This window comes from Sceloporus occidentalis, unplaced genomic scaffold (genome assembly GCF_023333645.1).
Source record: "Sceloporus occidentalis isolate IW3139 unplaced genomic scaffold, rSceOcc1.0.p SCAF_10, whole genome shotgun sequence".
In the NCBI taxonomy this organism is placed as follows: Eukaryota; Metazoa; Chordata; class Lepidosauria; order Squamata; family Phrynosomatidae; genus Sceloporus; species Sceloporus occidentalis.
The window spans coordinates 9902098-10159355 of NW_028316990.1; the positions used below are offsets into that span (position 1 = coordinate 9902098).

General features: G+C 47.2%; 14 protein-coding genes and 1 long non-coding RNA gene across 31 annotated transcripts; 8 read left to right on the forward strand and 7 right to left on the reverse strand.

Annotated features, from left to right (window-relative positions):
* The first annotated feature begins 3090 nt into the window (after positions 1-3090).
* On the forward strand, positions 3091-35485 carry LOC149305849 (transport and Golgi organization protein 6 homolog). 2 transcript variants are annotated; one of them, XM_089539871.1, is made up of 18 exons: positions 3091-3303; positions 5194-5840; positions 7855-7971; positions 8342-8492; positions 8612-8748; positions 9073-9235; positions 9316-9398; positions 11441-11553; positions 12044-12220; positions 13775-13904; positions 15146-15340; positions 17357-17491; positions 18362-18868; positions 19496-19553; positions 23402-23554; positions 29393-29544; positions 30512-30625; positions 33856-35485. In XM_089539871.1, the coding sequence occupies exons 1-18, from the start codon at positions 3219-3221 to the stop codon at positions 34030-34032; spliced, it is 3294 nt and encodes a 1097-aa protein (XP_089395997.1). In that variant the 5' UTR covers positions 3091-3218; the 3' UTR covers positions 34033-35485. The 2 variants fall into 2 exon arrangements, with proteins under 2 accessions (XP_089395997.1, XP_089395998.1); XM_089539872.1 differs by lacking the exon at positions 3091-3303 and adding an exon at positions 3984-4296.
* Positions 35486-35561: 76 nt separating this feature from the next.
* On the forward strand, positions 35562-66063 carry LOC149305850 (hyaluronan synthase 3). Of its 5 annotated transcripts, none has more exons than XM_089539874.1 (19): positions 35562-36053; positions 38305-38364; positions 42547-43176; positions 44536-44637; positions 55616-55807; positions 56718-56802; positions 56985-57074; positions 57810-58021; positions 58832-59003; positions 59326-59417; positions 59889-59985; positions 60176-60240; positions 60667-60789; positions 61548-61707; positions 62204-62310; positions 62991-63086; positions 63772-63957; positions 64143-64253; positions 65544-66063. In XM_089539874.1, exons 3-19 carry the CDS (start codon positions 42547-42549, stop codon positions 65658-65660), a joined length of 2637 nt encoding a protein of 878 aa, XP_089396000.1. In that variant the 5' UTR covers positions 35562-36053; positions 38305-38364; the 3' UTR covers positions 65661-66063. The 5 variants fall into 5 exon arrangements, with proteins under 5 accessions (XP_089396000.1, XP_089395999.1, XP_089396004.1 ...); XM_089539873.1 differs by having other exon boundaries at positions 35588-36053; positions 60667-60861; XM_089539875.1 differs by lacking the exons at positions 35562-36053; positions 38305-38364; positions 42547-43176; positions 44536-44637 and adding an exon at positions 54887-55059 and having other exon boundaries at positions 60667-60861.
* On the forward strand, positions 45342-46916 carry LOC149305851 (protein DBF4 homolog A-like). The gene is given in 3 exon segments (XM_089540776.1): positions 45342-45434; positions 45617-45725; positions 45728-46916. Coding segments are annotated over 3 exon segments (996 nt in total). The 3' UTR covers positions 46522-46916.
* On the reverse strand, positions 52894-54792 carry LOC149305852 (chromosome transmission fidelity protein 8 homolog). Its single transcript, XM_089539879.1, has 3 exons — positions 54710-54792; positions 54502-54616; positions 52894-53902 (listed from the first exon to the last, which is right to left on the reverse strand). The coding sequence occupies exons 1-3, from the start codon at positions 54736-54738 to the stop codon at positions 53705-53707; spliced, it is 342 nt and encodes a 113-aa protein (XP_089396005.1). The 5' UTR covers positions 54739-54792; the 3' UTR covers positions 52894-53704.
* Positions 66064-69398: 3335 nt separating the features above from the next.
* LOC149305853 (beta-2-syntrophin-like) lies at positions 69399-98586 on the forward strand. Its single transcript, XM_089476946.1, has 7 exons — positions 69399-69984; positions 80602-80812; positions 85207-85417; positions 88013-88155; positions 90657-90853; positions 93132-93316; positions 94736-98586. The coding sequence occupies exons 1-7, from the start codon at positions 69429-69431 to the stop codon at positions 94826-94828; spliced, it is 1596 nt and encodes a 531-aa protein (XP_089333072.1). The 5' UTR covers positions 69399-69428; the 3' UTR covers positions 94829-98586.
* Positions 98587-101283: 2697 nt separating this feature from the next.
* On the forward strand, positions 101284-113253 carry LOC149305854 (vacuolar protein sorting-associated protein 4A). Its single transcript, XM_089540849.1, has 11 exons — positions 101284-101574; positions 103773-103884; positions 104052-104199; positions 105139-105200; positions 105344-105463; positions 105560-105716; positions 105980-106128; positions 106342-106423; positions 106855-107074; positions 112428-112568; positions 112826-113253. The coding sequence occupies exons 1-11, from the start codon at positions 101554-101556 to the stop codon at positions 112925-112927; spliced, it is 1314 nt and encodes a 437-aa protein (XP_089396975.1). The 5' UTR covers positions 101284-101553; the 3' UTR covers positions 112928-113253.
* Positions 113254-114258: 1005 nt separating this feature from the next.
* LOC149305855 (peptide deformylase, mitochondrial-like) lies at positions 114259-118926 on the reverse strand. Of its 4 annotated transcripts, none has more exons than XM_089540850.1 (3): positions 118079-118926; positions 115681-116251; positions 114259-115303 (listed from the first exon to the last, which is right to left on the reverse strand). In XM_089540850.1, exons 1-3 carry the CDS (start codon positions 118199-118201, stop codon positions 115146-115148), a joined length of 852 nt encoding a protein of 283 aa, XP_089396976.1. In that variant the 5' UTR covers positions 118202-118926; the 3' UTR covers positions 114259-115145. The 4 variants fall into 4 exon arrangements, with proteins under 4 accessions (XP_089396976.1, XP_089396977.1, XP_089396978.1 ...); XM_089540851.1 differs by having other exon boundaries at positions 117577-118926; XM_089540852.1 differs by having other exon boundaries at positions 117412-118926.
* A 101-nt stretch (positions 118927-119027) lies between these two features.
* LOC149305856 (conserved oligomeric Golgi complex subunit 8-like) lies at positions 119028-124840 on the reverse strand. Its single transcript, XM_089540848.1, has 5 exons — positions 124381-124840; positions 123521-123728; positions 121293-122120; positions 119956-120124; positions 119028-119526 (listed from the first exon to the last, which is right to left on the reverse strand). Exons 1-5 carry the CDS (start codon positions 124722-124724, stop codon positions 119273-119275), a joined length of 1803 nt encoding a protein of 600 aa, XP_089396974.1. The 5' UTR covers positions 124725-124840; the 3' UTR covers positions 119028-119272.
* Positions 124841-124928: 88 nt separating this feature from the next.
* LOC149305857 (60S ribosome subunit biogenesis protein NIP7 homolog) lies at positions 124929-128272 on the forward strand. The gene is made up of 5 exons (XM_089540856.1): positions 124929-125042; positions 125803-125889; positions 126968-127106; positions 127637-127777; positions 127881-128272. The coding sequence occupies exons 1-5, from the start codon at positions 124987-124989 to the stop codon at positions 127998-128000; spliced, it is 543 nt and encodes a 180-aa protein (XP_089396982.1). The 5' UTR covers positions 124929-124986; the 3' UTR covers positions 128001-128272.
* On the reverse strand, positions 128261-134447 carry LOC149305858 (transmembrane emp24 domain-containing protein 6-like). Its single transcript, XM_089540854.1, has 4 exons — positions 132338-134447; positions 130436-130562; positions 129677-129828; positions 128261-129169 (listed from the first exon to the last, which is right to left on the reverse strand). The coding sequence occupies exons 1-4, from the start codon at positions 132641-132643 to the stop codon at positions 128936-128938; spliced, it is 819 nt and encodes a 272-aa protein (XP_089396980.1). The 5' UTR covers positions 132644-134447; the 3' UTR covers positions 128261-128935.
* A 64-nt stretch (positions 134448-134511) lies between these two features.
* On the reverse strand, positions 134512-146016 carry LOC149305859 (telomeric repeat-binding factor 2-like). Its single transcript, XM_089540847.1, has 10 exons — positions 145797-146016; positions 145216-145299; positions 141876-142006; positions 141428-141514; positions 140924-141070; positions 140240-140613; positions 138958-139392; positions 137688-137770; positions 136516-136568; positions 134512-135291 (listed from the first exon to the last, which is right to left on the reverse strand). Exons 1-10 carry the CDS (start codon positions 145987-145989, stop codon positions 135133-135135), a joined length of 1746 nt encoding a protein of 581 aa, XP_089396973.1. The 5' UTR covers positions 145990-146016; the 3' UTR covers positions 134512-135132.
* Positions 146017-157469: 11453 nt separating this feature from the next.
* LOC149305860 (cytochrome b5 type B-like) lies at positions 157470-174715 on the forward strand. Its single transcript, XM_089540857.1, has 5 exons — positions 157470-157675; positions 162720-162848; positions 163307-163333; positions 172440-172471; positions 174095-174715. Exons 1-5 carry the CDS (start codon positions 157526-157528, stop codon positions 174183-174185), a joined length of 429 nt encoding a protein of 142 aa, XP_089396983.1. The 5' UTR covers positions 157470-157525; the 3' UTR covers positions 174186-174715.
* Positions 174716-175953: 1238 nt separating this feature from the next.
* On the reverse strand, positions 175954-191921 carry LOC149305861 (uncharacterized). 3 transcript variants are annotated; one of them, XR_016271706.1, is made up of 4 exons: positions 191796-191921; positions 190292-190586; positions 187530-187628; positions 175954-176035 (listed from the first exon to the last, which is right to left on the reverse strand). It is a non-coding gene; the product is annotated as an uncharacterized LOC149305861 (long non-coding RNA). The 3 variants fall into 3 exon arrangements; XR_016271708.1 differs by lacking the exon at positions 175954-176035 and adding an exon at positions 181596-181610; XR_016271707.1 differs by lacking the exon at positions 175954-176035 and adding an exon at positions 184487-184797.
* NFAT5 (nuclear factor of activated T cells 5) lies at positions 177376-239402 on the forward strand. Of its 4 annotated transcripts, none has more exons than XM_089476782.1 (14): positions 177376-177554; positions 207303-207428; positions 217043-217604; positions 221039-221231; positions 222446-222636; positions 224940-225112; positions 226601-226735; positions 226917-226969; positions 228089-228221; positions 228900-228977; positions 231614-231642; positions 231891-234405; positions 235234-235474; positions 238630-239402. In XM_089476782.1, exons 1-13 carry the CDS (start codon positions 177479-177481, stop codon positions 235464-235466), a joined length of 4497 nt encoding a protein of 1498 aa, XP_089332908.1. In that variant the 5' UTR covers positions 177376-177478; the 3' UTR covers positions 235467-235474; positions 238630-239402. The 4 variants fall into 4 exon arrangements, with proteins under 4 accessions (XP_089332908.1, XP_089332906.1, XP_089332907.1 ...); XM_089476780.1 differs by having other exon boundaries at positions 177377-177554; positions 231614-231759; XM_089476781.1 differs by lacking the exon at positions 177376-177554 and adding an exon at positions 192148-192409 and having other exon boundaries at positions 231614-231759.
* A 6432-nt stretch (positions 239403-245834) lies between these two features.
* On the reverse strand, positions 245835-256251 carry NQO1 (NAD(P)H quinone dehydrogenase 1). 4 transcript variants are annotated; one of them, XM_089477094.1, is made up of 6 exons: positions 256201-256251; positions 252355-252522; positions 252137-252267; positions 250940-251053; positions 249826-249927; positions 245835-246530 (listed from the first exon to the last, which is right to left on the reverse strand). In XM_089477094.1, exons 1-6 carry the CDS (start codon positions 256235-256237, stop codon positions 246225-246227), a joined length of 858 nt encoding a protein of 285 aa, XP_089333220.1. In that variant the 5' UTR covers positions 256238-256251; the 3' UTR covers positions 245835-246224. The 4 variants fall into 4 exon arrangements, with proteins under 4 accessions (XP_089333220.1, XP_089333223.1, XP_089333222.1 ...); XM_089477097.1 differs by lacking the exon at positions 256201-256251 and adding an exon at positions 255108-255347 and having other exon boundaries at positions 252355-252519; XM_089477096.1 differs by lacking the exon at positions 256201-256251 and adding an exon at positions 255108-255347.
* Positions 256252-257258: the final 1007 nt, after the last annotated feature.

A 257258-nucleotide genomic window follows, 5' to 3' on the forward strand; every position in this document is an offset into this window, starting at 1 on the left:
TGTGTGTGTGTGTATAGAATCAGAATCATAGAGTTGGAAGAGACCACTAGGGCCATCCAGTCCACCCCCTGCCATGCAGGAACTCTCTGTCAAAGCATAGTAAGTGATGGCCATCCAGCTTCTGTTGTGTGTGTGTCTGTATATATATGTATGTGTGTATATATGTATGTTAAATTATATATATGTATATATAACCATGTGTGTAATATTATGTATCTGTGTGTGTGTGTGTATACATACACACACAAACATCTTCGTCTTCTTCTTCTTGGCTTTACTTCGCGAACGAAGATTCACGTTGGATGTGTCCTTGGAGCCTGTGCAATGAATTTTTCTGGTGGAGGCATTGTGCACAGAACTGGCCTCACCCTTTAAACCAGAGGTTCATCTGCTAAGGCCTTGACAAGCATGGACGGTGGCAGCAAGGTCCTCGGGTTGTAGGTTTGGTTAGAGTTTCCTTCTCTTAGATGGTTGACCTTACAGGGTTAGACGAGCACCATCTGCCCGGGTTTGGGATTAGTTTTCCTTCTCCTAGGATGGTTGCCATAAGGCTAGAGAGCCCATCCTTCCCTTTGGCGCTCTTGGTCAGACCTTTCGGTTGTGACCTGTCTGGCATGGGAGGCCCCATAGGTGGCTATTATACCACCGCCAGCATAGCTCACAACAACATTAGGGTGCGCAAGCCTCTCCCCCACACAGTCAGAGCACAGCTGGAGGGGAACAGGAGGCCGGAAGATGACAGTTAAGGAGGGAGGAGCCTCTTCGTTCAGGCTAGCCCTGGTGGAGCTGTAATTATACACACACATGTATGTAAAATTACATATGTATATATGTGTGTGTATAATTATATATATGTATTTATAACTTTGTATATATATATGTGTATGAAATTATATGTATAATGTGTGTAATACTACATGTGTGTATATGTATATATATATATATATATATATACGGTTGGAATGGCTCTCCTTTGAGGCTGAGAGTGTGAGTTGAGTGTGTATATAATTATATATAACTGTGTATATATAATTATATATGTCTGTGTGTGTGCTTTTGTCGTGTGCCTTCATACATAATATTACACACATAGTTATGTATGTGTGTGTGTGTGTGTGTATATATATATATATATATATATGCGCATGCCATTAAATACGATGCAATAGTAAAACGGTGCCCCTTCTATCAAGGTTTGATTTTTGGGATGTATAGTTCAGAATGAGAACTGTGTTGTTGTCGTGTGACATTATCTGGTGGAGAGCTTCAGTTTCAGTTCTGATGGCGCGTGGTGGGAAAGGGGCCTGATGCGCAAAGCCCATTCCTGGGCACCAAAGCTCAGGCTGCTGGGAGTTGCAGTGCACCAGGGCCCTCCTGTGGGGCCTCTTTGCCCTTGCCGGCCCTTCATATGCTCAGGCCCAAGCCCCAAGGGCTGAAAGGTATCTCCCAGAAAGGGGCCCAAGGGGGCCCAGCTGGCACTGCAGAGGAGCCCCTGGCAAGGGATGGGCAGCTGGGCTGGAGCTGTTGGGCTCAACTCCAAAGGGACTTTGTAAAGCACCACAAGTCCATGCATGGGGCTCCCATCATGTGCCAAGGAGGGCTCTCAATGGGGGCTCAGGGGTCTCCAGAGAGGGCAGGAAGATGGCGCCTCTGGGCCCCAAGGTCGGTTTTGTTGTGCGCAATAGGTCCAAAAGTCGTGTCCAGAGAAGCCCAGGCTCCCTCCAGGCTCAACGGGGCGGTGTTTGCCTCCCTTCCTTTGGCTGCCATGGCTGCCTTCTCCATGGCTTGCCATGCGCTTGGCCCAAGGAAGACCCCTCAAGTGGCTGAGCCTTGGGTCAGTGGGCCTCCGCTTCACCTGCGGCCAGGAGCCCTTGAAGGTGGCCAACGCCAGCAGCAGCAGCAGCAGCAGCAGCAGCAACGCTCCCTCTCCGCCGCCAGGGGGCGCCCCAGGACAGGCAATGATGATAATAACGTCAATGGGTTGAGCTTCAAGGGGCCGAAGGGCGCCGCTTGAGCCACAGGAGGGCGCCAGAGAGAGAGAGAGAGAGAGAGAGGCGGACATGAGATCGCAAATGCGGCGGAAAGTGCATCATTTCACCCGAGAGCAGTCTTTCTTTCGTTCTTGAAGGTGCAACGCTCCCTCTCCGCCGCCAGAGGGCGCCCCAGGACAACAGGGAATGATGATGATGATGATGATGATGATGATGATGATGATGATGATGGGGTTTGCCCCGCCAAAGCACTTTCCTCAAGGGGCCGAAGGGCGCCTTTTGAGCCAAAAGGAGAGAACCAACCCGGTGTAAGGAGCGATATAGATCAAACTCTGCTCTTTAAGGGATTTTGGACTCCAGCTCCTAGAATCCCAGGCTACTGGCCAACATGGCTGAGGCTTCTGGGAGCTGAAGTCCAAAATCTCTTAAAGGGCACCGTTTGGCAGCCATTGCTCTGGAGGGATGGATCGATCCCTGCCTCCCCTCCTGAAAGGCCCATCCGTTGTGCAGCAAAACCTATTAAAATACAAATAACTTTATACCTCAAAAGGTTTGGAATGGAATTCCCATGACCCTCCTCTGGGCGGCGGCGGAATGATGGGAATTGTAGTCCTGGAGCGCCCTCTAGCGGCGGCAGAAGCAAGGGCGAGCGGTTCTCCCTCCGAGTGCGAGGGTCTCTCTCGGGCGCCCTCCTGTGGCCGCTGCTGCGCTTGCGCAAGAGGAGCAGAATGTTGCGATGATGATGATGATGATGATGATGATGATTATATAGCTGTACAATGTATTCAGTTTCCTATGATTTAAATGTCAAGCTCATTCTAGCCAGAACATACGTTTCTGATTATTTTTATTTGAAAGTGTAGAAATATATAAATTTAGAAAATAAAACGGCTCTCTTTGGGAAATAATACCGTTTTAATTTTGCCTATTTTGTTTTACTTTTGTTTTGGCTGTTAAGTCTCCAGGCTGAAGCCTCAGTGAAGGCAGAACTGAGCTCGGAGGGAAGAAGTCAGAAACAGCCCATGTCTTTTGCAGCAAGGCTAAACTAGTGGGAGATTGCCAACTCCAGGACACTTGACCTTCCCATAATGGCGCCCAACATAACAGAGCCCTCTAGCGGCCGCACTCATTGCGCATGCTCCGCCCTGCCCAATATGGCGGAACGCTGCGTCTGTGACGCTTCCAAGATGGCGACGACGGCGCTTTTATGACGGCGACCTTCCCAAGATGGCGGCCTCGATGGCCAAGAGTGAGGCGACGCTGAGGAGGGCGGTTGAAGGCTTGGAGCTCCTGCTGGGGAGAAGCGCGGCCGGTGAGAGGGAAAAGGCCGCTCCGGGGGCTGGGCGAGGGCGAGGGCGCCTGGTTTTGTGCGTGTTGGGTCGCCTTCCTGCTTGTTTATGTTATATTCCGCAGCTTCGGCAGTTACGTTTTTGTATCACGTCTCCCAGAATCCCCCACTCCCTTTTCGACTCCCAGAATCCCCCATTCCTTTCCTGACTGCCAGAATTCCCCACTACCTTCACGACTCCCAGAATCCCCCATTCCTTTCCTGACTGCCAGAATTCCCCACTACCTTCACGACTCCCAGAATCCCCCACTCCTTTCCTGACTGCCAGAATTCCCCACTACCTTCACGACTCCCAGAATCCCCCACTCCTTTCCTGACTGCCAGAATTCCCCACTACCTTCACGACTCCCAGAATCCCCCACTCCTTTCCTGACTGCCAGAATTCCCCACTACCTTCACGACTCCCAGAATCCCCCACTCCTTTCCTGACTGCCAGAATTCCCCACTACCTTCACGACTCCCAGAATCCCCCATTCCTAATCCTAACACTACTCCCAGAACCCCCCACTCATTTTGTGACTTTTAGAATCCCATACTCCCTTTATGACTCCCAGAATCCCTCACTCCTAACACTACTCCCAGAATCCCCCACTGCCTTCATGACTCCCAGAATCCCCCACTCCATTTGCAGAATGCCCCACTTCTTTCATGGTTCCCAGAATTGAAAAAATTGATTTGAAAAGACCAAAAAAGAAAGGGTACCATAAATAAGGTCTATCTATGTTTGTTTAAAAGGGTAAGAAACAATGCATATAACAAAAGTATACAAATCCAATATATATCAAAGGATACAAAACAAACCATGATGATGATGGCAAGCACAATAACAAATAGCAAAGAACGCAAACTCTGTTGAAGCCAGTGCCAGCCTTCAGGGGTTTATACTATTCCAGCCAACTGCAGGGCAGCTAACAACAACAAAAGGTGTGTAAAGAAAGATGGATGCAACAATCCCAGGTATGAGAAATAACACCATCGCCCTCATTGTTATTATCCCCTAAATGTACAAAGGCAATATAATGTTGCTACCTGGGTTATAAAATGCAATCTGTTCATATGGAAACAAATATGGGAATTGTTTTCCTAAGTAGCCTTTGTTGTTTGAGGGCTGTTTCCTCTGCATCCAAAACAAAAGCCAAGGGTCAACAAAAGGCAGAGACTACGCAACAAATACAATGGTTTATGCAGAATTTCTTTATTTATCATAGTTCTAAGAAGACACAGAACACACACACAAAATACAGAAAGGAAGTGTATAAGGTAAAGAAGATGCAAATGTAAAACACTAATATTTTCACAATGGAAACTGCTTTGTGTTAAACTGTAAATAAAATATTTTTTTAAAAATTACATATCCCATGAGGCTTCATCCTCCCCCAAACATCGATGTTCATTTTTTAATGATTTTTCATTATTTACAAACTTGACCGATGAATCCATACATATCTTTGTACAAATTTACAATATAAAATATAAAAACACCCAGAAAGGGGGGGAACGCATCTCGAATTCTATTATTTGTCATATCAATCGTCATAATCCATACTTCTCTCAGTCAACTGACTGTAAATACGCTTTGTTTCATTTTAGTATTCCATATAGTCTTGTGATTCCCTATAACCATTTAATCAATATTCTCAGTGTTATATAATCAGTAGATGCCTATTACTGCTTTAACACTAATATTTTCTGCTTGCTTTCTATTTTGTACATTACTAGTCTGACTTTTTATTGGACATTCCTGCTCCTTTTCTATGTTGCCGTCTTTTCTTACTGCAGCTTGTTACTGAAACATCTATGTTCATTTATATTCTCTTTCCCTTTCTCTCTCTCTTTTTTCTTTCTTGGGATAAGGTCAAGGCGATGTCCAGGAAACAAAACCAGCGTCTCTGCTGGAATCCTTACGCTCCAGCGTGGACCATTTGGAGGCAAAGTTGGCCCAGGACCCCCAATGGGGAGAGCTGCAGAGGCTGAGGACGCAGACCTCCCATCAGGCGCCATGGCTGCCTTCCTGCTCCGAAGTCACTTGGAGTTTCACTCGCCACGTCTTGCTCTTGCTTCTGTGCCTCAAGAGGTGCATGGTTCTCTTGGCAGCTGCGTACAACCCACCTCCGTCCAACTCCAAGGCCCCCGAGGCCGCACCGCCTCTGAGCCCAGACACCCTCAGCATCGCTCAGGAGAAAACTGTGCAGGCGGCCTTGCAGTGTGTTGTCACCTTCGGCCTTTGCCCCTACCTCTTGCCAGGCGTTGGGCTTCCCCTCAGACACCGGACGGAGTTCAGTGCCCTGGTTGAAGAGGCTGTCTCACCCGGCTGCCTCCCCAGCGCCATGGGCAAGCTCTATGCCACCTGCACTGGCCTGGTGGAGGTGGCTCAGCACCCTTCACTGGGCAGCCTTGTCCTCACGCGGCACCTTGGGGATCTCCTGGCGGGGTTGTGTCAGCTCGGATTCTGCCCGGCACGGAGGAAGGGGGAAGAAGCCAAGCCAGACAGGGAACTGGTGGTGAGTTCTCATCCAGGGTCCACATAAATGAGAGCCAGCGTGGTGTAATGGTCTGAGCATTGCACTATGACTCTGGAGCGAGCTATCCACTGAATAAGTGTTTTCAGAGAGAGAGAGCTGTTTTTATTTATGATTAAAGAGGACCTATGGAAGGAGAGTGAGGGATTCTAGCAGCACACTTAAAGCGAACTGATATATTTTAGCATGAGATTTTTATCCACTGTTTCAGCTTTACAGATGGAAAACAATTGAGGTTTATGGCCATATTTGCTTCTGTCTCCTATCTCACTGTGGAACTCTGCTTAAATACTTGCATTTTTAATATTGTACCCCATTAGTATGTCTGAAGAAGTGAGGAAAGGTGGACTATAAAATCAGTCCATCAGTATTACATTCACGCAAAACTAAATGAGATAATCCTGGGAGAGGCAGGATGTAAATAAAATGTATTACTATTGTTAGTAGTAATGTGAATAGCTTCCCAATGTCTCCAGGGATGCTTATGCTAAGAGACCACTTTATGTCGAACCAAGACCCTTTGGAAACCTTGGACAAAATAGTCCAAGAAATCCGGCCTTTTTTGGTAAGTGCTAATCCCACATGCTCTACCAACAAGTATAACCATGATTGGTTTGACAGCCAATGTGCCTTTCAGAAGCGCATCTTTGCAAGATCTATAAAGAAGCTAAGAGAGGAAAATTCCTCAGAGAATTATATGTGTTATCTTCATCATCGAAGGGAGTATAAAAACTTACTTAGGGCAAAAAAATTAGAATCCACGGGACAGTCTTGGTTGGACTTAGGCCAGGCCCCTGTGGAGACGAACTCCCCTGGATTTTGGTCCCTAGTGAATAAAGGCACTAGAAATCCTCAAGGGATTACCACTAATCAGATCACCTCCTCAATGGCAAGATCATTTTTCTGGCCTCTTTTCCCATCCTTGCCATGATATAACACAGAGTCCCTCTACCAGGTTGGAGACATCTCTATTTTCCTGCTGTCCCGCTTGGGTTCCAGTAACCATCGATGAAGTTAATTCTTTGATTAAATCTCTGCCTAATAATAAAGCACCAGGAGAAGACATGCTTCCTGGTGAATTATTCAGATCAAATCTAGACTGCTGGGCTCCACCTCTTGCTTCATTCTTTACTTATATAAATCAGTATGAGAAAATTCCTCAGAGGTGGGCTGTGAGTATTGTAATTCCTATCCATAAAAAGGGTTCTATGGCCGATCCTAAAAACTTTAGACCTATCAGTCTATTGAATATCATCTCTAAACTCTATGCAAGATACTTGTTAGGTAAACTAGAGGTCTGGGCTATGGAAAATGACATTTTTGCAGAAGAACAAGCCAGGTTTAGGAAGGGTAAATCTACATTAGACCGTTGTTTTGTTTTACACCGTGTGATTCAAAAATACTCCCAAAAAGATAGAAAAGAACTTTTCTCTGCTTTTGTTGATTTTACTTCTGCTTTTGACCTAGTGGACCGAGATCGACTCTGGTCAAAGTTAGTGGTGGCAAACACTGATAGAAAACTGCTTCTTCTAATTCAAATTTTACATCTTAATACTACCATCAGGGTTTGGCTTGGGACAAATAGGGTTCTATCCCATAGCATCCCCACAGATAGAGGTGTATGCCAAAGTTGTCTTCTGGCACCTTTTTAATTTAATTTTTATATTAATGGTGTCATCCAGGCCTTAAAAGGATCAAAAATTTTCCCAGCTCCTATTCAGGATGTTAAACTTTCAGAGCTGTTATATGCCAATGATATTGTTCTGATCTCGGTCACCTTAATCGGAATGTGCAGACTCTTAAAGAATCTAAGCGAATACTGTACAAAGGAAATGTTAATAGTTAATTACGCTAACACCAAAGTTGTGGGGTTTTAATGTGTAATGCTTCATTCCAAATCCAAAACATTTTAGGAGGCGCAAGCAAGTTGCTGTCTGCTCAGCAGAGAGAGCTGCAACCTTATAATGTCCAATTCCTTTTTAACTGAATTTTTTAGGGCCTGACTGAAGAAGAACGAAACAGCTGTAGGGAAGCCCTCCGGGGGCTTCTGGACAGAGTCTACCAGCCGCTGGTAGTCCGAGAGCTGCTGATTCTTCAAGGCGGATCCAGACAGGTATGACAGATAGTCTGTGTATTGTGAGGAATTGAGGTTCATCATATTTTTGGCTGAGGCTCAAGCTTCCCATGGAAATTTCTTCTGTTGCATTGTTAAAGCAACCTATGAGAGAAGGTGGGGTGAAAGGGATGGAATTTGGAACACAGGGTCATGGGACTTAGAATAACTGAAGTGACATGAAGTCTTGGGAATGTTAACTTTTTTAGACTACAGCTCCCAGAATCCCCCAACCAGCTCAAGGCCAGTTGCCTTGCTTGCAGAAAGGCCACCTTGGTTCATCTCAAAGTCTCAAAGAAGAGGTTGTGGCCTCCAGCTGTGCCTTGGTGGTGAGCTTCATCCATAGCGCCATCTTTTCTCCTTCCTCCAGGGCTCCCATTCTCGTGAGCATGACAGGGAGTGTCCCCTGGCTCCTGCCCCAGCCTGGCTTCGCCGTCTCAGCGGGCAGCTTCTCTCTGAAAGGCTGCTGAGACCTGGAGGAGTTCAAGCTGTGGTCCGTGGCATCTTGGAAGGCGCTGGAGGTGAGTGAGATGCAGACTAAAGTAGGGCCCTTTGCAATCATACTGAAGCACCTTCTTATTCAGTGTCCCATTTGGGCTGGCATGCTAAAGTTTAACATGGAGTGTCTCCTCTTTTCAAGCTGGGGCCATGGGTGGCAGCAATGCTGAAGCAGCAGCAGCAGACTGGCGGAAGTGTGACGCAGTGGCAAAGATCCTCTCCTCCTGTCCTCAGCAGTCTCTATCCCTGGAGGATTATTGCCAACAGGTTTGCCCCCAGGTATGCCCTTTGCTTTTTTTGGCATTAGATGGTAATGCTTGGTTCCTAAGCAGAGGTGCGGGTGGAAGATTTGCGGGTGTTCTAATTTTATGTGGAAACTTCCACATATCACATGCACGCACACACACACAGAGTGACATATATTCATAATTGCCTGGGACATTGGTACTGTAGTCTGTTCTTTAGTGAAATGGAAAGTTCAGCCAGTTATAATGAATCAGACCTATATAAATCAAATAAGTGAAAGCGGTAACTGCCACCACCAGTGTCAATGTAGCCCTAGATGGCAGAAGGAGGAACATGTGTGCCCCATTTCTCTTCCAGATTCTGCAGCTGTTCTTCATTCAAGATAAGCTGACAGCACGCCAGTTCCAGCGCGTGGCCACCATGGCTGTCCTCACCATGACCAGGGAACACTCACGGCATGCGGAGAAGCATCTGCTGCGTCCCTTGCTGGAGCCTCTCCTGCGCTGCTTGGATGTGGAAGGTAATGGCGCCTTCAGAAGGAGACACATCCCTGGTTGTGATTGCTGAGTTACGACCATCCCTTTCTCTTGTTTTGTTCAGAAATTCCACTGGAAGACCTGTCGGCAGGGACAGTATTGGTGAAGGAAGAGGAGCTCAGCTCATGCGTGGAAAATGTATTTAAGGTACAGCATCTAACCGCCATGTAGTGTGGTACTGCATCTAATGTCCATGCAGTATTAATAACAATAGCAATAGCACGTACATATCTATTCTGCTTATCAGTGAATTCAGTACTCTCTAAGCAGTTTATAATCTGTAAGCTAATTGCCCCCAACAAGCTGAGTACTCATTTTGCTGGCCTATGAAAGGATGGAAGGCTAAGGCAACACTGGAGCCCTGGGATCAAACTCACAACTTTGTGGCTGCAGTACTGGCATTTAACCGCTGCGCCACCAGGGCTCCTTGGTGAATGCATTGGTGAGAATGACTCTCGGAGTGACTGGCCCCAGAATATCTCTTTTGCTGAGGCAAAGCTGAAAGGGTAGAACTGGGGGCACAGGTGACAGCAGACCCTTTGGTCGGTAGCAGAAATGCCTCCATGACCCTGCTCTCCTACTGCAGAGGTGGACTAGCTGCTGGTTATCTTCCTCAGAAGTCAAAACATCCCTCAATGTTCTTGGCATATCCCTTTTAGCTGGATGAGGCTTCTGCTAAAAGTAATTATAGCTGATAATCCAAGTGGATTGCCTCTCACAGCATTGACGGTCAGGGTGTCTGTCCATGGAATGTAGGTAGATGTTTGCATCAAGGGGGCTGGGGGACTTTCTGCTTCAGATCTAGTGAAGGAAGACACTGCAGCCAATGACTTTGGAAATGTCCAGCATCGGATGGGTTTGATGTGGTGGTGTTGGTCTTGGGGGAAAAGCCAACATTAGATCCATGTATGTGGAGAAGCCTTTGTCCAGACTGCTCTGGTTGTGACTTGTTGGCCACTGTTGTCTTGGCATGAATCATAGAATCGTAGAGTTGGAAGAGACCACAAGGGCCATCCAGTCCAACCCCATGCCATGCAGGAAATCTCAATCAAAGCATCCCTGACAGATGGCCATCCAGCCTCTGCTTAAAGACTTCCAAGGAAGGAGATTCCACTACAATCTCCGAGAAAGGAGTGTGTTCCACTATCGAACAGCCCTTACTGTCAGGAAGTTCCTCCTAATGTTGAGGTGGAATCTCTTTTCCTGCAGCTTGCAACCATTGCTCCAGGTCCTGTTCTCTGGAGCAAGAGAAAACAATGACTTCCCTTCTTTACTGGCTGACTATGGACTCAGTCGTATACAGGCTGGCTTTTCAAATGCAGATCTCTCATTTCCACCCCACATTTTATCTTGTGTGGGCATTACAGGAAGGCATTGATTTTGTAGCCGGTGAAAGTTCTTCTATGATGTTTCTGTATCACAGTATCCCTGTGTGTACTCAGCATTGCCCTTCACGCTGTGTTCCACTGGGAGTAATTCCCCATCTCATACAGCATAGTGAGCCTTGTGCTTTGGTAGCATCACCCATTAAACGGTCATCATCCATTTTTTCAAAATCACTGCCAAGAAATACAATTACCAAGCCTCAATTGAGAAGCTGCAATTGCTGTGTGGGCCAGCCAAGAGAGGGTAGGGATTGGATTGAGTGGTTTGCTAAGCAAGCAGAAAGAGCTGAAATGAAGTGTGGCTGTCCTGCCTTGTAGCATTGCACACCCTCCGAACTTGACGTGGGAAATAGGGAGCTACATTCAGAGGAAGGAAACTGGAGCCCAGGTTGCCTTGTTGCTATCTGATGGGGCCAAGGAGAGAGTGTCTTTCATTGGTATTGTCTACCACATTCAGCCACATTCCTGTAATGTTTTAGCTGTTTTGTTTTAACATATGTCATAAGCAGCTTTGGGTCCTTTATTGAGGAAAGGGTGGAATATAGATCAAATAAATAAATAACAGATAGAAATAAGTGCATTTAAAAATTATTATTCAGGAAGGCCCAGTCCTTTTCTGTGTCTCTATGACAGAGTTTGGGATATTTGCTTTTTTGGCACTACAGCTCCCAGAATCCTCCACCCAGTACAGTCAGTTGCAGTCGAAAAGGGGTAACCTTTGCCCCTTGGTGGTAACCCACAATCCAGGTTTCTTTCTTCCTCCCTTCCTCCATGCATGGACCTGTGTTTCCTCTCTCATTGCAGGTGTGTGTGGTTGGCAATGAGCCCTCAGCCGTGCTGCTGAGCTCCCTGCAGGGAGTCCTGGGAGTCATCTTCTCCATTTGGTGTTTTACAAAGCAGAATGTGTCCTTCTTACGGTAAGAAGTATGGTCCAAAGAAGCCCACAGGGTAACCTTGAACTACAGTAATCACTCTTATAGCCTGACCAACCTTTGTAGGTTTTTGTTAGGATAAAAGCTGTGAAAACGGCATGTATGCTCCCTTCAACTCATAGGAGGGAAGCAAATTCTAAAGGTCACTAATTTTTAAAAATGCAGCTAGTGATAATTATTGGACTAAACTATCTTTCAGGTTCTTTTCACCGCTGGTGTGAGTGGAGGAAGCTTCTGTAATCTATATCCATGATAGCATGTCTGTGGCCATCTATAATTGTTATTAATAATATTGTTGATTTACTTACGCTCCACCTTTGTCCCAAAAGTGGGATACAAGGCACCCTACAAGACCTAAAACAAATGTAGGCAATTTCTCTTGAGCCCGTTCTCATTCCAACTGGTGTGTTCCTCTCCTCCACTGGACTACCTGAAGGAGCTCTCCATACTCATAGCAGGGCCTCTTCCCTTGCAGCACCCCATGCCAAGAGATCCTGCTGTGGTTCTTGGAGAAAAGCAAGAGGCAGACAGTGCTCTCCATTCTAGAAGGATTCGCGGGGATGGGAGAAGCTGTTCATTTGCCCTCTGTACTCTGCCAGTTCCAAGTAGCCAGTGAAGGTGGTGTCATGGTCACAGTCAGAGAGACTCTCAGGTGAGAAACAGCCTTCAGCTTCCCAGCAAAATAGCTTGCCTTGAGGAGAGACCACTCCCTCTGCCTCAGCTGTAAGTAGCCAACTTCTCTGCCCAAGGTCTAATCAGAAGGGAGACACTGAATATTCAGAAATCACTGAGGCCCACCTGTACATGATTTATTTCACTCTGCTGGTTTTGAAACCTCCAGCTTATTGCCTATTCCTCTCTTGCTTCTTAGACCCAGTGGTTTAAAACAAAAAAAGTCTTTGCATTTCTGGCACTCCCACAGGTTAGCATCACTTTTGTGGGTCACAGCAGAATGAGTGTCCAGCTTCTCTTGACACTACAGAGTCTACATTTGGGCCTATGCTACACACACTACATTTGATCTTTACCAAAAAGCCAAGAAGCGAGTCTATCTGCTTGCCTGTCTTATTTGTACATGCCCTTGTTTGGTGGATGCAGAAATGGTTGCCCATGAGTGGGGTGACTGCCAGCTCTTTGGGGGAAAAGGAAGATGCTTTTGAGTCTTCTTCCATCAAAGCAGTTGCTCTCCCCTCCCACAGGCAACGAACAATGTTTCAGTGAATGGGAGCTGGTGTCATCTATTGTGAAATGTTGAATCTGTGTGTGAACTCCCAAACTCTGGGAAGTGATGGGATGGAAGGAAATAGGGCCATCAAGATGGAGTGATAAGAGCCAAGTGCTTTTGTAGGCTTCCTGGTGGTTCTTTGCCTTTCTAAGCTCTCTCAGCCAAAGGCTCAGGTAACTGAAACCAGAAACCACAATACTGTCAGCCGCACGGAAGGCAAGGTGAGCCAGAGGCTTTTGGCTCCAGGAAGTCAGCCAACAAAGAGAAGAGAAGGCTCAGGTTCCCAGACCAGGAACCCTGGCACTGTAGTCTGAATGCCATGCATGGCAAACACTCCCATCATTTTCTTGGTGCTGCTGGAATTCTAATTATCAGCTGCAAGGATTCAGGGAAGCTCAGTTTCCAGTGCTCCAGATCTTGCTAGGTAGCTGTGACCCCCATTGCCTTAGTCTGGCCTTAAGAAAGGGTGTGATAGCCTTAGGGTCACCATAAGTTGGAAATGACTTGAAGGCACACAACAACAACGAGGGATCAGCTGTCACACATTCCCTGAGCCCTGCTGTATTGAATCAGGGAGATGAGGTGTTCCATCCATTGTGTTTGGGAGAATTAAAATGGAAGCCTGGCAACTCCACATCTTGCACTGTTAGATTGGTCTACACATGTCTGCATAGGACTGCCTGTTTTGTTAACTGGGAATTGATGGGAGGATGCAGCCATTTCTGCATTGTTTAATGGGTTGCTTGATTTTCCCTTCCTCCTCCTTCCCTCGCCACTCAGACATCGGCCTATTTTTTAATAGCATCAGGAGCTACTTACTCTTGCTGTGTCAAAAGGTCACCTTTCTCTGAAGGAACTTGGTCCACCTGTTCACTTGGGGAAAGATGGAGGACAGACATTAGGGACTTCACAGATATAGCTAGTCCATGCCAGGAGAGGCACTGTTTCATTCTGTTAACCGTTTGCCCTCCTGTTTGGCAGCCATGATGAAGACGAGGCACTCTACCAGAAGGTCTCCTCAGAGCAATGGCAGCTGGAGCAGCTGGTGGACTTGCTATCTCACTTGCAGAGCAGTGGCCTAGCTGGGGACTTCTTCCTCCGGTGCTTAAAGGTAGGCTGTCTTTTGAAAAGGGCCAGGTGTTAGGAAGTGAGGTTGAAGCACTATCATTCAAAGGATAGGTGTCCTTAGACTGGAAATTTCTGCTGAGAAGAATGCAAGAGTGCCCTCAGGCCAAAACCCTCATGCCACTCGAAGGGTGCAGCATTTTCCCAGTCCTCAGATGGAAGCAGTATTTTACCAGGGGAAGGAGGAACCTGTGAAGATTTGGAGATTCTGCCATCCTTTCTTTTTTAAGGGTGCTTTTAGGCTTAGAGGCTCTGCTTTCTAAAAAAAAACCCAAGCTCCAGCAGAGCAGCTGAGGTGACGCAGGGTTAAGCCCTGTCCTCCTGAGGCTGTTGTGTCAACAGCAGGATGTTTGAAGTGTAATGGTGGGTTTTACAGCTGCAAGTAATCCATCCATCGCCAGAGGAAAGGGGCTTTCCTGTTCTCATGTTTGTTTGTGTGTCTGTCTGTATGTTTCCACCCAGTCTGATTTTCCCCCAGATTCTATCTGCATGTTCTCAACGTCTATTGTTTAACTGCACTTACACTGTGATTTATAGGATGCCGTATCCTGAAGGTGTGGGGCTGTTTTGTTTTTTAAAAAACAGAAATCAGAAAATTAACATAATTTTCCTTGAGCGTCTGCTAGTAAAATCCAGTTCAGAGTCTTGAATTCTTCTCCAAGCCTTAAGTGCCAGAATTCCCAGCAGTTTTCCTTCCCCTGCTAGTGCTCTTCCCCAGTTCTGCCTCCACTCCTTTCTGCTGAGATGTGCCTGAGACCGAGCCAAACAAGGGACCCTCTGGCCTTGAAGATGTTATTGAACTCCATCCTCCCATCATTCTCTTCCATTGGTTAGGCCGGCTGGGACTGATGGGATTCAGAGTCCAACAACTGGAAGGTTGTGGGCCCCCAGGCCTGGTCTATGGGATGGAGCAGAGGCTTTGGACATTGTGGTGCCTTCTTCTGCAGATGGAGGGACCCCCCCCCCCAGCTAATCCAGTGGTCCCCCAGTGCTGCTCCTTTGACCTTCTCCTTCCTTTAAAGTGTGGGATGTGAATTACTGTTCCTGGAAGCCTCCAAGCTGTGGCTCATCCTTTAAATACATCACTCCTCCTGTCGCATTTAATATTTTAAAATACTGTTAAAATCAGAAGCAGATTTGCAGCCACTTAGGGTTCCCCCCCCCCCCCACATTTGGCATTTTTTGGTGGTCTCTTTCTTCCTCTTTCCTTTCCTCTGCCTGTGACAGGAGCTGACCCATGTGGCTGGGCAAGAGGCTTCTGAAATTACGTCTGTCTCCGCCGGCTCCCACCAGAGCCCCCTGGACCTAGAGCAGTGCTGTGGTCCCCGCCTCAAGCAGCAGGAGAGGCAGCTGCGAGTGCTGCAGTTGGTGGCCATGTTGTGTGAGAGCATCTCGGACACACTATTCACGGACACTGCACAGGTGAGTCAAGACAAGAAGGGCTCTGCCCCAGGCTGGGCTGGTTGCTCTTCCAGTTTTAAGAATCATAGAATCATAGAGTTGGAAGAGACCACAAGGGCCATCCAGTCCAACCCCCTGCCATGCAGGAAATCCAAATCAAAGCATCCCTGACAGATGGCCATCCAGCCTTTGTTTAAAGACCTCCAAGGAGAGAGATTCCACTACACTCCGAGTAAAGAGTTTGTTCCACTGTCGAACAGCCCTTACTCTCAGGAAGTTCTTCCTAATGTTCAGGTGGGATCTCTTTTCCTGCAGCTTGCATCCATTGCTCCGGGTCTATGGTTATCTTGGCAACTTTGTCTTCCTTTGAGGCTGAGAGTGTGTGACTTGCCCAGGGTTATTTAGTGGGTTTCTATGGCCATAACCATAACCAAGATATCTTAGTGGCTCCACAGTCTCACAATGATCTTTGGAACAATCTTCTGTCATAGACTTAATGGTTATAGAGAGTTTTAGGCAACTACTATAGTTACGTTGTAAAATGTTCCTTCCATGTCCTGTTGTTTGAAAGTTTGGTCAGTATCACCTTTAAGTGATATATTTTCCTATAATAAAAACCATTAAAAGAAAAATTACTCCCTGGGTGGCCACAATGGGAGCCTCCCCGTCCTTTCCTCCCCTGCCAATAAATGCTGTGCCAGTTTTGCTGAGTGGACACAGAGAAGCGGGTGAGAAGGCTGGAAGCTGGAGAGAGAGAGAGTAGTTGCCAGTTAGAGGGCCCCCCAAACCTGACAAGTGAGAGAGAGAGAGAGAGAATGAGAGAGAGAGAGAGAGAGACAGAGAAGAAAAGAAAAGAAAATAGAGGGGCGGGAGAGAGACTGTTTTGGTGCAAAGCTTTCTTCGGAGAGCAGCAAAGCACAAAAATATCTGATTGTCTCCTGCTGCAGAAGCAGACTTGCTGAGTGCACAAAACCCCTTAATCTCACCGACCAACCGAGGCCTCTTTGTCTCTGACTCAGATAATTAGGGAGCTCTCTGAAGGATGAAGCTTGTCAAGAAAAGTAATCATTGTCCAGGTTACAAACCTGAAGGGGGCTGTTTCTTTCCCCAGGGGGAGGCTCCTCGTGGATTTAGTTACTAAGTGCTCCCTGTCACCCCTTCACCACCCCGTGAAGGATCCCCTCAGATATACCCTGGTTTCACATCGACACCTCTAAGTTTGCAGTTTCATTGAAGCCCAGTTTAAATGGCTTCTTTCATGGGTTCTTTCAAGATCATGGGCCAAAAGACAAAGAGACAGGGGAAAGCCAGGTGAACACACAAGAGCCCTTCTAATCTGTTTCTTGCGGACCTGGAAAGAGTTACCATTTTGGACTGTAACAACCAGAATCCCGAGGCACCCAGCAAAACACTGTTGGGAACAAGAGATGAGTCTGGCTGGGCCCACTTTGGTGTGACCCAGCTGTCCTTAACTTACATCCTTTTGGACTGCACTTTTCTTGGTACTGGAATGGTCAGACACGTTTTGGGTAGGGAGGGAAGTTCTTTTGATGTAACTCAGACCCATTATCTGGCGTTCCAGGGTGTCGCTGCATGTGGTCCCTTTCCTCTATTTGCTGTGAATCATGGCCTGTTGCCCATTATCCTGGGATATTAAGCTCCCTACTCTAGCTAGGTCACCATAGCTGAACCCAGGGTTGGCATTGGATGAAGGAGGCTTGCCAGTCCTTGTCTGGAGCTGCTGACTTGCCCTCTGCTGGGTAGATTCAGTAATCTCTCAGCGAAGCCCAGTGACCCACAAGACAGTTCAGATTTGTCAGCCAAGGGCAGTGTGGCCTACAGCTGGAACAGTTTGGGTAGCAACCTCAGGAGAGCCATCCCCAATTTTGATTGTATGAGCAAGCCCCTGCTTATACTCTGTAGACGTGAGTTTGTTCGGATAAATGTACTATTTGCCTTCAAGAACTTGGCAGTCATTCAGTAGAATGACATGATACCTTTCTTTGTGTGTGTCTCTCTCTCTTTGTCCATCTGCAGGTTGTGGAATTTGTGGCAACCACTCTGCAACGGGCCTGTGCAAGTCTCGCCTGCAGCTCAGGGGGCACCGTTGAAGCTCAGACACTGAGCATGGCCATGGGACTGGTGGCTGCCATGCTGGGAGGGGCTGTGCAGGTGAACTGGGGTCGGAAACAGTGGGGCGCATGCCCTAGGGTTGCTTTGCTGCAGACTCCCTTCAAGTCACCTGTCAACTTATAATGATTCGCGTGAATTTCCTAGAGTTTTCTTAGAGGTGGTTTTGCCAATTCCTTCCTCTGAAATCTAACCTATAGCAACTGGTATTCGTTGGCAATCTCCCATCCAAGCCTGGATGACCCTGCTTAGCTTCCAAAAACAGATGGGTTGTGGTGCCTTTAGGATATCATTTTCCTTAAAATACGTATTCCCTCCAAATTTACAAATTTGTATAGAAAGATTTTATCAGAGCTTTGGACTGATGGTGCTGAAGATTTGATTTCAAGGGCTCTGAAGAAACACACTCCTTTCACTTGGCATCTGGCACTTAGCAGACAGGCACAGTAACAAGGCCAAATTAAAAATCTAGTTAAAAAGGATTGGTGAGGTGGCTGAGCATGCTTGGATGGGACAGGACCAGTGGATATACTGGACAGATGGATATAGAGTGTGTGTGTGCGTGTGCGTGCGCACATACACACACACAAACATACATACAGTCATCTCCAATCCATCCCATCCTAAGATGCACCCCAAAGGCCCCACATCTTTCCTCCCTGCCAAGCTGTTTAGGAAAAGCTCCAGCACACCTTTCCCATCTGCATTTGCACCTGTCACCTTGGGGCCTGATTTTTATCTCCTCCACTGGGATTCTTTTTTATTTCTCCCCTGTACACACCCATAACAGTAACCACACCAGAAGCTTCCTTCTGCCGGCACTAAATCCCTAAAGCCCAGGGGGAGATTCTCAGGAGAAGCCCCAGTTACCCTCTCGCTTTTGTGATGGTGCTTGTTGGTTGTTCTCCTCAGCTGAAATCATCAGACTTTGCTGTTCTGAAACGCCTGGTGCCCTTGCTGGAGGAGGTTTCCCGCATTCACCCAGAGCCTGTCATCCAGGAGTTGGCGGCTGACCTGCGCATGACTATCTGCACCCATGGTGCCTTCTCCACAGGGACCATCACTTCTGCTGCTCAGACCACTCTGGGCAAGACCTGTGCAGAAGCAGCAGCCAAGACAAAAGCTAACACAGCCAGGGACGCCTCAGAAAAGTCTGGAAGTGAAACCTCTGAGCCCAGGCTGCCACCAAAGACCACAGCTCTTGTCCCACTTTCCCCCACCCCAAAGAGACATCTGGCTGCAAAGTCTGTTCCTGAAACAATGGACTCTGGTCCTTCAGCCACCCAGGACTTGCGAGAGCTCCTCTTGTCAGCTTATGACCCTGACATCCCAGCCCAAGCAGCTGCTCTACGCAGCCTTTCCCGCTTGATAGAGCAGAGGGACCCAGAAGCCCTGAAGACTCAAGAGATGCTGCTGAAGGTAGGTGGTCCAGGGTCTTTCTTCCCTTCCACTGGGCTGGGCTGGCTTTCTGGAGCCACCCACAAGTCTTGGGTGAGGTTGGAGTTGGCAAGCCTCACCTTCACTGCTTCCTTCATTATCCTGACTGGTTGGCTTGGCCCCTTCAAGGTATTCCTGTGTGGAAGAACTACAGCCTGGGAAAATCCCTTTGCTTTTTGATTACAAGTCCCAGAATCCCACTTTCTGGGATTCAGGGAGTTGAGTTGTAGTCCCACAAACTAGCTCTTCCAAGTTCTGGCAAAGAACTTGCTTTGAAATCCTGGTTTAGTGGGAAATGTTTGCTGTTTTAGGTAAACTGGGCCTGGCAAATCCTGGCATTGCTAGCCCTGTGGAGCTCCTTGTCCATCTCACCCTTCCTAGGGGCTTAGGAGGATGAATGGAGCTGAAGTCAACAGAGATTAGCCTCTGTCTTTTTGCTTCCCAATGAAGTGTGAAAATAGATTAACCTTGGATACATTGAGTAGCTATGAAAAATGTGGAACATATTTAGCAATGTTGGGGAGGCACTGGGGCCAATGTGTGGGATCTCTGGGGGCAAATATCCCAGCTGACCAGAGGTGAGGTGTTTCTTGATCTTTTTGTTTCCAGGTTTTCATGGAAAACTTAGAACACGAAGACTCCTTTGTGTATCTTTCTGCAATCCAAGGTGAGCAGCTAAATTTATTTTTTGTCACTGAGAACAAATCAAACTCCTTCTCTTTGCAGGTGAACTGTAAATAAATTAAGGCAGCATTTAACCTGGTTGGGTCAGAGTAAAGGGTCCATCTAATCCTGGAGCAGCAAGAATCTAGCTGGCCTCAAGTCCGGCACTTTTGGTTTATGACAGATGATAGAGCACTGTGTTGCCAAGTCACACATGCACTCTCTCACTCTCTCATTTGCTTTCCTACCCACTGGCAGCTTCTCCATTAGGGAGGAACCACAGCTAATTCCTCAGACAAAGACATCTCTCATTGGCTTCCTTTGGAAGAGTGGCACGGGGATCAGGTGTAAGCCAAGCAGATCTCTCATTGGCTTCCTTTGGAAGAGTGGCACGGGGATCAGGTGTAAGCCAAGCAGATCACGCTGTGCAAATATTAAACTGGCAACAATGTTGGGCCGGAACTCTGGAAGGCCAGGGTTTGAATCCCCACTCAGGCTTAGCCTCAAAATGCCATGCCATTTCAGCCTACAAAGGTAAATGTATGCAAGAGCTGGTGTGATGTAGCAGCTGGAGTGCTGGACCAGGAGTTTATGTTGTCAGTAGAATTCAAAGTGGTCAAAAGTATGACCGTTAAGCCACCCATCCCCAACAATTACAGATAATGCCACTTATTTTGAAAGGTCCTCATCCCCCTGAGCAGTCATTTGTTAAGGGACTGCTACTTTTGAGATTCTCCCTCATCTGTAGGTCTCTGTTAATTCACCCCATTGGACAGGCCCACTGTAGTTTGGTATATATCAGTATACCAAGCTTTATAATGACAGGTCTTCAACCTCTCTATGTTGAGAACTAGGTTCATGTTAGCAACTGTCACAGTTGCTGGGAGGCAAGTCAAACTCTTGAATTTAAATTGGAGCCTGGAACCCCAGTTGTTGGATTCAGAGTTGTCTCTTGGGGTGTTTGCCCTTTTCAGGGAAGGACAGAGATTGAATCAGTGAAGAAGCAGACTCCTTCAGCAGAATGTTGCAGAGAAATGTGCTGAATCTCTACCAAGGCCAGGCTGCACACCAGGAAAGGGCTGTATTTTGCTGTCTGCTTCTTCAGCTCTGTGGTCGAGTTGGCATGAGCATGGAAGCATGGGTTTAGCTGTACGTCTGTGGGTGAGGGACACTTCCTCCAGGCTCTGTCTAGTGATGTGCCAAATGCTGCTCCTGGCACAGGGAGCAAGGTTGCAACAGTTTGGATGCAACAGGAGCACTGAGTCTGAAGCTGAGAGTGTTGTGTCATCTGGGAGGGATGTCAGTGCTATCTCAAAAAGGAGAAAGTGAAGGAAAGAACGTCCCATTTTCATCTCTTCCCTTTCCTCCAGATCTTCTCATTGCTGCCAATTCATCCTCTTCCCCCTCCAAGTTCCATAAGAGGAAACTTCAGCTGTTTCTGGCTAAGTGAGAGACCAGAATGAAGCTCAGAGCTTCAGGGTTGCTTCTGCAGCTGACTCAGTGCTTGTCATTGAGAGAGACACCCAGTGCCCTCCTGCCTCTCCCCATCGAAAATTCTCCCTGATCCTTGCAATTTCTTATTTCATCACTTTGTAAGCTGGAAATAAGTAACATTCAACCCTCTCCCCAGCTCAAAAAACCTCTGGCAGAATTGAAACATTGGCAGGTTTCAGCCATTTTGGGAGAAAGGTAGGATATAAGTGCAGTAAATAAATATAAATAATGTGGCCCATTCCAAGCAGTGTTGCTTTTTTGCAATTGTGCAGCTGTGATCCTATCTATAGTGATTTCATTCAGATGTTTCATCACGCCATTTGGGATTGCTCCTGGAGCACCTCCTGGCACTAGAACCACCATTATTTTCTTTCCTCAGAGGTGCTGAATCTCTCTCTATACCTCTCAATATTTCATCATTTTTCTTTCTCTTTGTCTTTGATTCTGCTGTTCTCCAGGATTGCCACATCTATAATCCTAGCTTTTTTATTCTTGGAATCTATGCAGAAGAAATACGATTTACCATCTGCAAAGAACTAGTGGGAATATAAGACTGAAAAAAGTGTTGGAAAGAGTAATATTAAAAAAATCCTATGGGGCTTTTTAGATTAAAATGACAAACAGAACATAATATGCTGGAGATATAACTTGGGTTAAGAAAAATAAAATGAGGCGAAGCATGGTCTTGGTAGTGGTGATTGGACTGGCCCAGGATCCAAAATGGCAAGATGCCTGTATGCCAGCCCTTTAGGTGTTGTTGGACTAGAGTTCCCAACAGCTATCTAGCCAGCAAACTCCATAGCAGGGGATACTGGGTTTTGTAGTGCAGTGACATTGGGGAGGGAGAGCACAAGTTTCCCACCTCTTGTTATTAGAGTTTGGGGATCAATCTAGCAAGGTAGCAGAGGTGCTTAGGGAGAGGAAGGCAGGGTTGCCCAAGGAACTCTCCATCAGCAGGTATATTAAGAGCTGCAAAACTGTGCCAAGATAGTTGAGGCCAGCAGCTGACATGTTGAAATGAACACACTAGTAATGCTTACTTTCCCAACAACTTGTTGCTTTTGACCACTGGAGCATCTCTTCTCCCCTTTCCCCCATCCACCCCCCTCCGATTTCTCTTTCTATGCCTGGAGGCAGCAAAACTGCCTTGGAGCTGCAGATCAAAAGAATTCTGCGAAGACAGGTGCATCCAGCCCTCGAGATCATAACCTGGGCCGTTGAATGAGACTCTTCCCAAGCGGAGCAGCCATTTAGCGGAGACTTTTGGACACGCTCTGGCAGGATCCGGGCTGTTCTGCAGCTTTGGGGTGGTGGAAGGGAGCTTTCTGGCTGAGCAGAGCCTAGTCTTCCCATTATCTGCGAACCACAAGAGCAGCTGAGCATAAGGCCGGAACCATTTAGACAGTAATTAGCCTGGGCTGTAAGTGATAGCCGTGGGGAAGGAAGGCTCTCTTGGTCAGGAGGAACAAGGCCTATGGGGCACAGGAAACTGTGATGTGAAGGAGGTGGAGTGGGGTCCTCCACTCTTAGATATCTTTAGGGGGCTGGGGTTTGGCTCAGTGGGATTTTTCTGGGAGATATGGAGTAAGGGGTGGGTGGCAAAAGAGAACCTGGGGTTCAGGAGGGACTCCCTGGCTTGTGTTTTAGCAACAGCCTTGGAGCACTGGAAGGCTCACAGACTCTGATCAAAGGAGCTCCAGAACTTTGCCAATGGTTGCTGCCCAAGAGAACCATTTGGGCTACCTTTAGGTATGAGGTCTATGTGACAGAAACAGTCAGAGATGCTCTCTACCCCCCTTGGTTTAGCCATGCAAACACTAAGCCCTCCAGCTTCCACAGGGCTCTCCTTTCTGCTTCAGGGACAATTCATTCCAACTTACTGGGCTTTCCCCCTTTTCTAGCTCCACTCTGACCATTCTGGTTGGGGAGACAGCTGTGTGAAGTTCATAAAGAGGTCATAAACAGGACAAGGACCTGTGTATTTCTGCATGGCAAAATGGAGTTGGACTGGGTGGCCCTTGTGGTCTCTTCCAGCTCTATGTGTCTTATCATTCTATGATTCTGCGTGTCCTAAAATGTCCCCTGAAAACCCAGTGCCTACCCTTCTTGGGAGACCCTACGCTGTCCTTCCTTGATCTCTTTGTGTACCTGGTGCCCTCTGGCTTCAAGTTTTTATGAATGAACTGTTGTTGCAGCCTTTCATCTTCAACTTTCCTTTCGGTCTTAGAAATGGGAAAGAGCTTGCAAGGCCCCCAGTTTCAGGCACTCCCATCAGCGGCTTGGGCATTTGTCTGAACCACAGCAGCCTGCCATAGACATTACTCACCACCTGGTGCTGCTTTTCCTCTTGACCTCCAGGTGTGGCCTTGCTGTCAGACGCATTCCCAGACCAAGTCCTACCCTGCCTGCTATCCCAGTATGGCAGCACACAGCCCGGCGCTGCAAAAGTGGCCACAGCAGAGACCAGGATGAAAGTGGGAGAGGCCCTGATGCGTGTCACACGAATGCTGGGTGAGTTTTCTCTTCCCTCTCAACAGTCTGCGCTAGAGCTGGTCTATCACTTGGTCATATTTCTTGTATATGTGCATGCTTAAATGTAGACGCTTTGTTAGCCCAATAGACACTTATTGGGGAAACACTGATGATCTTACTCTGAACCTCCAGTGTTCTTGAATGTCCAGGGAGCAGACTGAGTGGTGATATGATGGCCATATTTAAATATTTGAAGAGATGTCATGTAGATAGATAAACTTTATTAAGGTCAAAGACCAGAGAGATGTCATGTACAAGATGGAGTGAGCTTGTTTGCTGCTCATCTAGAGACTAGGAAATAAACTAGTGGATTCAAACTGAAAGAAAAATATTTCTACTTAAATATTAGAAAGAACATTAGGAAGGGTAAGAACTGTTAGACAATGTAATAGACCACCTCAGAGGGTTTTGGAGGTTTTTAAACAGAGACTGGGCATCTTTCAGAAGTGCTTTACTTGTGTCTTCCCTCATGGCAGAGGGTTCGACTAGGTGGCCCTTGGGGTCCCTTCCAACTCTGTGATTATAACTGGCTGCTTCAACCCCCGGCCCCATATATGCTGCCAATAGATCCTTGGTTTCCCAGTTTCTGCTGTCCCACAGATTTGTCACTCTGGGCCAGTGTGGGCAACCACTCCAGATGGGCAGAGCCAGAGCAGAAAAGGGCAACCCAAATGGTGACGGTACAAGAGCAACTCCCTTGTAAGGAAAGGTTAGAACATCTGGGGTTCTTGCGCTCAAGAGGAAAAGGTGAGTCAAGGGAAACATTACAGCAGAGTAGACGTTTTCTGCAAAGAAATTAGACAAGGAGATAATTGTTCTTCCTCTTTCATAATGCCTGAACGCAGTGACCTCCCATCCCCGGAGCTGAAAGGGTCACATTCTTTAAAGCTGGAAGCAGTGTAGAAATGGGCAATGCCAGTCATCCAGGGACTGGAGTAGCTTCCCCTGTGGAAAAATTACCAAACTCAGGACTTTTTTGCATAGGGAAAAAAACGAGAAAGGGGAAATGTGATAGAGGTGTATACAGTTCTATATTGTGTGTAGAAAATGAAAAGGGAGTATCTCATAATTTAAACATCCACTGAGGTCTTCTACTGAAGCAGTGTATCCTCTGGGTGAATTCAGAAACATCATGGTGTTAGCCTCCAAGACTAATATGCAAAGGGATCTTGTAGCACCTTTGAGACTGAGAGAAAGATGTTGTAGCATAAGCTTTCCTAGACATGGTTTGCTTCCTCAGATGCATGGCGTGAACAAATGCCCAGGAAGGACCTTTATAATCAGACTATATAAATAGCCATAGAAATGCAAAAATTGGGAATATGTTGATGTGGTGACAGGTTTTGCATTTCTATATATCTGTTCACACAGTCTGATTATAAAGGTCCTTCCTGGGCATCACTTCACTCCATGTAGACCAAATCTATGAAAACCTATGCTACCCCTTCTTTCTCACAGTTAGTCTCAAAGGTGTTACAAGGTCCCTTTGCATCTCTCTATATGGGCTGGTGTTGGTCATCTGGTTCCAGCCCTTGTGAGAACTGAAAGGCTGGACCCGAGATGCCTTCAGGGCTCTTCTTGTGTTCTTTGGAGGCCCCTGTCTCTCCTGCAGCAGTGTCTCCTTTGTTCCAAGCCCATTTTGCTCCAGCACCAAACTCTTGAAAGCGTGAGAAGCTGCCGTCTTGGACCCATCCCAGACATCAACCTCTCCTTAGGAAGCTCTGGAGTCAGATCCTCCGGCAGAAGAGCAGACCCAACCCTCGCAAAGGGCAATTAGGTGTGTTGCAGGAGTGAGAGGCAGGCGGAATGAGTCACCTCTTTCCCTTAGGCCTGGTGTTCTGTTTGAATCTTTCTGCATGGCATTTATGTGCTCTTTGCTTCGTTTCCCCGTAATTGGAAGTTCACAGGGATTTGCCCACTTGCTTCCTGGGTCTGTTCCCAGGCAGACTTAGCTGGCAAAGAACTGTTTCCAGGGGTATATATGACTCCAGGTTCTTGCAAAATAACCCCCGCCTCTCTCTCTCTCTTTTTCCTTCTTTTGCAAGGCATTATTATTATAAAATGTGGCTGCAGTGCCCGTTGCTTCCTTGCTTCTGTAAGACTAAAGCTTTGTGGCTTGTCTGGGCATGAGGAAGGCTGAACGTGCTAGCTTCTCATTTTCCTTTAACAGTAACAAAATCTGAAATCTTTAGGGAAGTTTCTTGTAAGTACAGTCTGGACTCTTCTGAGGGGATGGTGCTGAGTGCCAGGGTGCGGATTGGCATGGCAGCAGTGAGCCAAGCCTGGTAGTGCCACTGTGACCCCCTGTTATGCCTTTTATCCACAAACACATCTCTCATGGGAAATCCCAGAGGGCTAGCTGAGCCTTATGTAGCTTTGCCTGTGTGGAACCTAACTCCTTGTTAAATTGCCATCTGGTCCAGATGTTTCTCCATTTGTGCATCCCACCTGTTTGCTTGATGTAGAAGCTTCTGCTGCACAAGCAGCCCTTGTCTGATGCAGAAACAGACCTCCTTCCTTTTGTTTTGCTTCCAAGGAAATATAGGGACACTGGGAAGTGGCCCTTATACTGAGCCAAACCCTTGGGAACCTGTCAAGCCCAGTATTACCTGCTCTGACTGGTAGCAGAGTTTCCAGGGGGATTCTCTCCTAGCTCGCCCTAAAGGCAGGAATATGGGAACAGCTGCCCTTAGACAGTGTCAGATTCTTGGGAGTCCACCCAGCCCAGTAATGCCAACTCCGACTGACAGGTATGGCTTTCCAGGTTCTTTCAGGCAGGGTTCTTTTGCTAGCCTTACCTGGAGAGGGGTGGAGAGCTAAAGAACCCAAAGGCACCACAGATCCCGTCTGATCTTGAAATTTAAGCATGGTTAACCCTGGTTAATACTTGGATGGGAGACCACCAATGAACATAAGGTGCAGTAGGCTCTGTTTCAAAAGAAGGAACTGGTAAAACCACCTATGAGGATTCCTTGTCTAAGAAAACCCTATGAAATGAATGGGGTTGGCATGGGTCAGCAGGAGACTTGAAGGCATATACATACATGGCCTAAATTCTCTAAAAGCACCAGATCTCATCTGATCTTAGAAACTAAACTGGCTCAACTCTGGCTAGTACTTGGATGACAGACCCCAAGGTATACTAGATGCTGCAGCTGTATTTCAGGGGAAGGAAGTGGCAAAACCACCTCTGAGTATTCCTTGCCTAAGAAAACCCTATGAAATTCGTGGGGCTGTTATAAGGAAACATGACAACCTTCTTTCTTCCTGCGCTGGGCCTCTCCCAGCAGCCACAATCCGTGTGCTGCGGCTGACACAGCCCCTCCATGGCAGGCACTGACTAGCCAGTCTATTTATAGACAACATTAAACTAAACTGGCTGCCCAGTTTTCTTTGTAACAGTGCTGTTCAAGAGAGTATATATCCCACATTCTCTCAAACCATGGAGTTTCTTATCTAGTCTTTGGGACTTGCTTTGGAGATGGTGACTTCAGCAAGCACTTCTGGAAGTCTGCTTATCTCTGACAGAAAACCTCTTTCCAAAATACCACATCAACTTGCTACTTTATTTCCGCCTACCCGGTGGTTGGGAGTTCATGCTACCCCAAGTCTTCCTCAAGTATGGGGGAGCATCTGTGTCCTGCCCCCCCTCTACCATCCTGCCAGAGGAGGAGGTGGGTTGAAGCAGAGGAGCTTCATGGCAGGTCAAAAGCCAGAGTGTGGCACGTGCTCTGAGAGGGCCACTGCCAGGTGTCCTTCTTAATGGATTAAGGTGAGCACACACACCTGTCTCTTTCTTCACTTTTCTCTGTTCCCTCTCCCCAGTACACCTTTGGAAAGTCATTTTATTGGACTACAAGACCCACCTCAGAATACCCCTGTATGAAGATTATGACTTGCCTGAGGTCACTCCAAGGGTTTACATGGCCAAGCAGGGATTCAGACCCCTAGTCCAATACTCAGACCACTCCACCATTTTGGCTCTCTCTTTTAAAAGGCTTTTCATGGAAAGATTTGTTCAGAGGAGGTTTGCCTTTGCCTTATTCTGAGATGGCCAAGGTCATCCAGTAGGGTTCCCATGGCTGAGCAGGGATTCAAACCCTGGTCTCCAGAATTGTAGCCGAACACTCAAACCACTACATCATCCTAACTCACTTGTGGGGCAGGCGAGCACCTGTAGTAAATAAATGAAACATGAAGTAAACCTTCCTCTACCACTAGGCATCTGTTAGCATTTGGCAGTGATGTTGGCAAGGACTCTAGAGATCATCTGCCTGTGACACAGGACATGCCCACTGCAGGAGGAAGGAAGTAGTAGTAGTAGTAGTAGTAGGCGAACCCTACTACCCCACCTGGCTGCCTCAGTCAGGGTGGCCCACCGCAGGGAACAAGCATGGCAGAGGCCAAATGCACCCCAAGGCCTCCTGGTGGGGTGGCGGCTGGTTTGCAACAGTTCAGATTTGATTTCATGTCAGCCCTTGTCAAGAAGTTGCTTCCAGCCCCAGGCAGTGGAAAGCCAAAGACAAGTTGGGATACGTCTTCAACTGACTGGACTGGGAGGGTGAGGAGGAGGGAAACAGTGGGGCTTGATCCCCTCCTTTCCTCTGCAAACAGAAGCCCTTGCAGTGAAGTGGCTTCAGGGAGGAACCTCCTTTGCTAAGCACCTGATGCTCATGGCCAGAGCCAGGGAAATGAGGGAGCCCCTCTTCTGCCACTGACTAGCAGGTGACTCAGGATAGCACAGATCTGGAATGACAAGCAGAAAAGAGGAGAGATGAGAAGCTTTCCTAGGCACCAAGAGGGGCACAGCCAAGAGAACTAAACACATAAGAATCCCCAGAAGTAGAATCATAGAATCATAAAGTTGGAAGAGACCACAAGGGCCATCCAGTCCAACCCCCTGCCATGCAGGAAATCTCAATCAAAGCATCCCCGACAGATGGCCATCCAGCCAACCTTTGGCTGCAATGCTATGGAGAAGGGAGTTTCTTGTGCCAGCATGACTTAGAGCCTAGAAGCATTTCCTCCTCACTTTCAGAGTGAGGACCAATCCTGTCTTCATCTTAAGACTGAGACTGTAAGACAGGAAAGTTTCCCTGTTTATGTATTTATTTACCTTCTTGAATTTATACCCCACCTCTCTCTGGGGATGGGATCCCTGGGTCCTAGGCATGTGCCAGCATTTGCAGCTCCCAGACACCAGGCCAGGGAGAGTTGCATGCGAAAGCCCTTTTAGCGCTAGTGGACTGGAGAAGCCAGGTCAATTGCTTGCGTTTGTTGAAGCCCTGGGATCCTGAGCGGTCAATACCCACTGCCCACAAGGCAAGGTGATTCCAAGGTTATTGCTGCGGCCTCTGGCTGCCTGCTCAGTTTGGGGCATCTAAAACACCACAGCTGCCAATGCTCCTGTTGCCTGCGTACGTGACTCTGCCTCTAGCCATCCAGAGGCGGGAACGGCATTGTTCAATGGTTTCCGCTGCTGGGAGGGGAGCGAGGGAGAGATGAGAGGCGGCAGTGTGCCAAAAACGTGGGATCCCCTCTTTTTGACCTTGGCTCTCCTATCGGCTTCTTTTTACTGCAGTTCATTGGCGCAGACGCCCTTCCCAGGAGAGGACCAGCACCTCTGCCTCTTTTCCACCAGGCCCACGCCCCACCATAAACTCCTGTTTAACCAGGGGAACATATTCCTGTAATGTTTTGCACGTGTCCATCCGTCCCCTTGCAGATTTCTTCTCCCTTACACACAGCATGGCTCAACAAATAGCGAGCAGCTCTTTAATATTCCAGGACCATCTCCTTCTCCCTTCTTTGTTGCAGGGGACATGGTCTTCCCGCATCGAGATGGCCTGATCCACGCTTTTCTGCAAGGGGCAAGAGACCCTGACAGCAGCCTTCGAGCAAGCAGCCTGTCCAATCTGGGGGAGCTGTGCCAGATCCTTCGCTTTCAGCTGGGCTCTGTGGTCCATGAGGTATTGCTCCTGCTTGTGGGGAACAGACACCCCCTTCTCTTCCACACCCCTCTTCTCCCATTCATTTAAACTCCTGCTGAAGCCCTGCATGAGTGACACAGTTAGAAGCACAGTGCATACATGGGGCATGGGGCCCCTCAATGACTGGCAACTGAACAAGGGGCCAGTTTCCCCTCTGACAGCTTAAATCATAACTCTTCTTTGGGTCCCATGTTGGGAGAAAAACAGGCTGGAATATGCATGGAATAAATGCATGAATGAATGCCAGGAAACAGTTCCTCTGAGCCACAACCCCCCTCCTTCCCTTTTGCAGCAACAGCAGGAGCAAGAGGTGTGAATGCTGCCTCTCCTCCATCAGGATCTCTTCATCCAGGTCATGGTGCTGCTGTTCCCAAGCCCTCCTTTGGGCTCAAGCACCTGTCAGTCTCCAGCCCAGGGAGAGCCTGGGGTGGATTTTTCAAGGCACACATGTTTGTTTTATCAGTGTGTGAGTGTGAGGAGGATTCTCAGCTTCTGCAGCAGGAGGCTGGCTGCCAGCTGACTTAGCAAGCAATGCTGCAATGGGGCTGCAGAGGAGGAGTTGTGCATGCTTGGAGAGGAGGGAGAAATGCTGCCCTTGAGCTCCAAAAAGGGTCTGATGGAGGATCTCCGTAGGTTCCCCCTCCTCTTCTTACTGCCATCCCTGTTGCAATGTTTTGTTTTATAAGATGCATAAACTGTTTTGTAACTTGTGTTCTCAAACCAGTTTCCTTGCACCCACCAGTTGTCTCAGTTTTTGCAATGTGGCCCTCCAGGGTGTATGCTTGTGGTCATCTCAGTTGTTCAGCTTGGGGGTTTTAAAGCCTTCCAAGCCACCACTATCACCCTGACCATAAACCTAAATCTCGCCGCATGCCAGAGGACTAGGTATTCTGCTTACACTAATGGAGTCCTTACCTCTCCCTCACCCCTCTTCTCTATGGAATAGGTGACTTTATGTTTGGCAGCAGTTGTGAAGACTGACCGCGAGGCTGAGGTGCGGAGGGCAGCTGTCCACGTGGTGGTGCTTCTACTGCGCGGGCTCAGCGAGAGGGCCCTGGAGGTGAGGCGCTTCCCTTCTTGGTTCCAGGTGGTGCAGGACCACCTTCCTGGGGCTGAGGCTGGCCCTCTCCATGTAGAGCCAATGCCCTGTAATTCCACCTTTAACAGGTACTTTCTATGGGCAACAGAGGAGTCAGGGGGCAAATGCTCAGAGATCAGAAGCACTACCTTTTGGACTGGAGTTCCCACAGTCCCTCAAGCAAGGGATTCTGGGGTTTGTAATACCCCCCCCAAAAGGAATTCTCCTGAGCTCTGGAATGGGTGAAGGCACAAGGAAAATTAAGGAAGAGGCAGATTTCAGGCCTCCTTTTGTCTCAGGAGGAAAACTTATGGGGTTTCAGCTTCAGGTTGTCCTTTCTGACATGCATGTTTTGTTGGCATTGTAGAAGCTGGGAGTATTTTCTTGAGCAAGCAAGCAGTTCTTGCTCGTGATACAGCCAGGGATTGGTTAACACATGTGTGAGGATCTGTTCTAAAACAGAACAGTTGCCTTTTTGCCCTTGACTGAGTGCAAAAGAGAATCTGTTTTCTTTCCTCTTGCTGCTGCCACAGGCAGGAAGTACAAAATGGGGCCTTCGGTCACCTACTTGCTGTCCTCAGGTGAGCACCAAAGGGAGGCAAAGGGCACTGGAAGCAGCATGCAAGCTAAGAAGATGGGCTCCTGTGAGAATTTTGGTCTTGCTGCTCAGTGATCCTTACTGCTGCTCTTTCTTGTTTCCCATGAAATGCAGGGTGGAACAGACCTTTTCAGAGGCACTGTTAGAATCAGGGGGAAATCCATTTGCAGTCATTAAAAATGCGAAAAGCCTTACAATTGTGCAATTTGTGAGGTGGAATGGAAGGAGAAGGGACACTTACACTGACTACCAAAAGCTTTGGGAGAGGGGCACAATTATCTTCTAAAATAAATATAACCCCTCATACCTTGTTTTAGCAAAAAGGAAAACAAAAAAAATCCACTTCAAAATGAAACGAAGCAGGGCAGAGTGGCTCTGCTGACGGAGGGTCCAGGAAGTTGGGAGATGGCCTCCCAACACTCTGAAGCTGTCCACTTTAGGCTGTATAGAATGAAGCCTGCTGAGAGGTGAGGGTTACTACAGGCTCCCCACCTGAGTGCCTCTGGAGTGCTGCAAAAGCTAGAGTTGCCTTGACACTGGCGGTCAGCCACAGGCCAAGCACTCTCAGGCTGGCAGCCAAGGGAGATCTCTTGGCAGGAGGTCAAAGCGTCCCATACAAGGAGGAAAAGGAGCAAATATCAGGATGGAAGGACGCCTCCCAGAGCTCTTGTCACTGACAGGCTAGGAATACTGGAGGGTAGCATGGCTGTCTCCCAAACCCTTCCTCTTTGGGGTACCTGCTCTGGCAAGGCCTTCCTTGTGGGGAGGCATGCTACTTGGAGATGAGAGGAGAGAGTCTGAATCAGCTATCAATTTCATAGAGGGAGCCTTTCGGGAGTTATTATGTACAATTATTATCTTGCTATGTGTCATGGGATTTCAACATGACCAATTTAAAACAACATGAGCAATTTAAAGGAATCCCAGATGAAAACAATAAAATAGTTCAAACACAAGTAAAAAAGTATATTAAACAAGACCACAAGGTAAAAAAGCTTAAAAGGTTGCTAGAAGGAAAAGCCTTGTACAGGTATGTTTTAAAGTAAATTGGATCCCAAAAGCTTTAATATAAAGCCCATGTCTTTGCTGGCACCAGTTGGACTTCCAAGGGGAGGGCTTTCCACAGTCAGTGCAATGACCAAGAAGGCCCTCTTCTGTGTCTCCACTCTTCCTATAATTCCCACCATTGAGGCACTGAATAAAGAAATTCTGGGGGACGCAAACTGAGTCTGGGGCTTCTGTGGCCCAAGGGTGGCATTTTGCCCACCCCATCCTTAGTCTATGATTTGGGATCTGGGGTGGTATCTCCTGCCAGCGAGCCCTTCCTTTCCAAGCTGAACGTTTGCTCAGCTCAGGGGGCAATAGGGAGAGGAGCTCTCTTGCATGACCAGCTTGACACAGACCTGAATTTCCATCTTGCCACCAACACTCCCTCTGTTTCTGTGCCGCTCCTGCCCAGCCTCCTGGCTTTATGACCTTTTGCGTGAGAGCTGTAATCACTTTTTATGAGTTAGGTTTTCTCCGTCCTTTCCATTTCACTTTTCCTACACAGAATTTGCTGGCAAATCTCTGTTATCTTTATCTCAGGCTTTCAGCAAAGCCACCCTGTTTGGAGCCTTCTGTGATCAAGCTGTAAGGGTCACAGTGTTTTCTCCATCCCACACCTCTGACCAGGGTCCTTCCTCACTGCACAGTTAAAATGGAATCACTATAACAATAACATCCTATGGAACCCTGGAATTTGTAGTTGGGGTGGACATTGCAATTCTCGACCAGATAGCTTTAGTACCTCAACAAGTACAAATCCCAGGATTCCATAACATGCACCCATGGCAGTTAGAGTGGAACCTCAGTGCTATAATGATGTCTTGTTATGTCCTCCATAAAGGAGATATTGACTTGCTGAATTATCCACTTTCTGATAGGACAGGTGGTCAAAGTGCCACCCACAGGCCACTTGTGGGTCCCCAGGGCCATTTTGGTGCCTCCAAAGGTTCCAATAGTTGCCCCAAACAAAAATTTCCTGTAAGCCCTGCCTATAAAAAGCTCTCTTTTATCACCTTTTGTTGACCCTCATTTATGGCCAGAGGCAAAGAGAGAACCTTTGTTGCTTTGGAGGCTTCTTCTGACCCAGCAAGTGCAGTTTTCTTTTTTCCCTGGCACAGCGGGAGGCAGTGAATGTGGTCCATTCTTAATGAGAGGCTCTCTGGGTGGGATTACCTGGCTGCACAGGAGAGATTGGGGAAGATGGCCCTTTGATACCACACACACACACAAACACACACACAGAGTCAGCTACCCAAGTCCTGGGAGAAAAATGCAGTTAGAACAGTAAATAATATGGAGAGCTTTTTTAAAAAATCATATAACAAAGATTAATTTAAAACAGAGAAACTGCTGCTAACAACCTGGATAGAAGAGCTTGGAAAAGTTTCTCTTTTTGGATAACAGCACCCAGAATCCAACAAAGGAACTTTTCCAAGACCCAGTTTGCTCCGACAGAGCTGAAACAGAATTCCCAATGATGTCTGGGCATTCAGGATGTAGACGAGAGATTCCCAAATCCCCCCCCTACAGAGCCAGGCTCCTGACCCATCTCTCCTCCTCCCTCCAGGTTCTCCGGGAAGTTCTGCTGGATCTGTACCGCCTGCTGAAGTTTGTGGTGGGCTGCGAGGGGGATGAAGCCACTGTGCTCCATGCCCAGCTCGCCTTGGAAGAGCTGGATGGCATCATGAGGCGGTTCCTGTTCCCACCTCAGGCCCTGGAGAAGAAGATTGAGGTCCTTCCTTAGGATCCACAGCATGGTCTCAGAAATGAACCAGCGCTACTCAGGGAAGGGGGGGTGAGGCATGGGCAGAGACCTCCACAGCCTTAGAAGCCCACTCCAAACCCAGGGAGGGACTGGAGCAATTCTGGGCAAAAGGAGCCATCCTCAGTCCAGGACTTTGTCTGGGTGGACCATTTCCATTCGGTCCCTGCGGTTGCTTCTTCCTTGGCCAAATGGCCACATTGTGTTGGGCGTCGTAGAGGGGTCAGGGGAAGATGAGAGTTATCTTGGCAAAACTTCTGGGATCAGCCAGTGCAATAAATGGACATCCTGGAGGAAAGTACTCTTGCCTGGAAACTTGCATACCTGGCTTGTAAAAACCCAGACATGGTCTGGCAGAAAGAGAGTCAAGATCAGGTCAGAGCATTTAGAAATTGATGTATGTTCATGGCAACAGGGAATATGACATGAGAATCGTGGGAGTTCCTGGCTGAAAGCTCTGCTTAGCTGTAAACTCATCCAAGTGTACCCACAGGGGATGTTTGTTATTCACAGTAAACAAGAGCAAAGGGTGGTACAGTACCTTCCAGCCCCTTGTCAGTCATATTCCTTTCTGGTTTTTCCCCTCCTCTTGCTCACTCCAGAGGGCAAGTTTGTGTAGATTTGTCAATGCTTCCCCTGTGGGGCTTAGTGAGGTGAGGCCAACAAGTTTGTAAATGAGAAAAGCCCAGTGGGGACTAAGCATTCCTTGTTCATGAACTTTCCACCTCCCTCCATTCTCTGTGGTGGCAAGAAAGGGTGACCTCAAGGCCATGTCTCCACCACAGGCCAGATGCATAGATATGGCAGTTCTTGGCAAAGTCAAGTGACCATCAGAGTGACCCAGATGCAAACCATCCACTTATGCAGCTGTGGGCAATCTTGGTGCATCTAGAGGCTTCTACACACAACTGTCAAAAAGTGGTGGTGGTGGTGGGGGGGGAAATTCCCCTAAAATTGGCAGATCTTTCTGACAGTCAGAGCTGTTTGACAGCGTAATATGCTGTTGCCTTGGAGGGAGATGGATTTTGCATCTTTGGAGATTTTTACAAACAGGCTGGGTGACCATCTTATCAGAGGGAGGGCTTTTTATTGTGTGTTTCTATATGGCAGAAGCAGGTAGGACTGGGTCTCTTTTAGCCCTAGTATTCTATGGGGGGGGGGGGAACAGTTGTAGTAGAAGTCCAGTTCTGGGTTTTTAAAAAATGGATTCAGGGGAGCTGAAATCTAGCTAAAAGATCAATTATCTTCATGGAGAATCAGTTTGTTTATGTCTATCTTTTGCAAGAGAAAAGGTGACCCCATGGAGGGCCCCCAAAATAGACCCAGGGACCACATCTTGCCTGCCTCTGCGTTATTCTGTGTTTATCACTGTATTGTAAGCCGCCTCAATCCTGCAGGAGAGGTGGGGTAAAAATAAAATTTCTATTTTATTGTATTCTATTCCACTCAGAATGGAATGGGAAGAGGAGAGATGGAGCTGGGAGATAGAGAGTCCTTCCATTCTCCCACGACTTCTTCTCTTGACACCTGAAGGTGACACAGGGCTGTCGAGAGAGCTTTTCTCCCCATTCTTAGGGTCCAGTTCTGGCCTCTGGGACCCCTGGGGCTGCTTTGGAGTCCTGGCAACCCAGCAGTCTTTCCACCATACAGACAGTGTCTCAATTGCGCTACCCCAGTTGACAACACTTCAAGTGCACAATGTTTCCCCTAAATAATGAATGAAGGTCTCACAGTGCAGGGGTGCAGAAAGTGACTGCGGTCTGGCGTTGCTAGACGGAAAGGTTTCTTTTGCCTGCTTAGAACTGGGGAATGGGCAGAGGAAGAAACTGGACTCTTGCCATCATTTGGAGGAATGGGTTTCTTTTGCGTGTTTCGAAGCAGGGCCTGAGGAGGAGGAGGAGGAAGAAACTGGAATCTGGGAGTTTTGGTCTGGCTGGGTTTCCTCTGCTGTTTGGAGTCTTATCATCTGGAAAGGAGGGATTGTTTCCTCTGCCCCGGAAAAGGTACGCTGTGATGTTTTGTGCTTTTACCTCTTTAAAACTCTTGGTGGGCTGAGTAACATTGCTAACTTTGTGGCACCCTCAGCTCTGCCCTGTTGCATTCCTCTGGCCTCCAAATTATTCTTTATGGAATAACTCTTCACATTGCTGTCAGTCTCAATTTATCCTGTGAGTTCAGAAATACAACCCAACATAAAGCAAGAGCCACCTCTATTAAGAGTAATGGAGCTCTGTGCGAATTTCTTCCTCTGTCCTCCCTCTGTTTAAATTTTTAATGTCATCCAGGCACCAACCATCCCTCTCTCTCATGGCTCACATGGACGGACTTCGATTGCAACGAAATGCAATGCTTGACGTAGTGGAAGCTTTGCTGCAGGGCTCCCTGTTCTACCCAGGGTAACCACAGCCCTCCTTTTCCAGGACAAGTCCTACAATTCACCTTTTTGTTCAAGAGGAATAGTCAAAACATCCTCTACTTTGAGCATGACTGAGAAGCGTGAATTTACATTTATATGAATAGTTTTAGCTTTTATTTGGTCGTGTTCTCCCTTTTTCTTGGATGTCCTACATTTTGTGATGCCTTGTCCTCCTTTGTGGTTAAGACTTCACGTCACCCTGAGCAGATGTGGCTGTCCTGGATCTTGAGTTCAGGGCTCAGGACAAGCCAAAGGCTCTGTGGATAGTGAGTGACTGTATTTAATGCTGATGATGGCGATGATGATATTGATATCCCCCTTTTTCAGGGACTTGAGGTGATATGCTGAGTTTAAAAAGATACAACTAAAAAATTCACAGCATACAAAATTCTGTAAACATACATTTGGCGTTGGACTGTGACATAAGGCCTGGGTTCAAATTCCTGCTCAGCCCTGGGGACCCACTGGGTGGCCTTGGGCATGACTCTTAGCCTCAGAGAGAGGCAAGGGAGGCAAAGCCCCTCTGAACAAATCCTGGAGACAGGGCCAACCCCAGGGAAAGGGGAGCAACAGACCCCTCTGCAGAAATTGTGGGGGACTCTGGTGTTCCTCTTGCCCATGGAAAGTATGATTTGGGGGAACAGGTAGACCCTTACTGGGCATGGGGTGCCCCCTTCTCCCTCCAAACAAGCCAAGACCCCCCACCAGCCGGACCATCTGCTCGCCTCCTGCCTCCTTTTGTGCTGCTTGAAGGGTCCCCTTGTCCCCAGATGACCCCTCTGAAAGAAGACCCCAGCCTCAGGCAGGTGGTGGGTTGGGAGGCAGACAGGCGGGAGGGGGCTTCCAGAGACCCCCTTCCCTCCCAAACCCAGCCTCCCCTTGTCCCAGGGGAGTGTGCCCATTTGCCACCCGCTGCCAAGAGGACTGTCCCGTTGCTCTCTGGGGGTCCCTCCAACTGGACCTGGCAGCCCCCCAGAGAAAGACAAGAGGGAGAAGGTCTAGGACAGGGGTAGCAGGGTTGGAAATTTCGATATTTTGATAAATTGGTGCCAGGAATAGCAGTAGAGTCATGCATAGGCTGGAAAGGCTTTTCTTTCTTGTTTTTACCGGGGGGGGGGGGGTGTTTGGAAATCTAGATTTCCAGATCAATTTGGGCCAGGAATAGCAATACACTCCTGCATCGGTTGGAAGATTGATTGATTTTTTTTAAGTGGGTGTGTTTTCAGATAAATGAGTGCCAGGAATGGAGCAGAAACCGGTCATAGGATAGGAGGGCTTTCTTTTTTGAAAGAGAAAGAAAATGAGGCAGACCAGAAAACTCTCATTGTCCTTTTTGGGAGGTTTGCTGGTGCTGCTCCAGGGGGACTGCATTTGGAGGGCACCTTTGCAGAGCACAGCTACAGCCTAGCATCTTCTATTATTATTATTATTATTATTATTATTATTATTTTTCAGCCATCAGCTCATGTCTGCATTAGACATTTCTTCTGCAGTCCACAATCAGAACCAATTCTCTGCTGGATGACACTGAGCATTGCAGAAGTGCCACTAACTTGAAGCAGCTTGTCTTGTGCCCTTGCCTGGCTGCCTTGCTTTCTTTGCCTCTTCCCCTTCTCCTGCTCCTCCCTCCAGCCCAGGCTTTATTGAATGAAAAGTCTCTCTTTTTCCCCCTTCACCTCCAATGTCTCCTCTCTGCAAAGCAGGCGATGATGGTTCTTGCTCTGGGGGGCGGCGGTTGGGAACCTGGATCCCACCTTGGAGGGGCGCGGATGAGGCTGAGGATGGTGATGAATGATGGCTTTTTAAGTCCTCCCCCTTTTCTTGTTTCCTCCATCCAGCCCAAGAGAGGCTGAGCAGAAGGAAGCCGGTTCAAGCAGGAGCAGATTCCTCACCGAAAGGTAAGCCCTTACAAAGCCTGGTAGGTCTCACAATGGAGTGGCAGCAGTCAAGGGGGAAAGGGTCCTTGGAGGAGGACGAGGAGGAGGAGGAAGAGAAGAGGGAGGTCTGGGGTGTGCCATGGGGCTCTCCTTGCCAGCCTCAACCTCCTCCTGGCACTTGTGGCCAGCAGCCTGGCATCCCTCCTCTGCAGCTAGCTACTTTGGCACAGAGAAAGGAGACTTGACATCCCAACATTAGCTTTCCTTTCCCTTCCCTTTTTGGGGCATTGTCTCTCCTGGAGGCTCATGATGGGCTGGGGGTGTTGTCTTCCAGCTGTGGTGGGTCATAAAGGGACCCCCACTCCTCTAAACCCAGCCACTGGACTCCAAGAAGGTCTCCCTTCCTTGGACCTTTCAGACCAGGGGTTCTCAACCTGTGGATTGCAACCCCTTTTGGGTGTCAGTCACTTAAGATAATTGGAAAATACATATTTCCGATGGTCTTAAGAACTGAGACACCACAATTTTATGGTTGGGGGGGTCACCACAACGTGAACTGTATTAAAGGGTCGCAGCATTAGGAAGGTTGAGAACCACTGCTTCAGACCAAGAGGGTCTTCCTCCTTACCTTGGATAAGTGAGCACCAAGTTGGGCCTGGAGTCGTCCTCTAATTGGCCCCCGTTCTCTTCTGGGGGGATTATGGGGGGCACAGAGGGGCCAGGATTGAGCTGTTCCCCCCCCCCAAAAAAAATTCCCTAGGCATTGCCTCTTGCAGTCCTGAGCAAGCGGCAAGTGAAGTCATCTTGGACCTTCACATAAGGCAGCGTCCTTCATGGAAGAGACACTTGCCCTGGCCACCAACCATGCAGCTGTGTTTCCCCATAAGTGAGGAAATGGGAGGGGTCTGCACCCTGGAGACCCTCCCCATGGCACAGATACTACAAGAAGCAGGAGAGAACAAGGGCTGTTGCACATGCATGTGTCTTGCACTGTGGTGGTGGACCTGAGCATCTGCAAGGCTGGCTGAAGGTGCTTCAGGGGCCCCAAACAGAGTCCCCTTTGTGCACATGTATGGGCACTTCCAGAACAATGCTACCCATGATTCTCTTTTTACCCTTGTTAAAAATATTTGTTGGGGAATGGGTCTTTTATATACTATCGTTCTGCTGTAATTTGTATTGATGTTACGATGGCAATCTCCCGGGAAACCTCAGCATTCTTTCTGCTAAATTTAACTCCCTTCCTCCTCCTCCTCTTCCGCTGTCTCTTCGCATGCCTCCGAAGGCGTGAAATTGGCACGTGGGTTTGGAGGACATGACAGGCGAGTGAGGACACGATCCTGCGAGGGAAGTGGGCCTCAGCCCCAGGATTGTTATTATTATTACTCTTGGAGATGATGCCTGGACCCTGACTGCAAACCAAGGGGAGAGCTACTGCTTTTATTAAAATACTTCTATGTTAAATTGGGGGGTAGGGTGCCTTTTTTGTTGCAATGTGCCTTCAAGTTGACTCTGGTCCAAAAAACAGAGACTCGAACCCTGGTCTCCAGGGTCCAGTGCTCAAACCACTATACCATGCTGGGTCTCCATATACATACCCCATTCACTTCCATGCCAGCATTGTTTGATGTATTTATTTTTAACATTTGTAATATGATGTTTCAGCTGATTTATAGTTTGCATGATCCTAAGGCCCCTTGGGTCCTAAAGCAGGCGAAAGACAACGAGTACAAATCCAGCAAATATGTATCCCGTGGGCCCTTGGTATCTGCCGGGGTTTGGTTCCAGGCCCCCCGTGGTCAAGTCCCATTAAATACAATGGCACAGTAAAATGGTGTCTGTTATATCAAATGGAACATCAAGCTTTGTTATTTGGAATTTACATTTTTTCAAGCTGTGGATGCTTGAATCTGTGGGGAAAGTCTGTGGCTAGAAGGAGGGCCGACTGGAGTATCATATTCGTATCCTGCCCTCCTTCCGGAACAATCCGGGCGGCAGGACAATAATACACACATTATTCCCAAAGGCAAAGTGGTTTGAGTGTTGGGCTGTGGCTTTGGAGGCCAGGGTTCGAGTCTCTATGAAACTGCCTGGCTGGGTGAGTTTGGGCGAGTCACACTCTCTCAGCCTCAAGGGCAGGCGAAAAGGACAGAGCCTGCCAAGAAAACCCCAAGAGAGGTTGCCATAAGTTAGAAAGGACTTTAGTGGTGAAGGGGGGGGGGGATTTGAAAAGGGATGGAGGAAGACCCCAGGGGAGCCCAGGACTAGATGGGCCCCCTTTTCCCCAGCCCCCTGGGTCTCCTTTGGGGAGGCCCCCCAACTCCCTAGACCCTCCCCACCTTTGAACCTGTTGCATTGGAGGGGGCTTTGTTCACCTGCAGCCCCTCTTTCTCTCTGCAGCCTCTTTGCTCAGGTGGGGCCAGGTAGCTCCGCCCCTCCCAGGTAGCTCCTCCCTCTCTGCCTCCGGGGGGGGCTCCCATCCCTTTCCTCTCCGCCTTCAAAAACGCGGCGCGAGTCGGGCTTTGCAGGTTAAGAAGCACGGTGAGTGTCGGACTCCAGCCCGGAACGGACGCCCCGCTGCAGAGTTTGGGAAGGGGTCTCTTTTGAGATGGGGAGGGGTTTGATAGCTCCCTCCCTCCCTTTTAAAAGCGAGGGCTTTGGAACTCTGGCCTTGGCTCTGGACCAGAAACTCCAGGTGAATCAAGGAGTTCAGGGCATTGCAAGGCTGGGAAGAAAGGAACTTTTCTCTCCCGTTACTCCACTCTCCATGGCAGTCTTATTTGCTGGAGGTTTTGCAAGCCCTGCTCCTCTTCTTGGGGGATGGAGAGGCTTTTTTTTTTGGGGGGGGGGGTTCTTGAATGCTCATTGGGAGCACTCTGCACATGCCCCAGGGCTCCCTTGCCTAAACCTGGAAGCCTCATGCGTCCTGACCAGCAAGAGAAGGTGGACTGGGAGGGAGGTGTGGGAATGCTTTTTTCTCCATGGAAAGCGGTTTTTCCCCTTGGAAGGTCCTGGGCCAGGGCTGGGGGGCAACCCCCACCTCCCTCCTATGCCCCTGACCAGGTCCCAGGTTCAAGTCCTGCCTCCTCCAAGTGGGAAGAGCCTCTCCAGGGTTTGGAAAAGGCCCCTGCCTTCAGGGAAGAAAAGTGGGGGGAGGATTCTGTCCAGCTGAGGTCACTTTTGGAGATCTGGAAAAGTAACTTTTCCAGGCTGCTTTGCCCAAGGCCTTGCAAGTCTTCAGTGGAGGCAGGGCCCGGCTGGGAGGGTCCGGCTGGGAGGGTCCCCCCCCGCCCCCCCGAAAATAAGATTAAGGAAAAGGGCAGTCATCCCTGGATGCCTTTGGCAGGTTCAGCATGCTTTTGTTTCCTTAGGGTGCATCTGCAATGCAGGAATAGTGCAGTTCAATACCACTTTAGCTGCCATGTATCCATCCTACAGATTCCTGGAGTGTGTAGTTGTGTAAGGCACCAGCATCCTTTGGCAGAGAAGAAGGCAAACGACCCTGTGAAACTACAAATCCCATCGGATGGAGCCACCGCACTTAAAAGTGGTGTCAAATTGCACTCTTTCTCCAGTGTAGGTGCACCCTTTGGCAAGGCTTGACCTGACCTGGTTGCTTCCTTGTGCTTGTGAATATTGTATATTTTGAGTAAAAAGGTAGGTGGAAAAAGCTGGACCGTTCTGCCCATGCTTTCCACATTATTTCTACCCCGGGATGAAATTTTGGTTTAAAAGAAATAATGCTCAGCAATGTGGGGACTTGGTTAAATGCGGGGGGTTGGATCTGGGTGTTGACAATGCAAAATGGGGTATGTGTGCTGTGTGTCTTCAAGTCGTTTCTGACTTATGGCCGTGACCCCTAAGGCAGGGAGCCTATCCTGGGGTTTTCTTGGCAAGGGTTGTTCAGAGGAGGTTTGCCATTGCCTTCCCCTGAGGCTGAGAGAGTGTGACTTGCCTAAGGTCACTCACTGGGTTTCATGGCCATGTAGGGAATCCAATCCTGGTCTCCAGAGTCCTGGTTCAATGCTCAAGTAACTATGTCATTCAAAAAATAATGCCCTGCAAAATGGCGACTTTGCTAACTTGCCAGTGTTTGGTTCTCCATGTTGGCATTGCAAACTGGAATGGGAATGGGAAAGGGAGGGGGTCCATTTTTCTTTTTCTTCCTCACCCTCCTGACCTTCTTCTCCCTTTCGTCTGCAGATGCCAGTGAGCTTCTCGACAGCCCTGCGTGTTTTGGGGACCAGCCTCTTTGCGGCAGTGGTACTGGGGGGCATCTTGGCGGCCTACGTAACCGGCTACCAGTTCATCCACACCGAGAAGCACTACCTCTCCTTCGGCCTCTATGGGGCCATCCTGGGCCTCCACCTTTTCATCCAGAGCCTCTTTGCCTTCCTGGAGCACCGGCGCATGCGCCTGGAGAGGGGCCGGCCCTTAAAGCTCCCAGGGGCCCGCGTGGCCCTTTGCATTGCCGCTTACCAAGAGGACCCGGACTACCTGCGCAAATGCCTCCGTTCGGTCCAGCGCATCTCCTTCCCAGGCCTCCGGGTGGTGATGGTGGTGGACGGCAACAGCCAGGAGGACGCCTACATGCTGGACATTTTCAACGAGGTCCTGGGTTCCGATCGCCGCAGTGGCTGCTACGTCTGGGAGAGCAACTTCCATGCCCAGGGGGTCGGCGAAACGGAAAGCGGGCGCCGCAAAGCCATGCACCACATCCAGAGCCTGGTCCGCCACAACGCCTATTGCTGCATCATGCAGAAGTGGGGTGGGAAGCGGGAGGTCATGTACACGGCCTTCCGGGCCCTTGGAGACTCCGTCGACTACGTCCAGGTGGGACCCACTGCTGGGTTTGGGGAGATGGATGGACGGATAGAGTTCATTCTCCATTGGGCACCTTCAAGTCACGGCTAATTGATGGTGATCCTCAAAGTGATCTTACCTTAAGAGTTTTTCCAGATGGGCTTGGCCCTTGCCTTTGCCTTTCTTTGAAGCTGAGAACATTCAAGGGGTAGCTTTGTTGGCCATTTAGCAAATTCAAACAAAAATCCACCAAACAGTAATACCCTTATTGCCCATCACCAAAATGCACAATATACACATTGCAAGCTTTCAAAGCTTCGCTGGCTTCTTCATCAGGCAAGGTGTTACAAACCAAAGAGGAGAAAAAATGGTGTTGAAAATGTCAGTCAGAGGCCAGAGAGTGTGACTTGCCCAAGCTCACTCAATGGGTTTCCATGGAATTCAGACCCTAGACCCCCGGAGTCCTAAAACCACAACATCATGCCCACTCCTAAGATAGATTCATTCTTATGTGTCTTCAACTTGGCTCTGACTTGTGATCCTATTAGAATGTTTAGAATCATAAAATCCTAAGCGTTGGAACTAGGGTTCCTAAGATAGATAGATTTGTTGGTTTTGGGGGGGGGGACTTTTATAACCCTTCTCTGTTGCTATGCCTTACCTCACATGTAAAGCACCCCAATAATTGGCGCCAGAGAACAGAATGATGGCTTTGTGAAGCTGAAGGCTTTCATGGCCGGCATCCATAGTGTTTTGTGGGTTTTTGGGGCTATGTGGCCATGTGAGGATTGAGTGATGGATTGTCTCTCTGGGTCCAGATTGATCTCCCATTTGCAGCTGGGTTTCAAAAGGATGCAAGCTCTGCCCTCTGCTGGGATGCAACCAGAACTGCTATAGTTGAGCCTCCATCTCATCTGGATAACTATTTCCACCAGACTTTGGCTGTTTTATGGAAGAAATAATATCATAAATCCACCAAATAATGATAACTTTATTGGGACAACCAAAATGCACAATATATATGTTGCAAGGTTTTGAAGCTCCACTGTCTTCTTCATTAGGCAAAGGTGTTAAAAACCATACAGGAGAATAAAATTGAAGATGTTAGTGAACCTGGGAAAAACACATGAACCTGGAAAAAGCTCAGTGTTTGGAACACATTGCTATAAATAACCGTGGAAATATCATTATGATCCATCATTTTCATCAGTAAATGGTTTTCATTATGTAGCAGGTTTTTTTGTAATGATATCATTTTGCAATCATGTTGTCTTGAAGCATTTTGGTTTGGGTTTCTTTCTGATTGCTGCTGTTTTGTGTTTTTTGGATTGCTCCTCTGCTGTCCAGGCTCTGATGGGTCTCTCTCTGTTTTGTGTCATCTCCTGGCAGGTGTGTGACTCTGACACAGTTTTGGACCCTGCTTGCACGGTGGAGATGCTGCGGATCCTGGAGGAGGACCCCCGCGTCGGTGGAGTCGGCGGAGATGTTCAGGTGCGGGATTAGATGGTCCCTTGTGGTCCCCTGCAAGTCTAAGATTCTATGGCCTGTTACAGACTGCCAAAATAAAGCTGCTTCGGGTCTCTTTGGAGGTATGCTGTTTAAATGATGCATGGGTCCTAAGGGTCCGGAGGTCGCACCAAAGCCACACTCCATTCTTAAGCACTGGAGTGCAGCTTTTGGTGCAGCTTCCAGATTCTTAGGGTGCGTGCATCATTTAAACAGCATACCTCCAAAGAGATCTGAAGCAGCTTTATTTTGGCAGTCTGTAACAGGCCTATGATTCTCTGTGCTATAATAGTGTAGTGTGAAAGAGACCCTAACAAGCTTTATCTGGCATAAAAGCTTTCTTGAACTGTTGCCCACTTCATTAGAGGCAAAGAGTTGGCAGATATTTATATACTGGGGAAGGTGGGTATGTGAAGGTGGTGAGGAATGGAAATGCAATCGGTACCAGGAGTTGATGATTTTAACAGTTGTCCTTGCAGTCACTGGAAAGTGCCAAGGAGAGGCAGGAGAGATAAGCAGATCCACATATGTGTGCGTCTTTGTGGTGAAAAGGCCTTTGTCTGTTGCAAGAGAAGAAAGAGATTAATTTTCCTTCAGTTTCCCAGTTTCTAGCATCCCACTCACTTAAAACTTTGGCTGTTTAGGAATACACTTCCTGTATGCAAAGAAAAGTGGAATGGGGATGTGGGATGGCCCCCGGTGCAAGGGACACGGGCTCTGGGCTCCAGGCGCTGCCCCTTCAGGGGAGAGGACCACCGTGTCGTAACCATCTTCGCAGGGAAGTGGGCAGAGAAAATGTGACTTCCCAGGAAAAGGAAACCAAGTGGTTTGAAAAGCAGCAGCAAAGGACAGTTCCCCTGTGATATGCAAGGAAGAACAGAAAGAAATAGACCTCCCCTGAAAACTGTAAAGAAAGATTCCACGAAGTCAGATGAATTAAAATACAAACCACTTACTGGGAAAGTGTTCTAATGTCCTCTCTGAAAAAATAGCAAAAGGTCTTAAAGAATTGGGAGGGAGAGTTGAAGGATTTCTGAGTAAAGATATTAACTATCTGATTAAAAGGAAGCAAAATTTGCTCAGACTCTTGGACAAGTGTCTCCAGTCCCAAGCCCAGAATCTGTATACAATGGTGGAAACAGTTCACCTCATCCAAGCCGCAGAAGAGAGAGACATGACGGAAGTTCATATAAGACAGCAGATGCAGTGCGTATGAGTAGAGGAAAATCCTTAGTTGAAAAAGCAATCAAGGAACAGGAATTAATCCCTTCAGGTAGTATATTCTCTAATGCCTTGAGCTGGGGAGTGAAAATACTTCACATCGATGATATCAAGAATTACATTGATCAAAAGAAGAAAGATCTCTCTCTGATCAAGAAGTCAAGCGCAGAAATCAAAGATGTGGAAAAAGAGCCAAGCGATCAGAGAAGAAAAAGTCAATTGAAAAATCCCTTTCTCAAAGTAGAGGATAGAAGATGTCACTACAGACCATTTTACTTGCAACTGTCCAGCTTTCCTGTTGTCAACTATTCTAATCCAACACCTTGCAGTCCATTTGAAGTAGAAAGAAAGAATGCTAATGGCCAAAGGGAAATTCAGAATAAGCAATGAAACCAAGAACTTAAGGACAAGGAAAAGGGCCCTCTTGAAGTTCCCCCAAAGCATAAGAAGAGAAAAGGATATTGTGAATGCTGTCTTAAGAAGTATGATGATCTTCAAGCTCATGTTGAAAGTGAACAACATCAGACCTTTGCACAAAGTTCTCATTATCAGGTTGTGGATGATATCATTTCCAAAGTTCCTTGTGACTTTTTAGAATTAAGAGAGAATACACCACAAATTAAGAGGCGAAAATGTAGCATTGGATGATTTGGTCCTCTTATTGGAACAAAAACAGAAGAACTGAAAGAAAGGCTGAAGAGGCAAGATATGCCACAGAGGTGGTATTCTAGAAAAGGCATTACAGTGCAGACAATGAAAGAACGTTATCAGTGCATAGATGCCCATCCTCATTCGACACACAAAATTCTACCTCTGAACCTTCATGTTCTGTACATTCCTATCACACCATCTGTTCTTCAGAAGCATCAAGAAAAGTGAGTGGCAATACTGAAAGTGGCAAAATGTCAAAAGCCTGCAATTTAACAGAGAAAGCTCTATCAACAAACTTGGCACAACTACCTCCCCAGAAAGAAAGTAAAGTGTGTACGAAAAACTTGTCTGAAACATTATGAGCCTGCTTCAAGACAGAATTTACAAGAGTGTTCAACAAATTTAAACTTGCTGCATGCTCAAATCCACGGCTCCAAGTTAAATGATGCCAAAAGGAAAATTGAACAATGCAGCTCTTCTGCCAGCAAAATGTAAGTGGATGCTCATTCAGGAGCTGGCAAAGACGTTGCTTACCATGTTGCAAACATGGAGAGTAATTTTCCTAGAGAGCTTTCGGTCCTCCTAGAGACAGAAAAGCCACCACATTGTCCCCCTGCAAACAAAGAGTCCAGTGACTTGACAAACCTTAGTATACAAACTCCACCTTCAATAAAACTAAGCAGAAAAGTCATACATTCTGTAGGGAGGAATAAAAAAGGAATTTTGAGACAAAATATGGAGGGATGCTTACAGCCTCCTGATAAACCTCCTGTTCCAGAGAATATAAAAACTGTACACAGTTCATCAGCACATGCACTATTACAGTTATTTCAGACCAGTGATGCAAATTCTGAATTTGGGGGCTTTTCAAGTATACAGGAAAACAAAGATACAAGTTTAATGAAAGATACTTGGGAAGACCAGCATACAAATATTCTGTGGTCTTTGTTTTCTACTTCTGCCTCCTTATCACCATTTATTGGATTTTAATGCTGCTTTATTTAAAACGATGCGTTTTGAATAAACGTGCAAACTGGAAAGAAAAAAAAGTGGCATGCAAAGGGGGAATGCAAACATAGCAAACTGAAGGGTTCTCACTGTGAACAGTTTTTCAAATTTCATGCACTCTGAATTCAAAGATATAGCCGTGTTAGTCTGTAGAATCAGTATGTATAGAGATCTAGTAGCACCTTTGAGAGTAACTGAAAGAAAGAAGTTGGCAGCATGAGCTTTCGGAGACTTAAGACTGCTACCTTAAGTCCAAATGCATCTGCCAACTTCTTTCAGTTAGTCTCAAAGATGCTACAAGATCCCTTGCATACCGATTTTCCAGACTAACATGGCTATAGCTTTGAATTCTACCTGTCTTAATGCATTTGGTCATCTGAGCAAGTAGGCTTAAGTCTACAAAAACTCATGCTGCCAAATTCTTAAAGGTTCTAGATCTCTCTACGTGCACTCTGAAATGTTAGAAATTTGGGGAATGAAGGGAGATTTCATTGGTTGGGGCAGAACTGTTACTTGAGGGGGACAATGCCCTGGTTATATTCCCACCTCTTCCTATTTCATCCTAAGCCACAATGAGTTCCATTTGTGTTCAAAGGGAGTTAAATGAAGGAAATCAAAGAACAGTAGTTTAAGAGAGATATGTTATCCTTCCTTCCTGCCCCAGATCCTCAACAAGTACGACTCCTGGCTCTCCTTCCTAAGCAGCGTGCGCTACTGGATGGCCTTCAACGTGGAGCGGGCTTGCCAGTCCTACTTTGGCTGTGTGCAGTGCATTAGCGGACCCCTTGGCATGTACCGCAATGCCCTCCTGCAGCAGTTCCTGGAGGACTGGTATCACCAGACCTTCCTGGGCAGCAAATGCAGCTTTGGGGACGACCGGCACCTCACCAACCGGGTGCTGAGCCTGGGCTTCCGAACCAAGTACACGGCGCGCTCCAAGTGCCTGACGGAGACTCCCACCCGGTACCTGCGCTGGCTCAACCAGCAGACGCGATGGAGCAAGTCCTACTTCCGGGAGTGGCTCTACAACGCCCTGTGGTTCCACAAGCACCATCTTTGGATGACCTATGAGTCGGTGGTGACGGGCTTCTTCCCCTTCTTCCTCATCGCCACTGTCATCCAGCTCTTCTACCGCGGGCGCGTCTGGAACATTCTCCTATTCCTCCTGACGGTCCAGCTGGTGGGGGTCATAAAGGCCACCTACGCCTGCTTCCTCCGGGGCAACGCCGAGATGATCTTCATGTCCCTCTACTCCCTCCTCTACATGTCCAGCCTCCTGCCGGCCAAGATGTTCGCTATCGCCACCATCACCAAGTCCGGCTGGGGCACCTCCGGCCGCAAGACCGTGGTGGTCAACTTCATTGGCCTGGTGCCTGTCTCCCTCTGGGTGGGTGTGCTGGTAGGTGGCCTGGCCTACACGGCCTGCAACCAGGACCTCTTCACAGACACCGAGCAGGTCTTCCTCATCTCGGGCGCCATCTTGTACGCCTGCTACTGGGTCGCCCTCCTCACCCTCTACCTGGCCATTGTGGCCCGCCGGTGCAGCAAGCCGCAGGAACAATACAGTTTGGCTTTCGCAGAGGTGTAAGACAAGATGGAGCCATGGCAGGAGGGGAGGGAAGTGCAATAATTGTGAAGGACTGGCAGCCATTCCTTGTGGCCAAGGGAGGGCTGGGTCCACCCTGCTTGGGACAGGACTTTGTTTTGAAGATATCCAGCCCAAAAACGAAGCTGGGGAGCATGAAATACACACAGCTGGGGAAGGAAGCCGGAATTCCCACCTTGGAAGCTCCTAAAATGGATGCTGGTGCTCCTCTTGCAGAATGCCATGGATTCCCAGGGAAGTTTCCATTTCCATCAGATGTGAGTCTTCATTCTCCCCAGTTTTATGCAAAGGGCACTGCCTCCCACAGAAGGGCACTGGTGGGGCAGGCATGGAAAACCTTCCATGCAGCATGTTCAGGGTATAATCACAATCGAGGCTGGCATTGTGGGTGGGTGGTCAGGGTGAGGGTCCTTACCTGGAGCAATAACCCCCTTGAGGGGACCAACTGAAGAAGGGGACTCTGCTCGACTCAGGTGCCACTGTTAGTTTTGGTCTCTCCCTGGGGAGAGTTTTGAGGATCCCTAAGCTTTTGTTCTCTGTCTTTTGTAACCAGCAATTGGGGCCTGAGATGCCAGAAGGTCTTGTGAGGGGCTAATCTTGTGGTCCCCCAGCCCCCCACAGTCCTCCATCCCTGCCATATGGGCTGCCTTCAGCCCAAGGTGGGAATGCCATCCATTAGCAAGAGGGCACTGAGGCAGGTAGGCAGCCACTCTTGTTCTGCCCAAACAGAATACTTGAAAAGTTCCCCTGGTGCTCACAGCAGCGGCAGCAACATGCCAAGGTGAATGTGGTTAAACAAGCTGTATGCTCTGGAAAGTTAGTCTTTGGACTGCAGTGCCCAAAATCCCCCTATGCTAACTGGAGGTGGATTTAGGTGTTGCAATCCTTAAGAAACATCTCCAAGCTCACTCTGTAGATTTCTGAGGTGTGGACCATGTATCCCCATCTGCACATAGACTATTCTTGCAGTTTGTGTTTGTTGGAGGAGCAGGTCACCCCTTGAACCCACTTTTGGGGTGTTCAGGGGCCTCATTTCCAGACAGTCTATGGCTTGCACCATCAGGGAAGGCAAAGAGGGTGGTGGTGAGGTGGTCCAGAAAGTGTTCTGGCCCTTTCCCAAAGTCAGGCGAAGTTTAATACTGCAAGTAAGGTACCTCACTCGGTCTCTCTGCCGTCGGGGTCCGGTAACCCTTGGTGCTTCTTTTTGAGGCCTCTCTCTCTTTACACTGGTGCTAAACCAAGGCATTTCCAACTCAGAGAAAAGGGGAGAGAAACCAAAGCTATTGGTGCTGTTACCTGATCTAAAAGCCTCATCCTGGGCTCTGCTTGGCCTCTCGGAAGGCTATTTCTTCTGCCGAAAAGGCATGCCAGGGAAGCAGGGGTCAGTTGGCACCAAGCTCTGGTCCAAAGCAAACAGGCACCTTTTAGGGCAAAGCCACACTTTCGAGGTGGAAGAGCTCATCTGGCCTTGCCCAGGTGCTGCTGAGATGGCTAGGCAATGGGAAGAGGGGATTTGAGGTACCAAACCCACTGCCTGTCTCCTCTCCAAGACCTGAGAGTGCAATGGTACTATCTAACCCATTGGGGGAATAGCTCAGGACTCAGCGACTCCAATTGTGAACAAATCAGTCTTGAAAATGAGCTTCCACCCTTTCCTTTGGTTTTAACAAACACTGCTTTTTAGAAGAAAAAAATCCATGTTCCTACACAAAGCATACGTTTTGAGAATGTATGAGCAATATGTTTTTAAAGTGCTGTAAAAGAATGAGTCTCAGCAGTGTTTGGATGCAGCTTCTTCAGCAGCAGTTGGTTCTCTTGCTACCTCTCTCCTCTGGCCTCCTCCATTGCTTGGAGAAAAAGAGAATCCTAGATCATAACAGATATTAAGATACTCAGTTCTGAACAAGGCAAAGCGGAGGTGAGTCCATGCAAATTGTAATAGAATTTGGTTTGACTGTTAAATGTATGTCAGAGCAATTAATTTCCAAGTCCCTTCAGTAGTGTACAGAGTATTGCAATTTCATCCCCTGCATTCCAAGCAATCCAGGGATTTGTAGTTTAATGGGGGCATTTTTAAAAAATTTCTTCTGCAAATCCTGGGAGTCAACAGAATTCAACTGTGGCTGTTAGAGAGGTATCAAATTGCTATGATATGGAAGGGATCCAAATCATCTGATGCTCCAGATATGGGTTTTCAAGTCCTGAATTGTGTTACTTGGACTCCATGCCTAGGTCACTGGAAGTGGTGAAATCCTATCCCCCTTCTCCTTGGTAGACACCAAATGTTCAGTTTAGGTGTGCAGTGGGGAAACCTCTGTGCATGTTCAGAGGAGCTGCATCCCAACGCATTTTGGTTCCACAGAAGAAGTGGCATCCAGAAGTTACTCTTGAACCAGGCAGATGGACAGGAGGCAAAGCAATGGGTTTTGCCCGCTCTTGTGTGCAGAGTGCCATGCTAACTTGATTTTATCCCCTTTCACTTCCAAACCAAAGTGTTTTTTCCGATGACACAGGGTACAGGTGCCCCTTCCTGCCTTTTCATTGCAAAGAAAGACAGCTAAATAATGCAAAAATAATTCCATGGTGAGGAATGTTGTCACCGGAGGGTTTCCAATCTTGTTCCACTGGAATAAATTGGTGACCTTGCACCAGAATTTGGTGTATTTGTGGGGAGTGAGCAGAGCCTGGAGTGGGATTTGCTTGTTCTGACTGCAAAATCTGCCAAGCAACCATGAGGGCAAGATGCTTGCTTTTCATGAGGAACGCCGCATGATTCCCAGAGGCTTCTGCGCTGCTTAGACTCTGTGCTTTGACGCCATGCTCTCTTAAGATCAGAGGGCGGCCGCTCCATCTTTTAGCCTCGGTGTTGTTTGGGGTCTGCCCCAGCGCCCATTCTCCTGCAACCAAGATGTAGCAGACGCCATATTTCTGCCTCTGCCCCACTGTTTTCTTGGTCTCAAGCCACATCCTTTGTTCCTTTCCACCTCCTATGCAATCCCTAAAATGTGCCAGGGGTTGTGCCTGAATCCTCCTTTCTTCATGCATGATAGCAGAAACAGAAGCAGCAATTCACAAGAGGGCAAGGTAACCTTGGAATGCCCCACCAAGCATCCTTAACTATAACCTTAACCAAGCATGGCAATCCCAAATTGACAAATAGTTTGGAATACAGGGATAACAGCAGCCCTCTAGCAGTGTTTTGATTGCAGCTAAGATGTTTCCCAGGTAAGACCTCTTGGCAGCTAGAGATGGGGATGCATGCAAGGGCTAGAAAGCAGAGAAGGAGATGACTTTTTCTAGCAGACTGGAAGAGACCCAGTATCCCCGAATACATCTTGGGAAGGAACCAAAGCATACTCTCCTACAAAAAGAGGAGCCGAGGGCTGCCAAGCCAAATTGTATGGCTGCAGGGACAGAGCTGGATGGATGAAAACCCTGATGGTCTCCATAGTCCTCCCCAACCAACACTGTGACAAAAGGTGGAGACCTCCTTTCCCTGCCAGGCTTGCATTCTTGCTGCAGATACACACACACACACACACACAGCCTGTCCTCTGCTGCCTGCCTGTGCTGGTCCCAGGCACTGAGATGGAGGGGGATGATGGGCTTTGTGTCTCACTGGCCCCTTCCCCCCGGCTGCTTTTCCTCCCCAACCTTTTTCTACATCGACCCGTTTGCATTTCTCTTATTTAAGACGACATTTGTAGGACGTTTTTGTACAACCCTTTGGTAAGACAATAGTTGACTGCTTGAAGTTATTTGTAAGGATTTATTTATTTTTTATGAACCTGCGTTTTTGTATTTTTTTAAGGAAAGGTCAAGGTTTGGGGTTGGTTTGTTTTTTACTACGAGGCCTTTGTTATGATTAATAAAAACCCTTGTAAACAAGGTGGCTGTGGGCATTATTTGGAGCTGCTTCAGTCCTACCAGCATCACCCAGTGAGTGCAATGAAACAGTAAGTCATAACATAGGAATGATGCAGTGCGACACTATAGTTCCATCTTCCAGGATCCTGGGACTTGGGGGGTTTACAATGTCTTTAGCCCTCTTTGCCAAAGAGTGCTGGTGCCTCATCATTTGGGGCTTTATTGTGGCCTGTGGAGGAAGAGGGTTGTTTTGAGACTCTGTGGCTGGAGGAGCAAAGGAGTGGCCGGGTTTTGAGGGTGTTTTGCTCCCAAAAATCTTGGTAGGCTGGCTGCACTATGACAATCTCATCTAGGCCAAAGTTTGGAGAAGAGCCGTGGGGTGGAAACCAGGCTAACATTTAGGGGTGCCAGGTCCCCTCCCTTTGCTCTCTCCTTCCAGCAACCTTGGGATTTTGAGGAGGAGCAAGGAGGGCTCTTGCAGCGATGCTCTGCTGCCAGCCATAAACCCGGAGCAAGACGCTGGCAGGTGGCAGACTGGGCTCTGTGGCCATAAGTAGCCATAGGTCCCGGCCGTGTAACCCAAGGCAAATAACAGCGTCTGTTCTTCTCTTTCCTCAGTCGCAGATGCCTCGCTGAGAAGGCCTGCTCTGCCCACTTTTGTTCAGGGAAGGGAGCAGGCCTTGGCCCAAATGTCCTCCTTCAGGCTTTCTTGGCCACATTGGTAATGATGGGCTTTGGCCGGGTTTTGAAGAGGAGCTTCTTCTTGATGAGGGCCCTGACGGAGTAGTCACCGGATGCTGCGCCCGGGGCTGCCTTGGTCAGGACGGCAAAGGGCTTCTCCAGCCGGACCACCTTCCCGTAGAGGATGTGGTGCCCCACCAGGAGCACAGGCACCCCCTGAGGAAGGAAGGAAGGAAGGAAGGAAGGAAGGAAGGAAGGAAGGAAGGATACATCAAACAGTTAGAGATGGGTTTGGCCATGTCAACCCGCTGGGTGACTTTGGGCAACTCACTCTCTCTCAGCCTCAGCCAAACAAAGTTAAGTAAATAACGGATGAATGACTGTTAGGCTATGACTCTGAAGGAGGCCAGGGTTCGAATCCCAGCCCAGCCCCATGGAACCCGTCTGGACTCCTTGAATGGAGGGCCTTTGGGGATCCCTCCGAAATGGAGGACCTGTCCTGGAAAGGGGCAGAAGGCTGGAATGGAAGAGGAGGATGCCTGGAGACTCTGAGGGATGTCCAGGCGTCCTCCTTTTCCAGGACAGGTCCTCCACTTTGGGATTCCTCTTGGACAGAAGGTTGAAATGGAAAAGGAGGACGCCTGGCCACCTCGAATGGGTGCCTGGGCGTCCTCCTTTTCCAGGACGGGTCCTCCATTTGGGGCTCCCAAGTGCCCTCCATTCCTCCTTTTCCCAGCGGGAGAATGGAGGACGTTCTGGGGCCCTCCTCTGGGACATGAGGCTGAGAGGGAGGAGGGCCTGTGCCTGCTGCTGACCTCTCGGGTGTAGTGGAGGTCCCCCAGGAGCTTCCCTTCGAGGCCAGCCCCGCTCCGGGCCTCCAGCTCCCCCTGCAGCTCCACCAGCAGCCACTCCTCCGCCGCCGCCGCCGCCCTGCGAAGGCAAAGAGCAAGAGCCGGGGAAGGGGGTCAGTCCGAGGCAGGGAGAGCGAGAGCCGCTCCGCCCGCTGCCCGGGAGGAGACCCACCGGGGGCCAGACAGGGCCACCTGCACCATCCTCTCTCGGAGCAAGGGCTCCGCACCTCCTGCTGCCGCCGCCGCCGCCTCCTCCTCTTCGCTGCTTTTCCCGGGCGGAGGGGCGTGGCCTGCGTGGCGAATCCCGCCCCTTCCGGCCTGGCGCTTCCGCTTCCGGGTTGTGCGCGTGTTCCGAGCGCGATGGCGGTGGAGCTGGTGGTGCACCGCGCGCGGCTCTTCGGCTTCGTCCCCTCCGGAGTCCGGGCCCTGGCCGCCTCGCCTTCCGCGGGGCTGCTGGCCTCCTCCCGCCTCGACGGCGCCCTCGAGCTCCTCGCCCTCCGAAGCAACGCCTTCCGCCACAAGGTCAGGCCCCGAGGGAGCCCTTGGGGAACACTGGCCCATAGCGAGCAGACCCTCTGGGCAGGGGCTGCCATCTGCCTTCGTCGGTCCCACTCCCCGCAAGGGAGGCCAGCCAGGAAGGAGGCAGCGAGGAGCAGGAATGGCAGTGGGAGTAGCCCTGGCCCCAGGAGAGTCCCCTCGGAGTTTGCCTTGGGGGCTCCAAGGGAAAAAGAAGGGGAGGCAGGGGCTGTCTATGGGGGGGCTCCCTTCCAGTGGAGTGGGATGAAAGGGGCAAGGAAGTGGGGCTGGGGGCATCCTTTCCAAGCAGGACACCCACCTGGCAGGGGAGGCAGGAAGGAAGGAAGGAAGGAAGACGTCTGTCTCCATCCCTGGCCCCAGAAAGCTAGCTCAGGGGGAGAGGGGGGGTGAAACTCAAAAGAAGGGGGCCTGCGCCCGCCCTGCAGAGGAGGCCAGTAGGGAGGAAGGCAGCCAGGACTGAGCTGCCAGGTAGGACCCCTAACACCAGCCCAGAAGGGTTGGGGGTGGCTCTCCTCCTCCTTACCTGTTGTTTTCTTTCCAGGTCATCCCAGGCCACGAGACGAGGGCCCCGGAAGCCATTTGCTTTGCGGCAGGAGACAGGCTCTTTGGTGCCGGCCTCAACGGGGACGTTTTCGAGTACGACTTGGAGAAGCTATGTGTGAAATACTCCCTGGATGCCTTTGGGGGCCCCATCTGGAGCATGGCAGCGGATCCCACCGGGACCCAGTTGGCGGTAAGGCCTCCTAAAGCCAGGCTGGACAGCTGACCATCAGGGACACTTTGGGCGTGGGTTGGACTAGGTGGCCCTCAGGGGCCCCTTCCTTCACGAAGGGCCAGCTGAATATAGCAAGGGCTTGAGAAAGATTTTGGCAAGTGACTAAACAGTGTTATTCTGCATGGCCTTTGGAACCGGAAACCATGAGAGTAAGTTTTAAGGCGCAAGGTGGAGTGCAACATGGATTAAAACACATAAAAACATTTAAACACATAAACACGGGGCCCATTAAAATCATCCAAGCTTGACATTAAAACTATACCAGTTTAGAAACGGTATTTTAAAACGTTTTTGCCTGTTGCGCCTTCCCTCAGGGGCCTGATGGGTCAGGAGCTGATTTATATATACCTTAAATGGTGCTTCCTCACCTTTTCCATCCCGGGGAGATGTTTGGCTAATGCTCACACCCGCTAAAAAAGAAATCTCGCCTTTGAAGAGGAAGAAGTCTACATTCTAATTTTTGAACCACAGAGAATACTGCGAATGAACAAACAACATTTTTAAAAAGTAGACTTTTATCTCACTGCATAAAATGCAAATCTAAATTGAGTAGCAAGGTGTTTTGGACTTCATCTCCCAGAATCCCAGACGTTTGGCCAAGACGGCTGAAGTTCCTGGGAGCTGAAGTCCAAAACACCTGGAGGACCAGAGTTTGGGAATCACTGAGTTCGATTATCGTTTATTCAGAAGAAAAATGAGCAATAACTCGTGACTTGAGGACCCAAACCACTCTTTGTGGCACCCCTTGAAATGCCACTTTGCACCCCAAGTTGGGAACCCCTGCTTTCAATTGCTAAACCTAGAGAAACTAGTCCTCAGCATCCTGTCTACCTTTTCAGGCTGCTGACTGTGTCCCCTGTTTGTGCAGGTCGGCTGCGATGACGGCTCCATCAAGCTCTTTGCTGTCTTGTCTGACCAAATCCAGTTTGAGCGGCAGTTGGACCGGCAGAAAGGTGGGTCATATGTGGGGTGGCCACTGTGCCACGGGGCAAGGCTTGAGGTGGATGGTCCTTATGCATCTCTGTGTACCTGAAAGAGAAGTTACCTGGCAGGGAAGTAGTGGGGAGAGAGGAGGTTTCCTTGGTCAACCTCCCTCCTGAGACCCTCACTTTGTGCCCCTTCTTTTGCCGTGCAGGACGCATCTTGTCCCTTTCCTGGCATCCCTCTGGCACCAAGATTGCAGCTGGCTCACTTGACCTCATCCTTGTCTTCGATATAAAATCAGGTGAGTTCTGGAGTTGGGCACCCTTGGCACAGCCCCTCAAACCCCATGCCATGGAAGAGGAGCAATGCAATAGGTCCTGGTGCCTTGGGGTGGGGGGCTTAATTCATTTTTGGTGGACCTCAGCTTTCACATCTTTTCCCAGCCTCAAAGTATCAACCTGATGCAAAAAGTATCTTACAAAGTCACTAACACAAACCAACCTCTTCTGTGTCACTGGATGGTTGTTAACATTTGGCTGTCAGGCTGGGAAGGACTCTAAAGCCCATCCACCTTGTGACCAGGTCCACTCTCGCTACATGACCTTCCTGCAGTTTCCGTCCAAGAGTACAGATAGCAGAATGTTAAAAAGTTTTTTAGATTTTAAAAACGCATCCAGTGGGTTTCATGGCTGAGCTGGAAATCAAACCCTGGTTGTTATTAATTTTTGGCAACCGTAAAGTGAACCTGTCAAGGGGTTTTCTTGGCAAGATTTGTTCAGAGCCTTCCACTGAGGCTGAGAGAGTGTGATGTGCCCAAATGTTTCATAGCCAAGCTGGAAATCTAATCCCAGTCTCCACAGTCCAACACTCAAACCACTATGCCATACTTGCTCCTAATATATACAAAACATGCATGAATTTCATGTTTCGACTTGGGTCCCATCTCCAAGATATTTCATGACATATAAGCAAATATGCCAAAAATCTGAACGGTGACTTGACTATCTCTCTTATGTCTTTGATGTCTTTTTTTCAGGCCGTGCCATCCAGCAGATCCATGTGGACCGGCGCCTGCAAGAGTCACATGCCCAGAAGTGCGTGGTGTGGGGAGTGGCCTTCCTTTCGGATGGCACCATCGTCAGTGCGGACTCGGCGGGCAAGGTCCAGTTCTGGGACTCTGAGATGGGGACTCTGTTCTCCAAGCACCCGGTCAGCAAGTCGGCTGCCCTTTGCGTGGCATTGTCTGAGGTAGGTGGCATTTGTGTACACTGGCTCCAGAAAACACAGATTTGGATTAAGAGGGTGGAGAGTGGGGCTCTTTAGGGAATATAATAAGCCTAAGCATTGCAAACACATTCTGCAAAATCGTGTTGCCAGACGTGGAGTGCATACAAGAGCCAGAAATGTGAAGTCAAAGGTTTTCATGGCCGGCATCCATATTTTTTTGTGGGTTTTTTGGGGGGATATATGGCCATATATCCCAGCGTCTGTGGCTGCATCTTCAGAGAAATCTGAAAGAAACACCAGGCATAAACTCTACTAGAACATGGCCACACAGCCCGAAAAATCTACAAAAAACTGGAAATCCAAAAATTTTTGATCCAGCCCAGGCTTTTCTGTACCCAAGTAATGCCCTGTAGACTAAATATGGGCAACTGTGGGAAGCCAGGGGACCATCTTAGCTCTCCCAAGAGATATTGGAGGGCTGCATCACACACACACACACACCCCTGCGTATTGATGTTTGCCTTCAAGTTGTCTCTGACTTATGGCAACACTAAGATGACCCTATTCTGGCGTTTTCTTGGCAAGGTTTGTCCAGAGGAGGTTTGCCATTGCCATAATTAATAGTCACAAGTTGAATCTTCCTTAGACCCCTACTCCTTTATGCTGGGTTAAACAGTGCTGAAGAAAGTTACTTTTCTGGATCAGTCCTCCCAGAATTATCCAGCCAACATGAATAACTCTGAGAGCTGTAGTCCGGAAAAATAGCTGAGGCCACAGCTTTGGTGAGGCTGCCCTCCTGGCAAACTCTCAGTTGACCCACTTCTCTCGCAGACAGAAGACAGCCTGGTGGTGGGCACTTCAGATGGCTCTGTGTACCAGTTCCAGCTGCTCCCAGTTAGGCTGGATAACGGCGAAAACCAGTGGGTGCGGACAAGACGTTACCAGATCCACACCCACGACGTGCGGGCAGTGGCACACACCGCAACGGCCTTCTTCTCTGGAGGTACAGTGTCAACCAAACCACTTTGAGGAACAGTGGGAGTTCCTGGCCCAGGGGTAGAGCACAGGCATTGCATGCAAGAGGCCACAGGTTTAATGCCTAGCTCCTTCTATAAAAAGTGTCTGGTAGCATTTGATAAGAAAAGCCATTTTATGCCTGGGACCCAAAGAATTGCGCCAAGCCCAGTGGAAAGCCATCAGGGCCCAATGGAAAGAGTCAGGCTTGGCATGGAGGTGGTGAGGTCTTGGTGCCTTCAGCGGGTGCTGTGGGCAGTTGCGATTCAGCTTGGTTCAGTCACACCCAGTGGCCATCTCTTCCTTTATAGGGCTAGATGGACAAATTGTGATCCGGCCGCTGTTGGAGAAGGTGGAATTCAAGACCTATGAGGCAGCCCTTCGGAAGATCACCTTTCCTCATGTGAGTATCTGCCACTAGCCAGCCATGTGTCTGTTCTTCTGCGTTTTCCCCCCGTACCTAAAATAGGCTGTAGCCTTTCAGAAACCCATGAGTAACCAATGGTGCAGCCTTAGCCCCACTTCTTGTTGTGTCCCATCAAGTCGTTTCTGATTTATATCATGGGGTTTTCTTGGCAAGATTTGTTTGCCATTGTCTTTCCCTGAGGCTGAGAGTACCGTGTCCTGCTCAGCGGTGACCAAATCAGCATCAAGAGAGTAAGAAGACGCTTCCTGGGTGTGGGTTGTCTTAGGCAAGGATCAGGAACCTCTTTGTGCCTCAAAACCCAAGTCAGTATACATACACACATACATACATCGAACCCTGGTCTCCAGAGTCATAATCCAATACTCAAACCACTACACCTGACTGGCTGTCTCTGGGTAAACCCCCTTTACCCTGGGAAAAATGCCTACGATTCCCCTCTTCTTCCAGCAATGCTTGGTTTCTTGTGCCCGGAAGGCCCGTCTCCTCTTGTTCCAGTACCCTCAACACCTGGAGCTTTGGAGACTTGGAGCTACCAATGCGACAGGTAAGAATAGGCATGGCTGGCACACTTGGAGGAGGTGGTGAGTTATCTGTCTTTGCATCACCCAGCTGCCCCCACAGTTCTGCACCAGCCACAGGGGAGAAGAACCGAGTCCTTTCCTCTCATTTCAAACATCACAACCTGCCCCACTACTATGGCTGCTACAGACAGGCCCTCTTCTTTCTCTTTGTAGGAAAGGCAGGGGAAGTCCTACCTTTGTCTCACCCTCCAGAGCACCTACTACAGCTCAAGGCCAAGGTAAAGCAAAACCAAAAAGAGGAGAAGGAATTTTGGTTCCTCATCCTTCAGGGAGGTCTCTGCAAATGGCAGAGGTGATGACTTCCAGGAGTGAAGCTTTGAGTATTCAGTCTTCTTGCTTGTCCAGAGGCCAGGCTAGACAACGATGGCTCAGTAAAGGCCAGTTAGTTTGGTGTAACGCCAGGGTTTTAAGCTTTTAACAGAGCTTTGCGACTTCAGCTCCCAGAAACCCCCAGTCAGTATAGTCAAGGGTTCTGGAAGCTGAAGTCCAAGGTGATACTGGGGACCAGCAGCTGAGAATTACTGGTTGAGGAGTCAGCCCAAACTGAGGCATGTTTGCAGCACCAGGGAATCTCCAGGGAGGTCCACTAGTGCTTGGCTGACTTCCCCAGCTCAGTTTCTTGCTTCCTTTGGTTTCTCATCCAGGGTCCTGATCACATCGGCAGCAGCTGCGTCTCTCCCTGCGGCACCTGGATTGCCTACTCCACTGCGTCCAAGTTCTGTCTGCACCGTGTCCTGCTCAGCGGTGACCAAATCAGCATCAAGAGAGTAAGAAGACGCTTCCTGGGTGTGGGTTGTCTTAGGCAAGGATCAGGAACCTCTTTGTGCCTCAAAACCCAAGTCAGTATACATACATACATACATACATATCATTGATGGGCCTCTCTTATTAATTTTACTCTGTTATTTTATTTGTGGTTTTTGTGCCTTGATCTTTTTATATCGTTTTTGTATTTACTGATTGGATCTATTTTATATTTGTGAGGGCTTTTAGCTTTTAACAATAAACTTCTGTATGTATGTATACAAGTCAGTTTCTTATGGGTTGCATGGCAAAGTGGGGGGACCAAAATTGTTGTTGTGTGCCTTCAAGTCATTTCTAACTTACGGCAGACCCTATCATGGAGTTTTCGTGGCAAGATTTGGTCAGAGGAGATTTGTCGTTGCCTTTCTTTGAGGCTGAGAGAGCATGATTTGCCCATGGTTACCCAGTGGGTTTTTCATGGCTGAGCCAGGAATCTAACCCTGGTCTCCAGAGTCATAGTCCAATGCTCAAACATCACACCAAAATTACCAAAGACCCTTTTAACAGGGGAGAAGATAAGGCTTTATTTGGTTCCCTCCAAGGGTTAGCCTGAGGGCCTGGTGTCCCCCCAAATCTTGGACTAGGAGATGTTCAGAAGATGCCAGACAAGGTGGAAACATATTCTATGACCTCAATTGAGTCTCCCTTGACAGAAAGGAAGGAGATTGGGAAGAGGATTTAATGCTGGCTGCCATGTTGGTCATGCTTTTCTTTCCCAAAGGTTCCTGACACGCCAAAGCTGCTTCGCTCTGCTCACCATCTCCTCTTCTCTGCGGATTCCACCAGGCTCTTTGTGGCATCAAACCGGGGCTGCGTTCACGTCCTTAAGCTCTTGAAGGCAGGGACTTGCAAGTTCCTACACACCCTCCGTCCAAACTCAGGTAAACACCAGGCTGAAAGGGGCTGGAGCTGGATGATGATGATGATGATGATGATGATGATGATGATGATGATTGTCATCACCACCATCACCATCATTTATATTCCACCTTTCCCCTAAACCTAAGACTCAAGGCAACTTAGAAATTAAAACAAATTTGATACAGCTAAATCATACTGATGGTCAGCATTAAAATAAGAATTAAACTGTAATTTAAAAAAAAACATTTCAAGCTGTGGATGGTTGAATGTGTGGATAAAAAAATTGTGGCTATGGAGGGCCAGCTGTAGTGAACAGCATTTCAAAGGCAAAACAATGCAGCCGTGTCTTTAAAAGCCCTCTGTTCTAAGAGTCTGTTGGAATAAACAGTCTTTCCCTGCTGATGGAAGGGCAGCAAGGAGGAGGCCAAGCCAGCCATCCTTGCAGATGGGACTGGGATGGCATTGAGGCATCCTGAGATCCCTCCAATGGTTTCATTTGTCCTTATCTCCCTGCAGAAACAACGGAAGCCGTGTATCTGCTGAGTGCGAGTTCTGACGGCAAGTGGTTGGCTGCGGCCGACGGCAGTCGGGAAATCAACATCTACAGCTTGGAAAATGCCAAGGTGAGCCAAGCAGCGCCCATTAGCCGCATGAGGCCAAACATTGTTCTGCTTTGATGTTAAAAGATGTTCTAAGAGATGAACTGGTTTCCTTGAGGGCCTCCATGACTCATGGACATTTGAGAATACAGTACTGTGCTTTTTTCTTTCTTTTCCTTTTGCAATCATTATACTTGAACCTCCACATTTGCGGCTTTGACCTTGGTGGATTTTGATTATTCACAGATTTTATTAATTTGTTCTCTCCAGGAATATTTAGATCAACTCTGTGGTTAATGTTACCCAAAAGTCACACTGGAGGACCTAGAGGTTCCTAGAGAGGACACTCCACTAGGCCTTTGTAGCTTCTCCAGCACAATTCTGTGGTCAATGTCTGGCAGATGTTGACCACAGAGTTGCCCTGGAGGACCTAGAGATTCCTAGAGAGGTGTCCTCTCAGGTAAAAACATGGTGTCTTTATTATTTGTGGTTTTTCCACATTCATGGGGGTCCTGTGCCCCTAATCCCAGCGTGTGTGTTTGTGTGTGTGTGTGTGTGTGTGTGTGTGTGTGTGTGTATAAATAATGTGTTGCTTTATTGGCTGCTGTCTTTCACCTTTTTGTTGGGTTTAGTTTGAGAGGTTTAGATTGTATGGATAGTTGAGTTTGGCTGTAACTCCTTTCCTCCTGCCTCCCTCTCCTCAGCTGCATTGCGCTGTGCCTGCCTACGACTGTCCGGCCTCGGCCTTGGCCATTCACCCAGTGACCAACAACCTGGTCATCGCCCATTCAGACCAGCAGGTAAGGGGAGGTCCAAGGGCTAGTTTTGTCCTCCACTGGATCTTGGTTTGCCATGCCTACTTCCAGCCTTCACTCTGGTGGGAAAAAAGTCATCTCTGAAACGGCAAATCATGGTTCCAGAAGCCTTTTGGAGGAGATGCTGGCAAATTATATGACGAATTGATTTTATTTATATCCCACCTTTCATTCAATATGGCTTAGGTTGTAGGTGAAGACAAGCTAAATCTAACAAAATACGTATAGTACACCATTAAGTACCATTAATACCATTAAGTATGGTACCATTAAGTACTACATCAATCAAAAGTGATTTGGTCTTTAAATGTAATGTTTGTTGTGTGCCTTCCAGTCATTTTTAACTTATGGCATGCCTAAGGTGAACCTATCATGGGGTTTTGTTCAGAGGAGGTTTGTCATTGCCTTCCTCTGAGGCTGAGAGAGTGTGAGTTGCCAAAGTCATTCTGAGCAAAGATTTGAACCCTAGTCTCCCAGTGTCCTAGTCCAACACTCAAGCCTCTACACAACCCCAAACCCCGCATCTACTTTGGGCCAGAATCTTTTTAGCATCGAGAAGTGAGGCTGCAAGATGTGCTTTGCTCTGAGAAGTGTCTTGTAGCATAGCAGAGTCCTTGCTGTGGGTCCCAGCTCCATCCTTCCTCAGCTCACTGCATCCATTCTTCCCCAGCTGTTTGAGTTCAGCATCGCAGACCAAGAATACACTACTTGGAGCCGGAAGGTGCAGCAGGTGGGACTCCACAGGGACTGGCTGGAGCGGGACACCCCCATCACCCACATCGCCTTCAGCCCCAGGCACGCCTCCCACATCCTCCTTCATGACACCTACATGTTCTGTATCCTGGACAAGGCGCTGGTAAGTTAGCGGTCAACCTTGTATTTGTTATTTTTGTTGTCCTGTTGTATGTTTTTTTAATGGTTAACGGCTTTAACTCGTTTTTTAACTGACAGTTTAAATGCTTTTCAACTTATGTATTTTCTGAATTTTTAATCTAATTTTAATTTAAGAAGTTTTCTTCTTTTCCTGTCTCTTCTTTCCAGCCGCTGCCGAAGGACACCGCCATCTTGCACAACCAAGTCTTGCTGTCGCAGCTCCCCCAGGCCGCCCAACGCACTGCCAGCCATGCCTTCAAGATTTGCAAGAAGTACCAGGTTGGTCGATTGTGGAGCTTGTGCCAAGGCTGCCTTCTGCACCAGGAAAAGAAATGGCTCCAGGACAAAACTGACTGTGAATGCAATGTCCCTCATCTTGGGTTGCTTCCAGGAAGGGCTGCAGAAATCCAGAGGATGAAGCCCCAAGTGCTGAGGAAGAGGAATGGCAGCAAACCCAGTGTCTGGGCCAGAGCAGGGATTCAAGTACAGTAGGGCAGCTTGGTTTCATTTTCCCAGGGTTTGCCAATCCTTCCTTCCTTCCCGGGAGACCCTGATGTCACCTGGGTCAGGAGGAAAACAACCCAGCTTTGTGGCATCGGTTGAAACACTGACTAGTATAAGACTCTTAGGATGCACTGAGAAGAAGCATGCAAGGAGGGTAGTGCTCTAGTCCCCCCCCCCCCCCCCCGCTTTAGGGTCTGAGTGAGGGATCCCATAAGAGGAGAGACCTTTCTGCCAGGTATAAGTAGACCAACCGAAGGAGGTGGGTGTGGTGAGTGTTGCCTCTGTGCCCCTCTTGCGAGGATCCCCCATGTCCTCCGATTGCCCTCTGGTGTGTGGAGGAAAGAGGAAAAGGAGGTGCCAGGGCAAACAGCCCCACTAAACTCCACACAGACTTTGGGTGAAAGTTCCTTTTTTCTGTCAGAGCTTGAGAAAGGTTCTTTTCTCTTTTCAAGAGGGGAAAGACTCTTGACTCCCAGAATCCTCTGGCCAGTGAGTGTTGGGTGGAAGCAAAAAAGGAGCTTTGCCAAGCTCAGACCACAATCAGTGTGCAGTCTGTGTGTGTATCGTGGGATGGGGTGACAGGTCTGTCATGTGCCACTGCCACAAATGCAGGTAGCACATGGAGGCACCCCGTGCACATCTGATAAACAAGCTTCATTTATATACCGCTTCATACCGCCTAAGCAGTGTCTAAGTGGTTTACAACTATAAGCTAATTTGCCCCCAACAATCTGGGTACTCATTTTAGCAACCTCCTCGGAAGGATGCAAGCCTGAGTCAAGCTTGAGTCCTTTTGCTGGTGTTGAACTCGCAACCTTGTGGTTTTGAGTGAGTGGCTGCAGTACAGGCATTTAACCACTGCGCCACAAAGGGAAAACTTGCAGGGTCAGGGCTTGATAATCAAGGCCTGCAGTTAGCCTGTGTTGTGTGTGTGAATGAGTGCATGCATGTGGGGAGGTCAGTGGGATGTGTGCCAGTTGAGCTTAAGGATTTCTGGCCTCTTCTGCCTCTTCTAACGGCTTTCTTTTCCCCTTCCTTCTCTCTTCCTACCCTCCATCACCGCAGCCGCTGTTGTTTGTGGACTTGCTGGACGAGAACTCGCTGCTGGTGGTGGAGCGCTCCATCAGCGACCTCAAGGCCCAGCTGCCTCCTCCAGTCTATCAGAAGAAGTTTGGCACGTAGAGGGTCCCCTCCTGGCCCTGGCTGCTGCCACCGCCACTGCAACTCCATGTAAAAACCATGCCGTTTCAGCGACTCCTGGAAGAAGAGCCACAGGTGGGTGCCAGGTCTCCTGCAGGTCGGAGCAGAGGAAAGGCAGCCCTGCTTGTGGGCATTGGGCCAGCTGGAACTGCCCTCCTTCTTTCTTTCCTTGACTTTAGCTCCCCTCCGCTCTGGCCTTATCAGAGCCAGGCTGATTCTGACCTTGGCATCCAGGCTGCGCCAATGATTAACCTCTGTAAGACAGGCAGCAGGCCAAGAATCATTGGAAATCTTATTTTCTGGGAGGGAGAGGGAACATGGCAAGGCCTCTAATTGACTTTATACAGATCCAGTCCTTTCATAATAAATCGTAAGAAATACATTGCATCCGCCATGGTGCCTTTTCTTGCTCTGTCTCTGTTTCCCCCTCCCTTGTCTTGTCCAGGATTGTTATTTCGCAAGGTTTTTTCAGATGGGGATGCAAAATGAGAGCAGTTTTCATAAATAAGGCCATCCTGGTAGAAGCAAGAACTGGACAGGAGACGTGCTGATTTGGGTGGTTTTGCCTCTTGGGCTCCATAATGCAAAGTGAGCAGGTAGTTATAGAAATTTTTTTACCTATGTTGGCTGGACATTCTGGCCATGTCCTCCATAGTCCTTGGCACTTCCTAAGATTCGGCTGACAGCCGCTTCCAAACAGGTTCTTTGCCAAGGGCTGGGCTGGGCAAACGGGTTTCAGCCCCATCTGCCAGGAAGAATGAAAGCAAGAGGGAGGGAAGACAGAGGGACTCTTGGATTCAGTTCAGCATTTTTCCAAAATCAGGGTTGGAAGGGTTAGAAGGTGAGAAAAGAGCTGCTGCATAAAATGCATTTTGGGAAGGGGTTGAGACGAGAAGCACTGCGGAGGAGAGCCTGGTGCCTCTGTCCTTGTGCTGCAGTTGAAATGCTTTCAAATAATATGGGCTAAGGAAGTGGGTGAGTCCAGGCATCATCTCCCTTCCAGCTGTGAACTTCTTTCTTCCTCCTGTTTTCCTTCCAGTTGTCTTTTTTGGACAGTTTGGGAATCTCTTGCTTGGAGCCACAATACTCCTTTTGCTGTATTAGTTTTGGCACTGGATTACCAAGAAACATTTCTGTGGCCTGTTTTGAATAAAACAAAAACAAAAGCCCAAATGCACAGGATTGTTTGGTCCTGGCTGCAAGGACAGTCGCACACTTCAAAGCCAAGTACTTTAAAAATATCTCCTATGCAATTGCACAGCTCTTTTTCGAACCAGCAAGGGCTGGGAAAAGACCTTGTCAAAAGATGAGGAAACTGACTGGAATGGTTCCTATTGCTAATTTGCAAAATCCTTTCAGAGTGTGTTAAGACTGACCCTTCCAAATAGTCCATTTTGAGATAGGCCTAAATTCCTCCCATTTTACAGGAGGGGAGCTGAGCCTTTCATTTTAAATGGAGACTGAGCCCAGGGAATGTTTAATTCTTGCTGGAACACGTGTGTTGCAAGATTTTATATATGTACACACACACACACACAGAGTACTTTGCTTAAAGTACTTTGGTCTTAGACCTCTGAGGAAAAGAGGGCCTCTCTTTGTAACGCCAGTGTGATGTAGTAGTTTGGGCATTGGACTATGACTCTGAAGAGCAGGATTCGAATCTTTACTCAGCCACGAAACCCAACTAGGAGACGTTGGGTGAGTCGCTCTTTCTCTCGGCCTCAATGGCAAACCTTCTGAAGAAACATGTTAGGAAAATGCCGTGACATGTTCGCCTTAAGGTCCCCATGAATTGGACATGCGTTGAAGGCAAACAACAACAACAAGGAACCTATTGCTATTCTATTCACATTGTTCACCCCAGAGATCTAATTTTTTTTATCAGCGCACAGAAACCTCTCTACTTTGTGAAGTCGAAGGCTTTCATGGCCGGCATCCATAGATTTTTGTGGGCTCTGTGGCCATATGTTCTAGAAGCGTTTGTTTCTGATGTATCACCAGCATCTGTGGCTGGCCAATCTACTTTGTTAAGTTTGCGATACCTGTAATGCTTATTTCTTACTAATTTTTGGCAGTGTATCATTTCTTGTTAATGTGAGAACCTCCTGGTTTAGTGGTTTGAGCGTTGGATTACAAATTGGAAGACCAAGGCAAACCCCTTTGGAAGAAACGTGTCAGGAAAACCCCATGCGCCGTGAAGGCACACAGCAACAGCTAGCATTGTTTTTAACTGTATTTGGTTTTGTGAGCTGCTGCCTTGGGTCCAGATTGGAGGAAAGGTGGGATCTTAATTAATATAAGGATTAAGAATGTATTTGCTTAACCCTCCTGACGAGACGGAAGATTGGGTTCTCCCTCTGAGGGACAGGCGGCCACCTTTCCGGCCGCTGAGGAGCAAAGGGTCAGTTTTCCCCTCCCTTTCAGGCAATGTCCTCAGAAGGCCGGCTGATTACATAGCCTCTCGGGGTTAAAAATAGCCATCCTCTGGCCGAGGATCAGCCGGACTCTGGGCCACCGGAGGCGAGGGGACCGCCGGCCCAGTTAATGCCCAAATGCTCAGGGCAGCCGCCGTCGGGAGAGAGCCGTCCATCGCAACTCCTTGGAGCCCTGATTAACGGGTTTCTGCGCTCCAAATCCTCTTTGGACGCAGGGTCTTCGGTGGAAAGGGATTTTATGAGGGATATTCGGCTGGACAAAAGGCAGAAAGGGAGGAGATGCTGCAGCCCACCGTCAGCATTATAGGCAGGACTGCAAGCCCCATCATTCTTTGCCAAGGCTATTGGAGTGTTGTTACATGTTTTGGATTTAGCCCATGTTGTGTTTTCCAGTATGGCTTTCAGCACAGTGTGTAATCGGGTTGTGGGCCCAGAGCAAAGCAAAGCTCCACTCTGGGCCCCACGACAAACTACAATTCCCAGAATTCCATCACCTTCAGCCAAGGCACTTAAAGCACCATCAAACTGGATTATATCTCCCATGCGGATAGATCCTAAAACTGGTTAAGGCAGCCACCAAGGAGATGGATGAGATTCTCAAGTGGATAGATGCCTAATTAAATATTAAGAGTCAGGGTCTATGTTCGATTATTGAGGCTGTGTCCAGAAACTGGAGTTATTCCGGAGTTAACACAGCTAAGGCTGCATCTGCGCTGCAGAAATACTCTGTTTTGACACTGGCTTTAATTGCCACGGCTCAGGGCTGTGGAATTCTGGGGTTTGTAGTTTTGTCCGACCGTCTGCCTTCTCTGTTAAGAGAGCTCTAGTGCTGCCACAAGCTACAAATCCCAGAACCCTATAGTATTGAGCCATGGCAGTTAAAGCGCTGTCAAACCGGGATATTTCTGCAGTGTGGATGCAGACATAGGTAAGCGGGAAGCCGCCTGGCCCCGCCCTTAGAGTCTCAGCCAATTAGGCTTCTTTACGGAGGCTCCTCCCCTTGTCTGGGTCTAGGCCCCGCCCCCTTCCTCGCAGGCGCTGTTCCAGCCAGTGAGGCTCCTCCCCTTCAACTCAGGCCAGGCCCCTCCTCTCTCCTTCCACATCAGCCAATAGGGCTCCTCCTCAGAGGCCCCTCCCTTTCCCCCTCAGAGGAGCGTCCCCGCCCCCTGCTCGGCAGCCAATCGGGTTCCTCCGCGGAGGCTCCTCCCCTTTCCCTTCCGCGTCCTTCGCCGCCTCGGTCGTCCGTGTCCCATTCAGAGGCGAGCGGCGGCCAAGCGAGGTTGGCGGGAGGCTGGCTCCGTGGTGGCCGGCGGCGATGGCGGTGTGGACGCGGGCGAGCAAGGCGGGGCTGGTGGAGGTGCTGCTGCGGGAGCGGTGGGTGCGGGCGCTGGCCGAGCTGAGCGGCGAGGCGCTGACGCTGAGCTCCGAGCCGGAGACGCCCAACGGACTCCCCAACGGCTCCGAGGGGGAGAGCAGCAGGGCGCGGGGCCCCGGCGGGGGCAGCCGCAGCGCGGGAGCCAGCCCTCCGGAGCAGCCGCGAGGGGCAGGGCCCGCCTCGGCTCCGTCCTCGCCGCCGTCTTCGTGGTCGGCGCCGTGCTCGCCGGTCCCCGGCTCCCCTCCGCCGGGGGTCCGTCGCGTTCGCGTGGTGAAGGCGGAGGCCGGCGGGCTGGGCATCAGCATCAAGGGCGGCCGCGAGAACCGCATGCCGGTCCTCATCTCCCGCATCTTCCCGGGGCTGGCGGCGGAGCGGTGCGGGGCCCTCCGCCTGGGAGACGCCATCCTCTCCGTCAACGGAGTGGACCTCCGCGAGGCCACCCACGACCAGGCCGTGCAGGCCCTCAAGCGAGCCGGAAGGGAGGTCCTCCTGGAAGGTAGGCGGAGGGTCCCGGGAGGACCAGGTCCCTGCCAAGGCCAGCCCTTGGGGCCCTGGGATCCAGGGGTCGTGGGGAGGGAGCCCCAGAAGCCTTCTGCCTCCCTAGAGCTGGGAAGGCCCTCGAGGGCCCTGACCCAACAGGCGGCCCTCCAGAGGAGGAGGCTGCTCCCAGCTCTTGCAGCCCTTGCTCCAGTGGGTCCCTGCTCAGTAGGACCTTCTTTGGTGTCCCCTCTTCGCCTCCTGCCAAGCAGGAGAGGGGTTTCCACCCGGGAGCACGCCTCCCCTTCTCCCGCCCTCACCATCCTCAGCCCTTGGACTGGCAAAGCAAGGGAAGGTGCCCCCGGCCACTTGGGGGGCATCTCCTGGGTGCCTCGCTTTCTTGAAGGGGGGGGTGCGAACGCGGAGGCTTTTCCCTAGGCAGGAAAGCGCTTCCCAGGTCTGGTGGGTGAGGTTGCCTGGCAGGTCCTTGGATCTCTCTGGGTGGTCCTCTTAGTGAGAGCAGGGGAGGGATAGTTGGGTAGAGTTGCCCCTTTGTACCCCAGATCCCAGGATCTCCTGTAGTCATGGCCCCCGGGGAACTTCCCCAAGCTCTGCCTGGGTTGCTTTTGTGCCCCACTTTCCTCTGAATGAGCGCAATGGGAAACAAGGGCAGATTATGAACCAGACGCTGGAAGAAGTCGGGCAGGAGCCTCGAGGGAGAACCCTCTCGGTGGAGAAAGTCAACAAGGAAAGGCTCCAGTTTGTAACTTTCAGCATCTCCTGGTCAAGCCTGGACTTAGAAGGAAGAAGAGAGGGGCTCCGCAGCCAGCGGCCTCCATCCTGGAATGCTAACTGCAAGAAATACACAAACACTTTGACAGGAGTTACAATGATGTATGTCAATCCAAGTGATTTGTGAAGCTGGAATTCTCTGCCTTTTATTTGGTTGGCCAGTTTGTTTGTTTGTTTTAAACACAAAGACAAGTCCCCTTTTTCACAATAACTGCACCAAGTTAGTAGCAGGCCAGGTCTTTGACTTGCCCAGAAGATCCTGCTCACGTTCTCCACCAAGACGGCCCTCCCTCCCTGGAGTCTGGCGGGTTAGTTGTTAGCGCTTGGGGTTTAACTGGGAACGCATACACACTGATGGCTGGGGTTTCTAGCAGTGCAAAATGTGAGGGCCTTGTTCAGCTGGAGGCTACTTGCTTAGAAAGCCACAAACAACTGGAAATACACCAAAACCCAGGACTAGTAGCATCTGCCCTTGTCTTATCTGGCAGCCTTGTCAGCCCTGATAGACAGGCTGCCATTTATGTGTCTCTTTAATGCGCTGGAACAGTTTGTTTTACCTCCGGGGCGGGAAGCATCGTGGGAGTTGGTTATTCTTGGGGGAGTCAGTAGGATGCGCATGGCAAGGAGAGGAACCAAAGGGATATCATTTTTGAGAGCCTTGTTAATCTGTATATGCAGCTTCAGCTGTTAAAGAGAGATGGCAAGGCTGGCGCTTTCCTTAAGTGTGGTGTGATTCTGTCACTTGGGAGTATTTTAGGAGCGTGAAGTGATGGAATTGGTTTGTGTGTGACTGGTTGCTTGTGTCGCCTTCTGTGCCAGTATAAACAGTTATGCCCAAACCTTCCCCAGGTTGCTCTTTTTCAGACACCTGTTTGTTGACGTATAGCTTTTGGTGTGTGTGTGTGTGTGTAAACTTTGCTTCCTCCTTTAAGGATTAGGAATTTATTCCTTTTTCACTTTTTCACTTTTCTCACCATCTTTTCTATCTGTGGTCTTTTTATCCGGTTTGCATCTGTATCCCAGAGGAAGGCACTTTGGCCTAAACCCACTTGCCAGGCCCAGCTAGAGTAGACCCACCAGATCAGCTGGAATTACATTAGTGTTCAAGCCAGAGTTTGTGCCAGGAAGCCTGCCGTGGAGTTGGAGCACATTTTCATGCCATAAGGGGCAGCTGTGGCTCTTCAGGATGGAAAGTGCAGGTGGTTGGCATTCTCCGTGGGCATGGCTTTGATGTAGATGCAAGAAGAGTTCCCAGCCAGGTGTGGTGTGCCAGGAGAGCACAGGTGTGCCGGCATCTCCAAGTCTACCTGCCTAGTTTGCAGTAGCTGCTGCTTCTCATTCTGGAGCAAGTGGGGCCACATTCTGGACTGAGGCAGGGCTTTGAAGGGCGGAAGAAGCAATTCTCTGCCTTGCAGTCCAAGACATACTTGCAAGAAGAAGTGCACTTTAACAGATTATTTGCTATGGTCCTTCCTAATTTTGCCTTTGGGATCTGGAGCTTCCTTCCTAGCCCTATGAGGGTCTTTGGGGGCTGGCCAGAGCTTTGGGAGTGCCAGTTACTACCTAGGAATTGAGGCTGTCATTCGGGCATATATTTTTCTCTCCCTGTGGCACCAGAGAATGTGTCACTTCGTTTTGCCCTCTTTTGATTGCAAGGGTTTCTGCCATTTTAGAGTGTAAGCTCTTGTGGACATGTCCACGTCCCATATATTGATCCCTCTGTATTCACAACAGTTCTTCTCAGAAGCTGAGCATAGCTTCTGGTGAGGCTGAAGCAGTTTGTGTCGGCCTTGCTCTTCAGCTCCTTCTCCAGCTTTTGTGCGTTTGCTCTCCCAATGCATGTTTAATTGCAGGAAATTTTTCTTTCTCTTTCATTTCCACTTTCAAAGCTTAAGGGCGTGTTGGCCTTACAACAGGCTGGGTTTCTGCCACAGACATCCCATGCTGTGTGTTTCTTTTGGAGACTTCCCATGCGTTGTGCATCTTGGTATGGTGATTTTTGAAGGATGATGTCCCATTGTTTCCTCTCATGTTTGGCTTCAGAGGTTTTTCCTCTAAGACGCCCACACAATTATCCCGCCGCTCTTTCAAAGCTTTGCTGCTTCTTAGCCACTCTGTACAAGTTGGTTTAAACTCCTAGCTCTTACATACTTATATATTCCATCAATGGATAACGTAACTTTGAGTTTTTTGGGAGTATGAGGGGCAGTAAGATTCAAGTCTTGCAAACACTCAGTATGTTTTTCTGGAAGATGATCTGCTTAGGTTGCTTTTGCTGGTGCTCCTCCAGTTGGGACTGTCATCCCTGCTTTTCTTCCTGCCTGGAGCCTGGGAGCCTTCGCTTGGGCCTGGAACCTTATGCTTTGGTGACGAAGGGAATGTTTAGCTTTGTGACCTTGTTGAAGAACCATGTTTGGAGCAGTGCGCTGGTGGGCCCACATCTGGCAGCCAGCTGTGTAACTCATCTTACTGCTGGAGCAGCACAATTGTGTGTGTGTGTGTGTGTGTGCTTTCCACCTAATTTGTGTCTTACACAAGATATGGGTGTTTCTCTCCCTGCACTTCCATTCGGCCACCCTGGGAAGAAGTTTGCATTCAGCCCCTCAGTGGGAAGGGGAAAAAATGTGCCCATCCATCAGTGTCAGCCCAGCAGGCAAAGTACAGCTCCTGCTGCCTCCAAGGAACTACTGTCAAGTAATCCACTTGGTGCCCTTTCTGGTTGCAAAACCCTTCTGGCAGAAAGAGATTGGCATGTCAAGCATCAGGCTCCTTGCTCCCAGCATCCTCCTTTTGACATACTGACTCATGCTGTACGCTGCCACATTGACTGCTAGCATCCTAGGATCAGAAGGGGCCTCATGGACCATGAGCAACAACCCCCTGCTCAGTTCAGTGCATCCCCAGGAGCAGGTAACTGACCAGCCTCTGTTTAAAGACATCCAGAGAAGAAGACCCCGCCACCTGTCTAGGGATTTGGTTCCATTGCTGAACTGCTCTTGCTGTCAAGAAGTTCCTTCTAATGTTCAATTGACACCTGCCCTCCTGTAACTTCAGGGAAAAAGAGGAGGGTGCATAGATGAAGCAGTTTGGTGTTATTTTCACAGAATTTGCCCTTAATGGGAGATCAGTGGAGGTGACCCTTGAACTTGACCCAGTGGTCCAGTGTCCAAAATAGGCATGATGTGGGAGAGCAGCAGTGCTGCCCAGCTCTCTTGATAGGTTGAGTCTTTGTTGTTACCTAAAAACAGATAGGCAGGGAGTTTTTCCTGCTCTTTCCTTCTCTCAGGTCCAAAACACACTGCAGAAATAATCCAGTTTGAGAATACCCTGGCTCAGTGCTAGGGAATCCCGGGAATTGTAGTTTGTTGTGGCACTAGAGTTCCCTGACAGAGAAGGCTAAATGTCTCACAAAACTACAATTTTTAGAATGCCCTAGCATTGAGCCAGGGCAGTTAATATGATCTCAAATGGGTTTATTTCTGCAGTGTGTTTTGAATGCCAGTCTCTATGATGCCCAAGCTCTGAAGTGTCCCATTGGGGAAAGATATGCTCCCTCCATCCTGGTATTTTTCCATTGGGTAAACTACACCTTTAGAGACAGCAATAGCAAGTACATACATTTCTATACCGCTTGTCAGTGCACTTAAGCCCTTCCGAAGCGGTTTACAATGTATGAGCTAATCATCCCCAACAAGCTGGGGTCTCATTTCAGTGACCTATGGAAGGATGCCAGCCTGAGCTGCCCCTAGCTGGTATTGAACTCACGGGGGCTTTGGAAATTTACTTTTGGGGACTGCAACTCCCAGAACACCCAGCTGACTATGCTGGATGGGGATCTGTGGAGCTGAATTCCCCTAAAAGAGCAAAGAGATAATTTAAAATTATCTTTGCTGATAAGGAGTAGAGACACAATTTTTTTATTGATCAATATCCACCCACCCTCTGCCTCCAAGAATTCCCATTATTATTATTATTATTATTATTAAGCTTTATTTATATAGCAGTGTAAATTTGCACACCACTGTACGTACAATCAATTAAAATAGATAAAATATTGTTCTACATATAAAAATGAATAGTGCATTGTTAGGAGATGTGTCTGTGATCATGGTGGAGAAGGGGCCCAGCATTTCCAGTGTGGGATCCAGCATGGTTAATGCAACCAGCCTGCCCTTTGCGTTATGAGGGAGAACATGTGTGGTACCAGGCTGGACTTTGGGAGCAAGCGGGCATCGTAGTGCGAGTACTTGTTGAAAGGAGAGGCAACTGAGTAAAACGCTCCAACTCCCTGTTGCAGCAACAATGGGAAAGCCTGTCCTTTTGCCAGAACCCTCCACCTCAAAACAAAGCCAATGATTCAGCCTCACACGCTCGGAATGTGGCCTTGGTTTGTTTTCCTTTAGCTGCGCAGATTGTGGCCGGATGGGGCTGGGAAGCTAGCGGCACATTTAGCTCCTCTTTAATGGGTCTCTCATGAGCCGAAATGGGCAAACTCTTGGAACGAGAGGTTTATGATGGCCCTCAATTACTATTAGCAGGAAACAAACAGTTGTGCCGCTGTTGTCTATTGCTGGCTGGTGTTTGCTTTTCCAGCTTTATTCACTGTGGGTTCCTGGGTGTCCCTGGACAGGAATAAGTTCCCTAACCATTTCTAAGAGTTGTTTGACTCAGGCAGAGGCGTCGAGGTGGAGATAGCGTGCCATTGATCTCACTGGCTTCTCTGGTTTAAGGTTTCTGGCCAAACGTGGCCACATGTGGAGTCCTGTGGGTTGTGGGCTGCCCCACACCCAGCCAGAGCAGAACTCATGGGAGTGAGCGTTGTGTACTTTCAGTCTGCTGCTCTCTTTGCCTTTTAGGGCTGAAGATGTTTTTGTCCTTGGCTTGTCAAGAGACTGTTTAGAACCGAGAAAACTAAAACATCTGGTCTTTTCAGAGACTGTGAAGGTGGAGAGGAAGAGAAGCTGACTTCTTCCTAGTGCGACACTGGCAAGCTGGCTGGGTGCCTTGTTGCCTCAAAGCCTACAAGTTACAGCTTCCCATGAGGGAGACCCAATTGCAAGAAGGCCACTTCCTTCTGGGAGAGTGTGGATGCGGTTGGAGAGGCAGGTTGACAGCGGGGCAGCTGGCTAAAAACCATTATCAAAAATGGTTACCTGTTTTAACTGCACAGTGAAAATCACCAGTGCCAACCTCCATTCAGATTAGACAGACCAGCAGCCTTTTGAGGGGCTCACCCTGGGTCCTCTTGGTATGGATTGGGGAGGGACTGTGAGTGATCTGTCCACGTCTTGGATTATATGGAGCCAGGAGAGAAGCTGTGGAAAAGGGGAACGTGCTTGGTGGCTCCCACAGAGGCCAAAAACCATGCTTGTTGGCATATTCAGATTTTTTATTACTGCTGTTATAAACGCATTGGGACATTTGAAAAGATGTTTTTGAGAAAGCAGTGGTTCCTAACCTTTGGTCTTCCATTTGTTTTGGACCTCAGCTCCCAGACACTCCAGCCAACTTGGCCAGTAGTCAGGAATTATGAGGTCCACTTCATCTGGAGGAATCAAAGGTCAGGAACCGCTGTTTTGGCGGAAAGAGCACCTGCTTTTGAAGGCTGCACCCAGAAAGAAGGTCCCAGGTTCAGTTCCTGACATCACCTGTTAGGAAGATCAGAAAGCAGCAGGTGATGGGAAAGACCCACTCCTTCCAGGGATTGTTGGGAGAAGACACCTAGGTGAGCTTGGGTAGCACCAGGTTAGATGGGCAAAGAGTCTTGACTGCAGGGAGGCTGCTGTCCTTCCTTGTCCTTCCCAGGCAGAGTGGGCCTATTATTATTATTAAACTTTATTTATATAGCACTGTAGATGTATACCTGTTACCTTCCGGTATGTCTTTGAGACTTTGCTATTCAGAAAGGGAGAACTTGGGACAGCCCCAAGTTATGCTAAACAGAGGGACTAAGACAGAACTCCTTCCTTCCTGTCTCTGTCAGGGTAGCTCTCACCTCTGGAGTGCAAACCTATTCAGGCTGCAAGCTGATACCAGTTATGCCAAGCTTGTTTTCTCATACTTTTCATAGGGATCGCTTTACATTTGCACCGGAAAAGGGAGATGGCATTTCCCTTTGCCAGGCTTGTCCCGGAGGTGGACTGAAAAAGGAGTTTGTGCCGGGAGGGGCAGGATTTTCCCAGAGCACTGGTTGTCTGGTTTGGGCAGCTTTCTGTGCCGGTCTCAGCATCCGCCCGGTGCCTGTCTCCTCTAGACTTTGCCTCTTCCCCTGCTGCTTTCTCTCCTGTTCTACTATGCGCTCCTCATGGCAGCTGCCTAACTGGAATGCCACGTTTCTTGATTAGAAGTACAGTGTGTGCCCATAAGCATTCAAGGAGACAAAAAGTGGCTAAGTAGAGCAGATAACATTTCTTTATTTCTTTAACAGAACACTTCTTGTTGCTTACACATTTATTTTTACAGATAATGGAACGGCTTTTTCTTTCCATTAGAAACACTTTCTGTTAGGAGCTATGTTGGTATTTGCTTTGGTTCAAGCACTGTTACAACCAAAATGCATTAGACAGAATTGTAGAAAGCTGGAGCCTTTCTAGAAGTAAGAGCTTCTTTTGGCACCTTGTTGGAGTATCTTTTTTCCTCCTGTGGTTGTATATTGTTTCTTTGGGTTTTCAGGGTACAGCTCCTTAGTTCTGCTTTGGCGTCTCTTTCTATTCTTGAACTGAGGTACCTCTGTCTAGCAGAAGGAGAGGGCAGTAAATTCTCCTTCATTAGATTGTTGTGGGTTTCTTGGACTGTGTGGCCATGTTCTAGAACTTGAAGAACTAATAGTCTGCAAGATCCAGGTCCCCCTGCTTTGCAAATGGAGTCTCTAGCAAAATGAGCATCTCACTACATTGTCCTCCTTAAGGCCATGCAATGTTTTGGCTCCTTCTCATGGGTCATGCGCCACAGATGCCTTACTAAGAATGGCCTTTGCAACCTGCGGCTACTCTGCTCAGTGTGGCTTCCAGTGTCCATCCTCTGGCCTTGGAAATAAGTGGTTTTTCTCCCTCTTTCTCTGCTGATCCTTGTTTGGGAACACTGCCTGCTCAGCCAGGAAATCTGTGCTGAAACAAACCAGGATTTGCAAAGAGTTCCAAAGTGTTCAGATGGTGGAGGTATAATTGCTGCCTCTTCATTGCCCTTGGGATGGGCCACTACCTGGCCAGTCACTTGGCTAAATCCTTGGCTCCCTTCCCTGGCGAAGAGAGAGAAATGAGCTAGTTGGGCTAGTTTGGCAGGCATTGGGCAGGGAAGGTGCTACCTGGCTCTCTCCACCTAGAAGAGGAGGAGGGATTTTTCTCTTCCTACTAGAGCCTCTCTGGCATTTTTATCTGGGCATGTGCCCTGCTGGCATGGTTGCCAAGCAGAGCATTTGTGGGGGAGCTACTAGGCTCTGTCTGCACCCCTGTTTAGAAGTCCTGAGCAGATAAATCTGCAGCACTTAATGGCTTTCCCCCCACTTGTGTGGCTTATTTCAATTACGATGCCAAGCTGCAGAGGCGCTAAGGGAGTTTAGATGTGGGGACTGTGGAGGGGAAGGCATTTTTGGGGTGATAGGATGAAGGGGTGATGAGAGGGTTAGTCTCAGTTCTACAGCTACAGTTCTGTGGCAAGCTTGGGAGCTGGCCCTGTGTCCATGGAAGGAGTGCTGTGGCTCTTGCAGAGGAGCTTATGGGGAGATTCCCTGCTCCACATTTAATTCATTAAGGGGGAGCTGTTCTCCCCAAAATTCACTCTAGTTCAGTGATTCCCAAACTTTGGTCTTCCAAGTGTTTTGGACTTCACCTCCCAGAAGCCCCAGCCAGCTTGGTCAACAGTCAGGAATTCTGGGAGCTGAAGTCCAAAAACCTGGAGGACCAAAGTTTGGGAACCACTGCTCTGAAGCATCCAGAGATCCTGATTCAAGTTATATACCAACAGCCATAGGATTGTGGCCCTCGCAAAGGCTCTGCACCCCACTTCCAAAAAATCAAAATAAACCCCAAACCCTTTGGCAAGTAATCAAATAGCTAAAGCGAGCCCCATGGCTCAGCTGTTCTGTGCGTCCTTCTTAGCAGATGACTCACGGCTTGTGTTGAACTTCACTTTGAATTTCCATCCTGGAAGCGGAGGCTTTCCTCCAGAAAGTGCCTGCTTCAGCTGATTGCATTGCTAAATCTCGCTTGACAGAATCCTGCAGGGCCTGGGAAAGAGAAGGGAATGCAGCCCTAGCGGTTCAGAGCCCAGCATTTGCTCTGTAGGGATGACCCAGAAGCCTTTGTGCTTAGAGAAGGCACCAGGTGAGAGACATAGCTGTCTGCCCACCTGTCCCCCTCCTGTCCGAACTGGAGATGGCATCCCCAGCTGAGCTTCGGCCCTTTCCCTCTCAAGGCCAGACAAACCTCTGAGTCCCTTGCCTCTTCTTGCTGCCTGGTTGTGGAAAGGGCACCTCTGTGCAAGCAGGGATTAGCAGCACGAAGCCTGTTTGCTGTAATCCTCTCCTGAGAGCCAAAGGCCAGAGCTTTCGATCTGAGTCAGCTCAGATGCGGTGGAGCTGCCCTCCTCGCAGGCAGCAAGGAGGCTCTTCTCCACAGCTTGGAGGAAGAAAGCCTCTTCCTTGCCTCCTGTGCTGGACTGGTACCAGCCTGTCAGGGCTGGGGGGACCAGCATGCCCACCTCAGAGGGAGTTTGGGTGGATTTGTAGGCTAGCACAACTAAGAAGGCATCAGCACTTTGCAGGTATTTCGTTTCTAGAACCATTGAGGTGTATTCAGGAGCTGCCACCTTTCCCAGAAGGGAATCTGGGATTCCTGAAACTGCCCCAGATTCCATTTAACTGTTTCCTTTTGTACAGTTTAACTTTTTAAGCATGTATAGTCTTACTTGGGGTGGCATAATGCTCCCTCGTCCAGTGAACTTGCTTGTACTCCTTGCTCGCAACGCTTTGGCTGCTAAAATGCTGGTAGATCTTTACGCTGCCTTGGGAATCCATCATGAGTGAATGTGAAGTAGGAGTTTCAATGACAGACTTGTGAGAACTCTATTGGGCCAGAAAAGTGGCACGTGTTCAGAATAGCCTACATTGTGGGAGTGCTGAGAGGGGTCATCCTTGCTGTGTTTGATGCTGAAATAATTCATCCTTTGGATCCTTGTAGAAGGGCATCCCAGTCTGAAAAAATACCTGGTCCTGGATCTTTTGCTTTTCCTCAAGAGTTTGGGGGGGGGGGGGGAATCCTTTTTTGGTCTACAGTTGTAGTCCAAGCCAGTTTTTTAAAATGCTCCATGAAAGGGTTAGGAGACTCTGCTGTTGCACAGGATATTCTGGAAGTTATAGTCCAAAGCAGTCCTCCTTTAAAGACGTCTGGGAGGCTTGTTATGTCCTAGTCAGCGATTGGAAAATTTCCCAGTTGGGGCTAGAACTATACTTCCCAGCCTCTGTGTTCCCACCTTCTTGAGCAGTTGAGGGTTGGCATGAGAAGGTTTGGATCATCGTGGGGTTCATCCCGCCAAAGACCAGCCCTGCCTTTCCCATTGCCAGTTGGAGCAAAGCTTTCCTGTGATTCATCCTATCCCATCCCACCAGTGCACCTTTTTCCTGTGGAATAAATGTGTTTCACACTTTCCTCCTGGTAGAAACCTATGAACAAAACAGTAAGAGGAAATAGACTTCTCAGTTGGCCAGCTAAGCATCTGCCAAGCACCAGTCACTGGCAGGATGACGGGAGAACTCCTACTCCCTCCTAAATATGCATTCTGGGGCGCTGAAGGGAATTGGATCTTAAAATGGCTGCTAACCTCTCCCTGTGATATTTTCTGTTCCTAGTGAAGTACATGCGGGAAGCCACCCCTTACATCAAGAAGCCATCCCTTGTGTCAGACCTGCCATGGGACGGGGCAACTCCACAGTCACCCAGTCTAAGTGGCAGCGAGGATTCTGGCTCCCCAAAGCACAGCCCTGCAAAAGACCGCAAGGTGATTCCCTTGAAGATGTGTTACGCTGCAAGGAACTTGAGCATGCCAGATCTGGAGAACAGGTGAGTCAAGGTGACAGCAGGGGGCAGGGATGGAAGAGAGATTTCCTATCACAGCAGCCCAGGGGTTTTGTATTGTTTACAGTGAGGATTAGCGGCACGAGTAACTGGAGAGCTAAAGCCCAGTGTTGGGTTGGAGGAGACCAAGAAGCTATTTACTCCCAAGGTACCATACCTGCAGACCCATCTGTGTGCAGTAGGCAGCCATGGCAAGTGAGACACTTGCCGGATGAGCATTTTGGTGCTCTTAATGTTGCACACTGCCCAGCTGGTCTGAACTCGCTCCCTTTGGCCAAGAAAAACACCCTTGCTCCATATTGGAATGGCCTGTGTGGATTTATAGAAACAAGGCACATTCTGTTCTTGGTTTTGCCTTCCAGGAGAGCAGAACATGAACTGAGAGCCAAGATGGTGGGGGCCCCCAGGTTGGCTATTGCCATTACATACAGGACATGTTCCATGTATTGCTGCCATTTCTTCTCAGTACGAAAGTAGTGGTGGAATCTGCCTCCCTATGTTGCCTTTACTGTATATACTCAACTATAAGTTGATCTCATGTCGAGGGCAGTTTTTGGGGCCAAAATTATGGATTTGGCTATCACCCATGGATAAGTCAAGGGTAAAATTTAGGAGCACATAACAAAGGATCTAAAGCTGTGGACCCCAAAATGTGCTCTTTAAGGGATTTTAGACTTCAGCTCCCAGAATCTCAAGCTATTGGCCAACATGGCTGAGGCTTTTGGAAGCTGATGTCCAAAATCTCTTAAAGGGCACAGTTTGAGGACTGCTTATCTAAAGGATGAAGCAAAGCAAAGCAGTGTCAAAGAACTTCAAAATTCCAGCAGACATAACTCTTTGGGCTTATTCTTAGGGCTGGATGGATGAGAAAGTAGGGGGGGGGGTCGGTGCTTCATATATTACACTTTTGCTTTTCACCAGGAGATGGTTCTTTCTTTTAAATAAGAGTTAAGTTACAGTACTTACATTGACCCATGGATAAGTCGACTCAGGTTTTTTTGACCTAAATTTCTAGACTTATACATTAATATATACAGTAATTTCTTTGCCTCCATGGGGTAGAGTTCCATAGGGGCAGGCAGTGAGTTGGGCTGTTCCACAGCTAAGCTGCTCCAGGCTTCTTAGAGGCATGCTGAGAGGAAGGGCAACCTTCTTCCTTCCACGTTTCCCACCCCACCGCCCATGTGTTGCAGATGTCTGCAGTGACATTGTAGCTAGCTCTGCCAGTGACTAACAGTCAGTTGTGGAGACAACAAACAACCTGTGAGTACCAGATCCTGCTGGGTCTTTGCTCACCATTCCTTAGTTCTCACAAATCGTCCTGACCTTCCCGACGCCTGCCTCGCCTCCCCCACGTTGCGAGTCAGGCTGTGCTCACTTGGGCGTCCACAGGATGCACGTCTAATCCAGATACTGGCTCCTTTCCTGGGAGGGGAGGTGAAATTTGGGCCCAAGCCACACATGGACAGGCCAGGAGGGGAAGTGTCAGTTCATCCCCAGTTCCTTCCCTGGGTGTTGAGTTTCAGCTGGCTGCAGTAAGAGGAGCAAGGGTGGGAGGGAGGCTGCAGGCTCCGGACTCCGTCCCTCCTCAAATCGTACCCTGTACTCTGTGCCATTTCTCCTTCTTGCCCTTGGACTGGCTGTCTCCCAAGTTGCCTTTGCAGTCTTCCTGCTGGTCCAGGCCTAGAACAGTGCCTTTGTGGCTCCCCAGAAAGCAAAGATCAAGCAACAAGTGAATAATTAGGGGAGGCAAGGCCCCCAGGGCTTAAATCCTCAGAAGGTAACAGCCTTCAAGGTTGCATCAAGTTTTAAGGCAGGCTGGGTGCAGCTTACAGTTCTTGGCCTCACTTAGTGCCAGGCAGTGGGCACCAAGGGAAGAAGCTGCTGCCCTGACAGGTCACTTCTGTCTGGGTTTGAGCCCTGGCTGTATGTGGACAGTGTTTCAGGTGAACTGAGCAACTGGCTTAGAAGCTCAAATACCAAGAAGTTGTTTCCTTGCCAGGCAGCCTCCGGGCTCAGCAGGCTTGTGGCCAGATCAGGAGTTCCCTGTGATTGTCAGAAGCCAGCTCAGCTGAATGGCTCCAGTCTTGGAGGCAGGCTCCTCTCTGACACTGTCTCAATAGGGCCCTGTTTTCCTTGTGGTCCACGTAGCAGGCAACTTCATAATGCTGGCAGTGAGGAGGTTTGATCTGACTGTCCTTAACAAGACTGCACAGAGGGTGAAGGTGGTTCGGTGTTGGGGTGGTCAGGACAGCTGGTCTTGATGTGTAAAGGTCGAAAATGCAGACGCTGTTGGAGGCGCATTCTTCTTGCAGGAAGCCTTAATGCTGTGCTCTGAATTGATAGTTCATTTCAGAATAGTGGAGCACCATCTCCATAGCCACTACATACATTGTGGTAAATGACTGTCACAACCTAGACAACCTTAGCATTTGAGGACAAGACTCCTTGATGTGTGCATGCACTCTTTGTTTTTCATGAAAACTGTCAGCTGAATCATTATTGCAGTTTAAAACAAGCCCGGTGGGTCCTTAATATGTACACCCTGATTTTTACACTTTCACCCTCACCTCTTGCCTTTGCCCCGCTTGTTCCAAGGAAAGGTCTCCCAGGTTCAGGTCAGAGAGCAGGGCGATTCCTCTGCAGCCGTGTCTCAGCGGATTAGAGGACTAATCCCCAGGAAAGGCTTTACCTTTGTGTTGTTTTGTGTGCTTAGTTTGTCGTTATCCAATCAATCTCAACAGGAGTGAGATCACTGCGGGTGAAGATGAAGGCAAGTTATTAGACATTAATTAACTCTTCAGTTGACACAGCCAAAATGCGACCTGTAGCATCATTGTCACTGGGATGCAGAGTCCCCACCCCCCACCCCTCCACCCACACATATACATACACACCAGTTCCATTAGAGGGTTGTGTAGCTGTGGTGGCGCACACAGAAGGGACCTCATCCTTAATAACTTTCATCTCTTATGCATTAGCCATGCAAAACTGTGGCTGATAGACCACTAGATGTCACATAAAGGCCTTTTCCACCTGTGGCCGCTCAGTTCCCAGAGACGTGAGGTCTCGTGAGCGTCGTGGTTCGGATGTGTGTTGGCCAAAGGGGGTTTTGTGGCTGCATTGAGCAAGTCTTGCATGCAGGTGAAAGAAGCTGGCTGTGGGAGGCCCTTTGTGCAGCCTGGGGCAAGAGCTGCCCTGGTATCTCTGTTTGGAGGGAAGGGCAGGTAGGGTTCTCTCAGCAGGTGGCTGCAAGTCCTGTCTGAACAGAGGTATCCCCTTTGCCTGTGAGTGGAAGCGTGAAATCAGTTACACAATACACACCCTTTTGGTAGTAGTAGCAGCAGCAGCAAATCACTTAATAAGCAGACTCTGCCAGAAGCCCTTACCCAGCTGTGGGTGCACTTTTCTCCCCTAACTTTGCATCCCTAGCTGTTTGTGTCATGTTGGGTGTCTGGTGGGAGTTTTGCCCCTTCCCTCCTGTAATAAGGCACTGAAATCAGGTGGTGGCCTTGCCTCTGAGAGGTCTGTTTGTTATTCTGCCTGGCAAGGATCCCGTGTGACACAGCTCAGCTCCAGGTGACGGATGGACGGAGGGACGCTTTCTGTGGCTGCCTAGCAGCAGGTGGGGCTGCCCTTCCCTTTCCCCAGTACTCCAGTTCTTAACTGACTAATGACTTCTTCTGCATAAGAGATGTGGTTTTCTCTGGATTCTGTTGATGCCTGATGCAGGAATGTTCGTTCGACCAAAGAAAACCCCCTGTGCCCCAGTCAACATAGCCAGCGGTGAGGGATGATAGGAGCTATGCTCCTTAAGCAATGGGAGAGGGACTCAGCTGCCCTCAGTTATTTGTCTAATGGCAAGTACTGTTCATTGTGCCCTTTCGGGAGTCATGACCAGGATTGGAAATACCTAGAAGGAAATCTCATCCACTGTGAAGTCGAAGGCTTTCATGGCCAGTATCCATAGGGTTTTTTTTTTTTTTGGGGGGGGGGGTTGGGCTATGTGGCCATGTTCTAGAAGAGTTCCAGAACATTACCACATAGCCTGAAAACCCACAAAAATCTATAAATCACATCCACCTCCCCCCACACCATCTCCTCACAGCCTGCTGCAGGTAAAGAGACAGTATTAGGACTGGGACCTTTGTGGAGCAGCCTGGCCCGGGTCCTTGGTCTCAGAGGCCTAGTCCAACACCCAAACCATTATGCCATGCTGGCTCTCTTAATGTCTGACTTGTTCATTTGGATTCCTTGTCCCCTTTGCTGTTTTGTTTTGTTTGGAAACAGCACCCAGAAGGAACAAGGGCCGGGTTTCTCCAGGGCCGCCTGGGCCATGCCTCCCTCTTCCTCTCAGTGCCCTCCCTTTCCCTCTGCAGGTTGATCGAGCTGCACTCACCCGACAGCAGGAACACCCTGATCCTCCGGTGCAAGGACACGGCCTCGGCGCACTCCTGGTTCACGGCAATCCATGCCAATATCATGGCTCTCCTTCCACAGGTCCTGGCGGAGCTCAATGCCATGCTCGCAGCCAGCAACACTCCCGGGAGCAGCAAGGAGGTCAAGCACATTGCGTGGCTCGCAGAACAGGTGAGGCAGTGGCCGAGGGTGGTGGGTTGAAGCATGGAGACAGCTTTTGCTGGACTGTCAGTATGCTTTAAAAAGCTGGCTTGACTTGGCCTGGCCTACTATAAAGAGGGTGAGTCATGCACAGGTCAGGGGTAGAAGCCTTTTGGGAAATAGGAGAGCTGGGCAGATGGAGGGAGGAACGAACATGGGTAGCTGCTGTCACTTCCTGAGCTGCATTGTGTCTTCCCTTCTCTGCCCAGTGAACAGAAGCTGGCTGAGTCTCTGTCTAATGGGCAGAAACCCATGTGTACTGTCGAGACTGCCAGGTGTGTCCATACTGGGCTCCAAAAAAGTAATGGGAGCTGGCTGGCTCTGCAGCCGTCTGCCCTCCTCATGCCAGTGGGCTTAGCTAGCCTTGCTTGCCCTTATAGGGTGAATCTGTGGCAGAAGAAGGGCACAAGAGTTTCTGTCTGCCCTTGCATGGCAGACAAGCTGAAGGCCACTCAGGTGCACCAGCCAGTCCAAAGGAGGAACCCAAGAGCAAGAGGGTCCCATGGCCCCATGTGGCTGGTTGGCTTCATGGAGCACATGGGGAAGGGCAACATCAGAGAGACTCCCAGGACCATCACAGGCCACACCAGACATTCCCACTGAAGTCAGAGATGGCCAGAAGTCTAGTGTTTTCATGTTATGCATCTTCTGGCTAACTCTGAATTATGGCAACAGGATCAAAGGGCTGTTCTCTTTGGGAGACAGGCCCCCCCAAATAAAGAGGAGATAGATCCCCAAATAAACACAAAACCCAGGGGACTTAGAAGTTGAAGCATTCCAAACATAATTCATTTAAAAGAGGGACTTTGATTATTGACTTCCTTTGCTTAGATGAACTTTAAGAATTAATCCTTTTCGATGACTTTATGATTTTGATCTTTTATTAAAGCAGACTAATTGTCTAAGAAAAACTGGACTGACAGCTTTTATTGGACTTTAAATTGAACCTTTGAAGTGCTACCTAGATCTACATAGACCTTAAAGAACAAGAACAATAAAATTAACTATAACTTGATGACTAACTTGATAACTGAGGTCTTGAAGGGAAAGGAAATATAGAAATTTCTTACAGTAAAAGGTAAATTTTTCTATATAAAGAATACAATGGAAATAGGCCAGGCTGATCTGGAGAGCTTGACAGAAGGCAGGCATCCTGTTAGGTGAGCCAACCAAAACGCATCTGATCAAGCAGACTGTGAAAGTCCGAGAAAGCTTATTCCATTCTAAATGTCTGCATCCTCAGAATATGACAATGTTGTTGATATTCATGCTACATCACTCCCCCTTTAGATCCTGTTCTTTACCTTTTCTCTTCAGTCTGCTTCTTGGTTCTCAGACTCCCCAACATTCCCTCCTCTGGTCTTCAGCCCAGTTTGCACATCTGAAGTTGGCTGTTGCCCAGACAAGTTGATGCCCAGACAACAGGTCACATCGGGTACCGCACCCTTTTCCTGCTGCAGGGAACAGGAAGTGTGCTTCGCACTTGCAGAAATGTGTCTAGTGAGCTGTGACATTTCTGTTGCAGCTTGATCCTTCCCAAAGCTTCTGCCTGAACCCCTTTTCCTCTTCCCTTCCCCAGACAAGTCACTCAGTGTCAGTGTTGCCAACAAGCCTCGAAGATAATTTCCCAAACGTTTGTCCAAAACTCACCAAATCCCCCCCCCATATCTCACCAAATACTTATTTCAACTCTCAAAATTACCATTAAAACCAATCACCAAAATCACACCAAAGGCTCTGAAAAGTCCCTATTTTCGTGTGAAAGTCACCACATTGGCAACACTGCCAGTGTGTGCCCATGTGGCTCTCTAACATATTTTAGATGCTAGATTCCTGCACTTGTCCATTTTGTAATCCAAGACCACTTAGCCTGCTTGCAGAGAGCAAGTGTTTCACCAGGGAAGGAAGCCCAGTGTGTGAGATTCAAATTGTCTTGAAGATGTGAGTAAGAGGAGATGAGTCCCTACCCCTCTTGACACAAATGCTCCTGTGTGCACGCCTCATGTGTTCCAAAAAGGTGGCAGAAGACACTCTGGACCCAGGTTCTTTGGATAGAACTGAAAATGATATTTAAAAAATAATTATCATCTGTCACTTGTGTTAATTTTTCTTGTTACTGTTACTAGGGCAACGCATTAGTGTTGCTCATTATATGAGCACTGTTACTTTTCAAATTATTTTTAAAAAAGACACACAAAAAAGGGCCCAAGCACCCCGAACGACCCACATTTTAAGAGGATCAAGTCAGCATTGCACCTCCAAAGTGGTGGTCTTACAGTCTTTACATTGCCAATGTGGTATCGTGCCCTCCTCAGCATGGCTGGCAGCATGGCGTGGGCACTTCCCTTCTGGCTCTCACTCCAAGGGAAGGATGGACACAGCCCACCCCTCCTTTCCCTTTGCCTTCCCTACAGCTGTGCCAGGCTCCTCCTGGAGACTTGTTCCCTGTTTTTCCCGGCAGCTTCCCACAAGAACCCCCCGGCACCCCATTCCGCCTCCTCCTCTCCGTTCTCTTCCCTGAAGACAATCGGCCAAGCTCACCTCTTTTCATTTGGTTTCCTGCAGGCCAGGCTGGACGGGGGGCGGCAGCAGTGGCGACCGGTCCTCTTGGCCATGACAGAGAAGGACCTGCTTCTTTATGACAGCATGCCATGGATGAGAGACACCTGGGCATCCCCCTGCCACAGCTACCCTCTCATTGCCACCAGGTAGGGCTGCCTGTGTACCGCCTGTGTACCAAATTGAGAGCTAAAAGGGAGCTGAGGGGAGCTGTCTCTCAGTCTGTAAGCAGAGGCATCCTTGAACAGGATGCTTGGATGCTGGTCAGATGGAAGTTGAAAACAGCACTGCAGAGAAACCCACAAAGGTTCCTGACTAATAAATGCGCATTTGCCAGCCTCTTCCTCCTTTGTTTTTGTGCACAGGAAGGGACTGGCAGGTAGAGACTACCATATATACTTAAGTCGACCTCATGTATAAGTCAAAGACCAGATTTGAGATCAAAATTATGGATTCTGATTTGACCCATGGATAAGTCGTGGGTAAAACCTAGGGGCACGTAACAAAGGATCTAAAGGATGAAGCCAAGAAATATAATGCCAAAGAATTTACAAAATTCCAGCAGGCATAACTGTTTATGCTCAGCCAAACGTCTAGATGGATGGGAGAGTAGAATGGGGTCAGTTTTTCAGGACAGATTACACACTTGCCTTTCACCAGTGGCTGGTTCCTTTACTAATAAAAGTACAGTACTTACATTGACCCTTGGATAAGTCGACTCAGGTTATTTGGGTGAATTTATTGACTAAAATTTCTAGACTTATACGTGAGTATATACAGTAGGCCCTGGCTGGTTACCTTTAGAGGGAAATTCTGCTTTCCCTCTAGTAACCCAGCAAGTTGCAATGTGTCTCCTTGCAGATTTATTACAGAACAGTCTTTCTGGAAGTAAAGTCCTTTTGTGGCCTCTCCCACTCTCTCTGCCAATAAGTCAGGAGATGTTTCCCTGGAAGTCCAGTTGCTGGGAAAGTCCAGCCTAGCCTTGTGGTGGGAGGAGGAGGAGTGAGATGCTTTCCTGGCATCAGTTTCCTCACAGTTTGTGTTGCTTGGCCCACCAGGCCTCTGCGTGCCAGAGTTTGCAGCCTGGCATGTTCCAGGAATGCTAAGAGCCTCTGAGCTGGCTTTCGCTGGCCTAGATGGAGTTGGCGTTATGTAGTCCTGGATTGTGTGCTTCCTTAGCAGGCTGAGGGTAGTTTAGCCAATTCCTGCACCTCTCAGTAGGTTTATAGTGCAGCACCGGGACCTTTATCTCTCCTCCGTCCACCACTCCCTCATGGTTTCTGAGATTTCATTAGACATGCTTATATGTCCTATGCCAGCAGTTGAGAAGACTAGGAACTTGCTGGAAAGGCCTTCTAAGATTCTGAAATATTACAGTGTGTGCTGGTGGTGGGGCTGCTGACTAGGGATGTGCCAAACACTTAGCAAGACTGACCAAGCAGGAGTCAGCCAAAGCAACTGCGAGGATTTAGCAAGAGAGCTGGTGCTTCAAGCAAGCTCCAAATTCTTCCTAAATCCGCAAGAGCTCCCATTGCAAAGGGGCTCAGTGCAGGGCTGGCTTAATTTGTTTTCCAAAATGTGTTTCTTAATTGCAAACTCAAACTAAAACACTGTCTAGAAGGCTAGGCATGACATGATCATTGCTCCAGTCATTGGGAAACTTAACTTTTTCTTTCCTTTTTTAACTCCTCCGCCCCAAGCTAGCATGGTGAGTAGTTCAACAAAGTTAAGTATTTCAAGCTTTGGGCCCAAGTCTCATGACCTCCCAAAGTTGTTTGAGGGCCAAGAACCTGGAGCTGCGCAGCAGCTGAGATGTAACCCCTCTTGGTTTCCTGGCTGCTCTGAGACCAGCAGGTCTAAAGAGGAGAACCCACCTCATTCCCTGTTAGTTTGCAGAGGCCCCAGGTTTTAAGCCGTACATATTTAAGGATATGGAGGAGGAGGGGAAAAGAAGGATCCTAAGGGCTGCTTGGCCTTCTGTGGTTGGGTGGGGTGGCTGAGACCCATTCCTGACTGCTCTGTGGTTTTGCTGGGGCCATGGCTGTGGACCACTTGCTATGCAGACTCCCCCAGTTTGGACAGGCTCTCATAGTGTTTCCTGCCCTGACGGCGGAGCTGGCTGTGTTCGCATCCCTCCTCAGTCTCCCCTCTAAGCCCCAAAGAGGTGGGGCTCTTGGCAGAGGTTTCTGGAGGTCTGCAACAACAGCTGGAGTCAATTAGGCTCCCTCCCAAAACTCTCCCTCCTGCCAAAAGCTATCCAAAAAGAGAGCTATCACTTGCCTCCTTCCCCACCTGGCCATCACATTCAGGAACTCTGGATTTCTGTACTTTCCCAGATTATGTAGCTGCTGGTCACAATCCATAGGGTGGGGTTCTGGGTTATGTCCTAGACCATGAGGGAAAACCGGTGGAGCCTCCACTGAAAAACAAACGTGTTCATGGGCCGGACAGAGTATGTCCACAGTGCCCCACAAGAGGATTCATGGAAAACATGACTCCCCCAAAGCTGCAGCTGAACACTGAGGAGGAGGTGTTTCCTTCCTGGAGCTCCATTTGGGCTGCTGCCTCAAAGCAATCTCTCTCCTGCACAACCCACTCCCTCCTTGCTCTTCTTCCTGATGAAGCCCCTTCCTCCTTGCCACCGTTGCAGGCTGGTACACTCTGGCTCGGGCCGCAGGTCGCCCTGCATGGGATCAGACCTCACCTTTGCCACCCGGACGGGCTCCAGGCAGGGCATTGAGATGCACATCTTCCGCGTGGAGACCCACCGAGACCTCTCCTCCTGGACCCGAATCCTGGTGCAAGGCTGCCATGCTGCTGCAGAGCTGATCAAGGAGGTGTCGTTAGGTAAGGCTGCCAGCTGTGCCCACTACCACCACCTTGGTGAAGCCTTATGGCTGTCCCTGCCACACTCATTGGATTTACTCTTGCCCTGTTGGGGAGGGGACTACTAGGCCAGGCACCTTACATCATCAGGTGTTGGCTTGTTGAAAAGGAATGGAAAGAGGTCTCTCTGCCTGAAACCCTTGGGACCTTCTGCTGCTTCAACCAGAAAGTGATATACTTGCTGGGCCAGTGCACCAATTCAGAGCTCAGAAAAGTAACTGAAACTCAATTCTAGCTCAAAAAAGTAATGTGTCCATGCACTACTCTTGTTTCATGGGTCACTTTTTAGGAGTAAGGCGGGATTCATACCAGATCTGTAAATAATGTGGGGCACTAAGGCTGGGGTCTCCCTCCAAAGAGGGAATATCACCCAAGGGGCCTCTCTCAGCCAAGCTCCCCTTTTCCCTGGCTGGATGAGAAGGTAACCTAACTGGCTGGCTTTCTGGCCATCCTCTGTGTGGGGTTGAGGGATGGCTTGTACTTGGTGCGGGAGCAAGAGATGTGCTCGCAAGGAAGCATTCAGGCCCACTTCTGCCCGATGCAAGGACTCTGTGCCAGAGGGGATGCAGAGAGCTGGGTGCCATCCAAAATGCTTGAGTTTCATCAGGGCAGGAAGTCCCAGGAGGCCAGTTTTAAAAAGGCGGATCAGCCCGGCAGTGTGTATCTTGGCCTCCCTCTAGAGTCCGTAGAAAGGGTGGCAGCGGAATGGCTTCCTGGCTGCCGCAGGCCTGTTTGCAGGGTCTTCAGGAAGTCCTCTTTTCTTGGGCTGCATGGAAATGTGATTCCCCAAGGCCTCCTGGGAAAATAATAGATACTCCAGAAGGTAGCCTAAAAGGGTAGTCCAGGAGTCTTTCAGAACTCTGGTAGGATCAAGTGGAGTTATAGGTGTTCAAAGTCACCTTTCACGTTTGATTCTGAGTTAGAGTAGTGCATGGAAAAGTTACTTTTTTGGCTAGAATTGAGTGTCAGTTACTTTTTCTGAGCTCTGAATTGGTGCAGCTAGTACTGCACTTTCTAGTTGAAGTAAGAGAAGGTCCCAAGGGTCTCAGGCAGAGAGACCTCTTCCCATTCCTTTCCACAGGAGATGCTGGGGATTGAGCCTGGGTTCTTCCTTTTTCCCCCCGAACATAGTCTTTAATAATTTTATATTAAAATTATTACATTCCAAAATGTAATAATACAATCTTCATCTATACAATCCATTAAAAAAATTGTAATTACAATAAACATCAACATTTATCCTATACTTTCCACCAAAATAATAATATATATTTGTAATACTAGACATTACATTATAATTGCAGATATCAGTATTCCCAACTCATATAGCCTTATATTCTCCTATAACATCTCTTCTTTTATATTCCATGTCCTAGTCCAATATTTTTTAGATCCTGGGTTCTTCTGCATGTGTGACTGGCACTCTTCCACTGAGCTGTGGCCAAGGAAACTTGTGCCAGACCACTTTCCCTGCCTTGGCAAGACTAGGAGATTCTCCTTTTTGTGGCCTTTCCACAGCCGCCAGTTATCATTGGCACCCATCTGGAATCTCACACTCAGGAGACATAGCCTTGAGGAGCAGACATTGGTCTCCTGGGAGTAATGTAGGAAATCCTTCAAAGGGGAAACCAATCCTTCCTCCAGGCAGAAGAAAGATAGAATGGTCACATTGAAGGCTTTCATGGCCGGCATCCATAGTTTTTTGTGGGTTTTTTGGGGGGCTATGTGGCCATGTTCTACAAGAGTTTCTTCCTGACGTTTCACCGGCATCTCTGGCTGCCATCTTCAGAGAAAGATGTATCTTCAAAGAAGGGTCTGTGAAGATGCCAGCCACAGATGCTGGCGAAACGTCAGGAATAAACTCTTCTAGAACATGGCCACATAGCCCCCCCGAAAAACCCACAAAAAACTAAAGATGGCATTAATTGAGTCTGATCCTGAGGAGCCCTACTGCAGGGGTGGGCATTGCTAACTCCTAGCATTGCTAACTATGGGGCAGCTGTGTGACAACATCTGGAGTGCCACCTTTTGCCCACCCTGGCCTAGTATGAAGCTGGGGGGATTCAGACTCATAGAGTTGGAAGAGACCCCCAAGGGCTATCCAGTCCAACCCCATTCTGCCATGCAGGAACTCACAATCACATTTGTGCAGCTTCTTCCAGTGGAGGAGCTTGTCCTGGAAGGATGTGGGCCACCATCTCTCCCCTCATTCACTGCCTTCCCTTTCTGACCTGGCCAGGCTGCGTCTGGAACAACCAGGAGGTCCGCCTCATCATCCACTATGACAACGGCTTCACCATTTCCAAGGAGGAAGCAGGCTCCTCTGGCGTCCTCTTCCGGTACCCCTTTGAGAAGCTGAAAATGTCTGCAGACGACGGCCTCAGGAACCTTTACCTGGATTTTGGAGGTCCAGAAGGGGAACTGGTGAGCAGGCAGCTTGGGTTTGGATGACTTCAAGGGGGGCAGCCCTGGGCTCTTCTGGGCTTCTTCTCAATCGCATCTTTGGGACGTTCTGGCAGTAAGCAAGCTGTTGCAAGAGAAATATACAAATTATTATCAAACCATAATGAGAAAGAAGAATATCTTAGGACAATATGGAATGATGACTTAGCACAAATATTAAATGTTCAAGAATTGGGGGGAATTTGGAATCAACGTCATTTAAAAAATTTATACGGCTAAAGGAGAATTGTAATTGATGATATTTAACACCAGGAAGGTGAAACAATATAAATAAGAATTATTTAAGGCTATGTTGGAAGGGTTCTCAAGAAATTGGTACTTGCATTCATATGTGGTGGGGCTGCAGATCTGTAAAGAAATTTTGGCAATTAGTATATAAAGAGATGATGATAATAATATTAATAATATAAGAATATTTTAATTTATATGCCACCTCTCCCACAGGATTGAGGCGGCTTACAATATGAGATAAAAAACAGTATAAGATACATATATGAAAATACATTCTATTACTTCCCTCCTCCTCCCCCCCCCCCATTATACTATAATAAAATATCATAAACCATTAAAAAAGTTAACATAGTCAACAGTCAAACCAGCCAGAGACAAAAGGCTGGGCAATTTGGGCAATCTCTATGACAGACTGTGTCCGTGGAAGACTGGATGGATTATATAAAAGAGAGAACAGAAACTGAGTTAGAAGTTTGCCCAAAGATAGCATTATTATCTGCATATAATAAGATCAACTGCAGCCAGGCTGTGAAGGACTTAACAGCTTTGTAATTAACAGCAGCAAGATTAATTAAGCAGGGAGCAGAAGTAATGTCTGGGAGTCAGGACTCTTTCCCATGTTGTTTTTTAAAAATGATTTTTACTGAATTATTTAAACATACAGTATATACACACATGTTGCGTAAACCCCTTCCCCTCTCCCCCACGGCTTGAGAGAGTTTAGAACCGATACACTATTAACCATTAGTAACTTACAGTCAATATGTGGGATATGGATTTAATTCCATAGAATCATAGAATCCTAGAGTTGGAAGAGACCGCAAGGGCCATCCAGTCCAACCCCCTGCCGTGCACGAAATCACAATCAAAGCATCCCCAGCAGATTGGGACATGAATTTAGCTGATATGTTTTTGTTTAAAGGAAGGAGCCCTGTACCATTGCCCTGTTAATGGCTCTTTCCCATGCATTCCTGTTTCCTTATCTTTCTTCCATTGGCATCTATTTGTTAAAGCTGCCCTCATTAGGGGATGTAGCACTCCAAATGAAAAATACTGCGATTCCGATTATAGAAACCAGTGATTTGAGATGTGTTTGGCTTCTACTGACCCCAGTTCTGTGTTTTTTTGTCGCTGCCATTTCTTCCTCAGACGCTGGAGCTGCACTCCTGCCCAAAGCCCATCGTCTTTGTGTTGCACACCTTCTTGTCGGCCAAAGTGACCCGCATGGGTCTGCTGGTGTAGGAACCGAGACGTCTCTGGGATGTTGCCGAAATGTTGGTGGTGACAGCCATGAAGCAGCAGCAATAGCAGCATATGGCTCCTGCCTTGGCTATTTCCCCTTCCTCCTCCAAAGCCTCAGTGCCTTGACCAGGCCTAGCGATTGGCAGCTACGCTCTGGACGCACCACCTGCATAAGAAGAGCTTCAGCTGACCAATGCTGCTCCTGCAATGACCACCTTCTCAAGAGAGAGGAGGACGGGAAGCTGATAGAAAGGGACAGGGGTCTCAGGGCCCGGGTCAAGGTGGCCCTCACCTTCCTGCCTGGCAGGAGCCCAGCTTTGCTCTGGTCATACCCATCCCTTTGGGAGCTGGCACCTGATCCTCTTGCCCCGGAGGAAAAGGGGACAGCGCTTCCCAGGCCATCGGGCAGCTCCCAGTTTGTGGTATCATAAAGCCATTTTCCCTGTATCACTTACCAAATGTGCCTTTGGTAGCAGAAGAAGGGGATGGAGAAGGAGAGGCAGGGAGCAAACTCTAAATGCTGTCTACTTGACTGTGCCGGACGTTTCGTAGGGTTTTCCTCTTTCCAGGGAGAGCTCCAGGAAGGGCTGTAAATGGATTCTCTGCTGCTCATTTTATCCCAGAGTAACTCTTAACAGGAGAACCCAAGATGTAAGCTGTGTGGTCCCTTGAGTAGGATGGACAAGGCCTTCCATGGGGGCTTTTATCTTTGAAATGTAAAAGGGAAGGCAGAGTCTTGGGAAGAATAAAAGCATTATTCTGCTCATTTGAGGGACAAAACTTCCCAACCTCTCTTTTACATCTCTTCCATTAGATTTTTTCCTGTTCCTTCTGCTTTTATTTTTGAGGCTTGAAGGCCACCAGAAGAAGCAGGCTTTGGTTTAGCTTGTGAGCTTTTGATGGATTTGGGAGCACAGTATCTTCTGGCTGGATTTCTCAGGTTGTGCTGTAGTTCATGGCAGTCTTCTGAGCATCTCCATCCTTCAGATGTCATGCCAGCCTTCCCCAGCTTGCTCCCTCCACATGCGTTAGACCAAACTCCTCATCATCCGCAGCCAGCATGGCCATCTGCAGAGTGCCAGGCCGGGTGGCTACTCTGTCCCTCTTGGGACATAAACCAGGTTAACCTTATCTTCAGCCTCACTTTTGGCAAGGATAATGCCAACACATAATGTCCCATCACCTCCAGACATCTGCCCTTTTGACAGACACAGGGTTCTTTTTCATAACACCTTAAAAGAAGAAAAAATCCTTTCTCGCTGTCCTTTTTCACGACAGTTTTGTGGGTTTGAAACCCAGCCTCTAGTCTTGTTGCAAGAAGCCCTAGACTACTCACTTTCTGGTTGGCGAGGTCCCAGCAGGTAATGCTTGATGCCACTCTTGTGAGCCTTCCTTTCCTGTAGTGAGGCCCAGAAGCTCCCTTCTTAAATCAGGGCCATACCAAAACAGCCAGTGTTCAGACCAGCAAGTCCTGAGCTCATCTGCACCCATTTGGCAGGGAGTGTAGGCAGCGCTAGGATGAGTGATAGAGAAGGGGGGGATTAAGGAGCATCGTTCAAGCCCTTTCCAGAGTGGGACGGAGCCATGCTGTTGCTCCCTTGTTTTGCAGTGTTGTGCCAAATGTTCTGTGTTGTTTGAAGAGGGTTGCAGGAGGGAAGGTGTGTGTGTGAGAGAGAGAGAGAGAGAGAGAGACAGATCTCATTTTCAGCCAGAGAAGATATGAGCTGGTGCCTTTGAGAAGCATCCTCAGTGCTGGAGTAACTGGTAAGGATTGTTTGCCGGCCCTTGCGTAAAGCAGCCTCCTCCGGTCTGCATGCTCCCTTTCAGTTGTTTTGGCCTAACACTCCCGTGTCTCTTCTTCATGAGCCATATCTGGGGCTGCAAACATCAGGAGGGCACCAGGCTGGGGAAGGCTTTGCCCTATTGGAGCCGTCTGATTTCTCTGCCCCAGAGCCTTTGAGACTTTCCATACATGAGTGTACAGTTATGGCTTCTTGTTGACACATTTGGCAAGGTATGTTTACCTGATGGTCAGTGGAGAGGAAGGAGAGATGGATGGGTGGTCTGGCGTTTGAGGTGGGCAGGGGCATGGAGCCAGACAAGCTTTGGAATTTGGAGTCCTCTGTCAGGTGCCTTGAGGTATGAAAGCCAGAAAGCTTTACGGGGGAGTAGTTGGCACTGCTTTATGTCCCATTCTCAGGAAAATGGCAGACCATGAATGGAGGGAGGAAGACGCGTATGTGTTGGGTGAGCAAAGGATGGGGTCCTTGCCAGCTTCATCTTTGCCCCAAAGAATTGACAAATCTGGAAGAGCTGAAGCCTTGTTCAGGTGAAAATAGCAGGTGTGGGAGAAGGTAGATCATGAGTGGGGAGTTCATGCCAAGATGTCCCCAGTTCAGCCAAAGCATCCCTTAACAAAACTTCGGTATTCAGTTCAGGATTAGAAAATGCCTGTTTTAAGAGGGTCCAAATGGGAGATGGCCATGCATTAAAAAGCAGTTTTTATTCTGGGCAAGCTATCTGGTGAAGACCCTCCCTGCCATGCATCCTTTGCTGCTGCTGCTTGTGGTTTTATCAGGGCAGTTCTCTCGGATTTCCCATATTTTCAGGGAGGCTGCACATGAGAACAGGGGCTTTGAGATGCAATGGCTTTCTCTTAAACTGTTTGGAGGGTCTTCTTTGCTGTTTTTCTGGTGGCTGCAGGGACAGTGCTGGGCCATTTCAGCCCAGAGGCTCCCATTCAATGCAAATGTTGTTGTTGGGGGGCCTCAAGAGAAGCTTAATACGGTGCTGCTCCGTAGTTGAAGCCAGATGCAGGCAGGGAAGACACTGGCCTGAATAGAAGGGTTTAAAATGGTGCTCTGGCCTTACAAAAACCACAGTGAACGTTAAAAATGAAGGTGTTTCAGCCCTCCATTCCTTGCAGTGTGATGTGTGACTTCACACTCTGAACAATTCACCTTTTTTGGAAGCACCTTTTCACATATCTGCTCCTTCTGCACACAGGAAGGATGTTCTGGAGTTTGCCACTCTTGGAACGGAGGGGTCCTGGGGTTTGTAAACTAAAATCCATGATGATTTCAGTTCCCCGCCAGCCTCGCACGCCCTCCGATTTCCTTTGCCCTACAACAGTTGGGATTGTTTCAGGGTTTTTCTCCCCCCCCCCCCCCCCCCCAAACTCCTTAGGAGGCATCGGTTGAGAGTTTACAATGTGGGCAAATGCAACATGACAGGCCCAAAGTGCCAAAGACAAAAAGGACTTCCTCATAAGATCTCTCAAAAGACACTTTGCACAGAAAACCACTACAAAAACCAATGTCTGTCTACGCCGTGTGGAAAGTGTGTGTGTTTGTATGCGTGCGCACTACGCAGAGAGGTATGAGTGGTGGGTGTTTTGATATATATTCAGCCCCAAATATTAAAAGGCGCAGCCGGTCGTAACTCGTCGCGATTGATCTCTAAAACACAAGCAGCTTTATTTTTGTATTCTTTGTAAATGGTATTTATACAAGAAGGACTTCTTCTTTTCCACTCAGATCTCAAATGGAGTCTCCTGGTTTTATCAATCCATGCAAAATCAAGTGGTGAGGACATACTTGGGCAAAAGTTGTGGGTCTCCATGCAAGAAATCACAAAGCCCCCCAAGTTACACACTAACTGTACTGTATAGTATTGTACATTACAATGGAAAAGGTGACTAAGGACAAGTGTAGCCTTCATCTTGTATATAATAAAAGGTGTTAATGTTTCAAGTCTCATGTTTCGCTGGTTTATGTCCGAGTTTGTGTCCAAACGATAGGGTAGTAATATGGGGCTGTGGGGTGGCACTGAGTCAATTATGTGGCCCCCTTGGACTGCTGGTCCCATCAGCCTCCTCACCAGCAGAGCTAATGGTGGGAAATGCTGGGAGTTGCAGTCCAACAACATTGGGAGCACTGCATTTTGTCTGCTTCCATTAGCATGAAAAGCAATGCGTATCATCATCATCATCATAGACAACACAAATAAAACACAGATAATGGCATTGTTTGCATACTAGTCATTCCTCATAATAGTTATAGCCTTATGAAATAATAATCTGTTTTCTTAATCGTTGAAATCTTTTTAACTCTATTTACCTTTCAGTATTTTTAAAAAACATCTTATCAGCAGCATTCTTAAAATTACGGAGGATTCTCTGTGGATCTGCCTATTAAAAGCTACGAAAATCCCCAGGGAAAAATTAGGATAATCAAGGGGGAAATTCATAGAAAATAAAATACAATTCTTATCTTGGCTTTACAGTCTATTATTATTATTATTATTATTATTATTATTATTATTAATCAGATTTATTTACACAGTGCTGTACATACAATCTGTTAAAAAATAGAATAAAACAAAATAAACCTGGATCTGGCGTACATTCATAGCCCCTAATGCTTGAGATTGTTGCATAACGGAAGGGGAAATAATTCAATGGAAATGTTAATAGGTTTAGAGGAAGGGTCTAACGGGGAGCAAGGTTTTTAGGGGGTCCTTTGCATGATGTGCAAAGAGTTTCTACTGGATAGAAGAAGTGCTATAGATCATAGCTTTAAATCAATGACTCTCTCTAAAAGGACCTCTCCTGAAATTAGTGTAATTGTGGCTCTAATCATTCTAAGGCGAAGATTTCCTGCTTCAGAACGGAAATGCCACCCTTCTGCTTTTTCTGACTCCTTCTAACTGTGGCAGATATTGGGCCTGGGCTTTTTAAAGAGTGGTGAAACCCATGCTCCCTTCTGCAGAGCAGGGAGGAAAGAAAAGGTTTTAACTTCTTTCCTGCTTATAAAGGGAATCGACATTTAAAAACCCATCCTGCCAAAATAGCCTGTTTTGTACTACAACGACCCAAGAGTATTGCTGTGGGGAGCTCAGAGCATGGAAGTGGCTGAAAGAAAACACAGGCATCCTGGCTGTGGGCATCGCCACGGAGGGCACTGCGCCACGGACCCCACAACGCACTGCAGATGCCACGGCCCAGTGGCACAGGGGCACCACAACGCAGGAGCACTGTACTAAGTGGCAGTGCACTACGGACCACCTCACAATACATTAAAAATGAATCAAATTACTACAATGTTAAAACAGGTAAGTTATGAAAAGAATAAAATACATTTTAAAAAATTAAAACTCTCTCCCTCTCTCTCTATAGTTTTATCTTTTTAAAGTGTGTCTTAATCTATTATCTTTATTTGTATCCCTGTCTTTCCCCCAAAATGGGACTCATTGCGGCTTCACATTAAAAACATTGGGATAAAAGCTAAACAGGGTGAAAACGTATCTTTAATTTTAGGAGGATTAAGAGGGGGAAAAGATCTGGGGCTCTGAAAGTGTGAGTTCTAGAGAAGGAGCTGGGGGTCTATGACTGGTTCGCTCTTCGTGGGCAATCTCAGCTGGGAAGTTTACTTTCAGCTCAGTCCTAAGCACTGGGACTAAGAGAGATGTTTGCATCTCTGGCTCTTTGTATGTCTCTCTAATTCTAAGTGGGAGATAAAGTGGGGATGAAACCAAAATCTTTGAGCTTAGAAAGTTGCTTCCAAGAACATGAAATATACAAGTATTTCCGCTTCAGCCTTTTCTTTGATGAAAGGAGCTGAGCATTTGGATATAAACCTTGTATTAGAACAAGGAAAGAAGGCCCAGAAACACCTCCAAGGCAGAAGGAGGAGGAGGAGGAGAAGGACCTTCGCCTGAGAGATGCTGCTGAGATGATGACCATTTCTGCCTCAGCTTTTCTTGGGGAGACTGGGGTCCCTTGGCCTCCTTCACAAAGACTGGGCCGGAAGGAGGCCTGGAAAGGCATGGCTTGAGATGCCTCCACAGAGAGGATGTAAAAAATAACAATTGTAGGCTTACATGTGTTTATTTCATGTTTTGATATTCCTTGTGTCTCAGGTGTCTGTCTCTGTGTGTCGCTTCGATATAAAACGTATATTGAAAACAAAGGCTATGCCACTCTGAGGACAGACAGATAGATAGAGAGAGAGATAGACAGAGAGAGATAGGCCTGTTACAGACTGCCAAAATAAAGCTGCTTCGGGTCTCTTTGGAGGTATGCCATTTAAATGATGCATGGGTCCTAAGAGTCTGGAGGTCGCGCCAAAGCCACACTCCATTCCTAAGCACTGGAGGGCAGCTTTTGGTGCAGCTTCCGGATTCTTAGGATGCATGCATCATTTAAACAGCATACCTCCAAAGATACCCGAAGCAGCTTTATTTTGGCAGTCTGTAACAGACCATAGAGAGAGAGAGAGAGAGAGAGAGAGATAGAGAGAGAGAGCCTAAACTGTGGCCGAAGAGCGGGGAGAAATAGGATCCAAAGGAGAGAGAGCTTCCTGAGGCAGCAGAGAGAGGAGCCTGAAAGGCCTTGGGAAAAGGCCAATCCTAGGGCTCCATACAATGGAGCCACAGCACTTCAATCGGTCTAATACCGCATTATTTCCTCAGTGTGGACGCCCTCTCATAGGAGTCAATAAAGAAAGCGCCTTCCATAATCCCATCCCTTGCTGCTGCTGCTGCTGTTCCCGGCTTGGCCTCCGAGCGGCGGCCGCGAATCCTCCCCTTTTCCCGGCGGCGGCTCCTCCTCGTCCTTCTCGGCCTCTCTCCCTTCTCCTCCTCCTCCTTTTCGGGGCTCCTTGGGCCTCCTCATCCGACCAACCCGGGGCCTACCTATTTTAGCCCCGCCGGAGGGAGGAGATGCCATGACAACGTCCGCCTTGCAGGTAGAGCGCCGCCCGGCCTCCCCTCACCCTTCCCGGGCACCACATCTACGCGAGGCCCCGGCTTTTGCGGCCTACAGGGCGGGCCTCGCGGGGAAGGAAGGAGGGCCTCCCCAAAAGGGAGCCTGGCTCCGGAAGAGGAACGGGACTTGGGTTGTCCCTTCTCTCGTTTTAGGGATTCTCATTGGAAGGGTTGAGGAGCTGGAGCCCCTGGGTTTAGTCCAAAGTACATCCACTTTCCTGGTTGCTTCAGACCTTGGTTTGGGGACCCCTCCCCAGTTCAACCAGTTTGGGCTCCTTTGGGGGCAAATACTCTCTGCCTGGCCTTCCTCTTAGGGCTGTTGTTTCCCCCAAAAGCCTTGATGGTGTTCCTTCCCAGGCAGTCTTTCACCTCCCCCGCCTCCCCCCCAATGCAGACCAGTAAAGAAGCAAGACCAATGGCCCCCCAAATCCCAAGCCCTGCTGCTTGTGGCTGGGGTTTCTCCCCCCAAATCTCATGATTACATTAACATTGCATATAGTATTACACACATAAAGCAACACAACGCCTGAGTTCCACTTTCCACAAAACAAATCGACAAACAAGCTTTATGATTTCCTTAAATATTAAACCTTGCCTCTTAAGGTTGTGGCATTTACACACATAAACCAACACCTCCCAATCTCCCCTTCCTTCCACAATATAACCCCCCAGCTATATACAACACTCCCCTAAATATCACATCCTATTTCTTAGGGTTGTTGTTTCCCCCCAAATCTCTAGTATATTAATTCACACACATTACATGACACACAGAAATCAACACAATCCTTATTCTCCCTTTCCTTCCACGATACAAACAAGCAGTATTGTGCATGACTTCCCTAGAAAGCAAACCCTGCCTCTTAGGCTTTTTGTTTCCCAAAACCCCTCTATTCTGTTATTGCACACGCATTGCATTACATGTAACATGACATACATAAACCAACGCAATCCTTGATCTCCCCTTCCTTCCACAATATCAACCAGCAAACAAGTCATATACATGACTTCCATAAATATCAAACCTTGCCTCTTAAGGTTGTGGTTTCCTTCCCCAAAATCTCATATTATTATACATAGAGTACTTACACATGCATTACATTACATACATAAACCAACACAGCCCCTAATCTCCCCCTCCCTCCACAACACAAACCAACAAACAAACTATATACATGTCTTCCCTAAATATCAAACCCTATAAGGCTAAAATGGCTCCCTGAAGACCGAATAAGATAGCAGTAGAATTTTTCACCTGGAGAGGATTTTACTTAAAGGAGGAAAGGGAATAGGAAAAATTAGTTGGGTCTGAGAGATCTGTAGTTCATGCACACACACAACAAACAGAATCACTGAATTCAAGGCCTTGTAAATGTTGTAAACTTACCTCTTTCATGCTTGCAGTCTGGAAGCTGGTTTTCTCTTCTCTTTGTACCGGTTTGTGAGGGGATTCTTACTCTGTTTAATGTTGGGTGAACTGAGTAAAGCAGTAGTTACTTCTGAGGAAGCATTACTACAGGAACGTAAAATTGTGCAGGAGGAATAACCAGCTGGGATTCCTAGCAAAACTATAGGGACTAATTTTAAAGGGGCATTCCCAATTTGAGAGTTAGAAAGCTTTTCCTTTTATATAGGGTACATTTAAACTGTGGAAATAATGCAATTTGACCCCACTTTATGTGCTGTAGCTCCATCCTGTGCAATCTTGGGATTTGTAGTTTTACATGGTCTTTAGCCTTCTCAGGCAAAGGGTGCTGCTGGTGCCTCACCAAACTTCAATCTCAGGAATCTGTAGGATGGAGCCATGACAGTTAAAATGGCATCGATGCATAATTTCTATACAGTAGATGCACCCGTAGACTGAAGAAGGTGCCAAAACCTCCATATTTTATGGTGTGTGCCTTTCATAAAGAGAGAAATGTATGTATCATGTAATTTATGAGTATGGAAAATATGTTAATTTGACAAAGAAGTCGATGGCTTTAAACTCCAGGAGCAGCCATCCTTCAGGTTGTCATTCACTTTGGTCATTGCGATGTGTGTGTAATCTTGGCATGCTGCTCAAAATGCTCCAGGACCTTTTGGAGGGGAGCAGAATCATACCAAGTGTCTAATTTCCTGGGGAACCTGTTCACCTTCACTCCCAACTTGAAGCTCCAGGCGGCTGTTTCCTTTCCAGAAAGCCATTGATTTGGTCACAAAAGCCACCGAGGAGGACAAAGCCAAGAACTATGAAGAGGCCCTGCGGCTCTACCAGCATGCGGTGGAGTACTTCTTGCATGCCATCAAATGTGAGTCTAGCAGGGCAACTGGAGTGGCAACAGCTTTTCATGGGGCAGCTGTGCCAAAATGGGGCAACTGCATGGAGCCTGAATGTGGAGTCTAGAGGGTCTCTTCCTTGGCTCCTCTGAGAGAATCCTTGGCTGCCTTCTCACACACTGCCTTGTCCCCATTGCAGACGACGCACACAGCGACAAGGCCAAGGAGAGCATCAGGGCGAAGTGTGCGCAGTACCTGGATCGGGCCGAGAAGCTGAAGGACTATTTGCGGAACAAGGAGAAGCAGAGCAAGAAGCCAGTCAAAGAAGCTCAGAATGACAGCAAGGGGTAGGGCAAGCTGGTGGGGGGCAAAGGGCTGCAGCCAAGAGGGGTGAAATGCCCATCCTGCTCTGGAGCCAAGGAGGCTTTGGGTCATGGGGCTCCCACAGACAGGTCCTCTTTTAGTCTTTGTCTCATTTCCATCTTGCTTTAAAGACAACACTGCCTCTTGCCACATGTGCAGGTATGTTTCTACCCCTGAAGGCTGCTGCGCTGGCAGGTTAGCAACAGGTGTGGGCATTACCTCTGGAGGCCTCCGAAGGCCCTGGACTTGACCCTGTTCCTCTGACTGGAGATGCCAGGGACTGGCAGAAAAGCCCAGCCTGTATTATGCAAAGCAGACCAAGTGTATAGGCATCTGCAAAACACACACACAGAGCGCACCATTTGGTGATGATGATGCATTTAAAAAGCTATAGAAATACAGGCCGGGCAGAAACAAATCAGTCCTAGTGTCAGCGGAGACAAAGAGAGTGGTGTTACAAATCACAAAATGAGGCACCCATCAAAAACCCAAAGCAACAAACAAAATGCTATAAAAGCACATGCCTGCAAAAGACATAAGGGGTAAACAATATAATTACAAAACCGTGACACGTTACAAAATGCTAACCAAATGCAGGAACAAACAGTACTATGCAGAACTGACACAACAAGATGTAAATGAGGTAAAGATATTGGTGGTGTAAATAGGACTTCCAAATATTGTCCTGTTTCAAAAATTCTTCTTAGCCTGTGGAATTAGGGTCAGACCCATAGAAGGTGGGAACGGAGGAGCTTTGACGTGTCCCTTCTTTGCCCACTGATGAACTTGTGGAGGGTGGCGGCGGTTCTGTTTTGCTCACTGTAGCTTGGAGCCAGCTGGGATAGCAACACACGTTGTCCCACTCTTTGCTGGTCCCTTTGGGGTGCTGCCTCCCCTGTCTCATTGGGGGCCTCCTTCTGCAGGAGCGACAGCGATAGTGAAGGTGACAACCCCGAGAAAAAGAAACTGCAGGAGCAGCTGATGGGTAAGATCCTCTGTGCCCCATAACCCTGTTGGTGGCTCCTTTCTGAAGGCACCCTTGGCTGGTCCCTCAATTTGCCCCGCCTGGCAGGGTAAGTGGGTGGGAGTCCTGAGGTCTCCCTTGTGCCCATTATTGCCCCCCTGCAGGTGCCATTGTGATGGAGAAGCCCAACGTGAGGTGGAACGATGTGGCTGGGCTGGAAGGAGCCAAGGAAGCCCTCAAAGAAGCTGTCATCCTCCCCATCAAATTCCCCCACTTATTCACAGGTAACAAAATTTCCTGTTCCAGGGAACCCCATAACTGCCCCTTTCCCCTCCTGGCACAGTAGACAGGTGAGGCTATTTCTTCCTCCTTTGTGCCAGGTAAACGCACACCATGGCGAGGGATCCTCCTCTTCGGTCCTCCTGGCACCGGGAAGTCCTACCTAGCCAAAGCCGTGGCCACTGAAGCCAGCAACTCCACCTTCTTCTCCATCTCCTCTTCGGACCTGATGTCGAAGTGGCTGGGGGAGAGCGAAAAGTGAGTGAGGAGGGGGCAAGCAGCATGACTAGTGAGTTTTGTGTGGCTCAGTCTGTGGGGCAGGACAAGGTCTTTGTACAAAGAGTTTAAGGGTTGGACCTGTATGAAGAAGGAGCCACTGGCTATGGAGGCCAAATGGTCCTCCTCTTTTGTAGCATTGTTTGGGCACTGCTCTTCCATGGCTAGTGAGGCGCACTTCCGCATCTGCCAGTGGCCCTCAGCCACCCTCCCTCCCTTCCCCACTTACTTCATCTCTCCTTCAGGTTGGTGAAGAACCTCTTTGAGCTAGCCAGGCAGCACAAGCCTTCCATCATCTTTATTGATGAGGTGGACTCTCTGTGCGGCTCCCGCAACGAGAACGAGAGTGAGGCAGCCCGCAGGATCAAAACGGAGTTCCTGGTCCAGATGCAAGGTGGGTGGTGCGGTTGGGCCAAGGGACAGGAGGGCACTGCCAGCCCTGATGCCACCATCAGCTGGGCAGTGAAGAGGATTCAGAAGGGAGCCGCAGGGCAAGTGCAGGCTGCCCTGCCCAGAGGTTGAGTTTAGGCACCATATGGGCGATGGTTTTGTCTATCCACCACTTTCCCAGCATGGCCTGATCAGTGGTGGCTTTCTTTCCGGACAGGTGTCGGGAATAACAATGATGGGACTTTGGTCTTGGGCGCCACGAACATCCCCTGGGTCCTGGATGCTGCCATTCGGCGAAGGTGGGTCTAGTGAGTTGAGCCTTTGTCAGCAGCCTGATGGGATTTGGAGTTCTTGCTAGTATCATAACCTTCAAGTCTTCTTGGCAAGATTTGTTCAGAGGAGGGTTGTCATTTCATCTGGGGCTGAGAAAGTGTAACTTGCTGTCTAGTGTTATAGAAAAGTGTTAGTGTTTTTGGTAGATAGATTTCTGCCTTAGCTTGGCAGTGCCAGGCCGAGAAAAGATGGGAAGGCTCAGAAAGAATGGGAACAGGGAATTTTCCTCGGTTGTTAAGCTTTATGCCATCTGCTGCATCATGTAGTATCTGTACAGCTGATCTTATAACAATAGCATGCCTCAGTCTTTGGCACTGAGAGAAATGGGGGAGGCCTGGGATGGTACCCGGTTCTGCCTTTCTCCTCACCCCTGCTCTGCGTCTGCGTCTGCACACAGGTTTGAAAAGCGCATTTACATCCCTCTTCCGGAGGAGCTAGCCCGGGTCCAGATGTTTAAGCTGCACCTGGGCAACACGCCCCACAACCTGTCGGAAACCAACATCCACGAACTGGCCCGCAAGACGGATGGCTATTCGGGGGCCGACATCAGCGTCATTGTGCGTGACGCACTCATGCAGCCAGTCCGTAAGGTGCAGTCGGCGACCCACTTCAAAAAGGTGAGAGCAGGAGGGGGCTTCCCTTCAAGGGCTGTGGGGTGGGGCAGTCCTTAGCTGGCCCCATCCTATCGGTGGGACCTGCAATAGTGCCTGCTTCCTGCTGCTTTGCTCCCAAGGCCTCTATTTCCTCTGGGAGAGTCCCAGGGGGTTTCTGGGGAACTGAAGGGTGCTCACTCAGCTTCAAGACACTCAGAAACTGGTGAGAGTTGCTGGTTACTGGTCCCTCAGACCAACAGGTCAGTTGTCGCAACCACACCAGCACAAACAAAGGCCTTTCCGAAAGGACAGAAAAGCTTTGGGTCCAAGCCTAGGACCATTAAGGTTGTGCCTCCCCATAGCATCTGAATGCCTCTTGCTAGACAAGAGACTGGGAGTTGGTTGGATTTCCCAGCAGACAGGGTCCTAACCTCCTGTATTCTGGGTTAAGCTCCTCCTATTCACTCCTGTAGGCAGGGTCAATAAACAAAAGACTGGCCCCCTATATAGGGAGGAGCTAGCCCCCCTGGGCCTCAGAGAAGGGGTGAGTACCAGGGACCTTCTCTCTCTAGCCAGCAAGAAACCTTTGCCAGATCTAATGCCCTCACTCAGGGCAGGCATTGCCATGAGGCCTCTGACATGGCCATTGCAGGCCCTATGCCTAGCATAAGGTTTGGGACTCTGCAAATGGGGGCATAAACCCTTGGTCTCCCCCTTCCGTCCCATCTCTGGCCCCAATGGCACCCAGGACCCCAACAGGTGTGGGGAATCATTTTGCATACTGGGAAACACATGGTGGTGTTGCCAGGGCTCCTGCACATTCCTTTTGAATTCTTATAATGAGATGGTGTGTAAGGAGGCAGAAGACCCTTCCTTTATGTTGTACAGCCGCATGGCTGTAAAGGAAGCTGGACTTGGCCCAGCAGGAGCTGAAGCTTCCGACTCTAAAATGGTCTTTTTGGCTGCCACAGAGCATCCCACAAAAAAGCACAAAATGGCTTCATGTCCTTTCCAGAGAGAGCATGGCCTCTGCCACCCACTTCTAAACAGAGGCTGGAGGGCCATCTATCGGGCATGATTTGATTGAGAGTTCCTGCATGGCAGAATAGGGATGGACTGGATGGCCCTTGGGGTCTCTTCCAACCCAAGGATTCTATGAGAGAGCACATGGATACAAATCCTCCTGTGTTCCCTCCCCAAAAATTACAACAACAAAAAAGAGGAAACCACGTGTGGATATCATGGGTGGAGAGTTCCCTTCACCCTCAATTGTGTTTGGCTGCCCCAAACTATGCCACTCTTGAGAGAGCAGCTTGAGTGCTTGGCCTCTCCTCTCCATCAGAGATTATCCTTTCTCAGGACACAGACTTACCTCAGGTGAATGTAGAGCCATGTCCCACAGCAGCCCCTCTGCCCTTCCCAGCTACCTATGCAAGTGGGAAGGGAGTTGAGGACCAAGCTAGCTTCTATCATGCAGCCAGGTTACTATAAAGCCTGCCTGAGATTAAAAGGGCTAAGCTGTAAACCCCAGCTTGAAGTTGGGGCTGTCTCAAACAAATAAAACGAAGTGCCCTGTGAGTATCAGGGCTACACTACAGGCCATATGCAGCTATCTACCCATGGTTACAAATGGTCTTCAGTCACTGCTAACTTAAGAGCAGTTTCCTCAGTGCCTGGAAGAAGCTACTGCCCAGGCAGCCTCCCTTGATGGGGCAAATAAAGGAGGGGAGAGTCCCCACATCAACAGGTCTGGGGGCTCAGATGTACAAGAGATACTGGTTAACTTTTCTGGTGTTCATTTTATTACTGTTAGCTCATGAGCTCATGTGCTGTTTCTGCTCACCCCCCTCTCCTTTTTCCAGGCCAGAGAAGATGCCTGGAAACTAATTCAACAAGGGAATGGGCTAGCCATAAAGCAACATGATGACTTTTCTTTCCTCCTCATGGGCCTCCATCCTTGTCTCCATTAGGGCCAGAGCCTTTTTGCCTTAGCTGGAACAGCCAAAGACATAAGATGAGCACATAGTTCTACCTCCTTTGTGCAAACTGTTATCAGCCATAGCACTTCTCATTGAGAGCATAAACTTTAACAATACAGATTCATTTAAATGCTAATAAACAGAGTGACTCAAGCAAGGAGAAGGCCTCTGGTCACTCAACAGACCTCTAATGCTTACATGCATTGAGGATCTTTGGTAAAAACATAGGAGGTGATAGATATATTGGATTAAGGTGACCAACCAAGCACCACTTTAGTGGCAAAAGGGTTATGTTCCTGTTATAAAACACAGGGAACCTCAGTCAGCTAGCCTCAGGAGAGCTGGCTCTCCTCTCCTTCCCTTTTTTCATAGGAGAGATGTCTGTTAAAGGGAAGAAACTAAAAAATAGTTTCTTCTATGAGATGGTTCTCAGTAATACAGAGGGTTAAGAAAAACTCTTATCAAAAACAAACAGACAAACAGCCTCCTCTCCATTGGGGGGGGGGAGAAACTCCCCCTTCCTCCATGAGTGTTTTAAAACAATATAATCAGGTTTTTGGGGTTGCTTCAAATCCCATTCAGACATCCTACAGAGCCCTGAGGAGTCTGCCACAAAGATCACAATTACCTCTTACCTTGGCTAGATAGTTGCATTTTAAATAAGAATGCCTGCTGATGGACTTGCCATTCAGCTGCTGCCTGGATTGGAAAGCCTATTGTAACAAGGTCTATCATGCATATGATGAGTTGGGCTCAAGGCCATGAAGGTTCATGCTGCCAATCTCTTTCTTTTAGTGGTCTCAGGGTGCTACAAGATTCCTTTGCATACTTTTGGGCATGCTTTGATTGTGATTTCCTGCATGGCAGGGGGTTGGACTTGATGGCCCTTGTGGTCTCATCCAGCTCCATGATTCTGTGATTTTATTGTTATAAGGTTAGCTGCTGTGTGGGTGTCTTATCCCTGACTGGGTTTTCATGCCAAGGTCTGGCCCAAACAACACCATTGTCCACTGCCTTCTGAGGCTGGGAAAATGGACTTCCTAGTGCCTATGCCTTGTTTTTCTGCTAGCACAGCTTGTAATATATATATATATTTTCCAAAAAACAAACAAACTGTGATTTTACTATTTTATACAGGAGACTCCATTTTACTATGCCATTATATTTTATGTGACTTGAGCTTTCATGGATTTGGTATCCATGCAAAGTCCTGAATCCAACTCCAGTGCATATCGAGGGCCCACTAGTCTATTTAGAATTTAGGTTTGTGTTCCTTTGACAGATCCTTTTTGTGGAGAAGATTCTCTCCTCAAAATTCGATACCAGAGGGCTATCCTTGCCAAGCCCTCTGTTCCCATTTCATGACTCCTTAATCAGCAGTTCATTCAGCCAGGAGACCCCTCAGCCTTCATACAGGTTGATGATAGCCTGCTACATGGAGTTGGGGTGATTTTTGAAGCCTCTAGACAAGTTCATCCTCAGATGAAATCAGACTTAATTCTGACCACAGGCCCTGTTAACACAGAGCGCATCTATGCCTCTGCATGGACTCACCAATGTCTGCGAGATAGAGGTTAATCCAGTGTCTTCTTTGCCTAACCATGGAATTAGTCTTATTTTACATAGGTTCACAGATGTTCCAGTAAAGAACCGCACATTGTTTTGAAATATTAGTTGGAGGTCAGACGTTAAGATTCCTCTTTCAGAGCGGTAAATCTTAATTGCTACAAGTGAAATCACCTTAATATCACCTTCATTGCTATAACCAGTTGACAAGGTGATCAGTGATAGGCTGGAAGCTGCCATAGGTCCAGATTGGATCAGGTTCTATTCTGATTGATCACATAATCCACCATAATCTACCTTTTAGACAAGTTCTCATCGACGGCTTCAGGTTTTCAGTGGCTGACCTGCTATAGTCCATCCAAGATGGCATTAAAAAAGAGACTAAGATCCAACATAGTTATAAGGCAGGTGTCTGCCATCACGTCGGTTCTGCTGCATAAGAGAGCAGCTAGAATGGCGGCCATCCTCACATTAAGAGGCTGTTGAGGGGAGTTTCCAACAGGGCCAGGCCACCAGACATCGTTTTCCATCTTGGGACGTAAACACGCTCTTAAAGGCGCTGACGGTTGGGCCGATCCAGTCCCTTCGGGAGGTCTTCCTCAAACACCTCTTCCTCAAGGGCATCTTCCTCACGGCCATTACCTCCGCCAGACGGGTGTCAGAGCTGGGGCCCTGTCGGTACGTAAAGACTTGTGTATTTTTAGGCCAGTCTCAATGTGCCTTCGTCCAGACCCTACCTTCATGCCTAGGGTCAACTCAGCTTTTCAGGTATCGCAGGACATTCTCCTGCCTTCATTCTGCCCTAATCCTAAGAAGGACTTCAACCTTAAGGTCATCTGAAATGTTGTTCATTTCCTTTCTCCCGGGCTCTTTGGGGTGCAAGGTATCTGCCTCGACTCTGAGTAGGTGGATCAGGTCTGGTATTCAAGAGAGCTACCGAACGCTTGATCTCACTCACCCCGAGGGGGTGATGGCACACTCAACCAGGAGTGCATCGACCTCTGCAGCCCTGGCCACTAGCGCCTCCCTGTCAGACATTTGCAGGGCGGCCACATGGAAGTCGCCTTCGACCTTCATAAGACATTACAAACTGGACGTGTCTCAGTCATTTGTAAGGAGGGTCCTCCAACAGATTGTGTCGGGGCCTACAGTCTCCTAGCAGCACTTCCCTGCCAGTTCGAGAGGGCTTTTGTAAATCCCAGAATACAGGAGATTAGGACCCTGTCTGCTGGGAAAACGAACATTGGTACTTACCCGTGATACGTTCATTTCCAGCGGACGAGGGTCCTAGCATCCTGCCCACCCAGGTGCTGCCTGAGGCCTCCGACCCTGCCTGCCTCTTGGTGGACCTGCCTTGTTCTTCTTCTTGTTGTTGTTGCTGGATTGGTTTTTCTGAGTTCGTGTTTGTTCTTGGACTAGTTTTTTCTAAGGTGTTCTAGTTAACCCTTAGCTGATGTTACTAAAGTTCAGTTCCTAGATTTACCTTACTAGTCGCTTGGCTTGTTATTGACTGAGGCCCAGGGGGGCTACCTCCTCCCTATATAGGGGCTGGTCTTTTCTTTATTGTCCCTGCCTACAGGGGCAAATAGGAGGAGCTTAACCCAGAATACAGGATGCTAGGGCCCTCATCTGCTGGAAATGAACATATCATGGGTAAGTACCAATGTTAGTTTTTCCTCCACTTGCGCCTGAATAGGGCCAATTCATTGATGGGGGAGACCAGACACTACTTCTCCTGTCCTCCCAAGACCTGTCACAAGCACAAAGAAAAGCCCTTTTTGTCCACGAGAATCCTCCCCTTCACCGGCATGGTGTCTGTCTCCCGGATGCAGGTCCGTGGGCCTTCCCGCACCACTCCTGGCAAGATGGTAGATGATCTGCTGACCCCTTGTTCACCGGGCGATCCTGGCGCTATTGAAATGACCTGGATGGAAGTGCCGGGGGACAAACTCCTGGAGCCTGTGATCTGCATGGTGAGTGGTAACCCCTGCCTGGCTGTAACTGCTTTGGGGCTTCACCCACCCCCCTCCAAAGCCCAGGGCATAGATAATCTGCTCTCCCAAGCAGGTGGCACTGCTGGAGAGCAGAAGGGAGACAGGCCGAGGGGGCTGCTGGACAGTGTGTCCCGGGGCTGTGCTTGGCAAGGGGCAACATTGGCAGCACCACTCCCTTCCCCCCTTCTGGTTGTTGGGGGCCCAGGGCTTAGCCTCCCCTTCTCCACTCTTTGCAGGCAGATATGCTGCGCTCACTGGCCACCACACGCCCCACCGTCAATGCAGAGGACCTCCTCAAGGTGAAGAAGTTCACAGAGGACTTTGGCCAGGAGGGCTAATGGCCGTGCCCATCGGGAGCCGCGAGGGGGCATTTGGCCACAGGCGGGTGCAGAGAGGAGGGGGCCCTTTTGTGCCGAAGGTGGGCTATGCCAATCCAAGCTTTGCCCCCCCCCAACTTGGCACTCCACTTCTCTCCACTTGGGGCAGCCAGTTTTGGGAGCAACAGAGGCAGCGATGGAAGCTGCTCTGAGTAATGGACGCCTGATCTTTTATCCCCCCTCATCAGGAAATCCCTGCCACCTTCATGGTTGCTGTTTCTTTTCTTTTTAAAATTACTGCTGCTTGGTTTTGTGTTTATACAAATAAAAACAGTCCAAAACTGCCACCAGAGCTCAGCCCTTTTCCTGAGGCCTACCTGGCATGGGTGGAAGTGGCCCCTCTGCCCCAAAGGAACATATTGGATCCGCTCTCCTGCGGCCACCGAGGGACTGCTTTTGTCATCCATCTGGAGCTGAACATGGAAGGAGAAAGGCCTCTTTCATACTCTGCCAGACATGGGCTCTGGATTCCACAGAGGCTCAGTTCCCTTCCCTTCCACAACTGAGATGTCTGTGGCTTTCTCCTTCTGGCCTCAGGAGCAGAGGGGCAGAAAGGACGCTTTGCCAAAATGGGAGGCCTCCTTTGGCTCCTTGCTGCAGACAGAGACTGGAAGGACGCAAGATCAGCCGGGGCAGCCGCTCCAGTCCCAGGGCCCCTCTTTTCTTTCTCGGCATTGCCACGTTACCTACTTTTCCTAGAAAGGATGCTGATGTGGTTGTGCCAGGGATGCACCTTGTGTCTTGGTGGCTGTTGACACGATTCTTGTCCAGGGACTGAAGTCTTGAGTGGAAGGTCACACACTCCCCACCCCACCACCTTCTTCTGTTGCCCTTCCTGGGGGTCCTAAGGCCTGGACCAGCCAGTTCCCTACTGGTGCCTCCCATTTTGCCAGCCCCTCTCAAGCCCCCCCATCCCATCCCAGGGATGGGAGGGACTTCTGACCTAGGTCCCATCAGCACCGCCAGGCAGAGCTGGGTGCCATTCATCCCTGCTATGGCTTTTGCTCTTCCTCAGGTACACTACTAACCTGACATTCTGCACTATGCGCCGCCCTTCTCCCCACCTCAAGCTCCAACCCTGCAGTTTAGGTTTTTTCTTGGTACTACTGGGGAAAGCTTGTTCCTTTTGGCAACTCTTTTTGACAGTGTCTCCCAGGGGTTTAAGGGCCAGTTGAGCTTCATCCTCTTCCCCCAATTCCTTGCCATGTGTAAATAATACAAGACAGATCGATGCCTGTTTGGGGAGGGACGATTTAGAGAAAAATAAAATGTTGGAAATGAAGGCTTAAAAGTCTTTGCCTTTTTATGTTTATTTAATTGGACTTCCACCTGAGTAATACAACAGCATGGTTTTTATTTATTCCATCAGAGAAAACCGATCTGAACCCCAACAGATCATGGGGAAATGGCAGGCACTCATGAGACACTTCTGTATTCTCTGACTTTAGAGTTGCTCTTGCCTCTTCCAAGCAGCTGGCAAACAAAACCTGGCTTTTTCCTCTCATTCTTCACCCTGGCATGTATTTACTGCGTGCCCGTGCCATACGCGGGTGCGCCATACGCGGCCTTGAGCATACGCGCTCAAGCTGCGGGGCGGAAGGGGCGGCGCGTCCCATTCAATTGAATGGGCGCGCGCGCCCGTTGCGCCCCGCACGCTCCCACGCAGCCGCGCACGAGCCCCATTGTTTCCAATGGGGCTCGAGCATAGGCGGAATTTGCCTTACGCGGCAGGATCCAGAACGGATCCCCGCGTAAGGCAAGGACGGACTGTATAAACTACCAGGTCTGTGGGCACAAGCTTATGTTGACTGTGGCAACCATGCTCCAGAACCAACTCAAACCCAATTTTGCTCCTTCAGGGGCCTGGGCTCTGTGCTTGACCCAAAGGGGCCCCACTGCTGTGGGTCAAGGATGCTAGGATTGAACTCGCATCAGGGCCCCTGGGACCCCCGCTTCACCTTGCAACCCTGGAGGAGGAGAATTGGGGGTTTACCCCTACGCAGGGCCTACTTTGCCACTGTTGCCCCAAAGAAAAAATGGGAAATCATGCTACTGCACAAGGGACCCCCCTCCCTTTGACTCTGGCCTCTCTTCCGCTGCCTCTTTCCAAGGTTTGGGCAGCCATGCAAAGCCCAGGCAGATGAAAGGGTGCCTCTCTGCTCACTGACCAAGGAGGGGGTCACTCATTCAGCTCGGCCCAACGCACATTGACAAAGGTCCTGCTCTCCATCTTGTCGATGTACAAGACGCCCTGGAGGTGGTCCATTTCATGCTGGACAACACGTGCCGCCCATCCACTCGCCTGCCAGACGGTCTCCTCCCCGGCTTCATTCAGGCCTAGTTTGGAGACAGAGGTACTTGGGTGAGAACCTGAACTGCAATATTCAAAGGTATAGCCGTGTTAGTCTGTAAAATCAGTACAAAAAGTTGAAAAGCATCTGAGGAAGTAGACTGATGTGTACAAAAGCTCCTGCTGCCAACTTCCTTCTTTCAGTGAACCTCAAAAGTGCTACAGGATCTCTCTACATCAGTGGTTTCCAGACTTTGCTTGAGCCATGTTGTCCAATAGTCTGGGATCCTGGGAGCTGAAATCCAAAATCCCTTAAGGAACACAGTTTGGGGATCAGCTGCTCTACATACTGATCCTACCCTTGTCTCTCCTTCTCTTGCTCCTACTTCCCTGCTCCCCAGGAGGCAAATGCCCACTTACCTACCTGTAACCTGGACCGCCAGGAATCTCGGGACGCAAGCAGAGAAGCCATTGACGCTGCGACAGCCCTCTGGGTGGGAGTCGAGGACCCTCATTGTTGGGTTGATGAAAATGCGCAGAGGGAAGGGGGCCATTTGCCGGGCCTGGCGCACGGCCGGAGAGTGTTCTTGCAGCAAGCTCTCCGGATACTCGGCCACAAAGACCCGGAGAGGGAGGCCCACCTGAGGGGCGCTGAGGGCCACGCACCGCTCCCTCCGCATCACGCGCACAAGTGTCCGGATGAGGGCCTGCACTTCTTTGCCGGCGATCTGCGAAGGCTCCACAGTAGCAGCCAAGGAGCGCAGGATGGGGTCCCCCACTTGGCAGACGCGGCTGAAGGGCGGGAGGGGCGGCTTCAGGACTTTGCGGCGCAGGAACTGCCAGTAGCTGCGCTGCCTCTCCGCTTGAGAAGAGGCGGCACGGCCGCAAGGTCCCAGGAGGAGAGGGCCGGCCGAGGGGAGCAGAAGGGCCCCGGTCAGCCCTCGGAGCAGACTGGGCTTCATCAGCCATGAGGCCTCCATCATGGCTTCCTCCACCTGCAGAGAAGGGAATAGAAATAGGGCACACTATGACACTGTCAGATGACAAGTAAGGGACAGAATATCTTAACATAATACCACAATAATACCATATATATATTACCATATATATATATATATACCATAAAATCATACTCTCTCTTTCTCTCTCTCTCTCTCTCTCTCTATATATATATATATATATAAATACCATATATTATATATGTGTGTGCATGTGCACGCACACACACACATATATAAAATATTATATGCTATATGTATGTGTGTGTGTGAGAGAGAGAGAGAGAGAATTTTATGGTGTGTGTGTGTGTGTGTGTGTGTATATATATATATATATATATATATAAAACACCATATAGTAATAATACATTTTATTTATAGCCTACTTCTCCCAAAAGGATCAAGGAGGGATATAACAATAAAATACATCAACAACATATACAATACATACATAAATTAAAAAATTACAGGCCAAAATAAAGCTGCTTTGGGTCACTTTGGAAGTGTGCTCTTTAAATGCTGCATGCATCCTAAGAGGCCAGAAGCCACACCAAAGCCATGCTTCAGTCCTAAAGGACTGCAGCGTAGCTTTGGCGCTGCTTCTGGACTCTTAGGATGCATGGATCATTTAAACAGCACACCTCCAAAGTGACCCAAAGCAGTTTTATTTTGGCCTGTCTCTATGGGCCCTACATAATGCACTTATTCCCCTATTATAAAATTAAACAACAGCATTATAAAATGCAGGTTAAAATTATATAGATATAGATATATAGATATGTACCACCATATAATATATAATACCATACCATTATACGTATTCTAACGAAGAAGGTCAACCTAAATATTCTGGCCCCATGTGTCACAAAATCACAATTCCCAGGGTTGTGTGCTGGAGTGAGTAACTTTTGGGAACTACAACTCCCAGAATCCTCCAGATGGGGATTCTGGGAGCTGTCATTCAGGAGCAATGCTCCATTTCCAAACAGCCTGTTTGCATCCAAACTTTCGTCAGCTGGCCTCCATGGTTCCCTTTGGTCCTCCCAACATCCCTGCGAGGGAGGCAGGCAGGCAGGCAAGGGTGAGAGAGCCCTCTGCACAGACAGACCTTTGCAACGTAAATTCTCTTTTGCAGGTAGCCTTCCTTCCCTACTTACCTTGGAGAAGTTACTTCTTTGGACTACAAAGCCTCAGATTCCAAGAGGCAAAGCCAGTTGCCCTGATGCCTGGTGCATGCTGGGAGTTGTAGTCCAGTAAAGTAACTCCCCCAAAGCCCTTCCCTCTGTGTCTTAATCCGTCCTTGGAAAAGCCCTTCTTCTTACCTGCCGCTGCTCTTCCCTTGGCAACACGTGGGAGAACCGGAAGGAGCGGGGCGTGCCGGGAAATGAAGTCCTGCGGGGCTCGCAAAGGAGCAGCGCTCCCCCTGGGGGCTGGAGGCGGCATTGCAGTTGCCCTTTTGTCCATCCTTCTTGCAACAGTACCAAGGACCAAAGGTCAAACCTGTGGACTGCGAAGCCCAGAATCCCCTGAGAAGGGCTTGGCCACCCTTCCTGAGCCCTTCAAGGGGCAGCTGACCTTGTTGCCCCAGCAGTCCCTGCATCCGCAAATGGCTCTGCCTGCAGCCCATGGAGGCTGCCTCTCATCCCTCTTTCTGGCCACTTGCATAAGGGATTGGCAGGCCATTTCCATTCCCTAGACTCCATCTCCTCCATTCCAGCTTTGTTGCCATCCTAGTACTGTATGTCTTTTGGCCCTTCCCAACGCATGGCTGACCGATCACAGGCTTTTAATTCTAACTCAAGTTCTCCCACATGAACAACCTACATAGGCCTGTCCCTGGATTCTCCGCTCCGAAACATGCATCTGAGGAAGCCGGCTCAAGTCTACTCCCAGCTTCTTTCTTTCAGTGAGTCTCAGAGGTGCTGCAAGATCCCTTTGCAGACTCATTTTCCAGACCAGAGCAGCAATCTCTTGACTTCTATCACAGGGTTTTCTTGGCAAGTTTCGTTGCCATCCTCTGAGGCTGGGAGAGCGTGATTTGTCAAAGGTCGCACAGTGGGTTTCCAGGGGTGAGCCAGGATTCAAACCCTGGTCTCCAGAGTCATAGTCCAACGCTCAAACACTAGGTCACACTGGCTCCAGCTTTGCTTAATATGTATTCATGCCTGCAGATAGAGTTCTGGAGATGGCTGCAGCTTCCCCCACCGTTTTAGGACAAATCAGTTGGCCTCCAGAAAGCAAAGGTTGAAACCCCCCTTCAAGAAAATGCAGCATCCCATGCCACCTCTGCAGTTCCAGGGCTTCATCTGGCCTCAGCAGCTGCCAAACAAAACTGAGACAGCCATCTCTGCTCAGCGGCGAAAAGAAAGGAGGCCTTCGCAAACGGAGTGCCCTCCGTTCCCCCCACCCGTACCTTCCTTCTCTTAATCGCATCCTCCCTGACTCCGCTCTTCAGCCAGCCATCTCAGGGCTTGCCAGCTACTGGGGTGAGACTGGAAGCAGTGCAGAGGGCTGCCAAACAGAAACCTGCCCCTGTCCTAAAAGGAGACTTATCCATCCATAAATCACATTTGTGTGTGTCCATTAGGCTTTGTGTTTTTAAGTGCTTCTATTCACCAATTCCAGTATTGGTACTATTCAACCAGAAGCCACCTCGAGAAATGTGGGGGAGAAAGGGGATCATGTGCCGATAGGTACATGAGAAAGAGTAGCAAGAATCAGGAGGGAAGATTATGCCCTGGTTCCTTGTACGATGCAGCAAGAACCACAGCCATGAACCAAAACGCAAGTCGGATTTATTCAGAACCTGATCCACTTTCACCAACCATTCCTTCCACCCCAACCCCAGGCCCAGCTTCTTCTCAGACTCTGCAAACCAGCCCTTCTGCTGTCCTTGCCTGTGCAAAAAAGGCCCAAGCCAGGACCTGGGAGCCAAAGCCTCAGATTGAGCACACACAAGCGCTGACTTCTGATGCCGGGCCGGCTGAGCATTTAAGCCCCAACAGGAGATGCCCTCTGCTACGATGCATCCCCTGAAGGCATGCTTTTCTCTTCCGCCTCTGAAACTGTAACTCTGGGGTCTGCATCCTGCTTTGATTCAGGGAGGGCCAAGTCCAGGGGAAGCGGTGGGATCTCTTGGGGCAGCGTTTGCTCCTCAGCCAGAGGAAGAACAGTCTCTTTCTCAGGAAGGACGGGGGAAAGTAGTTCTTGGACCGAACACTCGTCCACACAGCCCAGGTTCCCGTACTTGTGGAGGTGAGTAGGAGGAACCCCTAGTAAGGAGAAGAAGAAGAAAAGAGTGAAAGAGAGGATGTCAAAATCTTAGGTTATCAAGATCCAGAAATAGTTTTCAAAGAGAGAATCAGGTCAATCTGTTTCAGCCTAAAATGGAAAAGGAGGGGAGAATGAAGGAACCAAGCAATACCTTTGGGGCTGGTTTATTTTAGCTTGAACTTTCATGGATATCTACCTACTTCACCTGAGGGAAGTGGGTCAATACCCATACAACCTAATGCTAAAATAAACCAGTCTCAATGATGCTACTTGACACTTTTGCCCCTATTTCATTTGAAGATCCAGAGATGATCTCTCAAAAGCTCCTACTCTTCCCACACATCTCTGTGGGCTGAGGCTTAACTACTCCCTGCCTTCTTGCCGCACCTGCAGCCACCCAACTCCCATGGAAGCAAACAGGTCCTTACCCAGTGTCTTTGCAAGTTGGGCGGCCGGGAAGAGGAGCAGGAGGCAGCGGTTGAGGTAGGGCACCAGGTCTTCCAGGAACGCCGTGCAGAACTGAATGAAAAGCTCTTGTTCTCGGCTGCTGAAAGCCATGGCCTCAGCCCGATGGAAAGTCAGAATGACCTTTGTTACCTGCAAAGAGGGGAAGGAAAGAGAGAGATGGGAATCCCCTTGGCTAACACATCCGGTGAGGGACAGGGGCTGCACAGTTCCACCAGGGATCCAAGCTGACAAAATTCAGGCATGAATTCAAAAGCACAGCTGGATGTGTCACTATGGCAGGAGGCAAGGGAAAAGCCACAGACTTAGGGGGCAATTGTCTGTGATTGGGGACAGCAATTGCCCCTCTCCCTGGGGCTGTTCTCACACACACATCCTGTCACACAGACCTCTTCAATTCCTGTTACTTGAAAATGTCCTCTCCTGGCATAAAAGGACCTAGGGAGACCCCAAAATGTGGCAGAGATATTCCCCAAACCCACCAGGTGGCATTTAGGGCAATACAGAGGCATTCCCCCCCCCCAACCATTTGTTTGATCCGTGGAAGACCCTGGGGGGGGGGGGTCACATGTAGCCTGTGGGCCTCCCTTTGCCCACCTCTGCCCCTTGGAATAAAAAAGGTAGCAGGTAAATCCAAAGAGCCCTGCATGATGTCAGAAGCTTAAGATCCAATATACATATCCAGTTGATTAATATTTGAGATATATACATACATACATATATATATATATATATATATATATATATAATCTTTGTCTATGTTCGCAATATATGTAGATCTAGTTTGTAGCTCTGCCTTGGGTTTTGGGGGGAGGGCTGGGTGTGCTGAAGTAAGGTTGAATATTATAGGCAAAGTTTAAGCTTTAGTTGAGGCCAGTTGGAGGGTTGGTATGTGAAACAGATAACGGTGTGAGAAAGCTCTAGTTTCTTAAGGTTGAGGTGCTAAGTTACCATGCTGACCTAGCAGAGGGGTGTGAATTGTTGGAACCATCTGGGAAGGAAGGAAAAAAGGCTGGGGGCTGGTTGCTGGTTTAAAGTGAGGTTTGCCTTTGTGCTCTTTAGATTCTGCAAAAAAAGTGTTTGAGGATACTTCTGCAGTGCTCTTACAATAAACTTTCTTGTTTTGACAATAAGTTGTTTTGTGGATCATTGAACAGAGGATTCCAAATCTCACACCTGATAGCATCATGCTAAAAACCTGCTGTTAGCCCCTACCATTTTGCATTTTGTGAGTAAAAGATCAGAAATGTCCCCACCCCAACCTCACTTCCAGCCTTTCTAAAGAAAAGGAAAGCCTCACCTGGGCAAGTGCATCCTCCAAGGCAGAAGCCACATCCGGAGCAAGAGCCACAGGGCAACAGAGGCGCAAGTCGTTGAAGGCCACCAGGATACTGTTGAGGAAGCAGGCAAGTGGTGGGAAATCCAGGAGCCCCATTGGGGGTTGAAGGGCACCTGGCTGGGCTGAAGCCCCCACAGAAGACACGGGGATGGTGCTGCCCAGGAGTGCAGGGGCAGAGATCAGCGTGTAGGAATTCATCTCCTCCTCGAATTTGCTGACAGCTTCCTGCATGGCTTTTTGGAAGGTGAGCATCGCCACTCGCTGGAAGATTGGGACCAGCTGGCCCCGGAAGTCCGCTCCCACCCGGCTGAAGGAGAGGCCGAAGTACATGCACTGGCCCAGCAGAGAGTCCAGGCGGCCGCCCACCCCACGCTGCAGGTCATGCTCCAGCACCAGCAGGAACTGCGAGACCTTCTGAAGGACCCAACCGTGGAAGATGGCACTTTCGTTGAGGGTCTCCTGCCCAGGAGTGGGCACCAGCGGCTCCTCATCAGCAAAGATGGCCCGGTACTGCGTGACGATGTCAAAGAGGTGGACGCGGCAGGCCTCAATGGTCTTGGTGACATGAACATAGGGGTCTTCGTCAGGGATGGCGGCCAGGATGGAGCGCAGCCAGATGTCCCGGGCCTGGAGGAAGGTGATGCGCAGCTCTGCTTCAGTGAAGACATCCATGCAGCGCAGGTAACCGATGACACGCAAGCAGGCAGGCAGCGGGATGTTGGTGCGCAGCTGCTGGATCAGCTGAGTCAGCATGAGCTGGGTGGACTGGCGCACCTCTGCCACGATGCCCTGGGAGGGAGAAGACAGAGGGAGAGACCAAATTAAACTCCTCTTACTCCAGATAACAGGTTCTAGAGGAGTTTTTGCTCTAAAATCAAACCATCCCCATTTATGAAACTTACATATAATCATAAAGTTGGAAGAAAACCCAAGGGTCATGCAGTCCAACCCCATTCTGCCATGCAGGAACTCACAATTAAGGCACCCCTGACAGATGGCCACCCAGACTCTGTTTAAAAGCCTCCAGAGAAGGAGGACTTTGTAACAGATGGAAGCATTGAGCTGAGTCTGTACATTTCCCACATTGTTCTTTTGCTAGATATACTACCACCACTCAGAGGGCCTTTTCTACCTCGGCCCCCAAGCTCTGGAACTCCCTTCCCGGTGAGCTCCGCTTGGCCACCTCGCTGGACCAATTCAAAAAGGGGTTAAAGACATACCTGTTCCAGCAGGCTTACCCCTAAACCCTGAAGTACTCCCCCCTCCCCAATCAGCAGCATTTGTCGCTAGCTTGAGATTTTTTAGATTGTAGTAATGTAGATGTATGATATGAGTTAATTTTATGATGGTTTTTATGGTTGTTGATGATGTTATATTGTTGTGTTTTAATATGCTGTTAACCGCCTTGATCTCCGAAAAGGCGGTATATAAATAAAATTTTATTTTATTATTTTATTTTATTTTTTAAAAATTGATTAAATGGATTTTCATAGAGGAAATCCACAAAGGAAAAAAGGATACCATGGACTGCCAAAAACCCAGCAGGTATATCTGAGAGGATATCAAGGCTGAGCTATCCCAAGAAGCCCAAATCCTTGAACTGAGGCTGTCATATGTTGGGCATAGTGTGTGACACAGTGACTCAAAGGAAAAGGGGATGCTTCTTAGAAAAACAGAAGGCAGTTAGAAATGAGGAAGACCATGTTAAGGTGGATTCTCAATCAAGGGAACCAGGGCTGCTGAGTTTGCAAGGCCTGAGGAGAGCAGTTGATATCAGAGTGATTTGAAGTTCTCTCACTAATGAGTTCTCCCTAAATCAAAGTGATTAGATGGCAATTAACAACCACAATTGAATGTAGCATTCGACTGAAGTGGGCTAACTGAAACAATGGGACCAAGCCAAAGAGACAACTGTGACATCACAACAAGCCCTGGAAAACAAGCATAAAGACAACACAGGCAGTCTTGACAGAACTTTCTGTGGGTCCTCCCTTCCTGTCCTAAGTCAAAGTAACCATTACAAGCAGGACTGGGATTGACTGCAAAGCTCAGCTGAGGTGGAAACACTGGGACCAAGCCAAAGAGACAATTGCTGTGTGGCAGCAGGCTCTGGAAATAAGCGTAAAACAATGGTCAAGACAACTGAGCCACTCTTGAGGGATCCTTTTTCAAGGCGGAGCTGCAGCCACCTGGATGACGGGGATGGCGGCGTGCTTCTTCTCCAACCGGCGGACATAGGAGACCAGCTCCAGGGCCTCCTCATAGTAGCTGTTGCGGACGCAGGTGTCCATCAGCTGTGGGATCTCCAGGATCTCCAGGATCTCCGTGTGGCGGTTCAGGGTCAGGTTGTTCATCCGGCGGCTCTGGGCGATCTGCTCCGCGTCGCGCATGAAGCTCCTGCAAAGAGAAGGAGAGGAGGCGGCGAAGGGTGAGCGAGCGAGAAACGTCCGGAAGAGATTCAGAGGAAGATTTCTCCAAAGTCTGAAGCCCCTGTGCATAAGGGACATACATGCCTTTCTCTAGGAACTCAAGCAGAGACCTTCCAAGCCATAGGCTGAGTGGATGCACAAAGGGCAAATACATACACCCCTCTTCAGTCACTGGTTACTATATCTATCTATCTATCTATCTATCTATATGCAAACCCCTCGTGGGGACCATCATCCATTCTCCTCTCAGGACTGTTTTCACTCACTGTCTCAGCTGACATTCCTTATTTGGGGTGAATAAAGGCATTTAGGCACCGCTTGGGGGCCATAAACAAACCTTGGATGCCATCAAGCAGCCAGTTCATCCTCATCTATTTTACTTTGATGCCTGCTAACAGCCGTGAGGCATTTGGGCTCCTTCGCCCAACATTTCCCTATTGCAAGTATTCCGCAATGACTCCCGATGATGGGCAAGTCCTATCAGTTGAGCCCAATGGGGCTTTTCCAGGGACCCTGGACTCCATCTCCCAGCATCCCACGCGGCCCTTTAAGTTCGGCCCTTTAAGACTGTCATTTGTCAATGCTCCCGACTGGGGCTCTTAAGGGCTTCTGGGCCTCACCGGCATTCCTGGGCGAAGGGCGAGAGCCGCGCCAGGAGCCTGTCCAGCCCCTCCTCGACGCCCGCGAAGCCCCTCCGCGTCTGGGCGGTGCACTCCGCCGAGCGGATGAAGGTCTTGTAGTGGGCGAAGGCCAGGCGGCGCGTCTGCTCGCCCAGCTGGGCCTTCTCCTCGGCCAGCCGCCCGGGCTCCCTGCGCAGCGCCTCCAGGCCCAGCCCCGACAAGGCCGACAGGTACGGAGGCACCTCCGCCTCGGAGAGCGGCGAAGCGGGCCAGGAGGAGGCCGCCCTCCCGCGGAAGAGCCACGCCAAAAGGCTCGCCTCCTCCAGGCCGCCTTCCTCCGCCATCGGAGCTTCGACGTGGACCAGGAAGGGATCGCTATGGCAACGCGGGGGACGCTCTGGCCCAGGCAGGAAGACTCTGTGGCCGCTTCCGGGAGCCGGCTCTATGGACTTCCGGCAACAGGCCGGAAGGGTGAGTGGCGGCGCTCTCTCCCGAACGGACGCAGAACTCTATCGTGCCATAGACGCCTCGCTCTCTCTGCCCAGAGCGGCCGGTTTCCGCTTCCGGTCACGCTTTGCTCGTTCTTCTTCCACTTCCGCCGGAGCGATGCGGCCGCTGACCGAGGAGGAGATCCGCGCGCTCTTCGAGAAGCTGGCTAGATAGTAAGCTTGTCTGCATCCATACATTGGAGTCTGGCGCCGCTTCAGCAGGTCCAGTGCTGTGGAATCCTGGGATTTGTAGTGAGAAGGCTCTGGTGCCGGGAATCAACTCAGGAATTGACTTTGTACGGAATGCTGGGAACTGTAGTTCCGTGAGATGTGTCGCCTCTCTCTGCCAGGAACAAACTACAGATCCCAGGATTCCACAGCATCCAACCCTGGCAGTTAAAGTGGGTCCATCTGGTGCAGACGCAGCAGGAATGGCCCACGGAGCTGCTTCCGTCGGAGGGAGCTGTCTGTAACGTGCTTTTATATTACGTTTGGCCATATATGTGATTATTTCATATATAGGCGCCTTAATGGCTTGGATTCTATAGGAGGCTTTCTCTGCCATCCGCTGCCTGGGTCCCTCTGGGGAGAAAGGCGGCATCAAAGCGAAGCCAAGGAGCTCCATCCCTGGAAGGCATCCTCCCTTTGGGTGGATGCAGGAGGAGCTTTTCCATCCTCTGGTTCAGGGGCATCCTTTGGGGCCATTGCCGGCTTTGCTTCCCAGAGACAGCAAGCAATGGCCCCAAAGGCCTCTGTCTGGGAAAGGGGCCTCTGCCCATTGGGACGCATGGCCCATTTCGGGGAGGGGCGAGAAGGGACCCTGGTTCTGGGTCTCCTTTGGGGCCTTTTGGGCAGGAAGGGGAGGAAAAGGCTTGGGCTTGGCCAGTCTCCCTCCTTTGCAAACAGTCCCTCTCCTCTGCCTCTCTTTCCGCAGCATCGGGGAGAACATCCAGCTCCTGATCGACCGGCCGGACGGGGCCTACTGCTTCCGCCTCCACAAGGACCGCGTCTATTACCTCAGGTGGGGCCCAGGGGGCGCCTGGCGCCGCTTTACCTGCCGTGGCTCAGTGCTATGGAATCCTGGGAACTGTAGTTTCTTGGGATGTTTCAGCCTTCCCTCTGAGAGAGCGTTCTGGTGCCACAAAGAATTACGAACCCAAGGATTCCGTTGGAGCGCAGGGTTCTTCCCCATAAGAAAGGCCAGGATATACATGAAGGGAAATGTCTGAAATACAAACATTTTGGACTCAGATTCACTCCGTTGTATGTGAAATGTTAGAGATACGCTACGACTGTCTTCCCAAAATACATCTGCTTCACAAGACCAATAAGATCAATGGTGCAATAAGGAAGTTAGGGAAGGAAGAGGAAAAGATTTTGCTCTATGTGGCTTCAGCTGCAAGAATAGTTATAGCCAGAGAATGGAGAAAGGAAGACGTGCCTAAAATAGAGGAATGGTTATGGAAAGGACTTGAGGTGAAAACTCTAGATATCTTAACGGAGAGACTGAGAAAATGTAAATTAAAGGGAGCAGAAGAGGCATGGGACCCAATAATGAAATACTGTGTAAACAGGCTTTGCTCCCAATTGGAAAGCAACAAAGGCTTCTCATAGGGCTGGACTTGTACAAGTAGGATTTGCATCCAGATGTTATACTTCAGACAAGAGCTGAATAGATTGCTTGCCACATCTCACCTAATCTTTTTGTTTTGGCTGGATGAGAGTCTTTATATATATTTATTAGAATCTATGTGGCCAAAATAAAGGCTTTGTTTTTTGTAGGAGCAGTTGAGGATGTTCACCAGCCCCCCCAGATTTATATTAAGGTTTCTTCTCTGCCTTGTCACCCCGATTTGCGTATTTCTGGTCATGTCTGTATTATAATTATCCTGGGAAGTTCTGGTTTATCTGTCCTCCTAATACTGCTATCCCTTGTCCAAAAAGGCAAAATGGCCGTGACAAGCATTGCCCACTTAGCAGTTTCTCCTGACTCTTAGGGTATAGATTTAAGACTATTCAGGTGCTTCAGGAAAACTACACTTCACAGGTCTTCCTGAAGTTGCAGTAAAGGCTGTCTCTTTTCCCCCCATTTCTTTTAGTGAGAGGATCTTGAAGCTTGCTACAAACATCCCCCGCGAGAGCCTGGTTTCCTTGGGCACCTGCTTTGGAAAGTTTACCAAGACCCAGAAGTTTCGTCTCCACATAACTGCCCTGGATTATCTTGCCCCTTATGCCAAGGTAAAGGCAGCACAAGGATTAAGTTCCATTTCACCCTTTTCTCCTCATTCCCCTCACCTAGACCATTGTATTCTGCTTTGTGGATGTGAGGGGAAAGTGTTTTGTCCAGTTCTCCATGGATGTGTTTGCTTGACATCAGGGGCTTTGAATGAAGACTATCGGGGGTTGGACTGGATGGCTCTTGCGGTCTCTTCCATCTCCATGATTCAAATATGAGGAGATGAACAAGAATGCCAAAAGAGCGCTGCACTTTTCATTGCTGGGTGGTTTGCTACTTCTTTGGAAGTGAACATTTGTGCCAATGAAGAGAGAAATGTAGATAGCCTTGGATTAAATTTTATAAGAGCAATCAAACTAACACCAAATCCATCTTATGATACTTTCAGTGATGATGAAAGTATCGCCACATGGTGGATTTTATTTTAATGGCCAACACAGCTATCTAACCGTACATCTTCACATGAGCAAGGAACTCATTCCCGCAGACAGTTTGTTGCATTGTTTGTTGCTTTTCTCTCTCTCTCATGCAGTACAAAGTGTGGGTGAAGCCTGGCGCAGAACAATCCTTCCTTTATGGAAACCACATCCTGAAATCTGGCCTGGGGCGCATTACAGAGAGCACAGCCCAGTACCAAGGAGTGGTGGTCTATTCCATGGCTGACGTCCCTCTGGTGAGTGGCATTGAGAGGCCAGGAGGAAGGTGGGCTGCAGGGGGCTTCTGAGGGCGCTCACTAAAACAAAGGTCTTACTCTTGCTCCCTTGGACTTTTCCTAGGGCTTTGGGGTGGCGGCCAAGTCAACCCAAGAGTGCCGGAAAATGGACCCCATGGCAATTGTAGTGTTTCACCAAGCGGATATCGGGGAGTACATAAGGCACGAAGAGACGCTGACTTAAACAAAGAGTAGCAGAGGACCCCAAAGACTTCTTGCTGCATGAAAGAATAACCTATTTTGGACTTTCTGTCACCTTTTCTATATGGACTGGATGGACTGGCTGTGAGTGATGGAGAAATAGCCAGCAAAGCTGCCTGTTCTGGAATGGATCAACCACAGTGACTGCAACTGTGCTTGCTGCGGGTGAACTAGGAAACTTTGGGATGTAACCACAGGCCTATGACTTCTGAGAAATTTTAACTCTGGCCCAGTAAAGCTGTCAGGTTCTATGCCTTTGATTGTCTCCTTTGTGGTGTTCTGGGTGCATGCAGCCGCTTCCATATTCCTCAGCTGTTTAGGGAACCAGAGCGTTGATCTGCTAAGCCAGAACAAAGAAGCAGTTAGAGCTTCTCTTCCCTCTTAGCAAGGTGTTTTAGCATAGACTTTGTTACTGCCACTAGCTAAGCCTCAGAAGGCTCATTCCAACCTTTTAGAAGGGAAGAAGAAGGCCTATGCAAAACCTAGGGAACTATCAAGCATTGGGATCATATGGGGGGTAGTCAGTGGGAGAAGCCCTGAGAGCTAAATTTAGCCCCAAAGATAAAGAGTGTGGTGTGGTGCCCATGTGGAGCACAAGCCTATTAACTGGGCCTGGAATTTGCCACTCAGTCGTTGTAAGGTATCCTATGTGTTGTGGTTGCGTTAGGAAGAGTTTCAACAAATGGAGTGCTGCTTTACCTTGACTAGGCCAGCTTTATTTTGAATCACCCATTCAGTCCCTTTCTGTGGCGGTGCTTAGATTTGTCCACTTTGGACCCTGAAAGGCAAACGAAAGAGGCCAGGCCAGCAGGTGGGGGGATGCTGCCTTTAACACGCCCCTTGCTTTTTGGGGTTCCCTGTTCCTTTTGCTGCCTGTGAGATTGGGCTTTTGGCTGGCCTTAACCCTGGCGTGAGACTTTAGCATCGTGGCTTGTTGGTGGCTGTGGTGGGCTGCGTTTTGAAGAGACGCTTGAGGAAGTAGATCTGGAGGACCCCCGAGACGATGATGGCCACGCTCTGGGCCGCCGACCACCAGTTCACATAGTTGTAGTTGGACTGAAGGAGTAAGATGTCTGACGTGCTTTTCATCCGAGAAATGGCGCTGTATCGCCACATGTGGAAGAGGTCCTTCATCAGCTTGCGGGTGCTCTCCTGTTGGGAAGGGAGGAAGAAACCCTTCAGTCCCAAATGGTGGCATGTGCCTCTACGGTTCTCTTCCAGAGGACAGAGATGATGAGCCTCCGGCCCAGGACCCACATCTCGCCTTCCTAGGCTTGCATCTCTTTCCCCCCAGCACCATCATTGGGCAGTTTCCCAGCTTTACCCCTGACAATTCCCCCATGGTGGCTTTCTCAAGGCTTAGCTAATGGCAATTAAGAGCTTTGTGGGAATCCTTGGCCCCATCCACCACTGGACTGAGGGTTTACCCTTCCTTGAGAGAGAATACCAGCTGCCTACCCTTATGACCAGAGATGCCCAGCAGTGAGCATTTTCCTCCACGTCTCTCTCTTCCTGACCACTTTCAGAACCCTTTCTTACCTGCATCAGGTGTGACCCGAGTTTCCTTCTGGCCCATGTTTCTTTCTGCCCACATGCCGATGATTTCCCACCCAGCTGCTGGCATTGCCAGAACCTTCTTGGATATTTAGCAGTGCTTACTTCAATGGCCGCCAGTGTGTCGTTGAGCTGCTTCTTCTCAAGTTCTGATGTACTTTGTAGGTCAAAGCCCTCGTAGTAGATTCCAAAGTTAAGGTAAACCCGCACAGACCCAAAGTGGTTGTGCACGTTGCTCAGGCAGAGCTGGTAGAATCCTGCAAGAAAGCATCAGAATGGTACCTGGCTTTAGCCATCTGGGTTTCTAGCAATCTTGATTTATTCTAGGACCCATTTATTTGTCTCTTAGCCAATTCCAGGGCCAGCACCATATTTGAAATGAGCTGACTTTCTCCCTATCAGTTTCCTTCACTGTCCACCTTTCACACAGATATCAAAAACACGATGGCCTGGATGATTCCCTTTGGTCTTTAATGATATCTATCCTTACACTTGAGGGTCTTGTCTAGTTCCTTCCTAACTGCCCTTCCAAGTCCTCATCTCTTTCTGGTTTCTTGATTGCAGCCCCCATTCCGATGAATGGCTGAGCCAAGGAACGGGAAATCTAACTGTTTTACTCACTTAACTTTAAATGTCTGCTGTCTGGGGTCATTTCTTTTCCCTTCTGCTTGTGCCTTTATTCCTCAACTAGTGGCCTTACATTTGAAGCATGACTTCCTTAGGTCTGTTATGAAGACGCATCCACACCTGTAACTGCTTATTCCCAAGCGGGGGTTTGTTTTTGCCTTGACCTGCCCCCAAGACAGGGATCCTAGAGCCCACTCAGGAAGGAGAAAAAGGATCCCACGGCGAGGGTCAGTGCACCTGTTTCCTTGGTTGAGAAGTGGATCAGTCCCCGGATATCTTGCGAGTTCCCAACACGGAAGCCATTGGGGTCATATGCAGTGGCCTGGATGTGTCTCTCTTGGCCAAGCCCTGTGTTCCTCTGCACCTGAAGGCAAAACATGGTGAAGGCAGCATGGATTTCTGTAGTGTTAGGGTTTCCAACCACAGAAACAAAACGAGGGTTTGATGTTGCAGGCCATGCAGTCCAAGGCAGTAGGCCACAGTCAGGCTTGCAGAAACCATTTTGCTTCACTCCAGAGATAAAGACACTACTACTCCGTGCAAAAGGAGCTCTCACAGGGCAGTAAGCTTTTTAGACAAATGGCAGGAGACACTTTTCCTTTGCCCTCCAAAACGTACACTTTTCTGGGCAAAAAAATAATAATCCCTCCAATAACGTTTGTTTTTAGAACCAAGTCAGCCACTGAGGAAAATCTCATAGCAGTTGACCATTTTCCTAGATCTCTGGATGTGCTGGAAATACATTGAAGTACTATGTGTATCTCTAATGGTTGTGCCACTCTTAGGTTATTTAATCCCATTGTCCAGATGGGAAATTCGGTTAAACCAGAGTAATTATCTCTGAACATAGAGAAGCCCAAGGAAAAGGCATAACTTTCATCAGGTAATGTGGGCAGGTAAAATGGGGTTTAGTAGATAAAACTGGACAAGACTAATGGGCAAGAAAATCATCTCACTTGGACTCGCTTATTGCCATTTTTGTTCTTGCTCAGTGCTCTTAATATACTTTCTCCAGGATACGCCTTGTTTACTGTATATATCCCTACGCTTCTAAGAATCTAGACTGGTGGGTGAGAATCATGTAACCTTCCAGTTGTTCTTGGACTGCATGTTCCAGCAGCCTTAGCCATGGCAGAGGATACTGGGAACCAAGGTATAAGAGCACCTGAATAGTTGTTCAATTCCCACATCTGGCTTAAAGGGATTGACAATGGTTCACAGGGAGGGAAGCATACATCTCTCTAGACCAATGGTTCCAATCTTTCATTCCTCCAGATGTTTTGGAGTTCAGGTCCCATAATTCCTGACTGTTGGCCAAGTTGACTGGAGCTTCTGGCAGCTGAAGTCCAAAACGCCTTGAGGACCAAAGTTTGGTAACCAATATTCTTGACGCCATTGAAAGGCAAACATCCCCAACAGCCTACTAGGCAATACAGCCTTTGGTAAGGAATGTGGGGAGTTGTAGTCCTTTAACACATGGAGGGCTGAAGCATTCCCACCTCTTTCACTGCAAGTGTCTCATAAAGTTGCCTGCAATCCATGAACATGCATGCTGTAATAAATATTAAAGCCTTACAAGTGCTACCAGATTCTGTGCCCTTCTCTTCAAGGGAAGGAGGCAACGGGGCCCTTTCACGCTCCATGAGATCTCTCTCCAGTTGAGAAAACCAAGGGACCCTCCTTAAACTGCAAATCCTAGGAGCCCTGGGGGTAGTTAAAGGGAAGGGGAATCACTAGGGTCCCATGCGCAGAGCGAGGCAGCAAATTGATTTAGGAATGGATAAGGAGAAAGGGCCCTGGGAAAAGGCAGCACTCCTACATTTAGTAGAGAAAGGGTTGATAACAGGAAGGTTTACTCTGCCCTAGAATGAGTGGTGTAGGGATTTCAATGCTGCATTAGGACACTGGGACACCAGGGTTTGAATCCCGGCTTGGCCATGAAAGGCCACTTGGGCAAATCACACTCTCTCAGCCTCTTAAGGATGGCAATGGTGAACCTTCTCTGAACAAATCGTGCCAAGGAAACCCAGTGACAGGGTTGCCGTAAGTTGGAAACAATTAGAACGCGCACGACAACAGCAAGGCGGCTACTTCTACCACCTGCTGCATGCGCAAACACATGCAAACGTGCGCACCCACCTCGTAGCCAAAGTAGAACTGGCCGCTCTGGTGCGCAAACTGCCAGAAGCACTCAATGTCTCCCGCAGGGACTATGATGGCGAAGTTGTACCGTTCTGTTCCACGAAAGAGAGGCTGGTCGCTGGAGATGCGCTGGGGCTCCGATTTGTGGGCCTGGGCAAGTCCCAGCGCCCCCAGCAAGCCCAGAAGCGCAGCCGTGGGGAGCAAGGGGAGCATGGTGCTGGGAGAAGCCAGCTGGAGCAGCGTGCCTTGGCTTGAGGAGCCCTGCGCGGCTGGGAAGAGAGGCAGGCAGGCGTGGTTAATCATTAACTCAGCCACTCGCAGTGTCTTGTGTTTGCTCTTGGCTGGATCACGTCTAGTTCCTCAAGGAAACTTTGAGTGCCCTTTCCAGGATGAGGGAACGCATGGTCTTCCAGCTCACCCCTGGGCAAGGATGATGGGAGCTGGTATCCAGTGACAACACTGCTAGGAAACTCTGCCTTTTTTCAGGAAACTGCAGCAATCCTTCATTTACTTTGCTCCAGCTCCTGCAAGGTTCTTGAAGGGCTGAAACAGCCTGTTGTCAATCACAAAGTCCAAAACTTTAATTTATATCGCTACTTCTGTCTCTGCCTTCCTCTACAGAGCTCAAGTTGGAATACATGGCCCACATCCCATTCGTCATCTCAACAACCCTGTGAGGTAGGGAGACTTGCCCCAGGCCATCCAACAAGCTGCTCATCTCAGTGGGAAACTGAACTCAGATCTAAACTAAAGGCAACAAAACATGTCACAGAGTTCAAGCAAGAAAAAGTGCAAAGAGCCTAAAAAACAGAAGCTGTGCAACAGGTGGGATCCTGGGAGCTCACCCATAACTGCCTGTAAGCCTCCACTTTATCCTTGATTGGGGGAAAAGACATTATTTGAGCACGTTAAGCTCTTTTCCGATCAAAGGTTTCACTCTGCATCATGTCCATCTTTGCAAAAGCTGCCAACCTTGCAAGACATTTCTCTTTCCAGTCTGGGCAGCTGTTTTTTTTTTAAAGAGAAAGCTTCCCTTTACCAAAGTTCTGCTTGAGCAGTTGCTTTCTTTGCCACCCACTCCTGCTCCATTTATTCGGTCCTCCTTGTTCTCAAAAGGTTCCCCCAGCATGACCTGTACTTGGCTGACGTAGCAGCTGGTGCTGAAGGACACATCATGTATTCCAGGAAGAGATTTTCCCAGCAACTGTGATAAGAGCGAGTGGCCTGCGAGATTCGGCACAAGGCGCACACTTAAAAAGGAAGAGTCAGGACTAGTAGCAACAGCCAAAGCACAGAGACAACCCATTTTGTCCTTGGAGGTGAAATGGTTCCTTCTGGTTGTTGTGTATCTTCAAGTCACTTCTGATGTAGGGCACTCCAAGGCAAACCTGTCACAGGATTTTCTTGGCAGGATTTGTTCAGGTTTGCCTTTGCCTTCCTCCGAGGCTGTGAGATGCGACTTGCCCAAAGTCACCCAGCTGGTTTCCATGGCAGAATGTTGATTTGAACCCAGGTCTCTGGAACTGTAGTCAACCAAATCACGCGGGGTCTCCAACTGTTCCTACAGCAAAGTAAACCTTTAAGGGTTAAGGTGAGAAGGGTGCTTTGCTTCAGACATTCCCGCAGAAGCTTGCCACTTTCCTCCAGTCTTTCAAAAAGGCAGATGTTCCAAACCGGGCAATGAAGACAAGCTTGGCTGGGCCAAGAGATTCAACGCGCAGATGTTCACGCATGCCAGCGCTGGTGAAAGGAAAGAAAACAGAAAGCGTCCCAGGGCAAAGCTGCAACAGGGCAGGCGGCACAGGCTGCAAGAGAAAGACACAGACAGGAAAGCACACCAACCCAGGACAATTTGCCAGGCTCTCCAGTACCTTGATGACGTGTGAGAACTTAGTGGCATCCGCTGCTCACCTGATTCCCAGGTGCCAGGTTCCCCAGGTTCAGGACTAAATAAATAGTTATGCACTTTTTACTAGGAGAAAGCTATAGTCTTGCCACAATATTCATTCGCACCCTGTTTCCAGTGAATACAAGCCAGGGCTTTCAAATTAAAACTTCTGTGGAAATATATTCAGAACAGTAATGAGACTTACACAAGCAAAATCACTCGGCCCTGAAGACCCCAAAACTGCACCCAAGAAACAAAAACCCAGGCAGGGAACTCAAGCAGATTAACTGATACATACAAAACTGCTTTATTCTTCAAAATACACACAAAATGTTAGCACCAGTCTCTCTTTTGTTTGGCCCTAAAAAGAAGGGATTCGACTGGGTTTTAATGCCTCTGCTCCTAACAATAGAGAAAATTCCCCAATGGAAGCCACAGCAGTCTTTAAAGAAATCAAGAGGAAACATCTCAACTCTCTTGTGCCTTAAAGACAATAAGGAACGTATATATTCTCACAACCTTTTTGCTCACAATCTTTCAGAGGAACTGTCCTCCCATCACCCCTCTGTTCTAATACCAAGTTTGGCCAACATGCCTACGAAAAGTAACAGGTAAAACAGCTACGCTGTCCGTCTGGAAACGCAGAACAACTAGTGACCCGTCTGTCCCTCCTGGGAGAACCGAGTGTCCGTTCTGACCTGTAGACGCTTCTCAACTACGATCTTCTGAGGAACACGAGAAGAGGCTTCCTGCGATGCTGGCTGAACAAGGGTCCCATTGCCAGCCCTAGAATGTGGCATGGGCCCAATGCAATCTCCAGGGAAGGTCCTCTGGTCTGTGTTTTGGCAGCTGAATATTAGAAGTGCATACGCAATGCCCCCCTGCCCCCCAAACCCCACTAAGTTCACTGGATCCCAAGCTTCTTCATGGTCCGCCAGCGGTCCTTGATCATCACCGGTGTTCGCTCCTTGAAAGGGTACATGCGGAAAATGGTCTTCCAGTTCCCTTCTCCAAATTTCTTTACGCCTGCCTTGATCCACTGAGACTCCTCTGAAGTCCACCTCTACAGGGAAAAGGAGAGAGATACTCAGGAGAAATAACAAAGGCCAAAACAGGGATTTGGTGAGATGTCCAAATGGAATTTTTAAAAGGTTGGTGGGGATAATTGTGAGAGATGACTCAGTCAGAGATCGGAAGTAACCTGAGTCAGTGAGAGAGGAAACAGCGAAGGGAAAGAGTCTGTACTGAGGGCCGGTTAGGCGAATCAAAGAGGTTCAACTAGGATTTAGATTTTATGACTGTATCGTTCATGACATATTATTTGTATTAATTTACACTTTTATAGTATTGTTTTAACTTTGTTATAGTAATATTTAATCTTGTTTGTGGTTTTAGATTATGCACTGTAGGCAGGCTTCTGTTTCTATTTTGGATTGTTGTTTTCTCAAAGTTGTAAAGCGCTATGGAAAGCCTATAGCGTTATACAAATAAACGTAATAATAATAATAATGATGATGATGAGTGGAATTAATAAGAACAACAACCTCAAAATCCTGTAACCATAACTTTCTGGGACTCTACATTGAGCATCTGCCTAATACATTTTTCTTTATATATGCATTCATGTAGCTCTGGGAATAATGAAAATGTATTAAGAATTGTATAAGTCTAGAAATTTAGGTCAAAAATTGACCCAAAAAACCTGAGTCGGCTTATCCGTGGGGTCAAAGTACTATGTCTGAACGCTCATTAAAAAGAAGGAAACATCCCTTGGTGAAAGGGAAGAGTATAATGTGTCTTGGAAGCACTGATCCCCTCTACGCTCTCATCCATCCAGCCTTAAGGGTGAACACAAAGAGCTGCGTCTGCTGGAATTTTATTAGTTCTTTGACATTGTTTTGCTCTGCTTCATCCTTTAGATCCTTTGCTAAATGCCCCTATGTTTTACCCTTGACTTATCCATGAGTCATAGCAAAATCCGTAATTTTGGTCCCAAAACTTGCCCTCAACTTATACATGAGGTCGACTTACAGTTGAGTATATACAGTAAGAAGTCAGATGCATATGGTTTCTCTGTGGAGACAGGTTGCCAGAATTTAAGTGGAGGTTCCCAGTGCCATTAATTATCAGTTCATTAGGTAAGCCAGTCCCAGAGCTCAGTGGACGGCAGGGCTATTTCAGTGCAGCAGGGAGGGGAGTGCGCTGGCCAACTGTCTCTCCTTTAAAAGAGGGGATCTGCTTTCTGCTCATCAGTTTGTCCACCTAGAATTGGAGTGGGCTTCCTTACCTTTTTCTTACAGCCAGCGACGGAGGTGTTGCTACTGCTTCTCCCTTTCGAGCCTGAAAGACAAATCCAATCAGCAACCACGCCTTCTGTGGACGCTGGGAGGTGGCAGTGCTACAGTTATGGGACTTTGCCTTTCGGAAGGGAAAGGCGACCATTTCAGTGGCAACTCTGCATGCAACCACTTGGTTGAACCAGCTGCACCTACCACCTTCCTACTCATGGTTGGGAAGTTCTGCCACTTGCTGCCATGTCCATTAGGAGCCCCAGGGAAAATTACAGTGGCCAAGCTGGGAGTTGCCAAGTTTCACACCTTTTACCTTAAGCAAGCTTTTATAGAGTCTCCTGATTTCACTCTGTGGGCAGCCCACTACTTCCCACCAATTACAGTTCTTCCTATTTTAGGCAGCTGTTCCCTCTTCCCATGCAAGGAGGATCTCAAAAACAAGTGTTATTTATTATCTGGTTTTGCTGCCGTTTTCTTGTGTTTGCTTGTATTTTGTTGGATGTGTGCCATTTGTGGTTTCAGAGTTGTGATTTTAAGCATGTAGATGCCTAAATATAAATGAAACAAGAAAGGGAGGAGGAACTAAGATGATGGGATCTACAACCCAACACACCCAGAGGGTATCAGTTTGAAGAAGGCGGATGCTGGCTGGAATGATACTAGGAAAGCCTGGAGGTCTCCCTTTGCCAATGCTGGACCCAGTTCCGGCATCCCAGTGGCCACCAGTGCTTGGAATATGGGGCAGAGAGGCTATCAAGCACCCTACAACCTCCCAGTCCTGAGCTCTCCTAGTCACCTGCCTAGCAGGACAATCCACTGCTCATTTTATTTCTGGTTCACAGGGCAGAGATGCTGTTTTGTCACATGCTGTTTTCTCTGTGCAGCTGGAGAGCTGGACCCTCCCTTTGTGACGATGCAGCAGTTGCCCTGAAGGACCCCTTACCCAGGAGGGGAGGGTGGACAACCCCCATCTTTTCCCTACTCCAGCTACCAACCTTTCTAAGGAGCGGGTTATGAGGCACAACTGGCAGCTGGGGCCATATCACAGGTTTGTTCCTTGGGCCTATCCAAAAGGCAGGGGCAACCTCAGGAGGTCTTGAAGACCTCAAGTGTGGCTTCACCTTGCCCTCTCCCCTCTGGCAGGTACATTCACACGTTCCTCACTTACTCTGGTCAAAGAGTTCATCTTCATCACTCCAGACCTCTTTCTCTTCATTCTGACCATCAGTGGTGATGTCCTCCTTGGCTGACCTGAATGTAGCAGAGAAAGGCACACCGCAGGTAAGGAAACAACTTGATGTGTCTCAGGGCAGTCAAGAAAAACCACATCTTGGGCATTTTAGAGACTGGGCTGGGCAGATGAGAGTGGCATGCATCCATTCATCCATTAAGAGCCCTGGTGGCACAGTGGTTAAATGCCTGTACTGCAGCCACTCACTCACAAACCATAGGATGCGAGTTCAATACCAGCAAAAGGGCTCAAGCTCAACTCAGGCTTGCATCCTTCCGAGGTTGCTAAAATGAGTACCCAGATTGTTGGGGGCAATTAGCTTACACCTTGTAAACCGCTTAGGGAGTGCTTAAGTGTACTGATAAGCAGTACAGAAATGTACCTGCTATTGCTATTTATCTCCCTCTCAGAACTAGGGTTTGGTACTTTATATATTCCTGCAGAGAAAATGCAAAATGCAACTGAGTGCCCAAAACATCTAGGTTTCATTCCATGATCTGAACCTCGAGTAGTACACACCCCTATTTTACAGAAGGCTGAAGCTTATGTCCAGCCAGGAAATGTCTTGGGAAGGTGAGACTGAACTGGGAACTACCAGCTAAGAATTCAGTGGGCCAGATTCCCAGAAGAATGTCAAGGAGTCACCGAGCATTCATGTTCACCATGTACACAGGTTTTATATGCTCAGCAGACGTATAGCCTAGTAAATGGGCAACTGTTAGTGAAACAGGCCTCTCACAATCATATTTGCCATATAGCATTTCAATAACAACAACAACAACAATAAATATCCAGCAGTTGCAACAAAACTTTGCAATGTCAGCTCATGTACTGGAGAACAGGCTGTTCTTGGGGTGATCTCTTCCTTGCCCTGCAAAAGTGTCAGCGCTTTCCAGAATGAGAGGAACGGTATTTAAAGATTGGAAGGAAGCCCATCAGTCTTAATCGCTGTGAAGGCCCTGGTGACCAGTAGTAGCAACAGAGGACAGATTTGATGGGTAGTGAGTGCTCTTTGCCTTCTGGTTTCACTGGGGCACCCCTTTGAACATCTCTGGGTCGCCACAGATCCATTATAGTACTGCACCCGTCACCTGACCAGGACCTTGAACCTGGTTGACCTGGGACCTGAGCAGATGGAGAATCCAAAACCATGACAACTGCTAACATCCCTAAGGAAGCCAAAGTAAAAAGACTCCAAAAAAGGTACCTGGGCGACTTCTGAGGAACCTCTGGGGTGGACTTTGGGGGTTCTGTTGTCTGGAGACCCACCCGCACCACCAGCTGCCTAGACAAAATTTCCTTGTCAGCCGGCTTCCTGCAACCGCCGTCCTTCTTCTGCCTCAAAACCAACTCGGCGATGGTCATTGGGTGTTTAGCTTTCCGCAAGGACTTGGACTTGGACCCAGAAGTAACAGCCTTGCTGTCCCCTTCCTCCACTATTTCCTCTTCCTCTTCCTCCTCCTCCTCCTCTCGCTGGCGCTTGGCTCTGTGAGATTCAGACCTCTGAGACAGCTTGGGGCAAGTCCAGTCCATTTCATCTAGTTTTTCAAAGGCAGCACTGGGGTCTGGGGAGTCCGAGAGAACCTCAAAAGCTGCTTTGAGAACAGAAAGTCCATAGGAAGTTGGTCTCTTAGGCGAAAGGCTAGGAAACAAGGGGATCAGAGCAGGTTGTTTCACAAGCTTTGATGATTAGAATTGCCCCTCTAAGGACCTCAGCGAGCCTCACCGTCCCCATTTCCCCTTTCTAACGAACTGTCCCACTACAAAGTCCTCTTCCGCCATCAGAAAACGGTTGAAGATCACCCAGAAGGCATAAGCTCAAACAGCCAAGGCAAACCATCTGTCTTGTAAAGTAATTTCTACTCATATAAGAGAATGGCAGCTTCTGGGTTACACAGAACCCTTCCCTCAGGCAGAAAGGAAAGGCAGGAATGACACATTAGCAGCTAAATTCATTTAGTCACCCCCAAAGCCTCAGCTCTTGAAAAACATCACTGTGACTCAAAGTGTAGTCTTAACAACAGAGACACTATTACTATTCTTTTAGTTATCTTTTAATTTGCTACAAAGGAAGTGGAACAGAAAGAGAATTTGAAAATATTTGGAAAATGGCAAAAAAACCACAACGTTTTTCAAGTGCCAAGAAACCCTGATCAGAAGAAGAACACTGGGCTGGTGAGAATCTGGGGCTTAATCTGCGTAAAATTTGCAGACGGCTGCTTTGCACAGAAAACAGCATTTGCTGTCCCAAAATAATATTCCTGCACATTAAATGCTGTATTCTGTGCAAAGAAAGTGAATTTAGCCAAGAATAAGCCCTGAATTGCAAAAAGGCTTTGAAAAATGTGCAGCTTTCTATGCCCCTTTTCTAGCAGGAAGGAAATGGCTAAAATTACAACTTCCTTCCCTGAAGAAGAAAATTAGTGAAGAATTAGGTCCTCACAAAGAAACTGTTCAGTTTGTTTCCACTCTGCTCTTACATCACTTACCAGACACAGGCGCCGGGCTTGACCAAATCCTTGGAAGTCGTAGGGATAGTGGACTCTGCAGCAGTCTCTGCAACAGTCCTGGAGGCTTCTCCATTCATTTTGGAAGCTGTGCTGCTCTCACCAACCTCTCCTTCACAATGCAAAGCTGCTTCCTTCTGGACAGCAACTGCCAGAGAGCTTTCTTCCAAAGTCTCTGGCTCTTCTCCTGCCAGTTCTTGGGTCTCACCCTCAAGCGCATCCTTCCTCAAGGTCTCTTTCATTCCTCCCTCGCCAGGAACTTCCTCCAGAGCCTCTGAAACTTCCACCTCCTCAATAGCACCTTCCACAGGATTCAGCTGGGGCTCCATCTTATCTGCTGAATTCTTTTGGGCCATCTTCCATGAAGGATAGAAACAGAGTAAACAGAACATTTATCTGCTTTATTCTCTTTTTCTAATTAGACGCAGCAGCATGACCATTCATCTCCTGGGGCAACTGTGCATGAAGGCACCTTGCTCAGCCAGAACAGACAGCAGCCATTCCTGCGCTGCGGAAGGACTCCTGTTTTTAAGCCTCAAACATCAACTATGCTTATTTGACTATACTGGCTAGAGAGGAGTTGCTACTGTGACAAAGTAAGTGACATTCAAGTGCATCTTGCTCAAGGCCCAATGTCTGAAGGCAGTGCACAAAACCAACACTTACCATTAAAAGAAAGGGGTCTGAATCATCCATGTAGTCTTCCAAAAACATCAGGACTGTCTGCTGGAAACACTTGTATGAGAAGTTCCAGATAGTTGGGTGAGTGAAGTTCCTCTCTCGGATGATGCTCTGAAATGTCAACCTCATTTTCTGGGCAAAAGAAAAATGGTTTTGAGCACTTTTAAGGGTACGGAGAAACAATCAGAGTTTGGGAAAGTTTACACAAAGCAAACCATACCAGCAACCTAAGCAACAGCAGAAATGCTAGAAGTGGCTGACAGCACAAGCTGTGCCAATAGACACTCCTGGCTGGACAGAGGTTTCTCTGAATGAGCAAAGAGGACAGGACAGTGTCATTTGACGGATGCTGGATAGGAAAATGAAGGATGAGAAGCCATGCATCCATCTGCCTCCAGCCCAGTGAAAAAGAACCTATGATGACTCACGCCGTCGACACCCCACTCCCTCCCTCCATTCCTCCCGAATGAACCCAAATTCAAAGCTCACCTGGGCGCTGGGGTCTTTTGACATGTGTTTCTTCAAGATGTTTCTGGCTTGTTCATATTCTTTATTCTTCAAGCAAGCAATCACTGCCTGGAGCAGAAAGACAAAAGGATGGCTGGCAAGGAAGACTTTCTGGAGATTTTCTAAATCTGATAAGATATCCCACTACTGTATTCTATGCAGCTCAAAGGAACACAGAAATAACCCCAGCTGAAGCCTTGGGGATTCCCAGCCTCTCATTTTAGGATGGTCAGAGGAAAGCCTTCTCCCCTGAGCCCTAACCTCTGTACTCTCCCCTGCCAGGCACCTATTTCTGGGCTAGGAGTTAAAGCTTCAGTGGCATCCTTCCCCAAAGCAAAACAATGCCTCCGAAGCGACAACCATCTTCCTGTTTGCTGACTAACTAGAGTCAGGTGTAAGTGTCTATGGAAAAGGAAATGTGAACCCTTACAGCTTCTTTAATTTTTTTATTTATTTCTTTGAACTTGTCAACATCCACGTCCAACTCTTTCCGCATCTTCTCCAGAAGAACAAGAGCACACTCCAGAGGCGTTAACCCGTTCTTTGAATCAATTGTCCAATCTACAAGGCAAACATAGAACTTGTATTATCTGTAAAATATATATAATTGCTATACAGACACATACAGAGATAAATGAACTTTGCTTTGCACATATGGCACAATCTTTGCTTCAACTGCAGCCAGAAAACATGTTAAGAAGAGGCCAGTATCCTGGAAAAAATAACATATAATGATAGCTGAGGCTCCTCTGATGCTGTTAAAAAACTGTCCATCTAACTCTTTCAAAGCCTTTTATGTTCAGTTTCCAGAATGGCCAGAGAGTGGGACTCCCTGCTTCTACTTTCTCCACCGTCCTTCACCTACTTCCCTTTCCCCCATTTCTTATTACACTTTGGGGTTGTTATCAGTTGGGGACCGTATGAGAAATCCATTCTGTTGCAGGTCAACCTTTAACTCAATTTGCCCAATCAAAATATCACATCTTGAAAATGTAAACACCTACGTAATTAAACACCAAATTTAAAATTAATCAAAAAGGAACATCTACAAATTTCAACAAATGCTAAGGTGTTTCCACCAATGATGTGGGTGCAAAAGTTTTCTGTGGGATGTTCGTGCTCCTACAAAAAAAGAGAGCAATTCATTCATAACACTGAGAGGTAAAGATATGGTCTTCCACTGTATTACAGGACAATTCATTAGGCAAACTGGGCAGTTTCTAGGTGAGAGTTTTCTGAAGAACATTGCAGCTTTGAAACTGCCAGGTTTGCCCAATGGATTGTCACACAACACAGTAGATGTTCCTCTGGGTTAATTTTAAAGTTAGTGTCTAATTAGGTGTAAAAGGAACAACTCTTTTACAAGTCAATGGAAAACTAGGAGTGTGAGAAAGTACCTGTATTTTCCATTGACTTGTAAGAGGGTAAAATAAAATTACATATATATATATATATATATATATATATATATATGAGACAGTATCTATGTTTTCCACTGACCTGTAAAAGGGAGGACAAAATAAAGCTACAAACACACATAATCATCCAAACAACTATCAAGTTATGAATTCACCTTTTGGCATGACATTTCTTAATATTACATTTAAACCTATTTGTGTGTGCTTTATATACATACATATATATATATATATATATATATATATATATTCTGTACAGTAGGTCCTTGTTATCTGCTGGGGTTTGGACCCCCTTGGATAACAAAATCTGTGGATGCTCAACTCCCATTAAATATAATGGCATAGCAAAACAGTCTTCCTTATATAAAATGGCAAAATCAAACTTTGCCATTTGGATTTTATACTTTTTTTAAAAATGTTTTCAATCTGCATCAACAGAAGTATAGTGTCTAGATCAAAGGAAGTAATAGTGCCACTGTTTTGTCCCAAGAGGGAATGCTATGGACTTTGGGTGTAGTAAGGCCTCTGGCTCCCAGGAACAGCCAGAACAAAAGACTTGTCCACAAATGTCTTAAGCTTTCAAAAGCTTTACTGGTTATAAACACAAAACATGAAACTGATCTCCTTTTTCTCAATAGTCCTTCTTAAATACCTTGCTCTCTCTTCTTGGTGGGTTTTATCTTTCTTCTTCTGTGGACTTATCTTTGTCAAAGGAAAATACTCTTGGCTGAAATCTTACTACACAACTGAAACTAGCTGGAGGGAGACAGTATAAGACCCTGGAATTTCCCACAATCCTTATCTTTCTTAAAGCTGTAGATCTCTGTTTCCTCTCCTAAACTGATATATAGAAAGTCTAATATAATCTCAACTAAATATATGTCTCAAGAGCATCGAAGATGCTCAGGAGGCATGACAGCCACTCTATTCTGCTTTGGTCAGGCCCCACCTGGAATACTGTGTCCAGTTCTGGGCACCACAATTTAAGAAGGACATTGAGAAACTGGAGCGTGTCCAAAGGAGGTGACTAAATGGTGACGGGTCTGGAAACCATGAAGCCCAGTGAGGAACGTCTCAGGGAGCTGAGGATGTTTAGCCTGGAGAAGAGAAGGTTAAGAGGTGATATGATAGCCCTGTTTAAATACTTGAAGGGATGTCATATTGAGGAGGGAGCAAGCTTGTTTTCTGCTGCTCCAGAGAACAGAACCCGGAACAATGGATGCAAGCTGCAGGAAAAGAGATTCCACCTCAACATTCAGAGGAACTTCCTGAGAGTAAGGGCTGTTTGACAGTGGAACACACTCCTTCCTCAGAGTGTAATGGAGTCTCTTTCCTTGGAGGTCTTTAAGCAGAGGCTGGATGGCCATCTGTCAGGGATGCTTTGATTTGGATTTCCTGCATGGCAGAAGGGGGTTGGACTGGATGGCCCTTTGGTCTCTTCCAACACTATGATTCTATAATCTGCTGGTGCTTGAATCCATGGATAAAAAAATCCGTGGATAAGGAGGGATGACTGTACACTAATACTGAGTTTGAAATATTTATGGTCTGTTTTGTTTTGTTTAGCAGGAGCCATTCAAATAAAGATGCTAAACCCATTTTCAGGAAAGCCATATCTGCTGTTTCCGTAAATGCCTCTGACCTCCTCTCTGCAAACGGAAGCAAAGAGCAGTTGTAGCTTTTTGTGGGTTTTTAGAGGCCATGTTCTAGAAGAGTTTATTCCTGATGTTTCACCTGTATCTGTGGCTGGCATCTCCAGAGAATGCTGGCATGGAAGAGAGTGGGAGATATACACACACACACACAGAGCCTGGGTTGGAAGGAGTGATTTTCAGGTTAATCTGCGTATTGTTCTGTTGTTGAATGGCAAGGCTTCAGGGTGGGAGGCTATGAAAAGAGGATTAGTGTCTGCTAATTGGGGATCAGATACTAATCCTCTTTGCATAGCCTCCCACTCCAAGGCCTTGCCATTCAAGCACAGAACAATACACAGATTAACATGCAAATTGCTTCCTCTCGACCAATAGTGTGTGTGTATATCTATCTATCTCCCACTCTGTTCCATGGCAGCGTTCTCTGAAGAGGCCAAAGCCACAGATGCTGGCGAAAGGTCAGGAATCAACTCTTCTAGAGCATGGCCACACAGCCCCCAAAACCCACAACAAACTATGGATGCCAGCCTTGAAAGCCTTCACCTTCACAAGGAGCAGTTACACGCTGACGATGGTAAGAGTTTGTGTTGCGAGTACAGTGCACTGTGTTTGTAGAAGGAGCCCTTGGACAAGCGCTTCTTGGGGAAGACACTGGCAAGGCCTGGCAGTGCCACTAACTCACTCTTAATTCAATACCAACCTTCTTCGATCCTGGAGAGAAGCTGGACGATGCGCAGCTGAAGGAGGACGTGCTTCTCCAGCGCCAAGGGCCGGGCCAAGAGGGCTGCAGGAGAGGCAAGAGGCGCAAGTCAGGCACAGGATACGGGGCCATGCTCCGGAAGAAGGCATGCCTTCCTCCAGGAAAAGGAAGGTCCAAAACAACCATTACATGACTAAGTGTCTGCAAAGGCACTTTGATCCTTCGGAGGAATAGAGATAAATATTGGCTTTATCACTTAGTAAATGATTTGCAAACTGAGAGAAGAGAAAAGCCCCCGATTCTGTTTAGGAATAATAACAACAACAACAACAATAACAATATGGCTAAGTGTATGCAAAGTACTACCGACTATAGATAGGTTTATAGAAATACACACGTCTTAATAAAGGTGAGTAAACCATTTGCAAACCGAGGGAAAGGAGAAGGCCCTGCTTTCAATTACATACAGAACTGTGTTCCTAATACTACCAACCACACAAACCTCTTAGTAAACACTTAGTAAGGCTGCAGAGACCATTCTAGGCTTAGAGACAGCTTGGCTTCTTCCGCCGGCCGCTCACCGTAGATGACGTCACGGAGCTGCCGGAAGTCGGCGCTGCGTCCGGCCCGGAAGGCCTGCGCGGCCTGGTGGGCGTAGAAGAGCACGGCCCAGCGGTTGACCGCCTCCTCCAGCGCCTTCCCCCGGCTCTCCGACGCCGCCGCCGACGCCATGCCTCCCGCCGCTGACGGCTTCGGACGCCCGCCGCGCGCCATCCACACCGGAAGGGGAAGGGGCCGGAAGTGACGACGAGGACGCGTCGACGCAGCGACGGGCGCCAGGACTACGTTTCCCATGAGGCCGCGCGGAGGGAAGCGAAGGGGGTCGAAATTGGAAGCTCTTGAAGAACAGCGCGGGAAGCGATGGCCTCTGGCCGCCTCCGCTTTCAGTCCTATGGCGCCATCCTACGGCACCCTGGGATTGGGATGATTGTTACTGTTACTGACAGCCCTTGAACCGCCATGGCTCCATCGTGTGGAATCCTGGGATTGAGATGGTGAGGATGATGGTGATGGCTGCATCCTCACCGCAGAAGGACTAAATGGAGAGTCTGGCCAGAGCCTGAGAAGGTTTGAATCACTGGAAAAGAGAAGAGAGGAGGCAGAGAGGAAGGCCATGGGCCAGAGGCCATGGCCTGGCTTTGCAGGACCTGCGCAGCCCCTCTCATCCGCAGGGCTGCCATGAAGGAAGTTAACAACCACAGCAGGAGAAGAGTGCGCAGGATCCCATGGAGGGCCCAAAAGGCACGCAAAGGGCAAGCCTGGGATCTCCCTGGAAGAAGCCCAGAGGACCTCACTTTGGCCGCATCTTGAGGGAAGATGAACCATTACAAGGCAATGGCACTAGGAAAGATGGCGGAAAGGAGAGAGAAAGGAGGCCTGTGTGCTGAGGACCCAGGCCATGTCTCATCCACAGCCAGGGCTCCAGGGGTCAGGCGTGACGCAAAGCAGGGCTAACAACAACAACAGCAGCAGCAAAGCTGTTTCACAGGCCTTTGGGAAGAAGAAGTTTTGTTGGGGCAGTCGGGGCCTTCTTTCACTCCCCAAAGGCAGCTCATGAGAATGGGATGGACGGCTGTCCAAAGATGGGGAAACCTCCCCTGAGCGTGTCTCTCTTTCCCTCCTGGGGCACCAGAACCGGTTTCCAAAGCTGGTTCTATGACCTAAGCCCTGAAGCCTCTCTCTCCAAAGAAGAGGGTCCCCTCCAGGAATGAGGAACGCCAGTGGAGCAAAGCCTTCGGCCTTAAGACAAAACAAAATACCCACTCTCACCCTTATTGTTATTATTGTTATTATTATTAATTGGATTGGTACCTGCCTTTCTCCCTGGATGGGATCCAAGGCGGCCTGTTAAAGAGATTGTAAATGGGTTTGTACTATACATGCAAAATATCAAGGTAACCTTTTAGAGAACGATATAGTTGGAATAATGCAGTGCCTTGGCTTCATTATTATTAACCTTTATTTATAAAGCGCTGTAAATTTACACAGCGTTGTACATGCAATCTTTTTCATTAGATGGTTCCCTGCCCTCAGGCTTACAATCTAGAAAGACAGGACACAAAAGGAGAAGGGAAAGGTGGCAGGGAGGATAATACATATAAAATACAAGGCAATACAGGAAATGATTCAATAAAACAAACAACAAAAGAGCATCAAATAGCAAGTGACAATTATGCAATGCCTGGGAAGGCTTCTCTGAACAAGATGGTCTTCAGCTCCGTTTTGAAGCTGGTTAAAGAAGTGATATGGGCCCTTGTGTCTCGTGGGGGAAGAAGCTTCTGCAGTCCTGGGATTTGTAGTTTTACTAGATCTTTCACCTTCTCTGACAAAGTGTATCAGTGCCTCAGAAAACTACAAATCCCAGGATTATGTAGGATGGCACCAGGGCACTTAAAGTAGCATCAAACTGCATTATTTCCACAGTGTAGATGCACCCACAGATAGAAAACAACAGCCAACTCAAATTGACACATAAAGTGAAGTACTGTACTTTTGGGGACACACTAATGCAGGCGATGTGGTTTTCCTGTATTGGTTTTGTAAACTGACCACATTGGCCCAAGAGGGATGGACCTGGTCCACAATCTTGTCCTTCCCTATCCCTGAACTACATCATTCCTCTTTCAGACATTGTGTTAAAGATAAAGCTAGCTTTTTTATTAGAATTGCTCTGACTTTGGGTGGGAGTCGTGGAAAGCCAAGTCTATCTACCAACCTCCTGACTTCCAAATTCTCAACGGATAGGATCTGAGACGGACCCCTTCCTTCCTTCCCCCTGCCATTGGCTTTTTATATTTCCCCCCCATCCCTCCTCAGCAAAGGAAATGGGAGTGAATTCCTCCCTTCTCTCCTGGGCCTGAATAAAACGCCCCTCCGGGAAGGGAGGGAAAACATCCTAAGGATGAAAGAGAAAGGAAAAAATAATAGCCCAGCGCATGCCAAATGGAAAAGTATGAAATGCTACAGAGAGACCCATAAGAGGCATTTGGAACGAGGAACATCATGCTTTAAAAAGAAGGGGAGTTGGTTTTCTCTCTTAATACATGCAGCAAGCGTTACGCCAGGCAAGAGCCATTTAACAACCCCAAATACATGATTTCCATTCCAGGGAATGATTAAAGCTATGATAGCTAACTCTTTTGGTGGAAAGTGTGACCAGATAATAATAATAATAATAATAATAATAATAATCCCCCCATGGAATCAAAGCGGATTACAACAAGAATATTAGATACAAAAAATAATTGTACAGTAAACATAAGCCAGAATACAAAATATAAACCTAATGTCTAAAGCAAGGGAAATTATATATATATATATATATATATATATATATATATAAAAATACAAAGAACAAAATCCACAGTATCAACATATTAAAAAATATACCCTAACATAGTTAATCTAAATAAGAAATATCAACTTTCCCCTAGCAGCAAAAAATACAGTTCAATACAGATACTAAGGCCTGTTACAGACAGCCAAAATAAAGCTGCTTCGAGTCACAGTGGAGGTATGGTGTTTCAATGATGCGTGCGTCCTAAGAGTCCAGAAGCCACACCAAAGCCACGCTCCAGTCCTTAGGGCTGGAGCATGGCTTTGGTGTGACTTCTGGACTCTTAGGACGCATGCATCATTGAAATACCATACCTCCACTGTGACTCGAAGCAGCTTTATTTTGGCTGTCTGTAACAGGCCTAAGAGAACAATAATACAATAGCAGCAGGAGACCATAGTCCCATATACTCCCAAAACATTACATAATAGTAACTTTCCCCAGCAGAAAAACTACTGTTCAATACAAATACTAGGACAGTAATAATACAATAATGGCAGGAGACCACCAAAAACATTGCAAGATAATAGCAAATTCCTTGCCTTAGATTAAATTAAACACTTAAAACAATACAAAGCCAGTAAAATGCCACACTTCACCTAAGCTGGTCCTGGTTGGTCCTGGACAGGAGGCAAGCTCTGGGCCCATCTCCCTTCTTAGGCTGGTGGCTGGATGGTCCGGAGGAGAGCCGTGAGGCTGTTGAAGCCTGGCCTTGGACTTCCTTGATGCCGCTTACAGCTGGCCATAGTTGGTATCAACACGGAGGTGAGCTCCAGAGTATGTCCTCCATTTGGGGCTGGGGCAAGATGGTCAAAGGTCTGTGAGCCAGCTTTTAAAGATGCCTCTCTCACAGGCACGCTTCCTTTCAAGCAGCAAGGCTGGAGTAGTGTTCCTGGATAGTCTTGGGTCATCCCCAAAGAAAACACTCTCTCAGCCTTAAGGGAAAGCAACAGCAAACCTCCTCTGAGCAAGTCTTGCCAAGAAAACTCTTAGGGTTGCCATGAGTCAGAAACGACTTGAAGGCACACGACCATGTCTCACTTCTTGGCCTCAGCAAATGGACAAACGTATCCCAAGTCAGGGCAAGTTTCTTCCTTCCCAGAGGACCTTTGGGACTAGACTGAGCTATATATTTATATATGCATGTATGTGTGTATTAATTAAATTGGCTGGCTCTCAAGTGGCCAGATGTGGGAAGAACATTTCTGTTGTCCCTTTTCCTGGGAGGAAAGGATGTTCTTCTTAAATAGCAGACTTCTCTGTTGAAGACCTGCCCCATGTTTTTGGACAAGAGAGGAAGACTGCAATGAGGAGATGAGGAGGATTTCCCAGTGAGCAATTAGCAACTCCATCTCTTATGGCATGGCTCCTCCTAAAGCAGATGAACAGAGGAGGAGGAGATCAATGTCCATCTTTTCCCCAGTCCAAAGGTGGCTTGCAAAAGTTAGATAAGAGCCAAACCCTCTTGCATGGCAAGGAGTTGGACTGGGTGGCCCTAATGGATTCTGTGCATAGTATACAAAAATTAAAAGTGTAATTAAACCGTGTGTGCCTTCAAGTCGATTTATGGCAATTCTAAGGCGATCCTATCACAAGGTTTTCTTGCCGGGTTTCTTCAGGGTCAGTTTGCCATGGCCATTCTCTGAGGCTGAGAGTGTCTGGCCTGCCCAAGGTGGGTTTCGTGGCCCAGAACGGAATCGAACCCTGGTCTCCAGAGTCATACAACAACAACAACAGTAATAACAACCACAAAACAGACCAGCAGCCAGGGGGAGCTGTTGCAACAGGGAAGTTGTGTGTGTGTCTGCTAAGTACTGAAGGGGAGGAATGATGGTGAATAAGTCTTGCGTTGCATCCAGCAACCTGGACCTCCAAAAAAGCCTTGTTTCCAACACCTGATCTCCTTCCTCTGCCTTTCCTCAACAAAGAACACAAGAGGGAGCTCAAACGTATGCCAACATTTTGTACACAGATACGGTGGTGCTACAAAACCCGGTAAACTCTTGGAGATCTTTGGATTAAAGTTTTTTTTGAGTTTTAAAAGGAAAATGTTGGATTTCTTAGGTGTTTACTAGAAGTACCTCCTTGACCTGTCAGTGCCATGCTTGTGGCGGTGCTACAAAACCCGGTACCACCCATGCGAATATAATATGAAGAGAAGGCTTAGAGTCGGGAAAAAGAGGAGTGAAAAGAAGGCCAGGAATGGGAAGGGCAGCCATGGAAGAATTGGGTAAGGTCCTAAAGTGTAAAGATATACAACTGAGCATGAAAGTCACAATTGTCCAAGCCATTGTATTTCCTGTCAACATGGACTGATGCGAGAGCAGGACAGTGAGGAAAACATAAGTGGGAAATGAATTGATTTGAGATATGGAGCTGGAGAAGAGCACTGAGGAGACCATGGATGGCCAAGAAAACCACGAAATGGGTCTTTGAACAGATCAAGCCTGAAATCTTCCTGGAAGCTAGGATGGTCAAGCTGAGTCTCTCATACTTTGGCCACATCACGAGAAGGAACGACTCATTGGAAAAGATAATAATGCTAGGAAAGATGGAGGGATATAAAGACCTCATTTTAGATGGATGGACTAAATTAAGGAGGTCACAAGTATGACATTGCAGGACCTGAGCAGAGCATTTGAGGACAGGGGGTTCTAGCGATGTCTCATCCAGAGGGTCGCCATGAGTCCTGGTAGACTCAAGGGCAGTTAACAACAACAAACCCCCAAGTTACAAAGCCACTCTAAAACTTTGGCACCAGAGGTGTGGAGGGAATTCCCAGCTTTGGGAGCTGTCATTTCATCTCTCCTAAGGCATTCCTTTAGGAAACCCGAGTGGACTGCTCATCATCAGGTTGTCCTGCGCCAAGCCTGCCAGGAGTGAGTTCATCCTTCTCGGCCTCCTCCTCTCTCTTGGCAGCTCCTGGGAGAAAGCAGGGAGAGGAGGTGGGGGAAATCCCCGGTTGCTACTGTGTGCTCACCCACATTCTTTGCTCATGGAGTCATCATAATAACAATCATCGCCACCACCATCATCATCATCGTCCCCGGCCAGGAAAGTCTCTGGTTTCGCTCCGCCAAAACCAACAGAGTCCAGGAAGAAACAAATCACCCTCATGCTTGGGCTTTTGCTCTTGATTGTGAGATTTATGAGCCTCCGTGCTGTGATTAGAGATGAAAGGGACACATTCCAGGGCAGAGACCTGGGCATTACTGAGGTCTCATGTGCTCTTGGCCTTCGGCCCGATTTACTATATTAAAAAAGAAGGCTGGGTGGGAAGCAAAGGGAAAATTACAAGGCCCCCCCCCCTCCTCAGCGGATGCACCAGACGGACCCCCATGGCCTGGCTACTGCTGCCTGACATTGAGGAAAACCCCGTTTCCAGTCCTGAACATCTACTAAGCCCTGCTGGGAACAACTAGCTGTAGTGCTTTCATTAAAAACAAACTTCTTCTATTCTATTCTGGATTTGCATTTACTGAGTTTGTTAATAACGTATCAGAATTTGCACTCCTGGCAAGATCACATGTTTATTTATGAAGCACATTAACTTATGAAGCAATGAAATTTCCAGAAGGAACCCAGGGTCAAGTATGTGATTAGATTGTCTCAACGGACTGTTGTTGTTGTTTTTAACTTTTGTATTATGACTGTTTTAAATAATTTTTGGGGGGGAGAGATTATCTAGATTTGAAAGCAAGTGACTTTGTTGCTGATAACTGAACCATCAATAGCATAAGATATTTTGAGTCTTTTGGTTGGCTGATGAAAATTATCACCAGGATATGTATTTTGGATTTTATTATAGACTTGGAAGTGACCCCCCAAATCCCCAAACACCCGCCAAGGCAGGAATATACATCAAAAGCATCCCCGACAGATGGTCCTCTGTTTAAAACTTCCAAACACGGGAAAGAGCAACACCTTTGGAGAAGTCCATTCCACTCTTGGACAGTTTGAGGAAGTTCTTCTTGATGTTTAGCTTAAACCCTTTGTTCTTGTAATTCGAATCCAGTGGTTCAGATCTGACCCTCTGGAGCTTTAGAAAATAAGTGTGCTCCATCATCTCTGCATAACAGCCCTTCAGATATTTCAAGATGGCTATCACAGTTTACCAGTCCTCTCTGCCCCAGGCTAGGTGTATTCATAACCCTCTACTCTCCCACAGAGGACTTGCTTTCCAAACCCTTTACTATCTTGGTGGCCCTTCCATGGACATGTCCCAGCTTGACAATAACCCCTTTAAACTGTGGTGCCTAGAAGACAGACTCCATGGGGTAACTGTCCAAACAGAACAAAACAGTACTATCGCTTCCCATGATCTAAACTTTTGTTGATGCAGATGAGAATTGTGTTGGCTTTTTTGATGCCACATCAAACTGTTGACTCATGTTTAGGCACTGGTCTGCTCAGACCTTCTAGATCCTACCGATGATGAGTGTGTTGTTGATCTCAACCAAGTGCCACCAGTCTTCCTTCAGCACCCATTTGAGCCATGGTTGTGGTCTGACAAGAAGGGTCAAACTTGGATTTTACTAGCTGTTATCACATAAACACACATCATAAGGCAGAGGTTCTCTGTCTTTGATCCTTCGGCTGCTTTGTAGTTCAGGTCCCAGAAGCATGGCCAATGAAGACAGATTCCAAGAGACAAAATCCAAAGCTTCTGGAGGATGAAAGGTTGAGAAGCATGAACATAATGAGTAAGAGCAGCCTTCCAGTAGCGATCCTGTACTACTAAATCAGAAGGCAAAACCAGGCATTACATTAATTTGCCTGAATGCAAAAGGCACACACAGTTTTTGTTCTGCAAATGGAAGCTCTAGGTAGGGCTGATTTTTAGTAAAGTTGGGGAGGATAACCCTGTGTTGATGAGGTTCAAGATGCCCCACAGTTACTATTTGGATCACACACAAAGAGTGGTTTTGTGCAATTAACTCTGCGTTTTCTTGTTCACAAGAAATTATAAATATGGTGTGAGGATGCCTATTGCTACACAGAAGGGCAATCCGTGTAGGAAAACGCTCCCTCTGCCCTGCTTTCGCCGGGGCAGTCCTGAGGACAATGCGTCATCCCATTTTTGAATCTGCTTTAAAGAAGTTCCAGTTTCTCTCGCCCTCTCCTCCTCCTTTATGTCTTTGTCCTTGGGTCACTTCAGCTGGTGCAAACATATTTCAAAGTACAAAAGGTCTCATCTAAGGATAAATGTGTGATATTCAATTAAATATATAATGAATAAAAGTAATTTGCACTCAGTTAACTGAGCAGAAGGGAGTGGAGTGGTGCAGGCAGAATCTGTCCCTTCTCAGTCAGCTCAGGTAAAAGCAAACGGTTCTTCCTGATGAATAACTTTTGCCATCTTGACCCACTTGATGTCCCTTAGCCACTTGTGTCCACAGCTAATTCCAGTTAGTATGTAGTCTAGGGGTGGGAGAGTTATTGCTAGCCTTTAGCTCCCATGATCATCCCTAGCCATTGGCCCTACTGGCTGGGGCTGATTGGCTGGATGAGCTGATCTGCTCCAGAAGGTACCAAAGGTGGAAGGTCAGAGATCAGAGGGATTCTACTGAAGTCTTAAGTAACACCAGAGACAGATCTCTGTGCAGAAGAATTATGGAGAAGGAGCTGCAAATGTCTTCTTCCCCATTTGGTCTTTGTGGCATCCCATGCACTGCCTTGTTGGTGTCCTGACATGCGTTTTGCTACCAACTCCAACCAACTTCCAGGACCCAGTCAAGGGGAAAATAAAGTTGCCTTTGTTGAAAGTGATAAGACTCTTTTACGGCCGCTGCTATCATCTGCTCCATAAGCGTATCCAGATATGAGATAATGTCTGACGTGGACCAAATGGGTCACCGCTGTGTCTTTTTTCTAGCAAACTTACTGTGCAATTCCTGTTGGATCATGATGACGCTGGTGATGGAGATGATAATCTGAATGTTTGGGTCTCCCATTCTTGTGACTAGCGCTCAAAATCTAAGTCTGTTAAAGTGCAAACTTTGTGAGATGACCATAAATACACTTCTACCTGCCTGTATCTGAAGCAAGGGAACTGTGGTCAGTCTGTGGACCAGAGCTCCCAGGATCTCCCCAAATGACACATTTTGTGATGTCTTGCCAGTAGGGTTGGTACAGATTTCAAATTTGTGTGCATATTTGTGGGAACGGGGCAACATTTCAGCAGGGGAGAAGCAAGACTGAAGAATGGCCCAACAGTCAAATTTCAGATACATTTGGGTGGGTGGTGGATGGGAGGATTTGTGCCTTTCAGATGCAAACATCACACATAGAATATGCTGGAATAGTTCATCACAGACACAGTAATCTGGCTAGAAAGAGAGATGCTCAGCACCATATGCAGTAATAGGACCTGACTGACCAAGTGTTCAAATTCATACATCGAACTGAGAGATTACAGAGGATAACTTTAAAACTATATGGTGTCTGTTCTGTTTGCGTCAGAAACATACTTTGTCCACAATCCTCTACTTTAGAGTCGCACATTGTAACTCAAACTTTTGTGTGTGCATTTAACTGGATTGCCTTTGTAACCATATTTGTACAATTAGCAACACAAAGCATTAATAATATTCATATTATTAATACAAATGACTGGTTTAAAATACTATAACTGATTAGATAGATGTTTGAGAAAACATCACTCCTTCCTGTGGCTGAAAGAAGAGAAAAACAACCCCCCCCCCCCGAATCTGAAACGTCCCAAAAGCGTTGTCCATCGTGTGTCATCTCTCGGCAAATAACCGAATTGCTGCAATGAAGGGGAAAGATTTACCCTCCCTGCATTCTTTGTGTTTATGACTGCAGATAAGAGGGAGCCACTGTGCAGATAGAGCAGCACTGAGGCTCCTAACCCTGTCCTTATTATCTCTGCGCTTTCCAGCTCTCTCTAACTTGGTGGTTACAAAAATATAACAATAAAAACGGATGAGGCGGTCAGGCTGGCCTCCAGCTCATGTGGCCTGACTGGCTGGACTGGAAAATAAAGAAGGAGGGCAACAATGAACGTTTCCTGTGAAAAAGGACACCTTTCCACACATCCTGCCCGCCACAGTTCGGCCATAACCACCACCTGAACATATTTCCTGTGACTGAATAAACAGAGACCAGGAAGGCAAAACCATGTGTGAAAGCAGGCCAAAGGGCGCATGTAGATGCATGCTTAATATCTGGGCTCAGGAGGCCCCCTTTGCTGACCACTTCTCCCTGTTCAGAGAGAGAGATCAAGGCTGCCTCCGCACTGCAGGAGCAATCCAGGCTGAGGCCACTGTCACTGCCTTGGCTCCAAAATGTTAATTCTATTCAGGCTGACTCTCCCTCAAATCGAATCCCATAAACATGCTTGCCTTTTCTAAATGTCGTATGAGGCCTTCAGGGTCATTGCATGAAACGCTGTTGTGAAAGACATGTGTTTGGGTAAAATATGCAGATAATCCCTGGTCATAAGTGTTGTTTTCTTGAAGTTCAGGAGTGAACGTCATCATGCTCTTCTGCCTTGACTTCCTTCAGTAATCTGATACTTTTGGCTACTATTGAATACTCAGGATCAAGAGAGACAGTGGTTGGAATGAATCTGACAGACTTGGGTTCGGATCTCTGTTCAGCCTTGGAAACCCAGTCACACTCTCTCAGCCTCAGAGGAAGGCAGCCATTGGCCTCCTTGGGAAGGCTGAGGCCCACCTCTTCAGACACGCTTTTAAAAGAGTCTGTTTGTAAACAACCGGCTGGCGATGCGCTTTCATTTTAAAGTGTTTTATACAGTTTTTGTTCTTTTAATTGCTGTCTATTTTACACATTGCAATAATTTAATTCCTTTTTAATGCACCTCTTTTCTATATTTTGAATCGTATTGCATTTTATTTAATATGGTGAAGCCGCTCTGAGTCTATAATAGTTCTATAATGATAAACATAATAATATAATATATTATTATTATTATTATTATTATTATATGGATATATATTATTTATTTATATTATATTATTTATTTTATATTATAATAATTTATTTATAATAATTATATATAATATATAATTTATATTATTTATTAATATTAATGTTATTAATAATATAAATTATATATATTATATATTATTATAATATAAAATAAATAATATAATATAAATAAATAACATATGTCCATATAAATAATATAAATAATATATATTAATATAAATAAAGAACTAATATGATTGGAAGAAACGGAGGTGCAATGGTTGGAGCATTGGACCAGGCCTTTGGGAGACCTTGTCTCTCTCAGCCTCCTCAGGGGAAGAAGGCAATGAAGGCAAACCTCCTGCTCTGAAGGAATCTTGCCAAGGAAGCCCCATGACGGCAGGTTCTCTGGAGGGTCAGGGTAACTCCAAAGGCCCATCATGACCGCAGCCATTTTTGTACTCTAAAAAAGTAACTTTTCCAGGCTGACAGGAAACTGGCTCTGATGTTTTTACCATTGTAGCTACTCTGGTTCTTACTGGCAATAGCACACACACACACACACATATATCTATAGGGTAAGGTGTAAAAATATACCTGCTGCTTCACCTTCAACAAGGGAAGCCTGCCTCTGGCCCAAAACTGCTCAGAGACTGACAGCTGTCAATCAACAATCCATTAGCCGGAAGTGGCAGGCGGTGATCAGAAAAGGCCCGTATGGAGGACGCTCTAGCCTGATCGGCTTCCATAGAGCGGCTCAGGAGAGGAAAGCGCTCTCCAAGCGCCTCTTTGAACTCGGCCTCTTATTGGCCCAGACGGGGAAGAGCGCGCGCCTCCGATTGGCCTCTCTGAGCCAAGGCCCACCTTCCCCTCAGCCAGCCAGCCAATGGCGTGAAGGCCCCGCCCCTCAGCCCAGCCGGCGAGTGGGCGTGGCTTGAGGTACGGCGGGCGAAGTCCGGGATGGGGACTCCGGAGGGCCGTGGGTCGGAGCCCCAGGCTCAGGGCGGGCCCTTGTTCACCTTGGCCGAAGTGGCGAAGCGGAACACCAACAAGGAGACCTGGCTGGTCATCCACGGCCGCGTCTACGACGTCACCCGCTTCCTTGATGAGGTCCTTATGCCAAGCTAGGCGAAGGGGGGCGGCGGGAGAGACCCGGATGTGGGCGGGGCCTGGCACGTGAGAGAAGGGGCGGGGCCAAGGGGCCTTGGAGAAGTTACTCCTGAGTAAAGTAGGCCCAGTGATTGGAGCTCCTCCAGTGGGGCGCTTAGGCCCTGGGTCGCCACTCCCAGCATCCTCCTTTGGCCATGCTGCAGAGGGGCTTCTGCGGGGACCAAAGGGGTGGGAGGGGAAGCCTGCAGCCTTGTTGGACTCCAGCTCCCAGCACTCTTCGCCAGCGGCTGCGCTGGCAAAGGGAGGCTGGGACTGGCAGCCTCCAAAGACGCCGCAGGACCCGTCACCCTGGTTTCAGGAGGAGGATGCCCTGGAGGCCCAAAGACAAAGCAATGGGCCCTGGCCTGGGATCGCTTGATCCCGAACTCTCCCTGGGAGCCAAAGTGTCAGGAGAAGGAAAGGCTCCTCCTGGAGAGAGAAGGATGCTGGGGGAGATGGAGGGATGCAGCAAGGAAGGCAGGCAGGCAGGCAGGGACTCTGTTGCGGAGGTGACTTTGCAGGACCTGAGGAGGAGAGCCTTTCAGGGTCAGGACTGAGTTGAAGGTGGTTAACAACAGCAACAAGCTGGAGAAGAGTGCAGAGGATGTCAAACGAATGGGGGGCCTCTCCCTGGAAGAAGCCAAGATGATTGAACTGAGTCTGTCATGAGACGACATGATGCAGGCAAAGAGAAGGTAGAAGACAGTAGAAAGAGAGGAAGGAAGGCCTCATGCCAGATGCATGGGCTCTTTGAAGGAGCTCACAGGCATGGATTTGCAGGACCTGAGCAGAGCCATGGAGGATGGACCGGGGCCTTGGAGATGCCTCATGCGCAGCCTCAGCATGAATCAGGATTGACTTGGAAGCAGTGAACAAGAAAAAGACAGAGAGCAACAAGCTACAAAGCCTAGCATTCCATAAGATGGAGCCATGACAGTTAAAACTATCTCAAACTGCATTAACTCTGCAGTGTAGATGCAGCCGATGTGGACTGAGCCCAGACAAGATTGTTTCACACAAAAAGTGTTCATGTTGCCCACAACCAGCAAAAAATGGATGCTTGCTGAACGTTATGCCCAGTTAGAGTCAATGACACGTGCTAACAGTTGTTGCTGTTGTTGTTGTTCAGTTTGTTTATATCCTTCCTCCCTCCCTCCCAGTACAGGGACTCAAGGCAGTTAGGAGCCCACAGAGCGGATGTGAAAATATATGCAGGAGGGATCATCCAAAGCTTGGTTTTCCAAAAGACAGCCGGATCTGTCTGTTTCAGCATCAGGGAAAGTGAAGACAAACCTTCTCAGCCGCTTTGAGATGAAATGATTTATCTTAGTGTGAGCTTTTGTGGATTCCAATCTGCTTCTTCAGGTGCGACAGTGGAGTGGAAAATTAATGCCATGGGTTATATACTTGGTTATATGCAAATATTTGGCCTATACGAAAGAGTCTTTCATGCTATCCATACTTTAAAGCCACCTTCTCCAGCTTGGTGCCTTCCTTCCACATGTTTTGGCTTACAATTCTTGACTACCAGTCATGATGGATAAGGCTGATGGGAATCGAAGGCAGCAGTTTGGGGGAAGGACACTGTAAAGGCTGTAAGTTGTCCCTTTTTGTGGGAACCTCTGTAGGGGCAGTTTTGTGTCGGGGTTGTCTGTATTTCAGGCCCTGGTGCCAGGGCTGGAAAATGGCCTTAATTTGTCAAGAGAGATGCTGCTAGCTGTCTTCATTGCCTTTTAAGACAAGAACAAACAAGAAGGGGAAAAACAGTCCCAGCTTTCTGGTCTTTGAGGAAAGGCTCCCCATGCCCAGATTGAGATCTAGATTAGGATTGGGGAAAATGGTGTGTGTGGCCTGAACACGGGGGACTGTGGGAGGTCTGGATTATTGCTGTTGTTGTTGTTGTTACTTTTTCAATGAGATTCGACGCGTTGAGTCCACTCTTCCCTGCCTGCTTAAGACAACTCACCAATAGCACATAAAAGCAACACAAATGGATGATTATAAAAGGACTCGGTGCTTGGTAAGAAACCCGTAGGGCCTATAGAGATCAAAAACAAATTTCATTTGCAATACACACACACTTCTTTAATTCTTGATGACATTTTCTCACTATTTAACTCAGGCAGAGTTTTGCAAGCCTATCTGTGTCTGGTGTGTGTGTGTGTGTGGAGGGGGGATGACTACTTAGAACCAGTTTTGTTGATAATGTTATGCAATAGACAGTGAAGACATTGGACTCTCATGCGGCAGAAGCTCACTGGAATGAGGGAGACCCGGTGGCTCAAGAAACCTCAGGAGTGATTTCCTCATTTGCTCAGACGCCACCCTTTGCTTGCTTTTAGTGTTTTTAAAAGAATCTATTTAAAATGCCCTTTGTCCCCGTAGATAACAGGGCAATATACAGTGCGCATGTCTGAACAGAATCACACAATGATAAAAGGGGGGGGGGTGAAATACCATACAGTAAAACAGGACTGTCATAACAGCCAGTTAAATCAATAGATTAACCAGCATGACCAAACTTGGAACACTTGAGCAGATAAAAAGGCTTTGATCAGGTGCCAAAAAAAGCCTGTATTGTTGATGCCAGTTGTACCTCTGGGGAGAGAGTGTGTATGGAGGTAGTCCACATTGGTGTGCCAACGCAGTGAAGACCCTGCCTTTTGTTGCTATATGATGTCCTTCCCATAGTGAGAATCCACAAAGTAGATCCTCAACTGGGGATCTTAAAACTAACTGTGAAGGGAGTGTCCCAAATTCTGGACTGCAAGGCAAGGTAGGGGTGGGATGTAGGGGAAATGTACTCATTTCTGTAGTCCTTTCCCTGTGCGCCAAGGACTGTTGTCTTGCTTGAAGGCCACACGATCTTGTTCTTTACCCAAGTGAACATCTGCAAGAGCCTGGATGCTTTAAACTGAGACCTATCTAGCATGAGCCCAGCAAAAAGGCCCTGAGGTCTAGCGTTTTGCCATTTCAGTTCCAGCTTTGCTTGGACTGTGGCGTTCTACATTCTCTTTGCTAGACCACTTGGAGAAATGATTATTCTGGATGCGAATGGGTGAATCCAGCTTCCGCATTTGTTTGTGTATCTTTCTCTCGTATTGATCCAGGTTTCTAAGCCGCGTGGAACACCGAGCTATTGATCCAAACAGGGCTGTCCCTTTTCTTTACAGAGAAGCATCAAGCCAGAACATACTAAGAAATTAAGGCAACACGATACAAAGCACGATACAGAGAGATTACTCAGGGCCGTATGTCCTCCGCTCTCAGCAAAGCTGATGGAATTTGTTTTAGCCTTTTTTCTAGGTCTGTTCTTAACTCTGAAGTCCAAGAACACACAGGGAGAGAACAAAGCCAGTTGTTGATGGCTTAACTCAAGCCCTCGCGGTGTGTTGCCTGCGTTTAACTCCCTGTCCGTCTGCACCTTCTGTATCATTTGGGGGAGAAACATGAGATCTGTCAAAAGGGGAAGCTGCCTGACGTCAATCAGAGATGACTCCCTTCACCTCTGCTCCCTGCCTCACCCAGAGAGGAGTTTTGCCCAAGGAGCCAAACCTACTTCAGGGTTCTTTCCAGCTTCTTATAGGCTTGTCTCAGCCTGTTTTCCCAGCTTTGCACCTTCTGACCTAAGACACTGTCTGTAGCTACTGTGTTATTGAAAGCTGGTGGAATTGACAACCTCGGGGCTTGGAGGCAAGCGTCATTTGGAAGCAAAACAGAGGAAATATCAGAAACAGCCTTCTATCCAAGGAAGCTGGTTTGTCCAGTATTTAGTCCGCTACTATCTTTACAGGGATCATACAACTCCTACTTCCAGCAGCTCCACTGGCTGCCATTTTTTTCCCCAGGTGTAATTCAAAGTATTGATTATAACCTAGTTGTTTTTTGCTGTCAACTTCCACTTATGATGGCTGTATGAACGAGAGCCCTCCAAGAGCCCTGGTCATCTACAGCTTCACTCAGGTCTTGCAAACTCATGGTTGTGGCTTCCTTGACGGAATTAATCCACCTTTAGTGCAGTCTCCTCTTTCTACTTCACTAAGCATTAGCATCATGCCATCTGGTGATAGGCCATGTCAAGATATGTCCAAAGTATGACAGCCCCAGTTGAGTCATCTTCACTTCTAGTGAAGCATTCAGGCTTAAAAAAAAATCTTTGTCCCATTATCTTGTCTTTTTAAAAACATTGCCAGCAGTTTAATTGTATTTTAATGTTGATCTTGTGTGGGTTTTTTAAAATGAAATTGTACCCATTTTAGTTTGTAAGCCACCTTGAGTCCCAGTTTAGGGGGAAAGCCAGGATATAAATAAAGTTGATGATAATCATTGCCTAAATGGTCCTGCATCCTGTGTTTTGGGACTGGAGTCACTGAGTGGCTAATGGTTGCCTCGACTCCCAGAATCCCTCGCCTGGAAAAAACAGTTATTAGAAGCTCTGGTGGGCTCACCCATCAAGTCAGTATATAAACAGTTCAAAACTGGAACAGTAACTATGGAAAACAAAAGGAAAACAATTCAAATATTCTAAAAACAAATGAGCCCATTAAATCATTTAAAGGTTAAAAGAATATATATTCCATAAAAGCTTGTTTAATGTTTGGACTAAGGCCTGGAGTGGATGCAGGCCACCCACTGACCTGGAAGTCACTTGCTGCCAGTGGTTACAATTCCTATTGGACTCAAGGGTACTTACTTTCAGCTAAGTATTTGGGACTGTGGCCTTGGATCCTAAGTGAGAGGCGTCTTGACTCAGAGCTTTTTGTATGTACTTTGATACTGCTTCAAGAAACACAGCAACCTTCTGTGGATTTGCAGTTTGGGGGGAGGTACTTGGAATTCCCTCCAAGAGGGTCTTACTAAACTACAAGTCCCAGGATTCCATTGAATGCAGCCATGGCCATTAAAGTGGAATCATAGTGCCATCACTGGGTGGCATGAAAGGGCCTGTTCTTCTTCCTCCTGTGTTTCTCTTCTTGTTCACCCTTTCTTGGCTGATTCCTTCCAGCATCCTGGCGGAGAGGAGGTTTTGCTTGAACAAGCTGGCCGAGATGCTACCGAAAGCTTTGACGATGTTGGGCACTCCATGGATGCCAAGGAGATGCTCAAGCAGTACCTCATAGGAGAGGTTCACCCGGTGAGCCCCCATTACTGCAGATAAAGCTGTGCATAGCGGGAAGGAAGGCCTGTGTGGGTTCTGGGGGGGGGGGTTCCATGGCTGAGCGGGGATTCAAACCTTGCTCTCCAGGGTCCTAGACCAGTGCTCAAATCACTCTCCTATGGGCTGCACAGAGTGCCAATAACACAGAGGGGAATTATCATCTCCCATTTGAAAAACTGGTATTTTTGATTTTAAACTATGTAAAGGAGACTTGCAGCCTACTGGAAAAGTGCATTGCTGATCTGGTAGGCTTCCACAGGAAGGAATTCACTTCCCCTTCCCCATTTTTAGGCCAGAGAAAAGGTGACCCAGAGAGTCTTGGGGCGTGGAAGGCCTAAGAACCAGCCTTGAGGAGAGGCCCACTGTTTGCCAACCCGGCTTTTGTTCAAGGCCTCAGCTTTTAAGTTGCCTCTCCTTTTGTTTTCTCTCCACAGTCTGACCAGAAGCTGGACCCCTCCAAGGTAAGGCCCAATGCTGGCAGTCTTATTTTGCTCCTTGTTCTGGAATGGCAGAGTTCTTTGGGGGTCTGCAAAAATGGCCTAGGGCTGTTGCTCAGGGGCAGGCAAGTGTCTGGGATGAAGGGGCTACGTTGGACCCAGGGAAATGGGGTCTTCCAGATAGCCTGGATCCAAGTTGCATCAGGCTTTATGAGTCAGGTGTTGGAGTCCATAAATAAAGAAGACCTTTCCCAAGCTCTTTGATGAGTCCATGTGCAACAGCGGCTGCTAGCTGTGGAGGAAATGTCCACATTCGGAGGTGACACCGCCGAACACCAGTTACTTGGCTCCTACCAGTTGGAAGCGCTTTTCGTCCTCGTGACTTGCCCATGGGCTTCCCAGGAGCATCTCTTTGGCCACAGCGTGAAAGAGGTTGCTGGACTCGCTGGGCGCCTTGCAGCCTGACCCAACTTCAGAGTTCCTCCTCTTCTGTGCTTAGTAGGAAAAAAGGCTCTGGAGCAAAGGTGCCCCTCTGGGTCTCAGGGCTGTTTACCTTTGCCGGAGCAGCTGGGAATTCCTCATTCATCAGAGTTACAAGCATCCAGGCGGAGTTGGTGGGAAAGGAGAAGGCACTCCTCTGTGCATAGTTGGCCCAGTGGCAGGCATGGTGGATCCTCATGCACTATATGCATTGTGTGTGTGCATCCTATTGTTTATTTAATTTCTCCCAAATGGAACCCTGTGTGGCTCATGCATAATAATAATAATAATAATAATAACAATAATACGTTTTATTTGTATTTCCCGCTTCTCCCAGTGGATTGAAGCGGGATTAAAACAAAGTATAAAACAACAAGACAATATACAATTACAGTTAAAAATACAATTTGCCATAATATCAACAGTAATGAATAAAAACAATTTATAAAAAATAATATCTATCTGCAAAACATGCAATGTGCCAGTCCTAATTAGGGACTTGATTTAATTTCTCTAGAGGGATAGACTTTAAAAAGAGTTGGGAGGATATGCTAATTGGAAGAGATACGTTTTTAATGCCTTCTTGAAGGTTTCCAATGTAGGGATGCAGCATATCTCTTCTGGGAGGTTATTCCAATGTGTGGGGGCCATGGCCGAGAAGGTCCTATGATGGGTAGATGTTAATCTTACCCTAGGATGCTCAAGTAGATACTTCCCTGTTGTTCTGAGAGTGTGGGGCGGATTATGTAGGGAGAGGCATTCCCTCAAGTAACTCGGGCCCAAGCCATGTAGGGCTTTATAGGTAACAACCAACACTTTGTATTGGGCCCGGAAGCTAATTGGCAGCCAGTGAAGAGATTTTAGTACTGGTGTTATATGGTCTTGCCTTGAGGATCCGGTGACCAATCAGGCTGCAGCATTTTGAACTAGCTGAAGCTTCTGAACTTGGTACAAAGGTAGCCCCATGTAGAGCGCATTACAGAAATCCAAGCGAGAGGTTACCAATGCGTGTACTACTGTTTCAAGGTCCTTTTGGTCCAGACAGGGACGCAGCTGGCGTATCAGCCGAAGCTGGTACCAAGCATGAATCAAAACAAGGTACAATTAAAAATTAAAAATGAGTAGATAAAAACATTTTAAAAAAAGAAATAAGCTACCAAGGGTGTCACGTTTTTAAATATTTTAGAACTCTAACAGCCAAGATTGGATTGTGGTGGTTGTTGGCAGCGGTGGTGGCGGTGGGGCATTGGAACAGTTCCAAAACTGGGGGCTCTTTGCTGCCCTCGGTTGAGCCATTTTGGCAGGGCTGGCACAGAGAAATGAAGCCAGTTGACAATACAGGAGTTTGGGGAAGGGATGGGGGGAGGCAGGGACGCTCTCCCCAGCACTGGGTCCCCAGCCAGAGATGGGCAGGAGCAATCGCCCCAGGTGAACCATTGATAATCTGGCCCTGGGCAGTGATGCGTTCACTGGGACTGGGAGATGTCTGAGTCCAAGGTTGGCAAGAGTAGTTTCCCACGTTTTGGGGGGAAGGGGGATGCAGGCAGGAGGAACTATCCTCTGCCTCTATCAACAGACCTGTGGGTTGCCCTGGACACACTGCGCAGATGCCCAGCAGATCAATCATTGAAGGGGGGGCTGCTTTAAAACATCCCCCCCCACTAGCTTGATGCCTGGCCTGAGTATTGTCCTCTCCCCATCTCCCTCCCTGGTTTGTGTCAACAAAGGCTTGGAACTGGCATGAGGTCCCAGCCAGCAGTGGCTGACTGAACTTGCCCTGAGCAGCCTCACCTTTTGGATTCTGTCCGTAGGGAAAGGCCTCTGGTCATCCAGGGAGGCCCTGAGTCCATCCTCTGCAGCCTCCTGGGTTTGGGAAGGGCCTTGTGCAAGAAGGAACCCTCTCCATCTCTCTCCCTCTCCTCCCCCAGTGCGAGATTAATGTCTCAGGAATCCAAACAGCCCATACCTTTCTGTGATTTACGATACTCACAGACAGCCTTGACAATGTTATTCCTACAAACATAAAAACAGGGCTACAGTAGTTTCATTTATAGAACCACCCAGATTTAAAGTTTCACAGGAACAGAGGAGTTCATAAAATATGCCTCCCTTTGTGTGTGTGCTAGCTGACTTGTGAAGGAGTGTTGTTCCTATGGCTTGATGCAAATCCCTGTTTATTGTGGTGTGGCTAGCGGGTTTACTGTATTTTCTAATGCAACCTCTGCCTCATTTTTTAAAAATACAAAATACCAAAACAGCCTATGTGTGACATGGTCTTCTGCATTTTGACACAAGAAGGAACGCCAGACAAATATCAGTAGTTTTGGTGGGGCTTTTTGTGGGGTGGTGGGGGTCCCAATTCCCTTTTGTTCATGCGTTTGGTGTTTGCCCTTCTGAGAAGTGGGATTCTTGGCCAGGAGAGGATACTCTGTGGCTAGTTTGGACCTCAGCCTAGGAGAAAGAAGCCCAAACAAAGCCCAGTACACTTGTCATCTGGGCAGGACTGGGAGCAGTTATTTTGGGGTCTGCAACTCCCAGAACCCCCTAGCCAGTTTAGCCACAGGCTGGGGGATTCTGGGTATTGCAGTAAAACCCAATATAATCCACCCCGCACACTCAGAACATCCGGGACAAATTTGTTGGAGGTCCCTAGGTCAAACTTAGCACGGACCTCACAGAGGGCTTTTGCCATCGCTGCCCCTTCACTTTGGAACAAGCTCCCCGTAGAGCTTCGCTCCGCCGCCTCACTAGATATTTTCAAGAAAAATCTGAAAACGTATCTATTTCGGTTGGCCTTCCCACCTTAGTTAAATTGTTTATTTTCCTGCCCCTTATTTTTTTCCCCCCCCCTTTTGACCCCGGACCATTGTAAATTAATCTCTCTTTCTCTTTGCCCTTCACATATGTATTTTATTGATTTCCTGTTCCTGTTCCTTGTAGTAATGCTTTTAACTTTTATATTGAATTTTTATCTTGTATTGTAATGTTTTAAATTTTGTAAGCCGCCTTGATCATAACTATGGAAAGGCGGGGTAAAAATAAATTTTATTATTATTATTATTATTATTATTAAAACAAAAAGATTCTGCTAAACACTGGCAAAGTCTGTATCTGAGAACAGGTTACCACACGTAAAGCTGGGGCCATCTCCAGTGTCTTATAGCTCCCTATAGTCTGAAAAAGGGTTTGGACACTGAGGGAAAAGCTGGCAGGTATACCTGCGCCCTGGTTGTCCCTTGCCTCCCCTGCAACATCTCCATCACGAAAGGAAGGGGCTTCCTGATGGGAAGGTTTGTATCACAATTTTCTGCTAGGGCCATTTCCAGCACTAAAGTGAACCAAATGCAAATGAGCTTTCCAGGAGAGCCCTGGGTTTGCATTGCTCCTTTTTTAAAATGGGTTGCCTTGAGTTGTCTCAGCTGATACCTGCCCCATGCTGCAGGTTTTAAGGGAAGCCTGCTCTCAAGCCTGCCTTTGTGTCTGTTTTGTGTCTTTTCTCCCTCTGCCAGGCCTAACCGAGGGCTGCTTTTGCATGCTTGCCACTTGTTCTTCCTCCTCCTTCTCCCCGCTTGTTCAGTGTTGGCTTTCTCACTTTCTCTGCCTGCGCAGCCAGAGCAACTTCTGTGAGTCTCAATCACACCTTGTCTGAGGGCAAATGAAATGGGATCAGTGATGCTTAGTCCTACATTTTCCCTGTTTTTTTCGGTGGTGGGAAATGTTTTGGCTTTGGGATTACAACTCCTAGAAGGTACCCTGTCATCAATAGCCTTGCTCAGGTCTTCTAGACTAAGGGCATCCATTGTGGCTTCCTTGATGGAGTCACTTCATCTGCATTGTGGCCTTTAATGTTTCCCAGCATTTTCATCCTTGCCATTGACTCACGTTGTCTTGTGATGTGCCCAAAGTATGATATCCTCAGTATAGTCACCATCGCTTCTAGTGAGAGTTTAGGCTTGACTTGCTCTTGGACCCGTTTATTTGCCATTTCAGTAATCCTTCGTATCTGCAGAGCTTTCCTCCTGCACCGTATTTCAAAGGAGTTGATTTTCTTCCTGTCCGCTTTCTACTCTCACTAGCTGGTACATAGAAATGAAAAATACTATGGCCTGGTTGAGACCAGGGTTTGATTCCCCTCTGCTGGGCTCTGAAACCCACTGGGTGATGTTAGGCAAGTCACACACTCTCAGCCTGAGAGGAAGGCATTGGAAAACCTTCTGTGAACAAATCTTGCCAAGAAAACCTCATGATACATTTGCCTTAGGGTTGCCATAAACTGGTAATGACTTGAAGGTACACAACAACAACAAATGATGGAGGACATAGCAGAGTGACATCCATGAGCAAAGAAGTTTGTCTTCCATTAGCCCCATGGGAAGACTCATGTTATCTACAGACTCTGTTTTTCTTCCACTTGGCAACACATAAATTGGGAGCACAGTTCCAGTGTAGTTGTTCTTCTTCATTTATCCAGCATGGGTCTTCTTCTCTGGGTCTCCTGTATGAACCTTTGGAAAATAGTCTGTATTTGAAAAGTAATAACACCAGTTGCTATTCACATATGCCCTCATCTCCTGCCTCAGTATGGAAACTTGAGTTGCAGCATTTCCTCAATGTAGAAATGTTAGAAAGGCCTCAAAGACCGATGAGTTCTGCGGCCTGGGCATGGTTTGGCCTATGGACAATAGCAAAAGTTGTGACTCTTGGCTGCTGAGGTTGATGAAGCCATCAAAGTTTGGTCAGGCTCAGCCTTTGATGCATTCCCAGTTGGGTTGGTTTCATAGAATTGTACAAATGGAAGAGACCACAAAGGCCATCCAGTCCTGTTTGATCAAAAAGTGGCTTGTGTAGTGTTGACATCTGGTCAAAGGGAAGTGTCCTGCCAAACATAGTGGAGCCCCTGCAGTGGGCTAAGGGCAACACAGGACCCAAACACACTGTGTTTTTGCCTGGAGAAGTTAATAGTCTAAACAAGGAAGTGGTGACGCTGTACAGCACTAAAATGAAAAGAGTAGGAAAGTGTAAGGAGAGGGAAGGAAAGAAGGAAGGAGAGTGAAGGGGAAGTGGTCAGGGTTTGGGACATCTACATTTGGATCCTTTGGAGAAAACCTGGTGACACCTTGTTTTCTGCTTTTGCTGCAAAGGATAGGTTCAATGGTTCAAGTAACAAGAATGCAGATTCCAGTTCAACATCAGGAAGAACTTCCTGTTGGTCAGAGCTGTTTGAGAGTAGAAGAAGGTCCCTCAAAAGATGGTGGGCTGTCTGCCTTTAGATGTTTTTAAACAGAGGTTGGGTAGTACCCTGAGTAAGGGATGCACACTTTAGGCATAGATGCCTGCAATGCCAGGCCTCTGGACTAGAAGACCTTTGATGGTCTCGCAACTCTCTAGTTCTATGATCTTCCACTCCAGACTTGTGAGGTATGTTGCTTTTGTCACAGAAACACTTTGATCGGATTGCCTGGATGTAAACATGGATCTCTTGCTAATACTTATGCATTTCTCTGTGCTCTCCCCAGTCTGCTGATGTCCATTGTCTGTTGTGAATAGTGACCAAAATATGTGACTCTTGCTTAATTGCCTTCCCGCTCTTGGGTTGGGTTTATCTGTTGGTGCAGCAAAGTTTCTGTTTGCTCAAAGCCTTGCTTGGTTTCAAAAGCCAGCTCACGGAGGCAGCTTGAAACGGCCAATGCCTCTTCTTTGAAAAGTGGCTCAGAGTTCCAGCTGTGGAATTCTGCTTGGTGGCATTCAAAATATCTCTTCCCAGATCGTTGCATCTCTTTCTGGAGACACACATGCCTTTTCGCCATCTCCATTAAAACAAAAAACATTGTTCGATCTGTATGCTTGATGCTTATTATGGATTCCCCTTAGCCATCTCTGCAGCTTTTGTTCTCCCAAGTTACAGAGCAGAAATATATTGGGGAGAGGTTCCTCCTTGCCCAGCCTTACTGGTCTCCTGAATCGTAGCCACAGTCGCTGTCTTGAACAAACATATTGGGCAAGAGAAGAAGCAAGATGTTCCTGGAGACCGGGGGGGTTGGACTCCAACCCTTTTTGTTTGTTGCACTCCAGACTGCCATACTTCCTGCATCCATGCCTACATTGATATCCTGGAACTTCTAACACTTGAGTCGAAAGAGGCTCCTCCAAGCCTCTGTCTGGAACCTCCCTTTGTGAAAACCACCTGTCTTGTCTTGATGTTCGCACAGAAGAAACACTGCATATAGAAAGACCTGGGGCCTTTCACATTCCATAGTGATAGCACTTCGATTCTACTTTACCTGTCATGATTGCATCCTATGCAGTCCTGGGGCATGCAGCCTTGTTGTTGTGTGCCTTCAAGTCATTTCTGACTTATGGCATACCTATCACAGGGATTTCTTGGTTTGTTCAGAGGGTTTTGCCATTGCCTTCCTCCAAAGCTGAGAGAGTGTGATTTGCCCAAGTGACCCAGTGGCTTTCCACAGCCGGGTGGGAAATTGAGCCCTATTCTCCAGAGTCCTGGTCCACTGCTCAAACCTCTACACCAGGCTGGCCCTTGCCTTGAACCTTGCCACTTGGGATAGTTGGCAGGAGAGACTGGAGGAAGGTGTGAGAGTATGTGAAAGCGTGTGTGAGTGTGAAAAGGGACAAGGGAAGGCTTAGCGGCTGGGGAAGAGGAGTGTGAAATGGAATCTCATTAAGGAGCCACTGGCTTCTCTTCATGCTGCGTTGGCAGATTTGGCCTGGGAACAGCGGCTGCTTCAGCTGGCCCTTGGCACAAGGCTTTTGCTTCTGTCACTTGGCATTTGCAGCTTAGCAAGGGGGGCGCGGAGGGAGCAAGACACATATTAAAGGCAAAGGGGCCTTTTCTAACTTTTATCTGTGGTTGCCCGGGGTCTCTTTTTCCTCCAGCCAGCCTTGGGCCTGGTGGGACATCTTAGCCCTTCCTGTTTGGAGTCAAAAGGAAACAGGGCAACACATGTTTTAAAAAAGGAAATGAAATAAAAGGTGTGTGCTTGGAGCTGCTGGGCCTGGCTGCAGAAAGGAACCCAGCTCCTTGGGAAGGACTGGATGTTGAGGGGCCTTTGGAGGACCTCAGGGGTAAAGGTATATCATTAAATATCAAAGAATTCTCCAGGCCATTTCTGATTTCTGTGCATGGCTGTGAAAGCTAGGCAGTGGAAAAAGCTGAGAGGAAGAGAACCAACTCATTTGAGATGTGGGGCTGGAGAGGAGTTTGACAGAAACTGTGGACTGATAAAAAGACTAATAAATGGGTCGTAGAGCAAATCAGGATCGAACTCTCCCTAGAAGCCAAAATGACTGTACTGAGTCATGAGATGACATTTCAACTGGAAAAGAATTGACTTTTGCAAAACCTGAGCAGGGCTTTTGATGACTGAGGGGGTCTTGGAGGTCTATCTTTTGCAAGATTGCCATAAGTCAAAGTGAACTTGACATGGCAGATGGCAAAAACAGCAGTCGTGAGGAATCCCCAAGCTGACAGCAGTAAATAGTACTGTGGCAAATGGGTCTTGCAGTGGGGTTGTTTTGGAAGTCCTCCCCATTACCCACTGTCCAGGCAGCAGATGACATTATTCAGTGCGACAAAGGGAAAGTGGAGCGAATGGTCAGTTCTAACTGGGGCTGAAAGACTATGTGTTGTGACTCATTTCCCAGCCAGGAAATGGTTTTCCCAACCCTTGAGAAACCCCATTGGGAAGAATAATGCAGCAGGGAGAATTTTGTGAAGTCTTCTCCCTTCAGTCACACATCCTGAAGTGTTCTGGGGAATTATTTTGTGCAGAAATAGACAGTAGTTTTCCTGCACACAAAGGAAGGTGTTTGAAGGCATTTGCACAGAACAACCGGGGGCATTTCTGCGCAGAATAGTTCCAAGAATGTATGAAGGTAAGGTGAGCACTGCTCAGAAATGTCCATTTTACTCCCTTAGTGGGCAGAGACTTTGGTAATGCACCCCACAGAGGCCAAGGAGCAGTTGAAGTATACAATCTCTGCCGGTTTGTCTAATAGGGCTATCCCAACCTGGTGAACTCTGGACATGTTGTGCTCTCTCCCGCATCATCCCCAACCAACAAGACCACTGGGCAATAGCTTGAAGAAGGCCAGTCTAAGGACTTGTGGGATATGAGAGACTGCTGAGGATGATGGGACAGGGTGATCTTAACAAGAGAATAGTAGGTAAAGTTAAGGCAAAAGGGGGCACCCCAGGAAAGAAAGTGAGCAAACGAGGGCAAAATCTTCTGAATGAAGACAAATTGTTTTCTTCCCTGCTAAGAAGGCCAAAAGGAATCCTTTACTAAAATCTGTTCCTTCCAGGAGGGGGCTAAAATGGCTTCCTTGGCAGGCAAAAGCTTTCTTTATTCCAACTGGCATTTGAGAACAAAGCGTTCAAAAGGAATAGCTTTTAGTCAGGTGCTCTTCTGTTTTGGTTGCTTGAAGAATACTGTTTCTCTTTTTAAACTGCTTTTTTTAACCATATGTTTTTAAAATTGTTTTTAAATGTCCCAATTGGTAAGCTGCCTTGTGTCCCTGTTTTTTGGGGAAAGTGGGATCTAAATAATGTTAACCATCATCGTAATCATTGTTATCATCATTACCATCACCAGTGGACATGAAATCCCTGTTGGTTTGGTTTTCTTCCCAGGTTCCGAACCAATCTCCCTCCAACGAATCAAGGTAAAGTAATCTGTCAATATTAGAGTAAAACGATGCATGCTCAGTTTTTGAAGTTATCTTGGTTTTAAAAAGAATCATTGGCGGGATACAAACCGCCAAATAGTACGTCATCAATACGTACTAGGGTTAGGAAGGGGCGGTGCTTCCGCACCCCCCTAACCCTAATACGTATTGAATACGTACAAGATGGCGGCGCCCTGTTCATACGGGCGCAGCCATCTTGACGTATCGGACGCTGAGCGTCCGTACGCGTCGCGTCCTTTGTGACGTAGCAAGTGCGCCCCATTTTGGAGCTTCTTTTTTGCTCTGCGCGGGAGCCGCGCGGTTTGGCTGCTGCAGCTCCCGCGCGGAGCAAACGGCGGCGGCGGGGAAGCGCCACAAAGCGGCGGTTTGTATCCCGCCATAGATTCAAAAAGCCCTTTCTCACACCTGCTATGTCAAACTTGCTCCTCCATCTCACTATCCTGTACATGTTGTTAGGTGCCTTCAGATTGTTCCCAAATTATGGCAACCATAAGGTGAACTTATCCGAGGGTTTTCTTGGCCAGATTTGTTCACTGACAGACAGACAGACAGACAGACAGGCAGGCAGGCAGAACACTTTCAGGTGTGGTGAGCAATAAATAATTGGAGGAAATTTAATCTTTGGATGGTCTCTGTGGATGTTCCCTGTCCTGCCTTTGGCTGTGATCGATTGCAGCTTTGGGTCATGGCTGCTGCTTCCATATACAGAGGACGGATTCTGTGCTGCCAAAGCGAGCCTGGTCTGAATCCCGTGGTCTATACAAGAGTCCCAGCGAATCCACAGAACTTGCCTACTAATTTATTGCTCCAGCTGGGACTAGTCAATAGCACTTACCGTGTTTGCAACTGGCTCCATTGACCTGTGTACAAAGTTCCAGAAGCTGCTTCCCTGACCCAGTATGTGTCAACTGCCCCAAGGGTGGATCTGCCCCCAACAACTAATAGCTGAACAGTCCCAGATTTAGTCAAGGGTCACAGTGACAGCTACAAGGACAGGAAGAATGGCTGAGTACATTTTTCACCATTTGCAATCACTTTTCTGTTCCGGGAAGTGATTATTGGATTTAGCATTTGCAATGCAGATTCTCCTGGTGAAGGACTTTCTTCTTAATTGGTCCTCTCTCCAGTAAAGCTGAGTCTGAAAAGAATTAAGTGTGTGCCTAGTTTGCATAAAAAATGTAATTTCCAGCCCTTCTTTTTCTCTCTCTTCCTTTGATTTAAGAAAAGTCAAAATTACACGACTTAAAGAGTTTTCACTTAGCAATTGCTGGGATTGAGGGAGGGAAATTTTTAAAAAATGTCATTTGGGCGAATGGATGGGTGAATGAAGTCAAAAAAGCAGGCAGCTGGGGGTATAGTTTCCTAGTCCCTAACAGAACTTCATCTCCTAGGACTTGGTTGTAAGAACTGCTTTAAGATTATATGTAGATGCACACAGAGTCACTGAGTCACTGTCTCTGTGAACAGAAATCCGATCTTGTATGTTCCGGCTCAGCGCACCTGACAGAAGAACATTCTAGAAGAGATCTTTCCTGTTTCGTGTAAGTGGTGTTTAGCATTTATATGTTTTAACCCCTCCTTTCCTCTCTCTCTCTGCAGTTTCTGGACTGTCTGGTTGATACCTGTTGTTGGAGCACTGGTCCTGGGCTTAATGTATCGCTTCTACATGATGGACGGGAAGTCCTCCTGATTGTGAACAGAACCAGTAGAACTGGAAAGCCATGCCATGCTGTTGGGAGTTGTGGGGTTTTGCGGAAATACTGGCAAAGCTCGCTTTCATCCATCAGCCTGGCCAAGAAGGGCTCTGGAGGACTCACCATGACTTTTGTTGTAACTAGATATAAACCATGACTTCCCTCCATTCCAGGGCATGTCTTCGTTGGCTGTGAGTTGTTTCTCATGTGGCAGCCTCAGGGTTTGTGGCAGCGGGTGCTTCTGGCCTGTGCCAGTCTGTCTAAGTCCCAGCAGAAGGGGTTAGTTTGTAATCAGAATTCCTTCTCTCTAGAGAAAAGGGGCTCTGCTAACAGCACAGCCTGACCACAAAGTCAGGAACAGCAACAACACAGCTATCTCTGGTGGTATTTCCTCCTCAGCTGTCTCTTTCTGTTTGCGGTTTTAGAAATAGTTAAAGAGATGTTCTCACTAGTCCTTTAATTTACATGGTCCTGATTGACTGTATGCCTTTTTAATTGGTCTGTTCTGTAATAAAGGAGGCTTCAATTACTCTGAATCCGCAGCCCATTTTTTCCTGGCTTGAAAAATAACACTCTCACATCTCTGACAACATTTGGATGGCCTGTGCGTCTCCATCTTTCTGGTCTTAATGCTGATGTCTTCTTGCTTAAATTTACAGCTCAAGGAATATGGTGTGGCAAGAAAGGTTGTCTCTTCTGCCCATTTTGTGCCAGGCAAGAGTTCCTTGAGTTACAAATACATGCAAGAGGGTGTCAACACCAAGGCAGAGGGAAGTGGCTGGGAATTGTGCCTCTGGGCTTGAAACACAAGACAGTTGCTCTTAAGTAAGGGGCGTCCTTACTTAGAGGTTGGGCTCTGGTGCCAGTCTCAAATTGTACAAACAAACAGCACAAAACAGCATTGTTCTGGAGCGCAGGGATAAGTCTGCTCTCTCTTTTACCACTTCTCTTAGGCTCCCATAATTTCAGAGCATGCTGGCTGGAGGGCTCTGGCAGTTATCTTTAATAACAAGTGGTTTTTCCAAGCTCTGGACCAGTTTGCATGTTGGTTCTAAGTTTGAATCTAGGATTCAAGAAGCAGCCCTGAAGCTAAAGATGCCTCCTGGTGTCATTTTTGCATTCCCCCTCTTCAAGGGAGGCCAGAAATTACAGCTTCTTACAAGAACATTTCAATCATATATGCTTGCAGATCAGTGTGTATGCACAGCAGAACCCAAACCTCAACTGAGATTAATACAAAGAAGTGCAGCCAATGGTGAAATTGGTTGCATGGCTGACTCCTTTGTGAAGGTTGGCTGCTTGCAGGCTCACGTCTGTTCTTGTGCATTTGTTGAATTTAGCTGATAAGGGGGGAACAAGGTATGTGTGTGTGTGTGTCTCAACTCCAGTCTGTCTCTGTCTGTAAATCCAGAGTTCAGAGCGTGTTGTCTTGGAAACTGATCCATCTGGAATAGTGGTTATGATGGGAAACACTTAAGACGCTGCTCTCTGGTTCTGGGAAAGCGTTGGGTGTTGCAAACGTTCTGCATCCAAACTCTTGAGGGTGAAAGCCTTTTTTGCTTCAAGTAAAGGAGTGGGGGGTGGTGGTGGTTGCTGTTATTATTATTATTATTATTATTATTGATTTCATTTATATCCTCCCCTTTCCCCCACAAGGCTGGGACTCAAGGCGGCTCACGCATTTAAAAGATTACAATTCAGAATGTGCAAAAAGTCAGCATTAAAACCGATTTAATCTATTAACCATATTGAAAACACACACTCCGAAAAGGTTTTTAAAAAGTCCAACTGTAAATGTACTCACAGCCCTTGCAGTTGCACAAGAGTCATGGCACTTATTCAAGTCCTGCAGGAGACATGGAAAACAAAAAGAATTGGTTACTTTATTTTAGTTGGCCTACAGAGAGCACAACCCTTTTATTATTCACAATAATAATAATAATAACAATAACAACAATAATACATTTTATTTATATTTCCCGCCTCTCCCTGTGGATCAAGGTGGGATTACAGCAAAGAATTCAACAATACAAAATGCAAATACAATGTTATCTAAAAATACAAACAATAAAACGGCCATTAATACTGCGACCAATCATTAAAATATCCAATTGTTGTCTGTTCCCATACTATTGAGTCGGAAGTGGGGGTGCTCTTTAGGATCAATTCTAGCAGATCAAATGGATAGGCCCAACGGACGAGATCCCTCACAATAGCAGTGAAGTCAAAGAAGAGTGTTGGGATGGTGGGCATTCTCTATCCAGCCTCTCATCTCATCCCACATCTCCCTCTCCTGGTTTTCTGCATGTTTTCCTCCAAGTCAACCAACATTCTGTGTCAACTGAACATGCCTAGTCTTCTCCAGTTACTTTGGGTTCCCCTAGTCTCCTTCCCTGCACCTTAAAATGTGTTTGTCCTTCTGCAAATCTTGGGGTTGTCCAAGCCTGCTGACGCTTGTGGATGGTGCCATTGCTGGTGGTGCAAGTGCCATGGGGAGTGAGCTTGCCCATGGCTCTGCCAAAGGCAACCCTAGCCCCCCTCCGCTTCTCCCTTGGCTTCATAATGGGGTCCACTCTCAGGCCCACTGAGGGAGAAGTGGTTATCTTCAAGCCCTGGAGGTGGGCTCAGCATCCCTTCAGGCTGCTGCAGGAAAGGGCAGGCAGAACAGGCTGGGCAAGGTTTGGGCTCTCAGTCTCTTCCATTGGAGTCGAAAACCCTCGGCGGCGCCAGTGGCAGCTGGTCCTTGCCATGCCAGTGGGGCAAGGCAGGCAGGCAGTTTAGCCAGGGCCTGAGGAAAGGCGCTATCCAAGGTGCTGATTCCCCACACAAGCCCATTGCTTTGGCAAGGGTCTTTAAAGTTCAGCCTAAAACCCAGCGTGGACTCCCTGCACTTCTGGGGCTGGAGACTTTGGAGGCTCCTGTTGCTCTTGCTGCTGTTGTTGTGCCTGCCTCCCAGTGGTCCAGAGGGGGCTTGCCTTGCCTTGCCTTCCTCTGAGGCTGAGAGAGTGTGCCTGGCCCAGTCCTGGGAGGGTCCCTCCAGTCCTGCCTGCCTTCCTGGGCAGAGGAGGAGGGCCAAGGGGGAAAGGGGCCGGCCTCAGGGGCAGCTCCTCCCGGCGAGTGACCCACGCTCCTCGCCGCCGGACTCAGCGGCCGGAGGGAGAGCAGGAGGAGCACCGGGAGGCGAGGCAAGCCCTGTCCTTGGCTCAAGCTGGCGGCCCCTCCGAGGGCCTTGCGGCGGTGGGGCCCTCCTCCTCCGGCCCCGCTGGCCCCCCGCTGGCCCCCTCCGGCCATGGCCCTCCGGCCCCCGCCGCCCGGACCGCCTTGGCCCTGGAGCCCCGGCTGCTGCCTCGGAACAACGGCGCCAGGTAAGCAGGCCCCCTGAGCGCCCCCCAAAGGGCCAGGCCAGGCCCCAGCATCCCCCCCCCCGCTCTCGCCTGGCCTCTCTGGGCCTTGGAGCCATTTCTGACGTCCTCGGAGGCTGAGAGATGCCTTTCCAGGGCTGAGCGGAGGGGACTCGAACCCAGGTCTCCGGCAGACTCAAAGCGCCGCTTCATTGCTCCAGGCCTCCAGTTTGTTTGTTTGTTGTTGTGTGCCATGGTTCTTTCTTGGCAAGATTTGTCCAGATTCCGAGGAGGTCTGCCATGGCCACCTGCCCCAGGATCCCAACCCGGGTCTGCCAGTGGCCTAGGCCAGTGCTCGGGACACCCCAAATGCACACGGCAAGCTTTCCTAGCTCCGCTGCAACGTGCATAATGTACAACAAGCTTGCAATGTGCATCAATGTGCATTTCGGTTGTTCCAATAAAGGTACGGCCGTTTTGTGGATTTGGGGTGTTGTTGTTCTTTGCCACGGGGCCAACAGCGCTTCTCCTGAATATGTTTTGTGAAATGTCAAGTGACCGCAGGCCTAGAAATGGGGGCAAAGAAGGGCTGAATGGGGCTGGACTGGGGGACCCTCTATGGAGTTGGGCAGCAGAAGTCTTACTTGGGGGCTCAATGTCCTAATTTTGGCCTCCTCCCCACAGCCCCCCTTGGCCTCGGGGGGATAAGACCGGGGATTCTGGGTCATGCTGCACACTCCCATCCAGACACCAGCCCTTTCTCTCCTACCTCCCATCAATCCCATGGATTTCCGACCAGGGAGGGAGAGGGTGTTGTTGCTCCCTTTTCTGTCCTTGCAAGATGGCAAGAGAGATGAGAAATCCCAAGCCTTGCTCTTGTTTCATATCCGCCTGCAGTCAGTAGCGCCAGAAGCGCATTGACCACTAGGCAGCAGTGCCAGAGCTCACAGTTCGGACACACCTTCTGCTTGCATTGGGGAAAAAAGTCCAGTTGTTGCACTGAGTTGGGGCACAAATACTGTGTTTACAGACCCTGCTCCTTAAATGCTGGGTTTACAAGGCTGTGCATTTACAAGGAACATGGCCCTGCAATCAATCAATCAATCAATCAATCAATGGTTATGCAGAATGGCTCTTTATATGTGCTTTTAAATGTTTTATCTGTGAGCCTCCTTGGGTCCCTCTGGGGAGAAAGGCAACAAATACATAAACTAATTCTTAGATTGTACGCCAAGGGCAGGTTTACTCTTATCTCATTGTTTGTATGTAAAGCGCTGTGCAAATCTACAGCACTATATAAATAAAGCATAATAATAATGCTAATAATAATAATAACAACAATGTAAACAAAGATCTTCTAATGGTTGCAAGAAGTTGGTGCGCAAACAGGCAGGAGGGATGCTGAAAATCTTGTTCTCCTGATAGTCATTAATTGATAAAACTGGTGGATGATAATAATAATAATAATAATAATAATAATAAATATTTATTTATATCCTGCCTCTTCCATTTGGGGATCGAGGCGGATAACAACAGAGTTTATGATACACAATATAAGAACAACAAAACCCACAAAACCCTGACCCAAGACTCCCTCCCAAACTATAAAATTAACATAAAACATGATTAAAATATATAACAATACTCCACTACAAATCTAATCTGAATCCAGTTGGCTCTCCAGGCTTTGACTTTTGTAGATTTGATCATTTGCAGTCTTGAGTAATATGTCCTCTCTAGGGATCTCTAGGCCCTCCAACTCTGCCAGAAGTTGACCATAGAGTTGTGTTGGAGGACCTAAAAGTTCCTAGAGAAAACACTTCTCTTGGCGTTTGTAGACTTTTGGCAGATGTTGACCACAGAGTTTCACTGAAGGAGCCAGAGATTCCTAAAAATGTGTTCTTAGGTAAAAAGAATAAAGTGAAGTCATTCTCAGAAGATGCCAGCAGCCACAGATGCTGCTGGAGAAACGTCAGGAAGAAACTCTTCTAGAATATGGCCACAGAGCCCTACGTAACCCCCCCCCCCAAAATAGAGTTTTATGAAATTCAATGGGGTCCTTCACCCCTAAGACCAGAGAATGTGGGGGTAATGGTTACTGTTGTTACCTGCCCTTGAGTCGACTTTGACTTATGGCGACCCTATGGATCAGACATCTCCAAGATCCCATCGTCCACTGGCCAAGTCTTGTTGATCTATACCTGCAGCCACCTTAATAGAGTCCATCCATCTGGCTTGCGCTCTTCCTCTCCTTCCTTCTATGCCTTCCATTTTTCCTAGCATCATTGTCTTTTCTCATTTTTCTCCAAGCGCAAGGGCCTCCTCGGTTTAGTCATCTTGGCACTGAGCCTTGGAAACTGAAGGAAGCTGGTACATTTCCCTTCGGTCAGTATTTATCATGGGTCCTTTTAACAATCCCTGCCACTCCTCTCTCTGGGTCAGTGGTAACATAGATTCAGATGGTTCTTCCAAATTAATAAGATCATCCATAAGTGCCTATTCAGTTTTAGAAGCTGGCTCACATCTATTGATCCTGTGTTGGTGGAAGCTTATCAGGGACAAAGGGGAAGCCATATTTTTATAGTACCTAGCTACAGATATACCCAAGGTCTGTAGTTCCTGTCTCTTCTCATAAACCTTTTTAGCTGTAGTGCTGTTCTCAAAAGCCACTACTGCTCTTGCGTGAGAATAGTTATAGAACAAGTATTCAACCTTCAGGATTTTTGATGGTGTTTGTACCTCAGGAAGGTTAGCTTGTCATGTTTTGGTTAAGTGTAGTTTGCGATTATGTTGACTGAGCATTCCCTTTTCTTTGGGGGATCCAACAAACACCAGAAGGTGGGCCAGCAATTTTAATTTCCTGTTGTCATTACATTTTGGTTGTACTGAGAGTTGGGATGTCTGATTACTCTTGCTATTGGTATTCCTTAGGGCATCCGCCCATGGATCTTGTCCTTCCTTATTAGTAGTACTGTCTGAAACTGTGGGGTTATAAGGACTTTTATGATGTATGTCTTTTTAAGTTTGATGTCTTTTTGGGGGGAGTCTGAATGGGTTTTTTTTAGCTTCTTGGCTTTCTGCTATCAGTTTGAATAGATGACTATAATTAAATTTACAAGCTGATTTTTTAGCTTTATTTGGATGCTTAATATTTTTGCTCTTCTTATATTTTAATATCTGTTTTACTTTTCTTTCGCTGAGTTCTTTTCATTTTAGGTATGCTCTTTATAGTCTTCTTTGCTGGTTTTTCCTGGCCAAGGAGATCCTCTTCAGGGGTTACAGTGTCATTGTCAGCTTGTATATTAGTATCCCTAGCTATCTTATTTAAGTCAATTAATATAATTAGCAACTCATATGATTCAGAAAGAAAGGATTTTATCAACTTCATTTCTTCCAGGATATCTTTAACCCACTGAAATAATGAGTTACAATTTTCCTCCTCTCTCTGTTCAGTTAAATTTAGGAAGGGTTCTTCCTCTGGTTGGGTATGGCATTGTGCCAGCGCATCTATTTGCTTTCTCATAAAACCATCCTTCTCCTCTTGTCCCATCCTAGGAATGAGGGGAGCATTTTCTGCAGTTGCCAACTCTAGTGCTAAATTCATGGCAGCCTCTTCTGAGCCCATCTCATGTCTTGAGTATCGATGATCAACCGACCAATCTAGAGTAGGCTCTGGGGATGGTAAGTGTAGATCCTCAGCAACTGCCTCCTTTCTTCGTGAGGGGAAAAAGTTCGTGATTTTCTTTTGTGTTCCTTTATTACCTGGTGAATCACCAGAAACTATCTGGAGCCCCTTTTGCTTATAACCCTGTCTGGTAAAAACCATTTTCAAATATAAAATATAATTAAAAAGTGGAACCTAAAATAACCAGAGCAATAATCTCAATCAGACTAGAGACATAAAATATAGGACCATATTTGTAACATCATCCTCAAAGACTTCCCTGCCTCCTTCAGTCTGGTAATGTAAGCAGACAGCAAATGTAGGGAAGAACAGTTGTTATACCAGCAGCCTTGGCGTTAGAGGGAAGGCCTCTGGAGCCAAGCCTCAAGGTCCTCCTTATCCTCCACAAACAGTAGCTGAGGGAAGAAGAGCAGTTTTATAATAGCAGAAGAACAGGTGGGTTTCCGAGGCAATCACTCAACACTAGATCACTGTTTTGTATTATGTCATTTCATACACAAATATGTCAGATTAAAACGAAAGCATTTATACCTTGCATTTATTGATTTTTCAGCAGCCTTCGACTCCATGAGTAGAGAACACCTTTGGGGAAAACTAAGTAAAACATCCATACATAAAAGATTGCTGAAGCTGATACAAGCCCTTCACTCTGATACTAAAATTCAAGTCAGATTGGATTCTGCTGGCTTGCTTTCAAACCCAATATCAACTACTCCTGGTGTGCGCCAGGGCTGCCTGTTAGCTACAGCGTTGTTTAACATTTATGTTAATTCACTAATTACTGATTTAAGGGATAAGGACAACTATGTACCCCCTAAATTGGGACCCAGGAAAATATCAGTTCTCATGTATGCAGATGATACTATTTTATTGTCACAAACACAGCAAGGTTTAAGGAGATTATTGAAGTCTTTCAGTCAATTAGCAACACAAGGTAAGCTGAAAATTAATCACAAAAACCCAAAAATACTAGTTTTTGCCAATAGGCATAAAAAACACACATGGCGAATTGATGGGTAACTTATAGAACAAGTGAAGTCCTTCAGATATTTAGGACTAAATTTCTCCTCAACTGAATCTTGGAGTTGTCATTTTGAAAATACAAAAACAGTTGCTATTAATACAGCCAACTCTCTATTAAGATTCTCCTGGAGCAGAAGTGGTAAACAGTTCCCTCCGGCCATTACAATCTTTGAGGCTAAAGTTATAGCTCAGTTGCATTATGGGGCTGAAATTTGGGGGACTAACATAAAATCTAACTTGGAAACAGTCCAAAATAATTTTAGGTCTGCCCAAAGGAACCGAGACCACTATCCCTTGGTTGGAAGGTGGTCTCCGTACTGTTAAGGCTATAACTCAGGTTCAAGCCATTAAATACTGGCTCAAACTTACTAATGGGATAGGACCAGCCCTTGTATTGATTGCTTTCAAAGAAATGTTGAAATTCAAAAACAAAACACTTATATCTTGGAATCAAGAAATCTTGCAACTTATTGATTTGTATGGGCTCTCAAAGGACTCTTTGTGCTCTTTAAATTATGATAAAGCTGTAAAATATATGAAGTCCCATATTTTGAAACACGACTTTCAGTTAGATTGTACTTCTGTTGGCCCATCAAAATGTGCTCCTTGGTATACCAAACTCCCTTCCCAAATAAGTTATCCACAACATCTAAATAATATAACTGATTTCAAACAGAGATATGCCTTCACAGCCTTACGTTGTCAGTCAATGACCACAGCTGTGGTGCAAGGGCATTATCAAAGGACCATCTGGGTCCTTTGTTTGTCCATGTGGCTCCAACTCAGTTGAAGATCTAAGTCATGACTTATTAGAGTGCCCAATTTATAAAGATCTGAGAAATGCTTTATACAAAGACTTAGGGTTGGTATCAAACAACTCTGACTCATATCTGATCATTCTATTATTAGGGGATACTGAAACAAGCATTTCTGAAAAGGTAGCCTGTTGTGCCTTTAAAGCTTCAGTGTTATGGAGGAAGTTCTGTAAAGACGATGGTTGTGTCACAGGATAGTTTTGAAGCCCAACTATTCTTGAATATCCTCAGCTCTGTAAACCAATGTTATAGAGCTTTAGTGTATCTGGCCCCTTATGCCTCTTTAGATCCATCTTACATGTTGTTGTTTTCAAAAGACAATTTTAACCCTGCAATGCAATGTATATCTTACAGTGTAGCTGCTGCTTATATTTTATGTTTATATGTTTTTTATATGAACTACTTTTTGTAATGGTATACGCTATGCAAAAATAAACATTATTATTATTATTATTATTATTATTATTATTATTATTATTAGTCTTCTTGGCTTCCAAGGAGAATTCAGTCTTGATCTGTTGAAGGACCCATTTGTTTGTCTTTTTGACCATCCACAATCTCCTCAACGTTCTTCTCCAGCATCAGATCTCAAAGGAGTTAAACTTCTAAATAATACAGGGTGATTCAAAAAGAATGGTGCATTTCGGTATTGCCTTCCCCAATGGCACTTGCAATGAGAGATTTGAGAAATACAGGGCGATTCGAAAAGGATGGTGCAAAACCAAATAAAAACCAAATGGTGCAATTTACCCGTGTGCCATTCTTTTTGAATCACCCTGCATTTCCCAAATCTCCCAAAAACAAGTGCTGCTGGGGAAAGGGATATTAAAATGAAAACCCAAGAAAAACTAAAATATGTTTCCAAAATAACCCGAATGCCGTGATTCTTTGCCATGTGAGAGAACAAAAAGGAACGGCTCTGGATGTGATGAGAGAGAATGAATCACTCTGCTTCCTGAAGCATCCGCTGCCTCTTTATCTGTGCATTAATCCCCCTGAACCTTTTGGAAATAAAGGCAATGGCCCTCAGCTTTTGTGTGTGCGCATGTGTACTTTTTGTGTTTATATTCGGCTTTGGCTTTGGCTGAGCTGAGACCAGTTGAAGAAGTTTTTGTGGGTTTCTTCGGGCTCTGTGGCCATGTTCTAGAAGAGTTTCTTCCTGACGTTTCGCAAGCAGCATCTCTTCTAGAACATGGCCACAGAGCCCGAAAAAACCCACAAAAACTATGGATGCCGGCCATGAAAGCCTTCGACTCCAGTTGAAGAAGTTGGCGCCAAATGTAATATTGGAGGGAACAACTGATGGAGGGAACCATTGCCCCCACAGCCTGCTTTGGGATTTCATCCCATGGGGGCAGTTGATTGTCAACAGGATGATGGACTGCCTTGTCATCTACTGATGAGGATGATCCTATTTATATATTTAGGCATATCCCACTGTATTTCCCAGCCCTGGCATTCAAGGCGGTTTACACAAAATTCAAATAGATGCAGGTGAAAGTTCACATCAAGGAAAACCATACAAAAGTCAAAATATAATTAATAAACGAAATTGAAGGTTTTCCCTACTTCAGAGGAAATGTCTTTTAGGTCTTTGCTTGAACAGCTCACAACTAACAGACTGGTTGCTTCACAGCTCTGGCAAGGTTTCACTCAACTCTTTGAAGGTTTATGGCCAAGGTTTCAATTTGCACTGTTGTTCTGTGTCCCGTTCCACTCTGATCCAAACTATGTGCTTAAATACCTGTGGCATTAGCAGAATTTAGAGACCTAGATTGGAGTATCAGTATGCAAAGGGATCTTCTGGCACCCTTGAGACTAACTATGCAAAAGGGGTTGTAGCATAAGATTTTGTGAACTTTCTCAGATGCATGGAGTGAATTTGGTAAAATCTTTCTGAGGCTTGGTCTTCTTCCTCAAATGCATTAAGTAATGTCCGGGAAGAACTGTTACCATCACTTTGTGTGAATAGCCATAGAAATGCAAAACTTGTCACCACATCACCATACCCTCAAGTTTTGCATTTCTATGGCTATTCATACAGTCTGATTCTGAAGTTCACTCCATGCATCTAAGAAAGTAGACCAAACCTATTAAATCTTAGGCTATTTTTGCAGTCAGTCTTAAAGGTGCTACAAGATCCCTGCGGCATTAGCATTATACTCCATCAGAGCATTGGAAGGAGTGGATTGAAATCTACAAAAGCTCATGCTAAAACAAATAATTCTCAAAGGTACCCCTAGATTTCTCCTCTGCCACCCTTTCTTAAAATTAAAAGCAATTTTTAAAAACCTATCCATTAAAAAGCAAGATACACACAGAAGACACCAGATTATTAAGAGCCCTTTGCCCATAAAGAGTCACTTCTCTCAAAGACTTTGGGGCTGTAGGTCTCCCTTTTATATTCTTAACTGTGCAGTGGCCATTTTACTCTTGTGCAAGCCATAGCTATATCACAGAATTGAAAGAGACATAGCTATATAGACCCCAGAGCCTTCCTCTTTATTGGACTCCACTACATCTCCTGAATGATTTTGCATTGGAAGTTGTGTCCCTTAGATGGTTGTATTGTTTGCTTTTGTGTGCCAGAACCAGCACCAGGAAGCCTCAGCCCAGGAGTACAAAAGCAGCCAACCTACAAGGCTGTTAAAGGGTTTGGTGATCATGGTGGCCACGGGATGTGGCTTCAAGGCATTACACAACTCTGAAAGGTTTTCTACTTCAATAAAGCTCTGTTTGAAGAGGTAACAGTGTCTTAAGGAGAGCCATAGCTGCCTCCTAAACAGAGGCCATTGCCCTGGGAGAGTTTTACAGCTCCTGACAGTTGTTTGGTGCCAACTACTTCCAGCAAACCCTTGGCAAACGGATCCAGGTGAAGGTGGCCAAAGTGTGGCCCTGTAGTCTGCAAGGCTGTTTTGCCCTCAGAAAAAAACCCTTTCTTGGGAAAAAACAATCTAACAGGGCACACTGTCCTTCTTTGACTCCTGAGCCAGCATTGAAAACCACTATTCTCCAACAACGCTAGGAAGAATGTGCAAGATGAAGGAAAGGTTTGCATAAACTGGAGACCTATTGGTCCCGAACAGACAGGCCAAAATAAAACTGCTTCGTGTCACTTTGGAGGTATGTTGTTTAAATGACGCATGCATCCCAAGAGGCCAGAAGCCACGCCAAAGCCATGCTCCCGTCCTAAGGACTGGAGCATGGCTTTGGCACAGTTTCTGGCCTCTTAAAATGCGTGTGTCATTTAAACAACATACCTCCAAAGTGACACGAAGCAGTTTTATTTTGGCCTGTCTGTTCAGGCCCATTGCTTTGTCTGGTAAACTCTTGGGTGCTCCTCAGAAAGAAATGATCCCTTGTCTCTTTTAAGAACAAGTTTGGAAACATTGGTGGCAAACCTTTTACATGATGTTGGCCTTAAACAAGGCAGCAGCAAGCACAAAAGGTGCTGGTAGTTTTGGCCACACAGGCCACACACCCATTGGCCATCCTCAATGGGTGCTGGCGGCATACCCTCCCAAGATGAAAACCAGGACCCACATGGCCAAGAAACATCAGAGAGTGGTAAAGACAACAAAAGCCATAAATGCAAAAGAACAGACAAGCAAGGAGAGGCTGCAGCAATTTTCCTTTGCCTGAACCAACTGGGAAGGTCAAGGTTCTCCTTTTCTCTTTCCCTTGCTGAGTTAACTGAATGCAAACTCCTTTCACATACTGAACTCAGTTTGCAACGAATGAAATAAGTTGAAGACGAACGGGGAAAAGTGGGAAGAGGACTGAGAGTAGGGTTGCCATAATTGTCCACTTTTACCAGGGACAAAATGTGGAACAAATTCAAGACCAAACTGTAGGACAACTGCAGGACAAAACTCAGCCCAAAATGTAGGACATTGAAGAAAAATGGTGGACCTTAAATGTCCTACATTTTGAGCTGAGTTTTGTCCTGCAGTTGCCCTACAGTTTGGTCTTGAATTTGTCCTACATTTTGTCCCTGGTAAAAGTGGACAATTATGGCAGCCCTAAACTGGGACAATTTTAAAACCTTGAATGCAAACTGTTTGCATTTTTAACTCAGTTGGTAATAACTAAAGTAAGGTAAGGACAAATGGAGAAAGTGGGAAGAGAGAGAAGCTGGGACATTTTAAAAGTAGCTGAAAAAGTGGGACGAGGATTAATTTGGACCTTCCTTGCCAAAGTGGGACAGTTGTAGTGTATATGTTCTAGGAGCCAAAAAGTAATACCACAATACACAACACACACACTCACACACACTCCTTCTCTGCCAAGCTTAGCAATGAGTCAGGAAGCACCATCCTGACCATTCTCATTATTTCCTGACAAAATTTTTTCCAAATGGTCATTGGAAAAGAATCGTCCGCTTTCACCAGAAACCCATTAAGGAAGCACCTGCTAATTCTCTCTTTCCTGGCTGTCTCAGGTTAAAATAACAGCTGGCTTAAAAATATTAATTACCTTGTCCTAATTTGCCAGCACACGTACAGAACATGGGCACCCTCTTTCTGGAGAAAGGCTGGCATGGATAAATGGCGGCAGGTCCTTCTCTGTGGACTCCTGAAAAATACAAAGAGAAAGCCCAGAGTGTCCAGGAGCCCATTTCTTGTTCCCAGATTACACAGAGTACAGAGAGGCTGCGCAACCTAATTAAATGGGGTTTTTTGCTCTTAGAGCAGCAGCAATTCAGCCTATTTTGGGGGGCAGGAAAAGGTTTTGTTCAGAGGAGGTTTGCCATTGCCTTCCCCTGAGGCTGAGAGACTGTGACTTGCCCAAGGTCATCCAGTGGGTTTTGTGCTTGAACAGGGAATCAAACCCTGCTTTCCTGGAGATGACCCATGAAAACTGGGTGCTTAAGGTCAGGCAAATGAGATCTGGCAATAACAATTTGGCAATAATAATAATAATAATAATAATCATTATTACTACAACCACCACCACCTTTGCTTTACTGAGGTTTTTTCAACACATAAGAAGAATGGGAAAAGAAAATAGATAAATGCACAATCAAAATGTCACCATTTCAAAATGCACTCTGCCCATAAACGCCAGGAGGAAACAATTCACGCACAAATCAAATATGGTCCAGTATTATGGTTTTGTTGCAATATTTGCAACTTTTTTTGTCACTTCCCTAGCAGTTACAGAAAGAAATAGCTATCATGTGTGCCAGCTTTAAAAAACAAAACCATAAGCAAGCCCTCAGAGAAGGCGGCAGGGAAATATGCAGCCTTCGCATCCCAAAGTTTGGAGGAGGAACAGAACGGGGAAAGATAGCAGAGATTGGCTTTGTTTCTTTTAGAAAGGGACAAAAAATCCAAAGTGATGAATGGGGCAGAGAAAACCCATTGCAACCTTTTGTTTGTTTGTTTAAAAAAACTCATGAACAACCCTGGGAACCGTCTCAGAAAAAGAGAGAAGAAGAATGGCCAAGGATTCGGAACTGATAAAAAAGGAAACATTTCTCCCACTGCATTCCAGTCAAGAGCTGTGGGATGCAAGCAGCCAAACTGGGGAGGGAGGGAGAATGGATTCCAGAAGGAGAGGAATGGCCAGCAAGTTAACATTTCCTGATGCTGGATGATGAGGCCCAGAGAACCAGGGCTTCCAGGGCTTGGTGCTTACGTTTCCCTGGACTTTTTGCTACCCTAGACAGGGAGCAAAGGAAATTCTGCTTTCTCACATGCGTCTCTTTGAGTTCTAGGGCTGCTGGGAGAAGTCCTTCTTCTCCCCGTCCCACCATCTTCTCTGGTTTGTTTGGTGGAAAAAAGTGAGATGACAGGGCCTTCTTGGTGGCTGCACCCAATCTTTACAAATCCCTCCCAAGGAAAGCCAGGGAGTTCTTGCTCCCCTTCTGCTTGCAGACTTTTTGTTCTTGTTGTGTGCCTACAAGCGTTTCCAACTTATGGCAACCCTAAGGAGAACCTATCATGGGGTTTTCTTGACAATTTTCTTCAGAGGGGGTTTGCCATTGCCTTCCTTGAGGCTGAGAGAGCATGACTTGCCCAAGGTCTCCCAACAGGTTTCCATGGCCAAGCTGGGAATCGAACGCTGGTCTCCAGAGTTGGTCCAGCACTCAAACCACTATGTTACACTGGTTCTCAACAGGATTTAAGGAATCAACTCTTATGTGTGTGTGTACTGTGCTGTCGAATTTTTAGGTACTGCCTTTTAATGAATGTTTAACATTTTAAAAATAGTGTATGTGTGTATCAGGGGCATCTCTAGGAGGATGCAGAAGACACCAGAAAGTGGGGGTGACAGCACTGTTCCCAAAATATCTACCTTTGGGCAGAAATGCACACACACAAATATAGAGTGTGTGAGAGTGTGTGTGTGTGTGTGTGTGTGTGTGTGTATATATATATAGTATGTGTATACAGTATATTTAGAGTATTTTACCCCACTTTGAGCTTACAGATGGGTCGGGGTGTCTGCCTGCATCTTCTGTGTGAATGGATCAAGGTTTGGTGCGAAGAGAAAGGAGAGGCCCCAGTTGTTTTTAAAAAAAGGAATTTTAAACATTTAAATTTTTAAAAAGTTTAAAATTAAAACCTGTTCAAATCTTTCTTTAAAACGCACACACACATCACATCTTAGCAAATGTGCCCTTCAACCATATGAAACTATGTACATGTAAATGCATTTAGGCTGTGCATATGATACTGTAACTCAAAGCTATAATTTTACCTTTGCTAGTTGTTTAATGTCACAACTTTTGCAACCATTGCATTCGGCGATAGACAGGAATTACAATTTACGAGTTACACGGGTACAAAAGACATGGCTAAGGATTTTTATATGGTGAGGTAAGTGAAGAGATGAATGGGTGGGTAACACCATGAGTTATCGCTCTGTGTGTGTGTGTGTAAAGAACTGACTTTTTGTAGGACTTTTGACCTGAAGTAGTTTTAATCAATTGAGCCCCATTATTGAAGAAAAAGGCAGGTCATAAACAAATAAAGCAATAGTTAATAACGATGCTGCAATGAGTGTGTGTGTGTGTGTGTGTGTGTGTTGTGCGTGTGACTCAGTCATGCAAAGCATGTGGTTTTGGAGTCATCTCCTGTCTGCGGCTGGGAGGCCCGCCTGCTGAGGACTGGGGTTTCGGGAGTCACACACGGCAATGACGACAGACAGAAGCTGTTGGCACAGACACACACATCCCTCCACGTCCCCACCTCCGCTCTTTCCCAAAATAAAACCGTAAGGCAGGCACACACCCGAATATTGCAGGGCCAAAGCAGCTCAGGCTCATCTGACCAGATCCCGGTTGACATGTTGTGGTGGCAGGAGAGAGGGACAACGGCTAAGACCCCTCTCCTTGGAAAAGTGTCACAGGCCGACACAACAGGATGACCTGGAGCTGGTCCAAGTGGCCCTCTGGCCCAGAGTCAACATGGCTGCGTTCGGTTGTTTCTTAGGACTTGAGAACGGGTTTCAGCGTTTGGTCCAACCATTGTCTTCTCTCCCTTGCGCCTGCCTGCTGCCCTTGATGTCAGATGAACAAGGCAGTTTCTGTACGAAAGGACACAAATCTGACATTAGAAAGGACAGTACAGTGAGCCCTCCATATCCATGGGTTTGTTTCATCCACAGATTCCAGAGTTTGAAAATACCTTTAAAATAGATCATTCCACAAAAAGCAAACCTTGATTGTACCATTTTATACAAGGGACGCCATCTTAATATGGTGCTGTACTTAATGGGATTTTAGCATCCAAAGGTTTTGGTCTCCATGGGGGCTCTGAACCCAAACCCCAGCCAAGGATGCCAAGGGCCTACTGTAATAATAAGAACAACAACAACAACAATAATAATACCCATTGTATTTAATGTGACTTGTGTATTCATGGTTTTTGGTATCTGTGGGGGTCCTGAAACCAAACCTCAGTGGACACCAAGGACCCACCATCTATTGCAAAAAGCAAACCTTGATTGTTGCCATCCTATATAATAAGGGGCGCCATTTTAGCACCTCATTGTATATCATGGGTCTTGAGCACCCAGGATTTGAGTATCCATGGGAGGGTCCTGGCACCAAACCCAGGTCCAGATACCAAGGACTCCAACTGGAATGATCACCCCCATTGTATGTAATGGGACTCCAACTGAGCATCCGTGCGTTTTAGGGGCCTCGGGTCCAAGCCAATTCTTCTTTGCAGGAAGGCACCAGATCCATCCCAACCAAGGGAACCTTTCACTTTATTTAGCACTTGTTTCCGCACAGAGCATCCTGGGAGGCTAAAAGCAATGCGAAGCAGGCTCAGGGCAATCAAAAGAAGGAATACAGTTAAAACAGAACCAAGGAAAACATGTGAATTAATTACATAAGAAAAACGAATTAAAACTCTCTCTTTGCTGCTGCTTTTGATTCTGATTCATTGCCCTGGCTCTTCCAGGCTCCTCCCTCCCTTGCTTTGAGAGGACGCTGTTCCAAGAATGGTCCTTCCCTCCCTCCACTTTTCACCAAGCGCCTGGGGCGCATGCGCACAAGCACCGACTCCTCACATCTCAGAGGGCCTGGAGGCGCGCGCATGCGCTCTCTTAATACGCTCGCTTCCATTCTTCTCGCTCTCTCCTTTCCCCCTCAGTAGCAGCGCGCATGCGTAGTAGGGAGGGGAGCTGCCGGACGCGCATGCGTACATCCAATTCACTATCTCTCCTCTCATACATCTGAAGAAATAGAACGTTACTTTAGGAAAGCTCACGCTGCCAATTTCTTACTTTCAGTTAGCGTCAAAGGGGCTACAAGTTCTCTCCGTGTACTGGTTCCACAGACTTTCAGGGATATATCTTTGAATTCCCCCCTCAGTGTGGGCTGGAGCCACGGCGCATGCGCAGCACACTCAACTCTCTTCCCTCTCAGTGTGGGCTTGAGTCGCGACGCATGCGCACATTCAACTCCTTCAGTGTGGGCTCGAGCCGCGACGCATGCGCACACCCAACCCTCTTTCCCCTCATTCTGGGCATGCGCACACAGCCATCTCTCCCTCCGCCGCGCATGCGCCCGGGCGTCTCCGTCGCCATCCCTAATCCGTTCGTCTCCTCCTTTACCGTTCCGCCCGCGCATGCGCAGTGCCGGCGGCGAGGGGGGCGGTCCCGTTGGGCGGATTTCTGTCAGGAGAAGAAGGCGAAGGAACGGCGGCGGCGGCGGCGGCTGAAGAGGAGCCCTTCCGGCCCTCTGTCCCTCCCCGCTCCTCCGTCCGTTGCTGTTATTATTGCCGTCGTTATTGCTGTCGTTGTCATTCCTCGGCGCGGAGCTGCGATGCCCTCGGACTTCATCTCTCTCCTCAGCGCCGACCTCGACCTCGAGTCCCCGAAGTCTCTCTATTCCAAGGGTGAGCCTAGGCCTTTGCAGTCGGCCTCTCTCCTGAGAGCGAAGGTGGCACTCTGCACGCGCTCAGAGGAAAGAGAGCACGCCCTCCTCGAGGGGAGAAAGGAGGGAGAAGCGGCGCTCGCGGGAGGAGGGGATTTGGAGCTTCCCCTCGTAAGCCTCCGCTTTTGGGGGGGAGGTGGCGCTCTGCACTCGCTCAGAGGCCCCTCGGCCGAGGGGAAGCAGGGCAAGGAAAAGGAAGGGAAGGTGGAGCTGATTTTGGGGTAAGAGAAAAAGGGAAGGAGGGAAGGGAGGGCGGCGCTCTGCACTCGCTCAGAGGCCCTCCCTTTGGTCCTGGGGGAAGAATACAAAGAGAGAGAGAGAGAAGGAAAGGGGGAAAGAAAGAGGCCCCCCTTATAACTATCCCTCCCTTTTGGAGCTCCTTGAGGAGGAGGAGGAGGAGGACGGCGCTCTGTACGCACCCAGAGGCACGCTTCCTTCCTTCCTTTCTTTCTCTCTCCTTCCCCATCCCTTTTCTCCTCCCTTATTCCTCCTTTGACAGATCCACATTTTCAGACACAAAGCCTTTTCAAGGCCACTTTTGAGTCTCAAGGGTTTCTCAGGCCATCTTCTGGAAGAGTTGCTTCCTGCTCTTTCATTGCCTTGGCCTCTTCAGAGGATGCTGGCCTAGAAGGGAGTGGTGCTGGCGGCTGTGAGGCCTAAGGGCCGGCTCCTTGCCTCTTCCCCACCGGCTCCTGCACCCCTTCTCCAGCAATGGCAGCCAGAGAGAGCCCAGCCGCAGCGCCTGATGGGACAGGAACCTACAAGGACCCCGGAGACACCGTTGGCCTGTCTCTGTGGTCACAACCCGGTCTATAAGACAGGGGTAGAAAGTCGTCTCATACGCCGGAAAATACAGTATCTATCTATCTATCTATCTATCTATCTATATGTCTCTCTCCCATTCTCTTCCATGCCAGCATTCTCTGAAGCTGCCAGGCACAGATGCTGGTGAAATGTCAGGAATCAATGCTCCTAGAACATATGGCCACAGAGCCCGAAAAACCCACAAAGAAGTATGGATGCTGACCATGAAAGCCTTTGACTTCACTTTGATCAGTGCTTTGGGAATGCTGGGAACTGTAGTTCACTCCGGCACAGGAGCTCTCTGGCAGAGAAGGCCAGATGTCTCACGAAACGGAGAGGGATCTTGTAGCAGCGCCTTTGAAACGCACTACATTTTGAAACCTCTTTTGTGCCTAGGACAAAGTTTCTGGCCTCATGTTGCCACTCAAAAAAGGTTTTGGATCAGGGATGTTCAACCCATAACGCTATTACTTGCATCTGGGCAGAAATGGAAGTCCGCTGACCAGTTTGCACTGTCTTTGCAGGTTGTCCCAGTCCATCAATGCTATTACTGTTAATATTGCTTCTCTCACTACCTTTGCTCCCTTTTCTCATTGCAAAGTAGCCTTCAAAAGCAGTGGCTCAGAGTCTCAGTATTTGGAAATCATAATGGCTGAAGCCCTGTTGGTTCATTCCAGCAAGAGTAGATCCATTAAACCAATGGCTGGATAATGAGTCAACACACATTGGATAAATCCAGTTAATTCAATGGCTCTGCTGTAGTTGGGACTAGCGAGAGGAATTAGGTCCAGATGTTGCTGCTGCTGCTGCTGCTGCTGCTGCTGCTGCTGTCGTTGTCGTTGTTGCTTTCTTTTCCCATCGTAAAACCCCCTTCAAAAGAACCTGCTGATGGTCCCAGTCTTGGGAGAAGTGGGATGAATTAAATGAATTGAAAATGACACTCCGATTTCTGTTACTCCGGCTGTTAATGCTGCTGGTGTTATTACTGTTCTCCTTGCTCAGCTTTTCCGCTCCAAAGTACCTTTAGAAAGCAACAGCTCAGAGTCCCAGCGTTGGGGGAAATGTAATAGTAGTAGTAGTAGTAGTAATAATAATAACAAGGATGACGATGATGCTACCACTGTTACTGCCATTATTATTTCTGTTATTGCTCAGTTTTTCCATTGCAAAATGCCCTTTAAAAAGCAACAATCTTAGATTAACTTTTCCAAGGTGTGTGTTTTGGGTCTCGGAGGAGGAGGAGGAGGCCAGGAGACTGTATGCTTTCCTCAGAGGAAGTGTGGCATAGGAATGTAATAAGATTTTGATGACAGGTCTTTCTGCCCTTTCTCCCCATGTTTTCTTTCTCTATCCAGATGGTGCCTGTAGCCCTGGCCAGTCCCTGGGGGAGAGAAAACAGATACAGAAATAGGGCAGCTGATTGCCCCCTTTAAACTAGTTTGTGTCCGTTGTCATTGCCATGGCCTTGTGCCCTGTTGCTTGGAAGCCCCAGCAGGCCTTTCTTCTTGAAAAGTACAGCGCAAAGTAGTTAACCAGAAAGGCTTCTCCTCCGTAAGGTGAGGTGGAAGGTCTTTAGAAATCCAGTGGGATGGTGTCTGACGCGGGATGAGAAGACAAAGAGATTCTGTTTAAAGTTGAGCACGGAGAGTCGGATCACAGGCCTTGAGCAGTTGCCTCAAAACCAGCGCCGTAGAGTCCAAAACAGAGGGCTAATTCAGCTGGCCTTTCCACCAACACAAAACACAGGAGTGATTTCCCTGCATGCCCACAAGGAAAAATAATTGCATGAACTAGAAACATAGGTCAGACTTAGCAACACTCTTGTGAAATATGGGACTCTAACATGCTTATGACACGATGGAGGAGCGTGGGTGGCTAGGATCCACGTCTCAGTTTCCTCACTGTCGTGTGTACGATATATATCTATATATATATATCTCCCCCTCAGAATTTCCTCTTGTGTCTTTGGAGCAACATTTGAATGGGCTCTAAAGGCTAAAACAAACTGTGGAGCCGGAGCAACCCCCGGTGGCCCACCTCCATGCCTTAGGCCTTCTCTGTAGTTTCTGTTCCATTACACAGAGGTTTGACCTTCTTTTGCTTCTGCTATCAAGATAGGGCAGGCCTGTGATTCTTAAAATATGAAGGTGTCCCCACAAAAAAGAGCATAGGGTGGGATGAATTTCTTCCCGTTTGAGGCATCTTATTTGGAGTGGGAAATTGGAAGCCCCCTCACCCCTGCTGTCAGGGGAAGGCAACAGCTGCGTACTTGGTTGGTTTTTCCACTGTTTAGAAGGGGAAAGAAGCATGACAGGTCTTTGAATGAAGAACTCATTTCAGCCCCAGCTTCCCCAGGCCTTCTCAGCAGGATGGGGCTTGTTCTTTTTCCCGAGGGCTACAAGCAGGAGCTGCGAGTGGCTGGTCAGTGCTTTTTGAGGGTAGACTGGCCTGGCCCTGTGGGTTGCCTCAGCATGAACAGAAGCGATAGAGGGGAGCGGCTAAGGGATAAGTAAGACGGAGGAAGCCTAGTGGCATCATTTCGAGATCTTGGTTGCTCTTTTTTGTAATATGAGAAACTCAAGTCATTTCTCGGGGGAGGGCCAGAGTATGCCTAGTAAATATAGACTTCTGCTGCCAAAATATGTCAGAGGTCAAAATTAAAAGAGATTAGTTTAAGAAAGGCATGTAAAGCTTCTGATAACAAGAACAGTGGCATTTATGCGCTTTGTTTTGTTTTCAGCCTTCTTGGCTCAAGGTATAAACAAGAAAATGGACCAGGCTAGAGGCAAAGTCAGAGCAGGTTGAAAGGGCCTGGGAGGTGTTTGGGCCTTGCTTTCTTCTGAACAGATAGTTTTGATGAGGACACTTGTAGATACTAGACCTCTCTTATCAGCTTTAAAATATATATATATATATATACACATATATATATACATATATATATATATATGTGTGTGTGTGTGTATATATATATATAACAAAATTCTGCCTATTTCTCATCACGCAGAATTCCATGGAAACTACTCCCAGGGACATAAGTCCTGGAGTAGTAGTAGTAGTAGAGGTTGGCAGCGTGCCTGGTATCTAGCTGCTTTACCAAGTATAAAATAAGACAGCATGGTACAAATACTTAATGAAGCCTAAGAAATAGGCTTTTTTGCTGTTGTGACTAACTAGTATTGGCGCTGCTCTCCAAACCGTGTTGGTTTTAGGAGTCTGGTCAGTCAGAGTCAGGCTGTGAACTTAGCAGTGATTCAAAAGGCTGAGGTTACTGTCAGGGTAATAGCCTTGGGTGGTCAGGGATGTTTTAGGATTCCAGCTCCGAACACGCATTTGTTTGATAGCAATATAAATGGTTGTGTTTACTCTTTATTGTATTTAACCTGCAGTCTCTTTTTATTCACTTTAGTCCTTTGTGTCTGGGCTTCTGCATCAGTAGCTGCTCTTGCGAACAGGTTAGCCATTGCCTACCTGCCTTTCTCTGTCTAGCCTGGATCCTTCATCGGTGCAAATGCCCTTCTCAAGCCTTACTTTGATTCTCTTTGGTACGGAATGCTCTTTGAACATGGCATCTTTGATGCTCAGCAGCAGTTTCTGAATGATGAGTAAAGCTTATTCTCAATACCTAGAGATAACCATTTGTTTATTTTTATTAGGCCTCTGTCAGTTATCATAGACTTGGAGCACTTGGCTGTTGTAACCCAGCAAATAAACGTAATCTTAGAACGTGTTTGCTCTTAGAAATAGTTTTGAATGAATGAAGACAGATATTGTCCAAATGCCCTAAGTAAATAAAAATGCTGGTTGGGTGCAGGTATTACTTATTGTAAGCCAGCCAGAGAACTTTCCTATGGGGCAGCATACAAATGCCATAAAGAAATAAAATGTAAGCCATGCCCTTTTAAGAGAGCATTTAAGAGACCATTTAAAATGAAAATGACTTCTTAAAACTCTGCAGAATGATCCCTCAAGATAAGCCAGAATTTTGTCATCAAAGGGAACTTAAAGCAAATTAATGGACTGCCTCAAACTGGCTTCAGGAGGACTTGGGGTACCTTTGACCCTCAGCGATCTGGGATTACAACTCCCACAATCCCTTACCATTGGTCCTGCCTTTTGAGGCTTTGGGGAGCCTAATTTGTCTGGAGAGCCAAGGTTTTCTCCGCTACTCTAGTTTGAAAGATTTGAAATCCTATTTTGAGGGTGTAGATTATTTAGAAAACATATGGCTACTGATCATTTTTATGGGTCACATTTAAATAAATGCGCACATTACCAGCTGTTAATGTTGGTGCATTTTTGGGTTAGCTCAGTTTACCAATCCAATGTTATTTTTGTGGTCATACCAGAAGTAAAGTAGTCTGAATCATGAACAAATGAAATTGCCTTGACAGGTTATCTCAAATGGCTAAACCTAATTGTTTACTCTTTATGGTATTTAACGTGCAGTCTCTTTTTATTCACTTTAGTCATTTGTACCTAATGTACCTAATTGTACATTTGAACAACAGAGTTCTGTGACATGTTAAACGCTAAGACATTTAGTATGGCTTAAGTATTCCTGGACTGTGTAAGTATGTGCAAGTCACCTGTCAACTTACGGCAGCCCCATCAATTTCATAGGGTTTCCTTAAGCAAGGATTGCTCAGGTTTTTGCAGAGATTATTCTTCTCATCAGTCATTTAGCCTTGTTCTAGTTTTCATAGTCATGAGTGTATTGCATGAGTCAAGCTGGGAAATACGGCAGTTGCTTCTGGCGGTGCTACTATTGAAGCCCATTGGCTGCTGGTTGCCAGCATAGTTCCAGGAAACGGTGTGCTTAGGGTAATAATAGGGGCCCAATTTGGTTCTGGGCCCTGGCCCATTGGGAAGAAATTATGGGGTGCTTACAATTAGGATGCTTGGTTGGATCTGACCTGTATGTGAAACATTTTATACTGTGCGGAAGCTAGATTTCTCTCTTAGGTTTTGGAGGATGTACAGAGTTAAGAGAAGGAAATGGTTAAGATTGGTTGGTCTCTGTTTCCTCTCCCTTGCGGCTCCTAGGTGTTATTAATTCACTATTTGTTTTTTAAAAGTGTGAACTAGATGAAGAAGTGAGACGTAAGCGTTTCAAGAAATGGCCAAGAAACTTAAACAGCCATCATCCAAATAAATAAATAAATTTAAAGGGCTCTTTTGGACCTAGATGGAAGATGGCCTTCTGGTTGAAGTGCTCCTCAGCAGCTCATGTGAGCCAGGTAAGGCAAACTCCAGCCAGAGATGATGGTTTTAGTAGCGCCATAAAGAGTAGCTAGCCCTTGGTTCATGGAACCTTATGCCCTAAATAACCTGTTTGTTAGTCTTTAAGGCGTTGCAGAACTCTTGGTCTTCCAACAGCGTAATTCTTCAAAGCTTGCAGTTTTAAAACAGTTAAAGCAACACTGGTTGAGAAAATAAACTTTGAGGCAGCATTTGTTGGGTGAGGGGAAAACATCAATCTCATGGCATCCCTTCCCATGGAGCTCAGCCTTGGCTCTGGAGCTCATTGCTGCCCATCTCTTGTAAGTTCCTGGAGGGCACTGACAACTGTGCTATTCCACTTGGCCTTTTGGCTCTTAAAATTAAGGGTATCCCCTCTGGCTGTGGGTCGAGAGATGCCTTAAATGAATGCATATATAAATAACTGTTTACTTTGCTTAAAAATGTAAAAAGTTGTGAAATCCCCAACAAAACTCTTGCTGGAAGGACAGTTGTGGGGTGCGAGTCCTTGCTTGTCTCGTTCTTGCATAAATGTGAAACTGCAACATTTTTCTCCTCGCCAGTGAGATGGCGAGATATTGCCCTTCAAAATCAAAGAGTTTTTGTATTTGCAATAATGCATTTTAGATGGGTCGTCCACAACTTTTTCATCCATTAGCCCGTTGGCTTAGGATGACCCTGTTAATGTCATAGGGTTTCCTTAGGCAAGGAAGACTCAGAGGTGGTTTTGCTGGTTCCTTCTTCTGGTATATAGCCGACAGCATCCGTACGCCTTGGTAATCTCCCATTCACGTCCAAACCCTATAACTGCCTGAATCCAGCTGACACTATGGGGATGGTGAATTAATTTTTTTCAGATTTGGGCCTAAATTGAGTTGTTATTTCCAGCTGGAGGAGACATCCAGTAATTTTAAAGGCAGAACTAAGTATATCTGAGTAACTGTCTCAACAGGGAACCATTCTTGTCAAAGATGTCAGTGTGGCAAAGGGCTGGTATAACCTACACAGACCAAGGTACTTGTCATCTTTTTTCAATGAAAGCATATAAATTAGATGGATTTTAAAAAAGCTTGCCTCAGTGTTAGTGCGTTTTAAATAAGGTGATCAAATTATTTGTCTAATTGAAACGCAGCTGACAGGGAAGATGCCATTGTAGTTGCTGAGAACAACAGTAAGTGCTGTCCTGTTACTTCAAGAGCCCAGGCTTGAACTGGCACTATCTTTCAGTGTTTTCATACAGTGGCCCTTTGGTGTCTGCTGGGGCTTGGTTCCTTGACCGCCCCTCCATGGCTACCTAAATCTGTGGATGCTCAGTTCCCATTGAATACAGTGGCACAGTGAAATGGTGCCCCTCATATAAAATGGCAAAATCAAGGCTTGGGTTTTTTTGGGGGGGCATTTATATCTTTTGGGGATATTTTCAAGCCATGAATGGTTGAATCCTTGCATGAAGAACCCATAGATATGGAGGCCGACTATACCTGGAGCCCTCCTCACTCTCAAAAGTCCCCATAAATACCTGGGTCATTCTTGTATCTCTTAAAAAAGAAATAGTAAAGTCAAGCATGCCCATGTTTTCCTGGCATCCCTAGTCATCCAAAGCCAGAGGGAAATCTTGGCATTGGAGGAAAGTGACATTGATGGACTTGCTAATGTGAGCGATGTTTACTACACAACGGGAGACCATAACCTGGCAAGTGCTTGAGTGATAGTGAGTGCTATTTATAGGCACCTATGCTGAGAAGCAGAGATTGCCAAGTCTGGCAAGGCTTTAGGCTTTCTGAGAATGTTGGCCTCTCTTTTGCTCGGTCCTCCGTCACGGAGAAGGGAAATCTGGTGTCCTGACTGTCATTACCGGAGAGCAAAGCAGAGTTGGACATAAAAGCTTTAGTAGCTGGGGAATCGGTGCCTTCCTTTGGAAGGGTGCTCTCCCGACTGCCTGGGTGCTTAGGTTTTAGAGCTGAGCTTTTTAAAAATACTTCTGTTGCCTTGCTTTTAACCTTTGTCTCGGCAGACAGGACATTTCAGTCCTTTAGAGTCATGTTTTGTTTTAGAATCCCACAGAACTAGACCTACAAGTAGGCATTTTCCAATATTGTCAGTAGAAGAGTTGTAAACAATGCTGCTGTTAGCTGCTTGCTGTGTATGTTCCCCTCCTCAGACCAAATAATAGTATTTTGAAGACACATTTTTAAAAAATCACCATTCTTTATTTCAGCGGTGCTTCCTGGATTCCTCCCCCTCCCCCAAATTCACAGTTGTTTGCCCAGATAAATGGGTAGTATGGCAAGGAGGTCAATGCATGCATGCGTGGGAGTTATAATAGGATGGTGGCGTAAAGGGCTCACTGTTCCAGGGTGGTTAGTTTTTATGTATTTACTTAACATTTGTCTTTAGGTTCTCCCAGGATTGCGATGCAAGGCAGCTTCTGACATAAAACCAAGGTGCCAGAGTGATTTAGCCCCTTCTCCCCATTAGCAGCAAAGCCTCAGCCATCAGTCCAGGGTGCTTCTGATAACTCAACAGTTAACTAAACTCGGCTTCCTGGGAGGGCAGAGATGGCCAGCGCAGTTCCTAGCTTAATGGCTTCCTGGTTAGACTACTGCAGAGCCCTGTCTCTGGGGCTGAGTCACAAAAGGGTTCAGAAGTCACAGCTATGACAAATGGCAGCAGCTAGGTTGCTCACACAGCGCTGCTTCTGAACTCAATTCAAGCTGTTGGTATTGACCTACAAAGCCCTAAATGGCATCAGGCCAGGCTATCTGATAAAGCGCCTTCTTCCATAAGAGTCTGCCCAGAATTTGAGATCTTCAGCAAAGGGCTGTAGCATTTCCCCCAAGCCTGAGAAGCTGGACAGGGGCTTCTCTGTAGCCCAGGGCTGCTGAAAATGGACAAGGAGAAATGCTTGAATAAGAATATTTGGGAACAGTTCATTACTTTTCTGCAGTCTCATTGGAGGAAGGCCTTGTTCTCGATTGGTTCACATCTTATTTGTCAGATCGATCTTTTTCAGTGGTCTTGGGTGGTCAGACCTCGTCTTCTGTCCCCTTATCTGTCAGAGTTCCTCAGGGCTCTGTTTTGGGTCCCCTTCTGTTCTCTTTATACACACTCTCCCTTGGCAAACTTATCAGTTCTTTTGGTTTCTCCTACCATCTCTACGCCGATGATACCCAGCTGTACCTTTCCACCCCTAATCTTTCGCCAGAGCTAGAGCAGCAAGTGTCATCCTGCTTAACAGCTGTCTCCCGCTGGATGCACCATCGGCGTCTGATGCTCAATATGTCTAAGACCGAGCTTCTTGTTTTCCCTCCTAAGCCCACCCTTCACTACTCCTTTTCTATTTCTGTCAATAACGTCTCTATCCAGCCAGTCCAGGAAGCCCGCAGTCTTGGTTTCATCTTTGACTCCTCTTTGTCATTCATCCCCCAGATCCAGACTACAGCCAAAGTCTGTAATTTTTTCTCTACAATATCGCCAAAATCCGTCCATACCTCTCAGCTTCTACCGCAAAGACACTGGTCCATGCCCTAGTGGTCTCACGACTAGACTACTGTAACCTCCTCTTGGCAGGGCTTCCCCTCTCTCATCTCCACCCATTAATTTCTGTACAGCATTCAGCTGCACGCATTATTTCACTCGCTCGCCGTTATGATCATGTCTCCCCTCTGTTGTCCTCCCTTCACTGGCTCCCTTTTCCTTTCCGCATCAGGTACAAACTCTTGCTACTCACCTTTAACGCCCTGCATGGGCTGGCCTCTCTTTATTTAACCGATCTTCTCTCTCCCTACATCCCTACTCGCACTCTCCGCTCTGGCAGCCAAAGTCTCCTCTTTCAACCCAGGATCTCCTCTGCCCCATCCCGGATCCGTCCCTTCTCTCTTGCTGCCCCTCATTCCTGGAACCTTCTTCCTCTGCATTCATGGCTCATCACTTCCCTAACCAGCTTTAAGGCTGAGCTGAAAACCATATTGTTTAGGGAAGCGTTCTCAGGGAATTTGGGATTGTCATCTGGCTGTCTGACAATATTTGATGTGATGTGATTTGTTTGATATTTGATGTTTTTAATTTGTTTTTTCTTTTCTATATGGTAATTTTATCTATTCCTCTTTTAATTGTTATTATCTTAGAATGTATGCCTTGGGCAGGCTTTTATATACTCTTTAATTTTACCAGCTTTGTACAGCGCTGTGTATAATTACAGCGCTTTAGAAATAAAGTTTAATAATAATAAAAATAATAAATTGTTGTTGTTATTATTATTATTAGAACAAAAACAACTTTTATTTATATCCCACCTACTCCGGCTAGGATATCAGTTTTAGGTTTCATAAAGGAAGCAGAATTTGCATGTCGTCGGAGCATAACTATATTTGCATATAAAGGAAGCACTGTATAGGAATAGAGGAATGTATCCATCAGGGGTGGAAAGTTAGAACTGTAACTATTGCCTAGTTTAGTTTAGTTTAGTTGTTTAGTTTAGTTGGTTCTTTTGTAAGGTGTGGTTGTGTTGATGTTTAATAAAAATCTTTAGAAGCCAACCAGAATGAACTCTCTTCTGGGGGAAGTCTAGCTCCTTCCCTGCCTCTTGCTCTTCTGGCTGCTAGCCAAGCCTCCTCTTCTCGGGTGACATTTGCTTCTTAAAACCTGGGCGGTTTTCTCATCAATCTAGTTGTGTGTATATTTTTAAAAACTGTTTCGTAAATTAGTTGTAGTTTGTTTTTAAAGCGTTTATTTTTAACTTGTTTCTCATTGTTATGCGTCGACTCCAGGCTGAGAGGCGATAAAACAAATACCTCAATTAATAAAGAACTGTATGATATACAGAAGTGTCTGAATGACTTAAGGGCTAGAAATGTGTAGAAAGAGAAATGGGAAGCTTCAGATCTTTTTAGCATCTTGTTTCATCTTAAAAGCCACCCGCGGAGGCACTTGTCCCCCTTCCTCAAAGTGGCTTTCTTGCTGCGCATGCCTTTTCACATGCCTGCTAGGCATTTAGCTGGAACAGCGTTTTGTTTTATTTGTTGTGAAAACCATTCTTAGTGAAGCGTTCAGGTGCCTTGAAAAGGTAGAATGCACAATAGTACGTTCATAGTAAACCATAGTTTCTTGCTCCAGCAAAGAAAAGTGAAGTGTTAAAATGAGTTTCTGCACTAGAGCTTGAAGTCATTGGCTTGAAGATAAATGGGTTTAATGTTCCCTTGCTAAGCTCTTGTTCGTTAGTCCAGTGAGCATCCATGCAGCAAAAGCTAGACTCCATTGGCTTTTAGGCAGCTCTCTTGGTCTTCGTTAATACAGACGAATTGGCTTTCTCTGGTACTCCCTCATGACATAATTGTATTCAGACCGTGTGCCTTGTTTATGCTGAAATATATAGCTTATTTTTAGGGCATATAGCCCATCACAGCAAGTAAACTTGCAATGGAAGCACATTATAAGAAATTAGAGAAGGTAGAGATAGGAGATGGTTGTGTGGGTCAAATGTATTTCTTGACCCTGAATTTCAGATTCTGTTTCCAACCTAGAAGAGCTTTACATTTCAGAAGAAGGACATACATAAAGAAGGACAATAATGGGAAAGAATAGTTGGGGTACTTACTTGGAAGTGGAAGTATAAAGGGAGAACTCTGGGCCTTGTTTCAAAGAGAGGTGTGTGGCAATAAAGATTTTGGCAGTCTTGGACATATCAGGAAGGAACTATCCTAAGCATTGTGGTGACAAAAGATGATTGTACGTTTGATACGACAATTTATCAGTTTAAAAATGCAGCCCACTGAATCAGATGTAGTCCATAAAGGTTTGTGCCAAATGAAGTTTATTTTTTTAAGCGCTCTATTAATTTTTCATGGTTTTACTGCCACAGATTAATAGCTCCCTGTCTGGAAACTGATTAAATTCATATTTGGTGATACTAGCTCAATATGAAGCTTTGGTCCTATTTTTATCAGCTGTGCATATGACAGACATTGTACCTTTTTAATGTAGCTGCCTGGATATAAGTGTTTAATTTATCAAGCAATGCTATAGCAATATGTCTTTAACCTTGCCAGATATTCTTGGCCATTATGATTTATAGAAAGCTAATGTGCAGCAGGCATGCCATGGACGGTTTTCCATTGGAGTTGCCACTCGAGACCCAAGTTTACAGGAATGCTGCGTTACACATCACAGGAACGGTTGAAAGGGTGAACGTTCCAAAACAGTTGTTTTCAGCATTTGTTAATAAAGATTGGCCACTGATAACATTTTGCTAATTGAGAATGAAATACTTAAAACACCGAAACCATTTTAAGTAGTGGCTATTCACATACCATGCACTAGTGAACTCCCTGCACCGAATGAAGTGCTTTTCCTTTTTAATCTTTAATTTAATTAGGTTCTTGGCCTGCTAAGGGTCCACAAATGTTGTAAACCTTATAATACAATCTTCTGTAACTGCAAAACATTGGGGCATTGCTTTGGCTCCTGAGTAAGGCCAAGCTAAGCCACTGAAATGGTACCATCGTGTCCTTTTCAGGCAATACTTTGCTTCCAGCAGTTGCCTGACCACCATATTACTGTACTTCTTTGCATTTGTGACTGAGTTGTACTGAATTGTAAGATGTGCGTAAAACCCTAACCTTGCTCTTGTTTTCTAAGCATGCGTTTGTCTAGTGGTTTGGCTACATTCTCTTGAACCTGGTTTCTGCAAAATGTGACTTTGAATAATAAATAGAAAGATTCTTGTTCAAATTAAAGTTGCCACTCATCTTTCTCACTAGGGAATTATTTTAGTGTTTGGATCCAGCTTTCATGGTGGCTTGGTTCTAAATTGAGGCAATTTTAATCACAAAAATTAATTAAAGCCCCCTGGTTTTCCACTCCACCAGATGCATCTGAGGAAGTAGACTTAAGTCTAGGAAAGCTCCTGCTGCTAATGTCTTTGTCCCAGTGAGTCCCAAAGATGCTGCAAGATCTCCCTACATATTATTATTATTATTATTGCATCTAGATGCATCTGAGGAAGTAGACTTAAGTCTAGGAAAGCTCCTGCTGCCAACCTCTTTCTTTCAGTGAGATCTCTCTATACACAAAAATAAGATTTATGTTAAATTATTTGTGATCTCTATGCTGTTGCACACATAGACGGATGGGTGAATTTTGTGCCTGATAGGAGCAGTTTTTGGAATATTCTAAGATCTTGGCCAGGGGGCGAAAACTCACCTCTCCTTCCCCATAAGTAGCGACGGCACATAACTCAAGGGGAAGGGAGAGCAACTTCCCACTCAATAGTACTGCTGGACAGAGTTCAAAAGCTATGTAACTAGTTTCATTGCTCTTTGTCACAAGTGTGGCTTTATTCCACTGCTTCCCTTTCAACTTGTAAAGCCTGAAGAGAATGTCTGACTTGTGCTGGAGAATACTTACAGTATTTAGTAGTTAGGTAGAAGGTAGGAAGAACTGAATGGACTGTTCGTTCCAAATTTAAATTTGAGCCAGACAAGAATCCAGTCCTTTGCGAAGCTCGCCTCTCTGCTGAAGTTCAGTAGCATTTCTTGTTAGGGCTGGAGGTGAGGCCTCTTGTGCAAATCCTTCCCTCGTGTACCTTAACTAGGATTGGTGTCTGTTCATGGAGACGCAAGGCCTAGATGAATATAGACTCACCAAGGAATAAAAATGGGCTGCTATGATTATAGTTATCTATCTTGACAGGTTTTTAATGTTCAAGTTGCACAACTTGAATAGAAGTGGCCTGAACCCTCTTCCTGCCTGTGGAGACACCAAAAGGAATAAAGGTTGTGTAAGCAACTGCTTATTTCAGTGGGATGCTTAGGTAACCTGACCCAGAAAATCTATGAGAAGTCTTGCAAGCATTTTCCAAGGAGGAGCATTTTGCTTTTTACTATATCCCATTTTACAGAGTCCTAGTACTCAAAATGGCATCCCTGTTACAGCTTTTCTTCCGTTAGTCTTGCACCATGTATACCATTAAGTTCTGAGTAGTCACCAGACTCTAAAATGTTTTTGTGCCTTGATTTCTGTTGCTGAGGTATATGCCAACACTACTTGTCTTCTTTTGGTTCTGATTTCACCTATCAGAAATTGTAATTTTATAGCAACAGCAAATACATTTCTATACTGCTTATCAGTGCACTGAAACACTCCCGAAGCAGTTTACAAAGTGTGTAAGCTAATTGCCCCCAACAAGCTGGGGACTCATTTTATCAAGCTAGGGAAGGATGCCAGGCTGAGTTGACCCTGAGCCCCTGCCTGGTCTCGAACTCACAACCTTGTGGCTGTGAGTGAGTGGCTGCAGGACTGGCATTTAACCACTGCACCACAGGAATTTGTTGACATTTTCTGCCACTGTGTATGGCGTATTATTTGAATGATGACAATCATCTAGTCCATGAGTGGTTCCTCGGTTATGGAACTGCCTTGTGTTTGAGATCTGGTTGTCTCCTGAATTCTTGCCAGTTAAAAACTTATCCGTTTCTAGAAGCTTGTGCAGAATAAGGAAGTGCTTGACTTGTCTTTTATTGTTACTTGTGTACATGGCTTTTATTGTACTTAAGTGGACATTTGTACCCTGTGGTTTTAGACATCTGCAACTGGAGATTTAGGTGTGCGTTTATGTGGCATGTTAACTTTCCTGAGCAATTCTGAGGAGAGGCGGGATAAATGAAACCGATAGCAATCACTGTAATAAAAATAAAAAGGAGGGAGGCAGGAATGAGGAGGGAAAAAATGTGACAGCGCGTTTAAGACTAATAGGTTTTTCTCTTTTCATGAGCTTTCATGGATATAAATGCACTTCTTTTTTTTCTCCCTAGAATCTGTCTATGACCTTCTCCCCAAGGAGCTGCAGTTGCCCCCTTCCAGAGAACTCTCGGCCGCATCCATGAGTCAAACAAGTGGCGGCGAGGCAGGCTCACCCCCGCCCGGTGTAGTTGCTGCTGGTAAGTACTTCTCTTTCATCAAACAAGCTCTTAAACGCACAAGGATGTTACTGTCATCATGAGCAGTGCTGGGAAAGTTTTACTCTTGAAATAACAAAACAGGGGTGGGCAAAAGGCATACTGGACTGTTCATCCTTTGCCCTAATGGCAGTGCTCTGGTCCTCAGATGTATTCTTTTGGAATATATAGTAACTTAGCACATTCCAGTTTGCAATGGAAATTAAATGTTAAATGTGTCAGAAAAGACAGATTTACTAGTCAGGTCAACAAATAAACTTTGCAGTGATGTTCTGGTCTTGTGGTTTCTCTTCTACTGCATGAAAACAAATTCTTACCTCACGCCTACCCACCAGGTTATGGTTAAAGCGTGTTACTTGTTGTTTGAAGCCCCAATTACTTGGAAAGTGTAAATGTGACAATTGATGCCAGCTAAACTGAGGTATGTTTAGCCCTCCCCCCCCCCCCCCCCGCTGCCCATAACTTTTAAACTTATTAAATAAAGAGGTTTCGTTAGTACTATTTAGTACATATAGATTTTAAAAAGTAAGCATTCCTTTGGCATTTTTTCTTTCACTTTGTTTAAAACGAAAAATGTGAACTGTGTATTTACTGGGAGCAAGCTTAATTTGGGCAAGCTCTTATGAGCACTGGCTTTGCATCTAGAACATCTCCACCTTGAGCTCCACCCAGACAATATAGTTTCATTGATTCCCTTCATGGGCCAAAAATTCTTAATAGAGACCGTATTGAGCTTATTATCTTTGTAACAGAACATCACTTATGTACAAAGACAAATGCTTCTACATAATACTACTGTCAAAATGTAATGAGCTAAGGAATTTAAGTGATGCCTTATGCTTTGCTAGTGTCTTCTTCAGTATGGTTCAACACTGAAGACAAGCCCTTGGTTTGAAAGTACAGGGCTGAAGCCTAGGATAGGAACTTTACAGCACTGCTCAATGCTGATGTATTTGATGATTTTTTTCTAATGAAATCTGTGGATTTATTTGTGTATTAGTGAAGATTGTGTGTTAGTGAAGATTGGATAAAACAGTAACAAATTATTCTGTGCAATTTGTACTTCAAAGTTGATTGAGTCAAAAGTAAATAACCATTGCAAATCTTTTGAAAACTGCTAACAACTCAAGTCCACAGATTTTACTGTAGAATTTATGTATTTTAAAATCATTTTCAAGCGTTTGCAGGACTTGACAAGGAGAACTAGGTGTCTGTTACTTTTGGGCTTCAGGTGTCTGACAGTCAATCCATTTCCTTACAAAAACTGAACAAAACATAGTTCATATTAAAGGAAAAAAGAAAACTAGTTTTGTGAGCATCAGTAGCTTGCATTATATTGCTTGAATACATAAGATTTTTTAATCTTCTCAAAATAATCCATCTTCAGAATAATATACTTCTCTTTCAATGTTACTAAAGTTTAAATGCCCTTACTCTAAAGAATTAAATCAGATCGCCACAGTCTACATTTCATTACATTGTTTCTGAAGTGGTAATATACATTTAATATCTTTAATACTGTTTTAAATGTTGTTAGCTGCCTTGGGTTCCATTATCAGGAGAAATGCAGGATATAAATAAATGAGATGACGACGACGACAATGATGATGATGATGATGACTATTCATAATCACAAAGACACAAAGAGAATCCATGCCCCAGACATGGGATGAGCTGATATCCCAGTTGAAATTTGGAACCAGGGCATCCATGTGACTCTCCTTTCCTTCAAGCAAATGGAACAGAGAGTTGTCCTGAGAAGTTCTAGAATGTCATCATGTCATGTAATGTGCTCTGTCACCTTTCTCTTGGCGAGACTCTTCCCAGGAATAGTTCCCATTTCCAAGTGAAGGTCTCTTGCCATTTCCCAACACACTTTTCTTCTATTGGAGGAAGGGTTTGCCCACCAGCCCAGAATTTAGATGGGAGAAGTAGCTCTGGTTGTTCTTCAGCCAGTTTTAAGAGAATCTTCAAAGACAAACAGAGGGGAACACAAGCCAGTTTCCACTTTAAAGGCATAAACTGGCTCCTTCTCTGTGCAGCGCTGTTGTTCCTGGCCTTGCCTTATAGAGAATGGCTGTGGACACTCTTCCTGCTGTTGAGAAACCAGGGAGCTATAGCAACAGGAACAGGGAGGGCGCTTGGGGGACTCAGATCGTATCCAGGAGCCACTCTTCTCACCTCCTAGTCCTTCTGCTAGGCAGACAGGGAGAAAGTCCAGTCAGCCATATTGTCAGGCCTCTGGGAGGGGAAGGTGACCTTCGGCGAAGCAGAGCCCATTCCTTTATATCCTAAAACCAACCCTCTTCATTGTTTTTTATACATATCTTATATTCTCTTTTGTTTTTCCTGATGCAATAGGTGTTTTAAAACCATAGATGATTGGTTGACCTTTTTAAAAATCTGAGTGCAGTTCTTTAATGAAGAACTAAAGTGGTGTCCTATATTTTGGCTTCATGCGAAGCCTCCCCTCTTCTCTCCCCCAGTCAAGCTCTCTGACGCAGTTCCTCTACTGGTGCCAGTGACTAGATTAAGAAGCCAGGGCTGGTGAAAAAATAGTTTCCTTATTTAAGGCTTAACTTCATTTGTTCCCTGCTTCTCTAGCCACAGGCTGACACAGTATCTGGCTGCAAATCAGATTGCCCCAGGTTTTCCTTTCAATGCTTTGATCTGAGGTTCTGAGACACATAAATGGGTTACATAAAGATTTGCTGCAGTTAACTTCAGGTTTCTGGAGGAACAGGATTGGCTGATCTCAGGTATGAGGGCCTGCAGGAACAGACTGCTAGTTCTGCTTTGACTGTTTGTTTTACCATTTGCAAAACTGTCTAAACCACTTTAAAACTGAGTCTTGGTAAATGGTCTTAGAAAGAGCACATTTGATTATTTTGAGACAGAAATGGGTGTTTCATATTCATGAGTCCGAACACTGAAGTCATTCCTTCATCAATCCAACCAACTAGCAATGCTGAATTGTCAGATTGTCCTCTGTTTCTTTGAGAATCTTCTCGCTGTGTAGCTAATGTGGAAGGAAGCACCCCTCTCTCGAAGCCAGATTGGCCCTGATAGAACCAGCACCACCTTTGTGTCTGAGAGAACCCAAACCAAGGTGTAAGTGCTTTGTAACCTGATGCTTCTATGATTATAATTCTCAGCAATGGGAATTCCTCTTGGTTGTGTTTAGGATGCTGGTAAGAGCCGGGGCGGGGGGGTAGCAGCAAGAAAGTGCGGTACCAAGGGGTCTGAGGATGGCCGGAGGCAAGCTGTGGGGTCTGATACCACCGGCCTTTCCCACCAAGCAGAAGGTAATGATGGGAGAACTCCCTGGCCTGGCCCTTCTGCCAGGCACACAATTGGCATTGGTAGACTGGTTCCTGAGAGGTGATAGTGGCTTGTCCCAGCGTTGTGGTAAGGTTAAGGAGGTGCCAATGTGGGGGGTGACAGATCTGGTCAGCTGGCTAGTGTCAAGTCTAGCTTTCCCAATGTGGGGCCTGGTGTCCCCCCTGCTGGGTGCTCATCCTCAGAGTCTCTGTCCAGACCATGGAGAATGACACCATGTTGGTATCAGAATGGCTCTAACATTTGCCCCAGCTCTTTCTGACTGTCCTTGAGGTCTTTACAAAGCAACTTATGTAACTATATATGATATGAGTGTATCAGATCAAATGGTTCCCTTGGATCCAGGCTGAAATCTTGCATAGAGTCGTAGACCCACTGAGAGGCATTGAGAATTGTGCAGCCCTCCAGTTATTGTTGGATTGCAGCTCCCAGCTTTCTTCACCATTGCCTGTGCTGGGAGTCATAATTCAACAGCATCAAGAAGGCGAGGCAGTTTCCAGTCCATTACTCATACTTACTCCTGTGGCCTCCGTGGTTTTACTACAAGCGTGACTTAAATTCAAATCTAATACAATTTACTTTTCATTCTTGGCATAGATTCTGAGTTGATAGTGAAACTGATTTTTCCCCCTAATCAGTTGGCATGTCATCATAAAATATTCTGACCAAAAATGACAGCCTCTGTCATATGGGGCATATGTCCCCTTTAGCACAGAGGAAATGTGGGTATTGTTACTTCATGGCCATTTAAAGCAGAAGTGGGTGGACATAGACCTGCTCTAGATGGTCTTTGTAAATCCTGGAATTTATTCCTTTCCTTTGGGTACAACCTGCGTGATGCCAGAGTACATCCTTGAGCATCCAGAGTTAGAAGGTGATTCTGGTAAAGTTTCCAGTTTTATTTAGTTGCTTTAAAAATGTCATTCCCTAACTTGTAGCAAACACAGTTGTTGTGTAGCAGCTGTTGCTTTCAGCATATTTATTCCTTGTTGGTTTTTGCTTCCACTAGCAGTAGTTGCAGTGCTTTCTTAAGGCAAGCATTCCATGTCCCTTACTAACTTCAGAAAATGGCAGCTGTAGTGGCTCTATGTCTATTGTAAAATACACAAAACAGAGCAGAATGGTTTGGAGTGCCTGGGCCTGATAGGTCAGACATTTCCCATTTGTGAGAGTATTACATCTGACCAGCCAAGACACTGTAACTTTATTCATCTGCTTTGGGTCTTGGGGTTGCAAGTGGGAGAAAGGCAAAGGTCTTGAGTTCAGGCTTGCTGGTTGGTTGTTCTGAGGTGTCAGGCCTTCTGGTCTGAACTGGTGAACATGAAACACTCAGCAAAAGTTCCAGGTAAGAAATAACCACTTGTGCATCTGCGAACATGAGTATAATGATAGATTTTCTGTCTGTCAGTGCAGACTGAGTCCTGTCTTTATTCTGTTAATTGTTTTGGCATGAGAACGTAAGGGAGATTTTTTAAATGGTTTGGGGGTTAATGTAAGTAACCAAGCTACTTTGAATTTGCCTTGAACCTTTTAAAGTAAGTTGGATTGCTTTATGATATTTGCTGGGATGCTAGTTGTTTTCTCTATTAATACACTTAACTTGCATTCTAGCTCCGCCATTCAGAGACAGGCATCGTGTGGTGGGTTGTGTGACAGTGTCTGTCAGTAGTGAAGACAAATAGTACCAGAGACACTTAACCCATCCAATCTCACCCAGGGTGTAGGTCGGTCTTGTTTTCAGACTTCTTCATAAGTCTCTTTCCTTTCTTTGTTTTTGTTTCATTTATAAATAGTGAATTGACTGAAGTTAAACTCTGATAATAAAGTTCTTGACTTGACATCAATAAGTGAAGCTGAAGAAAAGTAGAAAGCTCAAAAGTGAGATGGAAGGTGTCGGAAGCAGGTTTGCAGCCACTTTGTATGTCCCGGTCCACACTGATCTGCCTTTGACAAGCCAAGGGTTCATTTCCTTCTGACTCTGCTCCTGAACTGTGCCTCTGTGTTCACTAGTCCTTCATAAATTAACCCATAGAAAGACTTGGGCAGCCCTGGGAGCAGAGGCTGCCAAGAGCAAAACACGCAAGGTTCAGGAATGACCAACCCTTCTGGGGGATACGCTTCTGGGGACTGGACCTATCAGAGATCCCAGGCATTCACCCCTGTGTTCTTGAATGCACATCCTTTGCATTCTCTTTCCTGGACAGCAAGGAGCAAGTGGGCTAGGCTCTGCCATTGGCTGCTTGCTCACAGTTGTGCTTTGCACAAAGAGGGCTAGAAATGGAGAAAAGGTTGGCTTTCGATCTCTAATGCTTTCCACTGAGTGGAAAGGGTAAGCTGCCACTCCATTGCTTTATGTTTTCTAGACAGATGTTCTGCTCCACTTTGAAAAGCCCTGTGGCCCTGAAGGGGTCCATTGAGAGACTGACAGAAGTCTCTTAGAGAAAAGAAATGGCTTCATTTAAGCTCAGCCTAAAGATAACAAATTCCTACATGGCTAGCTAGCACTGGGCTGATGGACAAAGACAGTAGAAGAGCTTAAGATCTTACAGTCTCCCACCGTTCTAGAAAGTTAATACGGAGCCGGTAACTCATAACCCTTTTGACAAGCCACCTGCTCAGCTCTGATTCAGAGGACAGGCTTTTAAAACCTCTTCCTCACTGCCATAAAAACGAAGTGTTAAAAGCTGCTAGTGCATGCATGAGCAGGGAGATAAACTGGGGCTGGTCCTGGGCTGTTGCCTTTCCTAACACAAAGCTGAAGGAGAATAACCCTCTGGGCAGTGCCAGCCAAGCTGAGGAAGCATGCTGTGTGTTCTTGGGAATACTGATGACAATGGGAGCTCAAAGGGCTTTAAATTTCCAGTGTGATTTCTCCTTCAAGTCTTGGATGAGCTGAATTTTATCAAATGACTTCCACTGATGCTGTGCATTGCTGGTCTTGTCACCATGCCCCCAAAGGCTGTCATAAAACAAAGCTGGCTTGCGATTGTAATTCTCAAACGGCTTTAAGATGTAACTGATTCTTGCTAGTCTGTATTACTTGTATTTCACAAAATACAGTAAAAAAAAAATATCCAACCCTCCCCCAGGACTGAGTTTGTGCTTATTGGGCTGTGTCTCGTGAGTTCGAGAGAATGATTTCTGTCCTGGAAGTAAAAGAGGAATGTATCAAGAGGGAGCTCTTTAGGTTAAAGTTGCTGAGTGAGATGTGCCTCAGTAACCTTTTGGGGACCACCTTCCTAGATTAAGTCCATTTTCTCTTGTTTGGACATGGCTGGTACTTTTGGGGAAGGACAAATAGTACGCTGGCTGTCCTGACTCTGATGAAGTACTTTTGTTCCTAAGTTACTTCAAGACTGCTTCAGTGCAGAGTATGACCACTGAAGAATTTTCCACTCCATTTTAAACTCTGAGGCTCGCATGGCTTCACATCGTGTTTACATTTATTTGAAAAACCAGTAACGCACCGAACAATTGCTGAATCTTATTCGCCTTCAAAAGTAGGAAGTCTGCCTCCAGACTTCCAAGTACAGCAATAGGAGGTCAGCCCCAGGTTACTTACACTTAATCTCTCTGTCTGGTCACAGAATTGGTTCTTCTTAACAGGTGTGACTAAATTTGCTTACGTTTTTTAAGCTTTGGAAACCATCAGTTATAACTTGGAACAAGTCAAATGAAATAAACCAAGCAATTGTTTAACTAGCCCTGGTCTTCCTTAGTTGCAGCACGTACGACTAAAGCATAGGGTTGGCAAGTGAAAAGCAGGGAACTGATGGTCCCTAGGAGAGCGCAATCCTATTTCTTTCCAATTGCCCTTAAAGCAATACTAATTGGAAGGAATTCCAATTAGGACAGGTTACCATTTGTGACATGTGCTCCTGGCTATTTTGCTTTGTGCTAATGTTTTAAAATGTAGGAACTATTGGCTTTCATTTCATACAGATTTCCCCTGTAAGGTATTAAACTTGCTTGGCATAATGCCCCAGCTTGGGCTGGTATGAAAATGCTAATGTCTTCCATTTTGGCTAAGCACACTGATGCTTTGTTTCCAGACCTGGCCTCTTTAACCAACATTATCCATTGAACAAAACATGCCAGGCTTGGTGGCTGAGCCCTCTTGCCCTTTGGGGCAGCCCTCCCTGCTTGCTTATCCCTTTGTGTGGCCATCTTTGCCATGAGCAGAAAACCAAAGATGGCCATCTTCTGCATGGGCTTCCTTTGGGCAGAGTGCGCTGTCCGTGGCGATGCAAGATGGCAGCCTCCTTCCTGCATGCATTGCTTTCCACAGTGCATACCGAACATGGAGTGTATTTCAAAGTGGGTGACTGTTTAAAATCTAAATGGAAGCTAGTACTGTTTTTCACAGAAGGCAGATTAAACAAACATCCAGTAGCAACTTGTTCTCACTCAGAGTGGCTGCAAATCAGCAACTATAGTTACTGAAATAAAGTTTTACTTCTTTCTCAGGAAAGCACTGCATTTAATGCATGATATAAAGGATTTGAAAAAAATGTTTTTTGTTTTTAAGTTACAATGCAATTTTGAGTGACTGAATCTTCTGATTTCAGACACTATGTTTGCCAAGAAACAAGCTAGAAAATGGAACTGGTATCAGTCAGTGGCTCCAGATTATTCTGAAGACTGGAGTGGGCAATGGGGTGGGAGGCTCCACAGCAATGGTACTTGATAACTTTTCTTCTGAGACCTCCTGAGCCGTTTCTTAATGCAATCCTAACATAGCAGTATTTTGTAGATTAAGATAAGCATATAGTATCTGTTAATTCAGACAGAACAAAATACCACAGTGATCTGAAATGATTAGAATTACCTTATTACACAGAACTAATTCTGTTTCATTTCAGTGCATCATGCCTTCACTTTCATATTGTTAACTTAAGTGATACCCTCTTTTTTACTCTCTTCAATAGGTGTTACTGTCAATGGAGCTACTAGTTAGCTGAGTATTCTGGAATGGTTGCTGTATCAATTTAAGCTGCAGTAATATTCTCCCTAAAGGCACCAGCTAAGAGGTTCAGCCCTGGTTAGTACTTGGATGAGAGACCGCCAAAGGATACCAGGTGCTGTAGGCTGTATTTCAGAGGAAAGAGAGTAGCAAAACCACTTCTGCGTATTCCTTGCCTAAGAAAACCCTATGAAATTCATGGGGGTCGCCATAAGTGGGCAGCCAACTGGGAGGCATATACATATGCAAAGAGAGTCTTTCACTTAATTCAGCAGACTTGCTTTGACTCTGAGAGCGTTCTTGTGGAGGCTTACTGAGCTGTTAATAATCTTATATGGAAGAACACTTCCTGGCTCTTCTTTCAGGAAGTCCTACCGACTCTTATAGTCTCAAAGAGATCTCTAAATATTAGTTGATCTGCTGTGCTTTCTGGCAGAATTATTTAGCTGCCATCCTTCAGCTTGTTTATTCTCTTGACATACAGGGCTCTGCCTCTCTTGCCAACCACTCTGGGGTCTCAAACGCTTCCCTTTTGGAGATCTTTAGCTAACCCATTTTTAGGGTCCCTTCTTGCCTTTCAGTTCCCAACATGCTAGGATTTCAAATCTTAGCTGAATTATTTTTGAAAAGCCATAAGCAGTGATTGATACCAGATCCATTTTATTGTGATTAAGTTATTTTTATATTTCATTTCTCATTTTGTAATGGATATCTGGAATAATAAGCAGCTCTCTTCTCATTTATTTTCTCATATTTTTATTCCAGGATTTGCCTCTGAAGCAGGGAGTGTCTGCATTAAAAATGACCTGTAGTTCTCTGCTTCATAGGTTAGAAACTTATTTTAATACTTTGTGGCTAAGCACAGTCCCATTTTTGGAGAGGAAAAAAAATTGCTCAACGATTGGCATTGAAATGTGGCCTAAAAGCGCTATATCTTGCATTGGGATTTCTATCATTTTGTAGAAAATGGCTTAAATTGATAAACCAGCTGAGGCAATAAAAGCGCCCTTGTTTGCTTGCAGCCTTTGTATGACTTAATGGACATTTTTTAAAAAATCTGATTGCCACACGCACAAAAATGAAGCTCCCATTTGGACACTGTTTCTGAATATCACTGTGTTGCTTAAGCCTTTGTCGCTTGAAGTGTTTACATTTGAAAAAGCAAGCCAAATTCTAAAACATTCATTTGGGGGAAAGAAATTAGTCCACCAATCACATTATTTCAAAGGGACTGCTATAGCCAGCACAGTTGGGATCATGTACCCTGTATTTACTTCTGAATTGTACACCGCAGATGCTTCTTCAGCTCCCTCCTCTTCCTCCATGGGCGGTGCTTGCAGCTCCTTTACCACCTCTTCCAGCCCCACCATTTACTCTACCTCAGTTACTGACAGCAAAGCTATGCAAGTGGAGAGCTGCTCCTCAGCCATGGGGGTAAGTAACAGAGGGGTAAGTGACAAGCAGTTAACCAATAACACAGTCCAGCAGCAGCAACTGTCCACACCGAAGAGGGACACAGTCCTGTACATCTCGCCGCCACCAGAGGATCTGCTGGACAACAGCCAGATGTCCTGCCAGGACGAGGGGTGCGGATTGGAGTCCGAGCAGAGCTGCAGTATGTGGGTGGAGGATTCCCCCTCCAACTTCAGTAACATGAGCACCAGTTCCTACAATGATAACACTGAGGTGCCGCGTAAATCACGTAAAAGAAATCCAAAGCAAAGGCCGGGGATCAAACGGCGGGATTGTGAAGAGTCAACCATGGATATCTTTGATGCTGACAGTGCCAAAGCGCCTCATTATGTCCTTTCTCAGCTCAGCACGGACAACAAAAGCAACCTGAAAGCAGGAAATGGGTTGGTATCTGCCTTTACGTTCTATCAACATATATTTTTAAAAACCACTAAAAACATTATCTTGACTTTTTCATAAGAGTTCAGCTCAGGTTCTCACTCAGAAGTAAAGGAGAGCTGATATGTGGAACTAAGTTCAGTGGTTTCTTACGCTAACACAAGGTGTACATTTGTGGCATTAGAACTGTTTTCTAGGATGGTTATCTGGCATTGAATTAACCAGTCCTGGAACAGCTGTCTGTCATTTTCCTTTGGAACCTAGTTAGCGCATAGGAAGCTTGTCGATAAAACTTAATGCTAAAAGCATAAACCTTGAAGCTAAGATCGGCTCTTCCATGTCTTCCTCAACAGTACAGGAGCTAAGTCTACACTTCGCCTACTTCTGTTTCACCCTCTCCATCAATTAAAGACAGCTGATTTTGATCTTTATATTAACACTTACTAAAATGTTAAGAGATGCTGATCTAAGTATGTGTTCCATGTCACTTCAGTCCTGTATTTGATTTTTCAGAAATAAATCTCTAATCCTGTTTTGCTGTGTGCTTCTCGGTTGGGTGTGTGTATGTGTGTGTGGGTGTGTGCCCGCACACAAGTTGTATGAAGTCATGCCTGGGTGGTGGTTTTTCATCTTTTCCACTTCATGCCCCTCACTTAATTGCATCTCAGTTTAGAGATAAAGGCTTAGATCCAAAGAACAGGAGGGGAAACCTTTTTACTTATGTGGATGTATGCCTGTTGCAGGTTCCTCCCTCTGCTGCAGACCCCATGGCCCTTAAAGACAGGCATCAGTGCATCATGGGTTCCCAATCAGGTTGCACATGGGTCTGTCTGCGCATGCACAGTGCATCTAAAGTTGCCTGAAAAATCAGTCACATCCCTCAACCAGATACAAAATACTTTCTGCTCATACAGGGGAATCTTTGGATCTAAGTATTATCCAGTGGGATTAGAATATTGTTTATTCTCGTGGCCCCTAATCAAATAGCGGGCTTATTTTACATTCTCTTTGTATTTGTGATAATATTTTTCATATCCATATTTTTGAGTTAGTAAATATATGAGAGGAAAAGCTTATCTAAAGGAATAGTGACTTTAGCTTATGTTATTTTGTTATGCCAGTTCCATACTTAAAATATCACTTTGCAAAGCTACTTAGAAAGAAACTCTCCAGAGTAGTTGTTTTAAGATGCTGAAAAGCCTTTTGGGATTCAATTGGGGAGCCTTTCCCATGCAACATGACCTGTACTCTGGTGTTAACTTCTGTTCCACGCAGCTGGTAAAAGCACCTAGAGACTAAGAGGACAAAATAAGAGTGAAAAATGTTTGTGTATGCCCTGTAGGTTCCAAAATGGGCACAATAGGACACAAGAATTAGACAGTGTTTACAGGCTATGCAGTGGTGTTCATCTGGCATTGGGGTGAGAATCATGCAGCCCTCTGGATGTGGTTGGACTGCAGTTCCTAGCAGCCCTTTCCAGCAAAGCCAATTTTAAGGAATGATGGGAATTGAAGTCCAGCAGCAACATCCAGAGCACCACACAATTCCCATCCCTAATTTTGAAAGTAAGTTCAGTTCCTGAAGTCCAAATGGCATGGTGGCATGCATATTTACTCAGTAGCCAGTCCTACTAAGTTCAGTGAGATGAATTTCCAGGTAAGTTGGTGCAAGACTGAAGCCTAATGTTCTGCATAGTCTCTCTTCTGCCAGATCTAAGAGACTCTGATGTGTATAAATAAATGACTCTGGTATTGGCTAGCAAAGGGGCTGCTTGAATTCAGTGATGGGATTCTTTTGCTTTTTTTAGCAGCAAGTCTTTCTACCCCATCACAAGGATGCTGAGGTTATGCTGTAATGTGGGTACTGCAATAACCACGCAAAGGCCGGCATCCTGTCAGTGATATGTGGAAGCGTAAGTCCACCATACACCAACATATGGCCTTTTTTGGTCATTGCAGAGGCTGGTATTCTCCTCTTGCCCCTGAAATGACCAAAGCCTCCCCAAGCTCACTCTTCTGATAGCCCTTCCCTCCACAGCCAATCTGTAGCTAGTGGAGGGCTAGGTGGATCAGAGAAACATCTGGCAATGTCCTCCTCGCTAGAAGGAGACTGATTAAATCCTCCACCAAGACTTCCAGAGGGCCACAGTGGGTCTCAGGCGATCATGTTGTTGGGTACACAGCCAGGCACTTCTCCAATCTCCCCTCCTCTCCACCAGCTACTGCAGGGGCTATGCTTTGCAATATAGGCTCTCTGCCAAAACCTAATCAAAGCCTGGTCAGAGGAATATTTTTCTTCTTTTAATGTGATCAAAAAGAAAAGGTAGTTAGGCACACACAGTGAAGCTTCTTTAAATGCTGTTCACTTTAGTAAGAGAAGTACATTGAGGATGATAATCCCCCTTTGAAATGAATATGAAGCCCTAAGTGCTGCTGGATCGAGCCCTATGTATGTATGTATGTATGTATGTGTGTGTGTGTGTATTGGAAATAGAAGTACAGTGGACAGTTGTTATCCGCTGGGGTTTGGTTCCAAGATCCCCATGGATAACAAAATTTGTGTATGCTCAAGTCCCATTAAATATAATGACATAGCAAAATGGTGTCCCTTATAAAGAAAAATGGAAAATCAAGGTTTGATACTTGAAATTTATACTTTTTTTTACTATTTTCAAACGGTGGATGCTTGAATCCGTGTATAAAAAAATCCATGTATAAGAAGGGCTGACTGTAATTTCCAGCATCCATATGATCTGGGTCATGGCACACATGTCAATGGTACAAATAGTTTTGTCACAGTCATCATTGTTATTAAAGAGACATTATGTTTGGATAAAGTGTTTACCCAAGCATATGTTTAGATAAATGAATTCTAAAGTGAATTCATTATATTATTGTGGCCTTATTATACATCATCAAAATCCATTCTTCCTTTAGTGTACCCAGAGGGTTTAACACCCCATGTGGAAAATGTGCATTCTCCTCAGTTCTATGTGTTTGTTTACATTATTAGCATCTAGATGAGGTCCTGCAAATATGTGATAACCACTGTTTGTTAAAAAATGGTCACACTTAGTGAGGAAATGCATGGCAAACAGTTTCAAGATGGCTAATATCTCATGCCAGCTTACTGGATTTATGCAGGTATTGTCACCTATACATCAGTGTAACCTTTTTCTTGCACATTGGTGTAAAACAAGATTAAAGGTTTAAGGCTATCTGCTGTTTAATTACAGCATGGTTTAATGCTTGTTATGGTGAAAGCGCAAGGAATCTCACATCACCCCTCTTCTTGTCTTCCCAGCCTACAGGCTTGGTCTGTAACAGAGAGATTGTCCAAGTCTCTTTTTTGCTTTTATTCCCACCCCCAGCCAGGCCTTGCTAATTTTGGAAGGAAAGCATCTGGTAACATGTTCACTTATTCTGCTTTAACACCCCAGGACATCGGAAGCCCCCAAAACAACAAGTGGGAAGAAGAGCCCCATGTTATGTGGCCAGTACCCTAGCAAAAACGAGGGCAAGGAGCTGAAGATAGTGGTGCAGCCGGAGACCCAGCACAGGGCTCGCTATCTGACGGAAGGCAGCCGGGGCTCAGTGAAAGACAGGACGCAGCAAGGATTCCCCACTGTCAAGGTATGGCAGCCTTGCCCCTGCCCTCTGCCCAGCCCCCTTGAGTCCCAGGCAGCAGGGCAAAAGGGCTGGTCCCCAGGGGCCTTTGTGGGCTTCTGTGCTGTGGCAGAATGGTTGCTCAGTACTGTGTGGTGTTGCTTTGCACCAAATTTGTCATCCAAACTGAATTAGAACTTGTGTGTACATTTCCATATTCCACAAGGATGTGGCTATTTTGTTGTTTGGAGAGAACTACATGTTTCTTGGCTTAGTACAGGGATACCTTTCTTGCTGAGGGAAGGAGGAGGGTGTGTAAACACAGTGCAGTAGCTGCTCCTGGCTCTTAAGCTTCAGATGAATGCACAGAGCACTGTCTGTGAGATGCTTAATCCAAATCCAGGCAGACGGTGATGTGCCCATGTATACTTGTGCTTCAGGAAAGTATGAGGAAGCCCTCAGAGGCTGGAACTGGGAAGCTCAGAGCCCACAAGGCCACCTTAAATCTGAATTGTAAGCAGCATTGTGGATTTTTAGCTCTGGGATGTCAGCTTGTAACTCTGTACTGCACCTAGGAAATGACACATGTTTCAAGTCCAGTAGGACTCTATGCAATGAGTCATGACTTGTGTGCCCTACCTGGTTTCAAAACATTGCAGATGTTGTACACATAGCAGAACTCAAGATAGCATGAATAACCTGGGGAGAGTTGGTTAAAAGCAAACTTTTAAATAATGAGACTGTGCTGCATTCTCCCCCCCCCCCTTTTTTTTTTTTAAATTTCCTTTTCACTTTTCTTTTCACATATTGGTATGGAGATTAAATTGCTTAGATGTGTATGCATTTCCGAAACAGTATATTAGAATTTTTGATTGTTCAGAACTTTTTGTGATAGGGTGCTTCTGTGTGAGGGTTTCATGTTTAAAAAGTACCTTCATCTTCACCGTTAACTTTTGAAGAAAAGTTGTGTTTTCTCTGAGGATGGGCACAATAAGGCTAATATTAATGAATTTCCCTTTGAGAATGTGTTAAAGATTTTATGGTGTGTATAAGCGAGGAAAGCCATTCCTATTTAGAATAGGAAATTCAACTGTTTTAAGACGTTTTGTGCATCAGGTTTTAATACTTACTGCACATCTAATACTGTATTCAGAAATGCCCTCTGCATTGTAATGTTTGAAAGATTGTGGCATTGCCTGTTGCTTTCTATTAATCCTTGCCTGCTTTCCTTGTGGTTCTAGTTGGAAGGTCACAATGAGCCTGTGACACTGCAAGTGTTTGTGGGGAATGACTCTGGTCGAGTGAAGCCACATGGATTCTACCAGGCCTGCAGGGTTACAGGACGAAACACCACTCCCTGCAAAGAAGTGGACATAGAGGGCACCACTGTCATCGAGGTGGGCTTGGATCCGAGTAACAACATGACCCTGGCGTAAGTGGCTGCATATATCGTTTACAGATTGGTTACAGATACATAGGGGGAAAATCCAGCTGGTGCTGTCTTCTCAGCTCAGACATTTTGAAATTAGCATATCTGGGGAGGGCTTAAGACATAATGGGAGCTGCCTCTGTTCAGTTGTGTTAGTGGTTGATGTATGTGTTCTTTTTCCATGCATGTATTATTCTTTGCTACTGACCTGAATGTAACAGCCCCAACCTTGCATGGGACTCAGTGCATGTATAAGGGACCTTCATGTCCAAATAAACCACGGGAATTCCTGTTAGGATGCAGGATACAGAGGTTAGAATATCTGTGGTTGGATATCACACCAGACTAAGTTGTTTAGCAAAAAGTGAATGAGCTTTGTCTCTCCCAAGGGTCTTCCCTTTCGTCTACCCTCTCTTCCACCCAAGCAGCCACAAAAGAGTTCAGAAGCTTTATCTTTGGGTCAACCACTCCTAGCCATGTTTTTCAGGTCTGGAACTTTTACTTTTACTAGGGAGGCTTTTACACAGCCTGCTAACCTGAACTCATGTTGTGCACCTACCTTGAGAATTCTCTTCACATATTATTTAGTTACATTTCCTCGATCAGCAGAAGTGGCATGATGGAGGCTTTTCTGTGGAACAGTTTTTCCTCTCCCTGTTTTGGGTGAGGGGCTTCTCTTCTGCTGGTTCTAAAACATGGTAAGTGGAGGGAAAATGCCTTCCCAGTTAACACAACAGACACTTCAGAAGCTGCCAGTGAACTGGCTCGGCACTTATCAGCAGTGGCAAGGCCAGACACAGGCATCAGCTATGCTCTTGCCAAAAGGCTCTTTAAGTGGGCCGCTATCTGAAACTAGCAAAGTATCCTATGACGAGGGACTCTCTCAGTCTGGCTCTGAGATGGTCACTCTCCTGAAGCAACAAACAATCCAGCCTTTCAGCAAACACAAAGCTCTCGTAAACAGGGGTCACCATGCCAAGCTTTATGCATGCGTGATTGCAAGATGTGGAACAGCTTGTGACTCAGTCAGTCTCATCGGCTGGAATTGTAACTCTTTGATTTGGATTTGGATTCTTATAATTAAAATGGAACAACCTTGTAATTTAAAAACTGCTCTGGTTTAAGGACAGAACATGTTATAATATTGGACTAAGTCCTGTGTTCAGCTTTTCCTTCAGCTGCTAGGTCGTTATAAAATCAGCAACTGTATGAAAAGTCACTATTAATAAATTGCCTTTTCCTGCTTTACATTGTGGATGGACCCAGGATTTAGAGAATAAGGAAACACCTTATGATATATTCCTGTTTATTCCTGTTTATTTTGATATTGCTGCTGCATCCCATCCATCCAAAACTAGTTACCATTTCCCCCTGAATTCTATCCTCATTTCAGCTTCAAAGGCTAGCTTTGGATTGTTGCAGATATATAAGAAACAGGAAGAACAGCCACTTTCTCACTCCCTCTGTAGCATATGAATTAAAAGCCTTGCAGTTCTCTTCCTTCTCTCTTAAATACCAAGATGTACTGTTAATCCATACAGTGAAACCTTGCACATCTTGCTGGGTGGGAGGTAAGTGATAGGAGGAGCCAGAAAATATCTCAGTCTCAGAGATAATAATTTGAATTGAAAAACCTGTTTTGGCACAGAAAATGCCCTCTTTGTTGAGGAGGTGGCTTTCGACCATCTGCGTTACAAATGCCTCTTGTTTGTTTTAAGTAAGAAAGAGATGTAAAATGGTCTTGGAATAGTGACTGGCTGATCAAACAGGAACACTTAGCCAGCCACTCAGCATAAAGAGATCTAATGGTGTCCCATATTTTACCGTTCCCTGCTTTGGCTCAATATCACTGTCGTTTGAGTGCTTACTAGATGAGATGATTAGGGGTATATTGGGTGGGTTATTTCTTTCCATCGTTCTGCATAATGTCCTTTGTATCTGGCCTGAATAATGTGCAAAGTGATCCCCTTAACACTGTCTGGAAACAAGCCATTGCAATCCCCTTTTATTAGTAGGAAAATGATGTTAAAGTCAGCCACTGAGTACCTGAGCTGGGATTTTAACATGGAACTCCAAAATTCCAGTTTAACACTGCATCTTCTCCTGGGGTAGCAGCACACTGAAGCCAGAGTGCTTTCATATGGTTTCTTGTGTAGCTATCATCACGACAGGCATGAAAGCTTGTGCATCTATGGCTCTTTTTACAATACCTGCATTTTTGGAGACCTCAGGGTGCTTGCTGCCTTTCATGTGTGGTTATGAATGTCAGGACATAAGTGAAGACAAATGGAATCTTATGTTTCCAGGGTGGACTGTGTTGGGATACTGAAGCTGAGGAATGCAGATGTTGAAGCCCGAATAGGCATCGCTGGATCCAAGAAGAAAAGCACTCGGGCCAGGCTGGTGTTCCGCGTGAACATCCCTCGGAAGGATGGCTCCTCTCTCACCCTGCAGACGCCATCCTCACCTATTCTGTGCAGTAAGTGGCAAACTTATTGAGGGAGTCTCACTGTGACTTGTGGTCCCTTTGTTGGTTGAGCTGCTGTGCATCTCACGTTAACCTGCTCAAAAAACAAAATTGAACAACCCAAATAAATCAGAGATTTGATGGAACATAATGTTCAGAGTCTCAGTAAACCATCTTTTCAGTGGCAAGAGTGACAGAACATGAAGAAACAGGTCTACTGTGCAGATTTCTTCAGGATAGTGCAGAATTGATACTGTACCAGTACATCAAGTTAAAATTACATTCTATTCAGAGAACACATCAGATGCGTTTCAACAATGGGAGGTTCAAGCTCTGACACTGTTTTTGCTCCAGGGAGGGGAGAAGATACTGGGATTCATCACTAATTTTAGAGGACATGTACCGTCAGAGCTACAACACGCAATAATTTTTGCTGTTGCTAGAGCTCCTGGAAGACACTTCTGGGGTGACACAGTGGACAGCAGCCCTAAGCAAGCACTTGGGTTGCTTGGATTATCTTGCAAGCCCTAATTGCAGTCAGCAGCAAATATGAGCCCCTTTCTTTGTGGCTGAGGCTGGAGAAACTGTTGCTTGTTAGCTGGGACTTCCTTCTCTTTGATTAGAGTAAATAATTTCATTTTGATGCATTTTGATGCTCAGAAGCACAAGCTAAGATAAGTTATACTTCCCTTGTACCCAGCAAGTCCTCCCAGAAGCCCATGTTGTTGCCATATTGAGCACATAAAGTGGCTCAGACATAGGCACCTGTGCAAAGGAAAAGGGATGTTCTGGTCTTAGGCAAGGTGTTTAATTTCTAAAGTCAGTATTCATCACTAGCTTCTATAGAGCAGAATATTTATTTATCATGGTCATGAGTCAAATTACTTCTTTTTTTCAGACGTGTTACGCTTGTGCTTAAGTTTCCAACTCCCCCCCCCCCCCCTTCTAGGCAAAATGTCTTCCTTCTGTGTACTATAGTATTGTTCATTGGAGTTAGTTTATATTTGGGAATTTGCAAGGACACCAACCATTGTAATGCTTGCATGTGGACATCGAGCCAAGGGGGGCAGGTCTTTTTGCGAGGCAACTTTTAGGGGACTTTTCACCATGCAAAAATGTTTTGTAATGGCAATTGGTTGACTTTGAAGACTCCTGATGTTAGCCAAATTCAAATATCAGTACCAGTTCAGTGTGGTATTACGTAGTGGTGAGGAATATAATAAGCACAGTTTCTGGGAGATAACAGTCATGTGCCGCCCCTTAGGAGAATTGTGCAGTGATTTACTCGAAAGGAAACATGGACATTAAAAAGAAATACTAGAGTGTGCTTTGCCCAATCAGACATTTTATAAATAATGTCCTGGTTTTGCACAAGCATCGCTTGCTAAAGGACTAGTTCATTATGGAGACCTTTGGGAACACTGTCAACTGCATGCATGCTATTAGTTGAAGAGCTGTTTCTTTTTTTCTCTCTTTCCCTCGCACTCCCCAAATCTGTAGCTCAACCAGCAGGTGTACCAGAGATCCTAAAGAAGAGTTTGCACACCTGTTCAGTGAAGGGAGAAGAAGAAGTCTTTCTGATTGGCAAGAATTTCTTGAAGGGAACCAAAGTGATCTTCCAAGAGAACATGTCCGGTAAGTACCCAGTTTTGCCTAAGCTTCACATCAGGAGATGAGTGCGGATGGTGTTGGACTGGTGGCCTCTATGCATACCCAAGGGGCAGCTGGCTTCTCTGCTTATGCCTCCCTTGGGTATGGTTCCAATAAACATAGCCCAGCATTCACAGTAACATGCCTCTCTTTTCCTTTCTAACAGATGAGAACTCTTGGAAGGCAGAAGCAGAAATAGACATGGAACTGTTTCATCAGGTATTGGTTTTTGGGGTGCACTGAAATACAGGCGTAAAAGCTTTCCTCTTCATTTTTGAAAACATTCCTTATTTGCTCTTGAAAGTATTTACTAAGAATTTATATATAAAGTCCTTCCTTTAATAATATGTTTGGAAGGAAAGGAAAGCATACTTTAGTCATTCAGATAGAAGTTATGAATATCTTACTCCCAAGCTAACTAGATGCTTTTGTTCTAAAACCTTGCCTTCATATGGCTGAACATTTGATTGACATTCACATGGCCAACAGACTGAATTTATATGCTTGGATAGAGCATTAGACAATGATATATTTCTTTCATTCCTGTTACAGATTTGTTGCTTTATTCTCTCAGTTAACCTTGACTTGCCAAGAGAATTATGGCTTTCACATTTTCCATAGCTAGGGCAAGCCCCTGTCTTCCATGCAGTAGCAGCTATCACAGCATTCAGGCATGGAGACTGTGTGAGTGCTGCACTTGTTCTGTTACCTTAGGTGATGATGATCTCCGTTTTTACCTCCAATTCCCTGTGATTAACGGGGTAAAGATGCTACATGTTCAAACAGTGGCCAATCTTTCACTTTGCAGGTGTAATGATCCTCATTTTAGGAGTGGGTTTCTGGACTTAGCTGCCTTAAGTGGCTGCTAAAGGCTGTCATTTTACAAGTGAACATGATATGACCTCTGCAAACCCTTGCTATGTGGCCTCTAGTCTACTGTGTGGGTTCCAGTTCCTTATTGCCTGTCATGTTACCCTTGTATATTTTATGGCTGGTTGCTAGTTCTGGGCTCATAGACTGAGCTTCAGCTCAGGTTGTCTGAGGTAGTCTGGTGAAAGAACATAGCAAGCTGTAGCAAAAGAAAGGGAGGAGTTAATGAGTTTCTTTCTGTGCCTGTGTGTGCATGTGTTTTGAAATTATGGTACATGCAGGAAGGCAAATGCTTAAGAGTGATCTCTTGTGTGCTTTCACCACTGTTGGGTATGCTCAGGAGGTCTAATGTCACAGTAATTTAATAGCTGTGTGGACTCCTTAGATACATTTATGTTATGAATAGATCTTGCATTGTTAACAGTTGGTAAGTTCTTTAAACTTTCTAAATTCTGCTTTTGGTTTTAGAATCATCTAATTGTAAAGGTGCCCCCATATCATGACCAGAAAATAACTGCACCTGTTTCTGTGGGGATCTATGTGGTGACCAACGCTGGGCGATCCCATGACATACAGCCATTCACTTACACTCCGGACACATGTAAGTAAAAAGCAGTGAGGTTGTCAGGAGGGCTTTGGCCCATACTTGTGCACAGCCATTCCTCGCTTTGGTTTTTGAGTTCCTGGCTGAGGCTGAAGGAGAAAGCAGGACAGTTCAATGGGCAGTACCACCTATTGCCCATCCTGATCTGGAGTGTTCTGCAGTAGGAGCATGCTCTGGGGCTCTGAAGTGGCACCCATGAAACCGGAAAATTGGGGGGAAGAAGGGGCCTCTGCTGTGCATGTTTGAGACCGGTGGTTAGAGCTTATTGTAGGGCTTTTCTTTGCTGTTTTTGGAAATGGGAAACAGAAGGTGGGGAGATTTCCTTGTATTTTTAAAAGTTTGATTACAGGGAAGAAAAAGAGTGGGAGGGGACAATAGGATATGAACATGAGATAGCCATTTGCATTAATAAATGCTGGAAAGTCATTTCCAGAGTGCATTTTCTCAAAGTTGGCCTCTATAAAACAAATAGTTAAAGCAGTGAGATCTACTGCTTTAGATGCTGAGCAATAGATGGAGAAGGTTTATCTTTCCAGCCTTGGAGTACAAATCTTTTAGCAACAGTAACAGCGCACAGGAGCCAGCCATGTTGAGCATTGGTTAAATCCCCCAAATGGGAAATGTCCTTTTTCACCTTTTTTTGAGTGTCAGTGATGTCTTTTGCTCCATCAACAGCCAGTACTCTGAATGTGAACGTGAAACAGGAAATATCTAGCCCGACACAGCCTTGCTCTTTTGATGACGCAATCAAAGGTATTTAATTCTTTCTAGCAGTATTAATCTTGCACTTTGGAGGTCTCCCAAGATGGAGGTGGACTCTCCATCTTTGGAGGTCTTTAAACAGAGGTTGGATGGGCATCTTTCAGGAGTGCTTTAGTTGTGTCTTCCTGCATGGCAGAATGGGGTTAGATTAGGTGGCCCTTGGGGTTCCTTCCAGCTCCAGGATTCTGTAATTCGAATCCCTTGAGTTCTTCTGCAGACCTTTTTTTAAAAACCACTTCATAAATTATGTTGTGATCACGTACATTCTTTTAATAGGGGAATGGTTTCTTTGGCGGATATGGCATTTTAGTCTAATTTACTTATTTGTAATATGCGTCAGGATTCACAAAGTAGCTATTTTTTTTTTCTGGGATTAATTAGGTGTGCAGTGATGGGAGGATGAGCAAAGGGGCAGTAGCAGCCATGATGTGCCTTCATAATGTGCCATAGGAATGAAAGTAATTTCTCTTGGGAATGCCAGACTCCTGAATGTACATAGCTACATTATGGGAGAGGGGTTTTTTGGGAGGGGAGGGATTTGGTAGAATTCTAGAGGACAAAATACCCAAGCACTCTTAGCTTAAAGCATGAAGCTGCTGCAAGATAAACTTGTTAAATCATTTCATGAGAAGGAAAATACAGCTTTAGTGTAATAAAAGAGATCACTGTTCAAGACACAGGATGACAGGCTTAGTTGTGAGTCCACAAATTCTTCATGGTTTTGCTTTGTTTTTGTCTTTTACTGCAATTGGCCCTATTACTGTGTGCAATCATTTACTAAAATAAGCTCATTAAGTTTCAGAAGGTATTCAGGAGGATGTCAGTGTCTGAAACAGAGCAGCATAAATAGTAAAGTGAGATGTTTAACAGGCTTCCAGGTTTGCAGCTGAAAATTATCTAGCATGGCTGTTCTGGCTGCTGTTTCCAGCCTACTAGAAACACAAGATGCTGCCTTAAGACTACGCTTGGTCTCTTATCCCGCTGCTGGCAGCTGCTTTCTGGGACTTTCTCAGTCTTACTGGCCATGCTGCCCACTGAACCTTATTAGGTCTCCTGCATCCAGAGCAGCTGCCCTACCATGGAGCTGAGGCCTTCTCCAGTTATTGGCATGGATTCTTGCCATTAATCTGTTGCCTTTGTTCTTTACCAGTCACAGGGCAGTGTGGGTGCCTTTAACTCTAGTTCCCAGTACTGAAATTTGGCTCCTGTTTCTGGTGCTTGTGACTGTAGGTTTTAATCTTGTAGAGTTTCTGTGAAGGATTAGTTCCATAGCAAGCTATGTTGCAGCTGATGGAGGATTCCAGAAAGTGTTTGCTGTTGTCTTTATAGCCTTATTTCCCCCGCTTTTCACCTGTGTTTTCCCCCCCTTACAAGCCTAACTATTTGAAAAGGGCTTGTGGGATCAGAACTTGGAAAAAGTTACTTTTTTTGGATAGCTTACAGTATCCTGCAACCAGCATGGCTGCTCTAAAAGCTCTGAGTGGGATAGAAAGGAGTAGGGGAATCTTAGTGGCCTACAAACAAATGGGGCATTGAACTTTGAAGAACTGGTGATCTTTGTGCAATAACAACTTAATGGCTCCTTGTGTAATTAGAGCTGAAAGTAGAAACTGTTATCACTAGGCTTCCCAGGCATGCCATTTTGCACAGGATAGGCTCTATTTGGAGTCCTGAAGTCAATTCTCTTATTGGGGTGATAGAAGATGCCCTAACCCCCCTATTTGACAGTAGGTGGTAGCATTGGGGATGTAGGCAGCAAAGTTATAGATACCAGGATTCATCTGCTGGGATCATGGCTGGCATGGTACCGCTTTTCTTCCTCCTCCTCATCTTGCTGGGCTGATGCCATCTCATGAGGGCTGGCCTTCTATCTTGAGATATGAATGGGTTTGGAGGTTCCTGTGAGATTTGAAATGTCATGGGGCCCTGAGATCTCTCAAGGGGCCCTCCCCTCATGAGACTTGAGGTGACCTGGGAATCCTAATTGTCATACTACAGAAGAACTCATTTACTGTGGCACCTGCTTTCACGGGGCAGAGATTGCTGTGCCAGATGTGTTTCATGAAGGAAGCTTTGGCCTGTGAAAGCTTGTGTTGCATTAAATGTATTTATTTTAATGTACCCAAGACTTACTGTTTATTGCTACAGACTCATATGATCTTTGTCCTACAGATTTTACCAGCTGTAATGTCACCTGAAGGTTGTACTGCATATTCAGATGCTTATCCCAGTCTTTTTTTAGTCCAGGGGTTCTTTTAGTGCCATGGACCCCTTTGTCAGTCTTCTGACACCTATGGACTTCTTCTCAGAATAATGTTTTTAAAAGCATAAAAAGCTAAATTTCAGTTAGAGATGTTAGTAAAAATAAAGATGTAATTTCCCCCCATCCAAGTTCACAGACCCCCTGAAATATATTCCTGGACCCCTCTGGAGTCTGTGGATCCTAGATTAAGAACTCTTGCTTGATATTCCTCTCCTTTGGGAGAAAGAGTGGTATCCCAGCGTTGAATCCTGTCTCTGTCTCTTTCCCTTTTTTGTCTCTGGTGGTCTCTGCCCATCTCAGTCCCTGCACTTTAAGTCATGCCATTTTTCAGAACAGCACTTAATTCTGTGTTTATCTGTTGCAGTGAACCCCAGTGGCTGTAACCTGGACAAGGTAAATATTCTTCCCACTGCCTTGATAACTCCACTCAGGCCAAACAATATCATTAAGAGCGAAGAGGCTGCTCCAATGGAGCTTGTGCCTGAAAAAAGATCCCCTTCAGTCTTTAAGGTAAGTGGTGTTGAGCAGTCATCTGTGGGTTTTGGAGAGACATGAGTGCCTTATTCTTAGAGGCAGCGATGTCACACCAGTACCGAAGTGTACTAAAATGCTTTCTTCTGCCTGTGTGTTTTTCCCATCAGACAACCAGTGTAGTTGGTCCCTCTCAAGCACCTCTAGAGTCCGGCATGCCCAGCCTACTGGGAAACAGCACTTTCTCCTCTTCTGCTTCTCACTTGGCTCCTGAGAATGAAAAGCAGCCACTGCCGCCCAAGGTGTATACTCCGGAGGCAATGCCTACCCTCCATACTCAAGACATTGTCCCACCTGGCAGCTTCCCAGCAGCTTCTGCTGGCAGCCAGCTGCAGAACAGCGACACCTTGTTGCAGCAGGCATCTCCATTCCCCTCAAGAGAGTCCCAGGGGCCCAGAGAGATGCTCCAGTCTGACAGTGCAGTCATGACTTTGTCTCAGCTGACGGAGGTATCCCAGCAGCAGTCACCGCTTCAAGACTCGTCCCAGGCTTTACAGCAGCAGATCTCGTCCAACATATTTTCATCATCTGGCAGAGTGAGTCAGCTGCAGAACACGATCCAACAACTGCAAGCAGGGACCTTTCAGTCCAGCACTGCTAGCAGCAACAATGGAAACGTGGATTTGGTCCAACAGGTCCTGGAAGCACAGCAGCAGTTGTCGTCTGTCTTGTTTTCAGGGTCTGACAATGAGGACGTTCAAGAGCAGCTCAGTGTGGAAATTTTCCAGCAGGTAAGCCAGATCCAAAATGGAGTCAACCAAGGGATGTTTTCCTCTGATGCAGTCCACTCGAGGGCTGAAGACCTGCTATCCAGCAGAACAGAGAACATTCATCCACAGCCTGAGAGTTCTTTGTCCAGCCAGCAGCAGCAGCAGCAGCAGCAGCAGCAGCAGCAGCAAGCAATGGAGACTTCTGCAGCAATGGTGATTGAGATCCAGCAAGGCCTCTGCCAGGCAACAAGCCAGATGCCGTCCGACTTGTTCTCCTCCTCTTCTTCAGGCAACGGAAACATCCAGCAGTCCCCAGTGTATCAGCAAGCTTCCCACTTGATGGGTGGCCTGTCCACAAGCGAAGACATGCAAATGCAATGTGAGTTGTTCTCTTCCACCAACGTTTCTGGCAATGAAGGAGCAACGCCACCCCAACGGCAGCAGGTGCCGGCCAACAGCTCTGCCCTGTTTCAGTCTTCTGGCTCCACCAAAGGCGAAGAAGTATCAAGTCAGGCGGAACAGTTGCGGAATGACGTCTATCAGGCTATGGTCCAAATGCAGCACGGCGGGGAGGGTCAGGTGCAGGTCAGCCTCTTCTCTTCCTCCGAGAACATGATGCAAGGCAGTGGAGCACCACCGTCCCAGCAGCAGCAACCACAGCCACCGCCGCCACCACCATCCCAGGGTGGAGGCCTCTTCCAGCAGGGTGGGGAGATGATGTCCCTCCAGTCTGGAAGCTTCTTGCAGCAGGCCTCCCACTCTCAGGCTCAGCTTTTCCACTCTCAGAGCCCTATTGGGGACGGCCAGAACATCTCCCAGGAGGCTCCAAGCTCCCTCTTCCATAGTCAGAGCACTGCGACTTCTTCAGAACAGCTGCCACCCCCCATTTTCCACTCGCAGGCCCCCATGGGGGTTGTTCAGGAGCAACAGGCCGGCAGCATGTTTCTTTCTCATTCTCAGAATTCAATGAGTGGCTCAGTCACACGGGAGGAGCCCATGACGTTCTTCACCACCCAGAATTCGATTTCTTCTTTGCAGGCCTCTGCCAGTGCTGAGCAGCCAGCCTCATTCCAGCAACAGCAGCAACAACAGCAGGCGGCTCAGCTCTCCCACCTCCAGGGGTCTCTGCTTCCTCCGCAGGAGCAGCCTCCACCTTCACAGCAGGGCATTTTCCAGTCACAAGTGCCCCTGGGTGCACTCCCTCCTTCAGGTGTGCCCCCAAACCAACAAGAAGCCATGTACCAGTCCTCACATTCAATGGCAGCTCTTCAGAACAGCACACAAGAGCAGCAGCAACAGCAACAGCAACAGCCAAACATGCATTACAGCAGCCAGGGCCCCATGGGCCCCATGGCATCCCCGAAGCAGGCCATGCTGTTCAGCTCCAGCCCCAGCTCCCTGACCAGCCAGGAACAGCAGCAACAGAGCCAGCCTCTCTTCCACCCACAGAACGCCATGAGGACCATGAATCAGGACCAGCAACCCATGCAGTTCCAGAACCAGAGCCCAGGCTCCTCCCAAGCTGAGCCGTCCCAGCAGCCACCGCCGGCCTTATTCCACAGCTCCCCACAGCTCCAGCTGGTCCAAGGTTCTCCCAGCTCCCAAGAGCAGCCTCTCCCCCTTTTCATCTCATCGACTTCCATGTCTGCCTTACAGAACAGCATGAGCCAGCAGGAGATGCAGCAGTCCTCTCTCTATTCTTCACAGAGCAGCATGTCTGGCATCCAGGGTACTTCTTCACCCCCACAACAGCAACAACAGCAGCAACAACAACAGCAGCAGCAGCAACAACAACAACAACAGCAAGCTTCCTTGTTCCATAATGGCCCTGGAGGTGGTGCCATCAGCCAGCTGCAGAATTCATCTGCTTCATCTCAGCAGACCTCTGGAATATTTCTTTTTGGCATCCAAGAGAGTAAGTTTCAGAATGGAGGGTCCAGAATTGTCACCAGCTACAACAGCAGATGAGTCTGTTTCTAGTTATGGGGTTTTCTCTCTCCCCTTTGTGGCCTTGCAGGTCATCCCACAAAATTAGGACTGTGTCCAGATGGAGGCATGAGATTGAGTTGAGCCAGCATGATTGAAGGCCACAGAGTATTTAATAATTTAATTAATCAATTAAGATATTTATATTCCAGCCTTTATCCAAAGATCTCAGAGTGGCATAGAATAAAACTAAAACCATCTTAAATTATATAACCATAAAACATATCCAGCATAGATAAGGCTTTAATAAAAAAACCAAGTTTTACCTTGGTGCTGAAATGATTATAAAATTGGCACCAGTCAGGGCTGCAGAGGGAAGGAACTCTACAGCTGGGGAGCCACTGCAGAAAAGAGGGTAACAGACACAGGGCTCTACTACAAGGTGTCTTTTAATCTAAAGCTGGAGTGCTTTATTGCTGCCAGCCACAGGTTGGTAGAGCAAACCTTTAAGTGTACACATACCTTGGTGCAAAACCACTCTGAATCAGTTTGTTTCAGCATTCACTGAAGAGGTTCATCTCAGTGCTAAGATCTATTGTCTTAGGCTCCTTGTGATACTGCCAAGACTGTGATTTGGAGTACCTTCTGTAGAGAACTTTTGGTGATTCAGAGGTCTTTGCAGTGTGAAATGGAATATGCTCCCTTGTTTCTCATTAATCCCTCACATTCAGTTGTGAGTGATGCATGTTGAAGACTGAATGGGCCAACAAGCTCATTGAAGAGGCATTAATCACATGTATTTTCTATCTCTCAACAGACTGTGGCCAGCTCTTATCATCTGGATCTGGTGCGTTGTCTGAACAGATGATCCCCATTAGCCAGCCACAAGGGGAGGTGCAGCCTTCTGTCACTACCCTCCTGTCCCAGCAGATGTCAGAGAACCCTCAGCTGTCTTCGGCCATGACCACCAATCAGAATATGAAGAAGATCGATGACCTGCTTGTGTCCTTGCAAAACCAGGGGAACAATAACATGGCCGGCTCCTTCTAACTGGTTAGGTGAGCTGGGGCAACTGGAGTTAAACATTTTCCTCTCTGGCTGGGGAGGAGAGGTATATAATAATAACAATATAATTTATATTCCGTTTAATCACTTGGAATCCAAGCGGATTACAACAGTAAAACAAGATACAGTTAAAATTCTAAAAAAAACAAAAAACTATCCCTCCCCCACAGCATAAAAACATAGTAATCCTAAAAAGAGATTAAACCAGAGATATTAAAACAATAGTATAAAATCACAGTTAAAATCAGTAGAAGATTTGTAAAAAAGAACTGTATAGCAGGGGTCCAAATAGGATGGAAAAGGGGATGGAAAAAGAGGAGAGAAGTAAAGGGGGGAGAGGGCAGGAAAATAGAGGTGGACCTAGTCTGGAAAGGCCTGCTGGAAGAGATCCATCATAATAGCCTTCTTAAAGGTTTCCAAGGTAGTAATCTGACGGATCTCGTCTGGCAGGTCGTTCCAGAGTCTAGGAGCAACTGCTGAAAAGGAACACTGGGACACTGTCGAAAGTCTAGTCCTCTTTGGTTGAAGCAGATTCTTCCCAGCAAAATGAAGAGTGCGGGGAGGACGATATGGGAGAAGGCGTTCTGGCAAGAAGTCAGTAGGGCTTTAAAGGTTTAAACCAACACTTTGTATCTTGCCCGGAAACTAACAGGCAGCCAGTGAAGGGATTTTAAAACTGGTGTAATGTGGGCAAATCTAGATGTGCCAGTAACCAGCCTGGCTGCCATATTCTGTACCAGTTGAAGTTTCCGGACTTGACACAGAGGTAGCCCCATGTAGAGTGCATTACAAAAGTCAAGCCGAGAGGTTGCCAGTTCATGTACTACTGTTTCAAGGTCTTCCCGCTCCAGGAAGGGGCGCAGTTGGCATATCCGCCGAAGCTGAAAACAAGTGCTCCTGACCGTCGCATCCACCTGAGCTGTCAGATGGAGAGACGAGTCTAGGAGCACCCCCAAACTGCGGACAGAGTCCTTCAGGGGAAGTGTGACCCCATCCAGAACTGGCTGACCTAACTCCATTCCCAGATTAGGGGTTCCTATTACTAGTACCTCCATTTTACCTGGATTCAACTTGAGTTTGTTTTCCCTCATCCAGTCCATTACCAATTCAAGACAGGCATTCAGAGGAGAGATGCCTTCCTTAGTCACTGCATTAGTCTGAGACATAGAGAAATATATTTGGGTGTCAACAGCATACTGATAACACCCCGTCCCACGTCTCCAGATGATCTCGCCCAGTGGCTTCATGTAAATGTTGAACAGCATTGGGGACAGAATCGTGCCTTGAGGGACGCCCGACCTGAGTTCCCTCTTGGCCAAATAAGTATCCCCAAGCGACACCATCTGGAACCTTCCCGAGAGGTAGGACCAGAACCACTGCAGAGCAGAGCCTCCGATTCCCAGCTCTCTCAGGCTTTCCAAAAGGATACCATGGTCGATGGTATTGACGGCCGCTGAGAGGTCCAAGAGCACCAGCAGGGTCACATTTCCTCTGTCGGTGCCCAGACAGAGATCATCAACTGAGGCGACCAAGGCTGTCTCAACTCCATAGCCTGCCCTAAAACCGGTTTGAAATGGATCTAGATAATCCGTTTCATCCAAGATTGCTTGGAGTTGAATGGCGACTGCTCTCTCAATTACCTTTCCCAAAAATGGTAACAATGAAACAGGCCTATAATTATTTCTGTCCAGGGAGTCAAGGGTAGGCTTCTTTAGAAGTGGTTTAACCACTGCCTGCTTAAGGCAAGATGGAAGGTAGCCTTCCCTAAAGGATGCGTTGATTATGTTCTTTAATAGTAACCTAAAGGCATCACCCCCCGGGACGGCCAGCCAAGTCAGGCAAGGGCCGAGAGAGCAAGTTATCTTTTTCACACAACCAAGAAGCTTGTCCACATCGTCGGTACTGACAAACTCAAATTGATCCAGAATAACAGTATAGGTGGAGACGCTGGATACCTCTCCTAACAACTCAGTTTCAAAGCCGGCATCCAAGTCAGCTCTTATGTGAGAGATTTTGTCTGCAAAGTGATTATTAAAAGCGTCACAGCAGGCTATTGTAGGTTCTTGGAAAGGATTCAGGGTGGGGGGTAGTTGAGTTATATCCCTAACCGCCCTGAATAGTTTGCCAAACGAGACTTGGCAGACACAATAGATGCAGAATAGAAAGACTTCTTAGTTGCATCTATCGCCACACCATAGGATTTAAGATAAATCCTATGGCGTGTCCTGTCAGATATGAGTCGAGCCTCATCCTCTAAAAGATCGTAAATTATCTGAGTTTTATTTTTGACTGACCTGGCATTACACAAAAGGAGAGTAAGATTCCGTGATTGGTCTGGTGTGCTCTCCTGCTCTATTGGGGTAACAGGGTGAATGGAAGGGGAGACAGATAATAAACATCGATCTCTCCTTCCTCTGTAATGACAATTCAACCCCCCCCCCCCCAGTTCTATCAATTAATGGAAGTTGTGGAATGAAATAAAAATGAGAGTTGACAATCTTTGTTCTGCTGGCTCTTGATGCTGCTCAGTGCAGTAATGTGGATTTTGCAAATCCATTGCAAGCAATGTTCACCTCTGCTGAAGAACATTGCTCAGAAATCACAGCGAGGATGGAGATACATTGGTCTTGACAGAAACCACAGGCCGAAACTGGAAGTGAAACTCCCATGCACTGCCCATGGCTGGCCTCTTTTTACAAGCAACTTCCCCCAACCTGGGTCCCCCAGATTTTTGGGCTGTGGCTCCCAACCTTAATATATTTATTTAACTTCCTTACAATTTGCAACCTTCCTCACATTCTGTAACAGGCTGATTACAGTTGACAGAATGTGCAGTTCAAAATATCTGGACGCCATCATATTGAAATTTTTGTCAGCAACTTGATTGAGATAAATTTCTTAGCTGTTAGTGCTAACAGACACACTAAAAAAAGCTCTTGCTGCAGAGTGGATATGTCCTTATGCAGAGTTTCTCCAGTTGCATAACACTGATCTGTGGCTGTGATGTGAAGTACAAAGCAGTCACCATAGTTAGCTTCAGCATGGAGGGAAATACCCAGAGCCACAGAAGAGGAGGGAGGGTGCATGGCTAGTTGCATTAGAGTTTAACCTGCTCTCCATTTCCTCTCCTTTTTACTTGTGCTTCCAGAAATCCTGTGATGGACAGGCAGATTTGCAAGACTCCTTTAGTTCTTGTGACTCTGAAATTTAGGGTGTTTGGACTTCAACTTCCTCATTCAAAAGATGGTCTGGACCTAAGGGAAAACATAGCCTTCACCCTTGCTTTGGAGGAGCATCCCTGCTGATCCTGGGAAACAGCTGTTGTGAAAGAGCATCTGAGAGAGAGACGTCTTGGAACCAAGAGCAGTGGAAGAGCTGTGCTTTGTGTTGCTCAAGCTGAAGGCTGGGCAGTTACCCCCATCTCTAGCCCCTCTGAGAGGATACAGAGCATGAATGCTCAGTTATCATTTGGAGCTAGGTAAGGAAAGAAAATGGGACCGTGTGTCTCCCCACCCTCCTCTCTTTCTAGCCTCCGCAGCTCTTCAGTGGGAGCTGTGAAACATACAGAAATATTCTGGGTCCCAAAATCAATTGGTTGCACAGATGTCTGGTTCACACACTTGTATTCGTCATTTGATGACTTATTCCGTGATTTACAGTTGAATATTTCTGTGATTTCCATTGAAAACGGTTTCTTGAGGCAATGTGAAGTAACACAAGTGTTCAGTCCATAGTTGTGAATTTCACACGTGCGCATCATCGCTTGATGCTGGAGGTGGTGAACCTCCAGGTGTGAACTGAGCCCCTCTGTTCAGTAGAAATTTCTGCTGACTTAATAGAAATGGGGAAAGCTGTGAAATAACGCTGGGGGCGGTCAGCACATGCTACATAGAACCTGAGAGTCTCCCATGGCCTTGAGGTACAGCCTTAAGGAGTGGGGCTGGAAGGGGTCTGTGTGCTGGGGCAGTGTTGGGGGGTGGGGGTGGGATCCAAGAATGTGACCGCAGCTTCTTCCGGAAGGGCTGGGTGTAAACTAATAGAGCTGCTCAGGACTATCCTAAATTCCTGGTGCTCTGCCAGTCTCCCCACTGGGAAGGACAAGGCTTGCTCAACGGTTTCTCTCTGAGTCTTGCCTCCATTGGTTATGAGCTGAATCCTCACCTCCTTAATCCCCTTTCTGTTTTCTTGTCTCTTCTTGTAAATATGCTGCCATCTGTTGAAACCTGAGCTAGACCAGAGAGCCCCAGGGCTGGTAGAGGTCCAGGGCTGGACTTAGCAGAGTGAGCAGGTGGGCTCCAACGTGCCACGGGGATGGGCTCACCACGTTCTGAACCCATGCAGCCACCGAAAGAAAGAGGGAACCTGCAAAACTGGCAGGCCCTGAGTCACTTAAGTTCTCTCTCTCTCTCTCTCTCTCTCTCTCTCTCTCTCTTTCTCTCACACACACACACACACGGTTGCTGGGGGACAACAAGGGGCTAATGGGCAAGCCCTTCTGTGGAGTGGGAGAGTGTTTGCATTCAGTCTGGTTTTTGCGTGCCACCCACCTTCCTTTCCCCCCTAAATGGTGCTGGTGTGAAGTCTTAAAGTGAAGCCCAGATATGAGGCCGGGGAAGAGTGTCAGTTCCTTTTGGGCCTTGGGGCTGTAGCTCCCTCCCAGCAGTCCCTTTGTAAAACACAGAGGAGGGCAGTGGTGGTGCATTTGCACCCATGCCCTGCCGTCCCCCCCCCTCGAACACAGTACCCCAGGGGCAGACTCCGTTTCAGGTGCTCTCCGGGGAGCGCTCGCCCAAGCCTCCCTCTTCCGGATTTCTGCTTCTCTTTCTCTCCTGCACATCCTACGCTGTTGCGTGGTGTCGGTCACACAACAGCTTCTATGTGTAGCTTTCTTTGGCCTTAGGGAATGTGGGTTTTTTTTAGTATGTGTTGGTGTCCATTTTTGTTCCTCTTGTGGAATGGTTTTCCGGGTTCCTCCTCGTGTGTTTTTTCTGAGGTGTGTCACCTTGAGCTACGTAGAGTCCTGCTTGGGTTTGGGAGGGGGGTCATTTTGGTTCTGGTTCTTGTCTGGCTAAATGCAAGTCCATCACGACTGATTTTTGCAGTGAGTAGTTTGGTCTGTCTGTCTGTCTGTCTGTCTGTCTCTCCTTGAGAGGCTCAAGTTATGTTTTCAGTAGTACAGGCTATTTTGCCGATATGAAGGGAACTTTTCAGAAAGAGACCTGCTCTAGGTCATTTAATTTTGAATACAGTTTTCAATCGTTCAAGTTTTGGATGGTTTATATCTAATGTGTGTTTCATTATTATTTTTTTTGGAAAGCTCTATTTTGTATTTAGGAAACGAACTATTTTGCTATTTGTACTGAGTGAGTACATTGGCATAACTATAGACTATAAATATACATATATATATATATATATATATATATATATGTACATGTATATATATATTTGCATATATTCACACACATATATTCTCCTTGCCACAGATTTTTGTGGTAAATGTGTGAGTTTTATTGTCTGTTCTCCCACAACATGGTATCTAGTAGTTGGGGGACGGGGTTGGGGTTTGTTAAGTCTTTGCGAAGTATTTTAAGTACTTTTTTTGCAGCGAACGTAGTCGTGTTCATCTCTGGCCATTCCATCAGGCAGCATCTGTACTGATTGGCTATGAGGGCAGCTTCGTTGCCAAAGTGGCAGGTCTCACTTGGCAGTGTGACCTAGTGGGCAAATCCCCTGGGGCAACTTCTTCGGGGGCTGGCGGGTTCCGTTCAGCATGAGCCATTCAGCTTTTACTCATTGTTCATGTCTAATATTTTATTGCCAGCTTTTTAATTTATAATAACACTACAGACTCAGATTGAAGCCTGTGGCTTTTCTCTGTCCCATAATGTCTGCATAGCTCCGGTGGGAATGGTTAAGATGTGAAGGAGCAGCCACACAGGTGCCTCTTCCAGACAGGAATAAGTGGCAGAAGAGATGGACAAGGGATGGGCAATGGCTTCTCTTTTAGCTTTTGGGGGAGCCTGCAGCTGTGCCCTAAACAGAGGATTTCTTCTGGAAGAGATGTTTCATCCCAGGCCTCAGTGGCTGCATAGGGCTGAAGTGTCCAGTGAGAGACAAGTAAGGGGCAGTTTAGCCAATGCGCTGACCTGGACTGTGTCCACCGCTGTCGCAGGGCTGCTTCTGGGGGATGAGGCCGAGGCACCAGGGACCAATCTATCCTAGGCTGAACCAAGTCTTCTGCCCAAGTCCTGCCAGCCACTTCTCCCCAGATGTTTCCAGCTGTACAGCGGTGGGGCATCCATCTATCCTCTGTCTGTCAGAAAGGCTCCCTTTGTGGCTGCTCACTTAAAATGGCAGCACTCATGTTTCTAGGGTTGGTTTTAATTCCTGTTTTTTCCTTGGTCCATTTTAGGTCAATATTTAAATGTGCAACATTTTGAATTTATGTGGTTTGGTTACAAAAAGTGTGTCTTTGGAACCAAGAAGCTGCTCGGTGGCTGCCAGAGACTGGCGCTGCATCTTTCCTATAGATTTTATCGGGGTGATGGCGAGAGGCAGAAGGGGCCTACTAAGATGGAGAGGCAGATTTCCTGGGGCCCTCTGAGGTATGTCTTTCTGTCCCATTTTCACTCCCCCATGGCGGTTAGGAGCTCCTCATATTTGCCTGGGCCATTTTACAAGCTTGTTGTAGGAACGACTCAGGGAGCTGGGGATGTTTAGCCTGGAGAAAAGAAGGTTAAGAGGTGATATGATAGCCCTGTTTAAATATTTGAAGGGATGCCATGTTGAGGAGGGAGCAAGCTTATTTTCTGCTGCTCCAGAAAACAGAACCCGGAACAATGGATGCAAGCTACAGGAAAAGAGATTCCACCTCAACATTAGGAGGAACTTCCTGACAGTAAGGGCTGTTCAACAGTGGAACACACTCCCTTGGAGGGTGATAGAGTCTCCTTCCAACTCTACGATTCTATGATTCTATCAGTCCTTGACTGGCACAGCCGCCCAAGGGCCAGAAAGAGCACAGCGTGGTAGTACTAGGTTCAGCAGTTTGGAAGGAGTTTCCCACTGCAGAGGCTTTTTTTCCTTTTGCCACCAAATCCTAGCTTAACCAGTTCTCTGGGCTTTGGAAAGTTCAGTTACTGGGAACTTAGGTTTTGGCAGAACTGTAAAAGCCATTATGACAGCAGGCGCCTCTAGGATAGTACTGAGGGTCAAAAGAGAGAGCATCTTCTCATCTTTTTCTCCCAAACTTCCCTGCTGGGTCCCATCCTGAACAAGGCCATGGTCAGTCAAACACCCTGGTCATCACATCAGTTGCTGACGGCTCAGTCCTTCCCCTCCCTGGCAATAGTAGGCATGTATTCAAGATTTCTGTACTGCTTTTCGAGGCAAAACCTTTGGAAGGGGGCTCACAGAGTAAAAACTAACTAAAATACAGGAGACAATGATTTAATTGAAACATTACCCACAGCCTTGGCCCCAGCTGTATCAGTAAGACATGGGCCTATCGGTACATTGTGGCAGAAACAACCAGAAAATCAAGGCAGGCTATGTATGGCAAGGCATTTCCCAAAGAAAGGCCCCCCATTAAAAAGGCATGCTCTCTCATGCCTGCCACCTTCATAGATAGATCTTACTAGCAGGCAGGCCCTGTGTTAGAGATCTTAAAGCCTGTGCAGGCTTGCCAAATGGCCTGGTTCCAAGCCACAGAGGCCACTGTTCATAGGTCTTTTCATTGGCACTTCAAACACATTGATGATCTGTCCTTTGACTGCTTAGTCCCGTGAGCAACTGGGCAGCTGCGTTCCTTGTCATCAAACCATCTCTGAAGGCAGCATCCCTATGCAGAACAGTTAGAGAAACTGGCCCTTGATCCTCAGCTCACTTGTCCTTTCTTCCGCCACTTGAAGGGGTGGGATGGGGCCACTGCTTCTGCTGCCACAGCAGCCAAATTGCCTTTCAGGCCCCCACCCCAAATGCGGTTTCGACCCTATGGCCCTTCAGGGGGAACGTGGCCACCAGCCAGATCTGCATGGTCTCTGGCCCATCCATGGGTGGGAGCCCAGCTTCCTGGCCATGGACTCCCACTTGGGCAAGACATGGATGCTGGACAGTTCCTTGGCTTTTTGCCCTCTTGGCCAGTTCCTGGACCAGCTGGGGAACCAGTCAGTCCACTTCCAAGGAGGTTTCCCAACAGACCTCTTTGTTACTCTTGGAAATGGTCTGTCCCTTCCAGGGGTCTTGCAGTCAAGAGCTCTCTTCCCTCTCTCCCATTAGGCTTGTGGCAAACCCTGAGGTGAAGGAGGCTTCCTATTCCCCCATCTTGGGACCCCCAAACGGTTCTTTCTGCCTCTCTGCCATGTTTGCTCAAAGCAGCGCATAGACAGGCAGCAGCCACCGAGCAGCCTCTTCCAATATCCTGCAATGTGAATGTAGCCTCCGACGGCGGCCCCTTGTGCGTTTTGTGTGTCCCTGGCTTGTGTAGGTGGATTTCTCAAGAGCACTGATGCTAATTTTCAGTTTGTTCTATATGGGGATCGGGTGGGGTGGGTGGGGGCGGGGACCTCATTTGCATTTGTTTTTAGCTATTCTGTGATAACTTGTTGAATATTAAATAAAAAGAGATATTTTGCTTCTATTGGAACATTTGTATACTTGCAACTATATTTCTGTACACAGCTGCAGTCAAGAATAAAACTTTGAAAGTTTTCATTTTGCCGTGTCTTGAGTGTTGTGCTCTCTTCCTCCCACTCCAGCCTTCAGGGTGGACAGGGGTCCAAGTGATAGGAGAACGAAGGAGTAACTCTGTCTACATTCTCATTGGAGCTCTCAGCCCTTCCCTTCCTTTCTCAAATGCTAAAAAGAGGCCATGGGACACACAGGCCGTCCCAGATTCACCAGGGCTCTTGTGCCACTTCCTCAGTGTTGCTGTTTGCCAGCAACTCAAAATCTGCCAATGCTTCTTTGCCCAGAGGCATGCCTGGCCCTGGTAGGGACACTGAGCCAGGCTTGGGATCTGGACTGAAAGCGCCCAGCTACCATGCGGCCTGTATGGCTCATCTGACTTCAGTCCCATTGGGAAGCCCCGATGCCTCACTGCTTGGGCAGAAAACGCATCTGGGAACTGAAATTCCCAGGCTGGCTGTTCCTCTGGGATGTGTCAGGCTGACAAGTCCTTTCAGCGGCTGCTCTCTGCTCAGTTCATGGAAAGCTCTTGGAAGAACATCTAATATTAGAAACCCTCACAGCACTCCACCGAGTAGTGGAGGGTGGAGTTGCCCCCTGCAATGCTGGGGTGCGCTTTGGGCGCAGGGGTCTCACCCTCCAGCTGATCCTTCCCAAGGCTCAGTCCTTCCTGCATCTTTCAGGGTTGCCAGTCTCTCGTGCCTTGCATGGCCTGAGGCTATACTGTGCGATTATGGAGCTCTTTCACTCCTTGGTGCTCTCCACTGTATTGCCACTCCGTGGAGCTGTTGTGTTTCCTGTTTACTCATTAGCCACATGAAACCCTTCTGGACTCATACATTTGCTTTTACCAACAGATAAACCACATCCCTCCTTTTGATGCACACAATGAACTGTTCCAGAGGGGCAGCCATTTTGGCTCTTGTAGCAAAAGTAAAGACCAACAAAGTCAGCATGGATGAAAGCCACAAACAGGCAGGCATGTTTTTGGCTGGGCGTGGTGGTGGTGGTGGTGGTGGTGGGAAGGGTTGCTTGCAGGCAGTGATGTGGTGGTCTTTGTTGAAACTATTGTGTCAGTGGGGCCTTGCGCACAGTCACTGCCCCCAGCCTCTCTTGTGAGAACGGTCATCCTTGTGGTGCCCCATTCCAGGCCTCTCTTGTTTGCTCAACAGGACCTGAGGCTTCGGTCAGTGTTTTGCTTGCTAAGTCAGGGCAGCCAGCCAAGCTAGTCAAGGGGCCCAGTTGCTCCGTGGCTTGGCTGTGCCTCCTGGTGTCTGTCTCCTGCTTGGCATTTTGGTACCTTAGCTACAAATACATTGCCATTCAGCCCTCCTACTTTGCAGGATCTGTGGAAACAACATCATGCGCTGGCCAGAATGGATTTGGAGCCACCATTTCCATGGGCTGCAGGACTTGTCACACATTCTGCTGGGACTCCTCTCCACCACAGATTCCCTTCTTTATAAAGCCTAGCAAAAATCAAAACCTTGCCAGCCCTTTTGGTCCAGAGAACTTGCACCTGTGAGGGGTGTTTTTGTGTGTTTTGGGGGGCTTTGTGTGATCTGCAGGCAAAAATTACACTTATTTAAATCAACACGTAACACAAAGCTTGTCTCACAAAATGTGGACTTTTGAAGCTTTGAACTGAAGACAACAAACACAGGATTAAAAAGTGCATTCTTTTTAATTCAGCTGAAGTCTGTCTTGCCTGCTACAGATTTCTAGAAGGCTTTGGTGATTATAATTCTATTAAGACGGAGTAAAAAATAGCAATCAACGGTTAGGAGAGTGAGGTGCGTTTTGTTCTACAGAGAAGGCCGCCACTGCCTTGGGAAAAGCTCATTTTGCCCAGGTCCCAGCTCTCTAAGAGCACTTATTGTACAGGTGAGGCACCTTGGACTTGAACCAGGCACTTTTGCATCCCCTTCGTCCTCACCTGCAGAAGGAGCCTGGAGGAAAGGCAAAAGGCAACACATATCTAGGAAATGAGTGATTTGGTTCTAACTACTTTCAAGGAGCTCAAAGAAGCCGCAGTGCTGCCACTGACCGAAGGGGCTACTGCTGCTTTGCTTTGACCTGACTGTCTGGGGGCAATGGCTTCCCCAGGTGCTGGCCAACGCTCAGGCCATACTTCCTCTCCTCCTCCTGCGCCTTGACCGCCTTCTTCAGCTGGAAGCCCCCGGCCATCGGCTCAAAGTCGCCGCTCAGAACAAAGGTCAAGGGCTTCTCCTCCCAGATGGTGGCCAGCCTCCTCTTCCACTTCTCCAGGATCTGGGTGCGAATGTCCGCAGGGGTATGGCCGATGCTGAAAGCGATCTGGGGCTCCAAGATTTGGAAGCCGCAGAAATGTAGGGTGCCACTCTGGAGGTGGGACAACAAAGACTCATGGATTCAACAGACATGTGAGAGAGAGCTTGTCTCAAGCCCAGCAAATGGGGTATTTCAATTGCTTCATCGTTGTCTCTGCGAATGCACACAAATGGGTTATTTCTGCACCTGCGCAGAAACGCTCCGGAATCTTCTTGGCGCTATTAGAGGCGTTTTGCCAGAAGCAACTGCCTTATTGGCCAGTTTCCCGCCTAAAACCTCAGTTCCTTTCTTCTACCTCAGCAGCAGCATCTAGGAACTCTTTAGAGATTCATTTTCCTGTCAGACTTTTAAATTCTATTTGGTGGTCATTTTTAAAACATATTTAACATACTGTTCATATTTTAAAAGGAGCGCTGTGATTTCTTAGGGAATCGCGTACTTTAATGTGAGTTTAAATCCTGAGGTAAAGTTGTCTTAACAGTGCAAGGCCCTTTTCCTGAGGAAAGTCTTTTAATAAAATGGCGCTCGCCTCAGTTGCTGTCCTTGGCAGACTGCCTTTCTTCTCCTGAGGGGAAAAGTCTTTTGAAATGGCCACCCCCTTCGTTGGCGCACTTATTTAAGTCCCTTTTACTCCTGAAGAAAAGCATTTAAAATGGTGCTTGCCCCACTGGCGCGCTTTATACCTCTTATCTCACAGAAGGTTTAAATGGCTGCCAAAATGCCTCTAATAGCGCTAAGAAAGTTTCAGAGCTTACTGCGCAAGCTCAGAATAAGCTATTTGTGTGCATTCGCAGGTGACCGCTCGAAGAAAGGACATTACAGATAAATAACCTGTCCATCCGCCAACACCTCTAGTTTGAGTCCCATCAACATCTGCCATGACATTTTGCTCTGCCTTTTAAAAACTGACACTCATCCCTCCATATTTCCAGGTTTGATTTTTGCGGATGTGATTATTCACGGATTTGATTAATATGTTCTCTCTAGGAATATCTAGGTCCTCCTCCAGTGCAAGTCTATGGTCAGCTTTAACTAAAAGTTGCCCTGAAAGACCTAGAGATTATTCCTAGAGAGAACACTCTACTAGGCCTTTGTAGCTCCTCCAGTGCAGTTCTATGGTCAGTGTCTGTCGGACACTGGCCACAGAGTTGCCCTGGAGGACCCAGAGATTCCTAGAGAGAACACTCTCCTAGGCCTTTGTAGCTCCTCCAGCGCAGTTCTATGGTCAGTGTCTGTCGGACGTTGGCCACAGAGTTGCCCTGGAGGACCCAGAGATTCCTAGAGAGAACACTCTACTAGGCCTTTGTAGCTCCTCCAGCGCAGTTCTATGGTCAGTGTCTGTCGGACGTTGGCCACAGAGTTGCCCTGGAGGACCCAGAGATTCCTAGAGAGAACACTCTCCTAGGCCTTTGTAGCTCCTCCAGCGCAGTTCTATGGTCAGTGTCTGTCGGACGTTGGCCACAGAGTTGCCCTGGAGGACCCAGAGATTCCTAGAGAGAACACTCTACTAGGCCTTTGTAGCTCCTCCAGCGCAGTTCTATGGTCAGTGTCTGTCGGACGTTGGCCACAGAGTTGCCCTGGAGGACCCAGAGATTCCTAGAGAGAACACTCTCCTAGGCCTTTGTAGCTCCTCCAGCGCAGTTATATGACCAGTGTCTGTCGGACGTTGGCCACAGAGTTGCCCTGGAGGACCTAGAGATTCCTAAGGAGAACACTCTACTAGGCCTTTGTAGCTCCTCCAGCGCAGTTCTATGGTCAGTGTCTGTCGGACGTTGGCCACAGAGTTGCCCTGGAGGACCCAGAGATTCCTAGAGAGAACACTCTCCTAGGCCTTTGTAGCTCCTCCAGTGCAGTTCTATGGCCAGTGTCTGTCGGACGTTGGCCACAGAGTTGCCCTGGAGGACCTAGAGATTCCTAGGGAGAACACTCTACTAGGCCTTTGTAGCTCCTCCAGCGCAGTTCTATGGTCAGTGTCTGTCGGACGTTGGCCACAGAGTTGCCCTGGAGGACCTAGAGATTCCTAGGGAGAACACTCTACTAGGCCTTTGTAGCTCCTCCAGCGCAGTTCTATGGTCAGTGTCTGTCGGACGTTGGCCACAGAGTTGCCCTGGAGGACCCAGAGATTCCTAGAGAGAACACTCTCCTAGGCCTTTGTAGCTCCTCCAGCGCAGTTCTATGGTCAGTGTCTGTCGGACGTTGGCCACAGAGTTGCCCTGGAGGACCCAGAGATTCCTAGAGAGAACACTCTACTAGGCCTTTGTAGCTCCTCCAGCGCAGTTCTATGGTCAGTGTCTGTCGGACGTTGGCCACAGAGTTGCCCTGGAGGACCCAGAGATTCCTAGAGAGAACACTCTCCTAGGCCTTTGTAGCTCCTCCAGCGCAGTTCTATGGTCAGTGTCTGTCAGACGTTGGCCACAGAGTTGCCCTGGAGGACCTAGAGATTCCTAGAGAGAACACTCTACTAGGCCTTTGTAGCTCCTCCAGCACAGTTATATGACCAGTGTCTGTCGGACGTTGGCCACAGAGTTGCCCTGGAGGACCTAGAGATTCCTAAGGAGAACACTCTACTAGGCCTTTGTAGCTCCTCCAGCGCAGTTCTATGGTCAGTGTCTGTCGGACGTTGGCCACAGAGTTGCCCTGGAGGACCCAGAGATTCCTAGAGAGAACACTCTCCTAGGCCTTTGTAGCTCCTCCAGTGCAGTTCTATGGCCAGTGTCTGTCGGACGTTGGCCACAGAGTTGCCCTGGAGGACCTAGAGATTCCTAGGGAGAACACTCTACTAGGCCTTTGTAGCTCCTCCAGCGCAGTTCTATGGTCAGTGTCTGTCGGACGTTGGCCACAGAGTTGCCCTGGAGGACCTAGAGATTCCTAGGGAGAACACTCTACTAGGCCTTTGTAGCTCCTCCAGCGCAGTTCTATGGTCAGTGTCTGTCGGACGTTGGCCACAGAGTTGCCCTGGAGGACCCAGAGATTCCTAGAGAACACTACTAGGCCGTTGTAGCTCCTCCAGCGCAGTTCTATGGTCAGGCAGGTGGAAGCATGGTGTTTTTGTTATTTGAAGTTTTCCCATATTCACGGGGGTCTTGTGCCCCTGACCATAGCAAATATGGAGGGACGAGTGTGATTTGCAAGTCTTTTCTGCAGTTTTACCGAAGGTGCCATAGATTAAAACCTGCCATGCTCAAAATGCTGGATACATGCTTCTGGGTTACACAGAGCTCCTAATGCACCTTTCCCAAAATGCGCAGCTGGAGGAAGAGGCCTGAGTAAATCAGTACCTGGTACCATCTTTTCAAATCAAATGTCTTCCTTTAAAGAGGGGAACCTGTTGTTAGCTAGGTGTTACCTGTATGGGCCAAAGGAGGACGTTGATGTCTCCATTGATGCCGTCAGGTCTGTACATGGAGCCCATTCCGCCGGTGGTAAAGGAGAGGACAGCCTTCTTGTTCTAGGAAAGGGAACACAAACGCAGTCAGGCTCCATTCAGGGGCTGCAAAGGATGGAGATGGGCAGAGTATGGAAACTTTGCAGCTGAAGCCACATCTCTGGGAAAGCAGCTCCTCTCCCTCCACGCATGCATCTCTTTGGGACTCCCAAGTAGAGTAAGCCCACTGAATCATGTTGACTTACCACCCAACAACTGATTCAACGGGGCTACTTTATTTGGGCTAAGAAACCAATAGGAGTCAGATTATATTTTGCCTCCTAGGTTGGAGCATCTCTCAATTGCACAGAAATACAGACCAGCTTGGCTTTGTGTGGTTGATCCAATTAAAGTAAATAATAATAATATTAATTAATTAATTAATTAATTAATTTCCCGCCTCTGGTTGGATTGAGGCGGCTTCCAATAGAATAAAATACAATACAGAATACAACACAGAATACAATACAATACCCAATAAAACCCATGATTCCTTCTTCCAACATAACACTTAAAATACCCAATTAACAGTAGGCTCATGGGAGCAATAGTTGAATGGTGAGTAAAGGCACAGGTATATCTTACTCACTGAATGGGTCTACTCTAGTCAAGACAACCCTATGCAGGCCAAAGTCCTGTCCCTTTCTCCCTTACCCCCATTTATGTCAGTTTAGGGGCACCATTGAGCCAGTGATGGTGGGGAACTGGATTCCCAGTTGTGCCAAATCTAGGCAGAATTGGTTATTGGTGGACCCAGTTCTCCCTCCCCCGGGTTGTCTGGGGATGCTGGGCCCTATCAGCAGAAGGCTGGGATGCTCTCTTCTCCTGCAGGCCACCTGCTGCATCACTGACCACCAACAAGGTAAATCGGTCAATGGCACCAAATGGAGCCGTGGAGAGGTCTGGGGCTGCAGAAGAGGTGGCCTCACATGCCCAGCGTCCAGCCCAGGGGTACTGAGCAGAGCACAGGGCAGATGGCTCCCAATCTCTGACCGTTCCTGCCTTCTTCTACCTCCTGCCCATGAGGCATCCCTACCTGGAAGGGCCCCTGTTCATACATGCTGCTGTAGGAGTAGGCAAAGCCGGACGTCAGGACGCGGTCGTACCAGCCCTTCAAGATGGCGGGAAGTCCAAACCACTGCATGGGGAACTGGAATTGGGGGGTAGGGGAGAGAAAGAGAAACATTAGGGCTCTTCCTTCCTTTCCTTCCCCTTCTGCCCTTCCTTCCCCTTCTGTCTACCTGCAAGGCTTCTGGGCAAATCAGATTAAAATCATATGGATCCAAATTGCCTTCCAAAAGGACTCCATTTTAATGATTTAAATTCTAGCTTGAATCACTATTGTTGTGTGCCTTCAAGTCATTTTCGACTTATGGCATCCCTAAGGTGAACTTATCATGGGGTTTTCTTAACAAGATTTGTTGAGAGGATTGCCACTGTCTTCCTCTGAGGCTGAGAGTGTGTGGCTTCTTGCCCAGTGGGTTTCATGGCAAAATGAGGAATCGAACCCTGGCCCTCCAGAGTTGTAGTCCAGCTCTAAAAACCACTACGCCACACTGGGGCTCTACTGGGAGATATCACTTATCAATAATGGTATCAGTATCATTATCGAAAGAGTTCTAATTGGCAGCTTTTTTACTGGGAATGAATGGTGGCTTAATGCGATCAGAATTCATATTCAGAAAAGAGGGTTTAATTGAAGTCTCTGGAACTCCCTCTTTTGTTTAATTAATTGTTTGATGCAATGGAATCCTGGGATTTGTAGTTTGGCTGCAACACAGAGCAGCATAACACAGATTGCATCCACATTGCAGAAATAACCCAGGATGGCACCACTTTAACTGCCATAGCTCAAGACTATAGGATTCTGCGATTTCTAGTTTATTGTGGCAGCAAGGCTCTCTGAAAAAGGAGGCCAAATTCTTCTGAAAGGACAATTCCCAGAATTCCATAGCCTTGAGCCAGGGGAATTAAAGTAGTGTCAGACCGGATTATTTTTGCAGTGTGGATGCAGCTACAGTTCCTGTGCAACTAACTCTCCATGAAATTTAGGTTTGCCAATCTCAAGGAGTGCTAGGATTGGTCCTGGCTTTATAAAATAAATACAATTGGGAGTGAAGGCCAAGGAAGGCGGCATCCTTGTTGGCTTGCCACCTTCACCCCAGGTACCCCGGGGGACCCCCAAAAGCCTGGGAACATGGCCGCTGGGGACGTGGGGAGGTCTAAGGGCCACCTGGAAGATGACCAGATCGGCTGCGGCCAGCTTCTTTTGCTCCTCCACGATGTCTCTGCTCAGGCGGCCCTCCTTCCACGCCAGCCCGGCCTCCATGCTGTAGTTGAAGTGGTGGGGGTCCTTTGGGGTACCTGGAGGGCAGGGGAGAGAAGGAAGAAGTGGCACCACACAGGTGAGAGATGGGGACAGACCCAGAGCCCAACTCAGACCCTACGTACCCGTCACGTCTTCCCGTGAAATCACCGGGTTGAACTTCATGGCGTAGAGGTCGGAGGTGGCCACCTTCCACCCGGCCTTCCTCAGCGCCTCCTCGGCCGCCTCTTTCATGGCGTAGTTGAAGGAGGTCCTCTCTGGGTGGGCCAGGACGATCAGTGCGCTCCTCCCTGCTAGGGAGGCAAGGACCAGGCATTCGGCAAGACTGAGGGCAGGAGTGGGGCCCTGAAGAACTCATTCGGCCCAGACCTATCCCTCATTTCTATCCAGGCCGAGTCTCCTTTATCAGAAATGCTTGGGACCAGAAGCGGTTTGGATTTCAGCGGTTTGCATATATGGGACCCAAGTGTAAACATTGAAATTCATTTATGTTTCATATACACCTGACCTACATAGATTGCAGGTAATTTTATGCACAATAGAGTGAGATCTTGGTATCTGCTGGGGTTTGGTTCCAGGACACACACACACTCCCATGGATACCAAAATATGTGGATCCCCAAGCCCCATTAAAAACAAAGGGGTGGTATTACTACTACTACTACTACTACTAGTGCAATGCATCCTTGGTATCTGCTGGGGTTTGGTTCTGGGACCCTCCATGGATACCAAAATCTGTGGATGCTGAAGTCCCATTAAATACAATGGGGTATTTTTTACTACTACTACTACTACTACTACTACTACTACAATGGACTCTTGGTATCCACTGGAGTTTAGTTCCAGGATCCCTCATGGATACCAAAATCTGTAGATGCTCCATGTCCCATTAAATACAGTGGATAGTAAAATGGTGTCCTTTATAAACATGGCAAAACCAAGATTAGCTTTTTTGGAATGTACATTTTTAAAAGTATTTTAACGCTGTGGACGCTGAATCTGTGGATCTGGAACCCGCGGATGCTGAGGGCTGAGTATTTTTAATCATGTTTGTGCATGAAACAAAGTTTGTGTGCACTGAACCATCAGGAAGCCAAGGGGTCCCTGTCTCAGCCAACCCTATGGACGGTTTTAGAATATGGTGGGTTTTGGAATTCCAGAGAAGGGAGAGGCAACCTGAATCCTGTAGTAAAAGAACAGAAGCCATCATGGCGTAGTGATCTGAGTGCTGGACTAGACTCCTGGGGGACCAGGGTTCGAATCCCTGCTCAGCCATGCAAAGCCACTGGGTGACCATTGGCAAGTCACACCTTCTCAGCCTCATGGGAAGGCAATGGCAAACCCCCTCTGAACAAATCTTGCCAAGAAAACCCCATGACAGGGTCACTGTAAGTTGGAAATGAGTTGAAGGCATGCAACAATAGTGATTTAAGGCAATGGCAAACCTCCTCTGATGAAATCCTGCCAAGAAAACCCCATGATAGGGTCACCGTAAGTTGGAAACGGCAGACGCGGGCATGCAACAATTAAGTTATTAGAATCCCATAATTATATGATTATAACCCACCTTGGATCCCATTGTGGGAGAAAGGCAGGATAGAAATCTTTGAAATGAATAAAGAAATAAAATGACAACAAATGGTGGTGAACCGCCTAAGAGCGAATCTTGCAGAGGAGCCTCCTCTTACAGCTTTGCCTAAGGAGCCTCCCTTACACACAGCACACACCCTGCGCACATGCACACCTTGCGTGCCAGGTTGGTTTCTCAGGGCAAGCGCAGGCATGACTTGGGCCAGGTCCCAGCCCTGGAGCTATGCGCTTCCAATGCCAAATTAAGCATGAAGGACTGCCCAGTTAACCTCCCAGGCACCCCTCAAGTCAGGAGGGGGACCCACAGGGTCTTGGGGTCACACACAGCTCCCCACACGTTTGCAGGTGTCTTCTAGGCATGCAGCCCAGGTCTTTGTGGGTCTGGCTCTCCTGGAAGACCCCATACAGACAGGCCAAAATAAAGCTGCTTCAGGTCACTTTGGAGGGGTGAAGTTTAAATGACACATGCAATTTAAGAGGCCAGAAGCTCCACAAAAGCTGTGCTCCACTCCTTAGGACACGGTTTCCAGCCTCATCCTTTAAACTGCATACCTCCAAAGTGACCTGAAGCAGATTTATTTTGGCCAGTCTGTATGCGGCCATAGTGGGCCCTTGAGATCTTCTATGGGTTGGTTCCACAGCACCCCCCTCCCCCATGGATACCAAAATCTATGGCTGCACTATCTATCGTTATCATCATCATCATTATAGTCCTCACTTGAAATGCCAGTTGAGCCTTTGGGAAGAGAAGCGGCTAGGCAGCTGGGCTTTGCAACTTAGGGACAGAGGCTGAGAGAGAGTGCCCTGGGAAAAGGAAGCCCTGGGAGTCTCTGCTGGAGGGACACACCTGGCCAAGGGAGCCCCTGGTTTCCATCCCTTTTGGATGCAATCTTGGCATCTTATATAAGGGGCACCATTTTCTTCTGCCATTCCAGGAAGAACTGGGAGGGACCCAGAAGGGCTCAGTCCAGGCCCAGACTAGCAGGAGGCCAAGGGACTTTGCTAGACTCTGGAAAGCAGGGTTCGAATCTCGGCTCAGCCATGGGGACCCACTTTGGGAAAGGCCTCCTCCTCCTCCTCCTGGGATAGCAATGGCAAACCTCCTCTGAAGGCATTTGCCAAGAAAACCCCAGGACAGGTTGGCCTTTTGGGTGGCCATGAGTCTGAAGACGCAGAACAACCACCACAACCACAGTCCCGGCCCTCTCCCTCCCTCCCTCCCTCCCTGCCCAGCGGGACTGCCGCTCCCAACATCCCCAGCCAAGAGGCCCCAGGGCTCCCCTCTTACCGGCCATGGCTGCAGAGAGAGAGAGAGAGAGCGAGCGAGCAAGAGGCGCCTCCTCTTGGCTTGGCTTTTAAAGAGACTCAGCAGAAAGGGGAGGAGCAGCAGCAGCTGCTGCTGGGGAAGGGCTCTTGGTCAGCGAGGGCCCCAGAGATGGAGGGGACACCGCCTGCCCTCCCCAAGGCCAAGGGCCACCCAGCCCAGGCCCTTACTCCTCCATGCTCCAAGCCCGGGAGAAGAGGGCCTCCAGCCTCTTTCTCCCCTTAAAGGCAGCCTGCTCCAAAGGGGAAGGGAGACCCAGGAGGATCCTAGGGTTGGGACTAGCGAGCCCAGCCCCCTTCTGCCATGGAGGAAGGCAGCATGCAAGCCCTCCTCCCTGGGACAGGTGGCCACCCAGCCTCCTCGCTTTAAAAACACTCTTCCCACCCTCAGAGGGAGCCTCTTTCACTGTCAGGAAGTGTTTTCCAGACAGAGAAATATGGGATCCCCCAAGGGCCACCCAGGCCAACCTCCTCCTCCTGCTCTACAGGGAGACACCACCCAAGAATCATAGCTTTGGAAGGGAGCCCCAAAGGGCCATTTAGTCCAACCTCCTCCTTCTGTTTTGAAGGAAAACCCCATCCAAGACTCATAGGATCCTAGAGATGGAAGGGGTCCCAAAGGGCCATCTAGTCCAGCCCCATTTCTGCCATGCAGGAACTCTCAATCAATGCCTTCCCTGGGACAGGTAGCCCTACAGCATCTCTCTTTAAGCCTCTTCCACCGCTGAACAGCTCTTACTATCAAGGGCAGGCGAGAAACATTTTAGGGATTTTGAAAAACAATATCCAATTAGCAAAGCACAGCACCTGAGAACTGCCCCCAACCCAAACACTGGCCTGTGGGTTGAAGACTGGGGCCCTTCCCATTGTGGGGCATTGGGTTCAGGGCAGGCGCGCTGAAGCCGGAGAGGAGCGGTTTGGACTTGCCCAAGGGAGAAAAGCGGAGGCCATGAGGGCCTTTACAGGAAAGCTCTTGTGGGACCGGCTTGGCAAGGAGAAGGGCCTGGAAGGTCAAAGGGAGACTGCCACCTGGGCAGGGTGCCCTTCTGCTCACTGACCTCCCAGACCTTCCTTCAACAGTCTAGCAAAGCTCATGCTGCCAACTTCTCTCTTTCAGTGAGTCTCAATGGAGACTGGTTTTCCAGACTGTATTTTTGCATTCCTTCAACAATGGGGAAGAAGAGTGAACAGAAAAGGAGTAGTTCTTGAATGCTGATGGGAAAAGGCAAGACAAAGAGGATTCCCTTCATCCAGCTTCTACCCAGGGACACTTCAGTCGGTATCCACAACAATCGGAGAGATTAAGGTGTGTTGTTTGGCAGGTCCTCCCTGAGGCCACAAGTGTTTCCATAATCCTGTCGTAAACAAGAACCCAACACTTTGCAAAGGGATCTTGCAGCACTTTGGGATTAATTGAAAGACTCTGGTAGCATGAGCTTCCGTAGACTTGAGCCTACTTCTCCACCAAGTCCTCTGAGGAAGGAGGCTTTCCAGTCTAGGAAGGCTCATGCTGCCAGATTCTGTCTCAAAGGTACTGTAAGATTCCTCTGCAGACCGGTTTTCCAGACTAACGCTGCTATGTCTTTGCATATTAAGAACAAACATGTGAAGTAAACCCTGAGCAGACCTCATTCTCTTTCCTCTGGACGCAATCCCAGAGTGTCCCAATTGGCAAAAGCAAGCCCAAAGGGAGGAGGACGGAGTCCCTTCAGCCTTTGTGCCACAGCAAGGGATTATGGGGAAAATACTCAACAAAAGGTCATGTATTGTTTTGGTCTTGTTTGCAAAAGGTGGACACACCTTGGGCTACCTTTGTGGCATTACTCTGGGGCAAATTCAGGGACCTGGGGGCCATGGTGGCTAACCAACAGGAATGCATTGAGAGGCCAAGGCAGCAAGACTCACACACAGTTCCCAAAGCAAGGCTGTAGTTGCAGCTTCAAACTGAGAAGGACAAACTTTTATTGCCCCAGCTTTACTGCCTTCGTTTCCAATCAGTTCTTGGCCTGGAGGTGTTTAGCGTAACCTTTTTGTCAACAAGAAACCATTCCCCTACATTTCAGTTCAAAAAGGCGGGTGCTATGACTCCTGGACTCTCAGTGATGAAGAAACCATG

Excerpts from the sequence above, each read along its gene's own strand:
- LOC149305849 (XM_089539871.1), top strand. The coding sequence starts at position 3,219 with ATGGCGGCCTCGATGGCCAAGAGTGAGGCGACGCTGAGGAGGGCGGTT. Across the intron at positions 3,304-5,193 it reads GCTGGGGAGAAGCGCGGCCG|GTCAAGGCGATGTCCAGGAA; the intron begins GTGAGAGGGAAA and ends TCTTGGGATAAG. Across the intron at positions 12,221-13,774 it reads ACAGTCAGAGAGACTCTCAG|CCATGATGAAGACGAGGCAC; the intron begins GTGAGAAACAGC and ends CCTGTTTGGCAG.
- LOC149305850 (XM_089539873.1), top strand. The coding sequence starts at position 42,547 with ATGCCAGTGAGCTTCTCGACAGCCCTGCGTGTTTTGGGGACCAGCCTC. Across the intron at positions 55,808-56,717 it reads CCACCGGGACCCAGTTGGCG|GTCGGCTGCGATGACGGCTC; the intron begins GTAAGGCCTCCT and ends CTGTTTGTGCAG. Across the intron at positions 56,803-56,984 it reads GCAGTTGGACCGGCAGAAAG|GACGCATCTTGTCCCTTTCC; the intron begins GTGGGTCATATG and ends TTTGCCGTGCAG.
- LOC149305852 (XM_089539879.1), bottom strand. The coding sequence starts at position 54,738 with ATGGTGCAGGTGGCCCTGTCTGGCCCCCG. Across the intron at positions 54,617-54,709 it reads GTGGCCCTGTCTGGCCCCCG|GGCGGCGGCGGCGGCGGAGG; the intron begins GTGGGTCTCCTC and ends TTGCCTTCGCAG. Across the intron at positions 53,903-54,501 it reads ACCTCCACTACACCCGAGAG|GGGGTGCCTGTGCTCCTGGT; the intron begins GTCAGCAGCAGG and ends TTCCTTCCTCAG.
- LOC149305853 (XM_089476946.1), top strand. The coding sequence starts at position 69,429 with ATGGCGGTGTGGACGCGGGCGAGCAAGGCGGGGCTGGTGGAGGTGCTG. Across the intron at positions 88,156-90,656 it reads TACCCTCTCATTGCCACCAG|GCTGGTACACTCTGGCTCGG; the intron begins GTAGGGCTGCCT and ends CCACCGTTGCAG. Across the intron at positions 90,854-93,131 it reads GATCAAGGAGGTGTCGTTAG|GCTGCGTCTGGAACAACCAG; the intron begins GTAAGGCTGCCA and ends TGACCTGGCCAG.
- LOC149305854 (XM_089540849.1), top strand. The coding sequence starts at position 101,554 with ATGACAACGTCCGCCTTGCAG. Across the intron at positions 106,129-106,341 it reads GTTCCTGGTCCAGATGCAAG|GTGTCGGGAATAACAATGAT; the intron begins GTGGGTGGTGCG and ends CTTTCCGGACAG. Across the intron at positions 107,075-112,427 it reads CGGCGACCCACTTCAAAAAG|GTCCGTGGGCCTTCCCGCAC; the intron begins GTGAGAGCAGGA and ends TCCCGGATGCAG.
- LOC149305855 (XM_089540850.1), bottom strand. The coding sequence starts at position 118,201 with ATGAGTCTGCAAAGGGATCTTGCAGCACCTCTGAGACTCACTGAAAGA. Across the intron at positions 116,252-118,078 it reads GAATCCAGGGACAGGCCTAT|GTGGAGGAAGCCATGATGGA; the intron begins GTAGGTTGTTCA and ends CCTTCTCTGCAG. Across the intron at positions 115,304-115,680 it reads CCTGGCGGTCCAGGTTACAG|GCCTGAATGAAGCCGGGGAG; the intron begins GTAGGTAAGTGG and ends TCTCCAAACTAG.
- LOC149305856 (XM_089540848.1), bottom strand. The coding sequence starts at position 124,724 with ATGGCGGAGGAAGGCGGCCTGGAGGAGGCGAGCCTTTTGGCGTGGCTC. Across the intron at positions 123,729-124,380 it reads CCCTTCGCCCAGGAATGCCG|GAGCTTCATGCGCGACGCGG; the intron begins GTGAGGCCCAGA and ends TTCTCTTTGCAG. Across the intron at positions 122,121-123,520 it reads CCGCCATCCCCGTCATCCAG|GGCATCGTGGCAGAGGTGCG; the intron begins GTGGCTGCAGCT and ends TCTCCCTCCCAG.
- LOC149305857 (XM_089540856.1), top strand. The coding sequence starts at position 124,987 with ATGCGGCCGCTGACCGAGGAGGAGATCCGCGCGCTCTTCGAGAAGCTG. Across the intron at positions 125,043-125,802 it reads TTCGAGAAGCTGGCTAGATA|CATCGGGGAGAACATCCAGC; the intron begins GTAAGCTTGTCT and ends CTCTTTCCGCAG. Across the intron at positions 127,778-127,880 it reads CCATGGCTGACGTCCCTCTG|GGCTTTGGGGTGGCGGCCAA; the intron begins GTGAGTGGCATT and ends GACTTTTCCTAG.
- LOC149305858 (XM_089540854.1), bottom strand. The coding sequence starts at position 132,643 with ATGATTAACCACGCCTGCCTGCCTCTCTTCCCAGCCGCGCAGGGCTCC. Across the intron at positions 130,563-132,337 it reads AGTTCTACTTTGGCTACGAG|GTGCAGAGGAACACAGGGCT; the intron begins GTGGGTGCGCAC and ends TTTTGCCTTCAG. Across the intron at positions 129,170-129,676 it reads ACACACTGGCGGCCATTGAA|GAGAGCACCCGCAAGCTGAT; the intron begins GTAAGCACTGCT and ends CCTTCCCAACAG.
- LOC149305859 (XM_089540847.1), bottom strand. The coding sequence starts at position 145,989 with ATGGCGCGCGGCGGGCGTCCGAAGCCGTCAGCGGCGGGAGGCATGGCG. Across the intron at positions 141,071-141,427 it reads CAAAAGACCCCAGCGCCCAG|AAAATGAGGTTGACATTTCA; the intron begins GTGAGCTTTGAA and ends TCTTTTGCCCAG. Across the intron at positions 139,393-140,239 it reads AAGCCCGGCGCCTGTGTCTG|CCTTTCGCCTAAGAGACCAA; the intron begins GTAAGTGATGTA and ends CTTGTTTCCTAG.
- LOC149305860 (XM_089540857.1), top strand. The coding sequence starts at position 157,526 with ATGGGGACTCCGGAGGGCCGTGGGTCGGAGCCCCAGGCTCAGGGCGGG. Across the intron at positions 157,676-162,719 it reads TCACCCGCTTCCTTGATGAG|CATCCTGGCGGAGAGGAGGT; the intron begins GTCCTTATGCCA and ends GATTCCTTCCAG. Across the intron at positions 163,334-172,439 it reads AGAAGCTGGACCCCTCCAAG|GTTCCGAACCAATCTCCCTC; the intron begins GTAAGGCCCAAT and ends TTTTCTTCCCAG.
- NFAT5 (XM_089476780.1), top strand. The coding sequence starts at position 177,479 with ATGGCCCTCCGGCCCCCGCCGCCCGGACCGCCTTGGCCCTGGAGCCCC. Across the intron at positions 177,555-207,302 it reads CCTCGGAACAACGGCGCCAG|AATCTGTCTATGACCTTCTC; the intron begins GTAAGCAGGCCC and ends TTTTCTCCCTAG. Across the intron at positions 228,222-228,899 it reads CACTTACACTCCGGACACAT|CCAGTACTCTGAATGTGAAC; the intron begins GTAAGTAAAAAG and ends CTCCATCAACAG.
- NQO1 (XM_089477094.1), bottom strand. The coding sequence starts at position 256,237 with ATGAGCTTTGCTAGACTGTTGAAGGAAGGTCTGGGAG. Across the intron at positions 251,054-252,136 it reads CCGATCTGGTCATCTTCCAG|TTCCCCATGCAGTGGTTTGG; the intron begins GTGGCCCTTAGA and ends CCCCAATTCCAG. Across the intron at positions 246,531-249,825 it reads TCCTCCTTTGGCCCATACAG|AGTGGCACCCTACATTTCTG; the intron begins GTAACACCTAGC and ends TCCCACCTCCAG.